General features: G+C 53.7%; 7 protein-coding genes and 4 long non-coding RNA genes across 21 annotated transcripts, besides 68 other annotated features; 7 read left to right on the top strand and 4 right to left on the bottom strand.

Annotated features, from left to right (window-relative positions):
- On the top strand, positions 1964-37548 carry SYNGR1 (synaptogyrin 1). 3 transcript variants are annotated; one of them, NM_004711.5, is made up of 4 exons: positions 1964-2082; positions 26289-26526; positions 28025-28170; positions 33669-37548. In NM_004711.5, the coding sequence occupies exons 1-4, from the start codon at positions 1984-1986 to the stop codon at positions 33885-33887; spliced, it is 702 nt and encodes a 233-aa protein (NP_004702.2). In that variant the 5' UTR covers positions 1964-1983; the 3' UTR covers positions 33888-37548. The 3 variants fall into 3 exon arrangements, with proteins under 3 accessions (NP_004702.2, NP_663783.1, NP_663791.1); NM_145731.4 differs by lacking the exon at positions 33669-37548 and adding an exon at positions 29571-30354; NM_145738.3 differs by lacking the exons at positions 1964-2082; positions 33669-37548 and adding exons at positions 16120-16269; positions 29571-30354.
- Positions 2011-2170: a silencer, noted in NCBI's record as "silent region_13750". NCBI's record gives its function as "represses an Ori minimal core promoter by ATAC-STARR-seq in GM12878 lymphoblastoid cells {active_cell/tissue: GM12878}" and the evidence as "EXISTENCE:reporter gene assay evidence [ECO:0000049][PMID:35858748]".
- Positions 3394-3443: an enhancer, noted in NCBI's record as "active region_19045". NCBI's record gives its function as "activates an Ori minimal core promoter by ATAC-STARR-seq in GM12878 lymphoblastoid cells {active_cell/tissue: GM12878}" and the evidence as "EXISTENCE:reporter gene assay evidence [ECO:0000049][PMID:35858748]".
- Positions 9364-9892: an enhancer, noted in NCBI's record as "H3K27ac-H3K4me1 hESC enhancer chr22:39753396-39753924 (GRCh37/hg19 assembly coordinates)". NCBI's record gives its function as "activates a minimal SCP1, AML or CMV promoter by ChIP-STARR-seq in naive H9 embryonic stem cells {active_cell/tissue: H9 hESC(naive)}" and the evidence as "EXISTENCE:reporter gene assay evidence [ECO:0000049][PMID:30033119]".
- Positions 11808-12606: an enhancer, noted in NCBI's record as "H3K4me1 hESC enhancer chr22:39755840-39756638 (GRCh37/hg19 assembly coordinates)". NCBI's record gives its function as "activates a minimal SCP1, AML or CMV promoter by ChIP-STARR-seq in primed H9 embryonic stem cells {active_cell/tissue: H9 hESC(primed)}" and the evidence as "EXISTENCE:reporter gene assay evidence [ECO:0000049][PMID:30033119]".
- Positions 13835-14421: an enhancer, noted in NCBI's record as "H3K4me1 hESC enhancer chr22:39757867-39758453 (GRCh37/hg19 assembly coordinates)". NCBI's record gives its function as "activates a minimal SCP1, AML or CMV promoter by ChIP-STARR-seq in primed H9 embryonic stem cells {active_cell/tissue: H9 hESC(primed)}" and the evidence as "EXISTENCE:reporter gene assay evidence [ECO:0000049][PMID:30033119]".
- Positions 14422-15007: an enhancer, noted in NCBI's record as "H3K4me1 hESC enhancer chr22:39758454-39759039 (GRCh37/hg19 assembly coordinates)". NCBI's record gives its function as "activates a minimal SCP1, AML or CMV promoter by ChIP-STARR-seq in primed H9 embryonic stem cells {active_cell/tissue: H9 hESC(primed)}" and the evidence as "EXISTENCE:reporter gene assay evidence [ECO:0000049][PMID:30033119]".
- Positions 25887-26402: an enhancer, noted in NCBI's record as "H3K4me1 hESC enhancer chr22:39769919-39770434 (GRCh37/hg19 assembly coordinates)". NCBI's record gives its function as "activates a minimal SCP1, AML or CMV promoter by ChIP-STARR-seq in naive H9 embryonic stem cells {active_cell/tissue: H9 hESC(naive)}" and the evidence as "EXISTENCE:reporter gene assay evidence [ECO:0000049][PMID:30033119]".
- Positions 36757-37051: a silencer, noted in NCBI's record as "tiled region #1576; HepG2 Repressive non-DNase unmatched - State 12:CtcfO". NCBI's record gives its function as "represses a minimal TATA promoter and a strong SV40 promoter by Sharpr-MPRA in HepG2 cells {active_cell/tissue: HepG2}" and the evidence as "EXISTENCE:reporter gene assay evidence [ECO:0000049][PMID:27701403]".
- Positions 51692-51811: an enhancer, noted in NCBI's record as "active region_19046". NCBI's record gives its function as "activates an Ori minimal core promoter by ATAC-STARR-seq in GM12878 lymphoblastoid cells {active_cell/tissue: GM12878}" and the evidence as "EXISTENCE:reporter gene assay evidence [ECO:0000049][PMID:35858748]".
- TAB1 (TGF-beta activated kinase 1 (MAP3K7) binding protein 1) lies at positions 51753-89105 on the top strand. 2 transcript variants are annotated; one of them, NM_153497.3, is made up of 11 exons: positions 51753-51808; positions 66979-67115; positions 67473-67626; positions 68764-68850; positions 69684-69822; positions 70705-70818; positions 71492-71603; positions 73800-73944; positions 78676-78898; positions 79994-80156; positions 88463-89105. In NM_153497.3, the coding sequence occupies exons 1-11, from the start codon at positions 51776-51778 to the stop codon at positions 88542-88544; spliced, it is 1389 nt and encodes a 462-aa protein (NP_705717.1). In that variant the 5' UTR covers positions 51753-51775; the 3' UTR covers positions 88545-89105. The 2 variants fall into 2 exon arrangements, with proteins under 2 accessions (NP_705717.1, NP_006107.1); NM_006116.3 differs by lacking the exon at positions 88463-89105 and adding an exon at positions 81988-83855.
- Positions 51972-52111: a silencer, noted in NCBI's record as "silent region_13751". NCBI's record gives its function as "represses an Ori minimal core promoter by ATAC-STARR-seq in GM12878 lymphoblastoid cells {active_cell/tissue: GM12878}" and the evidence as "EXISTENCE:reporter gene assay evidence [ECO:0000049][PMID:35858748]".
- Positions 67145-67646: an enhancer, noted in NCBI's record as "H3K4me1 hESC enhancer chr22:39811177-39811678 (GRCh37/hg19 assembly coordinates)". NCBI's record gives its function as "activates a minimal SCP1, AML or CMV promoter by ChIP-STARR-seq in naive H9 embryonic stem cells {active_cell/tissue: H9 hESC(naive)}" and the evidence as "EXISTENCE:reporter gene assay evidence [ECO:0000049][PMID:30033119]".
- Positions 67647-68146: an enhancer, noted in NCBI's record as "H3K4me1 hESC enhancer chr22:39811679-39812178 (GRCh37/hg19 assembly coordinates)". NCBI's record gives its function as "activates a minimal SCP1, AML or CMV promoter by ChIP-STARR-seq in naive H9 embryonic stem cells {active_cell/tissue: H9 hESC(naive)}" and the evidence as "EXISTENCE:reporter gene assay evidence [ECO:0000049][PMID:30033119]".
- Positions 80853-81495: an enhancer, noted in NCBI's record as "H3K27ac-H3K4me1 hESC enhancer chr22:39824885-39825527 (GRCh37/hg19 assembly coordinates)". NCBI's record gives its function as "activates a minimal SCP1, AML or CMV promoter by ChIP-STARR-seq in naive H9 embryonic stem cells {active_cell/tissue: H9 hESC(naive)}" and the evidence as "EXISTENCE:reporter gene assay evidence [ECO:0000049][PMID:30033119]".
- LOC100506472 (uncharacterized) lies at positions 84133-89101 on the top strand. Its single transcript, NR_040535.1, has 4 exons — positions 84133-84636; positions 84790-84839; positions 85202-85209; positions 86098-89101. It is a non-coding gene; the product is annotated as an uncharacterized LOC100506472 (long non-coding RNA).
- Positions 85486-86204: an enhancer, noted in NCBI's record as "H3K4me1 hESC enhancer chr22:39829518-39830236 (GRCh37/hg19 assembly coordinates)". NCBI's record gives its function as "activates a minimal SCP1, AML or CMV promoter by ChIP-STARR-seq in naive H9 embryonic stem cells {active_cell/tissue: H9 hESC(naive)}" and the evidence as "EXISTENCE:reporter gene assay evidence [ECO:0000049][PMID:30033119]".
- Positions 86205-86922: an enhancer, noted in NCBI's record as "H3K4me1 hESC enhancer chr22:39830237-39830954 (GRCh37/hg19 assembly coordinates)". NCBI's record gives its function as "activates a minimal SCP1, AML or CMV promoter by ChIP-STARR-seq in primed H9 embryonic stem cells {active_cell/tissue: H9 hESC(primed)}" and the evidence as "EXISTENCE:reporter gene assay evidence [ECO:0000049][PMID:30033119]".
- Positions 98938-98987: an enhancer, noted in NCBI's record as "active region_19047". NCBI's record gives its function as "activates an Ori minimal core promoter by ATAC-STARR-seq in GM12878 lymphoblastoid cells {active_cell/tissue: GM12878}" and the evidence as "EXISTENCE:reporter gene assay evidence [ECO:0000049][PMID:35858748]".
- Positions 99218-99407: an enhancer, noted in NCBI's record as "active region_19048". NCBI's record gives its function as "activates an Ori minimal core promoter by ATAC-STARR-seq in GM12878 lymphoblastoid cells {active_cell/tissue: GM12878}" and the evidence as "EXISTENCE:reporter gene assay evidence [ECO:0000049][PMID:35858748]".
- Positions 99632-99823: a silencer, noted in NCBI's record as "fragment chr22:39843664-39843855 (GRCh37/hg19 assembly coordinates)". NCBI's record gives its function as "represses an EF-1alpha promoter that drives an FKBP-Casp9 reporter gene in an ReSE screen in K562 erythroleukemia cells {active_cell/tissue: K562}" and the evidence as "EXISTENCE:reporter gene assay evidence [ECO:0000049][PMID:32094911]".
- Positions 100133-101041: an enhancer, noted in NCBI's record as "H3K27ac-H3K4me1 hESC enhancer chr22:39844165-39845073 (GRCh37/hg19 assembly coordinates)". NCBI's record gives its function as "activates a minimal SCP1, AML or CMV promoter by ChIP-STARR-seq in naive H9 embryonic stem cells {active_cell/tissue: H9 hESC(naive)}" and the evidence as "EXISTENCE:reporter gene assay evidence [ECO:0000049][PMID:30033119]".
- Positions 100668-100717: an enhancer, noted in NCBI's record as "active region_19049". NCBI's record gives its function as "activates an Ori minimal core promoter by ATAC-STARR-seq in GM12878 lymphoblastoid cells {active_cell/tissue: GM12878}" and the evidence as "EXISTENCE:reporter gene assay evidence [ECO:0000049][PMID:35858748]".
- Positions 101804-101933: an enhancer, noted in NCBI's record as "active region_19050". NCBI's record gives its function as "activates an Ori minimal core promoter by ATAC-STARR-seq in GM12878 lymphoblastoid cells {active_cell/tissue: GM12878}" and the evidence as "EXISTENCE:reporter gene assay evidence [ECO:0000049][PMID:35858748]".
- Positions 104541-105089: a transcriptional cis regulatory region, noted in NCBI's record as "candidate enhancer chr22.2018 targeted for multiplex CRISPR interference". NCBI's record gives its function as "positively regulates expression of the SYNGR1 gene with high confidence and the MGAT3 gene with lower confidence in K562 cells {active_cell/tissue: K562}" and the evidence as "EXISTENCE:mutant phenotype evidence [ECO:0000015][PMID:30612741]".
- Positions 108911-108970: a silencer, noted in NCBI's record as "silent region_13752". NCBI's record gives its function as "represses an Ori minimal core promoter by ATAC-STARR-seq in GM12878 lymphoblastoid cells {active_cell/tissue: GM12878}" and the evidence as "EXISTENCE:reporter gene assay evidence [ECO:0000049][PMID:35858748]".
- On the top strand, positions 108985-144167 carry MGAT3 (beta-1,4-mannosyl-glycoprotein 4-beta-N-acetylglucosaminyltransferase). 2 transcript variants are annotated; one of them, NM_002409.5, is made up of 2 exons: positions 108985-109530; positions 139320-144167. In NM_002409.5, exon 2 carries the CDS (start codon positions 139321-139323, stop codon positions 140920-140922), a length of 1602 nt encoding a protein of 533 aa, NP_002400.3. In that variant the 5' UTR covers positions 108985-109530; position 139320; the 3' UTR covers positions 140923-144167. The 2 variants fall into 2 exon arrangements, with proteins under 2 accessions (NP_002400.3, NP_001091740.1); NM_001098270.2 differs by lacking the exon at positions 108985-109530 and having other exon boundaries at positions 139197-144167.
- Positions 109701-109970: a silencer, noted in NCBI's record as "silent region_13753". NCBI's record gives its function as "represses an Ori minimal core promoter by ATAC-STARR-seq in GM12878 lymphoblastoid cells {active_cell/tissue: GM12878}" and the evidence as "EXISTENCE:reporter gene assay evidence [ECO:0000049][PMID:35858748]".
- Positions 109981-110110: a silencer, noted in NCBI's record as "silent region_13754". NCBI's record gives its function as "represses an Ori minimal core promoter by ATAC-STARR-seq in GM12878 lymphoblastoid cells {active_cell/tissue: GM12878}" and the evidence as "EXISTENCE:reporter gene assay evidence [ECO:0000049][PMID:35858748]".
- Positions 110431-110630: an enhancer, noted in NCBI's record as "active region_19051". NCBI's record gives its function as "activates an Ori minimal core promoter by ATAC-STARR-seq in GM12878 lymphoblastoid cells {active_cell/tissue: GM12878}" and the evidence as "EXISTENCE:reporter gene assay evidence [ECO:0000049][PMID:35858748]".
- Positions 114436-114505: an enhancer, noted in NCBI's record as "active region_19052". NCBI's record gives its function as "activates an Ori minimal core promoter by ATAC-STARR-seq in GM12878 lymphoblastoid cells {active_cell/tissue: GM12878}" and the evidence as "EXISTENCE:reporter gene assay evidence [ECO:0000049][PMID:35858748]".
- Positions 119007-119056: an enhancer, noted in NCBI's record as "active region_19053". NCBI's record gives its function as "activates an Ori minimal core promoter by ATAC-STARR-seq in GM12878 lymphoblastoid cells {active_cell/tissue: GM12878}" and the evidence as "EXISTENCE:reporter gene assay evidence [ECO:0000049][PMID:35858748]".
- Positions 119067-119116: an enhancer, noted in NCBI's record as "active region_19054". NCBI's record gives its function as "activates an Ori minimal core promoter by ATAC-STARR-seq in GM12878 lymphoblastoid cells {active_cell/tissue: GM12878}" and the evidence as "EXISTENCE:reporter gene assay evidence [ECO:0000049][PMID:35858748]".
- Positions 119529-119798: an enhancer, noted in NCBI's record as "active region_19055". NCBI's record gives its function as "activates an Ori minimal core promoter by ATAC-STARR-seq in GM12878 lymphoblastoid cells {active_cell/tissue: GM12878}" and the evidence as "EXISTENCE:reporter gene assay evidence [ECO:0000049][PMID:35858748]".
- Positions 122131-123060: an enhancer, noted in NCBI's record as "H3K27ac-H3K4me1 hESC enhancer chr22:39866163-39867092 (GRCh37/hg19 assembly coordinates)". NCBI's record gives its function as "activates a minimal SCP1, AML or CMV promoter by ChIP-STARR-seq in naive H9 embryonic stem cells {active_cell/tissue: H9 hESC(naive)}" and the evidence as "EXISTENCE:reporter gene assay evidence [ECO:0000049][PMID:30033119]".
- Positions 125329-125686: a silencer, noted in NCBI's record as "fragment chr22:39869361-39869718 (GRCh37/hg19 assembly coordinates)". NCBI's record gives its function as "represses an EF-1alpha promoter that drives an FKBP-Casp9 reporter gene in an ReSE screen in phorbol 12-myristate 13-acetate-treated (for megakaryocytic differentiation) K562 erythroleukemia cells {active_cell/tissue: K562(+PMA)}" and the evidence as "EXISTENCE:reporter gene assay evidence [ECO:0000049][PMID:32094911]".
- Positions 125852-126781: an enhancer, noted in NCBI's record as "H3K27ac-H3K4me1 hESC enhancer chr22:39869884-39870813 (GRCh37/hg19 assembly coordinates)". NCBI's record gives its function as "activates a minimal SCP1, AML or CMV promoter by ChIP-STARR-seq in naive H9 embryonic stem cells {active_cell/tissue: H9 hESC(naive)}" and the evidence as "EXISTENCE:reporter gene assay evidence [ECO:0000049][PMID:30033119]".
- MGAT3-AS1 (MGAT3 antisense RNA 1) lies at positions 127780-128795 on the bottom strand. The gene is made up of 2 exons (NR_126469.1): positions 128431-128795; positions 127780-127912 (listed from the first exon to the last, which is right to left on the bottom strand). It is a non-coding gene; the product is annotated as an MGAT3 antisense RNA 1 (long non-coding RNA).
- Positions 130419-130920: an enhancer, noted in NCBI's record as "H3K4me1 hESC enhancer chr22:39874451-39874952 (GRCh37/hg19 assembly coordinates)". NCBI's record gives its function as "activates a minimal SCP1, AML or CMV promoter by ChIP-STARR-seq in primed H9 embryonic stem cells {active_cell/tissue: H9 hESC(primed)}" and the evidence as "EXISTENCE:reporter gene assay evidence [ECO:0000049][PMID:30033119]".
- Positions 142157-142451: an enhancer, noted in NCBI's record as "tiled region #8945; HepG2 Activating non-DNase unmatched - State 8:EnhW, and K562 Activating DNase unmatched - State 5:Enh". NCBI's record gives its function as "activates a minimal TATA promoter and a strong SV40 promoter by Sharpr-MPRA in HepG2 and K562 cells {active_cell/tissue: HepG2 | K562}" and the evidence as "EXISTENCE:reporter gene assay evidence [ECO:0000049][PMID:27701403]".
- Positions 147595-147654: a silencer, noted in NCBI's record as "silent region_13755". NCBI's record gives its function as "represses an Ori minimal core promoter by ATAC-STARR-seq in GM12878 lymphoblastoid cells {active_cell/tissue: GM12878}" and the evidence as "EXISTENCE:reporter gene assay evidence [ECO:0000049][PMID:35858748]".
- Positions 147745-147844: a silencer, noted in NCBI's record as "silent region_13756". NCBI's record gives its function as "represses an Ori minimal core promoter by ATAC-STARR-seq in GM12878 lymphoblastoid cells {active_cell/tissue: GM12878}" and the evidence as "EXISTENCE:reporter gene assay evidence [ECO:0000049][PMID:35858748]".
- Positions 147923-148423: an enhancer, noted in NCBI's record as "H3K4me1 hESC enhancer chr22:39891955-39892455 (GRCh37/hg19 assembly coordinates)". NCBI's record gives its function as "activates a minimal SCP1, AML or CMV promoter by ChIP-STARR-seq in naive H9 embryonic stem cells {active_cell/tissue: H9 hESC(naive)}" and the evidence as "EXISTENCE:reporter gene assay evidence [ECO:0000049][PMID:30033119]".
- Positions 148240-148289: an enhancer, noted in NCBI's record as "active region_19056". NCBI's record gives its function as "activates an Ori minimal core promoter by ATAC-STARR-seq in GM12878 lymphoblastoid cells {active_cell/tissue: GM12878}" and the evidence as "EXISTENCE:reporter gene assay evidence [ECO:0000049][PMID:35858748]".
- Positions 152073-170105, top strand: MIEF1 (mitochondrial elongation factor 1). 4 transcript variants are annotated; one of them, NM_001304564.2, is made up of 7 exons: positions 152073-152230; positions 156176-156507; positions 163261-163411; positions 163822-163999; positions 164205-164467; positions 165490-166197; positions 167203-170105. In NM_001304564.2, exons 3-7 carry the CDS (start codon positions 163268-163270, stop codon positions 167344-167346), a joined length of 1437 nt encoding a protein of 478 aa, NP_001291493.1. In that variant the 5' UTR covers positions 152073-152230; positions 156176-156507; positions 163261-163267; the 3' UTR covers positions 167347-170105. The 4 variants fall into 4 exon arrangements, 2 of the variants coding, with proteins under 2 accessions (NP_001291493.1, NP_061881.2); NR_130790.2 differs by lacking the exon at positions 152073-152230 and adding exons at positions 154263-154410; positions 161395-161544 and having other exon boundaries at positions 164291-164467; positions 165490-170105; NR_130789.2 differs by lacking the exon at positions 152073-152230 and adding an exon at positions 154263-154410 and having other exon boundaries at positions 164291-164467; positions 165490-170105.
- LOC105373035 (uncharacterized) lies at positions 152465-154133 on the bottom strand. Of its 2 annotated transcripts, none has more exons than XR_938263.4 (3): positions 154007-154133; positions 153237-153565; positions 152465-152541 (listed from the first exon to the last, which is right to left on the bottom strand). It is a non-coding gene; the product is annotated as an uncharacterized LOC105373035 (long non-coding RNA). The 2 variants fall into 2 exon arrangements; XR_938264.4 differs by lacking the exon at positions 152465-152541 and adding an exon at positions 152950-152969.
- Positions 154043-154544: an enhancer, noted in NCBI's record as "H3K27ac hESC enhancer chr22:39898075-39898576 (GRCh37/hg19 assembly coordinates)". NCBI's record gives its function as "activates a minimal SCP1, AML or CMV promoter by ChIP-STARR-seq in naive H9 embryonic stem cells {active_cell/tissue: H9 hESC(naive)}" and the evidence as "EXISTENCE:reporter gene assay evidence [ECO:0000049][PMID:30033119]".
- Positions 154402-154451: an enhancer, noted in NCBI's record as "active region_19057". NCBI's record gives its function as "activates an Ori minimal core promoter by ATAC-STARR-seq in GM12878 lymphoblastoid cells {active_cell/tissue: GM12878}" and the evidence as "EXISTENCE:reporter gene assay evidence [ECO:0000049][PMID:35858748]".
- Positions 154545-155044: an enhancer, noted in NCBI's record as "H3K27ac hESC enhancer chr22:39898577-39899076 (GRCh37/hg19 assembly coordinates)". NCBI's record gives its function as "activates a minimal SCP1, AML or CMV promoter by ChIP-STARR-seq in naive H9 embryonic stem cells {active_cell/tissue: H9 hESC(naive)}" and the evidence as "EXISTENCE:reporter gene assay evidence [ECO:0000049][PMID:30033119]".
- Positions 154552-154661: a silencer, noted in NCBI's record as "silent region_13757". NCBI's record gives its function as "represses an Ori minimal core promoter by ATAC-STARR-seq in GM12878 lymphoblastoid cells {active_cell/tissue: GM12878}" and the evidence as "EXISTENCE:reporter gene assay evidence [ECO:0000049][PMID:35858748]".
- Positions 156204-156416, top strand: MIURF (mitochondrial elongation factor 1 upstream open reading frame). The gene has a single exon (NM_001414695.1). It carries the CDS (start codon positions 156204-156206, stop codon positions 156414-156416), a length of 213 nt encoding a protein of 70 aa, NP_001401624.1.
- Positions 162549-163074: an enhancer, noted in NCBI's record as "OCT4-NANOG-H3K4me1 hESC enhancer chr22:39906581-39907106 (GRCh37/hg19 assembly coordinates)". NCBI's record gives its function as "activates a minimal SCP1, AML or CMV promoter by ChIP-STARR-seq in primed H9 embryonic stem cells {active_cell/tissue: H9 hESC(primed)}" and the evidence as "EXISTENCE:reporter gene assay evidence [ECO:0000049][PMID:30033119]".
- Positions 171873-172072: a silencer, noted in NCBI's record as "silent region_13758". NCBI's record gives its function as "represses an Ori minimal core promoter by ATAC-STARR-seq in GM12878 lymphoblastoid cells {active_cell/tissue: GM12878}" and the evidence as "EXISTENCE:reporter gene assay evidence [ECO:0000049][PMID:35858748]".
- Positions 172453-172602: an enhancer, noted in NCBI's record as "active region_19058". NCBI's record gives its function as "activates an Ori minimal core promoter by ATAC-STARR-seq in GM12878 lymphoblastoid cells {active_cell/tissue: GM12878}" and the evidence as "EXISTENCE:reporter gene assay evidence [ECO:0000049][PMID:35858748]".
- Positions 172532-174659, top strand: ATF4 (activating transcription factor 4). Of its 2 annotated transcripts, NM_182810.3 has the most exons (3): positions 172535-172724; positions 173327-173644; positions 173746-174656. In NM_182810.3, exons 2-3 carry the CDS (start codon positions 173419-173421, stop codon positions 174573-174575), a joined length of 1056 nt encoding a protein of 351 aa, NP_877962.1. In that variant the 5' UTR covers positions 172535-172724; positions 173327-173418; the 3' UTR covers positions 174576-174656. The 2 variants fall into 2 exon arrangements, with proteins under 2 accessions (NP_001666.2, NP_877962.1); NM_001675.4 differs by having other exon boundaries at positions 172532-173644; positions 173746-174659.
- Positions 172963-173012: an enhancer, noted in NCBI's record as "active region_19059". NCBI's record gives its function as "activates an Ori minimal core promoter by ATAC-STARR-seq in GM12878 lymphoblastoid cells {active_cell/tissue: GM12878}" and the evidence as "EXISTENCE:reporter gene assay evidence [ECO:0000049][PMID:35858748]".
- Positions 174893-174942: an enhancer, noted in NCBI's record as "active region_19060". NCBI's record gives its function as "activates an Ori minimal core promoter by ATAC-STARR-seq in GM12878 lymphoblastoid cells {active_cell/tissue: GM12878}" and the evidence as "EXISTENCE:reporter gene assay evidence [ECO:0000049][PMID:35858748]".
- Positions 175019-175520: an enhancer, noted in NCBI's record as "H3K4me1 hESC enhancer chr22:39919051-39919552 (GRCh37/hg19 assembly coordinates)". NCBI's record gives its function as "activates a minimal SCP1, AML or CMV promoter by ChIP-STARR-seq in naive H9 embryonic stem cells {active_cell/tissue: H9 hESC(naive)}" and the evidence as "EXISTENCE:reporter gene assay evidence [ECO:0000049][PMID:30033119]".
- Positions 176394-176443: an enhancer, noted in NCBI's record as "active region_19061". NCBI's record gives its function as "activates an Ori minimal core promoter by ATAC-STARR-seq in GM12878 lymphoblastoid cells {active_cell/tissue: GM12878}" and the evidence as "EXISTENCE:reporter gene assay evidence [ECO:0000049][PMID:35858748]".
- Positions 176544-176593: an enhancer, noted in NCBI's record as "active region_19062". NCBI's record gives its function as "activates an Ori minimal core promoter by ATAC-STARR-seq in GM12878 lymphoblastoid cells {active_cell/tissue: GM12878}" and the evidence as "EXISTENCE:reporter gene assay evidence [ECO:0000049][PMID:35858748]".
- Positions 179056-179265: an enhancer, noted in NCBI's record as "active region_19063". NCBI's record gives its function as "activates an Ori minimal core promoter by ATAC-STARR-seq in GM12878 lymphoblastoid cells {active_cell/tissue: GM12878}" and the evidence as "EXISTENCE:reporter gene assay evidence [ECO:0000049][PMID:35858748]".
- Positions 180116-180165: an enhancer, noted in NCBI's record as "active region_19064". NCBI's record gives its function as "activates an Ori minimal core promoter by ATAC-STARR-seq in GM12878 lymphoblastoid cells {active_cell/tissue: GM12878}" and the evidence as "EXISTENCE:reporter gene assay evidence [ECO:0000049][PMID:35858748]".
- Positions 180586-180815: an enhancer, noted in NCBI's record as "active region_19065". NCBI's record gives its function as "activates an Ori minimal core promoter by ATAC-STARR-seq in GM12878 lymphoblastoid cells {active_cell/tissue: GM12878}" and the evidence as "EXISTENCE:reporter gene assay evidence [ECO:0000049][PMID:35858748]".
- Positions 180826-180875: an enhancer, noted in NCBI's record as "active region_19066". NCBI's record gives its function as "activates an Ori minimal core promoter by ATAC-STARR-seq in GM12878 lymphoblastoid cells {active_cell/tissue: GM12878}" and the evidence as "EXISTENCE:reporter gene assay evidence [ECO:0000049][PMID:35858748]".
- Positions 180896-181115: an enhancer, noted in NCBI's record as "active region_19067". NCBI's record gives its function as "activates an Ori minimal core promoter by ATAC-STARR-seq in GM12878 lymphoblastoid cells {active_cell/tissue: GM12878}" and the evidence as "EXISTENCE:reporter gene assay evidence [ECO:0000049][PMID:35858748]".
- On the bottom strand, positions 181066-184721 carry RPS19BP1 (ribosomal protein S19 binding protein 1). 2 transcript variants are annotated; one of them, NR_130151.2, is made up of 5 exons: positions 184660-184721; positions 184368-184496; positions 182437-182527; positions 181793-181890; positions 181066-181596 (listed from the first exon to the last, which is right to left on the bottom strand). NR_130151.2 is itself a non-coding variant. In NM_194326.4 (4 exons), the coding sequence occupies exons 1-4, from the start codon at positions 184709-184711 to the stop codon at positions 181465-181467; spliced, it is 411 nt and encodes a 136-aa protein (NP_919307.1). In that variant the 5' UTR covers positions 184712-184721; the 3' UTR covers positions 181066-181464. The 2 variants fall into 2 exon arrangements, 1 of the variants encoding a protein (NP_919307.1); NM_194326.4 differs by lacking the exon at positions 182437-182527.
- Positions 181436-181685: an enhancer, noted in NCBI's record as "active region_19068". NCBI's record gives its function as "activates an Ori minimal core promoter by ATAC-STARR-seq in GM12878 lymphoblastoid cells {active_cell/tissue: GM12878}" and the evidence as "EXISTENCE:reporter gene assay evidence [ECO:0000049][PMID:35858748]".
- Positions 183935-184450: an enhancer, noted in NCBI's record as "H3K27ac hESC enhancer chr22:39927967-39928482 (GRCh37/hg19 assembly coordinates)". NCBI's record gives its function as "activates a minimal SCP1, AML or CMV promoter by ChIP-STARR-seq in naive H9 embryonic stem cells {active_cell/tissue: H9 hESC(naive)}" and the evidence as "EXISTENCE:reporter gene assay evidence [ECO:0000049][PMID:30033119]".
- Positions 184176-184305: a silencer, noted in NCBI's record as "silent region_13759". NCBI's record gives its function as "represses an Ori minimal core promoter by ATAC-STARR-seq in GM12878 lymphoblastoid cells {active_cell/tissue: GM12878}" and the evidence as "EXISTENCE:reporter gene assay evidence [ECO:0000049][PMID:35858748]".
- Positions 184451-184966: an enhancer, noted in NCBI's record as "H3K27ac hESC enhancer chr22:39928483-39928998 (GRCh37/hg19 assembly coordinates)". NCBI's record gives its function as "activates a minimal SCP1, AML or CMV promoter by ChIP-STARR-seq in naive H9 embryonic stem cells {active_cell/tissue: H9 hESC(naive)}" and the evidence as "EXISTENCE:reporter gene assay evidence [ECO:0000049][PMID:30033119]".
- Positions 184486-184645: a silencer, noted in NCBI's record as "silent region_13760". NCBI's record gives its function as "represses an Ori minimal core promoter by ATAC-STARR-seq in GM12878 lymphoblastoid cells {active_cell/tissue: GM12878}" and the evidence as "EXISTENCE:reporter gene assay evidence [ECO:0000049][PMID:35858748]".
- Positions 184756-184815: an enhancer, noted in NCBI's record as "active region_19069". NCBI's record gives its function as "activates an Ori minimal core promoter by ATAC-STARR-seq in GM12878 lymphoblastoid cells {active_cell/tissue: GM12878}" and the evidence as "EXISTENCE:reporter gene assay evidence [ECO:0000049][PMID:35858748]".
- Positions 184866-184915: an enhancer, noted in NCBI's record as "active region_19070". NCBI's record gives its function as "activates an Ori minimal core promoter by ATAC-STARR-seq in GM12878 lymphoblastoid cells {active_cell/tissue: GM12878}" and the evidence as "EXISTENCE:reporter gene assay evidence [ECO:0000049][PMID:35858748]".
- Positions 186717-187011: a silencer, noted in NCBI's record as "tiled region #14739; K562 Repressive DNase unmatched - State 5:Enh". NCBI's record gives its function as "represses a minimal TATA promoter and a strong SV40 promoter by Sharpr-MPRA in K562 cells {active_cell/tissue: K562}" and the evidence as "EXISTENCE:reporter gene assay evidence [ECO:0000049][PMID:27701403]".
- Positions 186717-187076: a biological region, named in NCBI's record as "Sharpr-MPRA regulatory region 14739".
- Positions 186877-186926: a silencer, noted in NCBI's record as "silent region_13761". NCBI's record gives its function as "represses an Ori minimal core promoter by ATAC-STARR-seq in GM12878 lymphoblastoid cells {active_cell/tissue: GM12878}" and the evidence as "EXISTENCE:reporter gene assay evidence [ECO:0000049][PMID:35858748]".
- Positions 186987-187076: a silencer, noted in NCBI's record as "silent region_13762". NCBI's record gives its function as "represses an Ori minimal core promoter by ATAC-STARR-seq in GM12878 lymphoblastoid cells {active_cell/tissue: GM12878}" and the evidence as "EXISTENCE:reporter gene assay evidence [ECO:0000049][PMID:35858748]".
- Positions 208768-209487, bottom strand: LOC124905120 (uncharacterized). Its single transcript, XR_007068106.1, has 2 exons — positions 209415-209487; positions 208768-209041 (listed from the first exon to the last, which is right to left on the bottom strand). It is a non-coding gene; the product is annotated as an uncharacterized LOC124905120 (long non-coding RNA).
- Positions 209902-210500: an enhancer, noted in NCBI's record as "H3K27ac-H3K4me1 hESC enhancer chr22:39953934-39954532 (GRCh37/hg19 assembly coordinates)". NCBI's record gives its function as "activates a minimal SCP1, AML or CMV promoter by ChIP-STARR-seq in naive H9 embryonic stem cells {active_cell/tissue: H9 hESC(naive)}" and the evidence as "EXISTENCE:reporter gene assay evidence [ECO:0000049][PMID:30033119]".

Here is a 222238-nt window from a genome sequence, read left to right on the forward strand (position 1 = left end):
TGACCTCATGATCTGCCCGTCTCGGCCTCCCAAAGTGCTGGGATTATAGGCGTGAGCCACCGCGGATGCTGGGCATCTTTTTATGTGCTGAGTTGCCGTGTGTATATCTTCTTTGGTGAGGTGTATAACTATTCAAATCTTTTGCCCATTTTTTAAAAAGTGGGTCCTCTTATTATTATTGAGTTCGAACGTTCTTTATTTGGGATGCAAGTTCTTTAGATCTATGCTTTGCAAATATTTTCTCCCAGACTATCGTTTGTCTTTTCATACATTCTTTTAACAATGTCTTTTAAAGAACAGAAGTTCTTAATTTTGATAAAGTCCAGTTTATCAATTGTTTCTTTTATGAATCATGTTCTTCATGATTTTTTTTTTTTTTTTTTTTTTTTGAGACGGAGTCTCGCTCTGTTGCCAGGCTGGAGTGCTGTGGCGCGATCTCGGCTCACTGCAACCTCCACCTCCTGGGTTCAAGTGATTCTCCTGCCTCAGCCTCCCAAGTAGCTGGGACTACAGGAGCTCGCCACCACGCCCGGCTAATTTTTGTATTTTTAGTAGAGACCGGGTTCACCATGTTGGCCAGGATGGTCTCAATCACTTGACCTTGTGATCCATCCACCTTGGCCTCCCAAGGTGCTGGGATTACAGGCGTGAACCACTGCGCCCGGCCTTCTCTTGTGCTTTCTTCTAAAAGTTTTATATAGTCATAGTAGACACCTTATAAGTGTGCTGGATTAAATGTGAAAATGTATGTAAAGCCCTTAGCACAAGGCCTGGTAGAGACTAAACAATCAGCTGAGCCTAAGATGGACATTGACTATGTAATTTTTATAAGGAGCACCCTCAGGCCCAGCACACATTTCCTCCACACAGATGTTGTGTCCTGTCATCACAGAATGGCAGGATACCAGAGAAGCAAAAGCCTCCACCCATATCCTCATCCAACCTGCTCCTGGAACCAGTGAAGGTGACTGCAGACATAGAGAGGCCATAGAGCTACAGGGCAGCAGGAGAGCCAGCCCTGGAAGGTGGCCCTTCCCCTGCAGGGAGCACTCCTCCATCTAGCCTCCGTTTCCATGAAACCTGGAGGTCTAGCCCAAGCTGTGATGGGGTGATGGGGACTAGGCTCTGTTTACTGAGCACCTACTGTATGCTAGGCCCTTGGGTAAGGCATTGAATAAGTTAGACAACACCTGGGCCTCGGGAGCTCACAGACTAGCAGCAGAAGAGGCCATGAACAAATGATTGCGTAATTAATTGCTAGATTCAGGAAAGGGGCAACGTTCTGGGGTAGGAGGGGATGGGGAAGAGGAAGTCTCAGCCGCCGCCTCTGTGCCAGGCCCCTCCAGGCTGGGGGTGGGAGGGTGCGCGGGCACAGGGACACACATGACGTCATCGTAAGAGGCAGGGGAAGGGTGGTCCTGGGAGGTGGGGGCTGCTCTGGAGGGCTGTAAGAGAGGGTCATTCACTCGTGGTTCATTCATTCGAGAAATATTCATGCGGCGCCTACTGCGTACCAAGCACCCTCTAAGAAGGACGAACACAGCTCCTGCCCTCTCATTATATTTGGGGCCGACAAAGTGGCAGGAAACAGCCAAACAAATCAAGCGTGAAGATGGTTTCAGCAGAGCCGACGGCTCAGAGGGGCTGCGACCGGGGCAGGGGACCGGGGATGCGGGGCAGGGACACGGCCCACACTTGCTGTGCACGCACCGCCCTCCCCCAAACACTTTGCAAAGAGGTCACCGCACTGGCTGCGAGCGCGCCCTGAGCCCCGGGCCGCAGCACGCGCGCCCCCGCGCCCGAGGTCGCGCGCTGCCCAGCCCCCCGCCCGCGCCCCGCGAGCTGCGCCCGCCGCGCACGACGCCCCCTCGCGGGAGCCCTGGGCCGCCGGCCGCGCGCGCAGGGGAGGGGGCGGGGGCGCCGCGCACGCGCACGGGCCGGCGGCGCGCGCCGAGCGGGGGGCACCGCGCGGGTGCAGCCACGATGGAAGGGGGTGCGTACGGAGCGGGCAAAGCCGGGGGCGCCTTCGACCCCTACACCCTGGTCCGGCAGCCGCACACCATCCTGCGCGTCGTGTCTTGGGTAAGGACGGACTGGCCGACGGCTCTGCCAGGCCGGGGTGGTGGGGGTGTGAGCAAAGGCGGCGCGCCCGGACCGACCCCGACCCCGACCCCAACGGGCCCCCGGCGGCGGCGCGGCGGCGGGCGAGGAGCTGTCCTGCCTGCGGGGCCCGCTGCCGCCGCTCCTCCTTCCCGGGCCCGGGGCGGGCGGGATCCCTGGTGCTCGCGGGAGACGCCGCTCCGGCTCCCGGAGCCCTGGTTTCCTGGGGCCCCCGGTTCGTGCGCCCCCCTTCCCGCCCCGATTGCTGTGACCTCCAGGCCGCGGCTATGCCGCGAAAGGCTCGGATTGTGCGCGGCCGCCAGGGCGGACTGGGGACCGTGGGGACGGAGCCAGGGTTTAAGGTGGCCTTTTTTGGGGGGTGGATCAGGGCGTGGACCATCTCGGTGGGGTGCATGCCGCGCCTGCGATGGACGTTGGAGGAGGAGAGGGCCGGGAACCGGGTTCGTATTGCCTAGCCCGGCCCGTGTGGAGCGATGAGTCGGGAACTGAGTACCTCTCTTCCACCCGGGAACTGCCTCTCCTTCTCTGCGTGACCTTGGGCTGGGAGCCACCCAGGAAATGTTCTCGAGAAATGAGGACTTCAATTCCGAGGTGGGGAGTGTCATCTCCTCTCTCATGCCTCAGTTTCCCAATTTATAGACAAGGTGGGCGGAGCCTTCTTGAGGCCCCCTTGGGCTCTGACATTTCATGAACCGGTAACACCCCTCCCACTCAGCATGCACCTGGATGCCCAAGGCGGGTGTCTGGGAGAAAGGTCTGCTCCCACAGTGAAGAGGCCAGGGTGGCCTCCAGCCTAGCTGGGGGGCAGGGTCCTCAGTGCAGAGGGCTGAGTGGGCTCTTGTTCAGACGGGTGGTCAGGGAGAGGATGGGTCAGAGACAGTGAGCACAGAGGGAGGGGTTCAGGTGCCTTGAGTGGCACCTCATGGAAAGAAGCCCTGCTGGGGTCTGGAGAGGGGGTTTCTGGGGCTCCCTGGGTTTGGCTGGCTGTATCCCAGAAACTCCCACTCGAGGTTCTGGCCTCTGCAGGCCTGGGGCCCGTTCCTTGTGGGCTTAGACTAGGAATGGGCTAGACTGTCAGGGACCCCAGGGGCTACCCCAAGGCCAGCTGTGACCTCAGGGTGCCCAAGCTTCCTCCTTTCCTTGGTTTTCAGGGTCTGGTTGGTAGGATGGCTTGGGTATGTATCCCTGGTCTGCGAAGGATGACCCCATTTAAAGCCTTTTCTTCTCAAATGCCGTCAGATGGGAGCTGTTTGAGGGCAGGAAAGCCCAGTTCCTTTAACCCTTGTGTCGGTGCCTGCACAGAGCCGGGCACCCCAGCACATCTGTGTTTGTGGCTCTGAATTCATTTATCTGTGCCAGTCTCCTGCTCCCCAGATGCCCCAACAGACCCTTGCCAAAGGTGGGAGCCCTGGGGGGCACCTGCCGGATCAGGCGGGTGGGCTGCGTTCACTGCTTTAGTCTGCCCACCCCTGGGCCTCTGGCCTGGAAGGGCGAAGCCACTGGCTTTGTGAGGGGGCTTGTCTGCTTGGGTCATTTCTGCCTCTGATGCCTTCATTTAGCAAAGCTTTATTGAATCTGCTGGGCCCCAAGGGAAGGCAGCGTGACTCAGAAGCAGCCCTTGTTCTCGGGAAGCCACAGTCCCACTGGGGAGTGAGCCAGGTGCCCCCAGGCAGAGGCCGCAAGAGCCAGGAGAGGGGTCTCCCTGCTGTGGAATCAAATTTCATGGTGAAGGTGATGTCAGATTGGGCCTGGTGGGATGAGGGTTTATACATATGCACATCCAGGGGAGAGGACGTGGAAAGCAGGAGGAAGGATCAGCCCCTCTGAGCACCCATGGGGTGCAAGACCACACACAGCTACCTAGCTGGTTCCCCAACACTAGAGGAAGCTGCGGCTCAGCGAGCGAGGCCAAGTGCCTGGCCCAAAGTCACTAAGCATGTAAGTGGCAGACGAGCATTTGAGCCTAGGTCTTCCTGTCTCCAAAGAGTAGTTCTCCCCCTGGGGCAGGGAAGAATCCAGAATCCTGGAATGTCAGGATTGGAAAGGACACAAAGGTCACCTGGACCAACCAATGCTCAAACGACCCCACAGCCTCCCAGTCCTGCTCACACACGTGGATACAAGGCGCTCACTACCTTTGTCGAACCAAGAGGTGTCTGATACAGGCTGATTGACACCTTTAAAAGTAGCTTTTTTTCCTGATCAGAGTAATACCTGCCAATTATTGGAAAGTATAAAAATCACATGTGATGGTTGCACGGTAGGAATGTACTTAACACCACTGAAATGGTGAAGATGGTAAATTGTATGTTACGTGTGTTTTACCACAACAGAAAAAGTTTGGTGGGGGGTGGTAATCATGTGATACCACCACTTAGGGAGGGCTGCAGTGAATAGGGTGCTGTCTCCTTCTGGTCTTTTCGAAACTGTGTGGCGTGCTGAGCCATTTAAACACATCAGGAGCTGCGGGGGATGCAGCTGGCGCCTGCTCTTGGCCCTCACACCACAGGGCAGAGCAAGTGAAGCTGAGCTCCAGGACCAGGGTGACCCGTTTATCCTGGTGTGCTGGAACTTCCTGCCTTTAGCATTCTGAGAGGCCCTTAGTCCAGACAAACAGGGACAATTTGTCACCCTGTCCAGGACTCCTGGACAACCCAGACCCCTACCACAGCCCTGGAGGGGCCCTAACAGCATGTGCACATGAACCTGTGATTGTTTTTTTTCTTTTTTTGAGATGGAGTCTTGCTCTGTTGCCCAGGCTGGAGTACAATGGTGCCATCTCGGCTCATTGCAACCTCCGCCTCCCAGGTTCAAGCAACTCTACTGCCTCGGCCTCCCAAGTAGCTGGGACTACAGGCACACACCACCACGCCCAGCTAATTTTTGTATTTTTAGTAGAGATGGGGTTTCACCATGTTAGCCAGGCTGGTCTCGAACTCCTGACCTCAGGTGATCCACCTGCCTTGGCCTCCCAACGTGCTGGGATTACAGGCGTGAGCCACCGCACCCGGCCTGGACCTGGGATTTTTGTAAAATTTGTAAAAGAAAGATTTTTTTTTCTGTTGCTTTTCCAAAAGAGGGCCCCCAAATCATGTAAGCTTCAGGGCCTCACCAACCTGGACCCACCCTGGAACCCAAGCCCTCTGAGCCCCTGGGTCAGCCTGCACAGAAGCAGGGCCTCCAAGACCTGGCTTGTCTCTTTTTTATTTTTTTAGAGACAGGATCTTGCTGTGTTGCCCAGGCTGGTCTCAGACTCCTGGACTCAAGTGATCCTCCCACCTCAGCCTTGTGAGCAGCTGGGACGATGAGGCGAGGCGTGGGCCACTGCATCCGGCATGGCTTGTCTCTTGACTAAGGCTTTCTCACCTCTTGGTGTCATCGCCCCAGTGGCAGATCAGCTGCCACTCCTGGCACCCCCAGGCCACAGCTGTGACCTTCAGTAAGTGTCCCCTCCCCACCCTCTGTGCCTCAGTCTTCCCACCCGAACTGGGCTGGGCTGGGTCAGAAGTGCCTGATCTGTTGCGCGGTGACTGCCGCCTGTCAGTGACTCATTTCTTTGTTCTAAAGCCAGATGGGAAAAAAAGGAGTTACAGCAAGAAGCTAAACTGATTTAATAGAAAGGACCACCTTTTATTTGGAGTTTATATTCTTTTTTGCAGGGGGCTAAGATGGACTATAGGGAATGAATATCAGTGCTGGCAGATGAGTTTTTTGTTTGTTTGTTTTTTGTTTTTGAGATGGAGTCTCGCTCTGTCTCCAGGCTAGAGTGCAGTGGCGCGATCTTGGCTCACTGCAACCTCTGCCTCCTGGTTTCAAGTGATTCTCCTGCCTCAGCCTCCCAAATAGCTGGGATTACAGGCACCCACCACCATGCCCAGCTACTTTTTAAATTTTTAGTAGAGACGGGGTTTCACCATCTTGGCCAGGCTGGTCTCAAACTCCTGACCTAGTGATCCACCCGCCTCAGCCTCCCAAAGTGCTGGGATTACAGGTGTGAGCCACCGTGCCCAGTCAATGTTTCTTTAATTCTCTACTTTGACAAAATGAAAATGATAAAATGTTTGAAATGTTGCCATTTTCAGGGTTCATTTTTTAAGGGCTTTGGCCATAATACCACATGGTTCTGTAAGTGGGGTGGGTATCTTCCCCCCGTTTTACAAATGACAGAATTAAGGCTCAGCCTGGAGAAGTGACTTGTGCTAGCTCAAGGCCTGGGCTTGTCAGAGACTTGGTTTGAACCCGGACTGCTGGGCTCCACATTCTGTGTACTCCCTGTGGGTTCTCTGCCTGGATATCCATGGCACCAAGGGGTGGCCTGAGGGGGGCAGCTTCATACCCCTGGTTTTATTCACCCCCTCCACTCCACCCCCCATCATCCCAAGTGAACACTGAATAAAAAAGCTGAACTTGGCCAGGTGAGGTGGCTCACGCCTATAATCCCAGCACTTTGGGAGGCCAAGGCGGGTGGATCACTTGAGGTCAGGAGTTCGAGACCATCCTGGCCAACATGGTGAAACCCCATCTCTACTAAAATACAAAAATTAGCTGAGCGTGGTGGCGGTCGCCTGTTATCCCAGCTACTCAGGAGGCTGAGGCAGGAGAATCGCTTGAACCCGGGAGGCGGAGGTTGCAGTTAGCTGAGATCACACCACTGCACTCCAGCCTGGGCAACAAAAGCAAAACTCTGTCTCAAATAAAAAAAAAAAAAAGCTGAACGTTTTTTGTAAACACAGCAGTTTCAAGATAAGACCCCTTGCCTCCCCCAACCAACTTGCCATGTGCCAGCCATGGGGCCACAGGAAAATTCTGGGACCAGCGGTTGTTGGGGAAGAGGGTCCAGGGTAGAGACAGAACCTCTGGCCAGTTCTGATGTTCATTTGTTCATTCCACAAGTCCCCTGCTCAGTGCCAGCTGAGTGCTCAGTGCCACCCCAAGGCACTCTCGCTCCAATAACGAGAACAGGATTGAGTGGGAAGCACTGTCCCAGAGGCTCGGGTCACTACAAGAAGGAATTCCCAAGGGGTGGCCCAGGAGAGGCTTGGATGACAGACTCACAAGCTGGACTTCCTCTGAGGGCAGTGGGAAGCTGGAGAGAGGGTCAAGGGTATTTCGGAAGCTCCTGTGGAAGCTTGGTTTGGAGAGGGCTCTGTGGCTGGAAATGCGTGGTCACGTCCAGCCTGTCCTCTCCCAGTACCGGGCACAGCCCTGTCACCTAGACAGGAAGGTGGGCCCACGGCCCTTGTTTGTTATTTATTGCTGACCACCCTGGAGTCTTTCTCACCTCTTCACCTCCTGTGGCCGGCCGCTCCGCCGCTTCTTCTCTCTCAGGTCTAGGACAGGGTCAGCTGCAAGGAGACCGCTGGGAGGTGATAGATTTCTGCTGTGTTTTGGGCACTTCCTCATGTCCAGGGACAGCCCAGGGGCGGCCTCAAGAGCCTGAGAAAGCCTAGGGCATCAGGAGCAGGGCCATCAGAGCGGGACCTTGGAAAACCCCTACCTCTTTCAGCCTTGGTTGCCTCATCTGTAACATGGGATTGGAGGGCCTGGGTTTGGGGAGGCCTCGAGAGTTTATAAAAATGCAAATTTTGGCCAGGTGTGGAGGCTCATGCCTGTAAGCCCAACACTTTGGGAGGCAGAGGCAGGTGGATCACCTGAGGTCAGGAGTTCGAGACCAGCCTGGCCAACATAGCGAAACCCTATCTCTACTAAAATTACAAAAAATTAGCCAGGCGTGGTGGCACGCGTCTGTAGTCCCAGCTACTTGGGAGGCTGAGGCATGAGTATCGCTTAAGCCCGAGAGGTGGAGGTTGCAGTGAGCCGAGATTGCGCCATCGCACTCCAGCCTGGGCTAAAAGAGTGAAACTCCATTTCAAAAAAAGAAAAGAAAAAGAAAGAAAGGAAAAGAAAATGCAAGTTATTTTTGTTTGTTTGTTTTTGAGACAGGGTCTCGCTCTGTCACCCAAGTTGGAATGCAGTGGCACGATCTCAGCTCACTGCAGCCTCCACCTTCCAAATTCAAGCGATTCTCCTGCCTCAGACTCCTGAGTAGATGTCCGCCACCACACCCGGCTAATTTTTATATTTTTAGTAGAGACAGGGTTTCATCATGTTGGCCAGGCTGGTCTCAAACTCCTGACCTCAAGTGATCCGCCTGCCCCGGCCTCCCAAAGTGCTGGGATTACAGGTGTGAGCCATCTTGCCTGGCCTGAATGCAAGTTTAAAAGGCCTGCCGTAAGTCTGCTGTGGTGCGTTTTGTTATCCCCTCCTTAGATGAAAAGCTGAGGCCCAGAGAGGTTAACTGGAGTCACTGGGATCGGAACCCATGGCCCCTGCTCCAGGGAGTCCCCAGCCATGTGGGGAGTCCCACATGAGCAGCGTGTGCAAAGCTGTTGGGCGGGCCTGAGCCCCAGGGAGAAAAAACAGAGGCTGGGAGAGGAAGGGAAGAGAGGAGGAGAAGCCAGGAGGAGGAGGGAGGGAGGAAGGGAGAGGCAGATGGCAGGGCTGTTGGAGGGAGCCACACTTGGCACCCAGACCGGAAGAACCAGCTGTCAGGTGGGAGGGGAGGCAGGGTAGGCGCAGAGGAGTGCCTTGGCCTGGAGACCTGAGGCTGCGTTCTGCACCCTCTCTGCCAGTGATTGGCTGTGTGACTGGAGCAAGAGGCCCATGCTCTCCTGGCCTTGGTTTCCCCATCTATCAAATGGGAAAAGGATAGTTGGATTGCTCTGGTGGATCCCGACCTTTCCACCCTTGAAGAACCCCACTCTTGCTCCTAGTGGACTCCAGGTTGGGAACTTTGGATTGGTCAGTCTTTAAAGAAGTGATGTTGGGGCCAGGCGCGATGGCTCACACTTGTAATCCCAGCACTTTGGGAGGCCAAGGTGGTTGACTCACTTGAGGTCAGGAGTTTGAGACCAGCCTGACCAACATGGTGAAACCCTGCCTTTACTAAAAATACACAAATTAGCCGGGTGTGGTGGTGCCTAGGATTATGCTTGTAATCCCAGCTACTCCAGAGGCTGAGGCACGAGAATCGCCTGAACCCAGGAGGCGGAGGTTGCAGTGAGCCAAGATCCCACCACTGCATTCCAGCCAGGCAACAGAGCAAGACTCTGTTTCAAAAAAAAAAAAAGTGATGTTTGGAGCCATCCCCTCATGCTTTGTAGGAGCCTGCAGCAGAGGGGGCACTGGGCCCCAGGTCTATGCATGGGAGTGAGAGGTGACAGCATGCTGTCCTCACAGCCCTCACTTGCTCTCGGCTCCTCCTCTGCCTGGGCTCCTACTTTGGCGGCATTTGAGGAGCCCTTCAGCCCACCACTGCACTGTGGGAGCCCCTTTCTGGGCTGGCCAAGGCTAGAGCCCACTCCCTCAGCTTGCAGGGAGGTGTGGAGGGAGAGGCGCGAGCGGGAACCGGGGCTGCGTGCGGCGCTTGCGGGCCAGCTGGAGTTCCGGGTGGGCGTGGGCTTGGCGGGCCCCGCCCTCGGAGCAGCCGGCCAGCCCTGCTGGCCCCGGACCCGGGCGTGGGCTTGGCGGGCCCCGCCCTCGGAGCAGCCGGCCAGCCCTGCTGGCCCCGGGCAATGAGGGACTTAGCGCCCGGGCCAGCGGCTGCGGAGGGTGTACTGGGTCCCTCAGCAGTGCAAGCCCACCGGCGCTGCGCTCGATTTCTCACTGAGCCTTAGCTGCCTTCCCTCGGGGCAGGGCTCGGGACCTGCAGCCCGCCATGCCTAAGCCTCCCACCCACTCCATGGGCTCCTGTGCGGCCCGAGCCTCCCCGATGAGCACCACCCCCTGCTCCACGGCGCCTAGTCCCATCGACCACCCAAGGGCTGAGGAGTGCGAGCGCACGGCGCGGGAGTGGCAGGCAGCTCCACCTGCAGCCCCGGTGCGGGATCCACTAGGTGAAGCCAGCTGGGCTCCTGAGTCTGGTGGGGACGTGGAGAGTCTTTATGTCTAGCTCAGGGATTGTAAATACACCAATCAGCACCCTGTGTTTAGCTCAAGGTTTGTGAGTGCACCAATCGACACTCTGTATCTAGCTGCTCTGGTGGGGCCTTGGAGAACCTGTGTGTCCAAACTCTGTATCTAACTAATCTGATGGGGACGTGGAGAACCTTTGTATCTAGCTCAGGGATTGTAAACGCACCAATCAGCGCCCTGTCAAAACAGGCCACTCGGCTCTACCAATCAGCAGGATGTGGGTGGGGCCAGATAAGAGAATAAAAGCAGGCTGCCCGAGCTTGCATTGGCAACCTGCTCAGTTCCAAAGCTTTGTTCGTCTGCTCGTTGCGATAAATTTTGCTACTGCTCACTCTTTGGGTCCACACTACTTTTATGAGCTGTAACACTCACCGCGAAGGTCTGCAGCTTCATTCCTGAAGCCAGCGAGACCACGAGCCCACCGGGAGGAACGAACAACTCCAGACGCGCGGCATTAAGAGCTGTAACACTCACCGCGAAGGTCTGTAGCTTCACTCCTGAGCCAGCAAGACCACGAACCCACCAGAAGGATGAAACTCCGGACACATCCGAACATCAGAAGGAACGAACTCCAGACGCACCACCTTAAGAGCTGTAACACTCACCGAGAGGGTCCGCGGCTTCATTCTTGAAGTCAGTGAGACCAAGAACCCACCAATTCCGGACACAAGAGCAGAGCAGACGGCATCAGCTGGAGCCTGGAAGGGCAGTCATGCCCTGTGTTTCTGGGACAAACGTCCCTTCACAGATAGAGTTTTGCTCATCTCCCCGCTGCTGGTGGAGCAGGGGCCAGGTGAAGGGGACCTGGAGAGAGGGGCGGCTGCGTAGCTGGGACAGCCCCAAGCTGTCAAACCCAAGCTGCAATCATGCAGGAGCTTTAACAAGTTGGGGCTCCTCCAGTACCTCACAGTGCAGGGGGCAAGAGTCCCTGAGCCTTCAGCCCCTCCCAGAATGTCCCTGACACCTTTTGTAAATTGCACTGTAACCTGGCCTGCCCCAGACCTTGCTTCCTGCAGCCTGTTCAGTGGGGGCTGCTTTATCCCTCAGACCCTCCCTCTGCTGGGTGTAGAGGTCGACAGGGTCCTTCTGGTTCCTGAGGCCACTTACAGGACATTGTCCCCCAGCTTTGAATCTCACACCAGCACTGGGTCGCCCACTCCCCTTCATGATGAGCCAGCTCGAGGCCACTTTGCCCGTTCTTCAAAGATGCCCCCCCAGGCCGGGCACGGTGGCTCACGCCTGTAATCCTAGCATTTTGGGAGGCCAAGGCAGGCGGATCACAAGGTCAGGAGATCAAGACCATCCTGGCTGAGACAGTGAAACCCCGTCTCTACTAAAAAAAAAAAAAATACAAAAAAATTAGCCGGGTGTGGTGGCGGGGGCCTGTAGTCCCAGCTACCCGGGAGGCTGAGGCAGGAGAATGGCGTGAACCTGGGAGGCGGAGCTTGCAGTAAGCCAAGATCGCGCCACCGCACTCCAGCCTGGGCAACAAAGTGAGACTCTGTCTCAAAAAAAAAAAAAAAAAAAAAAAAAAAAGATGCCCACCCTAGCTTGGTGTCAGTCCTCTCCAGCACTGCTCCTGCTCCAGTCCTGGTCATTGGAGTGTCTATTTCTGTGACCCTTTCCACACCTGGCCTCCTCTTCCCGCATGGTCTTGTCCGCCAGCCTCAGCCAACTGTCACCAGCTGGACCCTAGCTAGGCCTGGCCCTGCCTTCCCAGTAGCCTCTCGCACTCCCTGATCCTCCATCCAGGCGTCTCCTCCAACCCTCCTACCTTTCCATCTCCCTCTCCCTCCCCTGATCCTAGATCCTTGGGCCTGGGGCCTCTGAACCACTGATCTTCCCCTGTGCACTGGCCCTCACCACCCCTTGGTCCCTCCTGTCTCCCTCCGCACCTCCCAGTGGCCACGTGTTGCAGCTCCAGCCCTTCTGCGCATCACACTCGCCTGGCACAGCTCTGGTTAAATTCAGTCCTAGGCATCTTCACACCTGCCCCCCTCATCCTAGACTATCTCCCCTGTTCTGGTGGCCCAGGCCAGCCTGGCTGCAGCCTCGTGAGCCTGTTCCTCTCACCTACTCAAGGACACACGTCCATCAGTTCTCTCTCCCTCTCTCTCCTCCACCCTCAGTTTCGCCCTCTCTACTCTTGGCTCTTCTGCGTCAGCTTGCAAATGTGCGTGATTCCCCATCTCAGGAAGACACTCCCTCATCCATTTCTCTGGTCCTTCAGAAGAGTTGTCACCGTCTCCAGGGTTTCTTCTGCGGTCTCCCACACGCACTCCCCACGGGCTCTCTCGCCCCTCCTCGCCATCTTCTCAGGCTCATTCCTGACCTTCACATTGCCAATCTCATGGCCAACTGTCATTGATGGATCTCTCAGCAGCGTCTGGCAGCCGTGAGGGGTTTATGCATCCTCCCTTGAATCCAAACGGCTGCAGAATGTGGACGCCCTCACCCCGCTCGCCGCAGAATGTGGACACCCTCACCCCGCTCGTCCTCTCTTTAATATACATGCTGAGCACGGGCCGGATGAGGTGCCTGGTCTGTAGGGAGGGCTGACAGTCTAGTGGAGGGAAATGTGGTGGAAACCAGTTAAAATATGGAGGTGAGCACAGACCCCTAGAGAGGGACAGGCAGGTGACACCAGCGTTGAGTCAGCGTTGAGAGGGCAGGAGCCAGCCAGGCAGAGAAGGGGGAAGGAGGAACAGCGAGGGCAAATGCTGAAAGGCCTGGCAGAGCAGAGACGAGGCTGTCGCCCCTGCTGGGGTGTACGCTTGGAGGGCGAGAACTGCATCTGTCATAGCCCCAGGACTAGATTGCTTCCAGGCATCTCCTTAGGGCCCCAACTATGGATGGACGTGGCGGGAACTGCACTGATCGGTCGTCCTTCTAGCCACGGTTCTTCAGGTGTCCCATCTGGCCTTTAGGGCCCTGCTCAAATATCACCTCCCTGTGAAGCCTTCCTGGATTCTCCCAAGCTTGCGCTCCCCTCCCTGCTTCCCTTGGGCTCTGTGGGGATGACTGACAGAGTTCTCAAAACAGGGAGCTTTCCCCTTCTGTGCCTTTCTTCTCTAGAAGGTGAGGCAGGGCCTGGGACCAGATTATTTCCCTGATGACCTGGAATTTGCACAGCAGGAGAGAAACCAAACAACCTCAGGCATGCAGGGACTGGCAGGGCGGGGGCAGGCACTGGGGTGAGGAAAAGCAGACAGAACTGGATGGTTAACCCTGCCCTTTTTTTTTTTTTTTTTTTTGAGACAAAGTCTTACTCTGTCACCTAGGTTGGAGTACAGTAGCACGATCCCAACTCACTGCAACCTCCACAATCGGGGTCAACCGATTCTCCTGCCTCAGCCTCCCAAGTAGCTGAGATTACAGGCATCCACCACCATGCCTGGCTAATTTTTTTTGTATTTTTAGTAGAGATGGGTCTCACCATGTTGGCCAGGCTGGTCTCAAACTCCTGACCTCAAGTCATCCACCCGCCTCTGCCTCCCAAAGTGCCGGGATTACAGCCATGAGCCATCACGCCCGGCCAATCCTGCCCTTCTTATCAACTGAGAGACCTCACAGAACCTCAGTGGCCGCATCTATAAAATGGGTACAACAGCGCCTACCCCAGGAGTCTCGGGGCATGTAAATGAGGTCTAGCCCTGAAGGGCTCTGCAGTGTTTGGTTGGCATTTACACCCCTTTCCAGGTGGTGATGTTGCTCCCCTCTCCCACCTCTTCCCTGCCTCTGAAAGGGCAGAGGTGATAAGACCTGGGGTAAAGAAGGCCCTGGGGGGGTACAGGATTATGGGGATGGTGGTCCAGATACTTCTGCCACTGAGAGTAAGGCCCTGGGCCAGTCAAGTGAGCCCTCTCTGGGTCTTTGTTTCCTCCTTTCTCTCCTTTTTTTTTTTTTGTAGAGACGAGGCCTCACTATGTTCCCCAGGCTGGTCTCAAACTCCTGGGTTCAAGTGATCCTCCTGCCTCGGCCTCCTACATAGCTGGGATTACACCCATGAGCCACCGTGCCCGGCCAATTTCCCCCTTTTTCTTGAGGCTCCAAGGCCCCCTTGAGGTTACTCAGCCAGAGGAGAGGAAGATGGGGCATTCTGGAAAGAGGGAGGGGCCTGCAGATCACCCAGGCCCAGCCTCAGCACCTTGGGGAGGCAGGGGTCTGCTCGCCCAGGCCCTGCCCAGCGGAGTCCACTCCACCCCCACCACCGAGCACTCGGGGCGACAGCTTGCGGAGATTACGCCTAATCCCCAGTGGGTCACTTCCAAGGCTGCACAACCCGGTGTGAGGCGGGGTGGGGGAGGGGCCTGGAGCCTCACCTGCCCCACCCCCACCTTTTCCCCAGAGTGAGACTCTTCAGGAAGACAAGGGGCTGCCCAACACCCATCATGTGTCCATGCGGCTTCAGCCATTTTCCTCACTTGACCCTGGGGGAAGACAAGGCCCTGTTCCTGTGAAGGGGGGCCCTTGGCAGCCTGACTCATTTCTCAAAGTGTGACCGCTCCCTTCTTCCCTCAGCCTTTCCCCAGGAGGCAGGATGGATGCCTGCACCAGGACAAGGGCAGGAAGGCTGGGTTCAGCTTGTGGGGAGAGGGCTCGGCAGCCCCCTTTTCAGGGAGTGAGCTCCCTGTGCACAGGGGTGTGCAAGCGGAGGTGCCAGCCAAGGACGCTCAGGAGGGGATGATTCTCCTTTCTACCCCCCGTGCTGCCTGGCCCTCTCTGACTATCAGACTTGCTGTCTACTCCCCTCAAAGCCTTTCCTGACCCTCTCCCTGGGTCTGGGGGAGAGACGTGCACCCAACAACTGAACCAACAAATAGGAAAGAAGTTATATTGTGATGTTACCAAGAAAATTAATTGAGGCACTGGAGAATACCTTAGATCTGGAGTCTGGTCTGGAGGGCTTCTCTGGGGAGGTGTCTTTTGTGTTGAGATGTGCGTGTTGAGGAGCCAGCTGAAGGAAGATCTGGAGAAATACAGGCATCCCAGGCAGAGGAAAGAGCCGAGTGTGAATGCCCTGAGGCAGGGATGAACTCAGGAGGGCTTGGGAGGAGAGTGTTGGGGAGCTTCAGAGGAAGGCAGGAGCCCTGGCGTTTGGTGGGGGAAGGTCTTTACCTGGGCAGGGGGCGGTGGGTGAGCATCAATCCAAGAGTCTAGACCTGGGGGGTGACATGACCTGACTTGGGTTTAAGGGGATTGTCTGGCTGCTATGAGGGGACAGAGTGTGGGGGTGCAAGTGGACATATGGGCTGCTGTCATTGCCTGGAGAGGGGTGACAGTGGCCTGCCCCAGGGTGGAGGGACTTGACAGTTTTGGGAGGAGGTTGAAGCAGCTGGCCCGAATGTCAGACTGGTTGGAGGGGTCGAGTATGAACCCAGGACTGGGGCCCAGCAGCTGGTGCTGGGGAGGCTGAGAGAGATCACTGGGGAGGCTGAGAGAGCCTGGGGCACTGGAGGAAGGACTCATGGCCCAAGCAGGGGGACCTCAGGGCCATTCTAGGGTGATGGACTTTATCTTCAGCCAGCGGAGGGATTGTTGAGGTTTGGAGTGGGTGATATCCCCCTGGCTGCTGCCTGGGGACTGCCTGGAGGAGGCTGGAGAGGAGGCTGTGGTGGTGTCAGGCACCTGGACATGGGCAGGGGCCAGCTGCCTGGCTGCCTGCACCGCAGGGCAGGGACCAGGGCTCCCCCGAGCCACCCAGCTCAGGGATGTTCCTGCGCAGGGCGAGGTAGACGGTTCCATTTGGAGCTGGGAGGACAGAGTGCCGTGGGCTCCAGATGTCATCTCTCTGCAGCTTATCTGGGGAAAGCCAGCATTGTCTAAAAACGTTTAAAACGAGGCCTCTAGGAGGTTCCTGGCAGCGTTACAGTGATCTCAGCCACCCCCATGCTGGCTGGGCACAGCTCGCCCTGAGCCTTCGTTAGCCGACGCCCTGCAGTGGGTCCTAGGCACACCCTGGGTGGTCTGTCTGCAGAGGGGAGATACCATCTCCCCTCAAGTAAAGTGGGCCTGTGCCCTTTTGCACTGCGGGACACGGCTCAGGACCAGCAGGCATGCCTCCTTGGTCTCATGTTGACCTTAGAGTTTGGGATTCTGGAATTCGATCCTTCATGGATAGGCAGCTGGACACAGAGGTCGTGGGTGAGCTGGAGGAGCAGGCCCGGATGTGAGGCAGGTTCCCCATCTGCTGTGGGTCAGCGAGAGGCAGGGCCTCTCTGAGCCTTAGCCTCCCTGACTGTGAAATGCTCTAAGTATAAGACTGCTTTGTGGGGATGATTTGCAGATTTTTATGGGGATTAAAATAGATGATTTAGGTGCCTTCTTCCATTGGCACCAGCTCCTGGGAGGCTGTGGGCTGGTTCAGGGTCTCAGAGTGGGGACAGACTTGTAAATAGGTCCCAGCCAGGAGTGACCAAGGCTCAGGGTGGGAAAGAGTGACTGGGAAGTGGGTTGTCCCTGAAGGTGTCTGGGAGTCACTATATCCCAGCAGCGTTCAGAGGGCAAAGAGGAGTTCGCTCCCATTGAAGATGAAGAAGGTAGGAAGGCAGGTGCAGAGTTGTCAGACAGCCTGAGGACACCACCCACTCTCAGCCCTCTGTGGTGGCTGCATAGGGTGGGGAGGGGGACAGATGAGATCAGGGTAGGCCACAAAGGGCTTGGTGCTTCTGGGGTCTCTGTTTCTATGTGTCTCTGAATCCAGTAGCCAAGGATCCTGAAATCCAAGATTCTGAGATTCCTTCTGATTTGTTTTTCTGAGTTTGACATAGATCTCCACCAAGCGCCATCTGGAATCCGTTTTTAAAAAAGACTCGGGATTGGATTTTAAAGAGGGCGGAAAAAAACCAAAGAGGCTTGGCAGGTTTACCTTGATGCCTTTTTTTAGCGTTTGCTTTAGCTCGAGGGAAGCTTGTTTTCCCTCTGCTTGCTGGTGACCTGGGTCCTCCCTTGGCCATCACCCTCCATCCTCCCCTGTTTCTGGGCCTCTGGCTCTGCCTCTGAAGACCTGTCTCCCTTCCCCACAGCAGATCCGCTTGTTGGATGAATTTTCCCCAGTGTCTCGGCTGCTGTGGCCAGTGTGGAATTTCATTCTGGTTTCATTTCCGGTTCTCCAGTGTCTCCTTGTGGCTGCTCTGTGTGCCCCTTGCTGTCCCTGCAGATCTGGCCTTAGCAAGTGACTCAGGGATGCTGCCTGGCACAGGGCACCAGCTTTGGATCCAGAGAGACTCAGGTTCAAGCCTCAACTCCACTCCTGCCCAGCTGCGAGACCTGTGCAGGTCCCTAGAAGCGGCTCTGAAATGGGAATAAGAATATTGAGCTGGTGGAGTGAAGAGCATACATTTCTGGGCACACAGCAGGCCCTGGGCAAGTCTCTGCTCCTCCTCCCATGTACTGTGAGTGGCTGAGGGGCAGAAACCTGAGGCTTGTGTCGTGCTTTGGGGGAGCTCCCACTCAGGGTGGGGTACAGCTGCTAAATGGAGAAGTTAAACCCTTGACACAGAGGGCAGCTGACAGCCCTGCAGGGGGTTCAGGAGACTGTAAGGGACTGCTTCTGTATCCTCAGTGATGTTCCTTCCCTTCCCTGAGCCTCAGTTTCCCCACTTGTGGACCAGCAGGCTGCAAGGGATGTGGCATTTGCAGGCGACGGCTCTGCTCCCCATTATCATCATTGAGCCTAAACCCCACGACTTCCTCCCCCATCTGCTCTTTTTCTTTTTTTTTTCTTTTTCACACCTGGCTAATTTTTGTATTTTTAATAGAGACAGGATTTCATCATGTTGGTCAGGCTGGTCTCAAGCAATCTGCCCACCTTAGCCTCCCAAAGTGTTGGGATTACAGGCGTGAGCCACCGCGCTCAGCCCCTTCTTTTTTTTTTTTTTTTTTTTTTTTTTTGAGACAGGGTCTCCCTCTGTCCCCCAGGCTGGAGTATAGTGGTGCAATCAGAGCTCACTGCAACCTTCACCTCCTGGGCTCAAGCAATCCTCTGGCCTCAGCCTCTGCCTGGCTAATTTTTGTATTTTTAGTAGAGATGGGGTTTCACCATGTTGCCTAGGCTGGTCTCAAACCCCTGGGCTCACCCAGGAGTGATCACTCACCCTCAAGTGATCCACCTACCTCGGCCTCCCAAAGTGCTGGGATCACAGGCGTGAGCCACCATCCCCAGCTTCTTCACTCTTCCTCTCACTCCCTACGTCGGCTGTGTCTGCAGATTCTGGTGGCTCTACTTTCAAAATATATTCAGGCCGGGCATAGTGGCTCACGCTTGTAATCCCAGCACTTTGGGAGGCCAAGGCGGGCGGATTGCCTGAGGTCAGGAGTTCGAGACCAACCTGGCCAACATGGTGAAACCCCATCTCTACTAAAAATATAAAACTTAGCCAGGTGCAGGAGCGCACGGCTATAATCCCAGCTACTCAGGAGGCTGAGGCAGGAGAATCACTTGAACCCGGGAGGCGGAAGTTGCAGTGAGCTGAGATTGCGCCCCTGCACTCCAGTCCGGGCAACAGAGCGAGACTCCATCTCAAAAATATATATATATATTCAGCACCCACCACTTCTCCCCATCTCCACTGCCTGCACCAGCCCCAGGCCTGTCCCTCACTTGGGTGCTGTCGTAGCTCCTGTCTGGGCTGCTTGCATTCACCTTTGCCACCACAGTCTTTTCTCTCCATAGCAGCCGGTCTGATTCTTCTCAAACCTAAGTCGCATCAAGTCACTCAGCTGCTCTTCAGCCTGCAGTGTCTCCTGAACTCACCCTGGCCCTCAAGGCCAACCCATCTTCCTCGCCAGCCTCGCCTCTTGGTGTCTCCCTCACTTGCTCGGCTCCTATCGTGCGGGCCTCCATGCCGCTCCTGAACACACACAGCTTCTTTGCACCCAAGGCCTTGGCACCTGTGGCTGCTTCTTCCCTGGGCTCGGGTCCCTCACTGAGTCAGACTTCTGCTCAAAGGTCGCTGCATCAGAGGCCTCCCTGGGCCCCCAGTCCGCCTCCTCTTGCCCTGCTTCGTTCTTCATGACACTTGTCTCCCTCGGTAAGAACAGGAACCTCATACATCCTGTTCCCAACTGTGTCCTCAGCCTCTTGCACAGGGCTGGTACATACTAGGTGCTCAGGAAATGTTGAGTGAACGAACGGCTGATGTCAAGCCCCAGAAGAGGCCTCCCAGGCCCCAGGGCAGGGCAGGCAGCTCACTCACTCCACTCCAGCAAACAAACAGCAAAGTAGGTTGTAGCTCAGCCTGTAGCAGGCGGTAGGGACAGTCAGTCTTCCAGGGAGGAAAACATGGAAAGGGGCCTGGGGCGTGCAAAGGTGGGGAGGCAGGTGGTAGGGGGAGTGGAAGGAGGTGAGACCCCAGGAGCGGTGGGCGGGGCCAGCACATGAAGGGCCTTGACCCCAGCCTTAGAAGCTTGGGTTGTAGACCGCGCGAGGTGGCTCACGCCTGTAACCCCAGCACTTTGGGAGGCCGAGGCGGGCAAATCACCTGAGATCAGGAGTTCAAGACCAGCCTGGCCAACATGGCACAACCCCGTCTCTGCTAAAAATACAAAAATTAGCTGGGTTTGGTGGCACACGCCTGTAATCCCAGCTACTTGGGAGGCTGAGGCAGGAGAAAGGCTTGAACCCAAGAGGCAAAGGTTGCAGTGAGCCGAGGTCACACCACTGCACTCCAGCCTGGGCAACAGAGCGAGACCCTGTCTCAAAAAAAAAAAAAAAAAAAACAAAGTCCCCACCACAGCAGCTCACCAGGCCTTGTCCCGCTGCATGTCCCATGTACTTAGTTCCCGGGTCACTGCTCCAGCCATATTCCTTCCCACCTCATCGTACAAAACCTTTTCCTGCCTTCAGCCTTTGCACTTTCTGTTCCTGTGCCTGGAACATACTTCCCCCAGATCTTTGCAGGCCTGGCTCATTCTTGTCTCCAATCGGAGGCCCTGCTTCAGGGCCCTTTTCCCTGGCCATCACTGCTCCCTCCTGGCGTTTGCCAGGGACCGCCATTGCCTTTGTGATCTGTTCCATGAGTTTAGTGGCAGTCTAGCCTTCTGGGGCTCCTTACTCCAGGCCACGTGCCCTTCCTTGCATGCATGACCTCACTGATTCCTCACAATGCATCCTTGGTTTCGGTGCTATTGTTGCCCCCACTTGACAGATGCAGAAACTGAGGCTCAAGAGGTTAAGTCAGTGGCCTTAGGTCACCCCACTGGTCCAAGTGGCCACACTGGGATTCAGTGGGCCCAGGTCATCTGACTCAGTCTTGCTCCCCACACAATCGGCTCCCACAGCAGGGTCTCTTGGACTGAATTACCGCCTGGTGCCCCTCCCAGCGCAGTGCCAGGAGCTGAGAAACTTGTGACCTGTGATGAATGCCTGACCGAGGCGGGTGTCTGCTGGGGCCATACGGCCCCGCCCAGTCCCTCCGAAGCTATTCTGTTCTTGCTCTGCACCCTCTTGGGGACACATCCTCTCCAGCACTTTCCTCCTGGCTTCTCTGAGGACTGCCTGCCTCTGTCTCCCAAGAGAGCCCAGTCTTAATGGTTCCTCCTCTGCTGTCCCCAGGGCCCAGGCTTCTGCCTGCCTGTTTCCCCTCCCACCTCCTCTCTGTCTTCAGGGAGCCTGATATTGTTCTGTTTTTGGAAGGAGATCCACACTTATTTTCAGCGCTGGCAGCAGTGGGGTCTCCTCCAGCCCCCGGAAGCATGTGTCTGTTAGTAAGTGTTCGAGAGGGGCCTTCCTGGTGTTATTCCTCTTTTCTGGGGCCTTGAGAGAGGAAATGAACGTTATGCAGCCCCTATGGGGCTTCCAAAGCTCTGCTCTGGGTACTTGCTCTAATTCTCCCATCTGCCCCAGAGGGGATGTTAATTTTTACAGAGGACCAATCTGAGGCTCGGAGAGGTTAAGTCACTTGCCTGAGGCTACCCAGCATAAGCAGCAGGCCTTGGATTTGAATTGGCGGGTCTGTATGATTCCTCAGTGTCTGAAGTCTCTTTCTGATCAGGAGCCTTTTCTGTTCTGGTTTGGTGGCATCTGGTGACATCCAGGACTGGGCCTCAGGTTCCCAACCTGACAGTTTTCTGGTAGGAGCCTTGGACTTGTTGCAGTACACCAGTGCAAGGGGTTGTGTGACTAGCAGTCCCTGGAGTTGTGCAGTCCACGGCCCAAGCAGCTGGCCGTGTACTGCACATCTCCCAGTGTTCAGAGTCTGCCTTGCTTGTCTTGGTTTGTCAGTAGCTCAGGAGCCCCTTTGACAATGGCTCTGTCCTGACTTCACAGGCGCTCCCCACTGTGCCTCTGAGCACCAGACTTGAGACTGAATCGAGTCGCCTGATCCCCAGTCACACTGAAGCTACCCTCCCGGCCTTCCTCCCTGCTGGTCCTCTGCCTGATCCCTTGGGTCTCTGGGAGTAAATTCCATCCCTTCTTCAGGGCCCACCTCCAGAGGCTGAGAGTCAGCTTGGCCAGGTGGAAAAGAACACAGGTCTGGGAATCAGGAGACCTGGGTTCAACTTCAGCCTGTGCTGCTGACAACAGTGCCACCTTCTCTTTCTGAGCCTTAGTTTTTCTACTCTGCCAATTGGGAACACTACAAATAGCCCTCTCCACTCTAGGGGTGATGGTGAGGCTGCAGAGCCTGTGGGAGGCAGAGCTGTGGGCCCCGATGCCCTCACGGGTCTGAAGTCTCATGGTCATGGGGTTTTCCCAAATCAGGACTGGCAAATGGTGGCTCACGGGCCACCACTGCCCACCTCTGTGCCCATGGCTGAACCATGGGCTGAACACAGCTTCAGAATCCTTTCTTTTTTTTACTGTGGCCAGATTAGCCTAACATACCATTTTAATGTTGTATAATTCAGTGTACATTTTTTTCTTTTTTATAATTTGTAATTTATTTATTGTAGAGATGGGGTTTTGCTGTGTTGCCCAGGCTGGTCTCAAACTCCCAGGCTCAAGCAATCCTCCCACCTCAGTCCCCCAAGTAGCTGGGACCACAGGTGCATGCCACCATACTCAGCTAATTTTTGTTTTGTTTTGTTTTGAGACGGATCTCTGTCGCCCAGGCTGGAGTGCAGTGGCGAATCTCGGCTCACTGCAACCTCTACCTCCCAGGTTCAAGCAATTCTCCTGCCTCAGCCTCCTGAGTAGCTGGGACCACAGGCACGTGCCACCACGCCCAGCTAATTTTCTTTATTTTTAGTGGAGATGGGGTTTCACCGTGTTAGCCAGGATGGTCTCAATCTCCTGACCTCATGATCCACCCGCCTCGGCCTCCCAAAGTACTGGGATTACAGGTGTGAGCCACCGCGCCTGGCCTATACCCAGCTAATTTTGGTATTTTTTGTAGAGATGCGGTTTTACAATGTTGCCCACGCTGGTTGTTCCTTTTTATGGCTGAAAAATTGTCCAATTTATGAATGTACCACACTTTGTGTCCCCATTCATCTGCTGTGCACATTTAGGTCAGAATCCCCCTTAACACACAACATCCTAACCCAGAGGTCTCTAACCATTTTTTTTTTTTTTTGAGACAATGTCCCGCTCTGTCGGCTGGAGTGCAGTGACACAATCTCAGCTCACGGCAACCTCCACCTCCCAGGTTCAAGCCATTCTCCTGTCACAGGCTTCCGAGTAGCTGGGATTACAGTTGTGTGCCACCACGCCCAGCTAATTTTTTGTATTTTTAGTATAGAGACAGGGTTTCACCGTGTTGGCCAGGCTAGTCTCGAACTCCTGACCTCAAGTGATCTACCCATCTTGGTCTCCCAAAGTGCTGGGATTACAGGCATGAACCACCGCACCTGGCCGGTCTCTAAACTTTTAATCGTGCTCCTTTCAGGAAAAATGTTTGCACCAATCCTCCCATTCAATGTAGATTTATTGGTTTCATATATGCTACTACTGTACTAATATATCCTGTGCATTATAAAATCCATGTAAACTATAGACATCTTACAGAGATAAGATAATATTAAGAATGCTTCTCATATTTTTCACATACCTGTCCTGGAATCATTACCCATCCTGGGCATCACCCAGGAAGAAAATATGCTCAACTCACATTGAAATTGTAGTTTCTGAGGCCGGGCGTGGTGGCTGACTCCTATAATCCCAGCACTTTGGGAGGCCGAGGTGGGCAGATCACCTGAGGTCGGGAGTTTGAGACCAGCCTGACCAACATGGAGGAACCCCATCTATACTAAAAATACAAAATTAGCCGGATGTGGTGGCGCATGCCTGTAATCCCAGCTACTCGGGAGGCTGAGGCAGGAGAATCGCTTGAACCCAGGAGGCAGAGGTTGTGGTGGACTGAGATTGCACCATTGCACTCCAGCCTGGGCAACAAGAGCGAAAGTCCATCTCAAAAAAAAAAAAAAAAGAAATTATAGTTTCTGGCCGGGCATGGTGGCTCACGCCCGTAATCCCAGCACTTTGGGAGGCTTGGGGCTGGTGGATCACTGGAGGTTAGGAGTTTGAAACCAGCCTGACAAACATGACGAAACTCCATCTCTACTAAAAATACAAAAAATTAACCAGGTATCGTGGCAAACGCCTATAGTCCCGGCTACTCAGGAGGCTGAGGCTGGTCTTGAACTCCTGGACTCAAGTGATCCTCCTTTCTCAGCCTCCTAAAGTGCTGGGATTACACACGTGAGACACCATGCCCAGCCAAAAAGCGTGAACTTTAGAGTCAGGTACCCTGGGTTTGAAGCCAGGTTCTGTCACTGACCAGTTGTGTGACTTTGGGTGTGTTAACAATAGCTGAGCCTTAACTGTCTTATCTGCAAAATGCTGATGGTGCAGGATGTATTGGCAAGCTATTGCTGCACAACAAATTGCCCTACAACATAAGGCTTATAACAAGAAATATTTGTTATCTGACAGTTTCTGTGGGTGAGGAATCTGCTAAGCTTGGTGCCACTGCCTCAGGGTCTCTCACAAGGCTATAATCACAGCATCAGGTAGGGCTGTGGTTTCATCTGAAGGCTCAACTGAGGGTAGATCCATTCTTTTTTTTTTTTTTTTTTTTTTTTTGAGACGGAGTCTCACTCTGTTGCCTAAGCTGGAGTGCAGTGGGGTTGATCTTGGCACACTGCAACCTCCACCTCCTGGGTTCAAGCGATTCTCCTGCTTCAGCCTCCAAAGTAGCTGGGACCACAGGCACGTGCCACCACACCCAGCTAATGTTTTGTATTTTTAGTAGAGACAGGATTTCACCATGTTAACCAGGATGGTCTTGATCTCCTGACCTCGTGATTTGCTCACCTCAGCCTCCCAAAGTGCTGGGATTATAGGCATGAGCCACCATGCACCACGCCCAGCTCTTTTTTTTTTTTTTTTTTTTTTTTTTTTTTGAGACGGAGTTTCTCTCTGTCACCCAGGCTGGAATGCAATAGCACAATCTCGGCTCACTGCAACCTCCGCCCAGGCCCAGCAAACAGTTCTCCTGGGCTCAAGCAATTCTCCTGCCTCAGCCTCCCAAGTTGCTGGATGACAGGCATGTGCTACCACACCTGGCTACTTTTTGTATTTTTAGTAGAGACAGGGTTTCTCCATGTTGGCTAGGCTGGTCCCGAACTCCTGACCTCAGGTGATCCACCCACCTCGGCCTCCCAAAGTGCTGGGATTACAGGCGTGAGCCACTGTGCCTGGCCTGGGTGGATCCATTCTTAAGCTCACTGACATGGTATTGGCAGGATTCAATTACTTGTGGGTGTTGGACTGAGGGGCTCAGTTCCCTGTGGGCAGTTGGCTAAAGACCCTCAGTTCCTTGCCATGCAGTCTTTCCAAAGGGTAGTCCAAAACACAACAGCTTTCATCAGAGCAACCAGGGAGTGGGGGAGAAGAGGACGAGCAAGATGGAGGCAGAAATCCTTTGTCACTTACTCCCAGAAGTGATATCCCATCACTTCTTGCCATATCCTGTAGTGGGGTCAGTGAGATAGCATGTGTAATATACCCTTGGGATCATGCAGGGTGCCCTGTATCTGGCAGGATTGTGTCTATTGTTATTTTCTATTTAATACACACACACACACACACACACACACACATAGATAGATTTTTTTTTTTTTGAGAGTGTCTTGCTCTGTTGCCCAGGCTAGAGTGCAGTGGCTTAATCTTGGCTCACTGCAACCTCCACCTCCCAGGTTCAAGTGATTCTCCTGCCTCAGCCTCCCGAGTAGCTGGGATTACAGGCATCCGCCACCATGCCCAGCTAATTTTTGTATTTTAGTAAAGACGGGGTTTCACCATGTTGGCCAGGCTGGTCTCAAACTCCTGACCTCGTGATCCACCCGCCTCTGCCTCCCAAAGTGCTGGGATTACAGGCGTGAGCGACCACGCCTGGCCCGAGAGTTTTTTGTTTTGCTTTGTTTTGTTTTTTTGAGACAGAGCCTCTCTCTGTCACCCAGGCTGGAGTGCAGTGGCATGATCACGGTTCACTACAACCTCCACCTCCTGGGCTCAAGAGATCCTCCCCCTCATCTTCCCTGGTACCTGAGACTACAGGCACGCACCACCATACCTGGGTAATTTTTTTATTTTTTAGTAGGGGCGGGGTTTTGCCATGTTGCCCAGGCTGGTCTCCAACTGCTGAGCTCAAGTGATCCTCCTACCTTGGCCTCCCAAAGTGCTGGGATTACAGGCATGAGCCACCACCCCCAGCCCACTGTTATTTTTTCATTCATCACTCCATCTACTTGCCAGGCCTGGGTAGGGGCCTGAGACCCCAGACCAGCCCACAGCTCTGCAGAGGGAAGGAGAACACAAGATGGGGCCCGGCACATGCCAGCATCTGGAGGAGTCAGCCTGGGGGTGGGGGCTGGGCAGGTCCACAGCCCAGGAGGGCCTGTGGCTCCTTGTTCTTTGAGAGTCGGTCCAGTCCCAGGATATCTTGGTGTCAGGGCCCAGGAAGACCTTTAGGACCTGGCTGAGGGGTGTTGGAAGGGGCCACATCTATGGTCAGAGAGTCCTCAGTGCCTGTGGCTGAGGAAGGAAGTGATTGACCCCCACCTGGTGCTATGTGACCCACATAAGTTACCCTCCCTCTCTGGGGATCCCCCTCTGAAATGCCTGCTTAACCCGGGTCTTGTAGCTCACGGAGGGCCAGGCAGCAGGCGAGGGTGGCAGCCTCCCCGTCCCCTGGGTGGTGTGAGGCAGGGGTCTGCCCAGGTCTAAGGTGTGGCCCCACCCCCGACAGCTGTTCTCCATAGTGGTGTTCGGCTCCATCGTGAACGAGGGCTACCTCAACAGCGCCTCCGAGGGGGAGGAGTTCTGCATCTACAACCGCAACCCCAACGCCTGCAGCTATGGCGTGGCCGTGGGCGTGCTCGCCTTCCTCACCTGCCTGCTGTACCTGGCCCTGGACGTGTACTTCCCGCAGATCAGCAGCGTCAAGGACCGCAAGAAAGCCGTCCTGTCCGACATCGGTGTCTCGGGTGAGCCCCACCCAGCAGGTACCCCCTGCACAGAGTCTACAGAGGGCTGTCCCGGCCATAGGAGGCGGCTGCCACCCTTCTTCCCATGTTTCAGATGAGGAAATGAGGTGCAGGCGGGTGAAGGGATGGACTCAGGGTCACATGGCTGGCAGCAGGAAGGATGGGACCAGGACAGGGCCTGGGACCCCAAAATAACCCATGCTGCCCACAGGCAGGGGAGCGTGGATGGGATTCTAGTTCCTTCTAGTCTAAGGGACCCATGGATGGCACTGGGCATGTGCCAGCCCCCATGGGTTGGCCCGTGTTTCAGTGGCCTCTTCTGTGCCACCTCCCTGGGGCAGCCTCATGAGGACTAAGCAAGGCGGTGACTGGGTGCCCAGTGCACAGCAGGGGCCCTGGAGCCTCAGCCTCCCCACGCCTCCCAGCCAGACCTTGGCAGGACCAGGGCCTGGACCTGTGGAGCCAACCTGACCTGCTGCCCTTTGCCCTTCAGAAGCAGCCTTTGGCAGAGGCACCCTGACCTCTGCTCCGTGACTTCCAGGAATCTGATTGGTGGATGCTCTCAGTCAGGGGTCCGAACCCGAGGCTTCAGCCTCGCTGTTCTGAGGCTTGGGTCCCCGGACTGGGACCAACCCCTAGTTCTAAGCCTGGAGCTCTCAGGATAAGCCAGGCTGAAGGCAGGTCATGAGGTCTAGTTTTAGAAGGAACTAGAACTAAATGAATGGTTCTCAAACTTCCACAGAGCCTCAGGGTTCCCTGGCAGTGCCTCTGGGAGGTGGGCTGGGCCCCAGGTGGGCACCCCACCTGCTTGGCAGATGCACGCCTTGTCCTGAGCAGGTCTGGGCTTCTCTGGGGAGACCTTGGCACTCACAGGAGATTGCGTGGCTATGAGGCTCCCACTGCTGACGCCCCCAGGCTCGGCTCTCAGTGGGCCCCTCGCTAAACCTGGGGCTCTGTGGGGTCGCAGCACGTTAGAAGTCGAAGCCCAGACCCACCCAGCCAAGCTGCCATCCTTGCCCCAGCCTCGTCCTCCTTCCCATACCTCATTTGTCTGGCAGCCTGAGGGTTGGGGTCTTCCTGCCTGCAGAGTTGCAGGCATCAGGGGTGGACCGGGGGGGCCCACGTCAGCGGTGTGGCTGGACATGGGGGTTTGGCAGAGGCTGCAGAAATGCGGCCTGAGTTGATTACCTTCTTTCTCTGTCTCTCCCTCCATCCTCCCCTCTCACTGCCCGTGGCTCTCCTCTGACTGGCCCTGACCCTGCCCTGTCTGTGGCCTCCTCCCCCCTGCATCTGGCTGGCTTCCCTCTTCTCGCCTGCATCTTCTCTTGGCTCCCCTCTCTCTTCCCCTACCCCCTTTGCCTGTCCCTTTGGGGGTGGGGGAGCATGGGAGATGCACTCTTGAATGTCCCTCTGTTCCTCGGCTTCCCCATTTTCTCCCCACTCACCCTCTCCCCCATGTGTGGCACTGCCTATTCTGCCCGGTCCTGGGACCCCCCAGCCTTCTGGGCTTTCCTCTGGTTCGTGGGATTCTGCTACCTGGCCAACCAGTGGCAGGTCTCCAAGCCCAAGGACAACCCACTGAACGAAGGGACGGACGCAGCCCGGGCCGCCATCGCCTTCTCCTTTTTCTCCATCTTCACCTGGGTGAGTACAGCCACCGCGCACCAGCCCACACTCGTCCCCTTTCCCCACTGAGCCCCTGGATGGGTGGCCTTTCGCTAGCCTGGGACCCGCTCTGCCTCTGGGAGCCCACACTACCCTCGCTCCCTCTTCTGCCTGCCTGTCTGCGGCGCTCACAGTGGTGCTGCCTCCCTCAGCAAGGAGGCTACAGCCCTCGGGGGTAGCATGGTCACTGGAGATGGCAGACCCTCACTGTGGTGCAGAGCAGCCTTCCTGGGGGTCACGGACCACCCCCCCCCCAAACCACTCTGGGTAAATGGTGTTTATTATCCCCTTTCACAGATGAGAAAGCAGAGGCCTAGACAGGAAGGTGAGGCTTACAGGGTTTGAGGCTGGGAAGCAGCCCTGCCTAGGAGTCAGGAGACCTGCTTCCGATCGGGGCTGCCTCTGATTTTCCTAGCCTCTGTCTTCCCATCCATAAAATGAGAGGGTAGGATCTGGGGGACACAGGTGTCGACATCAGATGCACATGGGCCAGGCAGGGCCTGAGAGCCGTGAGCAGGCCGGGTGACACATGCGTGCCTATCCTAAGTCCTAAGAGGGTACCTCTGCTCGGCTGCCAAGCAGGAATAGGGACCTAGAGAAGGCAGAAGTCTGAATTTTTACATGAAATCTGATCTTGATATGTTGGAAGTTTATTCAGGTTTAAACAATATATTGTGTGTGTCAAACAAAGTATGTCTCTGGGCCCAGCAGGCCCTGGGCTGGCAGCTCGGCTGGCCCCTCTTTCCCACTGGTCTGGGTCATGTCTGTTTCTTCTCTCCTAATCACCCTTCTGCAGAGATCTGGGGCCACATCACCTCCATAGCCCCATCCCAAGAGCCCTCCCCATAACCCACAGCTGCCTCCCCTCTGGACCGGCGAGCACTTCTGGGCCCAGCCTCCTGCAAGGAGACTCTTGAGGCTACATACAGGCCGCCAGCCGTCCCTGTTTCCCCCATCCTTCTGGTTTGCCCCGGGTTGACGTCTTTTTCTTTTTGAGGGCCCCTGGATATCCATTTTTGAGGGGTACACCCATCTCCCCAACAATATTAGAAGATAGCATTTGGAGGGGGAGACCCGTGGTTCAGGCCCTAGTGGGCCAGCCTTGGCTGCTCCACCCCTCAGTGTCCTCAAGACTGGGTAGGAAGAACCAGGTGACCCCAGGGGATCTCAGTCCAGAGAAGGTGCCCCAGAAGTGGGGACCACCCAGCCTACAGGGAGGAGTTTAGGGGCGGGGCTCACAGAGGAGTAGTGGATGATTTCTAGCCATGGGTCTGAAGTACCTGACCAACAGGTGCCTGCCCGGCCCCCTGAAGCCAGCCTCCCTCCTGGCACCTCTGCAGCTCTTCCCCACTGGCCTCACCCCTACTCTCTCCTGGCAGAGCCTGACCGCAGCCCTGGCCGTGCGGAGATTCAAGGACCTAAGCTTCCAGGAGGAGTACAGCACACTGTTCCCTGCCTCGGCACAGCCGTAGGCCTCCCCGGCTTGCAGAGGCCGGCAGCCCTGTATCACCCCTGGCAGTGAGGTGGCAGGAGCAGCCTAGTGCCAGAAATGTCCAAGATGCCAGGGCATGCAGGGCAGTGGAAGGCTGGCTTGAGGAACCAATTCAGGTTCTCCACTGACTCATTCATTCCTTCACCGCCTCCTTCATTGATTCTTCATGCGTTCATTCATTCAGTAAACATTTATTGAGCAGCTGTTTTGTGCCTAGTGATGAATTAGGTGGGGTCCTTGGCTCCAGGAGCCCACAGGCTGGGGAGGAGAAAACAAACACATCAATATCTCTTCCAAATGGACAGCCGTGGACAGTTACCAGGTAGGTAGCGGCCCCATACATGGGCTGCCTAGAGGCGTTCATGGTCCCCATTGCTGAGCTGTGGGTGCAGAGCAATAGCCTCTCCCTTCACAGCGGTGTGAAGAGTGACCTCACTGTCCTTAGGGTTAGCATCCTGGCCGAGGATGTCACAGGGCTCCTGGTCTGGCTCTGTCCTCATGTGCTATGTGACCCTGACAAACCCGTGCACCTCTCTCAGCCTCAGTCCACTTACCTGAACTGAGGGGTGATAATGGACCAACCTCTCAAGGCTGTTGTGCCAATGAAACAAAGGCCAGCCCAGGGCTTAGCACAAGCATGCTCAATAAATGTAAGCTCTTTTGTTCATTCATTCATTCATTCATTCATTCTTCTCTCCAGAGAGTCAGGGGCACCTCCAGAATCTCTACTTTAAGAGTAATTCTCATGTGATGAATCCTTGTTCCTCCAAAGGATTTTGGTCTCTGGTTCTACACAGGTTTCCTGCTTGAGGCCCCCAGCTGCCTGGGCAGGAACTCACCCATTCCTCCACTCTCTGCTGGAGTTGAGGAGGCTGGTGGAGCACAGACAGTTCCCCCAAAGCAATGCCTCAACCCTGCGAGGGCCTGAGCACATCGAGAGTGAGCTTCCTGGCACTGGAGGCATCCCAGTGCAGATGCAGACTGCCTGCTGCACGCTGGAGATGCTGCAGAGAGAGCACCTACACTGAGAAAGTGGGGCCAGGGGACCACCAGGTCCCTGGGCTCTCAGTAGAACTCCCATCCTCCCTCTGCAGCCCAGGCCAGCGGGGGCCCAGGCCTCTCCTTTGCTCCTGTCTTGTGGCCCCTTAAACTGGTTGCCCAAATGAAGCTTTGACTTAGTGAGGGCAGAGAGCTGAACACAGAGACAGTATGAGTGCCTACAGCCAGAGGCATCTCCCTAGAAGGATCAGTAGGGGTCATCTGCTCCAGCCCTCTGCCTCTGTACAGGAAACCAGCCTGGATAGTAGAGCCAGGGAGCTCGGGGAGAACCGCGTCTACAGACATTGCTCTCAAGGTTCATTCAGTCAGTTCCTGTGGGCTGGCCAGGGCTCAAGTGTACCCTCAGGGGGCTCTTCACCTCCCCTGCTTCTTCAGGCTCCGGCGTCTGAGCCCCCAGCAGCCAGGACCTCATGCTAACATAGTGGGAAACCCCAGAGGGCTACACCTTATCCCTTAGCCCAATTTCTTTAGACCTAGTCTGCCTTTCCCAAGGTGCTGGCACTTTGCTTTAAATACCCACCTCCCAGAAAGTGCTTCCCCTCAGAACTTTGGTCAATGAGTACAATCAAAAGGTAATGCCCTAGCTGGGCATGGTGGCTCATGCCTGTGATCCCAGCACTTTGGGAGGCCAAGGCAGGCGGATCACCTGAGGTCAGGAGTTTGAGACCAGCCTGGCCAACATGGCAAAACCCCGTCTCTACTAAAAATACAAAAATTAGCTTGGTGTGGTGGCGGGTACCTGTAATCCCAGCTACTTGGGAGGCTGAGGCAGGAGAATCACTTGAACCCAGGAGGCAGATGTTGCAGTGAGCCAAGGTTGTGTCATTGCACCCCATCCTGGGTGACAGAGCGAGACTCTGTCTCAAAAAAAAAAAGAAAAAAAAAAAGGAAATGCCCAGTCACTGGGTTTCTGGAACTTTGTGGAATAAAACGCTAGGTATATTCACTCTCTACCTCTTCACTAAGTGGCTCTTTAGGTTGTTGGTTGACTTAGTGCCTCGTCAGGGGCCAGTGAAAGGGAAGGAGGTGAGGGCGCCCTGACCTGGGAAGGGGTAGGACCCCATGTTTAGGGAAGGGTTCTAGCAGTAACTCTGCCACGGGCACTTCCTTTTCTAGGCCTCAATCTTCCCAGCCCTAAAACAGGGGTCTGGAGAGTATCAGCACATTCCCATCACAGGCAGATTCCCCGGGCCGGGAAAGTTTCTGGAGAAGGCTTTTGCAATAAACCTCTAAGCTGCTTTTCTAATGACAAGTTTGATTTACTTAAACTTTGACTTAGCTCAGTGTGGTCAGTGTCATTGTCCTTAATAACAATGTAATTGCTTTTATTGAAAAATAATTTCCTAACCATGCATGTGTGCTGTAGACAAGTCTTTCCCAATCTGAGATCTGTGAAAAAAAAAAAAAAAACGGGGCGGCTTCAGGCTAGGCGCGGTCACATTGAATAGTCAGGGCTCTGCCAAGTCAGATGATCCTGAAACTTGTTTCACTCTATTTAACTCAGTTTCTCACTTAGAATTAGGTTCAGCAGCAGGTGACCGAAATCCCAGATAACAGTGATTTCAACAAAGTCCAAGGCTGTGGAAGTGGTCCAGGGCTGGCATACTGGCTCCAGAGGTCTTCGGTGACCCAGGCATCTTTCCTTTTTTTTAGAGACAGGGTCTCACTCTGTTGCCCAGGCTGGATCATAGCTCACTGCAGCCTCAAACCCATAGGCTCAGGCAATCCTCCCACCTCAGCCTCCTGAGTAGCTGGGACTACAGGCCAGTACCACTATGCCCGGCTAATTTGGTTTTTGTGGATTTTTTTGGTAGAGATGGGGTCTTGCTATGTTGCCCAAGCTGGCCTTTTTTTTTTTTTTTTTTTTTTTTGAGACAGTCTCACTTTGTTGCCCAGGCTAGAGTGCAGTGGCGCTGTCTCAGGGTACTGCAACCTCCGCCTCCTGGGTTCAAGCGATTCTCCTGCTTGCACCTCCCGAGTAGCTGGGATTACAGGTGATGCCACCATGCCCAGCTAATTTTTTTAATTTTCAGTAGAGATGGGGTTTCACCATGTTGGCCAGGCTGGTCTCAAACTCCTGACCTCAAGTAATCTGCCCATCTTGGCCTCTCAAAGTGCTGGGATTGCAAGCATGAGTTGTCGCGCCTGGCCTCTCCTGCTTTCAAGAAGAAGATCAGATTGTTATTGTGCCTGCTGTTTTTCAAGTGCCTTTAACTCAACATAGTCAATATGCCAGAGGTGCATATTTTAGCCCAGGCTGGTCTTGATCTCCTGGCCTCAAGCAATCCTTCCACCTTGGCCTATCAAAGTTGTGGGATTACAGGCATGAGCCGCGGTGCATGGCCCCCAGGCATCTTTCATTCCTACAGACTTGGCTCATGGTCTTTGTGGTCCCTTTTGGCAATTAGAGCTCCAGCCATCACATCTGTGTTCCAGGCATCAGGTCAGAGGGTGGGACAGAGAACATGAGGGTACCCCATTGGCCAAAACGTAGTCACATGGCCATGCCTAGCTGCAAGAGAGACAAAAGAATGACTCTTAGGAGATGCTAACAGTCCTTTGTCCCGCTGAGAAGCTTTTTTTAAGAAGGCTGTTGTGAGCCTTTGAGCCATCTTAACACTCCATAATGGAGATCTAGAACTTTTGGTAGCCCAGACTGACCTCTGGGATTGGGAGACAGGGGCAGGTGATTTCTGGGGTACTTTCTGGCTGGATGATATGGTTCTGGGCATTTCCGGGGGTGGCTGCGAGAACAGCCTTCCTTCTCCACAGCCAAGCTTGGTCTCATGTTTGGTGCTTTGAGGATCTTTAACCCTCTCCTGCCTGTGTCCTGTGAACTAACCACCACTAACCCAGTGCTCTTGTCTGTCTCTCCCCTAACCACCCCCTCCCGCCTGTCCTTGTCCTCGCCGGCCTTTGTCCCCAGGCGGGCCAGGCTGTGCTGGCCTTCCAGCGGTACCAGATTGGCGCCGACTCGGCCCTCTTCTCCCAGGACTACATGGACCCCAGCCAGGACTCCAGCATGCCTTACGCGCCCTACGTGGAGCCCACTGGGCCGGATCCCGCCGGTATGGGCGGCACCTACCAGCAGCCGGCCAACACCTTCGACACCGAGCCCCAGGGCTACCAGTCGCAGGGCTACTGAGCCACAGTGACCGCCTGCCCCCGCCCCTCCCCATCTGTCCCCTCTCTCCACACCCAGCCCCTGCTCCTGCCCAGGCTGCCCTGCCCAGCGCCTCATCAGCCTCTGCCTTGTCCCACTGAGGTCCAGGGTAGCTCGGGGCAGGGGTGGGGCAGTCCAGTGTTGGGGACTGTCTACGTATGTGCAAGTATATCCCAGGGCATGTGCCCCGCAGGGGCCTAGAGGGTGGGGGCCAGGGGTATTTGCATTCATACATTGTGTCATCAAGCATTCCTTGAGCGCCTACTGGGCATCCGGCCTGTGCTGGGCATGGGTGGTGACATTGGCAGAAATGGCCACTGGAAAGGGGAGCGATGAGCTGTGGAGGAAGCCCTGGTGGTACCAGAGGCCAGAATGGTGGGAAAGACAGATCCAGATAATGCTGGGAAGTGTGGCTACACCGTGGCTTGGTCATAGGGTGAGTGTAAACACCCACAGGACACTGGGGGCTGTCACCCTGCTCTGGCAGTCCTGCTAAGAGTGTCAGGGCCGTCTCCATTTTATGGTTGAGGAAACTGAGGTCTAGAGAGGTCAAGATTACTTGCCCAGAATCACTCAGGCAGCTAGTGATAGAGGTGGGGCCAAGCCCAGGCTGCCCGACTGCAGACCACGTGCTCTTCCCTGGCCACCCACCTCCTACCATCCCCACGCTTGGGGCTTCCCTGCTCAGTGTTACTGTCATTCTGGGAGGCCTTGGGGCCCTCAGCCCCTTGAGACACCCTGATTCTGCTGCATGCCAAGGGCCTGTTCTGCCCCAGCTGTTCCTCCTCCCCTGGGGACAGCCCCACCTCCGGGTCCCTCCACCCACATCCCCCTGGTCCTACCCCTGGCCCTTGGCCTCCTCCAAGAGGGCTCACCCCGGGTGCTGCTCTGTGCTCTGCGTGTCCCACAGACGCTTGTTCCAGGGGGCTCCAGCAAACCCCTTCGTGGTCTCTCAAAGGACTGATCACTGTCCTTGCCTCTAGGAGGGGTCACTAAGCCCTTACCTAGGGCTGGGTGGACAACAAGGCACAGATGAGGGTGTGACTGGCCCGAGGTCACGGTGAGTGAGTGGCAAAGCTGGCCCTGACGCCTGGGTTTCTTGGCCCCAGCTGCCCAGCAGGTGCCTCGATTCCCTGCCCTTGTGACCTCCCAGGAAACAGAACTGATCTGGGACACTATGTCACCTCTCCTCTCATCTGGGGTCAGTCAGGGTTCGGGGGCTGCAGCAGCCAAGCGCATGAGAGGTGTTTCCTTGGCCTTCCAGAAGGCCCACTGTGGAGCCAGCCTCCCTATGGGAGGCAGAGCGGCAAGGACAGGGCTTTGGAATCAGCCAGGTCGGCTCCTGGGCTGTGGCCGTGGAGAGACACTGCCCCCAGGATGACACAGGCAAGAGCCCCTGAGGCATGGGAGGCCCAGGGAAGACCATGGGCTGTAGGGGAGAGTGTGGCAGGTGACCCAAAGGCCCAAAGAGGGCCGTGGGGCCTGAGGAGGTCATAATCTCTTCTGAGTGGGGGCAGGTCGATTCTTGCACAAGGTGGGCTCTTCACTGAGCCATAAGGGACAGGGAGGTATGGGAGAGCGCTGGGGGCCCATCCCCCTGTCCACCCAGTGTCCACTGGCCTGTCCTTCAGGGAGCAGAGCAGAGCAGGTGGTGGACGGGCCCAGTGCTGGGTGTTTTCACCACCATCCCCCCATCCCCCATCTAAGAATCCTAAGAGGCAGGCGATCCCTCACCTGCTTACTCACTCAGCAGTTACCCGGCCCCTGTGCTGGAGATACCAAGGGCATGGGTGGTCCCTGCTTCGATGGCCCCAAAGCTGGGCCAGAGTTAAGGGAAAGAGGAGGAAGTCCTAAGCAGAGAAGTAGCACCATTATCCCCATTTAACAGAAGGGAAACTGAGGCTCGGCAAGCATAGGCGAGTTGGCAGTGGAACACGGATCTAAACTCAGGTGTGTCCAAGTCCTCCCAAAGGACAGCAGTGATGGAGAGGACCCCAGCCAGCTGTGTGACAGCTGGTTGTTGCTGACTTCATTTTCCAATCCGGAGAAGGGGCTCTGTCCACAGTCCCCCGCCGCCAGGTGGCCCACATGGGACCAGCATGGGGGCAGGTTATCTGTTGGCCTGAAGAGTGAAACCTGTACCAGGCCAAAGGTGAGGGCGTGAGTGAGGGCAGGAGTGTTTATGGCAGAGTGAAGTTCTGTGCCCACCACAAGAGGCTGTGAGATGTTCTGACCCTCACCCACTGTCCACCAAAAGCCTCTCCTGCTGATGGGCACTAGGAGACCTCAGGGTACTGCCCATCTGTTTCTCCTCGGGTGCCAGCCAGCTGCTGGTGATCCTCAGCCGGAGGGCAGGGTACCAGGTAAGCTTAACTCCATCTTGGGTGTTTGTGACAGGCCCTGCCTGCCACCCTAGGCAGGGAAAGCTGTCAAGACTCCTGCCAGGAATGGGGGGTGCTGAGTCATCTCACGAAGAATCCCTCACTCTTCCCGGGTTCAGCCCAGAAGCCCTTCCAGGCATGATCTTCCCCATCAGGCTGGGCTCTGGCAGGGACCTGCCCAGGATGGAGATGAGAGAGGGTGAGAGATGGAGGGCGAGATTTGGATGGGACCCAGGGCTCCTGACTCTGCCCTGGAAGGTTCATGGGGAAACTCGCTCCTTCTGTTGGCAGAGGACAGCCCCTGGGGAACCCCAGGCCCAACTCTGTCCGGTATCCCTTTTCCTCCCAGCTGCCCTCCCCTACTTCTCCCTTGCTCCCAAAGCTTTCCTTGGAGAAGGGCCCTCCTGCAGCTGGACCCTGCAGGGTGGCTCCCTCCTCCCCATCAAGCACAAGAGAGGGCCCAGGAAAAAAGGTTTCACATAAGTGTAGAGTCGCAAGGACGCTTAGAGTCGGCAGAGTCTGGGGTAGGGAGACAGCGACTTGTCCAAGGTCAAGCACAGAGGGAGAGGTTCAGGAGTCAGGTCTTCTGCCTTCTGAGTTGGCTCATCCTGGGCAGTCACAGACTGTCCTGCCTGCACGGCTCCTATCCACCTGGGGGTGTCGCAGTTGAGGGGCTAATTCCCAGGGGACTGACGTTAGTTCCCTACTCCATCCTTCCCTGGTGATTCTTGATCTTCAAAGCCTCGGGGATCCCAGGTTTCCCCATGTAACTGAGACACCCTGCCTGTTAGCCCTGGGAGACCCCTAACCTTGGCCCAAGACCCCTTTGATTCTCTAAGGAGCACGAAAGGGGGAATGCCCCTCCCAGGAGTTTATGGGAGAAGGGACTGGGCCGGCTGCCTCCCAGCGATGCACTTGACCTGACACTCCCCATGTCCTGGTGCGCACAGCCCTTGTCGGTGCCCCGGCCCCTCCCGCAGCGTTACTGCCTGTGTATAGTATAAATATATATATTTTCTATATATAAGATGTATAATATAAGGCTCCACAAATATATCTGTGTGTGTGTGTGCGTGTGTGTGCGGTGAAGGGCGGTCCCCATCCTGGGCCCCCACTCTAGACCCCCCCACCACCTGGTTAAGTCTCGAGTGAATCCAGTGGCCCCGTGGCACCCTCCTTTATGACATCCATCCATCTGTGGTGAACCAAGTGAAGGTGGTGACTTCTGGTGACATAGTAATAAAGTGAAGACTCAGAACCCACCAGCGATTGCAAGTGTGTCACCGTGTTTCTTTGTTCTTCATTCTGCGTTTGGCTTGGATGCTCCATCCCGTTTGTCTCCTTAGACAGGCCATGTCTTACTTGGTTATTATTGTTTGTTAATTTTTCATTACACAATGAACCTATGAATATATTATCTTTTTAAAAAGTAAAATTGGCCGACTGCAGTGGCTCATGCCTGTAATCCCAACACTTTGGGAGGCCAAGGTGGGTGGATCACCTGAGGTTAGGAGTTCGAGACCAGCCTGACCGACATGGTGAAAACCTGTCTCTACTAAAAATACAAAAAAAAAAAAAAATTAGCCGGGTGTGGTGGCAGACGCCTGTAATCCCAGCTACTCGGGAGGCTGAGACAGGAGAATCACTTGAACCGGGGAGGCAGAGGTTGCAGTGAGCCAAGATTGTGCCATTGCACTCCAGCCTTGGCATCAAGAGCAAAAATCCATCTAAAAAAAAAAAGGAAAATTATTACAGTTGAAGCCAGAGTCTCTTAGCTTACATGTGCACATGTCCACATACATGCCCCATCACCATTTCCTATCCTGGTTCCTTCCCCAACCACCAGGAGTAAACAAGATTAGATGCTTGGCCTCATTCCTTCCAGACCATTTCCATGCTTTTACATACACATGTTTTACAAGACATGGTTTTTAAATTGACTGGCCTTCAGCTGGGTGCCATGGCTCATGCCTGTAATCCCAGCACTTTGGGAAGTCAAGGTGGAAGGATTGCTTGAGCCCAGGAGTTCAAGACCAGCCTGGTCAACATAGTGAGACCCCGTGTCTAAACAAAACAAAACAAAAAACCTGGGCACAGTGGCTCACACCTATAATCCTAGCACTTTGGGCAGCCTAGGCGGGCGGATCACGAGGTCAAGAGACTGAGACCATCCTGGCCAACATGGTAAAACTCCGTCTCTACTAAAAAGACAAAATTAGCTGGGCGTGGCTGGGCGTGGTGACTCACACCTGTAATCCCAGCACTTTGGGAGGCTGAGGTGGGCAGATCACCTGAGGTCGGGAGTTTGAGAACAGCCTGACCAAAATGGAGAAACCTCGTCTCTACTAAAAATACAAAATTAGCCAGGCGTGGTGGCACGTGCCTGTGATCCCAGCTACTCGGGAGGCTGAGCCAGGAGAATTGCTTGAATCCAGGAGGTGGAGGTTATAGTGAGCCAAGATCATGCCATTGCACTCCAGGCCTGAGCAACAAGAGCAAAACTCCATCTAAAAAAAAAAAAAAAAAAAAAAATTAGCTGGGTGTGGTGGCCAGCACCTCTAGTCCCAGCTACTCTGGAGGCTGAGGCAGGAGAATCGCTTGAACTCGAGAGGCAGAGGTTGCAGTGAGCCAAGATCACGCCACTGCACTCCAGCCTGGCGACGGAGTGAGACTCCGTCTCAAAAAAAAAAAATTAAATATAGTTGCCCCGAGCCGGCAAAAAATTTACCCAGAGCCTGTAAAGTACCAGAAACTTGCTAGGCGCTAGGAGTTCAACACCAAAGGAGGTAGACAGTGCCCTCTTGGAGATGATCACGCAGTGGGGGAAATGCTGTTAACTAAACATGCAAGCAAAAATATCAACTGTGCTAAGTGCTGGAGTGGGTTGGAAAGAATATGCGATGCAATTTAGATCACCCTGACTAAATCAACCACCACCGGTCGAGCAGGTGACCCTCGACTCAAGCGCTCTCCATGAGCAGGGTTTGGACGTGAGCGGGTGGGCTGGTGAGTTATCCAAGCTGGTGAGTTCTGCAGGGAGGACCCAGGACTCAGGGGTCCCCGGCTGGGAAAGAGCTTGGAAGTGGTGGAAGGCAGGTGCAGTGGACGCACAGAAGGGAGAGAGAGGAGAATGAGGAAGGACAGGCCAGAAGGTGCTCATGGATCCCACAGTGTAGGGCCTGGAGGCCTCTGTAAAGCCATGAAGGGTGGGTGACCACAACAGTGCATGCTCTCAAAAGACCACTCTGCTGGTTAGATGGTAGTCAAGAGACAGGTCACCATGACCGTGAGAGAATGGAGAAGTCCAGATGTATTTGAAGAAGGCACAGATCTGCAAATGAACCGAGGCCGGGCACGGTGGCTCACGCCTATAATCTTAACACTTTGGGAGGCCGAGGCAGGAGGATCACTTGAGGTCAGGAATTTGAGACCAGCCTGGCCAACATGGTGAAACCCCGTCTCTACTAAAAAAATACAAAAATTAGGCCGGGTGTGGTGGCTCACGTCTATAATCCCAGCACTTTGGGAGGCCGAGGCAGGCGGATCACCTGAGGTCGGGAGTTCGAGACCAGCCTGACCAACATGGAGAAACCCTGTCTCTACTAAAAATACAAAAATTAGCCGGGCGTGGTGGTGCATGCCTGTAATCCCAGCTACTCAGGAGGCTGAGGCAGGAGAATAGCTTGAACCAGGGAGGTGGAGGTTGTGGTGAGCCAAGATGGCGCCATTGCACTCCAGACTGGGCAACAAGAGCGAAACTCTGTTTCCAAAAAAAAAAAAAAAAAAAAGCAAAAATTAGCCGGGTGTGGTGGTGGGCGCCTGTAGTCCCAGCTACTTGGGAGGCCGAGGCAGAAGAATCGCTTGAACCCAGGAGGAAGAGGTTGCAGTGAGCTGAGATCGCACAACTACACTCCAGCCTGCGACAGAGAGAGACTCTGTCTCAAAAAAAAAAAAAAAAAAAAAAAAATCCCACCAGAAAAGGCTCTGGAGCCCAGGCCGGGTGGGAGGAGCAAGTGGGCGTGGCCTGGGCATGGCCCGTCGGTCAAGGTACTGGCCCTGCCCACGCCCGGGAGAGGGGCGGGCGAGAGAGATGCTAAGCCAATCGGATTGCGGTCATCGGGGGCGAGCGGAGTCTGCAAGAGGTCCGAGGAGTAGCGGGTGCCGAGGGAAGGAGCGCGGCGGGGCGGGTGAGGGATCCCGGGGCTCCGTTCCAGGACACCCAGGTTCTGACCCCGTTTAGGAGTGCGGAGGGCAGGGGCTGCCTGCAACCCAAGGAGCCCGAGCTACCCTGAAGGCCGACCCTGAGGCCGCTGCTCAGCGAGAGGAGCCGACCCTTGGGGGACAGCGGGGTCGGGTTCCAAGCCGGGGCTGCTGGGGCTGGTCAGGCCGCCCGCCCTGCTTGACCCCTCTCACCTGATGGCTCCCTTCTCCAATCTTCAAGAAGGTGAAACGTCACTGTGGTCCGCAGAGGGCAGGCCGCGTGTGCGGAGTCGCTGTCATCCCTTAGTGGCCACGCCCGCCTCCCTGTCCACTTCCCGTCTTCGTCGTTGCGGTTCAGGTGTTCGCTCCACTCTGCGGCACCAAAGGCCCGTCACGTGCTTCCCCTGCCCAGACACCCCAAACACCGAAACTGTCATCCGAAGGCCCCGCACCTGCCGCCTGTCGGATGCTGAAGAACGAATCCCAGGTGGAGAGGACAGCACCCCAAAAGGGATGGGGGATGGATTGGGGCGTCTGAGCCCCGTGGAGTATGTCAGCCTTTCAGAGCGACCCGCTCCACGCTGCGATGTGGTCCTTAAGAAGTTAGGGCCGGGCACGGCGCCTCACGCTGTAATCCCAGCACTTTGGGAGCCAAGGTGGGCGGATCATCTGAGGTCAGGAGTTCGAGACCAACCTGGCCAACATGGTAAAACCCCAACTCTACTAGAAATACAAAAATTAGCTGGGTGTGGTGGCAGGCGCCTGTAATCCCAGCTAGTCGGGAGTCTGAGGCAGGAGAATTGCTTGAACCCGGGAGGCGGAGGTTGCAGTGAGCGGAGATGGAACACCCCTGCACTCCAGCCTGGGTGACAGAGAACGACTCCGTCTCAAAAAAAAAAAAAAAGTTAGGGCCGGTCGTGGTGGCTCACGCCTGTAAGCGAGGCCAAAGCTCCAGAACAGCATCTCTACTAAAAATACAAAAATTATTCGGGCGTGGTGGTGGGTGCCTGTAATCTCAGCTACTCGGGAGTCTGAGGCAGGAGAATCGCCCGTGAACCCAGGAGGGGTAGGTTGCAGTGAGCAGAGAGCATTCCACTGCACTCCAGCCTGGGTGACAGGCTGAGCACTCACTCAGCCTGGAGCGAGACTCCATCTAAAAATAAATTAATAGATAAGTTAGGGCTGGGTGAGGTAGCTCACACCTATAATCCCAGCACTTTGGGAGACTGAAGTGGGTGGATCAATGAGGCCAGAAGTTTGAGGACAACGTCTCTACAAAAAATACAAAAATTAACCAGGCATGGTGGCCTGAACCTGTGGTCCCAGCTACTTGGGAGGCTGAGTGGAGAGGATCTCTTGAGCCCAAGAAGTTGAGGGTGCAGTGAGCCATGATCACCACCACTGCAATCCAGCCTGGGTGACAGAGTGAGACCCTTTCTCAAAAAAAAAAAAAAGTTATAATGTAATGGATTGGCCTTCATTGGACTTAAGGGAAATCATTAAACCCTGCAAGGGTTTTAACTGACTCAGGACAATTTGGAGAAATATGAAAACTATTTCAAAGAAATGCTAGGTTTCAGAATCAGGGCTGCTGCATGATTTGTAGGGCCCAGTACAAAATGAAAGTGCAGGGCCTCTTGTTCAAAAAGCAATATTAAAAAATAGTGTAATTTTTGACCGGGTGCAGTGGCTCTCGCCTGTAATCCCAGCACTCTGGGAGACTGTGGCGGGCAGATCACTTGAGACCCAGAGTTCGAGACGAGCCTGGCCAACATGACAAAACCCCATCTCTACAAAAAATACCAAAAAAAAAAAATTAGCCCAGCATGGTGGCATGTGCCTGTAATTCCAGCTACTTGGGAGGCTGAGGCAGGAGAATCGCCTGGACCCGGGAGGTGGAGGTTTCAGTGAGCCGAGATCACGCCACTACACTCCAGCCTGGGTGACAGAGAGAGACTCCGTCTCAAAAAAATAATAATAATAAATAGAAATAGAAATAAAAATACTAAAATATAAAGCACTTTACTTACAAAATATTACATATAAAATATAATAGGAGTAAGAGTAACACATGAGTAACAGCATAAATTTAAGATTATAAAAAATAATATTTTGGGGTTGGGCGAGGTGGTTCACGCCTGTAATCCCAGCATTTTGAGAGGCTGAGATGGGTGGATCACCTGAGGTATGGAGTTCAAGACAAGCCTGGCCAACATGGTGAAACCCCATCTCTACTAAAAATACAAAAATTAGCTGGGTGGTGGCGGGCACCTGTAATCCCAGCTACTGGAGAGGGTGAGGCAGGAGAATCGCTTGAACCTGGGAGGCAGAGGTCGCAGTGAACCGAGATCATGCCGTTGCACTCCAGCTTGGGCGACAAAAGCGAGATTCCCACTCAAATAATAATAATAATAATAATAATAATAATAATAATAGGCCAGGCGTGGTGGCTCACGCCTGTAATCTCAGCACTTTGGGAGGCCAAGGTGGGCGGATTGCCTGAGGTCAGGAGTTCGAGACCAGCCTGACCAACGTGGTGAAACCTCCTCTCTACTAAAAATACAAAAAAAAAAAAAAATTAACTGAGCTTGGTGGTGTGTGCCTGTAATCCCAGCTACTCGGGAGGCTGAGGCAGGGGAACTGCTTGAACCAGGGAGGTGGGGGTTGCAGTGAGCCGAGATCGCGCCACTGCACTCCAGCCTGGGTGACAGGATGAGACTCCCTCTCAAAAAATAAAAAATAAAATAGTAATAATAATATTTTGGTGTCATTTTATATAATACAAAAATAATGCCTTACTAATATGATTTCTTGATTGGTCATATGATTTTTTGGCTCATTCTTTTTGCAAGTTCATTTATTATGTTATTGAAATTTATACTTATGACAACTTCATTTTCCATTGAAAGCTACAACAGCCACTTTTGGCAAAGGCAAGATTACAAATAATTTCTTATACTTTTTATTTTGAGAAGGCTCCTTCTGCCAAGGCAATTGTTGCTGTAGCTGCTGAGAGTATTTTATATGCTGTCACAGTAGGAGAAATTCATGATTTTAAAGAATTTTTAAAAAAATATTTAGCTCTTCATATTGGCCAGGCGCGGTGGCTCACACCTGTAATCCCAGCACTTTGGGAAACCGGGGCATGTGGATCACCTGAGGCCAGGAGTTCCAGACCAGCCTGGCCAACATGGTGAAACTCTGTCTCTATTAAAAATACAAAAATTACCCAGGCCTGGTGGTGCGCACCTGTAATCCCAGCTACTCAGGAGACTGAGGCAGGAGAATCTCTTGAACCCAGGAGGCAGAGGTTGCAGTGAGCCAAGATTGCGCCACTGCACTCCAGCCTGGGCGACAGAGTGAGACTCCGTTTCAAGAAAAAAAATTTAACTATTCATATAAATCAGTTTCATATGTGTCTGATTTAATTTTAAATGTAAACTTATACAACGATGTTTTAATGTTTTCTTTGACATTTTCTATAACTTGTGAAGGTTGTACAAGAAACTGAAAGTTACTTCATGATTTCTATATAATTTTAATGATCTGTTTATGCATTTGATTGCTGGGTCTTCAATAACAAGGAAAACTTAGCTTTAAAACTGCCTTCAGAGTAAGCTTCACATAAAATAGAATTATTTTCTGTAGAATATGATGATCTATACATTTAATTTTTATTTCTAAGACTGTGGATATTTGCAATATTGCAGCAGGCTTTTTTGTTTGTTTGTTTTTGTTTGTTTGTTTGTTGAGACTGAATCTTGCTCTGTTGTCCAGGCTAGAGTGAAATGACATGATGTCGCCTCCCTGCAACCTCCACCTCCCAGGTTTAAGCAATTCTCATGCCTCAGCCTCCCATGTACTGGGATTACAGGCATGAGCCACTGTGCCTGGCCTGCAGCAATTTTCAAAACCAGAGATTCTTTTTCTTTTCCTAGCATCCCCATGGATGCCAGGGCGAAAACCGAAAATTCTAAAACTCTTTGAAGAATCCTAACAGCTCCCTAGCGTGCTTTATTGCGACATCCATGTGTATGTTTCCATGTTGTAATAACTTACTGACAAGGTTTACTGCCTGACTGCTGGCAGTACCTGTCCCAGCATTTAGGCTGTGAGCTATATTTGTGCAGATGTTACAGGCACGGGCTGTTCCATGTGGAGTCTCTTCTCCCACCATGGAGCCCGTGATGGCATGGAGCCGTGACACCCCCACCAGTTTCTTCTGCTGCTGCCACCAATCTGGGCACAGATCCTGGCCCCCACTGTCCCCACACAGCCCCACAGTGTCGCAAACTGTCCAGCCATGTGGGTGCACACAGGGTGGCCAGGCCAATTGCTAGGCAGCTCTGCTGCCCACCGCCTGTCATCCTTGCTGGTCTGAGCCTGCTGGTGCATATGCTTCTTTGTCCCACTGGACTTCCTTTATAAAACACAAGTTCAAATATAAAATGATGAAGAATTTCAAGATGGCGAAATTCAAACAGAAATCAATGCAGAGCATTCAACCAAATGCTAGGTCTATTCTGAGAGCAGGGCAATGTGCGACTGTACGGGTCCCATGCCCATGAGTGCAGTCCTGCTCAGCACACTGATTCTGGCCCCTCTCCATCTCCCCTTTATTTTATTCTGAATCTTTTTTCTTCTCCTTTTAGTCTCCTTGTCAATTAGATAGCTACACTTGACTATGGGCCTGAGCTATGCTGCGTACTTTGTAAAGCATTGTCTAGTTCACTTCTTTTCTTTTTTCTTTCCTTTTTTTTTTTTTTTTTTTGAAATGGAGTCTTGCTCTGTCACCCAGGCTGGAGTGCAGTGGCGCAATCTTGGCTCACTGCAAGCTCCGCCTCCCAGTTCACGCCATTCTCCTGCCTCAGCCTCCCAAGTAGCTGGGACTACAGGCGCCCTCCACCACACCCGGCTAATTTAGTTTTTGTATTTTTAGTAGAGACGGGGTTTCACCGTGTTAGCCAGGATGGTCTCGATCTCCTGACCTTGTGATCCGCCCACCTCGGCCTCCCAAAGTGCTGGGATGACAGGCGTGAGCTACTGCTCCCAGCCTCCTTTTCTTTTCTTTACTTTTCTTTTTTTTTTTTTTTTGGTCGTTGTTGTTGTTGTTGTTTTGAGACAGAGTCTCGCTCTGTCACCCAGGCTGGAGTACAATGGCGCAATCCAGGCTGGAGTGCAGTGGCACAGTCTCAGCTCACTGCAACCTCCGCCTCCCAGGTTCAAACGATTCTCCTGCCTCAGCCTCCCAAGTAGCTGGGATTACAGGCATGCGCCACCACGCCCAGCTAATTTTTGTATTTTTAGTAGAGACAGGGTTTTGCCATGTTGGCCAGGCTGGTTTCGAACTCCTGACCTCAGGTGATCCGCCCCCCTCGGCCTCCCAAAGTGCTGGGATGACAGGCGTGAGCCACCGCGCCCGGCCTTGTTCACTTCTTTCAACACCTGTGATAGGGGCACTAAGATGCTCCCATTTTACAGATGAGGAGCTGGGCCAGGGAGGAGAAGTGGCCCAGCACAGTTATACCGGTGCAGGGCCTGACTTGACCAGTAGTGAGTCCAGCTTTAAAACCCATGGTCTTAGCCTCTTTGCTGCCTTTTGTTAAACTATTTTTATACATTTGCGGTCACTCACATAATCCTTAAAGCTGTTTTTGATGTGAAAGTTCCCCGAGCTGTGCATGCTTCTGGATCAGCAAAGGCTTCGGCTTTGGTTACCCATCTGTTCTCTGTGCTTATCCAGCGCTGGGGTCTTCCCAAACCCTGTCCCAATTATGTGACCTAGAAATGCGACTTCAAATGTTTGAGAGATCTCATACAAAATTGAATGTGCTTTTCCTCAAGGTTTTTCAAAAGTTACATTGCTGGACGGGATGACTTACTTCTGTAATCCTAGCACTTTGGGAGGCCGAGATGGGCAGATCGCTTGAACTCGGGAGGTAGAGCTTGCAGGAAGCCAACATCACAGCACTGCACTCCAGCCTGGGTGACAGAGTGAGACCCTGTCTCAAAAAAAAAAAAAAAAAAAAAAAAAAGTTACATCAATTGAACAGTAGCAGGGATTGTGCCCTCAGTGTCAATGTGGAGGACTCCCAGGTTCATCCTCCGTCCACACTTGCTTCATTGGTGGCTCATCTGGTCTCACAGCTTTAAATATCCGCTGTATTCTGACCATTCTCAAGTGTGTACACCCACCCCCCCAGGTCAGCTACTCGTATATCCAACTGCCTTTACTCCGACATATCTGGTTGACATCTCCCATGAAGACCCCAGGGATCTGCCTTGCTACTTCTCTCATCCCATAGCTTGCCACCCTCCCCCGTGCTTCAGCCACGCTGGCCTCCTTGCTGTTCCTAGAACATACCTAGCACATTCCTGCCTCAGGGCCTTTGCACTTGCTGTTGCCTTTGCCTGAAATGCTCTCCCTGCTCCACCCCAGATCTCTGGAGGAGACCTGAAACCTTTGCAGTGGGTTCATCCCTGGTCATGCCTTTTAAAAAGGCACCCCCGACCAGGCACAGTGGCTTATATTTGTTTTTGTTTTTGTTTTGAGACGGAGTCTTGCTCTGTCGCCCAGGCTGGAGCGCAGTGGCAGGATCTCGGCTCACTGCAAGCTCCACCTCCCAGGTTCACGCCATTCTCCTGCCTCAGCCTCCCGAGTAGCTGGGACTACAGGCGCCCGCCACCATGCCCGGCTAATTTTTTGTATTTTTTAGTAGAGACGGGGTTTCGCTGTGTTAGACAGGATGGTCTCAATCTCCCGACCTCGTGATCCACCCACCTCGGCCTCCCAAAGTGCTGGGATTACAGGCGTGAGCCACCACGCCCAGCCAAGTGGCTCATATTTGTAATCCTAGCACTTTGGGAGGCCGAGGCAGTCAGATCAGTTGAGCCCGGGAGTTTGAGACCCGCCCGGGCAACATCGCAAAACCCTGTCTCTACAAAAAACAAAATGGAAAATTAGCCAGGTGTTGTGGCACACCTGTAGTCCCAGCTACTCGGGAGACTGAAGCAGGAAAATCACCTGAGCCTGGGAGGTCGAGGCTTCAGTGAGCTGTGGTTGCGTCACTGCACTCCAGCCTGGGTGACAGAGTGAGACCCTGTCTCAAAAAAAAATAAATAAATAAAGTAGCCGGGTGTGGTGTTGTGTGCATGTAATCCCAGCTACTCGGGAGGCTGAGGCAGGAGACTCACTTGAACCCAGGAGGTGGAGGTTGCGGTGAGCCGAGATCATGCCATTGCACTCCAGCCTGGACGACAAGAGCAAAACTCCATCTCAAAAAAAAAAAAAAAAAGGCAGCCCACCTCCACTTTGTTTTCCTCCATAGCACTTGTCACCACCTGACATACTTACTAGTTTATTTATTACCTATCTCTCCTCACCGAATGTGGAAGTCTCATAAGGGCAGTGTTCTTGTCCCTGCTTACCTGGCATGTACTAAGTGCTCTATTGAGGATTGTTGAATTAACGCATGAATCTTCCCACCAAATCTCCTCCTTTCTCTGTGCTCATCATCTAAGTAAAAGGCACCATCATCTACCAGTCATCCCCCTGGGTATTATCCCAGATTTGTCCCTCTTTTCAAAAACCCAAGCATACGCCAGATCTTGTTGACTTAACATCCTAAATATTTCTCAAACCATCCCTTCTGTCACTGCCTTGGTTCTCCTCTTCCATAGCAGATGCCTCAAATGCATAGAGTAACATGCTGCTTTGCACACTGTGAATGTTTCAGCATCCTCTCTGCCCCCTGCGCTCTCTGTCTACCTGCCAGGCCCAGACCTGGCCCTCCTCTAGTGGCCCTGTCTCGGCAGATCCTCCACCACTGGGCCGACGGCCTGGGCCAGGAACCTGGGAGTCATCTTCCACTCCCCTTTCTTCCGCTTCCAATCAACTGCCAGAGTCTTTCTACTTGACCTATTTGGATATTTTTGAAAACTGTCCATTTCTTTTATCCTCATGGCCACCATCCTGGTCCCGGCCACCTCCTTCCTTCTCTTATCTGGGTTATCCCAGCAGGCTCCTAATACTGGTCTCCCTGCTTCCTGTCTGACTCAGTGGGATCCCTCTGAAACACAAATATGATCATGTGACTCTCCCACTTAAATGAGTCCCTACCCTTACAAGATAAAGCCAATTGCTTCTGTTGCACCCATATCCCTCCCTGATTTGTTCTCCTCAGCTCGGCCACAGTCAATTTCTGCCTTTGCCAGTTCCCCCCTCACTTTGACCATGCGATCCCTTGGCCTGAGATGCGCTTTCTATCTTCTCTGCTCAATCCCTCTGCCCTCCCAGACCCAGCTGGAAGGTCACCTCCCCTGTGAAGTCTTCCCTGACTCCCCCAGCAGAATTAACTGCCCCCTCTCTTGGGCTTCTGGCTCCACTCAGTTTGTCACAGGCCTGATGAGCAAGGATATCTTGATAAAGGTGATAACTGGCCGAAAAGCAGTTGGGGCGCCCAATGGCGCAGCCTTCAGAAGCACCTTCTGTGTTTTTGGAACTGTTGGCAGCATCCCAAGGTGAAATGGTAGAAGCATATGGCATGATCATGGGGAAATGGGTCTGGGGAAGGGAAGAGAAGCCACATATTTGGAGCAGATTCTGTTCCTGTTCTAAAGGCTTGGAAGATGTTACTTTATTGAATCCTTGTAACATCCCTGGGAGGCAGGGGTTTTAAAAACAAAGACAGTGGTGGCCGGGCGCGGTGGCTCATGCCTGTAATCCCAGCACTTTGGGAGGCCAAGCAGGGAGAATCTTTTTTTTTTTTTTTTTTTTTTTTTGAGACAGAGTCTAACTCTGTTGCTAGGCTGGAGTGCACTGGCGTGATCTCGGCTCACTGCAACCTCCGCCTCCTAGGTTCAAGCAATTCTCCTGCCTCGGCCTCCCGAGTAGCTGTGATTATAGCCACACACTGCCATGTCCATCTAATTTTTTTTTTTTTTGAGACAGAGTCTCACTCTGTCGCCCAGGCTGGAGTACGGTGGCGCGATCTTGGCTCACTGCAACCTCCGCCTCCCGGGTTCAAGCGATTCTCCTGCCTCAGCCTCCCAAGTAGCTGAGACTATAGGCACATGCCACCACACCCGGCTAATTTTTTGTATTTTTAGTAGAGACGAGGTTTCACCATGTTGGCCAAGATGGTCTTGATCTCCTGACCTCGTGATCCACCCACCTCGGCCTCCCAAAGTGCTGGGATTACAGGCATGAGCCACCGCGCCCAGCTCGGGAGGATCTTTTGAGCTCAGGCGTTTGACACCAGCCTGGGCAACATGGTGATAGCCTGTCTCTACAAGAATACAAAAATTAGCCGGGCGCAGTGGCACATGCTGTAGTCCCAGCTACCCGGGAGACTGAGGTGGGAGAATCACTTGAGCCCAGAAGCTTGAGGCTGCAATGAGCCATGATTGTGCCACCGCACTCCAGCCTGGACAACACAGTGAGAACCTGTTTTTTTTTTTTTTTTAAATGGTGGGGGTCAGGGAGAGATGGCTTGCAAATGAATGTTTGTTTAATTTTATAAAAAGCAGGCAGGTGCCAGGTGCAATGGCTCACGCCTGTAATCTCGGCACTTTGGGAGGCGAAGGCAGGTGGATCACCTGAGGTCGGGAGTTCAAGACCAGCCTGACCAACATGGAGAAACCCCATCGCTACTAAAAATACAAAATTAGCCAGACGTGGTGGCGCATGCCTGTAATCCCAGCTACTTGGGAGGTTGAGGCAGGAGAATCGCTTGAACCTGGGAGTCAAACATCTCTCTACCAATGGGACCCTGTCAATGGCTTGCTTAGAAGGCAACAACTTCCCTCTGTCCTCCAGATGAATAAACTCCTGCCTGGGGCCCACTTGGTCAGAGCCTGTCCCTACAACCCCTTCATCTCTCTCCTCCAACTCTGTGCAAGCCACAGTGGGCTCCCGTGACAAGTGTGCTTTTTTTTTTTTTTTTTTTAAGACAGAGTCTCACTCTGTTGCCCAGGTTGGAGTGCAGTGGAGTGATCTCAGCTCACTCACTGCAACCTCCACCTCCCAGGTTCGTGATTCTCCTGCTTCAGCCTCCCAAGTAGCTGGGATTACAGGCGTGCACCACCATGCCTGGCTAATTTTTTGTAGTTTTAGTAGAGATGGGGTTTCACCATGTTGGCTGGACTGATCTCGAACTCCTGACCTCAGGTGATCCACCGGCCTCGGCCTCCCAAAGTGCTGGGATTACAGGCATGAGCCACCGCGCCTGCCCCCGGCAGAATGTCTTATATACATAAATGTTGTCCTCTCCAATTAAAATGTTAACATTTTAGGTTGGGCGGGGTGGCTCACACTTGTAATCCCAGCACTTTGGGAGGCCCAGGCAGAAGAATCGTTTTAGGCCAGGAGTTTGAGACCAGCCTGGCCAACATAGCGGTACTCCGTCTCTACAAAAAATGTAAAAGATTAGCTGGGCGTGGTGGCGGGCGCCTGTAACCCCAGCTACTCGGGAGGCTGAGGCAGGAGAATCGCTTCAACCCGGGAGGCAGAGGTTGCAGTGAGTCCAGATCACGCCACTGCATTCCAGCCTGGGCGACAGAGCAAGCCTCCGTCTCAAAAATAACATAACATAACATAACATAAAATAATAATAAAATGAAATGAAATAAAATAAAATAAAATGTTAGCTTTTTGAAGGCCTGTCCTGCTCGCTGCAGAACCCACTATAGAGCCAAGCAGGGTCACCTAGGTAGCATTTGCTGAGTGAATGAATTGTCCTCCCCTTACCAACTGTGTTCACAAAGAACCCTCAGGAGTTCAAGACCAGCCTGGCCAACATGGCGAAACCCCGTTTCTACTAAAAATACAAAAATTAGCCGGGCGTGGTGGCTCATGCCTGTAGTCCCGGCTACTCCGGAGGCTGGGGCAGGAGAGGCGGGCACCTGTAATCCCAGCTACTCGGGAAGCTGAGGAAGGAGAATCGCTTGAGGCCGGAAGGCAGAGGTTGCAGGGAGCTGTGATCGCGCCACTGCACTCCAGCCTGGGTGACAGAGTGAGACCCTATCTCAAAAAATAATAAAGATGGGCGAGGAGCAATCGGCCCCGAGGAAAAGACAAAACAAAACAACAACAACAACAACAACAACAAAACGTGCAAGAGCGCGCCTGCGCACACGGTCCGCTACGACCCCCATCCCTCTTCGGGCGTGGGGTGGCGCTGGGCGCATGCTCCCCGGCAGCGCGGTCATCCTCGCCTCCTTCGGGCCGCTCTAGCCGCCCCACTCGCTGCTCTGCGGGGAGGCGGGCGCTCCCGCAGGGGTTCCTCCAAGATGGCGGCGCAGAGGAGGAGCTTGCTGCAGAGTGTGAGGAACAGGCCCGCTCTCTGGGCTTGGGGTTGGGAGCCTGGGCGGGGGTGCTGTCGGGTGCAGGAACGGCTCCTTCTCCGAGTTTGGACAGCCACCCTCTCCGTGGTGGGGTGTGTCAGCCACCTTCTCCTCTCCTCGGGCTGGCCCCCTCGTTCCCGAGGCCAGGGCGTGTGTGCGCGGCGGGCCCGGCCCCCGGGTCAAGGGCGCCGGGGCTGTGGGCTGCTGCTGCCGGGCGTCGAGGGCGGGAGCGTCCTGGAGCCAGAAGGGAACACGGCGGGCGGCAGCAGAGCTATCCGAGTCTCGAGCCCACTGCGACACCGAGCAGACGTGCAATGATAATAACAGCAGCATCCACAGTGTACCGCTTACTGCATCCCCGGCGTTGTGTTAATTGCTTTACATTTGTCAGTTTCATTTTCGTAGCAGCCCCCTGAGATAGGTGCTACTGTTATTCCTATTTGACAGACTGAGACACTGAGGTGGTCGTTTGCCTAAGGCCACACAAATGGTACGTATTGAGGCAGGATTAAAATCAGGCAGTGTGATTCCAGAAACCCCCTTAACCCCTGGGCTGTACTAAAGGAATGACCAGTGGTAGCTGTCACTGGGTTCTGGTCCTGGCTCTGACTGTGTCTCCCTCAGCCTCAGTTTCCTTCTCCTAAGGCGAGAGCGCTGAGTGGAAGAATTGTCTTCAGACTCATCCCTACCCCCGGTCTGGACCCTCATGGGTTTGGCGCTGTCTTCCAGGCCCTGCGTCCTCTGACGCGTATGTGCACATAGATGCACACACATGTTGGCACCATGGACTACTCTGACCTACCAGGGTAGGGTGCTGGCCTCCTGGGTCCTTCCTATGCATGGCACTGTTAGAATTGTCTATGGACTTGTCTGCCTCCTGTACTAGAAAGTAAACTCCGCCGGGCGCGGTGGCTCATGCCTGTAATCCCAGAACTATGGGAGGCTGAGGCGGGTGGATCACGAGGTCAGGAGATCAAGACCATCCTGGCCAACATGGTGAAACCCCGTCTTTACTAAAAATACAAAAATTAGCCGAGCGTGGTGGGGGCGCCTGTAGTCCCAACTATTCGGGAGGCTGAGGCAGGAGAATTAGCTTGAACACAGGAGGCGGAGCTTGCAGCGAGCCAAGATCGGGCCACTGCACTCCAGCCTGGAGCGACAGAGCGAGACTGTGTCTCAAAAAAAAAAAAAAAAAAAAAACGAAAGTAAACTCCTTGAGGACAGGGACCTGTGATCTCTTGTTTACCGCTGTGTCTCTATTATCTATCACCATGTGCTGGGCACTCAATAAATACATTTGTGAAAGGATGAGTAAAGGTTTGTAGCCAGGTCCAGTGCTCGCCCTTGGCGTCACAGAGGTGAGTAGACATTGGCTCAGGGATAACCTGGAACCAGAGCCTTGAAATTATTCTCCCAGGAGCACAGTTCCCAGGCCTCCCCAGTGGGGATTGCTGTCTTCCCCTCCACACCTTTACTACTCCTTTATTTTATTACTGCTGGGCACGTCTGTCTTGTTACCGAGTTGGCATTGATTTTAGACGGCTGGCCCTCTGCTTTGTAAGTTCCCAGAGGGCAAGGTCCCTGTATAACTGTCCCCACTCTAGTTAGCATTTGGGAAACGCTGGTTGGATTGTGACATTGGGAGGGAAAATTGTAAATGGTGCAGGCTGAGTTGGCTTGCTGAGAAGAGAGCAGCCACCTGGGTCATGTAGAGTAGGTGGCTGCCAGCTTCTCCCCTTCCTAGATGTGATGGAACCAAAGGGAATTGTGTTAGGCAGAAGGCCAGCTCTACTAGCCCCAGAATGTGTTTCTCCAGGTGGTGGTGGCCTTTTTTAAAGCAAGAATAGTTAGCTTTAAACACATTGCATCTTGGTGCGTGGCAAAGGGATGGCAGGGATGTCATCAGAAGGCCCCTCCGCCCTCATGATGATCAGGACATCCCTCTCACAGGTTGTATGGATGTCCAGGTGGTGTGTAGGGCTTGCTGATGTCACATCCACTGTCTCAAGTCTGGGGAGAACAACTCAGCTCAGACACCTGCATTCAGAGATGGCTGTGAGGGCTGCTGGTCTGTGGCTACTGGGCAAATATGAATGAGGCGTGGTGCCCACCCTCACTGCGTTTGTAGATCAGCTTGGGAGGAGCATATGCCACTGATACAATACCTGGGGCACTGTCTTGTTATTGTAGACCTGTGTCAAGAGCCCTGGGCAGACAGCAGAGAATTTTAGAGGCTTTAAAGGATGAGAGGAGTTTGCCAAGCAGAGGAGAGGAGGGCCATTCCAGGAGGATGTGTATGTGTGTTTTCTTGACACGTGTGTTTTTGTTTTCATTTTTCTTCCTAGAGATGGGGTTTCGCCATGTTGCCCAGGCTGGTCTAGAATCCTGGGTTCAAGCAATCCTCCTGCCTTCGCCTCCCAAAGTGCTGGGATTACAGGCATGAGCCACCGCATCTGGCTAAGGACAGGTGTTTAAATATGTGTGCATGTGTTTGTTAAGCTTTTCACAAGTTAAGTACAATTAGTACTACAAGTCTATGTGTTGAGGGGCTGCAGAGTGGCCTGATTGGTCTGGGTCAGTGGAGGTTTGCAGGAATGGCATTTGCAAGGGTATGCTGGGGCCACTTGGTAGATCACTTGGTGGGAGCATCATTGCAGGCACTGTGGTACCTTGAAAGGTCTTTTGAAGCAAAAAGCTTTTTTGTGGGTGTATGGGGAAGACAGGATCTCACTGTCACCCAGACTGGAGTGAAGCGGTGTGATCTCGGCTCACTGCAACCTCTGCTTCGTGGGTTCAAGTGATTCTTGTGCCTCAGCCTCCCAAGTAGCTGGGATTACAGGTGTGCACCACCACACCAGCTAACTTTCATATTTTTAGTAGAGACAGGGTTTCACCACGTTGCCTAGGCTGGTCATGAACTCCTGGCCTCAAGCAATCCGCCTGCCTGGGCCTCCCAAAGTGCTAGGATTACAGGTGTGAGCCACTGTGCCCGGCCACAAAGAGGTTCTAAGGAGAGCTTGATGTGTTCAAAAGGACCCAGACCTTTCAGCCGGATAAAACAGTGTTAGTCTCATACTGGCTTTGGGCAAATCACTTTATGTCCCTGAGCCTTAGTTTCTCCAAACCAAGAGGACTCTGGGGAGTATTGTTGGTGTTAAAGGAACTGACACATTCCACTACTAGCCTGGCTTGGTTGCCCGCTAACCAGAAACTTCTACCTTCAGTGCTGCCGTGAGTGAATGCTGTTCATTCCCTTAAATGTCCCTGAGCACTCACTATGTGCTAGGCACCCTGCAGGTGCAGGAGACACCGCCTTTGTGGAGCTGATGGTCTAGTAAAGGGGACAGACAGTGAGCACCGAACAGATACAGATCATCTGTGATTTTGTAATATCCAAACTACAGCATCAGGTGGTGCTATGAGGAACAGTCTAGATTCACACACAGAATGTTGGGGGTGCCATTTTGGACAGGGTGGTAAGGGAAGACTTCTCCACATTTGATGAGATGAAAACGGGGAAATGGGGGCAGCATTCCTGCCCAAGGGAGCAGGAGATGCAAAGGCTGCTGTTTCAGGAGCCTCAGGGGTGCTGGTGCAGCTGGGTGGAGTGCCTTGGGGGAGCTTGGGAGTAGCTGAGGTCTGAGGGAGCCGGGGGCCATGCTGGGCTTCACAGGTCCTGATGTGGCCTCTGGATTCCATTCTTCATGTGATGTGAAGCTTTCATGGGGAGCAGATTGAGTAGGGACCTGATGTGATGTGACTTTTGATTGGAGAAAAATCCCTCTTTTTTTTTTTTTTTTGAGACGGAGTCTCGCTCTGTTGCCCAGGCTGGAGTGCAGTGGCGCAATCTCAGCTCACTGCAAGCTCCGCCTCCCAGGTTCACGCCATTCTCCTGCCTCAGCCTCCCAAGTAGCTGGGACTACAGGCACCCACCACCACACCCAGCTAACTTTTTGTATTTTTTTTTTTAGTAGAGACGGGGTTTCACCGTGTTAGCCAGGATGGTCTCGATCTCCTGACCTCGTGATCTGCCAGCCTCGGCCTCCCAAAGTGCTGGGATTACAGGCGTGAGCCACCGTGCCCGGCCGAAAAATCCCTCTTTTGAGTTTGAGTGGTGAGAGTGGAAGCCTGGGACCTCCTAAGAGACTCCTAGAGTCATCCAGGTGCGAGAAGGTGTCTTGGCCATGGGGATGGCAGAAGAATGGTGGGAAGTATCAGATTCCAGTTGTGTTTTGGAGGAAGAGCTCATGTGATTTGCTGATGGATTGAATGTGAGGTGTGTGACAGAGGAAGAAGAGTCAAAAAGGACTCTTAAGGTTTTGGTTTAAACAACAGTGGTGCCATTTACGGGGTGAGGGAGCCCTGGAAGAGGGGCACCCTGGGGCAGGGGGAATCAAGAGTTTGATTTTGCCTGTACTGTTACTTAATTATAAAAAAGAAAATCAGGCTAGGCATGGTGGCTCATGCCTGGAATCCCAGCCCTTTGGGAGGCTGAGGCAGGAGGATCACTTGAGGCCAGGAGTTCCAGATCAGCTCGGGCAACATAGTGAGATTCAGTCTTTAAAAAAATTAGTGAGGCATGGTGGTATGTGCCTGTAGTACTTAGGAGACTTAATGGGGTGATTGCCTGAGCCCAGAAGTTTGAGGTTGTAGTGAGGCTATGATCCCCTCACTGCACTCCAGGCTGGGTGACACAGCAAGACCTGTTTAAAAAAAAAAAAAGAAAGTAAGCTTAAAATCAATTTTTTAAACTTCGACATGTCCTGAGCAATTATATCTGAGATCATAGGTGCTGCTATCTGTGTAATTTATCTAAAGGATGTTAAAATAAATACATAGCCACTAAAATAAAAAGGTCCATGGGGGTACCACCTATACCCATTGCATACACCCAGCTGCTGCCCTAGCACATTGGAAGTGCCAACAATGATTATTAGCCCCTTTAAGAATGAATGAGGAGCTCTTTAGGATGACGACATGGAGAACCTTCAATGAAAACTCCGGTGGGAGAAGTGGGGGCCAGGAGTGGAGCTGGTCTCAGAGAAGTGGGTCATCCGGAAGGTTGGAGGTGGTGGGGGCATTGGGGCCTTGGAAGCTTTTTGGAGAGAAAGGTCTGCTGCTCCCCTGCTCCGAGCCCTCTTCCTGGGGTTGTGAGTCTCCCTTTCTGAGCTTCCTTTTTGCTTCTAAGGAATGTGGGTGCTTTTACCACAAAAACACTTGGCCTTTTCATAGCATAATTTGGTATTCAAGCTGTGGCCTGAGCTTGGAACCATTCTTTGTCCATTTCTGCTGCCCAGGACTTTGAGATGAGTCTGTGTGGGTACTTTGTGAACTATTATGTGACATGGACACATATATACATGAGGAGTGAATGCTTACATCATGCACAGGGTGTTTGTAAAGGCCTTGTTGGGTTAAATACTGTTGGATCACTGTAGAAGCTTTTCATACCGAAACATTAATTTTGGAAACTCCTTCACAAAATCAAATCAAAATTAGGTCTTTTGAAACAGGCTTCTTAACGTATTCTTGTGAAATTTCTCATGAGCAGTTCATTTCTCAGACATGGAAGAGTTAAGTCCTGCGTTCGCTGTTGTGTGTGTTGCAGTGGCTCCGCGATGAGGCTGTGCTGAGTGAGAGACGCCCCCTTCTCAGCTTCTCGCAGACTCTTGCTCCCTGCGCTCCAGCGCCGCTCACGGCTGGTGCTGGCAGGCCTGGCATTTGGGGGCGTGGGAGAAAGTATGCATCAGTGTGTGCAGGGGTGGAGGGGTGGGTGGTTTGTGTGAATAGAAAGTACATGACCTTTCTGAAAATTGTTCAGAAATGTGGAGGAAGGAAGCGAGAGACTTGGCAGTCCTGTAGGCTTTAATGGAATCAGCAATGGACGCTCGGTATGGCTAATCCTCGATGGAGATGGAAAGGGACGGGAGAACACGATCCAAGCCTACTCAGCTGCAGCAGCGTGAGTCCGCTGGGGAACACGGAGAAGACCAGATACTCTCACTCCCACTTGGTAGAACCTCCTGAGGTTCTCCGGCCACTGTAGTGAACCAGTGTCTGGCGAGCGCCCGAATTACGTGAGAAACTGCCCATGTGTCATTGGATCTAAGACACCAATGTTTTAAGGACACGTCAGTGTTTTGTCTATTGCTCAGAAAGAGAACTCACAGCTAATTAACTTGTAACATACCAACTCCAGAGACGTTAACATGTGGAAAATGTAGGTCTTCAAATCAGTGAAATAAGGTAATCTAATTAACAATACCAGGCTATAGCACAATGGTTGCCACAGGGCCACTTTGGGAGGCCAAGGCGTGTGGATCACAAGGTCAGGAGTTCAAGACCAGCCTGGCCAAGATGGTGAAACCACGTCTCTACTAAAAATACAAAAAATTAGCCGGGCATGGTGGCACGCACCTGTAATCCCAGCTACTCCAGAGGCTGAGGCAGAGAATTGCTTAAACCTGGAGGGGCAGAGCTTGCAGTGAGCCAAGATCGCGCCACTGCACTCCAGCCTGGGCGACAGAGTGAGACTGTCACCAAAAAAAAAAAAAAAAAAAAAGGAATCATTTGAGTGAAAGATAGTTTCTTGAAGATGGTCAGTGGATGATTGAGGTTTGGGAATCATGGGCCTCTGGCCCTAGTTGGATTTGAGCAGTGCCTTTAGGGTAGATAGGACTTAAAAAGACAGAAAGGGACAGGCTTTGCCTTACCATGGGTACTTTTACATATGCTCTTTGGGTAATTTTTTTCTTACTCTTTCTTTATTTTTTTTTAATTTATTTTTTATTTTTGAGACGGAGTCTTGCTGTGTCGCCCAGGCTGGAGTGCAGTGGCGCCATCTCGGCTCACTGCAAGCTCTGCCTCCCGGGTTCACACCATTCTCCTGCCTCCGCCTCTGGAGTAGCTGGGACTACAGGCACCCACCACCACGCCCACCTAATTTTTTTGTATTTTTAGTAGAGACGGGGTTTCACCGTGTTAGCCAGGATGGTCTCAATCTCTTGACCTCATGATCTGCCCGCCTTGGCCTCCCAAAGTGCTGGGATTACAGGCGTGAGCCACTGCGCCCGGCCTCTGGTCACAGTTTTTTAGAGATTGTTTGGAACAGTGAGTAGAAGGCCTTGTCTGTACAAGATACACAGCTGAGTGAGATTGTTAATCTGTCAAAGGGCAAAATTCAAAACTTTCGACAGTCTGGAAGGCTGGGATGAATGCATTAAGATGTAATTCGACTGATATAAATTTAGATTTAAAACAACCTTCTATAGTAGTTTGGCTGGGGGAGACAGACATGGTAGAAACTCACAGGAAAAGGACTTTGTTATTTTACATTACATAGAGGCTAGATGCTCATCTTCTCTTGGGTATATGAAAGCTGTTGATTTGCATACTTTGATTTTCTATCCTGCCGCCTAACTGATTTCTTTTTCTGTTTGCATTAGTTTTTCATTGATTCTTTAGGGTTGCCAGGCGTACTGTCCTATCAACTGCAAATAGAAATGACTTCTTTCCCGGTTTTTATGCTCTCATTCTTTACTCTGTCTAACTGCCTGGGCTAACACCTCCAGTTCTGTGTGAAGTAATAGAGTGGGCAGCCTTGCTATGGCCCTGATCATTTGTTGTTGTTTTGTTTTTTTTTTTTGAGAGGGAGCCTCACTCTGTCTCCCAGGCTGGAGTGCAGTGGCGTGATCTCGGCTCACTGCACGCTCTGCCTCCCGGGTTCCAGCGATTCTCCTTCCTCAGCTTCCCGATAGTAGATGGGACTACAGGCGTCTGCCACCACGCCCGGCTAATTTTTTGTATTTTTAGTAGAGACGGGGTTTTGCTGTGTTAGCCAGGATGGTCTCGATCTCCTGACCTCGTGATTCGCCGGTCTCGGCCTCCTAAAGTGCTCAGATTGCAGGTGTGAGCCACCGTGCCCAGCCTAATTTTTTGTATTTTTAGTAGAGACGGGTTTTCACCATGTTAGCCAGGATGGTCTCAATCTCTTGACCTCGTGATCTGCCCGCCTCAGCCTCCCAAGGTGCTGGGATTACAGATGTGGGCCACCATGCCCAGCCCTATGGCCCTGATCTTAATGAAGTGTTCCCCACTGAGTAAGTTGCCAGCATTAGGGCTGAAGTATACAGAGTAGCATGTTCAGAAAGGAGCCATCAGTTTCTGTTTTCTGGAGTGTTTTTACCAAGAATGGACCAAGACTCCTTAGATAAACAATAGCACTAGTGTCCATACTTACTGACCCAAACACCATTTGCCAGTTTATAAAATAATAAATTCCAGAAATATTACTGCCTCAACATTATGAAAATCAGATTTCCTAAAAAAGTACTTAGCAGTGTTGAAATATCTAGACACTATTCACGGGTACTTAATGAACAAGGCACGTGCTCAGTAGATTGATTGCCGTCAGACACACAGTTTTTCTCATTTGGGAAAGTTAGTTATTCCCACATCAGCCAAATACAGCACAGCATACAGTGGTCAGTAGATCATCAGCTTACTCCTGGTCTCCTGTTGTGAAACGCTCTCAGATGAATTGTTCTTGTGCCATGACACACCAACGTGGCAAGTTCCTCAGTTGCCTGTTTGAGCTTGTTTCTTTCTTTACTTGTGGAAGACAATTTCACTGGCGTTTTTTGTTTTTGTTTTTGTTTTTTGAGACGGAGTCTCGCTCTGTCATCCAGGCTGGAGTGCAGTGGCGTGTGCGATCTCGGCTCTCTGCAACCTCCACCTCCTGGGTTCAAGCAATTCTTCTGCCTCAGCCTTCCGAGTAGCTGAGACTACAGGCGCTTGCCACCACACCCGGTTAATTTTTGTATTTTTAGTAGAGACAGGGTTTCACCATATTGGCCAGGCTGGTCTTGAACTCCTGACTTGGTGATCCACCCACCTCGGCCTCCCAAAGTGCTGGGATTACAGGATTGATCCACCGTGCCTGGCCTCACTGGCCTTTTTTAATAGTGTATGTCTAATGTGGAACAGACCCATAAGTTGCTTGGGTCTTATTTATTTGGCTGGGAAACTATGGATTTTTTTAGAAAGATTCAAGTCCTTGGAAGCCTGTGTCTGTCCCTTATGGGAATTAGATACTGGCAGAGGAGGTAACTGTGATTACAGCATCGAAGACAGGTTTTGCATTGTGGTGACACATTTGTGTTAATATTATTCATCTCATATGAGAGGATGAGTTCATCTTAATCTCATTTTTAATCACAGCCTTCTAGAAAATAGAAATATCTTTTCCTCCCATGCTTTAAAACACCTGTGGCACTTTGGGGTGCTAAATATTGACTTCTTTGGCCATCTTTTCAGGAGGAAGACATGGGATACTCCTGACTGGGTAGATGCTTTTGTATTTCTGCTTAACCTCATAATTAATTTCATTCCAGCTGGTGGCAGGAGACAGACTAGAAAAGGAGCTACCTTTGGAAGTATATTTGCCTGGTTATAGGAGACTTTTGTGAGCTCGCTGGAAATGAAAATATACTAAGCAGATCTAAGACATAGGGGATAATTGGCAACATTTATCAGTTACCTGAAGAATACTTAATTCACTGGTTATTAACTCATTCCCATGGCCCAGAGGCCTTGCACTGCCCTCCCCCCCAGGCACATACGTGCACACATATTTGCAAACACGGCATGGAGCGTCTTTCCCCTGTGCTCACTAGAGAGGCCACACCAGCCTTCTCGTGCTTCCGTAAACCTGACATGCTTTTTTCCATCTTAGGGTCTTTTTACGTTCCGCTCCCTCTGCCTGGAAGCCTCCTTCTCTGCCTTCTAGAAGGTCACTGCCCCATAGTCATTCAGGTCTGGCTCAGACGTCACCTCCCCAGAGAGGTCTGCTTTTCTGACCACTTCATCTAGAGGCCCCCACCGCCCATCACGCTGTGTCCCATTACCATGGTGTGTTTTCTTCCTAGCACGTAGCGCTGTCTGAGATTGCCTTATTATTGTATTGTGTGTTTGAATTCTCTCTCTCCCTAGAAGGGAGGCTTCAAATAAGGAGCCTCTCTGTTTTCTCTTCTGTGTCCGCAGTACCCAGAATACTGCCAGACTGTTGCAAATGCTCAGCAGATATTTATTGAAAGAATGTATGTAGTGATTTAATGTACTGTAATCACATAATATCATATGTGGGTCCGGAAGACCTAAGTTCCCATTTATGTTAAGAGAGGCATTAATTTTGCTTTAAAATGAAACAGTTCAAGATTAGAACTAGACCCAATTTTGTGTTACTGTGAAGCCGTTTTTCTTCTTCTTTTTGAGACTGAGTCTCACTCTGTCATCCAGGCTGGAGTGCAGTGGTGTGATCTCAGCTCACTGCAACCTCCACCTCCTGCATTCAAGTGATTCTCCTGCCTCAGCCTCCTGAGTAGTTGGAATTACAGGTGCGCACCACCACGCCTGGCTAATTTTTGTATTTTTAGTAGAGACAGGATTTTGCCACATTGCCCAGGCTAGTCTCAAACTCCTGACCTCAAGTGATCCACCTGCCTCAGCCTCCCCAAGTGCTGGGATTACAGGCGTGAGCCACTGTGCCAGGTCAGCAGTTTTTCTTTTGGCGTTGCTTGTACTGAAAGTGTTAAATTTAAGCCTGGTGTCATGAGGAGCTGAGCAGAATTGTTGCCATTTCTACTTTTTTTTTTTTTTAATTTAGTTGTGACATACTTGGCTCAGCTAGCACTTACTGCCATTTCATCTTCCTTTTTTTTTTCATTTCCATTAGTAGGGTTTGGTTATACTGTCTATTTTCAAAGGCTATTAGAAGGCGTTAGTAGCTTTTCAGACCTTGTAGTAAAATTGTGTTAATAAAAATAAATAAATAAAAGTCACCCAGTGAAGACATAAATAAGTGTAGAGACACACCATGTTAATGGATTAGAAGACTCAACATAGTGACAATGTCTACTTTCCCCAAATTGATCTGTAGATTTAAAGCAGTTCCAATAAAAATCCCAACAAGACTTGTGGATATAAGTAAGCTGATTCTAAAATTTATATGAAAAGGCAAAGGAACTCAAATAGCCAAAACAATTTTGAAAAAGAGCAAGAAGATAAGGAGACTCACACTAGCCAATTTAAAGACTTACTATAAAGCTACAGTAATCAAGAATGTAGTATTGGTGGAGGGGTAGACACATCGATCACAGGAACAGAATAGAGTCTAGAAGTAGACCCACACAATTCAATGGAGAAAAGCTAGTCTTTTCAACAAATGGTGTTGGAATGATTGGATATTGGAATGAAAAAAAAAATGGACCTAAACCTCCTTCCTACCTTACACAGAAATTAATTCAAAATGGATCACAGATCTAAATGTAAAATATAAAACTATAAAACTTTTAGAAAAAAACATAGGTGCTCTTTGTAACTTGGGACTGGACAGAGAGTTCTTAAACATGACTCCAAAAGCATGAACCATGAAAGAGAAAAAATGGATTAAATGGACTTCATCTAAACTAAAACCTTTGCTCTGCAAAAGACACTACTGAGTGAAATGCTAAGTTACAAATAAAAAGAACTCTCAGAACACAATAGTTAAGAAAATAACCTAATTTAAAAATAGGCAAAAAACTTGCACTTCACCAAAGAGGATGAGTTGGTGCCAAATAAACACGTGAAAGATACTCAGTGTCGTTAGCCGTTAGGAAGTGCAGATTAAAGTCACGATGAGCTACCACTACCCACCTCTTAGAATATCTAAATTCAGAAAAAGACAATACCACATGGTGGCAAGGACGTGGAGCAGCCGGAACTCAACATTGGAAATGCAAATGGTTCAGCTGCTCTGGAAAACAGTTTGGCAGGTTCTTATAAAGTTAAACATATACTTACCATATGAGCCAGCCCTGTCACTCCTAGGTATTTACCCTGGATAAATGAAAAGTTACATTCATACAAAAACCTGTACATGAATGTTTATAGCATATTTCTTCATAGTTATAAGAAACGAAACAGCCCAAATGTCCTTCAGTGGATGAATGGATAAACAAACTTTACTACATCCGAACAATGGTATATTACTCTATGAAAGAGAGAGAGAGACTGTTGATGCACACAGGCTAACAACTTGGATGAGTCTTAGAGACATAATGTTGAGTGAAAGAAGCCAGTCTCAGGAGGTCATGTTTACTGCATCATTTCATTTATGTGACATTGTGTGACATTGTTTTGTTTTGTTTTGTTTTGTTTGGAGACAGAGTCTCACTCCGTCGCCCAGGCTGGAGTGCAGTGGTGTGCAATCTCGGCTCATGGCAACCTCTGCCTCTCAGGTTCAGGTGATTCTCGTGCCTCAGCCTCTTGAGTAGCTGGAATTACAGGTGTGCGCCACCACGCCCGGCTGATTTTTGTATTTTCAGTAGAGACAGGGTTTCGCCACATTGGCCAGGCTGGTCTCAAATTCCTGGCCTCAAGTGATGAGCCCCTCTTGGCCTCCTAAAGTGCTGGGATTACAGGCGTGAGCCACTGCACCTGGCGTTTAATATGACATTCTTAAAAAGACAAAGCCATAGCAGTGGAAAATAGGTTGCCAGGGATTAGGGGAGGGAGTGCGTTGGGAGTGGAGCTGCCCTGTATCCTGAGAGTGGTGGTAGTTACACACATCTCTACATGTGTCAACATTCACAGATGTGCGTGCCCCAGAAGCCAGTTTTACTCCATGTTAATGTAAAAATAAAACAAACTCCCACACCCTGCAGAAGTTGCTCCAGGGTGCAAAATGTAGAGCTGAAGCACCAAAATAGATAAAAGCAGAATAAAACCAATTATATGAAAAAAAGTGAAGTCACTCCTGTCAGTATATAACTAAACAGAAGCTACAATTTGCCACAAAAGCTAACCACAGGCTTTTTATATATATGATTGCAAAAGCCTGTTGAAGTGGTTTCCACATCCTTTCTGGAAGACTTAACAATAACTTTTAAGAAGTTGCACACAGTATCTGTGTGTGTTTTATTTCTTTTACAGATGATTCACTGTTGGCATATAGAAATGCTACTGATTTTTGTATGTTGATTCCATATCCTGCAACTTTTTTTTTTTTTTTTTTTTTTGAGATGGAGTCTTTTTTTGAGATGGAGTCTCGCTCTGTCACCCAGGCTGGAGTGCAGTTGCACGATCTCGGCTCACTGCAAGCTCCGCCTCCCGGGTTCATGCCATTCTCCTGCCTCAGCCTCCAGAGTAGCTGGGACTACAGGCGCCCGCCACCACACCCGGCTAGTTTTTTGTATTTTTAGTAGAGATAGGGTTTCACCATGTTAGCCAGGATGGTCTCGATCTTCTGACCTCATGATCCACCTGCCTCAGCCTCCCAAAGTGCTGGGATTACAGGCTTGAGCCACCGCGCCCGGCCCATATCCTGCCACTTTACTGAATTTGTTTAATCAGTTCTAATAGTTTTTTGGTGGAATCTAGGTTTTTCCAAATATAAGATTATATCGTCTGCAAACAAGGATCATTTAACATCTTCCTTGCCAGTTTGGATGCCCTCTATTTCTTTCTCTTATCTGGTTGCTCTAGCTTGTGTTTGTTTAATATTTCAATAAAGCTTTCAATACAATTTTTTTTTTTTTGAGACAGAATCTCACTCTTGTCGCCCAGGCTAGAGTGCAGTGGCATGATCTCAGCTCGCTGCAACCTCCGACTCCTGGGTTTAAGCGATTCTCCTGCCTCAGCCTCCCCAGTAGCTGGGATTACAGGCATGCACCACCATGCCTGGCTAATTTTTTTGTGTTTTTAACAGAGACAGAGATGGGGTTTCACCAGGTTGGCTAGGCCGGTCTCAAATTTCTGACATCAAATGGTCCACCCACCTCAGCTTCCCAAAGTGCTGGGATTACGGGCGTGAGCCACTGCACCCAGCCAATACAAATTTTATTTTCCTTGAAATTGAACTGTGGTTCTCCCAGTTATTCCAGTTTGCTGTAGTTCTGCATGGTGGTTCTGGGAGTGCCGTTGTGAACAAAGCGCAGTTTTCAGGTGGGAGGCCAGATTTGGGGCAAGCTTTCAGGGAGAGGCAGGGAATTGCACCTGGGCCTTGCATCAAAGTTGTTCCTGGGGCTTAAAAAGTACAGATGCTCAGGATGTACCCTAGGGAGATCTGGGAAATTCAGAAATTGTGTTTAGGCCGGGGATGGGGCCAGGGCCTGGACCGCTGTGTGAGCGTGTTTAAAGCTCTGCAGTGATTATGCTGAACAGCCTGGTTTGAGATCCTATGGGGTAGAATGGGCATTGCAGACAGGCAGGGATGCTGGAATCAGGGTGCCGTTGGGGTACATGAGAGGGCCATCAGCCAGTCCTGGGTAGGGTCATCCTGAAGGAAGACCTCCTGGAGGTGGTGACTCCTGAGCCAAAGAGTCCCGAAGGACCCGGAGAATTGGTAGGGAAGAAGAGGGAGGGTGTTCATGTGGAGGCAAAGAGCAGGGGATGGACAGGGCTGTAGGCATTTGGGACTGGGAGGGAAGGATGTGGCAGGGGAGATGGGAGAGGACATCGGGGTGGCATGAGGATGTCCTATAAACTAGCTCATAAACTCCGACTTAAAAGCCAGTCTCAGTTACTCTCCCTGGTACTTGGAGGTCCCAGTGCCAGAGAGAGTGACTGAGGCTAGCTTATAAGTCGGAGTTTCTCCAGGCTGGGTCTTAGGTCACCTGAAAGCATCACCCATGGGGAGCGGCCTGCACTGCAGATGTCCCGGGCCCTGCCCAGATCAGTCATTCTGAGGGTGGGGCCTGCAGCCTGCAGTGTTGGTAACCAATGCTCAAGGGATTTCTTTGTAGTGTGCATTTGGAGCCAGTGCAGTAAGAGGTGGGGTCCCCAGAGTTTCCTGCCAAGAGTCTGCGACATTTGTGTGTGTTTCACTAGGTTTCATAACGGCTCACTCCTGGAGGTCATTGCTGCGCCTTACATTTGGGAATGGTGGAGTCTCAGTTTTCCTGGGAAACAAGTTTGTAGACTAGCCATAAAAACAGCAAACCCTTCTGCAGGTGTCTGTTCATACAAACATTATTGTTTTCCAGAAGGAAGTGGAACCCTCTGTGTAGGGCTGCGGGCCTGCTAGGTTTTTGTTGCAGAAGGAATAGGTGAAGTGGGGACTACCCTGCAGACGCGGTGGCGTCTCACGGCTTCCTGGTGTCCTTCCCCAGGAGCAGCAGCCAAGCTGGACAGATGACCTGCCTCTCTGCCACCTCTCTGGGGTTGGCTCAGCCTCCAACCGCAGCTACTCTGCTGATGGCAAGGGCACTGAGAGCCACCCGCCAGAGGACAGCTGGCTCAAGTTCAGGTGTGTGTGCCAGCATTTCTGTGTTGGGCCCGGGGAGTTGGTTGGTTTGCAAGCAAGGAAAGACACCGACCTTGCAGCTTTCTCGTATGGGCTTGCCAGTGACATGTGGCCCGTGAGAGGTGGCCTCTGCTGCTGTCTTGCCAAGGGCCTGCTCTGATGGGGTAGCGTGAGCATGGGGAGGAGGGTATCCCAGAATGTCATAGCCAGAGTGAAATGATGGCTAAAGCAGGGGGACCCAGGAGGGCCCCTGAAGCTGCAGCTGCTGTCGCTTTAGTCTCCCCCAATTCCTTTCCCTTTCTCCCTCCACCTCCGTGAGACCCTGGTCTCAGGCCTCCCTCTGCCCTCTCCCTCTTCCAGGAGTGAGAACAACTGCTTCCTGTATGGGGTCTTCAACGGCTATGATGGCAACCGAGTGACCAACTTCGTGGCCCAGCGGCTGTCCGCAGAGCTCCTGCTGGGCCAGCTGAATGCCGAGCACGCCGAGGCCGATGTGCGGCGTGTGCTGCTGCAGGTAATGGTGCCGGGGCCAACAGTGACCCAGCCACATCATGTCCCCCACCCCAAGGCTTGGGCCCTGCACCTCTAGCATGTTGCCAGGGTTGGTGTGAAGATCCTGCCGGCCCCTTCACCCCAGTAGAGGAGCAGCTCCCAGCGTAGGCCCCCCCACCCAACAGGAGTCCAGGACCAGCCAGCGAGCAGCAGGCCTTCAATGGCTGGCAGAGGAGGTACTGCTGGAGACGGGGGGATTTAGGGATGGGAGCTTGGAGAGAGGTGTGAGGTGGGAGCAGGGCAAGGCCTGGTAGAAATGGGGTCATTTAGAGCTACCCCTTTCTTTCCTATGTGGTCAGGTGCTCAGCCTCCAGGTGCAGGAGCCATCCCTGGGCGTCCAGGAAGGACCTTGCCTCCCCTTTCTGAGGGGCCGCCGCCCTCATTGACTGGTTCCACCTTTCTGCTTGCGCTGTTGGCAGTTTTCCTCCTGGCATCTGCTTTCAGGAGCATGTCTCAGGCCCATTTCAGATGAGAAGATGGGCTTCTGTTCCCGGAGAGGGGTGGTGCCAGCCTTTTCCTGCCCTTCACGACCTCAGGCTCCATTGCCAGTGATTCTCAGCAGATCTCACACAGGGGGAGAAGGTGTCAGTGTCACCAGTGTCCTGGGGCTGGTGGGGTTTGACAGAAGCCTCCCAGAAAGAAGTTGTAGTAATCATACGAGCTGTCATAGGCCTGGCAGTTTCTCTGAGCAGTTGCCTTGCTGAGTGCCAGGTTGGACTGTCTTACCTAACCCCTGGAACAACACTTAACCTCCGTTGTGTGAGACTGAGGGGGCCAGAGGTCACACCAGCTGGGCCTACGCCAAGCCTTTGCTCTTAGCTTCCGCACTGTCTCCTGCCTCCCAGCCGTCTGCAGTGCTGCCTCTGCAGGGTGCACACCCCTTCGAGGCTGAAGGGCTTTGTCAAAGACATTGATCTGCAGGAAGCAGCCGGTGCCTTGCAGTGCTGGGCCAGAGGCAGGACTGACATGTGGAAAGCTCCATCACACAAGAACCTGCAGTGAAGACAGCAAAGCTGCTGCTCTGATTAATAGAGGACATTTTGGCACCAGTGACAGTGGTGTTTTGAACCAGCCTTTGCCCTGTCCTGTGTCCCCCTAGGCCTTCGATGTGGTGGAGAGGAGCTTCCTGGAGTCCATTGACGACGCCTTGGCTGAGAAGGCAAGCCTCCAGTCGCAATTGCCAGAGGTAATTTCCCCAGCCGACACCCAGGGGAGTCAAGTCCAGGCCCAGCTTTGCAAGGAGCATGGACTCATCTACTTTCTTGACATTACTGGGCCAGAGCAACAGGCGTTAGGGAGCAGTTCCTGATGGGTGACACTGGTGTGTGGCCACAGGTGAGGGACCTCGCTGCTCTGCTGTGGGCAGCTGCATGCTAAAGCTCAGCAGTGTCTGGGCAGTGGTGGACATGAGGAAGGGCTTTTCCCAGTCCTTCGTCCTGAATGGGTCCCCGCCCTTGTCAACCACCTGCTCACATCGCCTACTGCCACCTGCAGCGCTTACCTCTGTGCTGTGAGTTCGGTCATCTCCAGCTTTCTGGAAGAACCTTAGCCTGGAGCTGTAGCGAAGGCTTCATCTTGGCTGTGCCATGGACCATCTGTCTGTCTGTCCCCCGGGCCCTCGGATCTTTGCTCTTAAGAGCAAAGGGAGGCCGGGCATGGTGGCTCACGCCTGTAATCCCAGCACCTTGGGAGGCCGAGGCGGGCGGATCACAAGGTCAGGAGATCAAGACCATCCTGGCTAACATGGTGAAACCCCGTCTCTACTAAAAATACAAAAAATTAGCTGGGCGTGGTGGTGGGCGCCTTGTAGTCCCAGCTACTCTCGAGGCTGAAGCAGGAGAATGGTGTGAACCTGGGAGGCGGAGCTTGTAGTGAGCCGAGATCATGCCACTGCACTGTAGCCTGGGGGACACAGCGAGACTCCATCTCAAAAAAAAAAAAAAGAGTAAAGGGAGTGGAGAGGGCTAGGAAGATGGTCCAGAGTTCTGTCCTGCCCTGACCCTCTGTTGATGGTTGTAGGGAGTCCCTCAGCACCAGCTGCCTCCTCAGTATCAGAAGATCCTTGAGAGACTCAAGACGTTAGAGAGGGAAATTTCGGGAGGGGCCATGGCCGTTGTGGCGGTCCTTCTCAACAACAAGCTCTACGTCGCCAATGTCGGTGAGCCCCCTCCTGTCCCAGGGCAGGGAGGACTGGGGAGAGGTCAGCCACAGGGGTCGGTGCATTATTTGACAATCTGCTTTCCAGACACTTCACGCACTTTAAACCCAGGGTCTCCTGAGACCGTTGGGTATGTCCCTCTCCACAGTGACGCCTCAGTCCCAACTGGAAGGGAGAAAGGACGGGATGGGAGACAGGTGTCCTGGCCTTTAGTCCCTATTCTGCTTCTTAACTCATTCTGGACGAGTCGTATCCCATTCTGGGTGGCCTTGGGGGCCGCTGCTTCTGGAAGAGGTTACCTGGCCATGAATAACCAACCAGTATCCCCATGAACAGCTGCGAGATGGGGCTAGGTGACAGGGACATTGGGGTTTGTGAGAAGACCAGACAGGTGCAGGTTTCAGTAGAAAGGACTCTGTAGAGACCCTTCTGATGATGCTGCCTTTTTTTAATACTCCAGTGGAAAATTTTCCACAATATAGAACAATAGAGTGACTGATATTTAATGAACATTCATGCGCCCATCCCCAATCCCAGCAGTTATCAACTGTGGCCAGCCTTCTTTGTCCCCACGTTCTCTATTTTGAAGCAAATGCCAGACACTGTATCATGTTATCTGTAAATATTTCAGTCTGTATCTCTAGAGAAGAGGTCTGTTTTATTAAGATCATAATCCTATGATTACACTGAAAAAGTTAAACCCAATTCTTTCGTATCACCAGCTGTCCCTAACTGGTGACTCACCCCGTTGGTCTGAGCCTGTTTTGCCCATTTCAGGTATTTCCATGTGTGAAATGCCTGCCTTTTCCCTCTCTGCCTTCCCGGTATGCCCTATTTCTCTCTGTGTGTAGTCTTTGCTTAGCTGTTCACATTCTGCCACAGGTACAAACCGTGCACTTTTATGCAAATCGACAGTGGATGGGTTGCAGGTGACACAGCTGAACGTGGACCACACCACAGAGAACGAGGATGAGCTCTTCCGTCTTTCGCAGCTGGGTGAGTGGGGAGAGTGGGAGCGGAAGCTGATCCCCATGGGCTCACCCTTCGCCTGCCTTTGGTGGTGGGGTAGAGAGGCGTGTGGTAGAGGGGCTGTGATCTTGGGCTCCCCAGCCAGCCTGCCTGGGGTTCATTCCCAGCACTGCCGCTTACTGGTTGGTGATTGGAACTTAAGTTTTCTGTGCCTCAGATCCCCCGCTGTGTAATGAGGATAATAGTAACCTACCTCGGGATGCTAGGAGGATTCAGTTAGTGCATGTGAAATGCTTCCTGGAGTGCCTGGCACACAGAAGACACTTACTGTTATTGGTGGAGACTGAAAGAGGCCAAAGAAGTCCAGGGAGCCCAGCTGCTGCTGAGCTGCTCCTTCCCTTCCCAGTGAGCTCCAGGCAGATGTGGGGCACACGGGATGGGCAGGGAGACGGCAGGCAAGCTGCTCCGTGCCAGGTGGTGCCTGGAGGACGGGCTCTGAGTGAGGTGTGTCGTGATGGGCGTGGGGACTGAGGACACCAGGGACTTTGGGTCAGCTGCTCTCCCAGGTGCCCTGGTGTTGTCTTCATTTCCTATTCAGTGGGTCCTTATTGCCTTCTTCCCATGACTGTGTCTCTGTCCCCTTCTTTTTGTTCCTCTTTGTGAACAAGAAGCAGGATTGTTGCACTGTTTCCCTCCGTAGGCTTGGATGCTGGAAAGATCAAGCAGGTGGGGATCATCTGTGGGCAGGAGAGCACCCGGCGGATCGGGGATTACAAGGTTAAATATGGCTACACGGACATTGACCTTCTCAGGTAGGTGCCAGCCCAGCTGTCCCCTGTGCTTGAAAGAACAGAAGGTCCTAGGGAGGCCAAGATGGGAGGATTGATTGTGCTGGGAGGTCGAGGCTGCAGTGAGCCGTGATCATGCCACTGCACTCCAGCCTGGGCAACAGAGCAAGACCCTGTCTCAAAAAAAAAAAAAGGTCCAGAAGGCCTGGGGCAGACGCAGACTGTAGGCCCCAGTGACACATGTGCAGTCAAAGTAGTTCAGAGCCCAGGCAAACTCTTTCTTCCTCCCAGAGAGGTTGGTTTGGGGCAGGTTAGGCCCAGCAGGCCAGGAGTTGGGTACTGTAGAAACAAGGGGTGGAGTTGAGCTGGGCCAAAGCTGAGGGCAGCAACTAGTGCCACAAGGGAGGCAGGCGAAGCCAGAGTTGGCATGGGATGGACAGACCAGGCCTGTTGGTCGGTGCTGCCCATGGCTGCAGCAGAGGTGTGAGATGAATTGTGTATTTCCCTCTGAGGACACCTCCTCTGGACATCACCCCAGCGCTCATGGCAGCAGAATGGGCAGTCATCATCACACGGCCAAGCCCGTGCAGAGCTCTGGATGTACCTTCTTTTATGCATTCCCTACTCAGGCCCCCTGAGGCAGTCACTGCCATCACCCCAGAGGCATTTTCATAAGAGGAAACTGAGGCATGGAGACATCAGGCAGCCCACCCTGGTCATGGGGCTTGAACACAGGCAGCCTGAATTTGGAATATGTGTCCTTAACCGTCAGGTAACCTGTATGTGAAGTGTTGGTTGGGGAGATAGGCGCGTCCACTTGCCTGATGCCAATCATGGCATTTAATGTCATGGCCAAGGCTGTTCCCAAAGCCAGAGTTCCCATCAACAGAGGCCTCATGGCCTAGAAAGTGCATGTTAGAACTCCTTGCCCTCACGCGATCTAGGCAACTGAGTGTCGAATATTTGTCCCTAATTTGTGGGGTCCTGTTTCCTTTATTGGAAAGGACATCCATAGTTTAAAACACTTCAGACAGTGCTGGGGTCTATACAGGGAAAGGAAGTCTTCCTACACCACACTCTAGGACTCGCTGCCTCCCCAGAGGCTGCTAGTTTCTTGTGTATCCTGTTCCAAAATCTGGCCACATGCACATATACACACACGGTGTCTCTGTGTGTGTGTGTGTGTGTGTGTGTGTGTGTGTGTGTGTGTGTTTGTCCTGGGGGCCAAGGAGCCTGCATCCTTTTCGGAACACCCAGGTGCTGGGGTGTCTCTCTCTGTGTGTGTGTGTGTGTGTGTGTGTGTGTGTGTGTGTGTGTGTGTTTGTCCTGGGGGCCAAGGAGCCTGCATCCTTTTCGGAACACCCAGGTGCTGGTGTGTCCTGCCCCTCCCAGGTGCTGGTGTGTCCTGCCCCTCCCAGGTGCTGGTGTGTCCTGCCCCTCCCAGGTGCTGGTGTGTCCTGCTCCTCCTTCTTTTCTTTTTTTTTAAACCCTAAGGTGTAATTGGCATATGCAAAGCTGTGCCTATTTCATGCATACAACTTGATGAGTTTGGAGATATGTTTACACACCCCTCACTGCTATCATTAAAGGTGCTCATCTCTTCATTCTGCTCACCTGCAGTTAGGATGGCGTCATTCTGTGTAATAACCGCTCCCAGGGCCCAGCCCTGGCTGACGGACCCTCAGGAAGTTCTTAGACTCCGCTCTTCTGGATGGTGTTGCCAGCACCTCCTCATGTACTTACCTCCATGTGCACACACATGTGTTGGCATGTAATGACTCTGACCCCAGTCACTAAAGGATCCCTGTACACATGGAGAGTATCTGGGGTCTCAGCCATCTGTTTTGGAAAAGCCCAAATAATAGCAAGAGGCTTGGGCTCCCAGGGATAATCCCTCCCTCTTGCTGTCCCACACCCTGCCCTGCCACCACCGGACCCTGTGAACAGGACGTATGGAACAGGCCAGAATCGGGCATTCAACCTTTGCCATCCTGACCTCAGCTGCCTGCCAGTTTTTATGGCCTTCCAAGCTTTATTTTAGCAGCTGCTGTAAGACGATGGGTCTATTTTTCTGACCTTCTCTTTCTCTCTTTTCTTTTCCTCTTGTCAGGTTGTGTGTTTTATTTTACATTCTGGGCATAGATTCCTCCCCTCAGCAGAATCAGCATCCACCTGCGGGCTGTTCCAAGCAAAGCTCTTCCTTCCACTCTCTCCCCATAGCGCTGCCAAGTCCAAACCAATCATCGCAGAGCCAGAAATCCATGGGGCACAGCCGCTGGATGGGGTGACGGGCTTCTTGGTGCTGATGTCGGAGGGGTTGTACAAGGCCCTAGAGGCAGCCCATGGGCCTGGGCAGGCCAACCAGGTGAGTTGGGCCCAGCCACGCCCATGGCCGGAGAGCGTGGCTGGCCTGCATGGTGATGTGCTCACCCTGCCTTCTAGCACTGTGATTCTCGGAGGCCGTCACCAGACATCTCTGGGTTCAAAGCTGGGGGAAGGAGAATCCCAGAGCTCTGAAAACACCCATCCCACCCAAAAACTTGACTCATTTTAGGCTTGAAGCAGTGCCAGTCCTCAGGGCCTGAGCAAGGTCTGAAGGGAAGAGGGGGAGATGGATGTGAATTGCTATGGGCACGGCATTACTCTGAGACGGCCAGGAAGGGGCCAGGGCCAGGAGGAGAGCACAGAAAGAGATGTGCAGAGTCCTTCCCACACCCATCACTTCCTGCCAAGGGCCTGACGGCTTTACTGCCCTCCCTGAGTGGCAGACAATTTATAGTTTGCTTCTCATTTCTTTTTTTTTTTTTTTTTTTTTTTTTTGAGACAGCGTCTCCCTCTGTCACGCAGGCTAGAGTACAGTGGCATGATCTCGGCTCACTGCAATCTCCGCCTCCCGGGTTCAAGCAGTTCTCTGCCTCAGCCTCCCAAGTAGCTGGGATTACAGGTGTCTGCCACCACGCCCAGCTAATTTTTGTATTTTTAGTAGAGACAGGGTTTCACCAGGCTGGTCTCCAACTCCTGACCTTGTGATCCACCCACCTCAGCCTCCCAAAGTGCTGGGATTACAGGCGTGAGCCACCGCGCCCGGCAGTTCACTTCTCATTTCTACAGTGAGGATGGTAACATCTGCCTTTGTGAGATCGCAGTGAGGTTAGGCGTGGTAGACACAGGCCCTCAGCCAAGAGTTGCTTATTTTTCTTATACCTTGGAGTCACCAAAGTGTGACTTCAAGACAGTCACGTTAGGGATGGTCTCAAAGGAAAACTGTCTTTCCCTGACCTCCTTGGATTGCTGACTGGCTAAGATAAGTTCAGTTTGTGTTCCTCCTCCTTTCTGTGATTCTTGTAGGAAGATAACCTTTTCTGCTTTGACTTTTTTTTTTTTTTTTTTAAGACTTGCTGTGTCACCCAGACTGGAGTGCAGTGGCGTGATCACGGGTCACTGCACCCTCAACCTTCTGGGTTCAACCGATCCTCCAGCCTTAGCCTCCTGAGTAGCTGGAACTATAGGTGTGTGCCACCACACCTGGCTAATTTTGGTTGTTTTCTTTGTTTTGTTTTTTTGGTAGAGACAGGGTCTCACTGTATCGCCCAGGTTAATCTCAAACTCCTGGTCTCAAGTGATCCTCCTACCTTGGCCTCCCAAGATGCTGGGATTGTAGGCATGAGCCACTGTGCCCAGCCTGCTTTGTCCTTTTTAATTAAAAATCATGTATTGGCCGGGCACAGTGGCTCATGCTTGTAATCCCAGGACTTTGGGAAGCCGAGGCAGGCGGATCACTTGAGGTCAGGAGTTCGAGACCAGCCTGGCCAACATGGTGAAGCCCCGTCTCTACTAAAAATACAAAAATTAGCCGGGTGTGGTGGCAGGCACCTGTAATCCCAGCTACTCAGGAGGCTGAGGCAGGAGAATCGCTTGAACCCGGGAGGTGGAGGTTGCAGTGAGCCAAGATCGCACCACTGCACTCCAGCCTGAGCAACAGAGCAAGACTCTGTCTCAATCAATCAATCAATATCATGAGGAAAAAGTCTTCTTTAAAATTTGAAAATTAATTTTTATTTCAGTAGCTTTTGAGGTACCAGTATTTTTTTGTTATAGGGATGAATTATGTAGTGGTGAATTCTGAGATCTTAGTAAACCAGTTATTCCAGTAGTGTACATTGTAAGTAATGTATAGTGTTTTATAGTGTACATTGTAACTAATGTATAGTGTTTTATAGTGTACATTGTAACTAATGTATAGTGTTTTATAGTGTACATTGTAACTAATGTATAGTGTTTTATAGTGTACATTGTAACTAATGTATAGTGTTTTATAGTGTACGTTGTAACTAATGTATAGTGTTTTATAGTGTACATTGTAACTAATGTATAGTGTTTTATCCCTAGCACCACTGCCATCCTCCCGCCTTGAGTCTCTAAAGTTCCATTATATCACTCTGTATGCCTGTGCATTCCCATCATTTAGCTCCCACTTACGAGTGAGAACATAGTTTGTGGTTTTCCACTCCTGTGTTACTTAGAATAATGGCCTTCATCTCCATCCAAGTTGCTGCAAAAGACATTCATTCTTTCCTTTTACTGGCTGAGTAGTATTCCATAGTTTATAGATACATTTTCTTTATCTGCTCATTAGTCAATGGCCACTTAGGCTGGTTCCACATCTTTGCAATTGTGAATTGTGCTGCTATAAACATACGTGTGCAAGTATCTTTTTCATATAATGACTTATTTTCCTTTAGGTAGATGCCCAGACTGCTGGATTGAATGCAGATCTACTTCGAAAAAGTCTCAAGTGCCTAACTATCCCCTGTTCCCTGTGTTCTGATTTCTTTTTTTTTTTTTTTTTTTTTTTTGAGATGGAGTCTTGCTCTGTTGGCCAAGCTGGAGTGCAGTGGTGCAATCTCGGCTCACTGTAACCTCCACCTCCCGGGTTCAAGTCATTCTTCTGCCTCAGCCTCCTGAGTAGCTGGGACTACAGGCATGTGCCACCACCACACCCGGCTAATTTTTGTATTTTTAGTAGAGATGGGGTTTTGCCTTTTTGGCCAGGCTTATCTTGAACTCGTAACCTCAGATGATCCACCTGCCTTGGCCTCCCAAAGTTCTGGGATTATAGACATGAGCCACTGCGCCCAGCCTGTGTTCTGATTTCTTTACCTGTTATATAAGCTTACCATTCCTTCCAGTAGCCTTATAACATAGAGGGACAGGGGCTTATTTCCAGGTAGAGTAGGGAATTTGGGGTCCACGGAGTTCAGGTTCTTGCCAGAAGTGACGTTGCTGCTTAGTGTTGAAACTGAGCCCACCAGGACCAGGTGCAGGTCATTTCCTATTACCTGTCCCTGCCCTCCTGCCCCGCCCAAAAGAAACTTTATGATGGTGAGAAAGTGATACATATTCAGTGGGAACTGTGCTCCCATACCCCTACAACCATTCTGTTTTTCACTGTCAAAACAGTACTCAATAAATTACATGAGATTCGGCTGGGCGTGGTGGCTCACGCCTGTAATCCCAGCACTTTGGGAGGCTGAGGCGGGAAGATCACTTTAGGTCAGGAGATCGAGACCATCCTGGCTAATACGGTGAAACCCCATCTCTACTAAAAATACAAAAAAAAAAAAAAATTATCTGGTGCATAGTGACGCACGCCTGTAATCCTAGCTACTCGGGAGGCTGAGGCGGGAGAATTCTTGAACCTGGGAGATGGAACTTGCAGTGAGCTGAGATCACAGCACTGCACTCCAGCCTGGTCAACACAGTGAGACTCTGTCTCAAAAAAAAAAAAATTACATGGGATTCAACATTTTCTTATATAATAATGAAAATAGGCTTTGTGCTAGATGATTTTGCCCAGCCGTAGGCTAATAGAAGTGTTCTGAGCACATTTAAGGTAGGCTAGGCTAAGTGATGATGTTCAGTAGATTAGGTGCATTAAATGCTTTTTCTTTTCTTTTTTTTTTTTTGAGATGGAGTCTCGCTCTGTCACCCAGGCTGGAGTGCAGTGGCTCGATCTGGGCTTACTGATCACCTCCCGGGTTCACGCCATTCTGCCTCAGCCTCCCGAGTAGCTGGGACTACAGGCACCCGCCACCACGCCCGGCTAATTTTTTGTATTTTTAGTAGAGATGGGGTTTCACCGTATTAGCCAGGATGGTCTCGATCTCCTGACCTCATGATCGGCCTGCCTCAGAATCCCAAAGTGCTGAGATTACAGGTGTGAGCCACCACGCCCGGCCAAATGCTTTTTCAACTTACGATATTTTCTTTTTTTTTTTTTTTTTGAGACAGAGTCTTGCCCTGTTGGCCAGGCTGGTCTCGGCTCCCTGCAACCTCCGTCTCCTGGGCTCAAGCAATTCTCCTGCCTCAGCCTCTCAAGTTGCTGGGATTACAGGCATGTGCCACCATGCCCAGCTAATTTTTGTATTTTTAAGTAGAGACGGGGTTTCAACATGTTGGCCAAGCTGGTCTCGATCTCCTGACCTCTGGCAGTCCTCCCACCTCAGCCTCCCAAAGTGCTGGGATTACAGGCGCAAGCCACTGTGCCCGGTCAACTTATGATATTTTCAACTTACAGTGGGTTTGTCAGGACATAGTCCCATCCTAAATTGAGGAACATCTGTATACTAGACAGGGACTTCTCTGAGGTCAGGGACCCTGTTTTCATTCTGTATCCCCAGTTCCTGACAAAATCCTAGCATGTATAACATCGCCTACAACAAGTTTGTTCCAGGAAAGAGTGTTTCATAATAATGACACTTGCTACTAGGCTTTTTAGTGGCTGGCAGAGTGCTCTCACACCACTGTTAGTTAATACTCGTATTCACCCAGTCAAATGGATGTTCTCCCCATCCTAGAGGTGTGCACCCAACAATTAGAGCAATCACAAGAGCACACACTTCCTAATGAGAAAGTTCCAGAAGGATTATCCTGAATACCTTGAAAGGCTCAGATTGCAAACTTGGCTGGCAGGCATTTCCTTCACCTGCTGGGCTGTTGACCACTGAATCTCCTGATTTTAGGCTCCAAGATTATGGCCCATGCCCCCCAGGCCGCACCTCGTTCCTTACCAGGTTCTTCCTACCCCCTCCCCCAGGAGATTGCTGCGATGATTGACACTGAGTTTGCCAAGCAGACCTCCCTGGACGCAGTGGCCCAGGCCGTCGTGGACCGGGTGAAGCGCATCCACAGCGACACCTTCGCCAGTGGTGGGGAGCGTGCCAGGTTCTGCCCCCGGCACGAGGACATGACCCTGCTAGTGAGGAACTTTGGCTACCCGCTGGGCGAAATGAGCCAGCCCACACCGAGCCCAGCCCCAGGTACGTGTGCTGTGCAGACAGGCAGTGCCTGGGGATGCCATCTGGGGGCCAGAGGTGGGTGCAGAGCCCCCGAGGCTGCTTGAAACGGAGATGGAGTCAGGAGGCCTGGCTCTGAGTGGCTCTAATTCAGGTTCTCTGATTTTTAGCCTCTCTGAGCTGAGTGTTGATTTTTGCTCTTTTGTCTGTAAAATGAGGTTAATACCACCTGCCCCGGCAACCTCCCAGAACCTGAGTGCCCCAGCAAGCAATTCACAGAGCCCTGAAGCCACATAATAGAGATGATGGCCACCACTGATTGAGTGCCTCCCTTGTGCCAGGCACACAGCCTGCCTTATTCCCTTCAGTCCTCATGGGCAACCCTAAAGACAGGTGGTACCCCTGTTTTCCAGAGAGGGAAACTGAGGCTGAAGAATGAAGGGACCTGGAAGAGATTAGGCATGTGGACAGATGGTCAGGCCCCAAGGCCTGTCTGTCCCTGGGCTGCACTGGAGCAGGGCAGGGAGAAGGACGTTTTGCTTTTTACCTATGTCATTCTTCAACCAAGTTCTCAGGAAAAGAGGTGGCTGCTCTTTCCCGTGCTCCCCCCAGTGCTGCTCAGCACTAAGACCTTCGGTTCCTGAGGGCTGCATTTCTTTTTCTTTGCTTTAAACAAGCAAATCTTAGATAAAGCTCAGGCATCCACAGACAGATTTGTTCTCCCATGGACACCAGGGTTATTGGAGTTTCTCTGGCCTGTTTTTATTGCAACCATATTTTTATTGGGTCAGCCTCAACTGGGAGCAAACTTATCCTCTGAATTAAAGCATCCATGGGAAGCCAGGCAGTAACCCTTTCCTTGAGGCAACTCGAGCACCAGCAGGATTTACTGCTATAAGGAGTTCTCAGCCCGGCCTGGAAGAGTCTCTGACAAGGGACACTCCTCCTGAGCTGTCCCAAGGGGCAGGGGGCCCCACTGGGCTTGGGGAGCCAGGCATGGCCGCCACCCACACTCAGCCCTCAGGCACCACCCCATCAGGCCATGGAGCAGCTATGCCCCTGCTACCCTGGGTTTCTCCTCAGCTGCTGCCTGAGGCCCCCACTCTCTTCCTCCCAAAGCTGCAGGAGGACGAGTGTACCCTGTGTCTGTGCCATACTCCAGCGCCCAGAGCACCAGCAAGACCAGCGTGACCCTCTCCCTTGTCATGCCCTCCCAGGGCCAGATGGTCAACGGGGCTCACAGTGCTTCCACCCTGGACGAAGCCACCCCCACCCTCACCAAGTAAGTCCCTTCCCCACTGAGCCACCCCCAGCCCTGTCACCCCCGTGTGTGTCCTGTGGCACCAGGACAGAAATGGCCATGGGGCCAAGGCTTGTGGATGAGATGCCCTGGGGTCTGGAATTCCCCAGCTCCGTGCCTGGTGAGGGAGGTCTCCCTAGAAACTGAGGCAGGTGCGATTTTTGGTCAGGTGGCTGATGGTCCCAGCCTACTTCTCGTATTTTCTTGTGGGCCCATCTGCTGGTTTCATTCAGTGGAAGGTTTCCTTTCATTCCTCACCTCGGTGTGATGTGGGGTGGCTTCCTGTGGTGTCCTTGCTTGAGGACATTGTCTGGCCTGTACTGGCTTGTCAGAGCCCATGCTTTCTGGCTAATGTGCTTGATTTTAGCTTTGAAGTGAGTTCTCTGGTTTTGGGGCAGGGGGCGAGGTAGAGGCAACAGCCTGAGGGGGATGCGGCCAGGCCCCCTCCAGCCGCAGACCTGCCTGACAGGTCTGGAGTACACCCCACCCCCTTCACTTCCTTAGAATGTGCACTCCCCACACCAGGGGACCCAGATCTGGTTTCCACATTCCAGCCCTGCATGGAATGATAGAGATGCCACACCCAGCCCACTCTGAGGATGGAGTGCGCAGGATGTGGCCAATTAGAAAGGCCCTGGAGGGGGGTGGGCGGCCTGCATGCCTCTGCCCCATCAGGGGGCCTTCCTTTCCCTCTGCCTCTGGGTTGTGGATGCTGCGACTGCTGCCACGGGGCTAGAAAGGCCTGCCAGGCCGAGCAAGCTCCTTGGGCATCCTGAGTGCAGTAGGGGTGGCCTCTCCAGCACCCCTGCCGGGCTGCCTGGAGGAGTCCTCCAGCTGTGTCCACAAAGCAGAGTGTGAGCGCTGTGGCCCTAGACAAGGCAGGACAACCCACTCTCCTCCCCTGCCTGTGTTCCTCACTCCTTTCAGCGTCTGAGCCATAGTTGGTCCCACCATGGGCTGGCCCTGTGCTGGTGCTGGGCAGCGCTAACAGGCAGTTCCAGCTGTGATAGAAGGTGGGTGCCCGTCCCCACCCAGCTGATGAGAAGAGATTGAAGGGGAGGGGGGCGAAGGAAGGTTTTCTAGAAGAAGACACCTTGCCCGCCCTGCTGAGTAGGTCCTGGGTTGGGACGGGTTTAGAGAGATGGTAATGGACAGTCGGTGGTTCAGCTTCACCCGAGGAACTTCCTGTGATGACGGGAGTGCTCGCGTGGGTGCTGTCCTGTCACGGCGTCTCTAGCCACTTGTGGCTATTAGACGCTTGAACTGAGTGTTCCATTTTCTTTCCATTTTTTTGAGACGGAGTTTCACTCTTGTTGCCCAGGCTGGAGTGCAATGGCAAAATCTTGGCCCACTGCAACCTCTGCCTCCCAGGTTCAACCAATTCTCCTGCCTCAACCTCCCGAGCAGCTGGGATTACAGGCACACGCCACCATGCCTGGGTAAATTTTTTTTGTATTTTTAGTAGAGATGGGGTTTCACCGTGTTGGCCAGGCTGATCTCGAACTCCTGACCTCAGGTGATCCACCCGTCTTGGCCTCCCAAAGTGCTGGGATTACAGGCATGAGCCACCGCGCCCAGCCCCATTTTCTTTACCTTTAGTTCATTTAAGTAGCCACATGCATCTGGTGCTTTAAAATTTGACTTTTTATCTGTTCCTAAGATCATCTGGCTGGGCCAGCTCCTATGGTCACCTCTGCCAGAAAGGCCTGTGGCCCAAGAGGCTGGTAGAGGCAGGGGCCATTCTGTCCCCACTCTGCCCCAGGCCCCTTGACCCGGCTGCTTCTGATTGACTCCCTCCCCTGTTGTCCTGCAGCCAAAGCCCGACCTTAACCCTGCAGTCCACCAACACGCACACGCAGAGCAGCAGCTCCAGCTCTGACGGAGGCCTCTTCCGCTCCCGGCCCGCCCACTCGCTCCCGCCTGGCGAGGACGGTCGTGTTGAGCCCTATGTGGACTTTGCTGAGTTTTACCGCCTCTGGAGCGTGGACCATGGCGAGCAGAGCGTGGTGACAGCACCGTAGGGCAGCCGGAGAATGCAGCCCAAGCAGGGCCTGGCATGGGGCAGGACAGGGTCCAGCCTTTTCCTAACATCTGCCTGTGCCACAACGGCCAGCAGGTGCCCCATCCTCTGCCCACAGCAGACTCTGTCCCATGGCTCTCCGGGCAGTAGAGTGTGTGAGTGCAGACTGGACCTGTGGTTCATACCTTGTCACCACCCGGGAAGCTGAAGGCCACTTCCTCCCAGATGGCCTCAGCCAGGACCATCGCCCTTTCTCAGAGCAGAGGGCCAGGTATAGAAACCGCAGTGGGCCTGCAAGCCGCCCGAGCCTCCCCAGCAGCCTCCTACAGAGCAGGAAGAGGCGCCCTGTGAACCCTGAGTGTTGCAGGCCCAGCAGACCCTGCTGTCCCAAGCCCACCCCTCCTCCCACCATCACCTCCCTCACCTCGGGACAGTAGCCCTCCACTTCTCCAGCCTCTCAGCCCTGTGCTCCTGCATCCAGAGTGGAACCCAGGCTGGTGTCCGCATCTGTCCCTGGGCCCCACCCCTGGACCTGCCTTGGTTGTGTCATCTGTTGTAAACGTTCAGGAGGACCAGGGCAGCATCTGGGGCCTGGGATGGCCACAGAAGGGGCAGGCCAGGTGGAAAGGAGCCAGGGGGAAGTGGTCTAAGAGACCTGGAACTGCCAGAGGATGGCGGCCTGGGCTTCCCCAGAGCCAGGCGTGCGGGAGAGGTGAGGACTGGCCCCGGTGGGCTGAGGCAGGGGCCGCTGTCGTCAGGCCTGAGCCAGGGTGAGCTGGTGCCTGCCTTGCATTTTCCTTCTGGTGCTGTGAAGACCATAGGCTGGCAGGCAGCTGAGATGAACTGTCTTTACCACTGATGAGGGGCCTCTGCCGGCTGAGGGTAGCAAGCAGGGGTTGTGAGTCAGGCTGGGGGACTTGTTTGAAAGAAAGAGGAGTGGAAAATGGTTCCAGGAGGGAAGAGGTTCTTTGAGACACAGTACCCTGGGAGGCATAGGAGAAGGGTCGGGCCAGCCCAGCCCAGGGCCTGAGTTAGACTATTTCCCACATGTTCTCTGCCTTCAGTGGGGAGGGGGTGCCACCAGGGCTGTCGGCCAGGATTGCCACTCCTGTTTCAGAGGAAGCAGGCCGAGAGACTTGCACCTTGGCCAAGCCACACAATCAGTGGGGCAGCCAGAGCTCAGACCTGAGCCATTTTGTCAGTATCCAGGACCCCCCGGATTCTCCACGCCCTCCCCATCTCCCAGTCTCCCTGCCCCCCATGCCCCAGACCGGCCCACCAGGGACTAGCCGCTGTCGCACAGCCTCTGGGGTGCTTGGTCTCTGCGAAGTCAAAGGCCTGACAGCTCTGTGGCCTGGGAATCCATTTTCCTGCGGCAGAGCAGGGCCTGGTGTGGAACCAGGGAGCTGTGGGAAGCCACAGCAGAAATGGAAGAAAAACAGGTCTCAGCCCAGGGTCCTCGCTCACTCCCTCACTCCCCACTTTGAAGCCATCTCTGTTCTGCAGGTGAGAGGATTTAAAGTCAGTCACAAAGGCTTGGGAACAAAAGGAATTCTCTTCCAAGAATGCCTCTGTGGTGCTGTTTGGTCTCTAGAAACAGGGTCACTTTTTTAATGTAGTAAAGAAGTAATAAATGGTGGCATTACACATTGTGATATTAATAGCGCTGTTGCTCATGTTTCCTGTAACTCGCAGTGGCCCTGGGAAGTGGACGCCTCCCCTCTTCACTGCCCTGGAGGTTCAAGAACTCGGCTCGCCAGGCTGCTAAGTGGCAGGGCTGGGATTTGAACCCAGGCCTTCTGGCTGCATTCCATGCTGCCGCCCCCACAGCCCCGGGGAAACATGGCTTGCCTGTTACCTCCCAGGCCCACTCTCGGACCCAGATGTGTTCATGCACATCTGAAGGGGGTGACAGTTTTCCCTGCTGCAGGCCAAGCCCTCTGGCCCATGGCCAGTGGCAGGGTTGTGGTGCCAACTCCACTCTGCTGAGAGTGAGCCTAGGGTCTTGGTGTGTGAGTGGTGCTGTGGCCACCCGGTGCTCAGGTCACCAGGGCGGAGGCCTTGCCCTCTTGCCAGCTAGTTTGCTTTACTGGGTTTTGCTTTGGGGAAGGATCTTCTATAAATACCAGTCCATAGAGCACTTCATCCTGCTTTCTGGGACGTAAGAACTCATCCCTCTAAGAAGAGCCTCTGCAACAGAAACCGAAACAGTGCATCTGCTTAGGAACAAAGCCACTCTCTGTCTGGTGTGGTCAGAGGGTCCCGGATGTCCCCCCCTCCACTCTGCTGGGCAGGGGCTGTGCCTGCGGAGCTTCCTTCCAGGATCTGTCCTTCTCAGCTTCCCCAGCCGAGCCGCCAGGGGTCCTGAGGACCACCATGGCCCCTGAACACTCCTGGAGCTTTGGTGTCAGCCCTGCCACCCGAGAGAGAGAGAGAGACATGGTGAGTAACTGAGGCACAGACAGGTTCAGGCACAGTCCTGGTCACAAGTGGCCACCATGCAACTCTGGGCCCCAGGTCTCTCCCAGCACCTGCTCTGCCCTAAGCGTGTGGGGCCGGGCGCTGCACTGTTGACTTTATGTCCCCTGTCCCCAGCCTTGGTGTTACTTACTGCACTTGAGCCTGTCTCCTGGAGGGAAATGAAGGTGAGAGGGACACTGTTTCATCTAAGAGGGGAAGCTCGGGAATGGGTTTGAGGACTTAAGGGGCCAGGAGTCAAGGTAAGGAAAGTGAATGGCACAGCGAGGCGAAGCTGTGCAGCCCTGGTGGGTCACTGCCACCGTCCACGTCCCCAGGTGGCGTCTGACACAAGGTGGGCCAAAGTGGCCCTCTCCAGCCTGTCTGCCTCCCATAGCCTCCGTGGGGAAAGCACTGAGGCAGGATCAGATGGAACCAGAGAAGCCCATCCCCCACCTCCTGCCCACTCATTCCTTAAAGACATCAGTCTCGGCCGGGCGCGGTGGCTCAGGCCTGTAATCCCAGCACTTTCAGAGGCCAAGGCAGGCAGATCATGAGGTCAGGAGATCGAGACCATCCTGGCTAACACGGTGAAACCCTGTCTCTACTAAAAATAAAAAAAGTTAGCCGGATGTGGTGGTGGGCACCTGTAGTCCCAGCTACTCTGGAGGCTGAGGCAGGAGAATAGCGTGAACCTGGGAGGCGGAGCTTGCAGTGAGCCAAGATAGCACCACTGCACTCCAGAGCCTGGGCGACAGAGCGAGACCCTGTCTCAAGAAAAAAAAAAAAGACATCAGTCTCTCCCAAAACCCAGCTAGGTTGCTGGCTTGACGGAGGTCCTGGCCCTCAGAAATCCCGTTGTCCCAGGACGGGGGCAGGTGGTCTGAGGGCGCCGCAGCACCCGTGAGCCATCCTCACTAGGAGTTGTACCGTCCTGGTCTGGTCGTCTCATTCTCTCATGAGCTGGGAGCTGGCAGCAGAGCCAGGAGCGGAGCTGCAGAGCAGGCTCCCCACGATGCCCGTGTCGGGATGTTCCTGCCAGTGGCAGTGGGGGCAGCCGGGCCTGTCTGGAGCGACTCCAGGCTGCTCAGACATCAAAGGGAAAAGCACCCGATTGTGTTGTTTGCGGGGCTAGTTCCTTCTTGTCCCTCAGGTCTTAGCACAGATGCCCCCTCTGGAAAGAGCCCTTCCCTGGCCCCCACCCCACCGCCCCCTGCCCGTCTCCCTGTTGTTTCCTCCATGGGTCACTCACTCTCAGCCTGTATCCGTGTCGCCTCTCGCCTGCTCCACGGGAGCAAGGGCTTTCTCTCTTATTCCACTAGGTCCCAGCCAGGCACGCAGCAGCCCCTCACACAAGCATGGCATGAGTCAGGGAGGAAGGGACAGAGGGAATGGCCGTGTGACCTTGGGCAGTAACTTGGGCTGGTTTTTCATGTACAAAATGAGGCGACGACCCACTTAGATTGCTGAACACATCGAGTGGCCATAGCCGTGAGAAGTGAGAGCTGCCCCTGCCCTACTGATGGGGAGACAGGTACAGGTGACGGGAGCGTTAGCCGAGATGTCCACCCATCCACCACACGCCTATGGGCACCCTTGTGCCATGAGGGCTCAGCCTGGGCCCTGGTGGAAGCAGGTACCGGGTCGATGCTACCTGCAGCCTCATCAGAGCCTAGCTCTTGGGCAGCGGGCGTGGTTCTGGCCTCTTCACAGCCGAAGTGCAGACAGGGGCTGTGGGCCAAGCTCCTGAAATTTCCGCCGACAAGGGCATCTTTCATGAGTCTTCCTTCTGGGCCCCCTGTTTTGAAACCAAACAAGGATGCAGATTTCTGCCAATCCCGATGAGCTCGGCATGAGCACAGGCTCTGTTCCCACGCGGAGGTGATGTCAGCCCCGAGCAGAGACAGGCGCTTGGCATTCCACGAGCCTGGGCGGCCGCGTCAGGGACAGACACAGTGTCTGACAGCTGGCTTTGAGAAATACTGACACCAGTTCACAGACTCCATTCCTACCTTCAGGGACCCCCAGAAAGGTGAAAGGACCCCAGGTTGTGTGACCAGTCACCTGATCCAGCCCCTTCTTGTCCTGGTTCTCCCATCACAGAGGGGCCAGGGCAGGGCAGGAGTGGGCCTGAGAGCCCATGGCTGGTTTCCACATGCGCCATGATTAAGCTCCTGCACTCGGCATTTCAGTAAAGCCATCTTGTGGTACAGACAGTGCTGACATCAGAACCTTCCGTGGATCCAGCCTCCTACCTCCGGGTACCTGCTGTGTGGGAGTCACTCCCCTCCCCCAGCCCTGGATGCTCCTCCAGTCATCCCAGTAGCTCAGGGCCAGCCCCTGGGATGTGTCTAAGAACATGAGTGGACAAATAGATGGACTGCCCAGAGCAGGGTTTCTGAGACTTCGCTGCAGGATATGTCATCGCCCTGCAGAAAACTACCCCCACCCTAGGACCCCCCGAGTTTTGGGGTTTGTAAGAAATTACATGTCTCATTTATTTTGAACAGGTGAATTTTGCAGTCAAATTCTTGTGTTCCATTTTAGTACAAAAATAGCATTATCTTTTCAAAAGTAACATTTTGAAATTACTCATCAAATAAATTGATGCTTCAGGAAGAGCTGTGTCAATCCTGTAGGTTTATAGATCTGCGCTTCACAGGAAACCCCAGCAGGTCCCCGGCTGCCGGGCCCAGGTGATCCTAATGAAACTCTCCACTGCTCAGGGCCAGGTGCCTTGCTGGGAGCTTGCAAAGCCTTCACTCCCGCGGCCCTCACCCAGCCCCTGAAGGGCAGCGATTTGTGTCTGAAGGTTCGCTGGGTCCTACTGCTGGCGCCCATTTTACAGATGTGGAAAAGCAAGCACAGACCAGTTAAGGAGCTTGGGCAGAGTGACTGGGAGACAGTTCAGCTCCGTATCAGAAAGGGCTTTCTAAGCGTGCGTGCTGTCACATGTAAGCGGCTCCCTGTGGGTGGTGGGCCCCCTTCCCCACCACCACCCTGACATCACAGGTGTGAGCAGCCACCGCACACACTGGGCATCACATGGGCCGGGGAGCCTGGCTCTACAGCACAGTCCTTTGGCCATGAAGAGGGGGTGGTAGTGAAGATACAGAGTCCTTGGCTTGATAGGAGGTGGGGCTGACAGCCTCCCATCTTCCAGCCTGCCCCAAGACCACGTGACCTTTCCTGACCTGGTGCTTCTGTAAGTCCCACCTCCCGGGTGCCCCTGGGCGACCTTGGCCCATAAATCTCTTTGATCCCCATCTCATCTTCAAATGAAGGTTTACAGCTCAGCTTTTTAAAAAAATAAAAATAACTAGTAGGTTCTGGCTGGGCACGGTGGCTCACGCCTATAATCCCAGCACTTTGGGAGGCCAAGGCAGGTGGATCACCTGAGGTCAGGAGTTTGAGACCAGCCTGGCCAACATGGTAAAATCCCATCTCTACTAAAAATACAAAAAAGTAGCCAGGCGTTGTGGTGCATGCCTGTAGTCCCAGCTACTCAGGAGGCTGAGGCAGGAGAATCACTTGCACCCTGGAGGCGGAGGTTGCAGTGAGTGGAGATTGTGCCACTATACTCCAGCCTGGGCAACAGAGCGAGACTCCGTCTCAAAAAAAAGAAAAAAAAAAAGGAGTTCTAACTACGTTCCAGGTATGTAGCTGACGTGTAATATCTCATTTAACCTGGCAAAGAGTTGGTATCCGTGGCCTCAGAGAGGTTTAGAAAGTTGCCCAAGATCACACAGGAGCAAAGATTTAAACTCTGGACTTTTCTTCATGTGTCATGAAGTTTCCTCCTGATTTTCAGAGACCCTTCCAGGCCTGCAAGCGATTTGACAGCCATCCCTCAGTGCCAACTAAACCTCCTGGGCAGCCTGACCCCAGGGTAGGAAGGAAGCGCCTACACCAAGGGGCCCTCTGGGAGCTGAGATCATCCTGGGGTTTTGTCGCCTGGTCTGACTTGTGCACTGGGATCTTCTCGTGCCAGGCCAGGCCCCGCCCCCTCCCCGGGACTGGGCAGACCCCCTCCCTCATGCATCTGTGTCCACTGAGGCTTCCCTCACCTAGAATGGCCCATCCTTCAGGACCCAGCTCACTCTCATCTTCTTTCCAGGGACTTATCCCCCAAGGCTGTCCTCTGTTCTGGTGAGCTCAGGGCTCTTGGAACTTGGTCTGCAGTGACTCTGGGGTTCCTGGTTAGGACCCATGTTCTCTAGGTCCCAGCACCCTGCACGGGGCAGTGTTTGTGACACTGGGCCCAGCTATTCTGAGAGAAGGACTCCAACCTTCCATCAGGTGTGGCCCGAGATGTGGGTGGCCCTGGGCATGGGGCATGGATGCATTGTGACTTTCATGGGCCTCTTCTGCAAAAAAAAAATTAAAATTATACTTTATGACTATTGGTAGAAAGATAAATATATTAATACATTAAAATTTCTCTTTGAGTAAAAGTTCATTTTCTTCTGTTTTAAAGGTAAAATATTTCCACAGCCCCCTGAAAGGATGGTGGGCCCAAGGGTTCATGCCTGCTGCACCTCATCAGGAGGGTGGCTGTGAGTCGGGGGGACCAGCGGGGCCTAAATCAGCCTCTTCAGTGCGGTGGCCTGCAGCTAACGTCCCCATCCCAGCCTTCCTGAACTTTCAACCACCCTGGGGCCTCAGACCCAGGAATAAGATTCGAGAACCGGTAGGGGGAGCTGAGGTGGGAGAATCGCTTGAGCCTGGGAGGCGGAGCTGCAGTGAGCCGAGATCGTGCCACTGCACTCCAGCCTGGGTGACAGAGTGAGACCCTGTCTCCAAAAATCCAAGAAACTTTCAAGAACAGGTGGAAAGAAATCCGGAGATGACAGAGAGGGATGTCCCCTCCCACTCTGCTCCTTTCCTCCGAGCCTTTGCCATGGCTGTGTTGGCTTCCTGGTGTGCCCTCCCTTTACCTCTAGCCAGCAACAAAGCCTGCCGGGCACCAGGCACCAGGTGTGCCGCCAAGTAGGGGCTGAGGCTGGCAGGGTGGGGAGAGGGGAGGCCGTCAGAAAGTCTCTGTTAATACTCCGGCCCTGCAGGGGCTCAGTCTCTGCGGAAGATAAAACTACACCTGGAAGTCTGGCCAAAACGGCCAGAATGGGCCCTGAGACCCAGGCCAAGGGGAGACCCCTTCTGTCTGATGAGTTCCGGAACCTTCCCAGAGCAGGTGGGCTCTGCACCGGGCCCTGGAATGCTCCTGAGGGGTCTGGGCTTCCTGGGACTGACTGCCAGGCTCCTCCTGTGCTGGCAGCTTTGCTAAAGATGACGGGCTAAACACATTCGTCCACTTTCCCTCCCTTCTCAAACCCCCTTAAAACAACAGGGAGGGATTTCTCCCTCCCTCTGCTCCCGCCATCCATCCCTCCCTCCCTTCCTTCTTCGTTCCCTCCATTCCTCCTTCCCCCTTCCCTCCCTCCTCACTCCCTCCCTTCCTCCCTTCCCCCTTCCCTCCCTTCCTTCCTCCTTCCCTCCATCCCTTCCTCCTTTCCTCCCTCCCTTCCCACTCCCTCCTTCCTTCCCTTCTCCCTCCCTCCCTTCCTCCTTCCTTCCCTCCCTTCTCCCTCCCTCCCTCCCTTCTTTCCTCCTTCTTTCCCTCCCTCCTTCCCTCCCTCTCCCCTCCTCCCTCCCTCCCTTCCTTCCTTCCAGGTATAAACCCACAAGGTTGTAGCAATCAGGAGACAACATCCACACAGGTTTTGAAGCTGAAAAGTCGATGTAGAGTGGCAACTGACTTAAGGGACACAGAAGTTACATCCCAGGTGTGTGATGGCAGCTGAATACCAGTGTGGTTTACCCTGAAGAACCACCGAAAGCTCAGCGTGAGCCAGCAGTCCCAGGTGGGGGCAAAATGAGGCGCAGTCAGGTCCCCCGGTCTCCCACCCAGAATGGCCAGGCAGTCCCGTCCTCCGCTCACCAGAGTCCACCCAGAGATAGCGGCACTGCCACAGCACTGGAAGCAGAGCAGTCGGGTGCTTCTGGGCACTGGGACCCCATTTGCCCTGCCCAGCTCCCAGCACACAGCCCAGTCTTCACCCTCCAGCAGGACACTGAGGCTCCTCGCTGGAGAATCTGACGCACAACAAAGTCCTGAAAATACTGACATGGGGGGTCCCTAACAAGTACCCCCCACCTCCCTTCAGTGAAATCAAGAGTCTGTGTATCTAGAACTTACTTTCTTTTTTTTTGTTTTTGTTTTTGAGATTGGGTCTCGCTCTGTTGCCCAGGCTAGAGCGTAGTGATTCAATCTTGGCTCACTGCAACCTCCGCCTCCCAGATTCAAGTGATTCTCCTGCCTCAGCCTCCCGAGTAGCTGGGATTACAGCCACCACCACACCCAGCTAATTTTTGTATTTTACTAGAGACGAGGTTTCACCATGTTGGCCAGACTGGTCTTGAACTCCTGACCTCAATTGATCCACCCGCCTTGGCCTCCCAACCCACCTCAGCTTCCCAAAGTGCTGGGATTACAAGCATGAGCCACCATGCCCAGCTGTATCTAGAACTTTTGATAAGCAAAGTGAATGTTAAAAGATAGAAGGAACCAGCCATTACCATATGAGCCAGCAATTCCACTCCCAGGAAACACAAACATACAGAAACAGTACGGAAGTGTTCACGGCAGCATTACTCATCATAGCCGAATGTCACAAGCAACCTAGATATCCATCCGAAGAGGAGAAGCAGACTGTGCTGCCTCCACGCCACGGAATAGTATTCAGCCGTGAAAAGGAATGACACTGACAGGCCACCACAAGGAAGAGCCTCAAAATCACTGTGCTAATGAGAGAAGCTGGTCACAAGAGGTCACATGTATGATTCCTCCTACAGATGCCGGTGATAGGCAAATCCATAGAGACAGAAAGCAGGGCTGGGGGAAGGAGGAAACTGCAGAGACTGGTAACAGAGCCAGCGTGTTTTTCTGGGGTGAGGTGTTGGTGAATGCATTGAGTGCCACTGACCTGCAGTTTTCAAGCGGTTAATTGTATGCTATGTGAATTTCACCCCAGTGAAATTGAGGAACCAGCCCAAGGCTTCCTCTGCTTGGAAGGAAGAACTCTAGGTGGCTCCTCTGGACTCACAAAGCACCTGAATTGGTCCTCTAGGATGAAGAGTCCAGAGAGAGAGTGTGAGCCTCACGTGCCGTTGTATTATTTCATTTCATTCCACCTTATTTTATTTTATTTTTAAGACAGAGTCTCACTCTGTCACCCAGGCTGGAGTGCAGTGGTGTGATCACTACTCACTGCAGCCTCCACCTCCTAGACTAAAACGATCCTCCCACTGCAGCCTCCCAAATAGCTGGGACCACAGGCATGCAGCACCACACCCGGCTAATTTTTTGTATTTTTCAGTACAGTCGGGGTGTTGCCATGTTCCGCCTGCCTCCCAAAGTGCTGGGATTACAGGCATGAGCCACTGCTCCTGGCCCATGTGCCATTTTATTTATTTATTTACTTAGAGATGGAATTTCGCTCTTGTTGCCCAGGCTGGAGTGCAATGGCATGATCTCGGCTCACTGCAACCTCCGCCTCCCAGGTTCAAGCGATTCTCCTGCCTCAGTCTCCCTAGTAGCTGGGATTACAGGTGCCCGCCACCACGCCCAGCTAATTTTTTGTATTTTTAGTAGAGACGGGGTTTCACTATCGTGGCCAGGTTGGTCTCCAACTCCTGACCTCAGGCGATCCACCCACCTCAGCCTCCCAAAGTGCTGGGATTACAGGCATGAGCCACTGCTCCTGGCCCATATGCCATTTTAGATGTTCTAATAATCACATTTGAAAAAGTAAAAAGGGGCAGGTGGATCGCTTGAGTCCAGGAGTTTGAGACCAGCCTGAGCAACATGGTGAAACTTCGTCTCTACTGAAAAATACACAAAAATTAGCCAGAGGTGGTGGCACACATCTGTGGTCCCAGCTACTCAGGAGGCTGAGGTGGGAGGATCATCTGAGCCTGGGAAGTCGAGGCTGCAGTGGGCCATGATCATGCCACTGCACTCCAGCCTGAGCGACGGGGGTAAAACCTTTTCTCAAAATCCAGCTGTATTTTACCCGTACAGAATAATTCTGTGCAGGCCAGCATGATCTGGGCTTCATGGCTATGGCTCGAGGTCACACCAATGGATGGTCCAGTTCTAGACTGTTTCAGACTGGAGGCTCTGTATACTCTGAAGAGGATGAGAGTTTTAAATTATAGTGCATTTTAAGTCTATGAATTAAAAACAAATAGGCAGCTGGGTGTGGTGGCTCACACCTGTAATCCCAGCACTGGGAGGCTGAGGTTGGTGGATCACCTGACGTCGGGAATTTGAGACCAGCCTGGCCAACAGGGTGAAACCCCATCTCTACTTAAAATACAAAAAAATTACTCAAAAAAAAAAAATTAGCTGGGTGTGATGGTGGGTGTCTGTAATCCCAGCTACCTGGGAGGCTGAGGCAGGAGAATTCGCTTGAACCCGGGAGGCAGAGGTTGCTGTGAGCCGAGGTCATGCCATTGCACTCCAGCCTGAGCAACAAGAGCAAGATTCCATCTCAAAAAACAAACAAACAAAAAAACCCAAATAGGCTATAATCCTCTTTAGGATCATCTGAATAACCACCTTAAAAATTAGTCTTGAGCAACCATAAAAAAGAATGAGATCACGTCATTTGCAGGGACATGGATGCAGCTGGAGGCCGTTCTCCTTAGCAAACTAACACAGGAATAGAAAACCAAATACTGCATGTTCTCATAAATGGAAGCTAAATGATGAGGACACACAAACACACAGAGGGGAACAACACACTGGGACCTTTCAGAAGGTGGAGGGTGGGAGGAAGGAGAGGATCAGGAAAAATAACTAATGGGTACTAGGCTGAGTGATGAATTAATCTTCACAACAAACCCCGATGACACACACTGACCTATGTAACAAACCTGCACATGTACCCATCAACTTAAAAGTTTAAGCTGGGCTCAGTGCCTCACAACTATAATCCCAGCATTTTGGGAGGCTGAGGCGGGTAGATTGCTTGAATCCAGGAGTTTGAGACCAGCTTGGCTCAGATGGCAAAACCCCATCTCAGGCCAGGCGCATGGCTCACGCCTGTAATCCCAGCACTTTGGGAGGCCGAAGTGGGCAGATCACGAGGTCAGGAGTTCAAGACCAGCCTAGGCAACATAGTGAAACCCCGTTTCTACTAAAAATACAAAAATTAGCCGGGCGTGGTGGTGGGTGCCTGTAGGCCCAGCTACTCGAGAGGCTGAGACAGGAGAATCACCTAAACCCAGGAGGCGGAGGTTGCAGTGAGCCGAAATCATGCCACTGCACTCCAGCCTGGGCAACAGAGCGAGACTCCATCTCAAAAAAAAAAAAAAAAAAAAGTGGGGGCGAGGCTGGGCACAGTGGCTCACGCCTGTAATCCCAGCACTTTGGGAGGCCAAGGCGGGCGGATCACCTGAGGTCAGGAGTTCGAAACCAGCCTGGCCAACATGGTGAAACCCCATCTCTACTGAAAAAAACAAAAAACAAAAATACAAAAATTAGCCGGGTATGGGTGTGCGCCTGAAATCCCGGCTACTTGGGGGGCTGAGGCAGAAGAATCACTTGAACCCGGCAGGTGGAGGTTTCAGTGAGCTGAAATTGTGCCACTGCACTCCAGCCTGGGCGACAGAGCGAGACTCTGTCTAAAAAATCCCCCAAAAAACCGTCTCTACCCAAAACACAAAAAAATTAGCCATGTGTGGTGGCACGTGCCTATGGTCCTAGCTACTCTGGAGGCTGAGGTGGGAGGATCACTTGAGCCCAGGAGGTGGAGATTTCAGTGAGCCAAGATCATGCCACTGCACTCCAGCCTGCGGAACAGAGCGAGACCCTGTCTCAAAAAAAAAAAAAAAAAAAAAAAAGATTAAACATTAGTTCTGAATTAAACATTGAATTACCATACGACTCAGTAATTCCACTTCTGTGTATACACCCAGAAGAACTGAAAGCAAAGTCTCAGATGCTCGTGTGGCAATGTTGGTAGCAATATTGTATACATCAGCCAAAAGGTGGAGGCAACTCATCAATGGATGAGATGTCCATGGATAAACAAAATGCGTTCTATCCATACAATGAAATATTATTCAGCCTTAAAAAAAAAAGAAATTCTGACACATGCTACAATGTAGATGAATCTTAAGCACATTATGCTAAGTAAAATGAGGCAGTCACAAAAGGACAAATACTATACGGTCTCACTCAGACGAGGCACTTATGGTAGTCAAATTCAGAGACAGAAAGTAGAATGGGATTGACAGATGCTGGGGGGCAGGGGAATGGGGAGTTAATATTTAATGGGTGCAGAGTTTCAGTTTTGCAAGATGAAAATCCTGCTGGGCCAGGCTGGCTTGGTGGCTCACGCCTGTAATCCCAGTGCTTTGGAAAGCCAAGGTGAGTGGATCACCTGAGGTCAGGAGTTCCAGACCAGTCTGGCCAACATGGCAAAACCCTGTCTCTACTAAAAATACAAAAATTAGTCGGGCATGGTGGCTTACACCTGTAATCTGAGCTACTCAGGTGGCTGAGGCACAAGAATCGTTTGAACCCGGGAGGCAGAGGTTGCAGCGAGCCGAGATCATGCCACTGCACTCCACCCTGGGCGACAGAGCGAGACTCTGTCTCAAAAAAAAAGCATTCTGGAGATGGACGGTGGTGATGGTACCATACAAGGTGAATGTACCTAATGCCACCACACTGTGTGCTAAAAACTGGTTAAAGTGGTAAATTTTGTGTTACGTAGATTTTACCACATTTTTCTTTTTTAAAGTTTGGCTACCCAGTGGATTTGTGCTGACCAGGGCATTGAGACTTCATAGTCACTGGAGCTAATGAGAAAAGATGCGGGGAGACTTTGGCCAGGTGTCGTCCAGGCACTGCCTCAGCCAGGCCTCCCAGGCTGGGTAGGCGTGAACAGAGGATCCTGCAGGGAGGAGCAAGGCCTTGCTTGGCCTCCACACTGGTCAAAGCCACCCGGCCCCAGAGAATCAGCCCCTCATTGGGCACCTCGATTGCTGACTGCCCTGTCTGTGGTGAGAGCCAGCAAGATTTCTTCCTGTTGTTAATTTGATTTTTTATTGGCTCTATGTTTTTTTATATTCATTTTGCAAATTTGCTTTGGTTTGGTTTTGTTTTTTGAAACAGAGTCTCACTCTGTTGCCCTGGCTGGAGTGCAGTGGCACGATTCAGGCTCACTGCAACCTTTGTCTCCTAGGTTCAAGCGATTCTCATGCCCCAGCCTCCTGAGTACCTGGGATTACAGGCGCCCGCCACCAAGGCAGGCTAATTTTTGTATTTTTTAGTAGAGACAAGGTTTCGCCTTGTTAGCCAGGCTGATCTGGAACTCCTGGCCTCAAGTGATCCTCCCGCCTTGGCCTCCCAAAGTGCTGGGATCACAGGCATGAGCCACCGTTCCCAGCATTGCTTTGTTTTTAATGTTGGAGGCAAACATAAACACAAGAGCTTTACACCTAGCTCGGTGTCTGCGCATATTTAAGAAACACTGTGATAAAAATGACTGACGACAACCCCAGAATCCATGAGAATTTTTTTCTTTCTAAGAGCATTAGGATTTGAGTCATGCCATGGTTTGGCTTCTGAATCTGTCTCCCTTGGAGCAGGGTCATCTCTGTGTCTCCGTGGGGACATAGGGCCAGTCTTGAAATTGTTTCCTGAGTGAGTAATGAAGTGAGTGAATGAATGAATGAAGAGCTAGCAGAAGGAGAAATCACTGGGGGGCAGGGTGCAGAAGCAGCAGGAGAATCAGGGAAGTCTTCCAGGAAGAGGCCCAGGCATCCTGGGCCCAGAAGTGGGATCAAGAGTTTGAGGAATAGGAGATGGGGTGGGGATGGGCGTATCTCAGGGTGAGGCACGAGTCCGGGCCTGAAGGGTGCTGAGGGCCTCTGCCTAGTGATGTCACGCCTGGAACCCAGCCTCTGAGCCCAGCTGTCGGGGCGGGCAGTCTAGGGGCAGCCTTCCCCATCAGACCTCTGGGAGTCAGCCCCACAACTCCCTCCCCATGCCACATCCCAGACAACACCTGGTCCTGCAGGTCTCATCTCCTCTTTCCAGCCTCCCATCTCCACCCCAGCCACCATTACCTCCCCTGTTTCCCAGCGCCTCTGCCAGCTCTCCCCACTGCCAGTCTGGCCCCATCTGATCCATCTCAGACCAGCGACATCCAATCATTCCTCCAGCGAATATGCATCGAGCACTTAGTGTGCGCTCAGCTCTGATTGGGAACCAAAGAAAGGCCCTGCCCAGTGGAGAGACAGACAACAAACAAGGAAACCTAAGCGCGTCCTCTGACAGCCAGCAGCAACACGCGCCAGGGGGATAACAGGAGGAATCTGAGAAGGGATCCACGGGGCGCCTTCTCTGTGCCTTCAGGGCCATGGCTCCAGACCCTCTAGCCTTGTCAGGACTGCTGTGAGCTGTGAGTCTGGTCCTAGCCTGGCCAGCCTGGACCAGGCCACCAGCTCCACATGGCCATCACATTGCATGGCAGCACAGTGTGATCTTGGACGAGTCACTTTCCAGTTCTGAGCATCAGCTTGTCCACCTGTAGGATGAGCTTGGTGGCAAGAACACTGCAGGAATCACCAGGGCCCTGAATCCTCCTAGGAGCTGGAGGGTTGGCCCTGTGAGGAAGGAGTGACTTTCATCCCGACCTGATTTAGAAACAGTCTCTCTCCTGCCAGCTGCAGTCAGTGGGGGCTACGTCATACCCCTCATGAGACGGTGGAAGGCTCAAAAGTGATGTGGTTCATGCTGAGACATGGCCACAGTAAGTGTCCCCACAGCAGCAGCCCTTGTTAGAATCCTGCTGCTCCGTTCCCTGGAGACTTTGTCCAGCCGGGGAGGGTCTGCCTGGATTCAGCCGTCTCCAAGCCTCTAATAGTAGTGAAAACGGCTGGTGTTTCTCCGACACAGCCCCTGGGCCAGTGTCACAAGCACCACTCACAAGGCTCGCTCATCCTGCACCATCACTCCAGACCATGCTGGTGCTTTTACTGTCCCTCTTTGGGGGGATCCAAATCTAGGAAAGGCGATGTAACTCACCCAGACCTCCGGTGGGAGCAGGCCTTGTGCCTGGTCCGCCTGCCATGTCACTGTCTCTGCGGTGTTGGCTGGGGCGGCCCCCTGGCCTCCCTCCCAGGCCCAACGCCTGGCAGGGGTGGCTGGAACAGCTGGGGGAGGCGGCCCCTCTCTTCCCTGTGTGGTCCAGGGCCGCTCTCCCCCTGGATTTCCCTCCATAGCTGCTGACCTCCAAGCTGGAGGAAAAGGACATTGCAAGGCCACTTGAGGCCTAGCCTGGACATTTCCTCATCCTAGTGGGCAAAGCAAGTCACAGGCCTGCCCAGGTTGCAGGGAGGGGAAAATGGTGGACATGCTGCCAGGGCCGGGGAGGGAGGGGACCCTGCAGCCATCTTGGCAGACATCTCCCACCCAAGGACCCCAAGCCTCAGAGCCGTCCTTAACTGCTGGCAGCCTCCAGTGGGGCAGGGCAGCAGAGTGTATGGTGATCCCCATGCTTGCAGAAGAGGCCCAGGAGGCTCGAGGCCCAGCTGGGGGTGAGTAGAGGAGGATAAGCGGGCTCTGGACAGGCCCCAGCGTAACCAAAGGCCATTTCCTCCAGAGGCCCCGGCTCTGTCCCCGTCCCTGAGGGTGTTTTCCCGGGAATGAGCTGGGCCTGCTCCTCCTGCAGGTGATAACACTTGGCCCTGCCTGGGGTTTCCGAAAGGCGGAGGGCGCCACACAGCAGCCGCTCCCTGGCCCCGCCTCGGCCTCACAGACTCTGGAGTGCAGCAAATGTCCCCAGACAGTGATGTTCACTGAGGGTAGCAGGGGGGAAACCAGGGTGGATCTTTCCTCTCCTCCAACCCCTAGAGGCCTCGTGAACCTTTCAGTGGCCTCCCAGCACAGGTGCTGCCACTCATTAGCTGCCTGATCTTGGGAAAGTTAACTTCACTGCTTCATGCCTGTTTCCTTATCTGAAAAATGGGGAGAAAGGAAGGGCAGACACGATTGCTCTGTGCCAGGCCCCGTTCTAAGCACTTTGCATCTAGCAACTCATGCAAGCCTCCCAACAGCCCTGTCAGGCGGGGTCTGTTATGACATTCCTCACTTTACAGATGAGGAAATGAAGGCACAGAGAGGGCAAACAAGTTGCCTGAGGTCACACAGTGAGTCAGTGAATCTCGGAGTTGGGCCCAGGTAGCCCAGGTCTGTCTTGTTAGCTGCCATGCCCAACATCACGGCCTGGCGTGACAATGCAGGATGATGCCAGCCCGTGGTCAGTGATGTGGGTTTGCTTCTGTGGTTATCATCCCCGTGCTCTTTCCGGAGCCCGAACTGCACCTGCTCCGCTAGTGCCTGTGCTCCGCCTCCTATTCCTTCCCTTTTCTATACCATAGTGTGGCTGAGGTTGTTTTAAACCTGAATTTGTTTGAGCCCCTGAGCTTTCTAGTTGCAGTTCATTGCACTTCGCAGAGCAACTGGCAGGAAGTGTGTGTGGTGGCCAGAGCTCTCGCCGCAGATGCAGGCCGTGTTAACGGAGCGCAGGGCAGCCAAGGCAGGTGAGAGACCCTTTGTGTGCATCTATGCAAGTCAGGACATGTCGGGGGAGGGCAAATGGAGAGTAACTGGGATGGAAAGGTCTGGAAACCATGTCATAGGAGGAGGCGCTAAAGAACCTGGGAGGAGGCCGGGCGCGGTGGCTCACACCTGTAATCCCAGCACTTTGGGAGGCCAAGGCAGGCAGATAACGAGGTCAGGAGTTCAAGACCAGCCTGACCAATATGGTGAAACCCTGTCTCTACTAAAAATACAAAAAAAATTAGCTGGGTGTGGAGGCACATGCCTGTAGTCCCAGCTACTTGGGAGGCTGAGGAAGGAGAATCACTTGAATCCGAGAGGCAGAGGTTGCAGTGAGCCAAGTTCGAGCCACCACACTCCGGCCTAGGTGACAGAGTGAGACTCCGTCTCAAAAAAAAAAAAAAAAAAAAAAAAACCTGGGAGGAGAAGTGGTGGAGGGACCCTTGCCAAATGTCTGGAGGACCGCCGTGCCAATGAAGAAGCTGGCTTGCTCTGCCCAGTTCCAGGCAGCGGGTTCTAGGGTATCTAACAGCCAAAGTGGTCACATAATAGAGTGAGAGAGTGAGCGCCACATCACAGGACGTGTGTAAGCAGTGGCATGAGACTGGGGCCACAGGAGATGACCTTGAAGCCCCTCTCCTCACCCAGGTCACAGGTGTGAGGCCCAGTGGAACCATATTTGGCCAGTTCCCCAGCCTCAGAGCATGCTTGAGCTAAAGGTCAGTGGCTAAGCCTCCTACCGCCAGCAGGAGACCCTGTGGCCGATCCCAGATTTCCTGAGTGAATTTCTCTCTTCTTCCAGTTCTACTCGCTGGCCCAGGTCCAGCTGGACAGCCTGGACCCCTGAACAGGGCTTCCAGCAGCACCCTGGTTTATTTAAGTTTCAGGCCATCAAAAGGACCAGAGTAACCGCTGGCCCCTAGCTGGCCACCTGGGGTCTGTGGTTTTCGGGTTCCGACAATCACAAATAGACTGGATGTTCCCAAGGTCGCCTCCCAGGCCCAGCCCCTGCCCACCTTCCTGTGGCTTTGTGGCTGCCGAGTGATGACTCGGCCCAGGGGCCGTGAGGACAGAGGCTGAAACTCCCTGACAGGCCTGGGGACCTGAAGTTGCTGTAGGATGGACAGGCCAAGAGTCAGTGTGGCTGGGCCCACGCCCCCACCTCTGAGTTTCAAGGCCCCTTCACCAAGGCAGGTGCTGGGTGTGGAGGAGAGGAGGAGGGTGTGCTGGAGTCAGGAGAGGGGCTCTGCGTGGCCTGACACCACCCCTGTCTGGGCCTCGTGGTTCCCAGCCCTGCCTTCCCTTCGGTGACCCTGTGGAATGTCGTCCTGTGAGTTTGTGGGGAGTGCCTGGCAGGGCTTGTGCGTTCGGGGATGCACCCTGTGTATGCATGTGGGGCGTGTCTGTGTGAGAGTGCATGCATGTATGTGGCACTAGGGTGGGGAGCCTTCCAGTGGGTGCACACGCAGGCTGATGGGGACTTGCTCCGTGTGCACGGAGGGCCTGGGTCTCCATGTGCCAGGCCTGTGCACACAGGTGTGGACATGTCTGCTTCCCTCAAGGGCCCCGAACAAGGAGATGCCAGCTGGTGACACTGTTGTGGCTCAGTGTGTTCCCCTGAGGTCTCCAGCCTCCAAACCTCACTCTGCTAGGCCACCCTCCTAGGCTGGCCACAGGCTACAGTGGGTTCACCTGCTCAGCTTCACCAGGTCACTCAGTCTGACTCTCAGCATCTGTTGCATTCCTGCAGCTTAGAGCCATCCTTGGCTTGAACCCCCTTCTTCACAGCCACCCCCAACACTTTCTGGCTATGCCTAGCCCCTCCCTTAAGTGCACCAGGCACTCCTTTCTGCACCATCCCCGCTGCCCCTGTGTTCCCCCACCTCAGTCTGGATGCCATTCCGTCTTTTTTGGGTTTTTTTTTGAGACAAAGTCTCACTCTGTTGAGCAGACTGGAGTGTAATGGCGCGATCTGGGCTCACTGCTACCTCCGCCTCCCAGGTTCAAGCGATTCGCCTGCCTCAGCCTCCCAAGTAGCTGGGACTACAGGCGCCCGCCACCACGCCCACCTAATTTTTGTACTTTTAGTAGAGACGGGGTTCCTCTCTCTCTGTGGGGTTAGCCACTGTGGGAGACAGGACCCTCTGGGCAGGGAGCAGGGAGGGACATGGCTCCTGGTGGCTGGAGCACTGGCTCTGGAGTCCCAGACCTGGATCTGAGTCCTGACTCTGGCACTCAGCCATTGAGTGGGATTCATTTCTTCTTGCTGTGCCTCAGTTTCTTCACCTGGGGGCTGCCTGGGGAAGGCAGAGGGGCCTGCCGTCACAGTGGAGGCTAGAGATAGAGCAGCTACCCAAGTTTTCTTGGACCCCCCGACTCCCCCAAGTAATGGATGGATCCCTGTCTAATCCATTGCTCCTACTCGGCAAGTGTAGAAAGTAAGGCTTGTAGAGAGGAAGGGACTTGTTCAAGGCCACACAGGCCTAGAGGGCTTGACCAGCTAAGCGTGAGGTTTATGGTACAAAAAGCAGTGCACATTCTGGGCCACACCCATCCACATCCTGCAGCACCCCTGGCCCTCATGGGGCACTTCAGTGCTAATGTTCCTTTGCCTGGAAAGCTGTCACTTCTCTCCCTGGGCTCTCACCAGCCCTCATGCCCTACCGCCAGCGGTAGACACAGATGGGGCAACCCCCAAAATGCACACACAGAGGCCAGGGAGGGGTTGTCTGCAGTTTCCGTCCCTGCAACAGTACCGACTGGGCACCTACCATGTGCTAGGCTGAGCCAGATGCCGAGGAGACAGCAGCAGGAGACAGTGAGGAGACGGGCAAAATACACAAGAAATTTAATCAATGAGTCAATTACCTAGTATGCTGGAAAGAGAAATGTGCTATGGAAGAAAGAAGGGCAAGCAAAGGGACGGGGGGCTGCCCTGAGTTGTGGTGGTCCCAAAGACCCAGATCAGAGCCCAGGCTGGAAGTAGGAGGAGCTGTGGGTACCTGGGGCTGGAGCGTTCAGGCAGAGGGGACCGCCAGCACCAACGGAGCTAGTGTGCCAGTGGATGAGAGTAGAGGGGAGGAGGCCAGAGAGGTAACTGGCCGACAGGTCTCTGGCCTCCCTCTGAGTGGAGGCGGCAGCCACCGCACAATCTGCGCAGAGCAGGGAGGTGAGCTGACTTTGCCCACCAGTGGGGAGGCGGCTGCAAGAACACAGGCCAGGCAAGGGCAGTGGAAGGGGGAGGTGGAAGAGGTGCTCCTGGTGCCCACAGCCGTCTCTCCTGTGGGACAGGCCAGGATTTCCCACCCAGGGCCTGCTCCCTTTGAGAATCTGATAACAGCCATGGATGCTTCCCCCAAAACACGCATGTGCACGTGCACTCATATACACACACAGATGGGCAGGGGCACACACCCATGTACACATGCATGCACACATTTCTGCACATGTATACATGCACCCATGTTCACACACATGCACACGCTTCCACAGGTGTACATGCACCTGTGTTCACATGCATGCACACACTCACACATGCTCACAGTCACACACACCATGCTACTGGGAATTTTAGGAGATTGCTGGATCCCTTGACTCCCCCAAGTAATGGATCCCTATCTAATCCATTACCCCTACTCGGCAAGTGTAGAAAGTAAGGATGGTAGAGAAGGGACTTGTTCAATGCCACGCAAGCCTAGAGGGCTTGACCAGCAAGACTTGGCCCAGACACCCTACCTGGACCAGCAGGGGCCCCTCCCTTAGGGCCCTCTGTCCCCAGCACCAGCTAGGGGCTAGGGGAAACTTCTCTCATCCTAGTTGCCCAAGAGCTCACAGCAAGGCCAGGTGAGGAGCCCAGGATAGCAGACAGGAAGTGCTCAGGTCCCAAGAAAGGGAGTGAGAGGAGACTCTGGAGAGGTGGCATTTGAGCTGAGCTCTTTGGGCTGGGCTGGGAAGGGCACTCCAGGCAGAACCCAGTAGCAGTAAAGGCCTTGAGGTGAGAATTCTCCAAATGGAGGCAAGCAGGGCTCCTGGAAACCAGAAGCCCTTCAGGGGCCTTTGAGGGGAGGAGACACCTGGGCTGGGTCTTTAAGGATGAGTAGGAGTTTTTCCAAAAAGGCGTTTTGGGCAGAACACAGATATGCCAGGTACAGAGATTTTAAAAAGCCAGAGAACTGGCCAGGTGCGGTGGCTCACACCTGTAATCCCAGCACTTTGGGAGGCCGAGGCTGGTGGATCACAAGGTCAAGAGATCAAGACCGGCCAGGCACGGTGGCTCACACCTGTAATCCACACTTTGGGAGGCCAAGGCAGGCAGATCACGAGGTCAGGAGATCGAGACCATCCTGGCTAACCCGTTGAAACCCCGTCTCTACTAAAAATACAAAAAATTAGCCGGGTGTGGTGGCGGGCGCCTGTAGTCCCAGCTACTTGGGAGGCTGAGGCAGGAGAATGGTGTGAACCCGGGAGGCGGAGCTTGCAGTGAGCCGAGATTGTACCACTGCACTCCAGCCTGGGCAACAGAGTGACTCCGTCTCAAGAAAAAAAAAAAAAAAAAAGAGATCAAGACCATCCTGGCCAACTTGGTGAAACCCTGTCTCTACTAAAAATACAAAAAATTTGCTGGGCATTGTGGTGCACACGTGTCTTCCCACCTACTCGGGAGGCTGAGTCAGAAGAATCGCTTGAACCCGGGAGGCGGAGGTTGCAGTGAGCCAAGATCACACCATTGCACCCCAGCGTGGTGACAGAGTGAGACTCCGTCTCAAAAAAAAAAAAAAAAAAAAAAGGCAGAGAAATTGCAAGCATTTCAGAGGGCTGCCAGTGGATGGGACAAGCTCAGCTGAATGGAGTGTATGTGGGGGAGGGTAGAAAGGGGACAGATCTGACTTCACCTGGCCAGTGTTGGGGAAGGAAGTCGCCAACAGAAGAACAATGAGTTTCACAAATTTGGAAAGGAGAGCTTTATTTCTCATAAAGGGTTGCAGCCTGCAGGGCAGCCATTCTGACAGGCTGGGAAGCATAGCTTCCAGCCAGAAGCCAGGAACACATGCTTCAAGGGAGGGGCAAAGGGAACAGGAATTTATACAGAGCAGGGTGGCTGAATATACATATTTAATAAGCTATAGGGGGAGTCATGAATATTGATGTAAGGAGAAACAGGGACCTGTGCAATTAAGCTTCATGCCCCTTAGTGAGTCACACATGCAAAAAAATGGTGGCGTTAGTGTGATCGCAGGGTGTTTTTCAGCCCTCTGATGTCAAAAGGTGAAGCACAGGACCCTACTGTGTGCCAGGCCTCTGTGAATGCGGGAGGGGAAAAGAGTGACAGGGGCTATGTGGGAGGAAGGAATTGGGGGCTGTGTCCCCTTCTGGCCAGCTCTCAGGCAGGCTCCTGGCACCACAGGGCCTGAGCTGGGAGGGTAGAGGGTGGAGGGTGGGGCCTGGTGTGCCTGGCTGTGCCCGGCTGTGCCCAGGGCTGGCTGTGTGCGACTGAGCAAGTCACTTATCTCTGACGAACACCTTCACTGGGCGTCCACTTTAGACTGTCTGGACAATGGTTTCTTATCAGGAAGGGATGATGGTCAGTTATTGTGTCAAAACTGCAAAAGAGGGATAGCATCGGACAGCTGGTTGGTATCAGTGGTGAAGTCTTTCAAAAGGGCTGGTTTCTGGCTAGCCCTAACCGTCAGCAGGCTTTCTTCCCTAAGGAAGGGGTTCAGGAGGGGCTGTATCGAGGAGTGTCTGACCTCCCATTCTGTTGTAGCCAAGCACTCAGCTTTCAAGGTTTCTCTGGGGTTCCCTTGGCCAAGACGGGGGGCTGTTGGGGGGCTTGGGATTTCATTTTAATTTCTCAAAGGACCCTTTATCAAACACCTTCGGTGCTGCCCAGCACCACCTTGTCACACATCCCACCTCCCTCACCCTCCCCACACGCTGTCAGGTGGCCACCTTTATGCCCACTCTGCAGACCAATGGGCCTAGGCTTTGAGTGTGGAGCCCTGGCGCAGCTCGGAGGGCCCCGACCGGAGCCAGCTCACTCTGCCCACTGCACCGCCATGCTCCCTGACCACCTGGAGCCTTGGCAGGGCTGGGGCTTGATGGCTTGGTTCTCTCTTTCTTTCTTTCTTTCTTTTTCTTTTTCTTTTTTGATAGGGTCTCACTCTGTTGCTCAGGCTGGAGTGTAGCGGTGCGGTCCTAGCTCGCTGCAACCTCCACCTCCCGAGTTCAAGGGATTCTTGTGCCTCAGCCTTCCCAGTAGCTGGGACTACAGGCATGTGCTACCACGGCCGGCTAATTTTTGTATTTTTAGTAGAGATGGGGTTTCACCATGTTGGCCAAGCTGGTCTCAAACTCCTGGCCTCAAGTAATCCGCCTACCTTGGCCTCTCAAAGTGCTGGGATTACAGGCGTGAGCCATTGCGCCTGGCCTGTGGCTTGGTTTTCATGGCATGGGTGAGGAGCCTCCCCACCTGGAGACCCAGGGCCAGGAGTGAGATGCCCCAGGGAGGTGGAATGCGGCTCCCACAGGCCAGGCAGCAGCTGCTGAAAGGGTAACAGACCTAGCAATTGTTCCCAGAGCCAAAAAGGCCTGGGTGAAAGGGGACAGCAGGGCTGTAAGGAGACACCGCCTGAGATTGGCTAATCTTGTATCTGGGCTTTTCCCACCTCCAGCTCCCACAGCCTCCTTGTCAGGCAGCTCAGCCCCTAGAGGAGCAGTGGGGCAAGAGGGCCACCAACCACCCTCCCCCATATCACCATGGAGCTTGGAGCCCCAGCCTCCCCCACGTCATCGTGGGGCCTGGAGGACGGCTGGGAGAGGATGGAGAGAACCAGATTCCATTGATGTCAATGCGATGTCAGGGCAGTGATTCGTCCCATTCTGCAGATGAAGATACTGAGGCTTAGGGATTGAAATGACTGGAACACTTGGCGAGCTGGCATAGAACCCAGGTCTTAAGCTCCCTGGGATTCAGCTTCTCCACCTGCTGAGCACCTCCGTGCCTACTGTGTGCCAGGCCTCTGTGAATGTGGGAGGGGAAAAGAGTGACAGGGGCCATGTGGGAGGAAGGAATTGGGGGATGTTTACCCTTCTGGCCAGCTCTCTGGGAGGGAGGCTTCTGGCACCACAGGGCCTGAGCTGGGAGGGTGGAGGGTGGGGCCTGGTGTGCCCAGCTGTGGCTGTGTGACCGAGCAAGTTACTTATCTCTGACAGGCTGGGCGTGGGGAAGATGTACTTGCCACACAGCGCCCAACACACTGAGTGCCGCATTGAGGACATGGAGGCGGACTTTGGTATGAACCCAACAAGGCTGACTCCACTTCGGCCTCCCAAGAAGCTTGGGAATCTGGAAAGGTCAGGAGAACAAAGACCCAAGCTGGGGGAAGATGGAGAGCAAGCAAGTCCCCTGACCCTGGCCAGCTCTGGGCAGGGCAGCTTCCCTGGGGAGTGGGGCGTGTCTTTACTTCTCACTGGGCCTCAAGGGCAGGGGCTGGGGCTTGGGCAGGTCCTCCTCCCCTTTGCCAGGAGCAATGGAAATGGAGGAATGTGATTATTTTGTGCCTGCCTTCGTGCTTGGGGGCCAATGTCAAGGTTTTCTTGATGCTCAGAACGAGTTCAATGGAGAATCCAGACTTGAAACAGCACTTCTTTCATGGGCTGAGGGACGCCCAGAGTTGCTGCTGAAGGCTCAGGGAGGGAGAGAAGGTTCTGGGGAAGGAAAGTGTCTGTGAGGCGGTCCCTTCCAGAGGGGAATGAGTCCCAGGCAGGGAGAGCTGTGGCATGGGGAATTGGGGGAGGGGGACACATTTGAGCAGAAATTGAAGGTTCTTTGGGGGCCGGAGAAGAAGGGGCAGAGAGGGTTGAACAGCCAGGCTGGGGAGAGGAGGAGGGCAACATTTTTGCAGGGCAGAATAGACTGGATTTTGGGGGAGTGACAATTACCTTAAGCACATGTCATGGAGATGATTTATTTTTTTTTTGAGATGGAGTCTTGCTCTGTTGCCCAGGCTGGAGTGTAGTGGCATGATCTCGGCTCACTGCAACCTCCGCCTCCTGGGTTCAAGCAATTCTCCTGCCTCAGCCTCCCGAGTAGCTGGGATTACAGGCGTGTGCCACCACACCCGGCTAATTTTTGTATTTTTAGTAGAGATGGGGTTTCATCATGTTGTCAGGCTGGTCTTGAACTCCTGACCTTCTGATCCACCTGCCTCAACCTCCCAAAGTGCTGGGATTACAGGCATGAGCCACCATGCCCGGCCCATGGAGATGTTATAATGGAATGTGCTTAGAGTGATAGGAACTAGGAATGGATCTTACACTTTCAAATGGTTGGGAAAACATCAAAAAATGTTTCTGGACACGTGAAAATGACACGAAATTCAAATTTTTGTGTCCATAAAGTTTTATTGGAACACCGCCAGGCTCATTCTTTTACGTATTGTCTATGGTTGATTTTATGCTACGATGGCAGAGTTGAGTAGTTGGGACAGAGACCATATGGCTGGCAAAGCCTAAAAGATTTACAATCAATCTCTTAAAGCAAATGGTTTGCCCACCCTTGCTTAGAGAGAGCCTCCAGGAAGAAAAGAGCAGTGAGGGTGACGTTGAAGAAGGGGGCAAGACTAGGTCACCAGGGGCTCCCTGTGCCCCGCCCAGGCACTGAACTTAAGCTGAGGGCAAGTGGGAGCCATTGAAGGTGCAGGCAGGAGAGTGACCTGCTCAAGTGAATGTTGGAGTAGGATCACTCTGCCTCCTCAGCAAGGATGGATGAAGCTGGGCACGGAGGCACCTGGAGCAGGTAGACCAGCCCTAGGCAGCCCGGATGGTTCAGCAAAGGCCTCTGGGACTATTCTGGAGCACATTCGCTGGGATATAGAATAGGTAGCGCATCCCTGCACCTTCGACGATGGCGGCGCAGAGATGTCTGCTGCGTACCCACAATGCCTTGTGCCTCGCACCGCGGGAGGAAGTGGCTGCTCTGTAGGCCCCAGAACGGAACCACTTGAAAGGCGGGAAACACGTGGGGGACGCCTCTGAGCCCTGAGAGGAATGGCCTAGAGCAAGGCCACGAGGAGCCAGGGCACGACACGGTGGGCCCTCGGAGAACCGCTGGTGGGCAAGTGGCAGGAGAGTAGGCTCAAGAGGGTTGGCAGGGCCGACCGGGCCTAGGGTGGCCGGGTGAGGGGGGCGGGGGAGGGGAGGCCCCCCCAGTTACCCCAGGAGTGCGCAGGTGGCTTCGGGCATGTGAGGGACGGAGGGGGTCGGACGGAAGGACACAGGCCGGTGTACAGCGGTCACCCACGCCCCAAGCAGACACACAGACTCTGCAGACACCGTAACAGGCCCGGCACCGTGCACACATCACAGGCCCAGGCCTCTGCACATGGTCACAGATGCCTATGCGAAATCCCGGCCCAGGTTCACGCGGGCACAGGCGCATCCACGCACACACCGCAACACGGATCTGCACGTCCATGCACACACAGGCACAGACTCGGGCACACGGAGTCACACCGACCCGGGCACGCTGCGGAACGCACCCGTCCACGCATACACAGAACGGGACTTGCTGCCCCGCACGCACACCAGGCCCGCACTCCGAACTACCCGCATTCCCCGCACACGCCCCCGCGCAGGCCGCCCCGGGCCGTGGGCCGGCGCACGCACGGTCACAGGAGGGGCGCGCGCACACTCGCACTCACACACACTCGCTCGCACACGCACACACTCGATCCAGCACGCGCGGGCGGCGCGGGGCGGCGGCGGCCGGAGTCTGCGGTGCGAGGCGCCCCCGGCCCGGCGCGGCGGCGGAGCCCGGCTGGCGGGGGAGGGGAGGGGGTTGCGGAGGGGGCGGGGTGGGGGCCGGAGCCGCTTGAGCCGGCGGGAGCGGGCACCCCTGCGCGCCGCGCTCGGCCTCGCCTCCGCGCCCCCCGCGCGCCCGCCGCGGTCCCTCCCCCGCGCCCGTCCGCTCGCCGGGCCCCCGCCGCCGCCCCGGGGTGCAGCCGAGCGGCCGCGCCGGGTCCCCGGGACGGGGTGGAAGTGGGGGTGGGGGGAGGGGATCGGGGCCGGGCCGGGGCCGCGCTGCCTGCGATGCCGGGCGCCCGCCGCAGCCGCTGCCGCCGGAGCCCGGGATGGGGCGAGAGGCTGCGGCGGACGCCAGCATCTCCCCGCCGGGGACCCCGGGGGCCGCGGAGCCGCCGCCGCCGCTGCTGCCGCCGTTGCTGAGACCCAGCGGGCGATGGGTGAGTTGACCCCGGCGTCCTGGGGGGCGCCGCGGCCCCTCTATCCCCGCGCTGCCCGCCCTCCCGCGCTGCGCTTGGCGCCCCCCGCCCGGCTCCGCGGCCCACTCCCCGAGCGTGACCTTAGGGGGCGGGCGCGGGCGCACTGGGGCTGGGGGCCCGGAGGCCGCGGTGGGGGCGGGATGCCGGGGAAGCCGCTCGGCGCGGGCCCCCTCCCCCTACCCGCCGCTCCTCCGAGCTCCCCGGTCCCCGGAGGGCAGAGCCTCAGCGCCCGACCCCCTCCCACGGCCGGGCGGGGGACGTCCCCGAGGCGCGGGGCTCGAGCCGTGCTTTGTGCGCGGCACCCCCCAGCCTCCGGCGCGGCTCCCCCACAACCTCCGGCGCGGCGCGGGGCTGGGGTGGGAGGCCTCCGCGCCCGCCTTCCCCACCCCCGACCCCAGACTGCGGCGGCGGCAGCCGAGGCCCAAGCGCAGTCGGGGGCTGGGCGGGTGCGGGGGCTGCGGCCGTAGCTACCCCTGGGGACCAGGCAGAGGCAAATGTGGAGAGGGCCCCCGGCCATTTACCGGGGTGGGGGCCCCCGGCTCCTTGCATTGCTCTGCCCAGGGCGGGGGAGGGAACCTGGCTGAGGGAGGGCGCTATAAATATCTGCAAATAGTGAGTTCTGGAACCGGGAGTGGGGAGGGGAGTGCGCCTGGGTGTGTGTATGGTGGGGTTCCTGAGCTGGGGTGCAGCAGGAAGGGATGCCGCGCGGCCAGACCTAGTGGTCTGAGGTCGGATGACCCCCAGCCCCGGAAGATGCCCCTGAAGGCCCCTGATGGGGTGTGGGCAGACACACTACCCCAGTGGGATTCCTCCCTGGTTCCCCACTTCATTCCTGGGACACACCAGTCCAGATTCGCCTTGATGGGGGAGTTGTGAGCACTGGCGTGTCGTTTGGGGAGGGGGAGCAGTTATGAAAGATCCAGACATGGAGCCCAGCAGAAGGATGGAGGGGAGAGCCCCCACCCCCAGGAGCTGCAGCTCTGAGGGGGTTTTCAGTCTAAGGAGTGCTAAGGGGAGCCGCTCTGGGTCCTAGGAAGGTTTGAAAGAGGGGTCCCAGCCCAGGAGGAAGAGAGAGGTTACTGGAAGAGATGACGACAGGAAGCTGCCAGAGATCTCTGGGTAGAGAAAGGTGGGAAGGGCGTTGTGGGCCAAGGGAATGGCATGAGCAAAGGCTCAGAGGTGTGAGTGTCTGGCGTGTGTTGAGAGGTGGCAGTGGGAACAGTCAGGCACTGTGGGTGCCCCCTGGAAGAAGTGAGATGAAAACGGGGCAGAGGCTGGGCAGGGAGGCCAGGTGGAGGTGAGGTGGGAGGGCACAGCAGGGAGCTGGCACTTGGTCCTGAGGACGGCAGGGAGCCAAGACCTGGCTGGGGGGATGCCGCTGGCTCAGACCCATTCTAAGGGTCTGCCTGGTGCCCTTGGTGTGGTCAGGGCTACTTGAGGCACACTGGTGATTCCTTTTTCTTTTCTTTTCTTTTCTTTTTTTTTTTTTTTTTTTGAGATGGAGCCTCACTCTGTCGCCCAGGCTGGAGTGCAGTGGTGCCATCCTGGCTCACTGCAACCTCTACCTCCTGGGTTCAAGCAATTGTCCCACCTCGGCCTCCCGAGTAGCTGGGACCACAGGTGCCCGACACCACACCCGGCTAATTTTTGTATTTTTAGTAGAGATGGGGTTTCACCAGGTTGGCCAGGCTGGTCTCGAACTCCTGACCTCAAGTGATCCACCCACCTTGGCCTCCTAAAGTGCTGGGATTACAGGCGTGAGCCACCTCGCCCAACCCTGATGATTTCTTTTTCTGTAGTAACTGGACCACCTCAGGAAGTCAGCTTTCTGAGCCTCGGTTTCCACATCTGTGAAATGGGGAGGTTTTGTTTTTGTTTTTGTTTTGAGACAGGGTCTCACTCTGTGATCCAAGCTGGAGTGCAGTGGTGTGATCATAGGTCACAGCAGCCCCAACCTCCTGGGCTCAAGGGATCCTTCTGCCCCAACCTCCTGGGTAGCTAGGACTACAGGCGTGAGCCAACACACCCTGCTAATTTTTTAAAAAGTTTTTAATAGAGATGAGGTTTTGCTATGTTGGCCAGGCTGGTCTTGAACTCCTGGGCTCAAGTGATCCTCCTGCCTCTATGTCCCAAAGTGCTCGGATTCCAGGTGTGATCAAATGGGGGAGAATTTTGAATGGAATGAGTTGCAGAGAGGGTTGAATGAGAGGATGCACACAGGGTGCCTGGCACCTGAGCAGCACTCAAGAGATCGCTGGCTGCGGTATTATTACCTGGAAAACGAGGATGCCGATGCCAGCTGGCGGGCCAGGCCAGCTTCACTGGGCAGCGGCCATGAGAATCACGAGAGGGCTGGGCTGGACGTGAACGGCAGAGAGCTGAGGGTGGGGGAACTGCGTGGTCCTCATGCAATTCTGGGAAGACTACATAAGCAGTGAGGAGTGGCCAGAGGCAGGGTGGTCTGCAAAGACAGCCCCTCTTGGCCTCATGGGCACCCACCCGCCCAGCCAAGTCATTCAGGGTATCCTGCTGTGCTCCCCAAGAGCCAGAGCCCCTTTGCTCCCCAGAGTGCAGTGATGCAGCCCCTCATCTTAGCCATCTCCAAGCCCTTCATGTGGGGACCAGGTCTTGGAACACAGTGTCCTCAGGTAGGGGTAATAATTTACTGTGCTGGACAGAGAGGACATAGGCCTTGCCCTGAGGAGATTAGAATCCATTGGGGAGCAGATACCCCTGGCACCGATGCTCCACCTAGCCCTGTGCTGGCTGCTTGGGGGCAAGGAAAGAGTCACTAAAAGTAGGGATTCCAGATCTAGTGGCCCGGTTCAAATCCCGGCCCTGCCTCTCTCACTGTGTGACTGTGGGCTGGTGACTCTGCATCTCTGTGCCTCAGTTTTCTTGTGTCTAAAATGGCGCTGAGGCGAGGCGTGGTGGCCCATGCCTGTAATCCCAACAGTTTGGGAGGCCGAGGTGGGTGGATCACCTGAGGTCAGGAGTTCAAGACCAGCCTGGCCAACATGGTGAAACCCCATCTGTACTAAAAATACAAAAATTAGCTGGGCATGGTGGCAGGCACCTATAATTCCAGCTACTTGGGAGGCTGAGGCGAGAGAATCGCTTGAACCTGGAGGCAGAGGCTACAGTGAGTTGAGATTGCGCCACTGCACTCCAGCCTGGGCAACAGAGTGAGACTCCATCTCAAAAATAAATAGATAAATAAATAAAATGGGGGTGGGGTGCACTGTTACTATTTGAACAGCTTGGCATAGTTTCCAGTGGCCATTTACTGCTCCCTTCCAGAACGAGTCTCCCGATTCACCCCTGCCTCCTTGGAGACTACACCACCTGCCCTTCGAGATGTGTTGTTTACGTGTCCCTGATGTCTTCCTTTTCTGACTGAGTCCCCCTGCCCAGGGACCTGCCTTTCCAGATCCATTGCTCCAACCGGGGGCAATAGTAGGCTGGCAACTGGCTCTCTGGGAAACAAACCCCTGATGAGTTGGCCGATCGCTGTGCTGTAAATCCTCCCCATATGGCTGATTTTAAGCCACCCATGGCCTAACAAGAGTGTCATAATGGGAGCTGGTACGTGCCAGCTTTAGTCCCCAGGCATTCAGCGGGTGCTTAATAGATGATGGTTGAATGAGGAGGAAAGGATGCAGAGAGTGTTGGTCAGCTAGATTTGGGAGCTGCGGGCGATACTGTAGGTGAGAAGGGCTTTCAGGGGGAGGCATGGGAGGGCTGGAGGTGAGGGGCCACCCTGCACCAGCCCTGGGGTGAGGCTTGAGGGAACGGAGAGCTTCTGGTGTCCTCCCCGTCCTGAGACCCTTTGCACCCCTGACCCTGACGCACACTTGCACTAACCCCTCCTTCGAGGGGCTCCTCTCCACCTTGGCCTGGCCTTGGGGTTCTGCACAGAATGGGCCCCAAGCTTAAGCCAATGAGAGCTCAGAGATGTGGCCCAAGCAGGTCCCAAACCTCATGTTCCATTCCCTTGCTGTGCTGTTCCCTCGACTTGAATTCCTCTTCCATTCACTGTCCCCTGTAACTCTGTTGTCCATCAAAAGCTTCCTCATGACCCCCTTCCTCTGTGACACCAGCCCCACAACCCAAGTCAGACAGACCCATCTCCCCTTCTGCTCTTCCCCCGATGCTACAGCCCCTCCCATGTACACGTTCCTGCCTATAAAAATATCAATAGCCAGCATGTGTTGTGTTCCTATGGCAGCCAGTGACAGAGGTTCCAGGATAGTCCCCTCTACAGATGGGGAAATTGAGGTGCAGTCTCTTGTTCACACTGACCCACTCTTTTTTTTTTTTCTTTTGAGAAGAGTCTCACTCTGTCACCAGGCTGGAGTGCAGTGGCATGATCTCGGCTCACTGCAACCTCTGACTCCCTGGTTCAAGTGATTCTCCTCCCTCAGCCTCCCGAGCAGCTGGGAGTATAGGCACGTGCCACCATGCCCAGCTAATTTTTGTATTTTTAGTAGAGATGGGGTTTCACCATGTGGGCCAGATGTTCTCAAGCTCCTGACCTTGTGATCCGCCTGCCTCGGCCTCCCAAAGTGCTGGGATTACAGGCCTGAGCCACCACACCCAGCCTGCACTGACCCACTCTTTACATCTTAGCTGCAGCATCTCTGGCTCAGGGAAGCCCACATGCTTCCTGGTGTTCTTGCTGTCAGCTCCCAGAGTATCACGCCGGTGTCTTTGGCGTGTTTGTTACGTGTTCCTGATATACTTTCAGCGACACAGGTACTGAGGAGGCCCTCAGTTAAATGTGCAGATGGATGGATGAATGGATGAATGAATGAAAGAATGAATGAATGAGTGAATGAATAATTCTCAGCCCAGGTGAGCAGCCTTGCTGTCCTGCTTATTACTCCTTCTCCATCCCTGATGGAAGGGACTGACCCTCCAGAGGGCAGCCTCACACTACAGAGGGAGGGTACAGGGACCTGCTTGGGAGGGGCTATTGTCCCCACCGCCAGGAAGGGGACAGTGAGGCTTCGGGAAGGGGCGGAGCTGCCCATGGGCTGGAAGCAGGCCAGGAACCCCCTCTCACAGCAGGGAGCTGACAAGGGGACCCACGGCCTTGCCCATAAGTCAGGAAGTTAACCGACTTGTCACGTACTTCTCCTTGGGCTGCCTGAAGTGGAATTCCCCCTTTTGGCTCACTTATTTTCATCTTTTCTATAAAAATAAAATTGAAACAATGGAAATCATTCACACACCTAATTACCGTATTGTTTATGAACTTATTTGGCTCAAAACTTTGGTTCTTACCGAAGTGGGAATCCCTTGAGAGGGGTGGGTGAGGGCCAGGCCAGGGAGACAGACCTGTGCACGTGCCAGGACCTCAGAGCCTGCTCTCCGGCTGCCCTCTCTGGGCAGGCCAGGAACTTCCCAGAAGGAACAGCCCAGAGACAGGGTTCTAAGTGAGGGAGGCCGGCCCGAGTGGGTTCTGGGACTCTGGCTGGCAGGCCTGGTGGTGGATGGCTCCCATGGTTGTCCTCCCCACCTTGGCCTCCGGGTCATCATAATTTGCTGCTCTTTATCAAGCACTTCCTATGTGCTGGGCCCAGGGCCAACCAACCACTTTCTATGCATTCTCCCAGAGATGTCTCTAACTTGCTGAGAGGCAAGCACTATTATCATCCCTGTTTGGCACTTTGAGGGTACCCAGAGTTGGGGGTCCACAGCTGGGAAGTGGCAGGGCTGGGATTGTGTCCAGCCTATAGGACCCTCAGAGAGCAGCCTCCCTCGGTCACCCAGACCTGTTCCTTCTCTCCCGTGGGCTCCCAGCAGGGCCTGTTCCCTGAGGCTTGGAGCCCTGAGACAGCCATCACTTAGCCTCTTGGCCTCCAGGCTTCCCCTTCAAGGCCCTCCTTCTGCCACTGTCCTGGGCCCTGTCTCTGGAACGCCTGCTCAATGTCACCTGGGCGGCCTGCGTAAAGTACCTGTTTGCCAGACCCTAGCCAGCCCTGCTGAGTGAGCATCTCACAACGGGAGGGCTGGAAGCCCACAGTTTAAAAAATACTGACTTGGACTCCCAAAGTAATCCTAGTACTTTGGGAGGCTGAGGCAGGAGGATTCATTGAGTCCAGGAGTCCGAGACCAGCCTGGGCAACATAGTGGGACCCTGTCTCTACAAAAAATTAAAAAAAAAATTAGGCAGGTATGGTGGCAAACGCCTATAGCCTCATCTACTTGGAAGGTTGAGGGGGAAGATCACTTGAGCCCAGGAGGTCAAGGCTGCAGTGAGCTGAGATCGCACCACCACTCTCCAGCCTGAGCGACAGAGCAAGACCATATCTCAAAAATTAAAAAAAAATAAAAAATGCTGCCCTGAGGATACAGAGGCCTGTGCATTCCAAGAGCCAGTTCACAGCTCCCTGGCATCTGTAGTGGCTACTAGATTTCCCAATCCCCAACCCTTGTAACCCAGATCCTGTGACCGAGCCCCCGCCTGTGTTCGTAGCCTGGGCCCCACCAGCTCTTCATACACCGCGCTCACCCCTGCCCCACCGCCCCCGCCATGCTGTCATCCTAGCACTTGCTGCCTCTGCCTCTTCCTGGAAGCAAGTCCCAGGCAGGGCATGATGCCCAGAGCTTGCCTAATGCACTGGGCAAATCTCTCGTGGTGAGTCCTCATCTTGCTACCTGGGGCCTGGCACATGGTTGTGGCAAATTGTGGTGGGTGAGTGATGGTGGCTGCCACAGGAGAGGGGCACAGGGAGAGCTGCAGGTGACTGGGGATGGGTTGGGCCCCCGGGCTGGCACCGGGCATGCACTAGGGCCTGGCTCTGTGCCTGGCACGTAGAAGGCATTTGATGCATATTTCTTGTCTTTTTTTTTTTTGAGACGGAGTTTCACTGTGTCACCCAGGCTGGAGTGCAGTGGCGCGATCTCAGCTCACTGCAACCTCTGCCTCCTGGGTTCAAACGATTCTCCTGCCTCAGCCTTCCCAGGTAGCTGGGATTATAGACGCCCACCACCACACCCAGCTAATTTTTGTATTTTTAGTAGAGACGGGGTTTCATCATGTTGGCCAGGCTGGTCTCCAACTCCTGACCTCAAGTGATCCACCTGCCTCCGCCTCCCAAAGTGCTGAGATTACAGGTGTGAGCCTCTGAGCCTGGCCTGATACATATTTATTTTTTTTTCTTTTTGAGACAGAGTCTTGCTCTGTTGCCCAGGCTGGAGTGCAGTGGCATGATCTCGGCTCACTGTAAGCTCTGCCTCCCAGGTTCACGCCATTCTCCTACCTCAGCCTCCCAAGTAGCTGGGACTACAGGCGCCTGCCACCACACCTGGCTAATTTTTTTTTTCGTATTTTTAGTAGAGACGGGGTTTCACCATGTTAGCCAGCATGGTCTCGATCTCCTGACCTCGTGATCTGCCTGCCTCGGCCTCCCAAAGTGCTGGGATTACAGCCATGAGCCACCACGCCCGGCCTCTGTCAGGCTTTATCTTTCTCCACTCCAGGACCAGAGCTCAGTCCTGAGCCCGGAGCACTTTGCTCTCCCCAGCTCCTGCTCATCTACGCTGGCCTCTGACCTGGTTCCTGCTGAGAAATGCTCTGAACTGGGGGCAGGGGAAGAGGGAGGGGTGCAGTCCCACACGGGCCTGGTGTCTCCTCCTTCACACCACACAGGGGATCCTCAGCTCTCTGAGGCACTCTGGGTAAGTTTCCCAGGGCCCCAGACGTTAAGGTTCCCTCTGCAAAAATGGGTGGGTTCAGCTGGCCACGTGGCCTCTCTGGGCTGATACCCTGGGCTCAGCTACACCCCTTGGAAGGTTTTCCCTTGGGATATGGGCACAAGTGAAAAACAGAGCCATACCCTCCAACTCACTGTGGGCATTCAGTGAAACCATGTGTGTAAGACGCTTTGTTAATTGTAGAACGCTGCACAAACTCATCAGGTCCCTCACCCGTCAGGCAGGCTCTACTGCAGACACTAGACACGATCGAACCACTTCCCCTGCTTAGCACTCAATTTCCATATAGTGAAATGAGGTTTATTTTGGCACCGTGGCCCATGGTTCCTGAGATATGAAAATGAAATCATGCAAAAAAACTCCAGCACTTTGGGAGGCCGAGGGGGGTGGATCACCAGAGGTCAGGTGTTCAAGACCAGCCTGGTTAACATGGTGAAGCCCCGTCTCTACTAAAAATACAAAAATTAGCCGGGCATGGTGGCGGGTGCCTGTAATCTCAGCTACTCGGGAGGCTGAGGCAGGAGAGTCACTTGAACCTGGGCGGCAGAAGTTGCAGTGAGCTGAGATTGTGCCACTGCACTCCAACCTGGGTGACAGAGTGAGACTCCGTCTTAAAAAAAAAAAAAAAAAGAAAAGAAAAAAGCCTGATAGAGCAAAATGCGCACTGCCCGAAGGTGACAGAAACCCATGTTGATGTTGGTTCCAGCAAAAGGTGCATGGGGAAGAGAAAGGCCTGCGAGGAAGGCCCAGTCAGAAGCCAGCCAGGCCCAGGGGTGGCAGGATGGTGGGGACACTGCCCTGCTTCTTTCTCTGTGCTTTCCTGATGTTCTAGAATGGATGAGAAACCTTTAAACCAGAAAAATGCAGTTGTATTCTAACAGCGGGAAGAAAAGGAGCCCCGGAGACAGCCGGCTCCTGCTTGGTCTGATTCTGGGGCCACCGCTTGCGGGCAGTGACCGGCTGTGGGGTCTCACCGTGGGGCTTGCCTAGCACCAGGCACTTCTACCAGAGCAAGTGGATCTGCGGCAGGAGGCCTGTGTTGCTCTAATTCCTGGAAATTGGGTCATGGGAGCCCAGGCCTGGAGCTCCTGGAATGCAGTGCTCTGAGAATTTTGTCCAAACACCTCTGACCTCCTTCCTCCGGGGCTGGTCCAGCCTCTTTCTTCCCCCGCGTCCCCCATGCTCCAGCCTCTTGGGCAATTGTCATACTCCGTATGTGAGCCTCACCTTCCTACTTCCCGGCCTTTGCTGATACTGGTCCCCTGCCCTCCTGAAGAGCCTGCCCCTTCCAGCCCAGCTGCTGCCAGAGCCCCCTCTCCTTAGGAAGCCCCTCCTGCCCCTCCCAGACAGAGGTGCCCGCAGGGCAGGAGCCAGGGCTGCTTGTTTCACCTCCATGCTGAAGCCCAGCGGGCGTGGTCATCCCTGTTGGCTGATGTTGTTACTGACCCCGGCCTCTAAGTGCTTTTCCCACTATCCTCCTACACACGGGTCAAGTTCTGCCTAGTGGTAGCGTTATTTGTCATTGCATCTGAGCCTTGATCCTGGGTGGGGTCAGTTTCTGTTTCTCTCCCAGCTTCTGACTCTGTACCCAGTACACTTTGTGCCCGGTACAGAGCACTCATCTGTCCATCCGTTCTTTCAGCAATTACTCCCTAAGTGCCTATTGTGCGCCGGTGACTGAGCTAGGTGGCAGGGGCACAGCTCTGCTGACATCAGGGTGGGCGGCTTGCAGTTTGCTTGCATGTGTTTTGTGCATGCTACATGTGTATGCACACAGCATGAACATCTCCATCACATATAAACTAGCGTCTCTTAGGCTGCGCAGTCCTCTAGGCACCTTGTGCATTCCTGGTTAATTCAGCGAGTGTTGACAGAGTGCCCACCAAGCAGGTGCCAGGCCCTGACATGAAGTCTTTGCCCTTGTGAAGCACCTGTCTTGTGGAGCCATTGCAGTGAGAGCTGGTGCAGAGGGTGAAGGGCAGGGGGTTGGGGCAGCATCCTGGAGAGATGGGAAAGGGGTGGGGAAGGGAATTTCTGCCTGGCTGGGGTGTGCTTTGGGATCCCCTCTGCGGCCCTGGGGGCATCCCAGGCCTAGGAAAGCTGGACTGGGCCTTCTCGCTTTGGGAGTGCAGGCAGCCCCATCTCTTTGGTTCCGCTGCTCTCAAGAGCCCCAAAGAGTGATGAGGCTAAGAAGGTAGGAGTGGGCAGGAGCCCTGCTGCTGGGCACCGCGAAGAGAATACGAAGTACAGTGTCCCAAAGAGGAGACACATGGACACGACACGGGACCTGTGATGGAGAGCTAGCTTGCTTGCTTCCTTCTTTTTTCTTTTCTTTTCTTTTCGTTTCGTTTCGTTTTGTTTCATTTCGTTTCTTTTCTTTCAGACAGAGTCTGGATCTGTTTCGTTTTGTTTCGTTTCGTTTCGTTTCTTTCAGATGGAGTCTGGATCTGTCGCCCAGGCTAGAGTGCAATGGCAATCTCGGCTCAGTCTCAAAAAAAAAAAAAAAAAAAAGAGGTAGAACCTTCAGATGCAGACAGAGAACCTAGAATCTGAAACTTAGAGGAGGAAACCTGGAGCAGCAAAGCTAGAATGTGGGTCTTCCAGAACATGGAGCTCGGAGGCCGCCACCCTCACCTTGATGAGCAGCAGTGGGCACATTGGCAGCTCTGCTGAGCTGGGCTGGGATGAGGACCCCCTCATAGCCTCCTAGGTTCCTGACCCTGGGCACATCCCCTCTCCAAGCAGAGGTGGACAGAGAGTAATTGGGAGAGGAAAAGAGACAGGGTGCCTTGTTCCAGCTGAGGGCGGGCTCCCTGGGTGCCCAGAGCCCCAGCCAGCTGTGTGCTTGCTCTGTCAGGACCACCCCCAGCAGGAAGCTAACTGATGCTCAGGTTCCCAGATCCCAGGGGCAACGCTGCCACCCTCCTGCCCAGGAGCTGCAGGCTGCAGGCAGGTGTGGCCTTGTCACCTCCCCAGGTCCCCACGGTGGCAGAGCCACATTCAAGCCCATTCCCTCACTCAGCAGCGCACCTGCAGCACCAGGGCATGAGGCAGTGAACACACAGCCGTGAGCTGTGGTTCAGACGCTGGCAGGGAGGATCCTAACTACTGAGCCGCTCTTCCTTTCCCACCGTCTTCCCATAGCTCCTCCTGGCCATGAAGGCTCCAGTCATTTCCTGTATCTCCCCTCTGCCACCGCTATCCCATTGGAAGGGGCCCTTAGGATTCACGTAGCTAAGCTGCCTCATTGGGGTGTGACAAGCCCAAGTTGGCAAAGCAGGCAGGACTAGGACCATGGGCCACTTGTGTGAGCCCCAGACAGGCCTGAGAGCCCTGCAGCATTGACTGGAAGGTGCGGGTGTGTGGATTTGGCGTGGTCATTTATTCATTCAACAAACTCAGGGTGAGCACCTTTTTTGTGTGGGGCTCAGTGCTTGAGGCTGGGGACCCAGGGGCATCAGACAGCACAGCCCTTGTGTGGGACAAGGGGTTCTGGGGAGTAGGCTGGGGTCAGGGAGGCCTGGAGAAGTGCAGCTCAGCCGAATCCTCCAGGAACAGGCACGGAGATTGAAGGGTGAGATTACACAGAAACTTCTGTGCCTCCTTGAGGGACTTGGACTTTCTCCTGAGGGCAGCGGTTCCAAGCTGGGAGGGGCAGCATCAGATGTGGCTTTCGCTTGGCTCATGGGGGCCGGGTTGGGGGCCCATTGAGGAAGCTGCTGCCATTCCGGTGAGCGGTAGGCTTGGGGTTGGGAGATTTGGGAAGTGCGGGCAGTGGGACTGACTGCCTTGGTGGTGTGGGGAGGGGCCCAGAAGGGGGCAGGTGGGTGGGGAGGGGCCCAGATTTGGGAAGTGCGGGCAGTGGGACGGACAAGCCTTGGTGATGGGTGGGGAGGGGCCCAGAAGGGGGAGTGTTGGGAACGTCATCGGAGCGTCAGTCCCTTGGTGCCAGGCTTGAGTCACAGGTTACTAGCTCAGGTTGTTGGGACAGCGATTTGAGTTTCACCTCGTTTGCCACAGAGGGTCTCAGGCCAGAAAGCCAGGCCTGGTGTGACCCAAAGCCCATGCCCACTGCCCTCCTTGCTGCCCAGCCCAGATCATTCCTGCCAGGTCTGCACCTCGCTGTCCCTCACTCCGTCTGGCACTGGGCCACCTGAGCATGCAAGTGTGCCCACCACCTGCTGCCCTGTACACATGGGTAGGTGCCGGGGGAACAGCATCCGCTCCCCACTGCCTAGGACTCTTGGACCAGACCTCCACCTGCCACCTGGTGCATGAGAGCCTCTGCCAGCCAACAACCCCTCCACTGCCACCCGGGGCACAATGCCTGGGACAAAGTCCCCAATGCTAGAGAAGACCCCAAAGGATGGGGAAGGGCGGGGAGCACCCTCCCTTCCATTTCCCCGTACCCCCGCTCCGCTCAGCCCGCCAGGCTGGAGATAGAGCTGAGGCTGTGTACTGAAGTGGCCCTTTGTACGTTGTCACCAGAGGATGGCGAGCCTGGGCGGGAGGGGCTGGCACTGCCGGGGCTGCAGGGCAGGGCGGCGCTGAACTCAGCAGAGCAGGGGCTTTCTCTGGGGCCACAGGGCAGGGGAGGAGCGCCTGTCAGGTGTGGGAACTTGCAGGCTGGGCCTGCACCCCCAAACCGGAGGATATTTGTCCCTCCAAGTCTGTTGCTGCTTCTCATCTGGGCTCCTGTGTCTTTGGACTGTTCCATGTCATCCAGCAGCTGTCCCTGCAGTGCATGCTCCAGGGCTGACTTTGTCCTGGGGGGTGGGGAACAGTGGCGACCGAGGCCTGTGGTGACCCTGCTCTCCTGTGGCCTCGCCAGCAGGGTGAGGGCGGGGCAGACGTAAACAACAAAGTGGGATCGCCTCTGCAGGGATGAGCGCTGGGGGGACAGCCTGGAGAGAGGGCTTGCGGGCGGGGGCAGCACTTCAGCCAGCTGCTCAGGGGCCCCTGTCTGACGAGTGGCATCAGAGCATGCAGGGACCTGAGGAAGGGCGTTCCAGGCGGAGGGATCAGCCAGTGCGAGGACCCTGGAATGGGGCCATGCCTGAAGAGTGTAGGAGACAGGAAGGTGGGGAGTGTGGCTGGAGCCTGGGGGACAAGGGAGGCAAGGTCAGCAGAAACGCAGGCATCAGATGGCCAGGGTCCATGGCACGCAGAGGAGTTGGGGTTTTAATTCTTAGTGTGACAGGGCCATGGGAGGGCTTGAGCAGGGAGATGTGGCCTGATGGGGAATTTGCGGTGACTCTGGCTGCTGCAGAGGCAGGAGGGAAGCTAGTGAGGACCTCGGGGTGGCAGAGGAGGCAGAGAGAGGTCCATCCTGGGAGCATTTGGGGGAACGGGGCCTGCAGGCTTTCCTGCCCCTCTGCCGGGCATGTGGTGAGGCCGCACCCAGCTCAGAGGACTGGCCTGTGTCAAGACTCTGGATGTTATCCGTTTTAATCCCCTCGGGGTTGGGATGGCCTCACATTGCTGATAGAGGCACCGAGGCCCAGGGTATTCAGTGACCTGCCCAAGATCACGGAGGAGGGTTTGGAAAGGGCAGGATTTGAATCCAGCCCCTTTTGAGTCTAGACTCCAGAGAGCTATGGCCCCAAAGCAGCCCTCGCCCCACGCTGACTCCTGAGAGATTGGGGGTGGGCACCCAGGACAGCCCAGGGTCCAGGAGAGCCCTCTCACAGAGGCAGAAGCACTCAGCCCAGCCCCCTCCTGCCCGGCTTTTCCTGGGCCTCCTTTGTTATCTGACGATGGCCACCCCCACTCAGACCAAAGGCTCTGGCTGCCCCTCTGCCTGGGAGGCACCACATCTCTGGGAGCCCTGGGGGTGGGGGCAGGGGCATTCTGACCTTGGAAGCCAGGGCAGGGCAGAGCTGGCTCCTTCCCTTCTCTTGTCCAGATGGTCTGGGGCAGTTTGTTCGGGCCTGTAAGGCTGAGTGGGCTGGGAGGTGGGTAGGGAGCTGAAAGCCCGAAGTATGGGGGTCTCGAGGATTTATCCCATTGGCCTCAGTGGGTCCCGTAAGCACGGAAGCTCTTAAGCCTTTGCGGAGGGGCTGGCAACAGGGGCCTATTGATGAATTAGAAGAAGCTGTGTTCCTTCCTTCCTCTAACCTGAAGCTTTGTTAATAATTAATCATCTGCCCAATTAATAATTACAGGCTTGAGCAGCCCCTTCCCACTGCCCTCACCCCACTCCAACCTCCTCTCCGTTCCTCCTTCCTTCGCCCTCCCAGCCCCCACTCCTACCCCCGCCCTTCCGGCCATCAGTCCTTGCCGGCCTTCCTCTGCAGAGATGGCAAGGCCCTGTGCCCTTGGGAGTCCCCCTGTCCCCCACACCACACAGGGCATCGGTTCTATTCTTCCCATGAGGGCCTTTCGGCAGCCCTCCAGGGCAGGTGCCACACAATCTGACACACAGAGACACGAGGCACAGGGGCAGAGGGGCAGAGCGACACGGTACTCATTCACTCATTCTTTCACTGGATGCTATTGCACTGTTCTCTGTGGTCAGCCACCACCCTGAGCAAGACAAGCAAACAGGAAATTCCTCTCCAGGCTTAGGGGATAGCGTGGGGGAACTCCTGAGCAGGCTGGGCTGAGGGCAGCCCCCCAGGGAAGGCAAGGGCTAGGAAGAGGGAGGAGTCCCTAGAGGGCGAGGTATTGGAGGGTGGGGCTTTTTGTATAAAGCTCCCCGGCAGCAGGAATGCTCAAAGCTCTGGGCTCAGCCTCCTTCCAGGGTAGGGTGTGATTTCTGTCTTCACCCTCAAGAGGGGTGTTCTGCACACTGAGGAATGAATGCCTTGCTAAGGGTGGACCCTTGGGCTTGGAGCCAGCAGTACAATAGCTGTCTGGCCGTCTCCTGTGGGCAGAATCCAGCCTCTGCCCCCACTCCCAGAGAGACCCAACTCCCTCCAAAAGGCTATGGACTCCTGAGCCCCCTTGCAGGAGAGGCAGTGTGGGTTCAGGCTCCCTGACCCCCGCCCTGTCCCTGCCCGGTACTTTGTCAGAGACTCGGGGTCCCGCCGTGCCGAGAGTGTATTTCTGAGCTCTTCCATGCATATAGTGTTCCTTGGTTCCCTATCCTCGTCCCACTGAGAATGTCCAGTAGCCCCTCTGGGAGTCGGGGTGCAGTTCTCGGGAACCCTCCCACACAGAGAGGGAGCAAGGCGAGGCTCACAAGAGATGGACCTGCTTTTTACTGAGCGCTTGGCCCTGACAGGCTCTCCACCTGTAAAACCACAGTGTCCCTACCTCCTCAAGCACCTGGCACCTAGGAGTGGCTCTGGGAGGGTGGGGCTGCCCCTCACTGCTGCCTGGTTACCTGTTTCACAAAGGAGGAGACTGAGGCTGGAGAGGTGAGGTGACCTAGCTGGAAAGAGGTGGAGCCAGGAAACCAGCCCAGATGGAGGGCAGGGCCAGCATCTGGCGGGACAAGGTTAGTTCCTCCTGCAGTCATCTAACTGACACCTGGGCTCAGCCTCTAGGGAGGAAACTGCTGCCATAGAGCCTTGAAAGCCAGGCAGAGGGGACTAGACACTGTGCCTCAAGGCAGGTATGGGCCGGTGAGGGAAGGAGGCGGCAATGGCTGGGAGGGGCCCAGGCAGGGGTCGGGCAGCTGCAATGCGGGCTGGAGTCTTGGGGAGTGTGGGCCACAGGGAAGGGTTGGATGCATGTCACTCACAGGGAGGGCCAGGGCTTGTCAGTTTGACTCACTGAACTTCGGTTTTCTCCTCTGTGAAATAGCAGTGGGAGGCGGATGTCCACACGAGATTAGAGAACAGCTAAGATACTGAGCACAGCCCCGTCAGAGGGCGGCTCTCGGGGAGGCCTCAGATGTGCTGTCCTCTCATTCCCCTCCTTAGTCCTGTGTGTGCTGCTACCACAGAATACCTGAGACTGGGTGGTCTGTAAACAGCAGAACTTTCTCACGGATCTGGAGGCTGGGAAGTCCAGGGTCGAGGAGCTAGCATATGGCGAGGGCCCTCATGCTGCGTCATCCCATGGCAGAAGGGCAGAAGTATCCACACATGGAGACGGGCAGGGCTGACCGCATGCAGTTATCAGGAACACGATAACTAACCCACTTTGAGCCCATGCTGTTATCAGGAACAATAACTAACCCACTCCTACAATAGCAGCATAAATTCCTCCATGAGGGTGGAGCCCTCACGGCCTAATCACCTCTTAAAGTCCACACCTCAACACCACTGCACTGGGGATTAAATTTCCTACATGTGAACGTTGGGGGACACATTTTTCAGACTATAGCACCCCCTACATGATTACAGGCTGGCAAGGGGAAGCTGTGGACACAGGGGCTTGGGGATCCCTGGGCCTGTGGCCAGGCCAGGCTAGCTGGAGGCCAGGATCAGGCAGACAGCAGCAAACAAACTCCCCAAGGAGGTGGTGCAGGTGGCATGGGACCCCTCGCTTGCTTGTCTCCAAGTTCCGGGTGATCGGGGCTAGGGGAAAATAATGGGGGTGGGGGGATGGAAGTTAAGGGGAGGAGGGGGGATGGATGAGGAGGGCAGCCTGGATGGAGGTGTGTGGGCAGGGGGCAGATGGATGTGGAGTGCCAGCTCCAGGGTAGATCAGGGCAAGGTTCTGCAGTGTGGGTCAGGATCCAGGGCCTCCGGAGCCTCCTGGAGTCTGGGCCTCACCTTGGAGTTTTCCTGACTTTTTGGACCTTGAGCCTCCTTTAAGCTGCAGGAGACCCAGACACGGCGCACTGTCCAGGGTGACCCGTTCCTGTTGGAGTTGGGTAGTGGTGGGAAGGGCTGCCCTGGGTACCCTTGGCCTTGCAGGGAACTCTGGGCTCTGGGAAACATAATTTCAGCCTGGCCTTGCAGTGTGCCACCGGGGTGCTCACATGGTTTCAGGCTGGTGAGGGGCTTAGGAGGTTGGCAGGATGGGCAGATGCAGCTTTCCTGGGCAGCGAATCCGATCATCTACCAGAGCTGGAGAGCCCTGTGACCTGAAAATGGCAGGCCCATGGGGTCCTGATGGCAGTGGGGGTGAGAGGGACCCTTGCCTTGGGCAAGGCTGAAGGCAGCAGCCTGGACTTTGCCCCTGAAACTCTGAGAAGCCCCAAGGCCGCAGGTGGGTGTGGACTCTGCTGCTGTCACTTGCCAGCTGCGAGTTTGAGGCCCTGTGTGCCTGTGGGGGTGGAATGAAGCGAGGCCAGTAGTGCTACAGTCTTCACATCACCCCCAACCCTCTCACAGCCCCAAGCACCTTCCCTGCACACTGGCCCAGCCCTCACGGGCTCCCACTGCCTCCTGGCTCTGCACACAGCAGGTCTGTGGTCATGTGTGGCCCTGCAGAGGGGACCCTTTTCCTCTCCCTGAGAGATAAAGAGCCCTGTGCCTGAAATGCCACCAGCAGTACTCATTCCTCTGGCTAATCCCAAACATTCACTGAATATTTGCTCTGGGTGCTTCGGGCAGGAGCCACTGCTCACTTCTGGCCTGGCCTGTTCCCCCAGGCCAAGTTTACATCTCTCCATTCCAGGCTTTGTGTGTAAGAGGCAGTCAGAGCCCTCGGGCCCTCCTGAAATGTGCATATGCACCACTAGCCCCGGCTGGGACATCCGCCCTCTGCTCCCTGATAAGGTCCCTCTCTGCCTGGACTGGGGACTGAGGATCCGAGATGGAAAAGCCCCAGCCCAGCGCCCCTGCCTTCCTGGAGTCAGAGAGGCCTGGGTTCTGCTTGTGGTGCGGCCTTCACCAATCACCCCCTCCTCAGGGCCTCCATCTCCCTGCTGGTGTGGAGTGAGGGATGAATTCACAGCAGGGCTTGCCAGGCTTTTTTTTTTTTTTTTTTTTTTAACTGTAGAAGCTTTCCTTCCAACAAAATCTTGCGAGGAGCTCAGTGTCTGAAATTGAAAAGCTGGGAGCATCTTCTTGATTGTGTTTTTTGGGGGCGAGTCCCTGGGCTTTGTTTTCTCTCCCCCTTCACTCCACCTCTCTCTCAGGTCCTGGGGCACCTGGAGGGGAGTTCCAGGGACCTGGCTGGGAAAGAGCTGTCCTCAGTGCCCATGGGACCAGTCCATGGGATGTGTCTGTACATCTGTGTATCGGGCCCTGAGGCCCACCTTTAGCCCACCTCCCCTCCCGAGGTCTCCTTCTGCCAATCACCTGCCTAATGCCCCTGCACCCTGGTGTCAGGCAGCCCCCCAGAGCTGCATCCCTCCCTCCTGTAGTTAACCAATGCTCTATGAGCCTCTCTCAGCCAAGACCTTGGCATCAGCTCACCACTGCCCCGCCCCTGGCCCTCCCCTTCATCACGGGCCGTCTCTCAGGCTTGGCGCCCTGGGATGCTCCCTTGCTCCAGCTCTGTGACTGTCCCCATGAGGGTCCTCCCTCAGTGCAGCCCCATCTCTCCAGCGGTGCTGGCACGATGGACCCGGTTGACTCCCTGCCTCCTGCCCTCTCCGTTCAGTCTAAACTGCACAGTCTAACGTAGGAACCACTAGAGCATGCAGCTATTAAAATTCAAATTAAATTAAGCTGGGTATGGTGGTGTGAGACTTGTCCCAACTACTCACGAGGCTGAGATGGGAGGATTGCTTGAGTCCAGGAATTCACATACAGCCTGGGTAACATAGGTCTCGTCTCTAAAAAACAAAAACAAAAACATTATGGAATGAGCCTCTGGGGATGAGGAGCTGATGTCCTGAATGGACCAGTGACCAGTGCAGGAGGGGTGGAGTCCTAGCAGGGGTAGATCCCAGCTTTGGGAACCAACTTTCCCAGGCACTTGCCGGCCACTCCGTGGGAAAGTCCTCAGGCAGCCTGCAGGGAGCTGGGATCAGCTGATGGGGATGGGTTTGGAGGGGAGAGAGTGGTGCACAGGGACTGGAGGTGGGGGAGGGGTGGGGTTGCCATGGAAAGGGCTCTTGGGATGGGTCTTGGGCTGAGCCTTTGGCAAGGCCTCCACCCTGGAGCTGAGCCAGCAGAGAGTGGGGCTGACTCCATGAGGCCCAGACTCTCGTGGGTATTCTGGTGGCCTGGGCACCCTGTCTTTCCTGAACCCTGCCTGCCTAATCTAAGAACTGCTCCCCTTGTAGCTCTGTCTCTCCTCTGTTGGCCTAGTTTCTTCATCCATGGGTGGGCACAGCAGAAGCTGTCTCACCTGCTCCATGGTGAACGGGATTTGCAAGGATTTGACTCTGGCCATCCAGGGAAGATGGAGTCTTTGACCAGGCCTGGCCCCTGAAGCAGACTTCTTCCTTCTGAGCCTGCTGGGGAAGCAGAATTCCTCGATGCTGGGTGTCATGGTCTACCAGGCCCTCCCTCGCCCAGGCCACTTGTGTTGAGCCTGGAGCAGAACCCCCAGATCTGTAGTCCGCCTGTCAGCTTGGGGAGTCTCCGTTTCCGTCTGTTTCATTCCCATCAGCTGTGTGTGGCTGAGCAAGTCACTTAACCTCTTGAGGCCTCCATGTCCTCATCTGCAAAATGGAGACACACATATCTGCGTCCCCGATGACCACCAGTAGCTGGGATGATACGTCGACTGCAGAGTGACCACTTTGTGTAGGCGTCCCTGTGGATGGTTGTCAGTCAAAGGAGTGAGTCAGATGATGAGAGGGGAGGACAGCAGAGCAGCAGTTGTTTCTTCAGTCTCGCCGGGACTCCAGGATCGGCCATGTTCTGCAGCCACCGCCTCTACCTGTCTCCCCATGTGGGATCCTGAAACCTCAAGCTGCATTTAGTTTCAGAGTCCGGGGAGGTGCTCACTGTCTTCTGACTCCTGAGATGCCGACTCCCTCTGCCATACCCCAGGGAAGGAACCAGTAGCAGAAGCTCCAGGGAAACTGATGAAGGTCAACAGAAGGAAGAACTTCTAGCAGCCCAAAGGGATTGGAATGGGCGGCCCGTGGGAGTGGACATGCAGAGGCACTGGCCTGGGGTGAAGCCTTGGACCAAATTCTTACTTGCAGGCCCTCTGGACCCAGGAGAGGAGTCTGCAGGCCTCGGCTGGGCCGGATTCCGCAGATTCTGGCCTAGGTCCTGAATGCCTGGTGAGTTACTGAGAAAGGCCCTACAGGCTGAGGGTGCCAGTCAGGGTGAAGCAGCCCCGCAATTGGCCCACCTCCTTTTGTACCTTAACAAAGGTGTCTTTGTTACCTTTCTTAAAGGAAATAAAGCCGGTCAGGAGCAAGGCCTGGCATATTCAGGGGGTCATCTGTATTTGGTCGTCCAGCGGGAAACCCAAATGGAAGGAAAGAAAAAAAAAAAAAACCATGCATTTATAGAACCTCTGCCAATGGCCAGGCTCCATGCAGAATGCTTTGACACCGTGGCTCAGCCAGGTCTCCCACAGGACTGCAAAACAGAGGGTGACATCTTTCTTTTAGATCGGAGAAGACTGAGGACCAGAGAAGCTAAGTAACTTGCCAAAGGGCACACAGCAAGTAAGTCATGGCACTGGGATTCAAACCAAATCCTCCAGACTTCCAGTAACAGTGGAGCCGGCGTGTCCTGAGCATCTGTTGTGTGCTTAGGCATGGTCCCTAGCTTTTTGCGGGGATTAACTCACTCAACTCTCACAACAACCCTGTGAGACAGAAACGGTTATACCTCCGTATCGTGGAGGGGGAAACTGAGGCACGGGGAGGCAGAGTGACTTGCCAAGGCCACAAGCAGTGTTCGGATCTGGCCATTGTGGCCACTGGCCTACCTTGTGCCCCAGGAGCTGCTGTACATGGCAGGGATTGCTGCAAAGATGTGCCTCCTGCCTTCTTTTTGGAGGTGGCAGAGCCCTTAGGTCACATGGGGCAGGACCAGGCCGGGTGGAAGGTGAGCACAGGGAGACGGGCTTCAGCGCGAAGCCCTTTCGTACAGTTGAACTAACTCCTGGAGAGGTAGTGCGGGTCCACCCCAAGGTGTACCAGGGCTGGGGGCAGTGGATGGGCTACTTCCTGCCCAGAAGTAGAGACTGAGGTTGTTTCTGGCATCCTCCAAAATGCCCCTCATGGACATTACAGGGATGCCCTGAGTGCCCACTGGGTGTTGGGCCTGCTTTACTGCTGGACATGTGACAGCTGGCCCCTTCTCCCAGTTGGAGGAGTGCCCAGTGGCTGTCCCCCAGCTGAAGACGCCAGACATCAGGTGTTGAGGGGCAGGCGGAGAAGGGGCCAGAGGGTGGTGGACAGGGGAACCGGCTGTTAAGACATGAGCCGTCTGAACCACGGAGGTGGGTGGCAGGGGCCAGGGTGAGGCCAGCCAAGGGCACCCTGGGGACTGAGCTAGGACTCTGGCCAGCACGGGCAAGCTCAGGACCACGGAGAGCTCCACAGGAGCCGCCCTTCACCAAGCGACAGCTGTCAGTGTGAGTCTGCACCTGGGAGGCTGCTACCTGCCTGGCCAGCTCCCACCATCACAGCCAGTGGCCTCCAGAGAGCACCTCCCTTCTCCCTGGCCAGAAGCCCCTGGCTGGGCTCCACCTGAGTCCTGACTATGAGGTCATGGCTGGGTCATGGAGTTTGGGCTCATCAGCTTCCCTCCCTCACAGCCCGTCAGGCTTCCAAGCAGAGCTAGAGAAAAATGGCACAAGAAGTGGGAAGAGGGAGGGAAAGAAGGAAATCTGTCCAGCTCAGACCCTCCAGGCCATGGCCACTGCCTGAGGCCTGCCTGCTGCCATCCTGGGTCAGCCTCAGCCTCCCTCTTCCAGGATCACCTGGCTGCCAGGAAGCACCTGGCCCATGCTCTACCACCTATCCCAACAGACCCAGGACCGGCCAGAGGCGGTGGCCCACGCTTGCAATCCCAACACTGGGGGGCCGAGGTATCACTTGAGCCCAGGAGGTCGAGACCAGCTTGGCAATGTAGGGAGACCTCCTCTCTACAAAAAAATGTTTAAAAAATCAGCCGAGTGGTGGCACACACCTGTAGTCCCAGCTACTTAGGAGGCTGAGGTGGGAGGATCACTTGAACCCAGGAGTTTGTGGCTGCAGTGAACCTTGACCACCCCACTGTACTCCAGCCTGCCTGGGTAACAAAGAAAGACAAAACCCTGTCTAAAAAAATTTAAAAAGTCACAGGCCCCTGGGGCTGGGCACAACTTACGGGGTGTCTGGCAGCGGGGTGGGGGTGGAGCCTCAAGCCCCCCTTTTCTTGGAGTCTCAGGAGGCGTGGCTTCCCAGCCCCTGGCCCCTCCCCACAGCAGGTTTAGGTTTTGCTCCCTGTTGCCCTGAGATAGGACAGCACCCACCTAGGCTTAGGCCCTGCCAGGGACTCACCTCCAAGCCTCTGCTTCTGGTGTGTCCCCACCCAAAGGCTCACTCTTTCTCTTCTCTGCCAGGCTGGGGAATAATAATAGAAGAGCTAGCACTTATCATTGAGTGCTTACTGTGTGCTAGGCATCTCATCGATGGGAAAACAGAGGTACAGAAAAGTGCTTAACCTGCACAAGGCCACACAGATAGGAGTGGCAGAGCTGGGATTTGAACTGGGGAGTCCGAGCACATGGAAGTGATGGTGAGGGCATTGTGGAGGCCCAGGGCAGTGCGGGGTGATCTCATTGAGCACCTGCTGTGTACATTCCCTGCTCTAGGGAGCTTATATGCCAGCTGGGAAGACAGACATCTAGGGGAAAATGAGCCTAGTGTTGACTGGGGCTGGGGCCGTGCATAGTTCTCTCTGATTCTTACTTGAAATAAGCAGGGCAGAGATAATGATACCCATTTTATACATGGAGGAGTTGAGGCTGAGAGAGGTCAGGTGACCTGCTCTGTTCATAGTGACTATAGGAACATTGATGATGATGAGGAGCTGGGGGAGGTTGGGAGAGTTCGGGATGGGCTCTGGCTTGGGGCAGAGGCAGGTGCTTTGGCTCCAGGGAGGCTATCTTGGCACAGAGCAGGCATCTGAGAAATACTAGGTGAATTTTAACGAACTGAGTAAGAGCCAGAGTATGGCATTTGTGCTAACAGAGATTAGCCTTGGTGGTGGGAAGGAGCTGGAGAGGGGTTTTGTCCTCAGAGAGCTGCCTGCCTGGGTCACAGAGGGCGCCCAGCCCAGGGAAGGCCCTAAGCCCTCGCTCAGTTAACCTTATTCCCCAGGTAGGTCCTAACCACAGTGACCCTCCTGGCTTCCTGAGCTGCTGGAGGACCTCAAGCCACGTACATCCAGGGAAGTAGGTGGGAGTGGGACAGTGGGCTGGACGATGTCCCCCACAGTGCTTTGAGGCCACAGGGGGACCACAGACAAAGCATATCCCACCCCGCCCATCCCTCAGGTGAAGCTTCTAGACAGCATGCTGCAGAGAGGACCTGAGGTTTGGATCTAGAGACAAAGGTTAGCCCAGGACCTGCTGCTAGCCAGTGTTTGACCTTGGCCATGTCCTTCACGCCCAGCCTCACTGTTGGTGTCTGCAGGAGGAGAAGTAGTGGTTAGGGCTAGGCCCTGCAGAGACAGATGCTGGCTGCAAGCCCCAGGTCTGCCAGATAGGGCCAGCCTCCTCCACCCCAGTCAAGGGCTGGTCCATTCTTCCAGTGCCTGGGGCCACCCAGTGTGCTGCCTTGCTCACATCCAGCTCTTCAGCAAATCCAGCAGAATCTGAGCACACTCTACACCCTACAACCTGGTGGAAGCCACCCTGACTCACCTGGGCAGTTCAGTGTGGCCTCCTGGCTTCCCCTGCCCTGCCCTTGAAGTGCCCATTCATTCTCAGCAGAGCAGCCAAAGTGAGCCATTCACACCAAGGTCAGGCCATGGCCTCCCTTCTCTGAATCCTCCAGTGAAAGCCACACTTCGAACCATGCCTCCAGGCCCTGTGATCTGGGTTTGTTCCCTGCCCCCCATGTCCCCTCACTTGCTCCGTCCCACCCGCCTTGCTGTTCTTCACTGGCGCACATACACTCCTGCCAGGGCACTGGTTGTGCCTTCTGCCTGGAACATTCTTCCCTGGCGCCCTCTCCTGCGTGGAGTCTGCTCACGTCGCCTCCTCGGTGAGCCTGCCCTGCCCACTCCATTCATCACTGGACATAATGACGCACTCGCTCCTGCCCGTTACCCGCTTTGTCTTTCTCCAGAGCACAGCCTCTTTGGGCGCGCAGTTTTCTGAGCTGACTAGTGTGTTTGTAGTTTACGCAGGCTCCCTACCCTGTTGGGTGCTGAGCAGGTTCCCTGAGGGCAGGGATTTTGGTCCGTCCTGTCTCCCCATGTTCCCAGTACCCACCGAGGTGCCTGGCACACGGGGCTCTGGCAAAATCGTTGCTGAGTGAATGAGTGACGTGGGTTGGGTGAGCACCCTGTGGCATGTTGTATGGATCAAATGCCCCAGGGCTGCACCATCCACTGGGTTGTCTTCACTGGTCACAGGTGGACTCCTCAGGGGCTCTGTCACTCTACTTGGGTTGAACTTGGCAGCTGGAAGGGGCTCAGGACAGCTTTACCACTGGATACAACCCCGTGATTGACCCTATAGGATCCAGTATGATCCTTCTATTGTGCAATGCTGTGCAAGCGACATCATCTCCCTGGCCTCGGTTTCCTTATACAAGGGTACCTGCTTCGTGTTGGGAGGATTCAGTACAGTCACGTGTGTAACAAGCTTAGGACAGTGTCTGGCATGTCAGCCTCAGTGATAGTTTTACTGTTACACCTGATGGTTTGTCAATGCTTTGTTATTTTTGCTTTTGAGATAAGAGTCTCACTCCCCTGCCCAGGCTGGAGTGCAGAATTGCGATCTCTCAGCTCACTGCAGCCTTGACCTGCAGGGCTCAAGCAGTCTTCCCACCTCAGCTTCCCAAGTAGCTAGAACTACAGGCACATAGTAGTTCTGCATGCCTGGCACTGCTAGAAAGTAGGCACTGCTAATTTTTTTTTTTTTTTTTTTTGTAGAGACGGGGTTTAGCCATGTTGCCCAAGCTGGTCTTGAACTCCCGGACTCAAGCAATCTGCCCACCTTGGCCTCCCAAAGTGCAGAGATTCCAGAGGCATGAGCCACTGTGCCCAGCTTTGATGAAGCTTTGTAATGGAAGCTGAAATGCCACCAACTGGGGCCCAGTTTGGTTCCATGGCTTTAGCCCACAGCTGGGCCACCTGCACTACAGAGGGATCTGGTGGTCTCAGCTGTCATGAGGGAGAGAGGCACTGGCTTGAGAACCAGAACTTACGTTCAAGTCCTGACTCAGCCACCTCCTTAATGATGTCCTTTGGGGAAAGTCTTGCCATCTTTCTGAGTCTCGTTTTCTCCATCTGTTAAAACAGGGCAGTTTAAATAACCTACCAGAGTGCCTGTGAGATTTAAATGAGACCCTGAGTGCCAGTGCTTATTTATTCCATTTTATTTATATGCTGTCTCAATAAAAAAATGAAAAGACAAAAAGGAATTGAGCTGAAAAGGATTGAAACTATGCGGGCAGCTGCAAGTGAAGGAGTCCAAGAAAATGCTGTCTGTGAGGTGCTGTTGACATGCTCTGGCTGACCACTGTGTGCTTCTGAGCCTCCTAGCAGCCTGAGTGATGAGGGAAACATGCCCAGATCCTTGATTCTCAGCAGCAACCCAGACTGAGGCCTTATTAAGGGGCCCTGTCCTGAAGGCTCCAGTGACTGAGAGGGGAGCTCCCAAGCACTGGTGAGTCCGTGCTCAGAAGGGCACAGCTGGCTATGAGTAACTAGATCCTGAAAGCCAGCCAAGGGGCAGCTGGGTCAATCTGACCTCAGCAGGTCCACGGAGGCCCTTTACGCCAAGCAGGCTGTTTCCTTGCCTCTCTGAGTTCCTCTTACCTTGCTTTGCTAAAGCCTTTGTTCATGCTGCCAGGGGATTTAGAGTCTGAATGGCAGCCCCAGGCCATGCCTGCCACATAGCTTACACCAGTTGTGTAACTTAGAGTGTCCCCCTCAGAGGCAGGTCCCAAGTACAGAAAAATAGCCCACTAAGGCTAGGCACAGTGGCCCACACCTGTAATCCCAGCACTCTGGGAGGCCAAGGCGGGCAGATCACCTGAGGTCAGGAGTTCGAGACGAGCCTGACCAACATGGTGAAACCCCACCTCTACTAAAGATACAAAATTAGCCGGTGTAGTGGTGCATGTCTGTAGTCCCAGCTACTCAGGAGGCTAAGGCGGGAGAATTGCTTGAGGCAGAGGTTGTGGTGAGCTGAGATCGCACCATTGCACTCCAGCCTGGGCAACAAGAGCAAAACTCCGTCTCAAAAAAATTAAAAAATTAAAAAAAAAAAGAAAAGAAAAATAGCCCACCAGAAGGATCCAGGCTGCCTTTCCAAGTCCTGAAACCCCAAGAGTAGGTTGCTCTGGAAGCTTCCGCCATGCTAACCCCGGCTGCAGTATTGCCTTGTGTCTGGTCCTGGCCACAGCACTCCTAGCCCCTTTTGCTCACCCAGCTGGTCCAGCCCAACTGGTCTCACTTTGCCAGACAAGGGCTGGAATCCAAAATGGAGAATGAAGTGCAGAAGACCCACTTCAAAATGTTATCAAGGAGCAGCCCCTCCTTCCAAACTCCAGTGGCGAACAGCCCCAGCTCTGCCCTGGGACATTTAGCAGAGGTCAGGCCCCTACCCCAGATTGTTCTACCTGCCCGCAGTCAGCTGTGCCCACTCCGTGTGGACAGCTCCAGGGGGGCAGGCGTTTACTGGAGGAGGGATATCTGAGCTCGAATGGGGCAAACGCTGCCCTGATTGTCGGGATCAGCAGCTCCACTGCTTCTTACCAGCCTGCTCAGGACTCCTCGCAAGCTGAGGTCATGAGGGGCACCTGGTGCAGGAGCCCAGCTGCCCGGTTCACACTCCAGCTCTGTTGTGACTTTGGGCAGGTCCCTGAAGGCCCCTAGGTCCTGGTTTCCTCCTCTATAAAATGAAAGAGTTGGAGGAGATGGTCCTTAAAATTTCTAGATCAATCGTGTTGTGATTCTGTGCCTTACGACCATGTGGCTTGTAGAAAATTAAACTGCGGGCATCCAGCCTTGAGCATTGAAGGGAACAAGAGCTTATTGAGCATGCTGCATGCCAGGAACTCTGTGCCCATTTCACAGATGGAGAAACTAAGGTTCAGAATGATTAGGAGCCTTGTTTTTTTTTGTTTGTTTGTTTGTTGTTTTTTGAGACGGAGTCTCACTCTGTTGCCCAGGTTGGAGTACAGTGGTGCGATCTCGGCTCACTGCAACCCCCACGTCCCTGGTTCAAGCGATTCTCCTGCCTCAGCCTCCCTAGTAGCTGGGATTACAGGTGCCCACCACCATGACTAGCTAATTTTTGTATTTTTAGTAGTGACAGGGTTTCACAATGTTGGCCAGGCTGGTCTCAAACTCCTGACCTCTGGTGATCCACCTGCCTCAGCTTCCCAAAGTGCTGGGATTACAGGCGTGAGCCACCACGCCTAACCCAAATTCCTATCTTTCCACCCTACCTTGCTGTCCTTAAAAAGTAGGGAGGCTGGCCATGGTGGTTCATGCCTGTAATCCCAGCACTTTCAGAAGCTGAGGCGGGCAGATCACTTGAGGTCAGGAGTTCAAGGCCAGCCTGGCCAACGTAGTGAAACCACATCTGCACTAAAAATACAAAAGTTATCAGGGCATGGTGGCACACGCCTGTAATTCCAGCTACTTGGGAGGCTGAGGCAAGAGAATTGCTTGAACCTGGTAGATGGAAGTTGCAGCGAGCCAGGATCTAGCCACTGCACTTCAGCCTGGGTGACAGAGTGAGACCCTGTCTCAAAAAAAAAGTGAGGGGGAGAGCATGACCCAGAGAAAGAATCAAAAATAAAGAGAAGCCACAGATGGGAACATTTTAAGAATATCTAGGTGGGACAGTGCCAGATGCCAAAGGCAAGGTTTCTGTCTCAGCCTTTTCTGTGACTCAGTGGGTTCCCCCCGGACAGGTCACTGGTCTCACTTGGCCCCACCCAGCATCTTCACTGGTCAAATGGATGTAAACTCCTGGCTCGCCTGCCCACCTGCCTAGACTCAAGGGTGAAATGAGCTGGATGGCTACGGTCGGAGGTGCTCTGTGGCTGCACGGCTCATTCATAAAACGAGGGATCCAAATCCAGCATGGGGTTTGGCTGATGGTGACATTCTGATGTCCGTTTCCTAGTTGTGACAAATGTACCATGGTGGTATAAACTGGGAGCAACAGGGTGAAGTGTGTGAGGAAGCCTCTGTGCTGTCTTTGCACCTTTTCTGATAATCTACAAATATTCTAAAATTAAAAGTTTATTTAGGCCAGGCATGGTGGCTCATGCCTGTAATCTCAGCACTTTGGGAGGTCGAGGTGGGCGGATCACCTGAGGTCAGGAGTTCGAGACCTGCCTAGCCAACATGGCGAAACCCCATCTCTACTACAAATACAAAAATTAGCTGGGTGTGGTGGTGTGTGCCTGTAATCCCAGCTACTTGGGAGGCTGAGGTGAGAATTCCTTGAACCTGGGAGGCAGGGGCTGCAGTGAGCAGAGATCGCACCACTGCACTTCAGCCTGGGCGACAGAGCAAGACTCTGTCTTAAAAACAAACAAACAAACAAAAACACACAAAAAAAATTTAAATTGGAGAATGAGAATATACAAGCATCTCCATTCCACAGCCATAAACTGATTGATAAATTAAACTGTATAAATGAATAGCAAATGGTTACATCATGAGTCATGAATACAGAGTGATTTATTCACAATAGCCATGTAATATGTGGGATTTAAAAGGAACTGGTACATTTATTTCTACTGATACCAAAATCTTTTAAATCTATCATTGATTGAGGAAAACAACTTGGTTAGACTTAGTGTCCAATATGGTAGTATTTATGAAAAATATTAAATCAAGAATAGAAAAATTGCATATAAAGCCAGAGATAGACCTCAAATTTTTTTTTTTTTTTTTTTAGATGGAGTCTTGCTCTTGTCACCCAGGTTCTGGAGTGCAATGGCGTGATCATGGCTCACTGCAACTTCCGCCCCCTGGGTTCAAGTAATTCTCCTGCCTCAGCCGGTATAGCTGGGATTATAGGCATGCGCCACTACACTCAGCTAACTTTTGTATTTTTAGTAGAGACAGGGTTTCACCATGTTGGCCAGGCTGGTCTCGAACTCCTGACCTTGTGATCTGCCCACCTCGGCCTCCCAAAGTGCTGGGATTATAGGCGTGAGCCACTGCACTGGCCGACCTCAAATTTTTATGCCTGGAGATTAGTAAAGGGCATGGAATAATGAAGGGGAACTTTTATTTTATTTTGTTTTTGAGATAGGGTCTCAGTCTGTTGTCCAGGCTGGGGCGCAGTGGTGCAATCATGGCTCACTGCAGCCTCAACCTCGAGGTCTCAAGTGATCCTCCCACCTCAGCCTCCTAAGTAGCTGGGACCACAAGCACATGGCACCACACCTGGCTAATTTTTAAATTTTCTGTAGAGATGGGGTCTCACTATGTTGTCCAAGCTGGTCTCAAACTCCTGGGCTCAAGTGATCCTCCTGCCTCAGCCTCTGAAGGTGTTGGGATTACAGGCGTGAGCCACCACGCCTGGCCTAATTTTATTCATTAAATATGTTAGAATTAAGTGTTTTCCCTTGAGACCTGTGAGTTTTTTCAGTGAAAAAATATTCAAAAGGTTTGTCAGTATGTCCATAAAAAAGAAGATAGGAGGGGAGGGACAGGACCCAGGAGGGCAGCCTACAGCCTGCTCTCCCCGTTCTGTCCTGGGGCGGAGTCTGTACTGCGAGTTGAGCTTTTCCCAAGGCGCATGTTACTCCTGGAGCCAAGCCTAGCAGTGCAGCCGCACAGTCAGGGTGGGGTGGGCCAGGCGGAGAAGCAGGCTGCAGAGGGGGCAGGGTGGTGGCCTGGGGATCTCAGGGAAGGGCTATGGGAGCACGGCGGTGTCCTCAGTGCTGGGGCTTTCAGGGGCCTTGGTACCGCGAGTTGACTCTTGGGGGCAGGAGGTCACTCCATGCAGGGGCAGCAGGTGCTGGCCACCACATTGTCCAGCAAGGTGGCAGCAGAGGCCTCCTAGGTCCCCTTCCTAGGAAAGGAGCCTGGGCTGCCCTGATGAGTCTCCTGTCTCTCTCTCTCCCGCAGGATGAAGATGAGACGCTACAAGCTCTTTCTCATGTTCTGTATGGCCGGCCTGTGCCTCATCTCCTTCCTGCACTTCTTCAAGACCCTGTCCTATGTCACCTTCCCCCGAGAACTGGCCTCCCTCAGCCCTAACCTGGTGTCCAGCTTTTTCTGGAACAATGCCCCGGTCACGCCCCAGGCCAGCCCCGAGCCAGGAGGCCCTGACCTGCTGCGTACCCCACTCTACTCCCACTCGCCCCTGCTGCAGCCGCTGCCGCCCAGCAAGGCGGCCGAGGAGCTCCACCGGGTGGACTTGGTGCTGCCCGAGGACACCACCGAGTATTTCGTGCGCACCAAGGCCGGCGGCGTCTGCTTCAAACCCGGCACCAAGATGCTGGAGAGGCCGCCCCCGGGACGGCCGGAGGAGAAGCCTGAGGGGGCCAACGGCTCCTCGGCCCGGCGGCCACCCCGGTACCTCCTGAGCGCCCGGGAGCGCACGGGGGGCCGAGGCGCCCGGCGCAAGTGGGTGGAGTGCGTGTGCCTGCCCGGCTGGCACGGACCCAGCTGCGGCGTGCCCACTGTGGTGCAGTACTCCAACCTGCCCACCAAGGAGCGGCTGGTGCCCAGGGAGGTGCCGCGCCGCGTCATCAACGCCATCAACGTCAACCACGAGTTCGACCTGCTGGACGTGCGCTTCCACGAGCTGGGCGACGTGGTGGACGCCTTTGTGGTGTGCGAGTCCAACTTCACGGCTTATGGGGAGCCGCGGCCGCTCAAGTTCCGGGAGATGCTGACCAATGGCACCTTCGAGTACATCCGCCACAAGGTGCTCTATGTCTTCCTGGACCACTTCCCGCCCGGCGGCCGGCAGGACGGCTGGATCGCCGACGACTACCTGCGCACCTTCCTCACCCAGGACGGCGTCTCGCGGCTGCGCAACCTGCGGCCCGACGACGTCTTCATCATTGACGATGCGGACGAGATCCCGGCCCGTGACGGCGTCCTTTTCCTCAAGCTCTACGATGGCTGGACCGAGCCCTTCGCCTTCCACATGCGCAAGTCGCTCTACGGCTTCTTCTGGAAGCAGCCGGGCACCCTGGAGGTGGTGTCAGGCTGCACGGTGGACATGCTGCAGGCAGTGTATGGGCTGGACGGCATCCGCCTGCGCCGCCGCCAGTACTACACCATGCCCAACTTCAGACAGTATGAGAACCGCACCGGCCACATCCTGGTGCAGTGGTCGCTGGGCAGCCCCCTGCACTTCGCCGGCTGGCACTGCTCCTGGTGCTTCACGCCCGAGGGCATCTACTTCAAGCTCGTGTCCGCCCAGAATGGCGACTTCCCACGCTGGGGTGACTACGAGGACAAGCGGGACCTGAACTACATCCGCGGCCTGATCCGCACCGGGGGCTGGTTCGACGGCACGCAGCAGGAGTACCCGCCTGCAGACCCCAGCGAGCACATGTATGCGCCCAAGTACCTGCTGAAGAACTACGACCGGTTCCACTACCTGCTGGACAACCCCTACCAGGAGCCCAGGAGCACGGCGGCGGGCGGGTGGCGCCACAGGGGTCCCGAGGGAAGGCCGCCCGCCCGGGGCAAACTGGACGAGGCGGAAGTCTAGAGCTGCATGATCTGATAGGGTTTGTGACAGGGCGGGGGTGGCGGCGGCCCCTAGCGCTATCTCCCTGCCTCCTGCCGGCTCCTTGGTTCTTGAGGGGACCAGGAGTGGGTGGGGAGTGGGGGTGGGGGTAGGGTTTCCCTACTGAAGCCCTTGTGAATCAAGGGTCAGGCCTTTGAGCTCAGAAAATATCCCTCCTGTTGGGAGAGGGCGCAGGCCGTGACGTCTGGGTGGCCCTTATGACTGCCAAGACTGCTGTGGCCAGGAGGTGCCACTGGAGTGTGCGTGGTGGTCCCTGGGTAGCGGGGGAGGGTAGGCAGGATTGGGGAAGAGAGCCTGCAGGATCTCACCAGGCAGCCTCTGGGGGGTGGCCAGGCCGGGAAAAAGCCCACCATTTGGCATCCCTGGGCCTTGGGCTCCGTGTGGGAGACCGGCCTGCCAGGAGGACCCAGGGCTCTGTAAGTAGATGCATTTGGGTCCAGGAGGAAGCGTGGACACCTCGTAGGGAAGAGATGAAAAAGCCACATCCTACCAAGAGGAGGTGCTGAGGGATGCTTTGCAGTGTAGTCAGAAGTGCTGGGCCAGATGGAGACAGAACTCCACCCCCTGCCGCAAAGGACAGGACCTGGCTGCCCTGGGATGCTGGTGCCTGAGTCTGTCTCTGTGCACCCCTCAGGCTGTCGTGAGCCAACACAGGGGCCTGGAGAACCCTGAGGAGCTTTCCTTTTGGTTCTAAACCCGGCGTTGACGTTCCTTCTCCCTTTCACATTGCTGTCTTGTGGACTGTGCACTCAGTCCTTGCAAGGCCAAGAGTCCAGTTGTAGGTGTGGCCTTGAGGGGGAAGTGGGGAGGAGAAGACTGACATGAGTCCTCTGCACGGATCCGTCTCTCCCTCCCCATCACCCCTTCCTTCTGACACCCAGTCCCAGCTGTCCACTGTCCCAGGTGCAGTCACTGTTGTGCCCTTCCTTGGGGCAGGCTGGCTGGGGGCCAGAAAGGGGCCATGAGGCTGTCTTGGGCCCAAAAAGGGACAATAAGGCCAGTTGTATGCTTCCTGTTCCTCATAGCTTGCCTTGGTGGGGATGTCTTTGTTGGAGTTGATTCTGAGCTGCTGTGATTAGGAGACCCTGAAATACAGTGGTTTAAGCAAGATGGAAGCTTGTTTCTAATTAGTCTAGATTGAGATGGCCCAGAGCTGGTAGGGCAGCTCTGCGTTTCTTCATACGCACCTTCCAATTCTGGGTACACAGCGGCTGCTCCAGCGCCCACCCTCCTGTGTGCATCCAAGCCTGGGGGAAGCAGAAATAGACAAGAGGGCACACCCACTTTTTGCTAAAGGCATGAGCCAGAATTGGCAGGCTCACCTCTGCTGGCCTCTCATTGGCTGGGACTCAGTCACATGGCCACAAGCAGCTGCTAGGGAACCTGGGAAGTGTAGTCTTCAGCGGGGCCGCCATGTGCCTGGCCTCACCTTGGGAGTTATCTTATTGATGGAGGAGAAGAGAATGGATATGGGGGACCAGTAGCATCTCTGGGAGAGGGGGAGGGAGCAGCAATAACTCAGTCGTCGGATCCAGCTCTCATTGTCAGAGTTTCCGGAACAGCTTGCTCCTGTTTCCCTCACTGTGCAGCCCAGGGCTGGGGGCAGTGAGGAGCTTGCAGCTCTGTGGGAAGGGGAAACACCCCCTCCCCTCGGCCCCTCAGACGCTACCCAATGATGCCGGTTTGCAGAGTTGGCCTGTGGAATGGCTCATGTTTGTGCGTGTGTGTGTGTATATTTATGGGCATGGGTGCATGCTTGGTGTGTATTTGTACATGTCTGTATTGCTGTGTCCCTGTAAATACATGCTTGTGTATGGATGGAAGAGGCCAGGCCCAGGCCTGGCCTCTTCCTCGGGCCTGTGGCCACACCTCCTGCAGCTCCCCAAAATGACTGAGGCAGAAAGCCCTTGGGGAGCCTAGAAAGCAAAGCTAAAGGGGATGCAGGGTCTGTCTGTCTGTCTGTCTTTCAGTCTGAGGAATGAGAATCCTGACCTGAGGGCTGTGCAGCTGAGAGCCCACTACCTCCCCAGCCCCTCTCGGCCCCAGCCGCATCATCCCACCTGTCCCCTCCCCCCCACCTCCAGTGGGGCTTTCTCCAGATGTCTTATGGTTGGGGGTTTCCTGATGGGCCAGGAGAGGAGGGCATCTTCTTGCGACAGCACTGTCTGGGTTAAGTGCCCAGTGAGGGCATGGTGTGGGGAGCTGGCCTCAGAGGAGCCGCTGGTGGGCAAGCGTGAAGTGGGCTGAGGGGCTCTGAGCCACTTTGCTCCCATCTAGGGGACTGCCCCCCATGGAACTCCTTTGAAGTCACAGCAGCCTTCCTTTCTGTTTGCTCTTGGGGCTGAGAGGTGGCTCAAACACTCGGGGTCCCTATGGCTCTGGGTCAATCTAGGCCAGGCTGCACCCCATGGACAGGGAGTCTCAGGGCTCCTGATCATGCCCAGGCCCTGGCCTGGGGCCTCCCTCCTTGGCAGCTTTCCCACCCCCACGCCCCTGGCATCCTCAGTTGCTATGGGATGCCCCTCCAGGGCACCAGCTCAGGGCTAAGCGAAGGAAGATAGGAGCAGCTCAGAGCTGCCAGGCTCTGCCTTCCTCACAGACCTGGTGGGGCAGGTCCTGTTCACAGCAGCAGGAGTGAAGGCCTGGCCATCGGTGGAGAGGGCAGCTGTCAGAGGGCTGGGGGCCAGGGCACAGGATTGAAGAGTTTCACATATCATCACAGCATACACTGGGAATTTGGTGGGGGCAGAAGAACCCAGGGCCACTCCCTCAATATGAAGGGAAACCAAGCTGAATGTGACCACCGGCACACTGCTGCCATGTCCCATGTCCACCTTTCTCCCCGGGAATAACTGGCCCTGAGACCCCTAGACCCAAGGAGGCCTGTCCATGCCAAGCATCCGGGAAGCATGGCTGGCCTTATCCACCCATGGGTCACGTCGGTTCCCAGGGGCAGCATGGGAGATCTTTGGGGGCAACAGGGAGAGTCTGGGTGGGGAGACGGGACTTGTCCAAGCAGAAGGCAGGACCCTGGGAAATGCATAATGTAAGGACATCAATAATAGTATTATTTTTTTTGTAAGGGAAAATCAATATGTACATTCTGAAATCATTTTCTCTGTAAATGGTTGGATTTCATTTCACCCTTAAAGGGATGCTTAAAGGAGAAGATAATATTAATAATAAAAACAGCTACAAAGTCTGAATTGTGTGCATGTGTGGCCGGTTTGTGGGTGCTCTGGGGCAGGGAGGGGTGGGAACAGGTGGCTCTGGTCTTGCTAAAGACACCCTTACTTCTGGATCCATGGGGTGCAAGAACTTCCCAAGGACTGGATGGCCAGTGGGGAGAGGGGGCTGCAGGGAGCACCTTCACTTAGGGATGACGTGTCCCCCAGCCGCAGGTGGAAGCAGCTGGGAAGTGGAGGATGCTGGGCTGAGGTCTGGTGGAAGGAAGCAGAAGTGAACCAGGCTCCTAGGACCAGGGGCACCCACCCTCCTGCAGGTGGGCAGGGACCCTTTTGGGGATCTGGATGAAGGCTTTGGTGCCTCTGCAGAGAGGGGGTGGTTCTACAATTCTGCTCTGGGGCATCAAAATAAGTGCTCCTGCCTCAGTAGTTTTTCCTGTCAGGTTCTAAATGCCTCATCCAAGGTCACAGCCTTGTAGATTCTGGACCTGGACTCTCAGCACCGGACTCTCTGGACTCCCAGGAGCAGGTATCTCCCTCCCATGTAGCCAACCTTGAACTTGTGCTTGGACAGCACCTGGAGCCTTGGGATGTCAGGGCTTCCAAGGAGCTTCCTCTGGGCCGGGTGGGCACTGGAGTTGTCCTGGGGGTCCCCTGTGTGTGTCCTAAAGACAGTCTCAGGCGGTGGGAACAGACACTTTTTTTTTTTTTTGAGACAGAGTCTCACTCTGTTGCCCAGGCTAGAGCGCAGTGGCGCGATCTCAGCTCCTGCAATCTCCACCTCCTGGGTTCAAGCGATTCTCCTGTCTCCAAGCGATTCTCCTGTGTCAGCCTCCTGAGTAGCTGGGATTACAGGCATGTGCCACCAGGCCTGGCTAATTTCTCTATGTTTAGTAGAGACGGGGTTTCACCATGTTGGTCAGGCTGGTCTCGAACTCCTGACCTCGTGATCCGCCCACCTCAGCCTCCCAGAGTGCTGGGATTACAGGCGTGAGCCACCGCGCCCGGCTGAACAGACACCTTTTGAGCTCTGCCATGGTCCCCTGTTGGGTGGCTGTGCAACCTCCATGTTAGATGGAGAGACGGAGGCCCAGAGATGGAAGGAGGTGTGACCACAGTCCTGGTGGCCAAAGCAAGGGCTCATGTTTTCTGACCACTCGCAAAGTGTCACGCATGCATCAGTCTGACACCTGCGGGCTGGGACTGCTTGGACTTCTGGCCACACTCACAAAGCCCAGAAAGGTACCTGCTGCAGGTACTTGGAGTGGGGATGGGGTGAGGGTTGAATTCCACAGGGTTGAGGAAGTGGAGAAGATGTAGACACCCTACCTAGCCAGAAGAGGGCATTATTGACCCACATGCCGTTTAAGATCAAGTTAACAACCCTCAAATCATGTCCTATGGTGAATCATCATCATCATCATCATCATCATCATCATCATCAGTATTTACAGACATTATTGATTAAGTGCCTATTTTGTGCCAAACTCTGAGCTAAAAGACATCCCTCCCCATTATACCCATTTTCCACGTCTGTAAAAGGACCCCACAGCACCTGTGAAGTCTGCTGCTAAAAATGAACCACCTGGATCGAATCCCAAGGAAACAGTACACAAACCGGAACTGAGAGACAATCTGCAACAGACTAGCTTCTCTCATATGAATGCATTTCTTGCAATTCTGTTTATCTGAAGTGTTTGCAGAAAAGCCCAACCCCGCATCAGTTTCACCAACCACTTTCCAAATTCCTATCCTGGAATTTGGATGGCCAAGAGCTTCTAGAGGCAAAACATCAACAGTGACTCAAATGTTTGTCATGGTGGCCTCCACATGTAGCCTGGTTTTCCCACTCATCCCAGCTGACCAACGTGTGTGAGCCCAGCTGAGACCAGAAAAACTGCCTAGTCAAGTCCAGCCTAAATACTGATCCAGTCTCATGAGCCCAATTGCTGCTAAGTTTCTTGGTTTCTTACACAGCTTAATTGTGGCCATAGATAACTGGTACAGTTTGCTTTCATTTAATGACAACCTAAACTAGTGAGGCAAACTAGAAAAACCAACCCAAACCAGTGAGGCAGGCAAGGAATTTACTGGTTTACTAATGGTAAAGTTCAGGGGTAATGTCGGCTTCGGGTACAGTCACATTGTCATCCAGCTCTCTTGTGGCTGAGCACAGCTCCACTTCCTAACTTGCATTGTCCCAAGTCTCAGACAGGTTTACCCCTCATGCCTGCAAGACGGCTGCAGCAGCTTCAGGCTTCACCATCTCAGCTTTACGCTCAGCACAACAGAAATAGAGCTCCTCTCTCTCAGAGTCCTGGGTGTGGATCTCACTGACTTGATTTAGGTCACGTGAATATCCCTGAATGCATCAGTGAGACTGGAGGGGCTTGGGATGGAATCTGCCAATTCACGTAGATCAATCAGAGCCCTGTGTCTACTGGCTGAGGAAAAGGGAAGGTGGTTCTCCAAAAGAAATCTGGGGCCCAGATGGTACCTTTGGCACAGCCTCAGCTGCCTCCAACAGGCCTTTCACCAGCCACCAGCCCTTGGTCACCTCCCTCTCCTGGGTCCTCATCTGTAACACAGGACCGTCATAGGACAGACCTCCAGCGGTGATTGTGAGGATGCTCAGAGCTTGGAGCAGAGCCTGGAGCATGGTGAGAGCTCCATGAGCGTGAGCACTCAGCATCGTGGCCCCATTTGCACCTTCCATCTCCTTGCATGTGATGCGTGGGTCATGCCTCCTTTCCTGGGTCTGCTTCCCTTAGCCTCTGTGACTCATCTGTCTCGTGGCTCTCCTCTTCCTCCTCCCTCTATGACATTTCTTCCTGGTTGTCTTCCTGGTTCCTTTTTCCCCACGCACCCCTTCAATAAGGGGGCTCCCCAGGGCTTGGCCCTGGATCCACTCTCTACCTGCAGTTCTCAGTGCTTACCAACGTGGAGCTGGATCCATCTCTCCAGGGAGTCCTCTTTCCTAAGGACCCAGCCCATGAAGCCCGCTGCCTGCTGCACGAAGCCCCCAGGTGTCAATGTCACCTCAAATACCATGTGGCCTAAATGGAACTCGGCTTCCTATAAAAATCTGAGCCCATAAATTCCTTTGTTTGTTTGTTTGTTTGTTTGAGATGGAGTCTCACTCTGTCACCCAGGCTGGAGTGCAGCGGCATGATCTTGGCTCATTGCAACCTCTGCCTCCCGGGTTCAAGTGATTCTCCTGCCTCAGCCTCCTAAGTAGTTGGGATTACAGGTGCCCGCTACCAAGCCCGGCTAATTTGTGTATTTTTAGTAGAGACGGGGTTTTACCATGTTGGCCAGGCTGGTCTTGAACTCCTGACCTCAGGTGATCCACCCACCATGGCCTCCCAAAGTGCTGCGATTACAGTTGTGAGCCACCCTGCCCAGCCAAATTCCTTTTTTAAAAAGACACCACCAGAGGGCAGCAGGTATTCTCTGGCCCAAACTTCCTCCTCTGCAAGGCCTTGCCTACAGGGTAGGTTGCCCCCCAGTTATTGGCCCAACCTGGCCCAGACTTGGCACTGCTATTAACTGTCACATGGGACCCCCTATGGTGTAATTAGAACCTGCTACCTGTCCTGCCAGGCTGCCTTCTGAAGACCCAGCATGCCTCACAGCAGGCCCTGGTTAGAGCACTGGGCCTTCTAGAAGGCCACACGGGACAAGGCCAGGCCCTCATCCACATGAGTGTCCACAAAGTATTCAAAGGTAACAACCTAAACCGGGCTCGGTGGATCATGCCTGTAATCCCAGCACTTTGGGAGGTCGAGGTTGGCGGATCACCTGAGGCCAGGAGTTCGAGACCAGCCTGCACAACATGGTGAAACCCTGTCTCTACTAAAAATACAAAAATTAGCTGGGCGTGGTGGTGGGCGCCTGTAATCCCAGCTAGTCGGGAGGCTGAGGCAGGAGAATTGCTTGAACCCGGGAGGTGGAGGTTGTAGTGAGCTGAGATCATGCCATTGTACTCCAGCCTGGGCAACAGACTGAGATCCTGTCTCAAAAAACAAGAACAACAACAACAACAACAGCAAGACGAGACACATTTTTCTGCTTTCTAGGAGCTCAAAAGTGTTTGAGAGTAGGCGGTGTTTCCCAGGCTGGGCACCGCTGACACCGCAGGCCAGTTCATTCCTTGCTATGAGGCTGTCCTGTACAATGTAGGGCGCTGAAGCAGCGTCCCTGGCCTCCAGCCACTCGATACCAGTGGAACCCACCTCTGCAAATGTGACAACCAAAAAATGTTTCCAGACGTTACTAAATATTGCCTGGAGTGCAAACTCACTGGAGGAAGAAGCAGACGGTTGTGGAGCCCTGAGCATGTACAAGGCCAGCACTTTGCATACATTGCCTCATGGAATCCTCTGGGGGCGCTGCCGGCACTCACTGGAGTGTCAGCTTTTCTCCCACGGAACTGAGTGATATTCAGAGCTGGGCCCTTCCATTTTCCAGCCTGCGAAGACTAAAGGGGGGATCCCAGGATTTAGGGAGATTAAGGGCATGAATTGCTCAAAGGCATGCAGCTCCTAACCAGGATTTAGGACCAGGGGCTCCAATACCCTTCTCATTGTGCTGCATTGTCTCCTAGTGGGAGGGCCAGGCACAGCTGTGACTGGCATCTCACTTGCTTTTCTTTCTTTCCTTTTTTTTTTGAATCTCACGCTATCACACAGGCTGGAGTGCAGTGGCACGATCTCGGCTCACTGCAACCTCTGCCTCCTGGGTTCAAGCGATTCTCCTGCCTCAGCCTCCTGAGTAGCTGGGATTACAGGTGCACCCCACCACGCCCGGCTAATTTTTGTATTTTTTAGTAGAGATGGGGTTTCTCCCTGTTGGTCATGCTGGTCTTGAACTCCTGACCTCGTGATCCGCCCACCTCGGCCTCCCAAAGTGCTGGGATTACAGGTGTGAGTCACCGTGCCCGGCCTCTTTTTTCCTTTTCTTTCTTTCTTTCTTTTTTTTTTTTTTTGAGACAGAGTTTTGCTCTTGTTGCCAAGACTGGAGTGCAATGGTACGATCTCGGCTCACCGCAACCTCACCTCCTGGGTTCAAATGATACTCTTGCCTCAGTCTTCCAAGTAGCTGGGATTACAGGCATGTGCCACCACGCCTGGCTAATTTTGTATTTTTAGTAGAGATGGGGTTTCGCCATGTTGGCCAGGCTGGTCTCTAACTCATGACCTCAAGTGGATCTGCCCACCTCAGCCTCCCAAAGTGCTGGGATTACAGGTGTGAGGCACCTTGCCCGGCTTCATCTTTCTTCTTTTGCGCTTCCACTTGTATATTTGCTTCTTCCTCCACTTAGCTCTCGTGGCACAGAGGTTTCCAAGAAGATGGTGCCAAGACCGAGAGACTCTTCCAGTCTTGACCAATGAATTCTCCATGAGGGCTGACACCAGCCCATATGGGCCTTTGTACTCATTGGCAAGGGCATCCCTTCCTCCAGACATTTTACTTCCATTTACTGGAAAACTGCCATCGTGCACTGATTTCGTTAGAATGATAAACTGCCTTCTGCCAAAGAAATGTCGTAAGAAACATACAGTTCTACAAGGTCTTGATGTGAAAGGTGCCCCTTAGATGTGGTACCTTTGTGCAGTGTGTGACATGAACAACTACGCCCAGCAGCCCTGCCTTGCCTCACATCCTAGCTCTGATTCTATCACTACCCCCAACTTTTTTTTTTTTTTTTTGAGTCAGAGTCTTGCTCTGCTGCCCAGGCTGGAGTGCAGTGGCGTGATCACGGCTCACTGCAACCTCTGCCTCCTGGGTTCAAGCAGTTCTCATGCCTCAGCCTCCTGAGTAGCTGGGATTACAGGCATGCACCCCCACGCCCAGCTAATTTTTGTATTTTTAGTAGAGACGGGGTTTCACCATGTTGGCCACACTGGTCTCGAACTCCTGTCCTCAAGTGATCTGCCTGCCTTAGCCTCCCAAAGTGCTGGGGTTACAGGCATGAGCCACTGCGCCCAGCCACTACACCCCAACTTTAAAATAGTCTATGGCTCCCCATCACAGCAGTGCCAAGTCAAAATTCTGCTATAGTTTCAGGGAGCCCCTGTTATCCTATCCTACTACTTTGTCCCATCCCCTTGGACTGCAGTAGACATCTAATTCAAAGGCAGCCAATCCACCTGCAAGAGGGCGTTCGGTGAGCAAGCTTACATTCCCTTTGTCCCTTTCAACACCACCTGGCACAATGTGGGCAGTGGAGATTTTACAGGTGAATGGGGGACCGGCCCTTCTGCCTGGGGATATCAGGTTCTTGTCTGGTGAATACAGGAATAATGACATCTGATGACAGCAAACCCCATTAAGAGGGAGGAGGCTCTCTCTTTGACAGTAATTTCCAAGTCGCTGGCTGGCTGACTTCCCAGAGCTTTCCTGATCTGGCTACAGGAACCAGGAACTCCTGATTCCTCTGTTCCTCCATCAGCCTGGAGTAACCCCTGGGAGGGGGTGGGGAGGAGGGGGTGGGCTGGACTGAGCTTTCTGCCTTATCATCCAGTAGCAATTTCCCTCTAATTCCCTCTAAGCATTTACACAGGGTCTCAATTTTATAAGGCATCCTACTGGGCAAAGCAAAGGGAACGAGACTGGTAAGACACAGGCTCCTCTGCCCTTTTGCTGGGAAGCCTGGGCTGTCCCTCCCTGCTCCCCCTGCAGCTAAGGGGCACCTGGCCTCTCTCACTGTCCCCTGTCTCCTCTGTGACATCACGCCATTGAGGGCTCCCTCTCTCTGCGTTTTTCAACTTCTCTCCCTCTTCTGGCTGCCCCCTCCCTGCATCAAGGCTAGAATAAATACCAGCCAACCCCTAAACAAACCCAGATGCAACACATACAATTGGCTTTTGTCCCCTGTAGCTGTCCTTTCATCTTCTCTTTCCCTTTCCAGCAAAATCACTGTCTCCATTTTTTCTTTTCTTTCTTTCTTTTTTTTTTGAGACAGAGTCTCACTCTGTTGCCCAGGCTGGAGTGCAGTGGCATGATCTCGGCTCACTGCAACCTCCGCCTCCTGAGTTCAAGTGATTCTCCTGCCTCAGCCTCCCAAGTAGCTGGGACTACAGGCGCCTGCCATCATGCCTGGCTAATTTTTCTATTTTTAGTAGAGATGGGGTTTCATCATGTTGGCCAGGCTGGTCTCAAACTCCTGACCCCAGGTGATCCGCCCACCTCAGCCTCCCAAAGTGCTGGGATTACAGGCGTGAGCCACCACACCCAGCCTCCAATGACATTTTATAATTAGCCACCCCTCACCTCATGCATCAGGCCTCACATGCCCTCTCTGATTAATCTTCAACAGCCTGATAAGCTAGTCCTTTCTCACCATCTCCAATACACAGGTGGAGGGACTAAGGCTCACGAAGCCCAACGCACTTGCCCTGCACTCACCACCAACCCACCTTTCAAATGAGACAGGCTTGATCACCCTGACCCAGGTGAAATGGTCCATCCCTCCTGTCTTTCCACAAAACGTTCATTCATTCAACAATTACACCCATTCACTACTATATGTGAGTCACTGTTCTGGGTAAGCGAGTGCTCCCCTCTCTCCCTCCAGCCATGATCACCATTAAGAGGCTGATGCCATCATCTGGATGTGAAATCAGGGGGGTTACTGTTAAACCTGCAATATCTGGCCGGGCGTGGTGGCTCACACCTGTAATCCCAGCACTTTGGGAGGCCAAGGCGGGTGGATCACGAGGTCAAGAGACCGAGACCACCCTGATCAATATGGTGAAGCCCCGTCTCTACTAAAAATACAAAAATTAGCCGGGCATGGTGGTGTGCGCCTGTAGTCCCAGCTACTCGGGAGGCTGAGGCAGGAGAATCACTTGAACCCGGGAGGCAGAGGCTGCAGTGAGCCAAGATCGCGCCACTGCACTCCAGCCTAAAGACAGAGCGAGACTCCATCTCAAAACAAACAAACAAACAAACAAACAAACACCCTGCAATATCAATCCAAGAGATCCTGGAATGCCTCTTGCCCTGTGAAACCTGGCAGAGCCCTGAGGTTTGGGTCAGTGCCCCCTGCCGTGGGTCTCTGGCCTACAAAGGCACCATGGGTACGTACATGTAAGTGCTAGATACCACCTCACTGCCCACACTCCATTGCCACGGAAGCATCGGGGGCAGGGAGAGGCCTTGTCAGTCTAAGTAAAGATAAGACCCTGAAGAGCAAGTGGATCTAGAGGGGCTGATCCGAAGGGGAGACCCCTCCAAATGACCTCCCTCTGTCCCTCCCTCCGAAAAATAACATTCCATAGAACAAGAAAGTCAGGAGAGATATGAAGAGGTCATCTGGTATGCCGATGGAAATGCCACCAATTATATTTATTTGGGTCACAAAATTCTTTAAAAAGCAAATTAGGGCAGCCTGAAAGAGTGGAAAGAACACACATTTCAGAGTAAGACAGACTTGGCTTCCACTGAAAGCTTCTTTCCTTCTTAGCTCAGTGTCTTAGAAACTACTATGCCTCTCTCCATCTTGGTTTTCTTTTCTTTTCTTTTTCTTTTTTTTGAGACCGAGTCTTGTTCTGTCGCCCAGGCTGGAGTACAGTAGCGTGATCTTGGCTCACTGCAACCTCTGCCTCCCAGGCTCAAGCAATTCTCCTGCCTCAGCCTCCCAAGTAACTGGGATTACAGGTACAATGCCACCACTCCCGGCTAATTTTTGTATTTTTAGTAGAGATGGGGTTTCACCATGTTGGTCAGGCTGGTCTCGAACTCCTGACCTCAAGTAGATCCGCCCACCTCAGCCTCCCAAAGTGCTGGGATTACAGACGTGAGCCACCGTGCCCAGCCCTGCAACAGACTCTTGATTGGTCTCCCTGCCTCAGCCCTGGTTCCATTCCGTTATTCTCAAGCCAGACAGATCCCATTGAAAGGGAAGTCAGATCCCAGCACTTCTTGGCTCTGAACCCTGCTGTGGTTCCTTTGCACCCGCCATCTCCCTCCCAGTTCTGGTAAGGGCCTCCCCTCTGGCCTCTTTCCCAGCTCCTGCTCACTCAGCTGCGAAAGCACTGGCTTTCTCCCTGTGGCTCCTAGACCACGCTGAGCTTAAAGGCTTACCTGGGGGGAGGCCTGAAATGCTCTTCCCTGCAATGTTCTTCTCCTGGTTCTCGTCCTTTTATCAGATAGCCTGACTATTCTGCAATTGCCCACCCCTCTACTGGTAGATATTACCTTTTAATCCTCACCACAGCCCCAAGGCTGGGTGAGGTTAGGAAACTTGGCAGAGGGCAGCTGTCCCTAAGTGGTGGAACTGGAACTAGGAGCCAGCGGTGGCCCCGGTGGCCCCGGACTCCAAAGCCCCAGGCCCTGGGCTTGGCAGAGCCAGGCATGGAGGGAGGCAGTTGGGGGAGGGAGCTTCCATAGAGACACGGCCTCCGTCCTCAAATCTAGTGAGAGACAGAGAAGCAAATGGATAAATTACAGTGCCTGGCATATGGTAGGCGCCAAGAAATACGTTTTGTTGTTGAACAGATTATGAGGCGTAAGATGTGCAGACATTTCCGTGGGGCCCAAAGAAGGCACGTGAGTGTGTTAGAGGGAGGCGAGGAAGGGGCTGGGAGAGATTTCCCAGTGAAGGGGGGCATTTGAGGTAGACTTTGAAGGAAGGGTAGGAGTTTGCCAGAAGCCATGGGGCCTGGGGAGTAGGAACAGCATGGAGGGATGAAAAGAAGGCGATCTGAGAAAATGGGTTTTGAGGAGCTCTGAATATTAGTGTTAGAATTCCCTCAGGTACCCCAGGGCCCCAGCCAGAGATCAGCATATACAGTACAGGAGGCTGGCCAGGTACCCCGACAGGCTAAGGGGTTGCCAGCAGGTGAGGGGCCTACCCGGTGCGGCAGCCTTGTTGGACAGCGAGGCTACCTCCTGCCCTCTGAACTTCTGCCAGCATCGGGACCACCCCGGTACCCACAGCCGGACCCGGACACCGGAGTCCTCTGGGGGCGGGGCGCGAGTGGCCTCTGCAGGCCAGTCCCTTGGTGAGGTCACACACGGAGGCGGGGCTCAGGATTGGGGGGCGGAATCATGCGCAGGGGGCGGGGCCCGAGAGAGAGCTTGGAGAAGACCGGAAGTCCCTCCGCCTCCACTCGCCCTCGTGCTCCCTTCAGCCCCTTCGCAGCTCCGTGCGCAAGGTCGTGTCCCGGAAGTGAAGGGGCCATGTTGATGGGTGACCCGGGGAGAGGTACCCGGCCAGAGGCGAGTCCTGCGGAGTGGTAGCGCGCACGGCCTGCGGGTGAGTGAGAGAAGGAATGAGGGCCGCCGGCGGCTGGGCGGCGGGGAGGTTGCAGCGCCTCCTCTCAGGCTGCTGCCGGCGCCTCGCATGCGGCCCGGAGTCAGGATACCAGCATGCAGCCGGGGGTCTCGCCCCATCCCGCCCTGGACTTTCCCCTGGGAGACCCCTCGGCTGCCCCGCCCCGCCCCAACCTCGGAGACCTCCAGTGCCCCGAAGCAGGCCTGCCCTGGCCTCTGGGCCTCCGCACCCCGGCCCGGCCCCCACGGTTGGTGAAGTGCAGACTGGCTGGGGCTCAGCCGCCCAGTCGCCCAGCGACCTTGTAGTTACAGCCCTCGCCGTGACAGTCGCCTTTTACAGCATCAAACACTTCTGTTGATTTTCTGCATCGGGAGGTCCTTAGGGCCGAGGGATCTCTTAAACAGTTGAGGAAAAATGGGCAGGGATGGTGGCTTGCTCAAGCTTGCGCAGGAAGTTAGCAAGGCCGGAGGCTAAGGGCTCGCGGACTTTGGGCCCAAAGTCCAATCTTTTTTTCCAGCCAAATACTTCCCCCACTTGGTGTCATTTCTTTATTTCTGAAACGGAGGTGATCATTTCTTCCACATAGGGACGTTGTGAAATTCTCTCCGTTACGCATAATTTTGAGCCCCTTGTATGTGCCAAGCGCTGTGCTGGGAAAGTTCGTGGAGCACCCAGAAGTGCTGTACACACGGTCCGGCTCCAGCAAAGGGTAACTCATTCCAGAGGCAGGCAGAGTTGGGGTCAGGAGTGCAGCCCTCCCCTTGACAGCTGTGGGCCCGCGGGCAAGTTACTTCCCTCTGGGAGATTGTTTCCTCCACTTAAAATGGGGTAATGTTGACCCCTAGGGTAGCTGACAGAATGAGTTGTTATGTGAGACATGCTTCGAACATTGCACGTTGTATATAGTGCAATATAATGCAATAAGCATTTACTGTTACTAAGAACCCTGACCACCTTCTAGATTCTTAATTTAAATGTGGTCATGGGCAACAAAGCACTTTACAGATATGCTTGTGTAAGGGTTTATTGTTACTGAAGGAAGGCAGTGGCAGTTTATACTTAAATGTAATTATTTATTGAGCATTTACAAACCTGGCTAGGTGCTACTAATAATATCTGCTGTTGATAGAGTGCTTCGTGTGTGCCAAGTGCTGTTCTAAACATATTCACATACATTAAACTCATTTAGTGCTTATGCCAACCGTATGGGCAAAATATGATTTTTATCCTCACTTCACAGATGAGGAACTGAGACAGTCACAGAGAGGTTAGGAGACTTGCCCACGGTCATGCAGCTCGTAAGTGCTGGTGCCAGGATTCAAGTATGGCTGAGTGCTTGTCTTCAACCCTCCTAGATCACCCCCTGTGGTGAAGTTCTATTACCGTTCATTACGTGCACAGTTCTCAAAATAATCCTATGTGGTAGGTACTATTGCCATAATATCCTAATCTCCATTTTATAAGTGAGGAAGCTGGTGCTCAGCGGGGGTTCAGTCCTTTGCCCAAAGTCATATGGCAAGTAAGTGGCAGGGCCAGGATTTGAGCCCTGGTGAACCACAACCTGTATGTTTCCAGAATGGGCATCCAGAGGCTGGGGTCTCTAGTTCTAGTCTTGCCATTAAGTCATACGGTGACCTGGAGCGGGGGGTCTCTGGAACTTGGATTAAAAAGCCCTCACATAGTCTCTACAGGTCCTTTTGTTATTAATTCTGATACTAGGCTTGTATGTCTTTCCTTCTGTTTATAGTGTGACACCCAGCCCCTGCCAGTCCCCCATGGCCCCGTGGAGCCGAGAGGCGGTGCTGAGTCTCTATCGGGCTCTGTTGCGCCAGGGCCGACAGCTTCGCTACACTGATCGAGACTTCTACTTTGCCTCCATCCGCCGTGAATTCCGAAAAAATCAGAAGCTAGAGGACGCTGAGGCCCGGGAGAGGCAGCTGGAGAAGGGCCTGGTCTTTCTCAACGGCAAATTGGGGAGGATCATTTAGGATCCTCCAAGGGAAAGAGGACAAAGGTGCCTTCTGTAGACACTCCTGCTCTCTTCCATCCCCATCTTACAGATGTATTAAGAAGCCTCAGGTACGTAGGCCCTCGTTCCTGTAGGTTTCCTTATTTTTTGTTGCAAGGGACCGAGAAAAGGATCAAAGTCATCCTTTTAGTCATTAGAAATCAGTGCAGAGCCAGGTGCACTGGTGTGCACCTATAGTCCCAACTCTGCAGGAGGCTGAGGCAGGAGGATGGCTTCAGCCCAGGAGGTTGAGGCTGCAGTGAGGTATGATTGCACCACTGCACTCCAGGCTGGGTGACAGAATGAGACCCTGTCTCTGGGGTGGGGGGGAAAAAAGAGGACATTTGAGGTCTGCCTCAAATGAGAAATAGAGGTTTACCAGCAGCAGGGCAGGAATAAGCAAATGCCTGGAGTGGGAACTGCAATTTTCTTTTTTAAGAGACAGGGTTGGCCCGGTGCGGTGGCTCACGCCTGTAATCCCACCACTTTAGGAGGCCAAGGCAGGAGGATCACAAGGTCAGGAGTTCGAGACCAGCCTGGTCAGCATGGTGAAACCCTGTCTCTACCAAAAATACAAAAAATTAGGCGGGCATGGTGGCGCATGCCTTAAGTCCCAGCTACTCAGGAGGCTGAGGCAGGAGAATTGCTTGAACCCGGCACGTGGAGGTTGCAGTGAACCAAGATCGCGCCACTGCACTCCAGCCTGGGTGACAGAGTGACACTCCGTCTCCAAAAAAAAAAGAGACGGGGTCTCGCTCTCGCCCAACCTGGAGTACAGTGGCATGATCATAGCTCTCTGGAACCTTGAATGCCTGGCCTCAAGCAGTCCTCCCTTCTCAGCCTCCTGAGTAGCTGGGACGCCAGGCATGTACCAATGTGCTCAGCTAATTTTTTATTTATTTATTTTTTTTGTAGAGACGGTCTTGCTATGTTGCCCAGGCTGCTTTCAAACTCTTAGCCTCAAGCGATCCTCCCACCCTTGCCTCCCAAAGCTTTGGGATTATAGGTTCAAACAGCTCTGCCTGTCCAGAAACTGCACTTTGTAGTCTGGAAACTTAAGTCTGATGTGGCCAGCATGGTACCCCTGTAAGGCAAATAGCCAGAGTTGAGGCTGGGCCTGGTCTGGAAGGACGTTGACTCCAAGTTGAGATTGTAATGTATATCTTCTTATGTGGGGACCATCACAGCTCTGTAAACAGAGGAATGACATAGCCACATTTGTATCGTAGAGGGAGCATACCAGTGGCAGTGTGAAGAATAAATTGATGAGAGATACTAGAGGCAGTGGATGTAGCCAGATCAGATTGAGGGACCGAGGGGTGGGGGTGGCCACATATAAACACAGTGTGTACAGCAGTGGGACTTGGTGATCAGTTGGCTGAGGCAGGAGGAGGAGAGAGAAAGATGAAGAGTAACTGGGTGTAAGGCCTGCCAGCTGGGTGGAGGGTGCTGCTTTTAACTGGGGGAGGGAAAGTAGGAAGAGAGCCTTATGTAATGACTTTTGGTTCTTCTCAGCCACTTAGGATTGGCATATCTGCCTTTGGCAGTACAGGGCCAGGGGTGGGGTGATGCCCATGGGAGCCTGTCTGCACAGGGAGGGTTGGCTAGCGGATCTAGGAGGGAATTAGGGCGTTCCTTGAAATCTTTGTGTTCCTAATATATTTTGGCTGTGAGTTGGGCTACACGCTGCTATCACTACCCCCTCAAAAAAACCAAGAAACAAAACGCCGTAGAGTTAATACTTCATTCCCACAACATATACTCCCTATGCATCAAACACTGCACACCCTGGGGATGCAGCAGTGAATGAGCCCAAATGTCCCCCAGAAGCATATGGTCTGGGGGTTAATGGAGTGGAGATGGGAACAAGGTGTGGAGCAAGTACCTAGGACCCCTGTAGATTAGTTCTCCGCACCGCGTGATCTCAGGGTTCAAATCTTGGTCACATACTTTACTGACACAGTGACCTTGGGTCAGTTACAGAAACTACTCAGTTTCTTCATCCTTTAAATTTGGGATAATATTACTGATCTCATGGGATTGTTGTTGTGAGGATTGAGGGAATTAATAATAAGTGTAAAATTGCCAGCACATAATACACACTCAATATCTGCTACCTAGTCTCGTACATACTCAAGCAAGATAGGTTTATAAAAAGGCCTATGGCTTTTTCAATTAAAATAAGTTGGAACTTTCACACTTCTGTGCTGTCATCCTAGGAAGCCGCAAGGCCTCCATTATTCATCATCCTTAACTATATTAGGGTGATGAGCATTTCTGTTCCCATTTTTGTATCTAGCGAGACAGGTTAAATAACTTGCCTGAAATATTGGCAGAGCTGAAATTCTCCATCCCTAGTTCTGCCCACCAGGTCTGTGTTCCTTCTTTGTTTTTTATTTTAACCATCTTAACCATTTTAAAGTGTACAGTTCAGTAGTAGTAAGTATATTCACATTGTTGGGTAACAGAGCCCCAGAACCCTTTTCATCTGGCACATCTGAAACTCTGTACCCATTAAGCAATGGGGTTCCTTCATGACAGTCCCGATTGGAGGTGGAGTTCTTACCTGCTAGTAGGCTGTAAGCTTATGCAGCAGAACCTGAGTGGAGAGCGTGTCATGGAGAAGCAGTTTAAACTGGAACAAGTTGAATTAACTTTTCAAGTAAGGTCCGTGTCTGTCTGTTGAGCTTGTGGATGCCGTCTTCTGTTCCAGGTCACCAGGTCTGTGATGTCAGTCCGTCCTTGGATGGTGGGCGGGGGGTGCCTATTGCACTACAGTAGGAAAAGCCTTTTTTTCTTGAGATGGAGTCTTGCTCTGTCACCCAGGCTGGAGTGCAGTGGGTGCAATCTTGGCTCACTGCAACCTCTGCCTCCCGACTTCAAGCGATTCTCCTGCCTCGGCCTCCCGAGTAGCTGGGACTACAGGCGCCTGCCACCACACCTGGCTAATTTTTTGTGTTTTTAGTAGAGACAGAGGTTCACCGTGTTAGCCAGGATGGTCTCGATCTCCTGACCTCGTGATCTGCCCACCTTGGCCTCCCAAAGTGTTGGGATTACAGGCGTGAGCCACCGTACCCGGCCGAAAAGGCTTAACAAGCTGGCCCAACTTAATAGTTTTGATCTCAGCTGTTGGCTCACGCCTGTAATCCCAGCACTTTGAGAGGCCAGGGTGGGCAGATCACCTGAAGTCAGGAGTTCGAGACCAGCCTGGCCAACATGGTGAAACCCTGTCTCTACTGAAAATACAAAAAATTAGCAGGGTGTGGTGGCTCATGCCTGTAATCCCAGCTACTAGGGAGGCTGAAGCAGGAGAATCACTTGAACCTGGGAGGTGGAGGTTGCAGTGAGCCGGGATTGCCCCACTATACTCCAGCCTGGGTGACAGAGTGATACTCAGTCTCAAAAAAAAAGAAAAAATAGTTTTGATCTCAAGTCCAAGATGGCATCACTGCGAATTTTCAAGGCCGTTTTAGAGCAGTCTCAAAAGGTGCACTGTCACTCAGAGGACAGTCTGGGTTGCTGACTGACTTCTGGAAGCTGACCTTTGTCCTGTGGATGGAAATCTTAAAAGACTAGAGGAGAACTCATTTGTGGAGCACTTTTACAGTTTATAGACCATCCACTGCAATACAGTTTATACCGTTCACATACAGGATTGCAGTGAATGGTTTTTCCTCACTACAACCCTGTGATTTGGTCCCACGCGGGGACCATTATCCCCTTTTCGTAGCTGAGGTGTTAAGTAACTCATTTGAGGTCACCCAGCTAATAAGTCAGGGCTCAAGGCAAGTTCTGTATCTCAGGATTTCTGACTCTAAAACCCACGCTCTGTTCTGTCATCTGTAGCACCACCTTGCTCTCACCAGTCATCAGAAGGGCACCAAGGACTAAAATGGTCCAGGGAGGCTGCTTCTGCCCTGAGTGAGGAGGTGCCCTTCTGGCCCTGCTGCATCACACTCAAGGATCATTTAGAGGGCACATGTGTCCAGTGGCTCTCCCTATTGTAAATATTTCAGTAAAGAGTTAAAACAAGAGACATTGTTATGTGTGGGGAAATGTATAGTGTTCTGCTTTTCTCCTGATTGGGTTATCTTGCCTCTGCTAAGTTTGGTTTGTCCCGTCTCTATCTCAGTGGCCACTGGAGAGAGGGTGTCTGCTGTTCTTCCCTGATTCCACCTGTAAATACAAACGTTATCTCTTCTCCCTGGCTTTGCTCTGTGCATTTGAGGTGGGAATGTACTCGGTTTGGCGAAATAGTCTTTCATGTCCCTAAACCTGAAGCCTCTATTGACTGTAAATGGTAGAGAAAAGGAAAGTACCCCCAAGGTGTGAACTCTAGTTAGGGAAAAAAATATTTTTGGGCTTGACAGTGACTCTTAGTTAACTCAATTACTGGAATAATAGAGTCAGAAATATTTCTTTGTTTTTCAGGGAGGTAGAGGCAGGAGCGTAAGATGTGGAAGCTAGAAATATCCACTTGTAACACGGTATTAGAAGGAATGTTATTTTACATGGAAGATAATCCTCAGTGATCCTTTTTTTTTTTTCTTCAAGACGGAGTCTTGCTCTGTCACCCAGGCTGGAGTGCAATGGTGATTCTCCTGCCTTGGCCTCCCGAGTAGCTGGGATTACAGGCATGCACCATCATGCCTGGCTAATTTTTTGTATTTTTAGTAGAGATGGGGTTTCACTATGTTGGCCAGGCTGGTCTTGAACTTCCGACCTCGTGATCCACCCACCTTGGCCTCCCAAAGTGCTGGGATTACAGGTGTGAGCCACCGCGCCCGGCTGATCCTGTCTCTTGATGTCCTCCCATTCTGGGACGCTAAATGGTATCCGACTTTGTTTTCCCTTATGTCATTCCTGGTGTGAAGGACACGGGATATTATAGAGGAGAGTGGCAGCATGCTGAGTGGTATTCCGATCTGAATCACACTGTCATCCTTTATCCGGCTCAGGCCCAGGGTTCTAACTCCACAGGAATGGGCTTATCTGGGGACTGCTGCTGCTGCAGTCAGGAAGACTCCACTGTAGTCGGGAGCAGCACTGGCCTGAGCACTGCACTGGAGGCCAGCCTCTTCGCTGTGGTGCCCAAGTACTTCTTTCAGGTGAACACATTTTTAGTTCCTCTTCCAGGTGTAATCGAGCAGATGGGTGTTTTGTTTTCCAGTTAGCAGTCGAGTCTGCAGTGTCCTTTGTGTTTTTTATCTCCCGGTATACCAGTCTCACCTAAGCTTTTATAGTCCCCGCTGCGCACTTCTCTCAAGAAACAAAGCATTTGTCAAGTAGGAGGGTCCATGGAGGGACCTTTCTCACATATGGACGTGTAGTTTCAGTTCCGTGTGCAGGATGTTTGGTACATGTTGTTTTGTGTTTTGTTTGCAGAAAGTAGATAGAATAAGGGCCGATTTGATTTGGGTAAGGGTGAGCATGGTACAGTAGAAAAAGCGTCATACAAGGAGTGGGGAGTCCTGAGTTCTGGAGATGACTGTGTCGTTTTGTTTTCGTTTTTGAGACGGAGTTTAGCTCTTGTTACCCAGGCTAGAGTGCAATCGTGTGATCTCGGCTCACTGCAACCTCCGCCTTCCGGGTTCAAGGGATTCTCCTGTCTCAGCCTCCTGAGAAGCTGGGATTACAGGCATGCGCTGTCACATCTGGCTAATTTTATATTTTTAGTAGTGACGGGGTTTCTCCATGTTGGCCAGGCTTGTCTTGAACTCCTGATCTCAGGTGATCCGCCTGCCTCGGCCTCCCAAAGTGCTGGGATTACAGGCGTGAGTCACCGTGCCCGGCCCATTTTGTTTTTTTATTTTTATTTTTAAGAGATGGGGTCTCACTCTGTCACTGAGGCTAGAGTGCAGTGGCGTGATCATAGCTCACTGTAGCCTCAAACTCCTGGGCTCAAGCATTCCTCCTGCCTCAGCCTCCTAAGTAGATAGGACTACAGGCATGTGCCACCATGCTCAATTTATTTTTATCTTTTACTTTTGGAGATGGGGGTCTTGCCATGTTGCTCAGGTTGGTCTTGAACTTCTGGCCACAAGCGATCTTCCCACCTCAGCCTCCCGGGTAGCTAGGATTATAGGCATGAGCCACTGCGCCTGTACCATTTCTTTTCTCTGAGACCTGACACATCACCTCCCTATGTTGAGAACCTCTGTGTGAGGTGATGTGATGGCATTAGATGAGCTCCAAGGTCCCGCTCAGATCTAACCTTCCACAAAGTAGTGGCCAAAGGACGAAGAAATGACCTGCATTATAACCCCTGTGATGGGGTAGAGAGACCTGCTTTATAACCTCTGTGAAGGGGTAGAGAGACCTGCATTATAACCCCTGTGAAGGGGTAGAGACCTGCATTATAACCCCTGTGAAGGGGTAGAGACCTGCTTTATAACCCCTGTGAAGGGGTAGAGACCTGCATTATAACCCCTGTGAAGGGGTAGAGACCTGCATTATAACATTGTGAAGGGGTAGAGACCTGCATTTTAACATTGTAAAGGGGCAGAGAGAGGGCTGTTTTGCATGGTGGGGTACTTCATTGTAATACAAAAAAGGACTGACACTGAGCTTAATGCTTTCTTAATCTCACTAGCTTGGGGAAAGTTTTCCTACAATACCCAAGATCAGCCCCTCCTCCTTGCATCCTGATCTATCATGGGACATTGTAGCTCCCTCCAGACCCTAAAGCATGCAGTGCTGGAGGCAAGAAGATTTGGGTTGCTGGAACTCACAGAGTACCCTGTACTTGTTGGGGTTTGGCTTGTTAGGGGAGGGAGGTTCTTGGGGTCCCAGTACTTATGGCCGTGTTCTGTCTTCATTCTCAGATGAGCAATGGCAGGCGCTGGTGAGCGCAAAGGCAAGAAGGATGACAATGGCATTGGCACGGCCATTGACTTTGTGCTCTCCAATGCCCGGCTGGTGCTGGGGGTGGGTGGAGCGGCCATGCTGGGCATCGCCACGCTGGCAGTTAAGCGGGTAAGTGCATGCAGCCAGGGCTGGGGGTGGAATGTAGTGGTATGGTCATAAGATGTAATGTTTTATAGAAAGAAAATGTCGAAGCGTTCTAGGAGGAAATGATCGCAATGATAAGTGAAAAAAACAGGTTTCAAAAGTATGTATAGAGTGATCGTCATTACATGCATCTAGAAAGAAACATACCAGATATTACAAACAGTTTTCTCTGGGTCATGACGTGGATTATCTATGTCTTATATCATGTAGTCTTCCCTGAGATTTTCTGCGTGGAGCAAAGTATTCTATAATCTAAAATAAAAACAAAATTACTAAAAGAACTTACTAGGACAGAGCTTCTGGGGAGGAAGTAAATTGGAAGGAAATAGGGAAAGAGGGCAGGTTTATGTCCTGTGTCCTCTCTGCTATTTCAGATGTACGATCGGGCGATCAGTGCCCCTACCAGCCCCACCCGCCTGAGCCATTCGGGGAAAAGGAGCTGGGAAGAACCCAACTGGATGGGCTCCCCACGACTGCTGAACAGGGACATGAAGACGGGCCTGAGCCGGTCCTTGCAGACCCTTCCCACAGACTCCTCCACCTTCGACACAGGTGAGAAGGGCTGCTGCCCCTCCTGGGACCTCTCTGGACTTTCAGTACCACTCCTGCACTCAGCAGATGTTTCCTGAGCACATCTGTGCCAGGCACTGTGCCAGCACTTGCCCTCCATGCCAGGCCCTTCTTTCTGGGGCTGAGGCAGCTGTGGACTGAGCAGGCATGGGCAGAGCTCACGTGCCTCTCTCTCTTGCCTTGGCAGATACATTCTGCCCGCCCCGGCCCAAGCCAGTGGCCAGGAAGGGCCAGGTAGACTTGAAGAAGTCACGACTCCGCATGTCCCTGCAGGAGAAACTTCTTACTTACTACCGGAACCGGGCAGCCATCCCTGCTGGAGAGCAGGCTCGGGCCAAGCAAGCTGCTGTGGACATATGTGCCGAGCTCCGGAGCTTCCTGCGGGCCAAGTTGCCTGACATGCCGCTTCGGGACATGTACTTGAGTGGCAGCCTCTACGATGACCTGCAGGTAACAAGGTGGTTCTCATGGTGGGTGGGGTTTGAGTGCTGAGCACCATAGTGTTGTTGGCACAGATCAGTGTCCCAGGCTTGCCAGAAAGACTGAGGTCTTACAGCTTCCGAATCCTGTGTACCTCAGCAGCATTTGGAGATCCATGCTTGTTATTCTTTTTTTTTTTTGAGACGGAGTCTCACTCTGTCGCCCAGGCTGGAGTGCAGTGGTGCGATCTCGACTCACTGCAAGCTCTGCCTCCTGGGTTCAAGCGATTCTCCTGCCTCAGCCTTCCGAGTAGCTGGGATTACAGGTGTGTGCCACCACTCCTGGCTAATTTTTTTGTATTTTTAGTAGAGACGGGGTTTTGCCATGCCGGTCAGGCTGGTCTCGAATTCCTGACCTCAGGTGATCCACCCACCTCGGCCTCCCAAAATGCTGGGATTACAGGCGTGAGCCTGGCCTGTTATTCTTTATTCTTGTGTCTTTAATCGTTTCTCATGTTTTAGTCCTACTTACAACTTCTAGGAAGCTATAAGAGGCCTCCTCCTTCCTATATTCTTGTGCCCATCTCTCCTTTCTAGTTTTCTCACTCTGTGTAGATTGCATGGTGACATGAAAGAATTTTTTTTTTTTTTTTTTGAGATGGAGTCTTGTTCTGTTGCCCAGGCTGGAGTGCAGTGGCACGATCTTGGCTCACTGCAACCTCCGCCTCCTGGGTTCAAGCAATTCTCCTGTCTCAGCCTCCTGAGTAGCTGGGATTACAGGCACACGCCACAATGCCTGGCTAATTTTTTTGTATTTTTAGTAGGGGATGGGGTTTCACCATGTTGGCCAGGCTGGTCTTGAACTCCTGACCTCAAGTGAGCCAGCCGCCTCAGCTTCCCACAGTGCTGAGATTACAGGCATGGGCCACTGCGCCCGGCCTAGAGTTCCCATTCTTGCTGGGGGGGAATGTAAGATGGTGGGAACCGTCTTAGAGGAAGCATGTCTTTTGAACAGAGTAAACCCTCAAAACCCTTTAAATTCTGCCCTGACAGGTGGTGACAGCTGACCACATCCAACTCATTGTGCCCCTTGTGCTGGAGCAGAACCTGTGGTCATGTATTCCTGGTGAAGACACCATCATGAATGTCCCTGGCTTCTTCCTGGTGCGTCGTGAGAATCCAGAGTACTTTCCTCGTGGGAGCAGTTACTGGGACCGCTGTGTAGTAGGGGGCTACCTCTCTCCAAAGACAGTCGCAGATACATTTGAGAAGGTAGTGGCTGGCTCCATCAATTGGCCAGCCATAGGGTCCCTCTTGGACTATGTGATCCGCCCGGCCCCACCCCCAGAAGCCCTCACACTGGAGGTGCAGTATGAGCGTGACAAACATCTCTTCATTGACTTCCTGCCATCAGTGACCCTCGGTGACACAGTCTTGGTGGCCAAACCACACCGGCTAGCCCAGTATGACAACCTGTGGCGGCTGAGCCTGCGTCCCGCGGAGACGGCACGCCTGCGGGCTCTGGACCAGGCTGACTCGGGCTGCCGATCTCTGTGCCTCAAGATCCTCAAGGCCATATGCAAGTCCACCCCGGCTCTGGGCCACCTCACTGCCAGCCAGCTAACCAATGTCATCCTCCACTTGGCCCAGGAGGAGGCTGACTGGTCTCCGGATATGCTGGCCGACCGTTTCCTGCAGGCCTTGAGGGGACTTATCAGCTACTTAGAGGCTGGAGTCCTGCCCAGTGCCCTAAACCCCAAGGTGAACTTATTTGCAGAGCTCACCCCTGAAGAAATAGACGAATTAGGATACACTCTGTATTGCTCATTGTCTGAGCCAGAGGTGCTGCTGCAGACGTAGGGCAGGTGAAGGCCAAAGCGGGTGTTGGTGGTCAGGCCCTGGATTCTCCGTTAGATACACTTGGCTACCTAGTTGGTGCCTCACAGGGTTCCTGCTGCCTGGTGTCTTGCTGATCATCACCCTGGTCACTTCATGCTGATTAGAATGACATCTCTTTCGTCTCCTATTTTGTTACCCAACTCTTCCTATTTTTGTTACCAATCACTGTGCTCTCTGCCGCCCCCTGGCTCCAGGCTAATTTTTCTGGAATGAATTGAGAAGGTGGCGTGCTGGCCTGAGCTGATGGACCACTTGGTGTTTTGCGTTTTGGCCCATGTTTGCTGCCTCTATCTGGTCTGCCTTGCCCGTTTGCCTGTTCCTATTCAGTGTCTTTTCTATTTTTTCCTCTCTCGTTCATGCCTTCTGTTTTGCTCTTGTCCCTGGAGCATATCTGCCTAATTAAGATGTTGCCTTTTAGTTGAATGCCACTGAAGAGCTGTGATAGCATGTTTCAAAGCTGAACTCTACAGAGCGAGTGCTGAGACAGTATTTAGGGTTTCTGGGAGTGAGGCTGGTAGAAGAGTTGGCCTTTGACCACGGTTCCTGGAGTAGAAGTCCATCCTCCCCCCAACCTCCTGACCCATTCATAAATGCTGAGAATGTCTCTCATGGGAACACTGTTAATGACCCACACAGGATAAGCTGAATGCAAAGTTATTTGCAGGTTGAATTTCTTGGTGGCTATTAGCAGAAGTGCAGAGTAGGGAACCAGAGCTGGTTAAGGGCCTAGTGAAGGGTTTGTGTGCCCAGTGTCTGCTCGTCATCTGTGGCTGCAGGGGTCAGACAGACAAGGATGGGGACTGCCAGGGCACCACTTCATCATGAATGCTGGTTTTCACACCTTTTCCTTATTTTATTGCCAATCAGGACAAGGCCTTGAAGGAACGCAGCCTTAGACATCAGGTGAGGATGATGGAGGTAGACAGTCGACTGAATGTCAGCTGGAAAATCCAGTCACTAGTTGGGGTTTGGTGGCCATGTTTTCTACCCAGACAGGCCCTGCTTTTCTAGGATGTGGCCTTAGAGCAAGAACAGACCCAACAGCCAGCCCTTCATCCTCCAGCGTCTGCCATAGGAATGTGAGAGGGGTGTTTGCTGAGCGCTCCGGGCACGGCCAGAGGGCAAGTGAGCATGCACGGACCTCTTCCCCCTGTCCTGTTTCTCACCCAGCACCTGGGGAGATCGGTGCTACCAAGGAAGAGAGCACACAGATAAGACAGAGGGGAGGAGGTGGGCATTTCCTACATTCCTCCTTGTTTGCCGCTGCTGAGATTGCAGTATTTATTGCAATGTAAATGTATCCTGAAGGTGGGGAGGAATGTTTAATCTACCATGTCCGTGTGTCATCTTGGTTTGTGTTTTTCCCTGTTTGTAGCAAGACTCTGATGATAATTCTGTTTCTCATCTGCCCATTCAGTATTTTGTTTTCCTTCCGTCAAGTTGTCTTATTTTTTCAATGACTACCTCTCCATCATTGAGGTTCTGGTGAAGCTCTCTGCAGCTGTCTCATTCCTTCCCAACGATAGTAACAGGAAATGACTCTTTAGCATCGATACCTCAACATCAATTTAGGGTAGAGATTCCTGCCCCTCTTTTGTCACAGATTAGGAAATTGAGAACTAGGGTTAACCTTGACTATATTTAGAGGTCTTTTTGCCTCTTTTCCCCTTAACAAGGATTTCTTATGGTGGTTTCAGTTTCATTTGCATAAAGGTATTGAGAGGGAACAAAAAACATAAAGCTGAGAATCTTGAGAGAGCTCATCTACCCTGTCTGTTGGTCAGACTCAAATGAGAGTTAAAAAAAAAAAAAAAAATCTGTATGCCTGAGTACCATCCTGGATGAATCTAGAAGGTATGGGGTAGAGCTTGACAGGGTTCCTGTGTACCCACTGGGTATCCGTTAGAGGTAAGGGAGAGGAGAGGATTGATAGAGTGTTGCAAAAGTATAGATTATTCATTGAGATAAAGGATTTGGTTTCCCTGCCATGAGTATTAAAAAAATTTAAGTTTTCCCAAGCTTGCATCTCTGACCAAATTTCACATAAAACATTGGAAGGAGGCTGGGTGCGGTGGCTCATGCTTGTAATCCCAGCACTGGGAAGCTAAGGCGGGTGGATCACTTGAGGTCAGGAGTTCGAGACCAGCCTGGCCAACATGGTGAAACCCCGTCTCCACGAAAAAGATAAAAATAAGCTGGGCGTGGTGGCAGGCGCCTATAATCCCAGCTACTCGGGAGGCTGAGGCAGGAGAATAACTTAAACCCGGGAGGCGGAGGTTACAGTGAGCTGAGATCGTGCCACTGCACTCCAGCCTGGGTGACAGAGTGAGACCCTATTTCAAAAAAATAAAAATTGGAAGAAGAGCTTAAAAAAGATAAGATTTTAAAGAGTCCCAAGTTATTTAAGTTGAGTGTAATTGTCATTTAAGGAAGGCAAATGAGTTTATCATCCTTCTTAAAGAGCATCTCTTTTAACTGTTGGACAAAACCATAACTTTGTCATTTTACAAGGAAGAACCTCTTAAGAAGTCCTCAGAACCAGAAGCAATGTGAACTCTCAGCGCTGGTCCTGGTGGGTTTGCTGACCATGACTGGGCAAGCCGTTCTTTTTGCTGCCATCTTCCTCATCATAAAGTGTGGAACATAGGCAATTGCTTTGAGATTCTTGGATAGAAGAGGACAACATTCTGCACCTGCCCCCTTTTTTAAATCTTTGGGGAAAGATGAGTAACTTTCCCCACTACTCTGCCTTCCTGTTCAGTAACTCTTACTTTTGCCTGAAGTAACAGCATCTTCTACTTCTCCATCTAGAGATTTTTGTGTGTGTGCCATCAAGGTTAGCAAACTTTATACGTAGCCTAACACTTAAAAAATGCACTCATTATCTTAAACCTAATAAATTCCAGAGTTTATTTTGGTTCTCCTCTGTTGCCCTTCCTAAAAAATGAGCTGAAGATGACAGTATTTTTCTTTACATGCTTGGTTATGACTTTTAAAGTTTTATTTAAATAAATGTTGAAGCTCAAGTTTAAAGAAGCGTTGCAGAGGCCCACGGTCTCCTGGGTCCCGGCCACCTGTCCATATTCCACATTTGCTGACTGTGCTCCCTGCACTCCACTCAAGTTGAGAGTTCAAATAGTCTTGAAGGGGAATCAGCTTCAGGATGGAAGGACCCAGGAGAGGCCCCGAGGTGGGAGGGTTCTGTAAATACAGACTACTGCGAGTGTCCAGAGCTCTCTGCCATGATACTTCCTTGGGACTGACTTGGCTGAGAACGTGTTCTGTCAGAGGATTTGTTAGAACTCTGCCCTTTTGTCTGAAACTCAAGGCCAAGGAGAATGATAGGAGACTTAGGACAGAGCTGACCCTTGCACCAGGCTGGGAGGCTGCAGCCCTTTTAGATGCCACTTACTGTAAGTGGCCAGAATACCAGAGAGGTGGGTTCCATGGTCAAATGCACAGTAGGTGTTTACCTTTACATTTGGATCACCTTGTAGTCTTTAAATTCTTGGTCCCTGAGGCCAAGTCCACAACTTGCCTTCTAGTCACTTGCCTGCCCGCAGTGGTGGTGGATGTGTTAGCTGGTAGATTTGGAATCAGTCACCAGTCTTTCTGTACTGTCTTGGTTAGCTCTATATAAGTAGGGGCAGCTTAGCCCTGAGGCCCAGAGACCTGCTGTCCTTTTTCTCCTTGAGGGAGGAAATAAAACTGCGGAATACAATGTCCTTCCATAGCATGGGAAGAAGAAAATAAACATCTCCTTTCCAACAGCTGTGACTTGTGTGTGTCGTATAGAACATTTTCCTGTGGGAGTGGTACTGGGTCTCCATTTTCAGCTAGGGGAACCTTTGAAGTGTTTGAGCTAGGTCTCTATAAAAGAATGGATGGGACAGGCTGCCATGGGAGTCATTCTTTTATGACCTTTTCAGTGTCAAAATTGGGGCAGTGTTACTTTAATACTCAACCATTTGCACAGTCATCTGTCAGGAGGTACTGTCTATAGCAAAAGGAGAACACGTCCTGTGGGTCCCTAGTTCTGCCTTTGGAAGACATGGCTAATGGCTCAGGTATTCTTACTGCCTTTGCATGGAAAGGCTAGAAAACTCCTGTATTTTTTTTTTTTTTAAAGACAGGGTCTTGCTCTGTTGCCCAGGCTGAGTTGCAGTGTTGTGATCACAGCTCACTGCAGCTTGGAATTCCTGGGCTCAAGCAATCCTCCCACCTCGGCTTGAGTAGGTGGGGCTACAGGCTGGAGCCACTGCTCCTGGCGCCAACTTCTGTATATCTCAACACTCACGATTCCCCAAGGAGAAAGAAAAAACATACTTTTATTCCAGCATCCAGTATGCCTTGTGTATACCAGTTTTAAAGTTGTTGGTTTCATCTCATTAAATAATAATGAAGAGTCCTCTGAGGCAGCAGGAGGATGTGATGGAGAGTGGCAGAAGTCAGGGTCAGGAGACCTGAGTTCTATGAACAGTGGCAGCAACAGCAACCATTATTGGGCGCTTACATGTACCAGGCAGGCACTGTGCTAAGTGCTTTACATGTATGATCTCACTTCATGAGGCAAGGATACTCATCAGTAGTCTCATTTTACAAATGAGGAAACTGAGGCTCAGAGAGTATAAGTCATTTAGCCAAAATGTCCCAGCCAGGATTCTTTTGGATGCGCTCCCCAAAATCTGTCTTCTAACTCCTACCCCATACTCCCTCCACTGGGAGCCTTGTGACTTTGAGCAAGAAGCTTCATCCCATTGGGCCTCGGTTTACCATTGGAAAGGATTTGTGGGCGAGGTTGAATGAGCGCAGCAGATGGCCTGTGGTTATTTAGAGCAGTGCTTCCCTGGTTGTTTGATATCACAGCGCTCATACTTGTGTGGCCCAGTGAAATGGAGGCGGAAACTCAAAGTTTCCACCTTCACAGGGCCTGACTGGAAGGGGCTGAAGGATGATGGGGAGGTTTCTTGTATTCTTAAAACAGACTACCCCTTCCCAACGCACAACCCCCAGTAAGTGGCCGTGGGTTCCCAAGCGCCTCTCCTCCCTGGGCCATGGGCGTGACTGCTGAAAAGCGGGTTAGGCCGGGGAGTTCAGAATCCGGAGTGAATCCGAACTACCCCAGGGAGACGGCAGCGAAGAAAATCTTGTTCTTAGGAGAACGCAATCTTCGGACACCAGAAGTTCCTCTATGATGCTATTCTGTGGCAGCCTTGCACTTGAGCCGGATGAAAATTGTAAAAACCCAGGTTGGGCGACAGGACGGCGCGTCTTCCCGGCTCCTTTCCAGAGTTTAGGAGGAGCCATGCAGACTCAGCCGGCCTTTGGGGGTAGGTGGACAGGCCCGGCGCGCCCTCTCGAGGCCCCTTCAACCTCCCGGGGGCAGCAGCGCCGTGTCGGCTATGAATGGGGCCTCTGGAAAACTCAGGCTTGGAACAGGTAACCCCCCGGTTTCCGCAGGCCACAAATCACCACCCGCAACCGAAGGACGCGCAGGCTGGGAGCGGCGGCGGGGCCACCAGTGCGGACCTCCACTGAGGGCGGCGGGATCCGACCGCAAGGGCTGGTCCCTGAGGCCACTAAGGGGTGCGCTGGGCTAAGGCCGCCTGGGGGCAGGAGCCAGCGCGATCGTGGCGGGCCAGCAGGCGGGGCTGGCTGAGGACTAGCAGCGACCCGAGACCCCAACCCTTCCCACGCGGACCCCGGGATCCCTCTCCCAGCAGCCGCCCATCTAGGGCCCTGAGCCAATAAGAGCTCGAGATATATATGATTCACCGGGCCTGGGCCAATCACCTTGACGCGCGCTCTTCGCCAGCACCTCGCGCGATAACCTGGCGTCCTCGGCCTTCACAATAAAAACTCTTCGCCGGAAAACGACCTTTCCCCGCCCACTGCGCTGACACCGGAAGCGAGGCGTGTCTGGGAGATCACTCCGCGCTCCGGCGGCGAAGGAAAGAACGGACTCTGATCATAGAAGCCTAGTAAAGTAGTACACCTCTCTCCTTTCGTGAGGCCATAAGAACAAACTCCTTTTCTCGTCACAGCTACGCCCTGGGCATAAACGGTTGGGGCGTCAAAGGGAGGGAGGGAAGGGAGCGGGCGGGAGGAGACGGTCACGTGGTCGCGGCGGAAGGATGCGTCTGTGCTGCGTCCCCATAGAGACGAAGTCTATAAAGGGCCGGCGGGCGGCCACGGCAGCCATTTCTACTTTGCCCGCCCACAGATGTAGTTTTCTCTGCGCGTGTGCGTTTTCCCTCCTCCCCGCCCTCAGGGTCCACGGCCACCATGGCGTATTAGGGGCAGCAGTGCCTGCGGCAGCATTGGCCTTTGCAGCGGCGGCAGCAGCACCAGGCTCTGCAGCGGCAACCCCCAGCGGCTTAAGCCATGGCGTGAGTACCGGGGCGGGTCGTCCAGCTGTGCTCCTGGGGCCGGCGCGGGTTTTGGATTGGTGGGGTGCGGCCTGGGGCCAGGGCGGTGCCGCCAAGGGGGAAGCGATTTAACGAGCGCCCGGGACGCGTGGTCTTTGCTTGGGTGTCCCCGAGACGCTCGCGTGCCTGGGATCGGGAAAGCGTAGTCGGGTGCCCGGACTGCTTCCCCAGGAGCCCTACAGCCCTCGGACCCCGAGCCCCGCAAGGGTCCCAGGGGTCTTGGCTGTTGCCCCACGAAACGTGGCAGGAACCAAGATGGCGGCGGCAGGGCGGCGGCGCGGGCGTGAGTCAAGGGCGGGCGGTGGGCGGGGCGCGGCCGCCCTGGCCGTATTTGGACGTGGGGACGGAGCGCTTTCCTCTTGGCGGCCGGTGGAAGAATCCCCTGGTCTCCGTGAGCGTCCATTTTGTGGAACCTGAGTTGCAAGCAGGGAGGGGCAAATACAACTGCCCTGTTCCCGATTCTCTAGATGGCCGATCTAGAGAAGTCCCGCCTCATAAGTGGAAGGATGAAATTCTCAGAACAGCTAACCTCTAATGGGAGTTGGCTTCTGATTCTCATTCAGGCTTCTCACGGCATTCAGCAGCAGCGTTGCTGTAACCGACAAAGACACCTTCGAATTAAGCACATTCCTCGATTCCAGCAAAGCACCGCAACATGACCGAAATGAGCTTCCTGAGCAGCGAGGTGTTGGTGGGGGACTTGATGTCCCCCTTCGACCAGTCGGGTTTGGGGGCTGAAGAAAGCCTAGGTCTCTTAGATGATTACCTGGAGGTGGCCAAGCACTTCAAACCTCATGGGTTCTCCAGCGACAAGGCTAAGGCGGGCTCCTCCGAATGGCTGGCTGTGGATGGGTTGGTCAGTCCCTCCAACAACAGCAAGGGTGAGTGGGCCACCACCACATCGTCCTGGTGGGATCTAGGGTTAGGGGCCTCCTACCTTTGTATCTGACTCACTTGGCCCCATCACTCAAATGTTTTGCAGAGGATGCCTTCTCCGGGACAGATTGGATGTTGGAGAAAATGGATTTGAAGGAGTTCGACTTGGATGCCCTGTTGGGTATAGATGACCTGGAAACCATGCCAGATGACCTTCTGACCACGTTGGATGACACTTGTGATCTCTTTGCCCCCCTAGTCCAGGAGACTAATAAGCAGCCCCCCCAGACGGTGAACCCAATTGGCCATCTCCCAGAAAGTTTAACAAAACCCGACCAGGTTGCCCCCTTCACCTTCTTACAACCTCTTCCCCTTTCCCCAGGGGTCCTGTCCTCCACTCCAGATCATTCCTTTAGTTTAGAGCTGGGCAGTGAAGTGGATATCACTGAAGGAGATAGGAAGCCAGACTACACTGCTTACGTTGCCATGATCCCTCAGTGCATAAAGGAGGAAGACACCCCTTCAGATAATGATAGTGGCATCTGTATGAGCCCAGAGTCCTATCTGGGGTCTCCTCAGCACAGCCCCTCTACCAGGGGCTCTCCAAATAGGAGCCTCCCATCTCCAGGTGTTCTCTGTGGGTCTGCCCGTCCCAAACCTTACGATCCTCCTGGAGAGAAGATGGTAGCAGCAAAAGTAAAGGGTGAGAAACTGGATAAGAAGCTGAAAAAAATGGAGCAAAACAAGACAGCAGCCACTAGGTACCGCCAGAAGAAGAGGGCGGAGCAGGAGGCTCTTACTGGTGAGTGCAAAGAGCTGGAAAAGAAGAACGAGGCTCTAAAAGAGAGGGCGGATTCCCTGGCCAAGGAGATCCAGTACCTGAAAGATTTGATAGAAGAGGTCCGCAAGGCAAGGGGGAAGAAAAGGGTCCCCTAGTTGAGGATAGTCAGGAGCGTCAATGTGCTTGTACATAGAGTGCTGTAGCTGTGTGTTCCAATAAATTATTTTGTAGGGAAAGTACTTGTGCGTTTGAATTCCTTTCCTGGCAAAGTAACCGAGTGAAGCGCCACCCACCCACCCCAAGCTGGTCTTAACATTTCCTGTGAGATCTGGGGGAGGAGGCAGTCCAAGGCTGAAGATCGGTTCCCAGAGTGGGATTTGCTCATCCCTGCTCGGTGTAGGCCACGATGGCTGATTCATGGGGCCCTGGAGCCGTATAGTTGGCCATTTATAGTAAGCTGGGTCCTTTGCCCAGAGCTGAGTGCTGGTTGTGTAGGGGGAGGAGGCTGGAGATCTCTGGGAGATTCAGAGGGAGGGACAGCCTGGGCCTCCACCTGTTTATTCAAGAGGGCTTCATGCCAACAGCTGTCGCATAAAACCCTGAATAAGGTTGCACGGTCTTTGAGATAGCACACAAGATTAGGTTTCACTTGTTACCTGAACAGTTCTGCAGAAGCCTCATCCTGAAGAAAGAAATGGCTCCTTTTGGGAATTGATGCTGAAACAGGACAGGAGCTGAGGGTTGGCCTCCGTTTCTCCTTACGGGGTGGAAGGATGACAGCCTGCGCAGGTTCTGGCTAGAGCTGGGCACAAAGGCAGGCAACAGTTCCTGTGAAGGCTGTTGTGCCTGCTGCTATCTAAACTAGGAGGCCTGACGGCCTCGGGACATGTTAGGATGGATCAGTGCTTAGAAGCCACACCTCACTGCAGCTTCGGACTTCTGGCGGGGCGACTTCGCCTTTCCAGGCAGGCGATGTCTTTTGTCCTGTGTTGCGGATGAATGCTTGAATGCAAAGATCAGCGCAGCCCGGGTAGGTCTGCCCTTCCTCTTGTGTCCTTCGGGATTAGCCTCGTTTTCCGTCTGTGGAAGGTGGTGTAGACCGGGTGTGCCTGGGGAATGGCTGGGAGGAGAGTGAGAGTGAGTGCAGCCCAGGCACTGCTGTAACTGAGCACAGCACATGTGTTCTTTCACCCAGTCCCCGCAGCACACCCGTGAGGCAGACGCCACACCCAGGAGGAATTTTTTTTTTTTGAGATGGAGTCTGGCTCTGTCGCCCAGGCTGGAGTGCAGTGGCGCGATCGCGGCTCACTGCAAGCTCCGCTTCCCGGGTTCACGCCATTCTCCTGCCTCAGCCTGCCGGGTAGCTGGGACTACAGGCGCCTGCCACCACGCCCAGCTAATTATTTTTGTATTTTTAGTAGAGAGGGGGTTTCACCGTGTTAGCCAGGATGGTCTTGATCTCCATCTCCTGACTTCGTGATCCGCCCGCCTCGGCCTCCCAAAGTGCTGGGATTACAGGCGTGAGCCACCGCCACCGCGCCCGGCCTTTTTTTTTTTTTTTTTTTTTTTTTTTGAGACAGGGTCTCTCCGTTGTCCAGGCTAGAGTGCAATGGTGCATTCTCGGGTCACCACAACCTCCACCTCCCGGATTCCAACGATTCTCCTGCCTCCGCCTCCTGAGTAGCTGGGATTACAGACGCCCGCCACCACGCCCAGCTCACCTAGGAGGATTTTGAGCAAAGAGGTAGAGCTGGGATTTGAACCCAGGACGGCTCCAGTCTGGGCTCTTCATTTTGCCTCTTGAGCTGGAAACAAATGGCCCGTAACGACCTGCATGGTGGGGCCCACGTGACCTTTCTGGTGCCCAGCATAGACTGTCACCTGAGAGCCAACTGTTGATGGAATGCATGCAGCTGGTTGTGGAGAAGTGGCCCGAGGCACCACTGGGAGTGGGCATCACACATGGGTCTTGGACCTGGTGCTCTTTGAGGTCTTTCCTGTTGAGATTCTAGAATTCTCCAAAGGCCATGGGCCTCCATCCACATCCAGGTACTAAATAGGTGTTAGGGTGTGGCCAGGAGCATCAGAGTCATCCAGTGCCAGTGGGGGTCGGCCCTCATTTGGCAGACGAGAAACTGAGGCACCAAGAAGGGCAGTGCAGGCCAGTGGTGTGGAGCCAGGATGCTGGGGCTGTGCCCTTCCCAGGCCCCTGCAGCTAAGTCCTCCCACACCCAGAAGGCACCAGCTCAGGTCACAGTGGATTTGCCCTTCTCCCTGACCTCACCTCCTCCCCTCACTGTGCTCCCGGCCTCTCTCCATCTGTCTGCCAAGCTTGGTCCTGCCTCAGAGCCTTGCACTTGCTGTTTTTTTGTAACTTTTTTCTCCATTGAGTTTATCTGTATACAGATGAACTTTCTGTTCTCCATTCCCTAACTACAATATAAGCTCACTCTATGGCAGCAGGTATTTTGCTGTCTTGTTCATTCCCGTATTTCCAGGACTTACAGCAGTGCCTGGGAAATAGCAAAAATGACTGCAGCGAAAATGTTCAAAGAGCTCTGAGGTTCTAGGCGCCTTCCAGTGATGAGCTCAGAGTCCTCCTGAGAGGCTGTGAGGAGGGTCTTATGACTGTAACCCTCTTACTGATGCAGCTAAGACCCAGACTTAGGCACCCCCTTGGGAAGTCTGGCCTATGGGTGGACACTGGCCCATGGGCAGGTGGTATAGGCAGTGATAGTGGCCTGGACAGACCGGCTGGATTTGGCTAGGCAGATATCTGTTCCGGAGAGCCCAGCACAATAAGGGGTACGGGAAGAGGGGGCAGAGATGAAGTTGATGTCTGGCCACCACCCTGCATGTGGCAACTTGTGGCCCCTGCCAGGCCTTGGCCAGCCCAGCCTAGGCTGACCAGGTCAGAGGTGGAGCTGGGCTTTACCCAGTGACCAGGGGCCCGGGGCTGGGGGATAGGAAGGGACCTCACAGGCGGGAGCAGACAGCACTCAGCATTTTCTCCTGCTTTGTGTCTGGGACAAGGCTGTAGGTTGTGGAGAGCAGAGAACGACCTTCATCTTTTCTACAACTAGTCCTGAGTGGGTGCCTGCTCTGCACTACACTGTCTGGGTGCTGGCTACAGCAGTGAGCCAAATAGATAAACATCCCTGCCCTCATGGAGCTTTGCTTCTGGTAAAGGAGACAGGTGGACCCTAAAAAGAAGAAAGAGGTGACGTGTCACATTCAGATGTGACACAGCAGCTGGGTAGGGCTTGGACATGCTGGGCATGCTCCTTAAGACTGGTGCTTAGGGAGTTGCAGGGGTCAGCCCGGCAGGGGACTGGGCTGGGATTGGCAAGGAGAGGCGGCCAGGATATGGGTGTGAAGAGAGGGAACCCCCCCGCTGCCAAACAAGAGAAAGGATGGAGGGCCCATTTCCTGAGATGGGGAAAACCATGGGAAGAGCATGATTTTATTTCAAAGAGGCCAGGGAGAAATAAAAAGTCCCTGGCTTTGGGAGGCCAAGGCAGGTGGATCACAAGGTCAGGAGTTCAAGAACAGCCTGCCCAATATGGTGAAACCCCTATCTCTACTAAAAAATTAGCTGGGCATGGCGGCACGTGCCTGTAATCCCAGCTACTCGGGAGGCTGAGGCAGGAGAATCGTTTGAACCCAGGAGGCAGAGGTTGCAGTGAGCCAAGATCACGCCACTGCACTCCAACCTGAGTGACAGAGTAAGACTCCCATCTCAAAAAAAAAAAAGAAAAAAGAAAAAGCCCTTGCAGTGACACTCAAGTGCCAACCACCCTTGCCCAGGTGCCCCATGAGGTGGGGTGGGGGCTCTCAGCCTAGTTGGGAAACGGAAGGTGGATGCTTAGACCAAGTAGAAAGTGGCAGCTTCAGAAGAGAGAGCAGGGCCTCCCAGCTGGGCTTTGAGGGGTGGGGAGAGTTGTGGACAGAGAATGAGAACACCCCATGAAAGTCAGCCGGGCAGGCTGGGCGCGGTGGCTCACGCCTGTAATCCCAGCACTTTTGGAGGCCGAGGTGGGCGGATCACGAGGTCAGGAGATCGAGACCATCCTGGCTAACATGGTGAAACCCCGTCTCTACTAAAAATACAAAAAAAATTAGGTGTGGTGGTGGGTGCCTGTGGTCCCAGCTACTCAGGAGGCTGAGGCAGGAGAATGGCTTGAACCCAGGAGGCGGAGCTTGCAGTGAGCTGAGATGGCGCCACTGCACTCCAGCCTGGGGGACAGAGCGAAACTCCGTCTCAAAAAAAAAAAAAAAAAAAAAAAAGTCAGCCTGGCAGGAAAGAATGGGGCACACACCAAGTGCCACAGTCCCACTGCCTGTGGCGGAGGCCTTTGCCCAGGCTAAGCTCTGAGCCTGCAGCTGGGCCTCAGCAGAGTCCCATGTTGCAGTCCTGGCCCACTCCTGCCTGGCCCCCTTGGCCAACTCCTCTAGTAGCAAAGAGGGCCAGAGAGTGTGGGGGCTTGAGCAGCCCATCCCACTGTGGAAGACACAGGAAGCCATGGCTGGGGCCCTCCTCTGGGTCATGGGGTGGCTTCCTCAAACCCTGCTTCCCCAAACCACCTGTGACGCTTCCGGTGCTTTCATACCCATCCATGATGTCTAGACTGAGGGAGGCCTCCTGCTTTGTCCTGTCGGCCCTGGGTTGAAGTGACAACTCAGTGTCCTCTTTTTTTGAGACAGGGTCTTGCTGTCACCCAGGCTGAGGTGCAGTAACGCCATCTTGGCTCACTGCAGCCTCTGCCTCTCGGGTCCCAGTGATCTTCCCACCCCAGCCCTTTTCCCCACAAGCAGCTGGGACCATGAGTGCACACCACCATGCCCAGCTAATTATTGTATTTTTTTTGTAGAGATGGAATTTTGCCATGTTGGCCAGGCTGGTCTTGAATTCCTGACCTCAGGTGATCCACCTGCCTCAGCCTCCCACAGTGCTGGGATTACATGTGTGAACCACTATGTCTGGCCTCAGTGTCCTCTTATTTGGGCCCTGTTGGTCACCAGGTCCTGGCCATCACAGCACCTCTTCGGCCCCCCATGGGGACAAACCCTCTCTCCTCCAGTGCTACCCCAGTCACCCCAGCTCCCTGCTGCCTTCCAGACAGCTGCACCAGAACTGCTCAGGGTGACAGTTAAAAGGCAGACTCCTCAGTGTCCTGTCCTTGACCCACTGGACCAGAGTGCCAGCAGTAAACACAAATGACTGTCACCCAGAGGGGCATGGACAGGCACCCAATAGTGTTATTTGGCATTAAGTGTAAGATTTATGGGGAAGCTCACAAGTGGGGAAGCAGCAGGACCCTGGCTCCCATCCTCCTCGTGGGACAGTGCCTGTCACTCTGCACTCTACACAGGGAGGGAGCAGGAAGAACACCTGGGCGATTATGTAACAGTGGGCGTGTTCTTGTTAGAAAGGGGCCCTGGGCCTATGGTCAGCCTGTTCTTCCAGGCGCTAGAGGCTGAGTTGGCTTTTTGTTAAGCCGCTTAAAATATTAAGGCCACTAGTCTCCACGGATATCCAAGTTTCTCTGCCCAGTGGGGTCATTACAGCCCAGCAGGCAGGAAGAGGCCCTGGTCTCTAAGGTTTGGGGTCACAGCACACTCCCTCCCCATCCCCCTGCTGATGGAGGTCGCCTGGAGACAGGACCTGACTCCAGCTCTGCCCCCGGAAGATGTGTGGCCCCCTCATGTCCTCATTTAGGATGGAACACGGTTAAAGACCAGGAACAGACCACCCAGGGCAGTGGGGGAGCAAGTGCTGTTACAAATAACAGGCCCGAAGGCAATGTCGTCAGGGAACCCAGGGAGCCAGATGTCACTCCCATCAAACCCAGCCTCAGGGGACTGCCAGGCTCTCGACCAGCAGCAATGGGAGTCACCACAGCAAAGGAGCCCTTAGGCTATGGTGGGGAGGAGAGAGTTTAGGAGACAAAAGCAGCTGCCTGAAGGCTTCCCAGGTCCCTTCCCCTCAGGCCCCCTGATGAAAGACTCCTGGGCTCTCACTTCTCACCTCTCCTCCGCTGGCCCTGCCTCCGCTTCCGCCTCCTGTCTTCACTCACACAGTCATTCAGTGCCTGCCTGTCCTTCACCTCCTGATCCCACCCCATGCCTGCTGGAAGGGTCCCGCCTGCCTCCCCTCGCCTCCATCCTTCAGCTCAGGCACACCTGAGTGTGAAACCGTTTCTTCAGGTTACCTCCTGAGTCCTCTCTACTGTCCCCTCCCCACTATGACAGGCATTTGACCCCACCTGGCTGCTCACCAGAGCATGAGCCAGAAAAGGAACACACCGGGTGAAATGCTCCGCTCATGGCGGACTCCACGCTCCCCGGGCGCAGGCGGAAGTAGCAACACTCCCACTGCCGGACCCAGCCACCTGCACTGGAACTGCTCCCAGCAGCTATTTTTGCCTCAAGAGTCACCTTTTCAGCTGTGGTGGCCATCCCCAGAGGAGGGAGGCGCCCCTGGCAGCAGAGGTGGGTGTTCTGATGGCTGCCTGCCGGGGCTGGACTGGAGGACTTGTGACCCGGAGCTCAGAAGCACGCTGGGAGATGGGGAAGGCAGCGTGGCGCTTTGGTGCCACAGGAGATGGGAGACACCCTGTGGGGCAGACCAGCAGCAAACACAGCTCTTGGGTTCACATTTATTGTAACTTGGAAGCCCACCCTTCTTCCTACTCCTGGAGCTGTCGTCCCCAAGGGCTCAGGAATTAGCCTTGCTCCACAGCAAACAGCCCAGAGGCCCCACCTGGGCAAAAGCAAACAAAACAGATACGTTCCTTTCCGGCAGGTGCAGATGCTCTGCCCAGGCCTGCGGAAGCCAGCTCCGGTCTGTGTGTAAATCCTCCCCAGGACTTCCGGCCCACCAGCTCCATTCCAGCCTCCACTCGGCTCAGCTCCGCGGCTTCCTCGAGCCAGGCTGGTCCTGCATCGCCATCTGCTGGCCGCGCGGCACGGCCGGTTCCTGGAGCCAGCAGGAGTCGGAGGCTGCAGGGCTTGAAGGCCTCTTCACCGTGCCCTCCAGGGAGCCTAGCTGCCGAAGTATTCCTGCTGGAACTTCTGGAAGTCTTCCTCGGTGAACACGGTGCCCTCAGCCTTCTTCTTCTTGGTCTTGGCCACAGGCCGGTCACAGGCCTTGCGGCCCCGGTTCTGGCGCAAAATCTGGCGAGGGTGCGGGACCGAGGGCCCATCATTTCAAGAGCAGAGGAGGCCCGCAAAGGTCACAGGGGAGTTCGGCGCAGGGCAGGGCTGGCCCAGCCTCCCACCCTATGCTCAGGGCTGAGACCGCCATGGGTCCCTAGGGGAACAGCCTCGGCTCTCACCTCCCAGGTCCCTTCCTATAGTACCCTCGACCAACCTGCTGGCTCACAGACTCAGCCACGGTGCTTCTCGTCCTGGTCAGAAACTTCAGGTTTACTCTGAGGTGGTCTCGACACTCTCGCTTCCGGTACTCGTCTGTGGGTAGCAGGCAGGGAGCACCATTTCAGATTCACTCCCCCTGGAACCATTCTCAGTCCCTGGCCCATGGCCCTGCCAAAGACCTCATCGTTCCCTTCCCAGGTTATTACAGCGGCTGGGCTCTTCTCCATCAAATGCATTCTCCACACAGGTCCTGCTGAAAGCCCCAGGCTCTTGGCCCCCACCCCCATTTTCCAACAATTATGTCCTGAATACTACTCACCAAGGGAGCTACTCTGGAGCTTTCGCTTCAGTGAGAGATGAAGGACAAAGGACCCAGTATTTTAGAAGCGCAAACATTTCATGGAGAAAAACAAAAGAGGAAACAGAAAAGGGGAATTCCAGGGGTGGAGGGTGCAATTTCAAATAGGAGGGAATGAGAAGGTCTCACTGAAATGACTCGAAGAGAGCTGTGGATATCCGGGGAAAGAGCATTTGTCTAGGTAGAGGGAACACCCAGTGCAAAGGCCCTGAAGCAGAAATGTGTCAAATGTGTTTGAAAAACACAAAACAGCTGGAATGGCTGGGTGCGGTGGCTCACACCTGTAATCTCAGCACTTTGGGAGGCCGAGGCAGGCAGGTCACCTGAGGTCAGGAGTTCGAGATCAGCGTGGCCAACATGGTGAAACCCCGTCTGTATTAAAAATAACGAAAATTAGCTGGGTGTGGTGGTGGGCACCTGTAATCCCAGCTACTCGGGAGGCTGAGGCAGGAGCATCGTTTGAACTCGGGAGGCTAGAGGTTGGAGTGAGATGAGACTGCACCACTGTACTCCAGCCTGGGTGACAAAGCAAGACTCCATCTCAAAAAAAAAAAAAACAAACCAAAAACAACAACAAAAACAGCTGGAGTAGGGGGAGTGGGTAGCAGGAAGAGACCAAGTTTGGCTGGGGGTGGGGGTAGGTCATATAGCCCTTGTCAGGCACCCTAAGACCGCCACCTTTTAGTGACTACAATGAGAGCCACCCAGAGGAAAAACAAGGAATGACTTCTGATTTTACACGATCACTTTGGTTGCTGTTGAGAACAAGATTACGGGGGGAGGGGCATGTGGAAGGCAGGAGACCGGCTAGGCTTCTGCAATAATTCAGGCAAGAGACGATGCAGCTTGGAGCAAAGTGGCAGCTGCAGAGGTGTTCTTTCCATTGGCTGCGAGGCTTGCCATTCCTCTCACTCAGCATCTATGTGCCAAAACCTGTGGTGGACACCAAGGCTGCGGACAAGCCCAAGGAGGTGTGTGCCTTTAGGAGCTTCCATCCAACAGGGGAGGTGGGTGAGCACCCAGGACACGACAGTGAGACAAGGGCTGGGACAGATGGGAATGACCTCTGGCACTCCACACTCCTGCTTCATGGCAAGTATCGCTGGGGCTCAAACCTGTCTCACTTTCCTGCCTCCAGACTTTGGCTTAAGTTGTATTTCCTCCTTGGAATTCATAATTCTTTTAACAAATACTTTAACATCTTTTATGCATTAGACTCTAGGGATTCAGACACAGTAAGAGCTTGCCACGTCCTGACACATGTCAAAATATCACCATCTTGCCTACACCAGCCCCTCCGAAAGTCTTTATGTCTATTAAGTGACACTACGTCCCCCAAGAAACTAGGCTCCACCTTCACAGCCAATTCACCACTAAAACCCCTCTAAAGGCTGAAATTCTCTGCTGCCCCCTCTTTAACATATTTTCCACCTGCACAATTCTCTTGTTATCTCTGCTGCTATAGCCACTGCCCAGGCCACAGCATGTCCTATTTCAATGGAGTAGGTAATAGCAGCACTCTGGAGACACAATGCCCGGGCAGCCACAATGCCTGTACCACCTGGGCAGGTGCCTTTTTCTGAATCTGTAAAACGGGGGTGATAGTAGTATCGACCTCAAAGGGCTGCTGTAAGGATCAAACGAGCTTACATTTGTACAGCACTTAGAATCAGCACCTGGTACAGAGTGTTAGTGAATGTGTTTAAATGCTCCATCTTTGATCCTCATTCACTAGGTCACCTTTACCAGCCTTTATTTTTTCAAATTCTCAAAGGCAACAACCTCCTTTCTGACTCAGGACCTTTGCACATACTATTCTTCCTAGAATATTCTCCTACTTTTCACCTAGCTCACTCTTATACATCCTTCAGCTCTCGGCTGAAATGTCGCTTCCTCAGAGAAGGCTGACTTGGCCTAAGTCCCCATCAGAGTACCGTAGTCTTTTAATTCATAGGCTTCAATGCACTTAGCAATGACACACTGGGTTTGATATTCTTTGATGCTTCTCTCCCCACTAGGGCCGTAGTCCACGAGGACCAGGACGGTGGCGTGTTCTGTCACCTTCGTATGTCCAGGGCCCCGCTCCGCGCCTGGCACACAGTAGGTCTAGCAATACCGGGCGAACGCTTCAAGCCCTGCCTCAAGCGCCACCTCCTCTGGGGCGCAGGTCCCAGCACCGGAGGCAGCACTTTCAGCCCCTTCCCGAACTTACCCAGTGCCGACTTGGGCACCTTTCCCTTGGCCGAGTTCCGCAGTTTCTGGGCCTGAATTGCCTTCGTCTTCCGGGGCCGTTTCACCGGAGCCCCTCTCGGCTTGGCCTGACCTGGAGGGTCCCGGGGGGCTGTAGGGGAAGAGAGAGGAAGAGACCCAGGTCAGAGGGCGCGCAGCGTTCCCATGCCACTGGGGCTAAGCCCGGCCTGGATTGTTTTCCATCCAGGGCTCCCGCCCGCAGCCACTACCATCCTCCTGCCCGCGCCGGACGTCCCCTGGCCAGCCCTCCTCACCCTCGGACGCCGCCAGCAGCTCCAGGCCCCGCCGCAGCAGGGCGGCGGACATGGCGGCGCTTGGCTCCGCCCACGAGCCTCACACTACTTCCGACCTGGCAGTCCCTGTCGTCTCGGCGGAAACCCGAGCCCGAACAGAGGGATCCGGAGGGGGATGGGCGGAAGTGCCCATCTTTCTTAGGACGCATGCGTTAGGGGTTTACACTTGAGCGGAAGAAGGGGCGGAAACTGGAGGCGGGTCCAAGGCGCAGAAAGACACATGTGTTACTCAATCCCAATCTACCTGGCTCCTGGCGCTCAGTCCCCTCCTTCCCCGGAAGCCGTCCGCAACCTGCTCCGCCGGGTTGGCCAATCCTCTCGGGTCTCGTGGCTCCGTGGCGGGCTAGGATGGGGACAGGGCGGAGTGTTTTTCATATACTTCAACCAGCACTAGGTATCGCACAGGTTGAGTGCAGCATGAGAATCCAGTTGTCTTCCCTTAAGCCAGACATTAAAGACATATCTTTGTTTTGAAAACTACAATTATTTCTCATAAAATACGTTGTTTATGTTACCAAGCAATGGGTTTATTGTCATTTTAAGTGAATTAATGAATATGTAAAATTTTTGTTTTAGTTTCTAGTATGGCAAATATCAGTTGCCTACATACAAAAGTTCTTTGGGATCCTGAATTTTTTAAAATTTATTTTATTTAATTAAATTAATTTTTTTTTTGAGACGGAATCTCGCTCTGTCGCCCAGGCTGGAGTGCAGCGATCTCGGCTCACTGCAACTTCCGCCTCCCGGGTTCAAGCGATTCTTTTGCCTTAGCCTCCCGAGTAACTGAGATTACAGACGCCCGCCACCACGGCCGGCTAATTTTCTTTTTAAAAAATTTTTAGTAGAGACGGGGTTTTGCCATGTTGGCCAGGCTGGTCTTGAACTCCGGACCTCAAGTGATCCGCCCACCTCAGCCTCCCAAAGTGCTGGGATTACAGGAGTGAGGGGATTCTGAAGTTTTAAATGTAAGAAGCTTCTTAGACCAAAACATTTGAGCCCCTCTGGCCTAGAAGTGACACTGCTTACCTGGGGGAGGAGCCCTGGGCTTGTTCGCTGCTCCATCTGCAGCTGGCAGCCCAGCACCTGGCATGGAGAAGACACGCAATAAGTGAACGGTGAATCAGAAGGGACCACTGGGTTCACTCAGCCGGGTTCTGAGGGCCTTCTGTGTACTTGACACCACAGAGTGTGGGACCTGGAGTTCGTCCTCCGGGATAGACCACACCGTTTAAGCTCCATCGGCTAGAGAGTAATAATAACAACCAACACAAACTCAAGCATTTGTGCTGTTCTACGTGCTTTACATTTGTTAACTTGTTTATCCCCCCTACCCTTCCAGGTAGGAATTGTCTTTTGCATTTTACAGACGAGGAAACAAACACAGAGAGGCGAAGGTCACACGGGTGGAGTCAGGGGTGGGAGTTAAGACTGGCAGCCTGGCCGCAGGATTTGTGGGGGCGCTCCTGTCCCAGCCACCAGGGAGAGCAGTGCTGTGGTGCTGGGTGGGGCCTGTCAAGCCATGGGGTCAGGTAGGCCCCTGGAGGGTGAGGAGGAGCTGACCATGTATGGGCAGCGGGGATTGTTCTAGGCGGAGACCGCTGTAGCGAGGACCTATCCCCTGTGACACACGAGTGGCCCTTCAGGATGCCATGCTGGGCTGGAGGGTCGCAAAGGCCTCAGACTCCATGATTTTGTCCTAAGGGGAGTGTGGGGCCTGGAACCCAGTGACTGTTCAGACATATGCCTCCTTCCTGCTTCTAACATAGCCGGATTGTTGTCTTACTTATTATGTGTATTGCGTATTGTCTGTTTCCCCGCCCATACCCCACTGTAAGCTCCGCAAGGCAGGGATCTTTGTTTTGTTCATTGTTATATCCCTAGCGCCTGGAACAGTGCTTGGCATACGGTAAGAGTTCAGAAACGCACGAAATGAGTGGATGAGAGCTGAGTTTGGGACGCCAGTGAGCCGCTGGGTTGAGGCCCAGGAGGTCGTGGGATGTGCAGCGAGTCAGCCTCTCAGGAGGGCAAAGGACCAAGCTCTGTCCTCCTCCCGATCTAGGCTGAATCAGCCCACGGTCCCCCGGGTGGAGGAGTTTTCTGCCAACGTGCCAGGTGGACCCCTGCAGCGTCCGCAGCCCAGCCGGGCACGGGCGGGACGGCAGGCCAGGCGCTGCCCCAGCCTCCCGCGGAGTTATCAGCACATCCGCGGGGCCGGGCGCATTTCTGCCAATAGGTGGCGCCGCAGGACAGCTTTCTCACGCGGCGAGACTCCAAGGCCTCAGCTGCGCCCACCCGGGCTAGGTGGGGGTGGGGGTCCGGACGTCCTTCTGCCTCGGCTGGCTCCTTGCAGCCAGCACCGTGTGGCCCCGGCTTCCTGCTGTCCCGCACCCCCTCCCACTCTCACCCTGGCCTGGAGGAGTGGCTGGGGAAGCTGAGGCAGAGCCACCAGGCTGGGCTGCCCAGGGCGGGGGGCGAGGTCCCTTCCTGAAAAGTGTGCAAATGACAGCTGGGAGCTGTGTGACCCCAGCAATCCCTTAACAAAGAGTGCCTCAGTTTCCTCATTGGTTGGATGGGGCTTGGCAGGGCAGCATCCCCCTTCTAGGAGAGGTGTGAGAACCGGTGGATCAATACCGTGCCGTGTGGGCCGGGCCTGGGTGGGTCTGCGCCCAGGGACTGCGTGTAGAGGGTGCTACAGCGCTGCCATGCTACCTGCTCCCTCTGGGCAAGACGGGATGGGCAGGGGCAGCCACTGTTGGGCCCAAGCAGATCACCCCACAGCCCGCATTTGGGCACCTGCGACCTGCCAGTCTTGACGTTGGCCCTGATGGGTCAAGCTGGGGGAGGGGGAGGGGGGTTGGGCAGCTGCTTCCTGTCTCCCTGTGGGAGGGCGGGTCATGAGGTCTCCCAGGCTAGTTCCCCACCTGGCATGACCCTGGATGAGCGGCTTCACTGCTCTGAGCCTGTTTCCACACTGGGTCCCTGCCTGCCCCTGATCCCCGCACTGAGGCTTTTGGCCACACAGAGGAACCATCGCCATAAAGGGCCCTTCGGCCCCCATGCCCTATGTCTCCTCCCAGGCTCCGTGAAACAGCTTAACTACCCTGGGCCTGGGAGGCTGAGAGGCAGGTGGCTTTCTGCAGGGCTGTGCAGCCCTTCAAGAACAGAGTCAGGACTCAAGCCCAGGTCTCCGGGTCCTAAGCAAGAGTATGTGTGTGGCCCCCAGGGACCAGTGGCCCCCTGGAGAGGGGACCGTAGGGTCTCTGGGAGGTGAGCAGTTCTGGAGAGGGTGTCCTGGTGGTCTGGGGCTGGCACAGATGCCCCGGTTTCCACAAGGCCTCGGCTCACACAGCTGTGTGTCCACAGGCAAGCCGCCCTCCCTCCCCTAGCCCATTTCCTCTTCCGAGGTTTTGGGGGCTTTAGAGAGTATTGTCCAGTCCTCCATACAGGGCCGAGGCGGGAGGCGCCCGGAGCTCCTGGCTCCTGTGGTATGAAGGGAGCACTTGCTCCAGAGCCAGGCTGTACATCCTGGCTTTTCCACTTACTAGCTGTGTGACTTTGGGCAAGTCCCACAACCTCTCTGTGCCTCGGTTTCTTCGTTTATGAGTTGACTATGATAATAATCCCTACCTCATAAGGCTGCTGTGAGGATCGAGGGTTGAGCATTTGGAATTCCGTTGGACGCAGAATAAGCACTCTAGTTTGTGAATCAGTGATTGCTCTGTGGACAGCAGTGTGCCGGTGGGACCTGGGCCCCCATCTGTGGGTGTGACCTGCACTTGTATGTCGCCTCTGGATTTCCACACTCTTGTGCTCACACACGGTTAGGTTGGAGGCCACAGGGAGTAACACCTGACAGCCTGGAGTCGCTGATTCCCGTTCAGACGCCGCCTTTGCCGCTTAGCAGATGTGTGACCTGGGCACCTACCTCACCTTTCTGAGCTTCGAGGGGGCGCTTGGGGTCTGTTGGAGGTGCAGTGAGGTGGCATGAAATGTGCTCAGCACCAGGCCTGGCATTTATTCATCTGTGCAGTCAATAAATACCTGCTGATACCACTGACGGAGCAGCCAATAGGAGAAAAACCAGCCAGCATTTGCTGAGCGTGAACCAGGAGCTGCTCCACGTGCAGGAGGCGGGCATTGGGGTGAATGAAGGGCTCCGTTGGGCCTGGCGGTGCCCACATGCTCGTGTTACACTCTCAGCAAGTGTGAGTCTCTGTCGTCCAGGGTCTGCAGGGTTCAGGGTGGCACCCACCAGTCCCAGGGACAGCAGCCCCCTCAGGGCATCCAGGCAGAGGCCAAGTGGCTTCTTTCCAATCATGTGAATGGTGAAATAGTGGCATGCCTGATTTTAAGGGTATAATGAAGACACAGAAGAAGCTACTGGAAATTATCCATGGAGATATGGGGTCAGCCAGTAACCCCCGGGTGGGGGTCAAAGGTGGGGTCTTTTTAATGTCTCCACCCTGACCAGCCAAAGATGCGGCTCTGCCATTAAGCTACTGTGTGAAGTTTTTTTTTTTTGTTTTTTTTTGTTTTTATTTTTTTTTTTTTGGAGAGCAAGTCTTGCTCTGTCCCCCAGGCTGCAGGGCAGTGGCGCGATCTTGGCTCACTACAACCTCCTTCTCCTGGGTTCAAGCGATTCTTCTGTCTCAGCCTCCCGAGTAGCTAGGATTACAGAGGCCCGCCGGTGTGCCTGGCTAATTTTTGTATTTTCAGTCGAGACAGGGTTTCACCATGTTGGCCAGGCTGGTCTCGAACTCCTGACCTTAGGTGATCTGCCTGCCTTGGCCTCCCAAAGTGTTGGGATTGCAGGCATGAGCCACCAGTGCCTGGCCTGCTGTGTGATCTTGGGTACATTCCTCCCAGTCCCTGGAGAAAGATGGGGCGGAGTCCCCAGTCCTGCCAGGTCCCCAGGGCCACTGAGATGTTAAGAGGTTACAGGAAGAGGAAAGGGTGAGCTTGGAAGACTGAGGGGAGAACTTGGGGGCCCCTTAGCAAGCAAGCACCCCTTCCTCAAGCCAACTTGTACCCAAAGACCTTACCAGTAGGTTGGGGTCAGATGGGAGGTCCTTAGGCAGAGCGGATGTCACCTGGCTCTGGGAACTTGACCTCGCTGTAAGATCTAGAATAAGTCCCTCCTCTATTCTGGGCTTTGCTATCCCCATCTGGGCAGTAGGGACAGACATAGCACTTTGTCGCAGAGAAAATATCCCTATAGGGCTTTGGGAGAGGAGGGCGTGGGGAGTGGGTGGTTCTGGGGCCTCAAGATCTCTGTGGTGGGGGTTCTGGCTCCCAAGGGGCTAGAATGGGGTTGGGGAGAGTTCTGTCCCTTCTAATCTCCGTCCTTTAATTCTAATTATGTCTCCATTAAAATGCAAATTTCCAACCAATACCCTTGGAAGGGAGGCCCTGTTGTCATAGCAACTGGCGTCTGTGGGGTGGTTGGGGAGAGGAGCAAGTCTCCATCTTCTGATCCTTCCAGACCAAGCTGGGGCCTGCCCAGAAGCCCCTTTCCTCCCCAGCTCAGAACTCTGAGCATCTCATCCACAGCTTGGGGGGCTCCTGCCCTGAGGCCATGTCTTCAGGGAAAGGGAGCTGGGTAACCATGCACAAATCATTTCTCCTTCTTGGCCTCAGTATCCCTATCTGTGAATTGGAGATAACAAGTCCTCTCTTGCACGCCCGTCCTGGGGATTCAGTGAATTAATGTATGAGCCATCAGGGAAGGGAGTCTGCCTTCCAATGAGGTTCCCGGGAACTCCCTGAAGCCAAGGCCTGGAGGCCTGGACCGCTCCCTGTGTGGGGTCAAGGCTGTCTCCTGCCTTCAAGTCCTACTCCCTGCTCCATCTGTGGACAAGGAGCCAAAAAGATGGTGTAGGACGTACCTTTAAGGCCTATGTAGACTCATTTCTTCAGGCTGAAGCTTCCATCCTGCTAATCATGTAACCATTTAACTTTATGCTGTTCTTTCCTTGCAAGTTGGATATGGATACCTAGAAAATGGGGAGGGGGTCTTTCTTCTCCCAGCGGATCTGAAAACAAGGGAGGATAAAGAGAAGAAATTTTAAGAAGGGAAAAGACAGCTGGCAAAAGAAGCAGCAAGAGGTGAATATGTGAGGCCTTTTTGCCTCTGCTGGTAGGAAGCTCAGGTTGGAAATTATTATTCAATTGTCCTAAGTGTAATTTATTACATGACTGTATTATATCCCTATATTATTCAGCTCTAATAAACGTTCATGTCAACTTTCTAGTACATCTAGCTCATGCCTATTCCCTAGTGGTTTCTGATCTTTTATTTCACTTAAAAAATCCTCTTTAGAAATAGCTGAGAGTATAAATTATAAATTAGCAATTATGACAGAGAGAGAGAGAAAGAGAGAGCATGCACAGCTGTTCTGTGCAGACCTTTCAGCCCCTAGGCTTCCATGATTGTGGCCTTATACTAAGTGCCAGGAGGGGAAGGATATACGCGGTCTTGTTCTGTTGCCCAGGCTGGAGTACAGTGGTGCGATCTAGGCTCACTGCACCTTCTGCCTCCTGGGCTCAAGCAATCCTCCTGCCTCAGCCTCTGGAGCAGCTGGGACTACAGGTATGCACCACCACACCTGAATAATTTTTTTTTTTTTTTAGTTGGAGTCTTGCTCTGTTGCCCAGGCTGGAGTGCAGTGGCATGATCTTGGCTCACTGCAACCTCTGCCTCCTGGGTTCAAGTGATTCTTCTGCCTCAGCCTCCAGAGTAGCTGGGACTACAGGTGCGCGCCACCACGCCTGGCTAATTTTTGTATTTTTAGTAGAGATGGGGTTTCACCATATTGGCCAGGCTGGTCTTGAACTCCTGACCTCGTGATCTGCCTGCCTTGGCCTCCCAAAGTGCTGGGATTACAGATGTGAGCCACCTTGTCTGACCCACACACGGCTCATTTTTGTATTTTTTGTAGAGGTGGGGTTTCACTGTGTCATCCAGGCTGGTCTTGAACTCTTGGCCTCAAGTGATCCACTGCCTTGGCCTCCCAAAGTGCTGGGATTACAGCTGTGAGCCATCACACCCAGCCCAATTTTGCATTCTTAACATTGAGCTGGTGAGAATGCATCCCATCAAGAACAAAGGTGAGCCCCTGCCTCTAAAAAAATTAAAAAAAAACCCCAACTATTGTTGTATTAAAGTTCTGAGATTTTAGAATTTTGATAGCATAGCCTAACATGTACTGACTAATACATCTTCCAGTTCCCCTCGTGACAGTCCCCCTTGATCCCTCTGGGAAGCCAGGCTGGGGCTCTGGCATGGTCTGTATCACAGGAGGGGTACAGAGGCACAATGAGGAGCAACAGGCTTTGCCACAGTTTCAAAGTCACATGCTCACTCAGTCTTCCAAACCATTCCCCCTGTGGGCTCAGCCTTCGAGAACACAAAGGACTAAGAAGCCTGCGCCTCAGCCTCTCCACTTCCCTGGCCAGGAGCTGAGCCTTCTTCCAGGCCCTGGGGTTTCCTCAGCCACAGAGGAATCCACACCTGGGGATCATGAGGTCGCTGGGAGGTGGACTTAGAGAAGAATGAGTGTTGGGGCTTGGGCTCCCTACCGTGTACTAGGTGCCAGCCTAGGACAGTCCGCCCCTCTGGGCCCCCTTGGCCAGCAGAGAGAAGGTGCAAAAGTGTGCTCCTGTTCACCCTGCATGGTAGAGCTGAGCGTGCAGGGAACAGGGCCTGAGGAGGTCAGGGGGACTTCCCTGAACCCCAGAGCTCTTGGGTAGGTGTGTTCGGAGGGCTGCATCTGTGTGAGGTGCCCTGGACCAGGAGGCAGGATGTGGCCAGAAGGGAACTGTAGGAGCTCAGAGGAGAAAAGAGAAAAGAGTTGAACACTGGACCAACAAACTCCACGAAGACCCCCAACAGGGGGCCAGTTCAGTCCATTCCAGCCCGTGGTATCCAACCCAGGAGATGCTCCCTGAGTCTCCATTTTCTGTCCCTCAGGGCTGGGCTTTGGAGACACAGAAAAGAGTGGTGCTGTCCCTGCAGAGAGACCCTGCCTTGGTGTGATAAGGGCTGGTGGTGCCAGAGTTGGAAAGGAGGGGAGGCAGGGAAGGAAACCAGCTGGGGGCCTGAACACCAGGCAAAGCATTGTTACCCTGAGGGCAGCACTGGCTATGTAATATGTGGAGCCCACAGCAAAATAAAAAGGCAGGGCTTGGCCGGGAGAGTGGCTCATGCCTGTAATCCCAGCCCTTTGGGAGGCCGAGGCAGGCAGATCACTTGAAGTCAGGAGTTTGAGACCAGCCTGGCGAACATGGTGAAACCCTGTCTGTACTAAAATATACAAAAATTAGCCAGGTGTGGTGGCAGGCACCTGTGATTCCAGCTACTCGGGAGGCTGAGGCAGGAGAATTGCTTGAACCTGGGAGGCAGACCTTGCAGCGAACTGAGATCACGCCATTGCACTCCAGCCTGGGTGACAGAGTGAGACTCCATCTAAAAAAGAAGGGCGGGGCCCCTTGTTAGAAAATTGTTAAACATTTCGAGGTGGCCACAGCAGAGCATTAGCCAAGCATGAGGCCCTTCTGAGGGTGGGGCCTTGTGTGACACTGTGTGTGGCTCTCTCTGTGAAGGAACCCTGCTCACAGGCACACAGAGCTTTGGAAGAGTTTTGGCTTCGGCATTTTCTTTTTCTGTTTTTTTTTTTTTTTTTTCTTTTTTTGAGACAGAGTCTCACTAGTAGCTGGGACTACAGGTGCACACCACCACGCCTGGCTAATCTTTTGATTTTTTTTTTTTTTTGAGACGGAGTCTTGCTCTTTCGCCCAGACTGGAGTGAAGCGGCACGATCTCGGCTCACTGCAACCTCTATGCCCCGGGCTCAAGCGATTCTCCTGCCTCAGCCTTCCGAATAGCTGGAATTACAGGCGCCTGTCTCCACACCTGGCTAATTTTTGTATTTTTTTTCAGTAGAGACGGGGTTTCGCCATCTTGGCCAGGCTGGTCTGCAACTCCTGACCTCAGGTGGTCCACTCGCCTAGGCTTCCCAGAGTGCTGGGATTATAGGCATGAGACACTGTGCCTGGCCTTGATTTTTTGTAGAGATGAGATCTTACTGTGTTGCTCAGGCTGGTCTCGAACTCCTGCCTTCAAGTGATCCTCTGCCTTGGCCTCCCAAAATGTTGGGATTATGCAAGTGAGCCACTGCGCTTGGCAGCTTGGGCATTGTCTAAGACATCCCACCCTCCGCCCCCAGTTAGCATGGTGGCTTCTAGCAGGGACTCTGGAGGCAGATGGCCTGGTTCAGATTCTGTCTATGACCAGAGGCCAGAGACTTACCCTGCCTCTGCCTCAGTTTCCTCATCTATGAAATGAAAAGAATAATCACACCCACCTCAAAATGTGGCCAGGAGGGTGGGGTGAGAAACCGCCAGCCAGGCAGGGCAGTAATTACTCCACAGGTGGCAGCCATTGACACAGCCCTTGACGCCCCCCAGCCCCCACCCAAACTCACAGCTTACTTCTTCATCTTGCTTCTTGTCTGTCTTTCCCCACAGAACGTAAGCACCTGGGGCTTCGGTCTGTCTTGTTCCTCTGCTGTGGCTGGAGCCCCCAGTGGTGCCTGGTAGATGCATGACACCTACTATGTGCCAGATGCCATTGTTGAATGAATGAATAAGTGTCAAACCATTTGTTTAGGTTAAAAAAAATCTGTTGAGTGCTACTATGTGCCAGGGGCCGTTTGGAATGTGGAGGAGGTGGGGTGTCATTCTGTTGCCCAGACTGGAGTGCAGTGGTGCAAACACAACTCACTGCAGCCTTGATTTCCTGGGCTCAAATGATCCTCTCACCTCAGCATCCCTAGTAGCTGGGGCCACAGGTGCATGCCACCATGCCCGGCTAATTAAAACTTTTTTTTTTGTAGAAACAGGGTCTCATCATGTTCTCTAGGCTGGTCTCAAACTCCTGGCTTCAAGCAATCCTCCCACCTTGGCCTCCTAAACTGCTGAGACTGCAGGTGTGAGCCACCCAATACATCACTTTGAGAGGCCGAGGTGGGAGGATTGCTTGAACTTGGGAGTTCGAGGTTGCAGTGAGCCATGATCACGCCACTGCACTCCAGCCTGGGCAACAGAGAAAGACTCTATCTTAAAAAAAAAAAACAATCCCGCCAGGCTCACACAGGCAGTGGCTCACGCCTGTAATCCCGGCACTTTGGGAAGCTGAGGTGGGCAGATCACGAGGTCAGGAGTTCAAGACCAGCCCGGCCAACATGGTGAAACCGCATCTCTATTAAAAACACAAAAATTAGCCAGGCATGGTGGCATGCGTCTGTAATCCCAGCTACTCAGGGGGCTGAGGCACGAGAATCGCTTGAACCCAGGAGGCAGAGCCTGCAGTGAGCCAAGATCGTGCCATTGAACTCCAACTTGGGTGATAGGGCGAGACTCCATCTAAAAACAAAAACCAAAAAACACAAAAAAACAAAAAACCCCAAAACAAAAGTTAAGTCAGATAAAGTGCCTGCCAAGAGAAGACCTCAAGAAACGCTCACCAGGATTATGATCATACGGCCATCTGCAACCAATTCCCCGGCTGCGTGCGCGAGCCCTGTGTGCTTTCCAGTACCACGTGGGGGCGTTCTCCTCTGTCCCTTACTTTCTCTACCCCCTGCCTCCCCGACCCAAAGCTCAAGTCTGAAGGGGGATTTCTTGCAGGGAAGCAGTGGTATACAGAGTTCTGCAGGAAAATGAGAGCTTCTAGTCTCTCCTTCTCCCTTCTGTGAAACAGGAGAGGAAATCCTCCCTCCCTCTTGGGAATTACTGAGTGTTTCTCAGACTCCAGCTGAGTCTCCAGTCCCTAGTTCCTCAGAGACCCAGATGAATTAAAGTTGTAAGTAAATTAGGAATCGTTCATTATTTGATGGCTGGGATCCTTTGGCAGGTGGAGTGGTGGAGGAGGGGAGGTGGGGCCATCTTCCTGCTGGGCTCAAAGATTCTCTCCGGAGAGGTGTGTTTGGCCCAGGCCAGCCCAGGGGCCTAAGAGAGAGAGCCGGCCCCCACTCCTCCTGCTCAGAAAGATCCTTCCCACAGTCTCAGATACCACTGTCTTCCTGGACAATCTTGCAAGAGGCCTTTTCTCTCTCAGCCTTAGTTTTCTCATCTGCAAAATGGTACCAAGGGTGGGGGGGAAGATTCTATTCAATTGTCTTTAAGGTTGATTTAGGCAGTAAGTTTCTTTTTCTTTTCTTTCCTTTTTTTTTTTTTGAGATGGAGTTTCGCTCTTGTTGCCCAGGCTAGAGTGCAATGGCGCAATCTCGGCTCATTGCAACCTCCGCCTCCCAGGTTTAAGGGATTCTCCTGCCTCAGCCTCCTGAGTAGCTGAGATTACAGGAATGAGCCACCACCTCAGCTAATTTTGTATGTTTAGTAGAGACGGGGTTGGTCAGACTGGTCTTGAACTCCCGACCTCCGGTGATCCACCCGCCTTGGCCTCCCAAAGTGCTGGGATTATAGGCATGAGCCACCGTGCTCGGCCTTCTTTTCTTTTCTTTTCTTTTTTTCTTTTTTTTTTTTTCTTGAGACAGAGTCTCGCTCTGTTGTCCAGGCTGGAGTGCAATGATGTGATCTCGGCTCACTGCAACCTCTGCCTCCTGGGTTCAAGCGATTCTCCAGCCTCAGCCACCCAAGTAGCTGGGACTACAGACGCACACCACCATGCCCAGATTTTTTTTTTTTTTTTTTTTTTTTTTTTTTGAGATGGAGTCTCACTCGCCCAGGCTGGAGTGCAGTGGCGCGATCTCAGCTCACTGCAACCTCCGCCTCCCAGGTTCAAGCAATTCTCCTGCCTCAGCCTTCTGAGTAGCTGGGATTACAGGTGCGCACCACCACGCCCAGCTAATTTTTGTATTGTTAGTAGAGATGGGGTTTCACCATATTGGTCAGGCTGATCTCAAACTCCTGACCTCGTGATCCACCCGCCTCTGCCTCCCAAAGTTTTGGGATTACAGACGTGAGCCACCGCGTCCGGCCTGCCCAGCTAATTTTTATATTTTTAGTACAGATAAGGTTTTGCCATGTTGGCCAGGCTGGTCTTGAACTCCTGACCTCAGATGATCTCCCCACCATAGCCTCTCAAAGTGTTGAGATTACAGGCGTGAGCTATTGTGCCCACGTCCTTCCAGGCTCAAGTGATCTTCCCACCTCAGCCTCCTGAGTAGCTGGGACCACAGGCGTTTGCCACTATGCTCAGCTATAGGCAATACGTTTATATCCATAAACTTGGACATCTCTTCTTCTGTAATACCTGCGATACTGTTTTTGTTCGAGGAACCAATTTGTACCCCCACCCTAACCCTAGGATATTCAGCCAAGTATTTTTCTCATATAGAAGGACAGATAACTAAGTGAATCGGTATGGCAGGCTCTGTGCTAGCTGCTGGGGGTGCTGCAATGAGTTATGGTATTTCCTGCCTTCCAGAAGCTCCCTCTCCAGTGGGGGACACTGGGGAGCTGGGCCTCGAAGGAGAAAGGAGGGCACTCCAGGTTGGGGGGAGCAGCATGTGCAGAGGCCTGGAGGCATGAGTCAGTGAGGGATAGGGAAAGTGTAACTGACCTCTGAGGAGCAGGTGTGTGCCAGCCAACGAGGCCCCTTTGTCTGACCAGGGGAAGGGAAGGTTAGTGCTCCTCTCCCTCCCCAGAGGAAAACAAAATTTTAGAGACTGTCAGAAATGTGATGGAGCTGTCAGGAGAACATGAAACAGCCACGTACCCTGGGAAACGGAAGTCACAGCTCTGTTTGTTCTGTGACAGTGTGAAAACTCACAACCTTTTCATCGAGATGGGTAACGAAAACATGAGAAAACTGGAAGTGCTTTGGTTTGGCTCAGCTGAGGACATTACTCCAAGCCCGCCCAGGCTCTCCCCTCCGGCCTGGATTCGTTTCTGTGTCAACACTCGCCCAGCCTTGCACAGCCGGGCACACGGGCGTCTCCCTCTGCAGTGGTTCCCCGACTTGTCGGCCATCTTCGCTGGTGGTGTTTTCCTTGGTCACTGTGGTTATTTGAAAGCGATGTCAAAGCAAACACTGCTCTCTCTCCCTGAAAACCCCTGGCAGGAGCTGCCTTTCTCACCGTCCCTGTCCTTCGTCTCCTCCTGTCCCTTCCTTCCTGCCGCAGCCTCTTCCCTCAATCCTACTGAACTCCTTCCTGGGAGAGGTTAGGGCGGGAATCGCCACCTTCCAGGGCACGGAGAGGCGAAGCGGAATTCAGCACCACGGACAGCAGCCCGGCGCGCAGTTGGCGTGCGGTTGGCTCAGGAAGTTATTCTGTAGGTTTTGTAGGTTTATGACCCGCTGTTGGGTAGCAAAAGGCCTTGAACGCTGACTCAGGAGGTCGGGGTGCAGGGAGCTGGATCGGGGGTGCTGATGATGTCGGAGGAGCTCCTTGTGGATCTGGAGATAATTTTCCTATAAAATTCCCTCTCTCCTTTGTTTCCAAGACCCTTGACCACACTTGCACCTTCCCCTACCACCTCTCCCTCCACAGTTAATAATAACATACATGTGTCTGTGTGTACTCGACAGGGAATGCGAACGTATTTGCGTGAATCTGTACCTTGGTGTAATAGTGTATTTAATACAAGTAGTATCTGGGTGTACGTGTGAGGATGTTTGTGGGATTTGTGGGTCTGTGTGAACGTGTCAGTCTCTGTGTCTGTGTGTGTGTGCACATGTGGGGCTGCGAGTGTCTCCGTGGATTTCTTCTCCTTTAGGGGAGGGCAGCTCTGTGCCTGGGAAGTGAACGCTGTGGGTTAAGCATCGAAGACCACCCTCCCCACCAGTTTTCTCTGGAGGGTCAGGATGCAGGGGGATCCCTAGACTCAGGGATCGAGAGATTATTTGCCAATGGTATTCACTCCCTCCTTTGTTTCCAAGACCCTTGACCACCCCTCCACCTACCCCAACAAGTTTGAGTGCATGCATGTGCACACATACACACACATACACACTTCCACTTTTTCTGTGGTCTGCAAGCCTTGGCTCTTGTTTTTTCTCCCTTCACACCCCACTCTCCCCTCTCCAGCCCCTTGTCATGGGTCCTCAGCCCCACTACCCCAGGCCTTCATTCCCTTCTTCTGGGGGAGTGTCTGGCCTGGCAGCCACAGGAGACTGGCGTGGTTCATCTTATACTTGCCTGCTGTGTGACCTTGGGCAATCATCGCCCCCTTCCACTTGATTTCCTGGCTTCAGAAAGGGGCTCTTTGGACCATGTTATTTCTAAGCTCAGAGCCCAACCCCATGGTCAGCTCCTAGCACTGACTCCCTAGTGGGAAGAACTGTGGGCCAGGTTAGGATGTGTGCCAATGGCTGCAGGAGAGCACAGGCAGCACCCTGTGGGCATGGAGAGGGAGAGGAGGCAGGGGCTCTGAGTGTGTGTAGAGGGGAGGGGAGGCGAGGGTGGGAGGAAGAACACAGGAGCTGCTGGACCAGAACAGAAGAACCCCTTGCCTGTATATTTAGCTCATCGAGGAATATAAACAGAAACCTGGAGCTGGCTCAATGCTCCCCCCGAAGTGTGAGTCATCACTGCTGCTGCAGCTAAAGTTAGGCTCCAATCACAGGCTCCCTTCTCCTCTCACTCCTCTTCATCCTTCTTGGTTCCCTTATTGCCTCCTTATCTCTTTATCTCATTCTCCTCATCTCTCCCCTCTCCTCTCCTGTCTTTCTCCCCCAATTTTTCACCTCTTTGATGCTCTAAACTCATCCCCTCCCCATCAGTCAGTTCCCTCCTCTTCCCTCTCCTTTGATTTTTTTCTATCTTCCTCCTCTCTCTCTCTTTTCCCTCTGTCTCTAGTACCAATGTCTTTCCCTCTTCTCGAGTGCATTTGGGAAAGGATCTATTTGTGCTTGTGTTTGTGTGAGGGTGAACTTAATAATAATAACATGATGTGTCTGTGTGTACTTGAGAGGGAGTGTGAATGTATTTGTGTGATTTTGTATCTTGGTGTGAGAGTGTATTTAACAAAAGTGGTATCTGTTTGGGTGTACACGTGAGGGTGTTTGTGGGTCTGTGTGAATGTGTCAGTGTGTGTATCTGTGTGTGCACACGTGGGAGTGTGAGATTGTGTGTCAATGTCTCCATGTGTTTATTCTCCCTTGGGGGGAGGGCAGCTGCATGCCTGGGAAGTGAATACTCTGAGTTAAACATCAGAGACCACCCCCAAGTTTGCTCTGGGGGGTCAGGGTGCAAGGGGACCCCCAGACCTCTGCAGGCTGAGATTGAGGTGGTTGCAGGCTCTGGGCTTATCTGGACCTAGCTGGGCAAGGGGAGTGGGGTGGGCATGGGCTTGGCTTTCAGGCCCTGCCCTGTAACTTTCTGCTGTGTGACCTTGGTCCAGTTTCTTGGTTTCTCTGATTCCTGCTCTGCATGTGCCAGAGGTGTGTGATGAACCTGCTCCCCTCTGCAGGCTGGGGCCTGGTGGGGGCAGTCAGGGAATTCACAGGCATGGGGGAGTAGTGAGGACACGCTAGTCACCGGATATCCTGAGGACTCTTGTTCAAGTCTGTGCCTCATAGGGGTTGGCTCATCTGCTTCCCAAATGTCTATTTATAATTTATGCCGACTTTCAAATGGAATTGGAGGCTGGGCCCCCCACTGGAAGGGCCCCCCTCATCTGAATCCGTGGATGGCCATGCCCACATTCAGGGTACATCTTCAAAGACACTCCCTGCAGGGAGCTCCCCCTCGGAGAGTGTGCATCTGCCTCCTCCATCCCTCCCTAACATCCCCCACCATGGCCTGCCTCTGCCCTCCATGAAGGGATTCCTGGAAAGGTTTTATGAAAGGGAGAGAGTGTGTGAGAGTGTGTGAGAGATGAGAGATGGACGGGAGGAGCTGAGAGAGGCGCCTGGTGGCGGGCAGGACAGCTGGAGCCCCAGGCTCTGCTCAGCCAGCCTGGAGAAATATCTGGGTCCTCAGCTGGGTAGGTGGGTGCAGATGTCAGGGCCCTTTGTTTCAGGAACCAAGGAACCTGCACAGCCTTTTTGCTCCAGAGTGACACCTTTCTCCCAGTCTATTCTATATAGCAATGAGGGCAAGCTTTTTAGGATTTTTTTTCTTTTTTTAGAGATGGGGTCTCACTCTGTTGCCAGGATGGAGTGCAGTGTCGTGATCATAGCTCACTGCAGCCTCGAACTCCTGGGATCAAGCTATCCTCTTGTTTCAGCCTCCTGAGTATATATCTGACACATGGCACTTAGTACAGGCACATGCCACCATGCCCAGCTAATTTTGAGATAGAGTCTCGGTCTTGTTGTCCAGGCTGGAGTGCAGTGGCATGATCTTGGCTCACTGCAACCTCTGCCTCCTGGGTTGAAGCAATTCTCCTACCTCAGCCTCCTGAGTAGCTGGGATTACAGGCGCCCGCCGCCATACCTGGCTAATTTTTGTACTTTTTAGTGAGACGGGGTTTTGCCATGTTGGCCAGGCTGGTCTTGAACTCCTGACCTCAGGTTATCCACCCGCGTTAGCCTCCCAAAGTGCTGGGATTACAGGCGTGAGCCACCGCTTCCGACCGCCTGGCTAATTTTTTTTTTTTTTTTAAGACAGAACCTCGCTCTGTTGCCAGGCTGGAGTGCAGTGGTGCAATCTTGGCTTACTGCAACCTCTGACTCCCTGGTTCAAGAGATTCTCCTGTCTCAGCCTCCCAAGTAGCTGGGATTACAGGCACACATCACCATGCCCAGCTGATTTTTGTATTTTTAGTAGAAACAGGGTTTCACCATCTTGGCCAGGATGGTCTCGATTTCCTGATCTTGTGATCTGCCTGCCTCAGCCTCCCAAAGTGTTGGGATTACAGGCGTGAGCCACCTTGCCCGGCCATGCCTGGCTAATTTTAAAAATGATTTTGTAGAGATAGGGTCTCACCATCTTGCCCAGGCTGATCTTGAACACCTGGGCACAAGTGATGCTCCTGTTTTGGCCTCCCAAAGTTCTGGGACTACAGGCATGAGCCACTGTGCCTGGCTGCTTTTTAGGATTTGAGTCACACCATGTCCCTGACCACCTCATTTAAAATGACAAGACTCCCCCTACCCCATCCTTACTCCCCACCCACCACATCTGCTTTAATTTGCTCTACAGGCAGATCAGAATCTGAGGTACTATATATTTTACTTATTTATCTTCTGACTTCCCCACTAAAATATAAGCTCCAAGAGGACCAGGACTTTGTTTTGCTCACTGCTGTACCTCCAGGGCCCAAACTGGGCCTGGCACATGGTGGGAGCTTGGGGGTAGCTGCTGAAGAGGCAAAGCTGCCCCATCACAGCCTCCTGTGTGTGAGGATCACTGCCCATTCATTCCTTCAGCAAACCTGCTGGCACTCCCTCTATGCCCAGCTCTGGTCTCTACAAACGGGTCCTGCTTTGTAGGGCTCCCAGTCTGGCTGGGGTGGCACAGAGGGGGGCCATGGAGACAGGGCAGGAGTTTGGAGGGAAGGACCACTGATTCTGCCTGGGGTTGCCCTGGAGGAGTCAGGCCTGAGGGAGGCAAAGGCACTCTCTATGTGGCAACATCTCATGATAGCTTTTTCTAACCCCATAAGACCACAGCCGAACTGAGGGCAGGGCTGGTGAATATTCTCCAAAACCCACATATGGCGAAGGCACAGAACTGGCCTCAGCTGGCAAACTGGACTGAATAATCCTTTCCAGGAGGTTCTGGTTTTAACAATGATCAAAACCTTGCAAGAAAGCACTGTAGCCCTGACGGTGGAATTCAAGTGCCACGGGAGGCTGAGGCTGCCTCTTCTGCCTCTGGGCAAAGCTTGCCTGCTCCCTCAAATGCCCATCCTAAGCCATCAGGGCTTGAAAGACCACAGGGCAGGGCCCAGGCTTACAGTAATGACCTGGCCAACTACAGCGCCTCCAGCCTGAGACCCACTCCCACCACACAGGCCTCATGGTCTCTCCTTGATGGCGACATTGAGGGTGTTTGCCTGGAAGCCTGACTGCCCGGGTGCCGGGACTTTGTCCAGCTGAGGATAAAAGGGATAGTTGCCTGCTCTATTATTCTATCTCCAAGCAGCAGGAGTGGCAGAAAGGAAGAGTGTGAGGGCACACGTGCGTGAGAGATGTACATACACACACACAGCGGGGAGACGGGAGAGCAAGAGACAGACAGGAAGAGTTAGGGAGACAGAGAGACAGAGGGGCATGGAGAGAGCCAGAGAAAGGGTAAGACAGAGAAACGCCAAGGAGGAAGGGAGCCAGGCAAGGGAAACAGGAAGCAGGAGAGAGACGCCCAAAGAGACAGAGACAGAGGTGGACAGAAGCCAGCAGGGGCAGAGGGTCCCCACCCCCTGCACCTCAAGGTGATTTTTCCTCTTTTCATCGTCCACTCTCCTCTCTGGCTCCGTCGCTCCTAAGCTGGGCTTTCCGGTCCCTCTTCCACCTCTTCCCCAGTGTCATTTTCTTTTCTTTCTTTCTTTCTTTTTTTTTTTTTTTTGAGATAGTCTTGCTCTGTCGCCCAGGCTAGAGTGCAATGGCATGATCTCAGCTTACTGCAACCTAGGTTGCCGCCTCCTGGGTTCAAGAGATTCTCCTGCCTCAGCCTCCCGAGTAGCTGGGATTACAGGCGCCTGCCACCCTGCCTGACTAATTTTTGTATTTTTAGTAGAGGCGGGGTTTCACCAAGCTGGCCAGGCTGGTCTCGAACTCCTGACCTCAGATGATCCACCTGCCTCAGCCTCCCAAAGTGCTGGGATTACAGGGGTGAGCCACTGCGCCCAGACCCCCATGTCTTTTTTAACCTGATGCTCTCCGGGCCTTTGCTCCTGCTGTCCCTTGGCTTGAGATGCCCTTCCTCCAATACTTGGCTAGGAAAACTCAGATCTGCCCACTGCCTGTTGTCCCTTCTAGGCCTTCACTGTCTCTCCCTTTGTGGAGCCTTCTTTGGCCCTCCTGGTCTGACCCCAGAAAATATCGTTTCCTCCTGGGGGCTCCCAGCTCCTTTCTTCCGAGCTTAAATCCAGGTTGTCCAGATGTGGCTTCTCCCCACAGGGCTGGGGTTCATCTGTTTCTGTATACCTGACACGTGGCACTTAGTAGGTGGTCAATAAACATCACTGAGTGATGGCCTGGCGTGTAACTGTTGTCACACCAGCTCTCTTGAACTCAATTTCTTTCTTTTTTCCTTTTTTGACATGGAGTCTCGCTCTATTGCCCAGGCTGGAGTATAGTGGCGCGATCTTGGCTCACTGCAAACTCTGCCTCCTGGGCTCAAGCAATTCTCCTGCCTCAGCCTCCCGAGTAGCTAGGATTACAGGCGCATGCTGCCACGCCCGGCTAATTTCTGTATTGTTAGTAGAGACTGGATTCTCTGAGCCCTGTCCAGGAAGCTCCTCAGGCATCAGCTACCTGTTTTGGTTGAGAGTCAGGGACCTCCGACCTGGCAGGAACTTGAGGTTCCTGGGGTCTGTCCCCAGCTATGCTCTGCCCCCACTCCAGGCTTTTGTCCTGGGCAGATAGATAGGCTTTTGTCCTGGGCAGAGATAGATTCTCTCTCTCTCTCTCTCACACACACACACATGCGCACACACATGCACTCTGGCATAGAATCCTGTTTATGCTACTTATTAGCTGTGTGACTCTGGGCAATTTACTTAATTTCTCCGGATTCTGGTTCTCCCGAGTGTAAGTGGAGCTGCATGATCCCTGTCACCTAGGACTGCTGGGGGTTAAGTGGGCTGATAGAAGAAGTGGACACCTGCAGCCGGGCCCAGGGGCTCCCTGCTTCTCAGCTACATAAGCCAGCTCCACCCCCACACTTCCTGCCCAGATTCCTAGGGATGCAGCAATCTTGGGGGGCTGCCAGTGTTCTCCTGGACCCCTCTGGCTTTGACCTTTTGCTTCTGCTGGCTTAGTGCAGTTGGGGATGGACTGGGTGACATGCCCAGGGCTGTTCTTGTTCATGTCAGCACTGAGGGGGAGCTCGGCTCCTTTCTTGATATCCACACACTGAGTACCCCTGTGGGTCCAGCAGATGTTCCTGGGGACTTGGCAGGGGAGGGACACTGACACTGCAGCCATGCAAACCACTTCAAATCGAAGTCCCCCCGCTTCTGGGGGATCCCCCCAGGTGCGTCCCCCTCTGCGTGTCCCTGGTCTCCTCCATCTTGCAATCTCTTCTCTCCTCTCCCTTCCCTCTCCACTCTTTTCTCTCTGGACCTTCTGATTCTTCTCTCTTTATGTTGCAGAACAATCCAGCCACTACCTTCCAGACTGGGCTCTGGGTCCATCTTGGCCTCTTCAAACCCATCAAGGTGCCCACAGGTGCTGGGGTTCAGCCTGCCCCATCACATATGGGAAGCCCAGCGTCTGGCCCATCCTCCCTAGGGTCTCATTCCAAATCTCCTCCCTGTTTTACCCACAGTCAGCACTTCCAGAATTTTCCATCTCGTAATGTCCTCCAGCCATGGCACAGGCCTGGTACGCAGAGGTGATTAACAGATGCTTTTGGACTGTTGAAGCTTGCATTCTGCCATTGGTTTTCTCCTATCATGGTGGACTGCTCCCAGGCCAGGGACATTTGGGGCCCAGTGCTCCTGTTTCGGCCTGGTTCTTAGGTGTTCAGGCCACATCACTGCTTGCAGCGTGATTGGGATTCTGGGGCCTGAGCAGGGCTGGTGAGAGAGGCCCCTCTCCATGTCCCAGAGGAATGTGCTCCACCGGGGGGTGGCCTATGGAGGGAGGGTAACTCAGGCCAGTTCCCTTCCTCCTTTAGTAGGTGGAGCCACTCTGTCAGTTTGGAATCCTGGAAACCTGGAATCTTAGAGCTTTTGAGTCTTAGAACATAGGATCCTAGTTAAGAGCACAGACCCCCTGAATTGGAATCCCAGCTCTGCCATTTATTAGCTGTGTGACTTTGAGCAAGTTACCTAACCTCTCTGTGCCAATGTTTTCTCACCTGTAAAATGGTAGCAATGATTTTACAAGATTTTTTTCTTTTCTCTTTCTTTCTTTCTTTTTTTTTTTTTTTTTTTTTGAGATAGAGTCTCGCTCTGTCACCCAGAGTGCTGGAGTGCAGTGGCATGATCTCGGCTCACCGCAACCTCTGCCTCCTGGGTTCAAGTGATTCTCCTGCCTCAGCCTCCTGAGTAGCTGGGACTACAGGTGCATGCCACAATGCCTGGCTAGTTTTTGTATTTTTTAGTAGAGATGGGGTTTTGCTATGTTGGCCAGGCTGGTTTTGAACTCCTGACCTCAAGTGATCCACCCACCTGGGCCTCCCAAAGTGCTGGGGTTACAGGCGTGAGCCACTGCGCCTGGCCCGATTTTACAAGATTATGGTAAGAATTAAGGGGGTTAATTTTTGTCAAGTGCTTAGACCAGGGCCTGGCACAGATAAAGGATCTGTGAGCATCTGAGAAATAAATCAGTGTGAATTCTGAGCATACTGGAATCTTTGTCCCTGTGCTATTAAGATCTTTAGGCCTGGAAGGGACCTCATTTCATGTCATAGGGCAGGAATTCTGCCCCAGTTTCCTTCAGCCCAGCTTGTTTATTTGTCCCCATGGACAGATGATCCCTTTCTATCCAGCCACTACAATTGCAAGAAAGTTCTGGGGGGCGGAGGTGAGCCTGGGCCCAGCAGCTGCTGCAGCAGCAAGGAAGAGCCTGGTTGGGCTTTGTCCCTGGAAGAGGGCAGGGGATTCCGGGTCTAGGGAGGTGGTAGGGAGCCTGGTTCATTTGTCAGGGGGGTGCATTAGGGGGCTCCAGGCTGGGGTCTACCTCGTCCACCCTCTGGTAGTGGCCTGGCAGCCCTACTCCCAGGACATGGTAGGACCAACAAATATGTGTGGCTGATGCAGCCTTCTGCAATTACCAGGCACAACATAAATAGCAGTAATGAATGGATGAAGCTCCTGCAGTCAGCCAGGGCCCTCAGGAGGGACCTCCCCAGTCTTGCTTCTTGCTAAGACATGGAGTGGTACTTTCAGCCCCAGTAGGTTTCAGGGTCATCCCTCAAATCCACATAACTCACTCCCTATCCTGGGTGGATCGTGGGATGGGCAGAATAGTGACAGAGATAGAGTGGACAACTACGTTTTTTTTGTTGTTTTTTTTTTTTTTGAGATGGAGTCTTGCTCTGTCACCAAGGCTGGAGTGCAGTGGCATGATCTCAGCTCACTGCAACCTCCGCCTCCTGGGTTCAAGCGATTCTCCTGCCTCAGCCTCCCGAGTAGCTGGCACTACAGGCGTTTGCCACCACACCCAGCTAATTTTTGTAGTTTTAGTAGAGACAGGGCTTCACCATGTTGGCCAGGCTGGTCTTGAACTCCTGACCTCAGATGATCCACCCACCTCAGCCTCCCAAAGTGCTGGGATTACAAGTGTGAGCCACCATGCCTGGCCTAGGGTTTTAGTTGAAACATAAAGCATGGGCCAGGCACGGTGGCTCACACCTGTAATCCCAACATTTCGGGAGGCTGAGGTGGGCAGATCGCTCGAGCCCAGGAGTTCGAGACCAGCCTGGGCAACATGGTGAAACCCCGTCTCTACAAAAAGTACAAAAAATTAGCTAGGTGTGGTGGTGTGTGCCTGTGTTCCCAGCTACTCAGAGGCTGAGGTGGGAGGATCACTGGAGCCTGGGAAGTTGAGGCTGCAATGAGCTGATATTGAGCCACTACACTCCAGCCTGGGCAACAGAGTGAGATCTTGTCTCAAAAAAAAAAAAAAAAAAAAAAAAGAAACATAAGGTTAGATATAAAACAGGACTTTCTGCTAGTATAGATGCTTGAAGGAGGCTGAGGTGGGAGTGTTAGTCCTGTCAAGACAAGGAAGGGACCCAGATCACGAAGGGTAGCAGATTTCTGCTCAAATCTGTAAAAGAGCTTTGAATGATCAGAAATACCCAGAGAGCAGAGGAGCTGCCCCAGGAGGTGGTGAGATCTACATCACCTCAGGTGTACAAGCAGGGACAGGGTGGCCACTTCGGAAGACTATAGCTGAAGGGACCCAGACCTGAGAATTCACCGTCTGGTGGCTTCTCGAGGTCCTGTCCAGTCTTCTGAACTTTGCTTTATGAAAATGTCCCTGGAGGAGAATGGGAAGAAGTTGGTGGTGGTTGGTATCTTCTCCCCATCATGCCGCCTGATTTCTTTCACCCTCCAGGCCTGCGGCTTTCTAGCTGTGCATTCAGCTGCTCGGGGCATGGAGTGCCTGCCATGCTACCTTGTTCCTGCCTCCATGCCTTCTCCCTCCTTGATGCCATTTCTCTACCCACCTTCTCTCTTCTTATCTCGATCCTGTACAAGCTTTCAAGGCTCAGTTCAAGTCTCTCGCCTTTGATGAGGCTTCCCTGAAGACTCCTGATCTGAAGCCCACTCTGATCTGATGTAAATCCGTCCCACCTGCAGGGCTGTCTGGCTTGCTGAATTCACACCTGTAAGACACCTCTCAGCCCGTGTGTGCTTAGACGACCTTGCCTTGGAGTCTGGAGACAAAGGCTTGTTTTGTCTCCTTAGACTAAAAGCTAGAAAGGGATGAATATTTGTTGGACACCTATTATGTGTTAGACACTGTGCTAAGCCCTTTAAAGATGGTTTGCATCCTGCAAAGTGTGAAACCTTATCGCCATTTCACAGATGAGGCACCTGAGACTCAGAGATGTTAACGGGCTTTGCTTCCCATCCTCAGTCAGGAAGCAGCAGAGCTGGGATCAAACCTGAGTGTACCTTTCTCTAAAGCTGTGACTATCTGCCAGCATCGGAGGGGTGGGGGGGCTCAGGGCAGCCCTCAGCAACCCCCTGGTGCCCCTCACCACACATTCTCCAAAGAGGTGGAGAGGGTTACGCTGGGCAGCCCAGTGTGACAACATCTGGGCAGGGGTTGGGAGCACTGGACTCGTACTGGGGGCTGCTGCTTCCCAGCGGAGTAACCTTGACCAGGCAGCTCATCTCTGGCCTCAGTTTCTTCATCGGTAAAATGGGGGCAAAAGGGTGGAACTCCAGGCAGTTTAAAGAAGTGCCTAGCACACAGCAGGTGTTCACTAAATGCTTCCTGAGTTGTGAGGCAGTGAGTAGACCATTTGGCCTGCATTGGGGAGAGTCTTGGTGCTTTTAATTTGTTTGGCTGGATGCAAATGAACAAATAAAAGGGGGTTATAACCTTGAACACTCCCTCTCCCCAATCCACAGCCCTTGGGTGAGAGAGGAAGGGAGACAGGCCTCAGGAGCGTGGGATTGGGGGAACTGGTGTGACAGGGTCCTGGAAAGTGGTGAGAATGAAGCCTTTGCAGCCGGATAGAGGCATCTGTTTCACCTGGGGGCCCTCTGAGAAGCCTTCCTGGAGGAGGTGGCCTTTCAGCCAAGCCTAGAGGGTGGGAAGAAGCAGGGTTGTGAATGAGAAGTGTGGAGGCAGCCTGGGCGGTTGAGCGACCTTTAGAGCTGGGTTCTAGCTCAGCTCTACCGTTTAAGAGCTGGGGTCTTAGGTGGGTGACCCCTCACCGGGGCAGTGGGGTGAACACCCCCGATCTGGATCTCAGAGAGGAGACAGGGTGGAACGTGGCAGAGCAGGCACCTGGGACCCGGGGGTGGTCAGTAATGCCCCCCACCCACCTCTTTTTACTCATGACGCAGCCCCCATGCTGAGGGGTCAGGACCCCACCCCAGGCAAGAACCTGGATTTTAAGGAGCTGGCCGCGGGCTGGGGGCTTCCTACCCTCTGGGAAGGGGTGGGAGCTCACCAGCCGCCGCCGTCAGTCTGTCTGTCGCCTCCACGCCTCCCCCCTCCAGCGTCCCGCGCCTGCAGCTTTCCCCGAAGACATTTGGTGTCAGTATAAGGACGGCTTTTCCTCGCACGCAGCGCGGCTCGGTCTCGCCGCCGCCGCACGTCCCCGCACCGCCAGGCGCTCGGGCTCCTCCGCAGCCCCCGCCGCGCGCAGACCCCGCGCTTCGAGCCCTGAGCCGGAGGCGCGAGCAGAGCCGAGGCAGGCGAGAGACCGGCCTCAGCCCCGCGCTCCCCGCCGCGCTGGTCTCTCCCGGGCACTTGCCCCGCTGCTCGGTCCCCGCAGCACCCGCGCCCCCGCCCCGGCCCGGAGCGCCGCGCTCCCGCCCGCCGCCCGCCCAGAGCCTCGCCGTCCCTCCAGCCCGCCGCCTCCTCCTCCTCCCGCCATGGCCCGGGCCCCCGGGCCCGCCGCCCCCCGCCCGCCGCCCCCCGCGCCCCGGGGGCTCAGCTGATCCTGAATTGGCGGGGGGTCGGCTGGCGGGGCTGGGGGTCCCTCTCGATCGCCGGCTTCGGGTGGGGACGCGTTGTCCCCGCGTCTCTAACCTGGACGACCCCCCGCGGCCGGGCCACGTCCATGCCAAGGTAGGTGGGGGCTGGGTGGGTGGGGGGAAGGAAGGGAGGGCTTCGCTTCGATGCCAGTTTCTTGGCGCGTTGGCTTCTCTCTTCACTGGGGCATTTATTTATTTATTTCTGGGGATCGATCCTCCCCACCCGCGCGTACCCGTCAGGTGAGCCCCCCATCCCGCGCCTTCGGGGCCATGCCTTGGGAGGAAGGACAGGAAACTTTGACCGGTCCTCTCTCCAAGGCCACGAAAGTTCTCTCGGTGCCAATACTGAAGCCAGCTGAGCCAGCGCTGCAGAAATTTATTCAACAAGTCAGGCTGCCGGCCGGGGCCCGGGTTGTCCGCGCGTCCGGCCGCCCCTCCGCGGCTGCGGCTCTGCGGGCAGCTGGGCCAGAGCTGGTGCCCGTGTCCGGCGGGCTGAGCTGGGAGCGCTGGCCTGGGAGCGCGGCAGCGGGGGCCACTGGATGGGGGAATCCCGGGCAGGGTTTAACTTTCCCGGAGGCGGGGGTGGCGGAGACCCCCCCTTTGGCTGGCACCCCAGCGGGGCGGAGGCCTCGCTGCATGAAGCCAGGCCAGGGTCGGAGCCGGGGCTGTAGGGGTGAAAGGGACCCTCGGCCGGCTGGAGGTGTTATGTAATGAGTGCTTATGATGATTGGGTGCTAATTGCCTACTGGGTGGTGTTGTGGGGGAGCTGTGGGGGACTACGGGGCTTGGCAGTGGTGGGGAGGCCTCTTTTGGGGGAAGTCATGGTGCCTGGGGGAGGGGGCTGTGGTGGGGCCCAGGCTGAGGCCTCAGTCAGCCCCTCTGCTAGTGTCTTTCTGCCTTGTCAGGGCCCTGGGGGCTCCTGACCTGAGGATGAGATTGGGGTCTGAGAAGACCTCTGAGCTATATTCTTGTCCTGAGGGTCTGTATCCTGGGTCCAGGTGTGTGTGTGTGTGTGTGTGTGTGTGTGTGTGAGAGAGACAGAGAGAGAGAATGAGCGAGCGCTGGAGTGGGCCTGCGTGTCTGGCGTGTGTGGTGTGCCGGGGTCTGATCACCATGCGAGGAGAGTCCTCGCTGGAGCACTCAGATTGGCCCAGGCAGTGGCCAGTTCGTCCTCTGTCTCTCACTGCCTGGAGGATTCGCCCCGCAGACGCTGGCACCACCTCGGGGCTAGGACGCTGTGTGAACAGGGGTGTGGATCTGTGGCCCAGCCCCAGGGGAAGGGTTTGGCCCATGGTGTGGGCCTACCTCCCTGCACCCCGTCCTCAGACCCTGCTGGCACCTGGTCACCTCTTGAATCTGTGGCTCCTCTTAGCCCTAAGGACTCGCTTCCGGAACTCTTGTCCACTCTTCAGGACAAACTTTCTGTTCAGGCTTCAGGATCCAGGGCTGGGCTGGGGACTGAGCTGGGGTCTAGAGACCTCCCTGTTACCTTCCCACCTCCGCCGTCAACGCAGAGACAGAGGGAGGGGACACCAGTGGGTGATAGGTCAGGACAGGACAGGGTGACACTGAGCAGAGACCAGGTCTGGGGCCTCAGCAGGGGGAGGAAGAGGAAAAGAAAGAATGTGCCTGGAGGCTGTTGAGCTGGCCTGGCACCAAACCCATGAATCTGCCCACAACCCCAGAGGGCCTGGTCACCACACCGTGCCCTCCACGCTCTCTTCCTAGCTGTGCAGAGCTGCTGTGCCTGCCCCACAATGGGAGGCTTGGGGAAGGGGCTGCTGGCCTGGCTGGAGGCCCCTTCCCCTTCCTTTGACCAAAGTTCTCTGCCCGCTTCTTCCGCATTCCTTCCTCCTCACCCTGCATGCCCCTCCCCTCCCCTTGCCCCCATTCCAAGACCTCCTGAGAAAGCTGGGGCTGAGAGGGCATCTTCCAGGCCCACCAGGGGGCGCCAGGCTGTCCGCAGGTCCCTGCGGCCTCCCCTTGACCTTGAGTGGTCAGGTAGGGGTGGAGGGTGCCGTGAGAACCCCATCCTCTCTCACCCTCTCTCTGCTCCAGACATCTTCCTGAGTCCATAGCCAAGCTGGGAGCAGTTTTGGGGACTGCAGCCTCTCTGTGGTTCTGGACCCAGTTCCCCGCCCTGAGCCCACAGGGGTCACCACCTCCAACTCCCCTCCCCCAGTCTCCTTCATCATGGCCCCCTTTGTGGCCCTCTCTGCCACCTTCACCCCACACCCCAAGTGTGGCTGCTCTGGGCCTCAGCCCCAAGGAAGGGGCTCTCAGGCCAGTCAGTTTCTGGGCACCACTCTGTCCCTCCCCCACGCTGGCAGGGCTCCCGCCACCCCGCAGTTCCTAGCGCTTTCCAAGGTAGCCAAACAGGCTCCTATGTGGCTCCTTGATCCGTGGCTGTCTCCACTTTGGCAGCTGCCTTCTTCTCTTGATTCCTCAGCCCCCCAGCTCCTGGTGTCAAAAACTGTCTGGAAAGAGGGGATGCTGGGCTGGGCATGGGGGTCTAGAGAGACCCCTCTGGGCTGCAGGGAGAGCAGGGCGCTCTCCCCTCCATCCCTTCTCCTCTGCAGCCAGCTCTTCCCCTGCTGCTGCTCCTCTTCCTCGCCTGTCCTCCTGTCCCCACTTCTCCTTTCCAACCCCTTCCCTACCTCCTGTTCTTTGCCGCAGAATGTTTTCTTCCCATATGTTCCTAGGACATGCCCCAGCCTTAATGCCCTCAGTCTACTCTTGTGCCCCTGGCATCCCAGGTCTGGCCTGGGGGCTCAAAGAGCCCAGGGTGCTGTGTGCCCTGCACACTGTGGGTGTATGGTCTGTGGATCTCTGGGAGTGTGAGTGTGCAGGTCTGTGGGTCTGTGGGTCCAGGCATCTGTGGATCTGTGGGTGTGTCTGTGAATCTGTGGATGGTGGATCCATGGGTCCGTGGATCTGTGGATCCTGATATCCAGGAAGATGTGGGTTGAGTCTGTCCCCCACCATGGCTGCCAGTCTACAGAGGGAAGAAAACAAATTGGATTTTCCGATTTCCTTTTCTCTCTTTCTCTCTAATATTTATTCTTCATGTACTGTGTTCTAAGGCCTGTTCTGGTCACTGGGGGACACAGCAGTGAACGGAAGGGAACAGACAAAACCTGCCCTTTTGGAGCTGCTGTGCCTGTGAGAGGATCTGGCCTCCCCTGCCAGGTGCTTTGTGGGGACATGGCCACGAGTCCTGGTTTCCACTCGTGCTCTCAGATTGGAGAACCCAGACCGTATTGATAGATGAGGGGTGCAGATCACAGAGGATTTAGCATGGCATATTTGGACACCTTTGCAAAACAGCTGGGTGCTTTTGGGGCTCCTTGAGCAGGAGAGGACGAGAAGGACGTGGTATCTTGAGGGTGGAGGTTCTGTGGAGGCTGTGGGCTCTTCAGGGCCAGGTTCAATGCAGACCTGGCCCTGCCTCCCAGAACTTTTCCCTTCATCTCTGAGGTCTGCCTCTGCCCACTGCCCCCTTCTCCTGGACTCTGGCCAGAGAGGTCTGGCTAATGGTGCATGTAGAGAGGAGCATTAGGGTCTTGCTGCCTGCCCTACCCTGTTGAGCAGCGGGGGCTGCATCCAGCCCTCTGTTGTTCTAGGGTCTTAGGCCCCTTTTGGGAGGGGCCTAAGCTCTGTCCCAGCTGGGGTAGAGGTGAGCAAGTCCACAACCATGGCAAGAGGATCAGGTGACCTAGCATCAACAGAAGCATCCGCTTCTTATAAAACTGGGATAATACCTTTCACCTGAAAGGATTTTTGTGCGGCTCAGACATGTTTCTGCAGCACCTAGCATGGGGCCTCGTACAATGAAGCTGTCTTTTCTTTCATGAAGTTGCTTTCCAAATGTTTTTCCCCATTTTCTATCTGGTTTTCAAGGCAGAAAAGGCATCGTCTTCTGCATTTTATACAAAAGGAAATGAAGCTTGGGGAGACCATGTGATGTGGGGAGGGCAGAGCTGGTCCTTGAGTCCTGGGACTCCTGATCCAGTGCTCTTCCTGCTGGCCACCCCTCCCTCCCATCAGGGGCCATGTTCACCCTGATTTGCTCGCTGAAGTAAGACCCAAGGCCCTAATTACTGCAGAGTGAGTAAAAACTGATCAGCAGAAGCGCCTGCTGGGAGATGTTCAAACACACTGATGGTGGTTCCGACACAGCCTCGCTTGCTGCACTTGTCATAAGACCGAGAGCCGGCTGAAAACAAACAAATGGCAATGCCTGGTGACAGACACGTGGGCAGGTGCAGGGGTGGGGGGGCTGGTAGGCTGCAACCTCTTGTCCACAGTCTGGCCTGGACAACCCTTATCTGGTGACCTGGAGCTGGACTGCTCAGATCCAAACCCCAGCTCTTTTACTAAGTAGCTTTTGACCTTGGGAAGATCCTTTAACCTTCCAGTGCCTCGGTTTCCTCACCTATAAGGTGGACAGAGCAAAAGCACTTCTCAAAAGCTTACTCTGTGCCTGGCATATAGTAAGTATTCACAGATAATGTTGGCTTTGATTCTTGTTGGCCATCACGGGAGGGGTTGCTGACCGAGAACCCACTCAATAGGCTGCGGAGCTGGGAGGGCTAGCTGTTCATTTTTGTGACAGGTCTGAGGTGAATGACTACAAGATGTGGGCAGGCCCAGCTGACCAGACCAGAGCAAGTTTTGTGACGGGTCATGCAATTGGGGGCACCGCACTTCAGCCTTTCCTCTTTAGGCTGAGGATCTCTGGCTTGGCTCAGCTTCTCTGAAGAAGATCTGAGGGGATCAGTGGACCACATGCCCCACAGGTGCTGCAGTAGGACTGGGTTGCCAGCTGGGCCCTGATGCTCCCAGTCCGCATCAAGAAAGGCCAGAATCAGGCAGGTAACCTGTCTGTTGTGCTCTGGGTGGCTTGGTGCATATCCAGTCCTGCCCATGCAGAGGAAAGGGCACAGACTTGAGTGTGACTGCGGAGGGGGTCCCAGGGAGGCATATGATGTGGAAATTGTCACCCAAGGAATGGTTGAGGGAGCTGGTGACAAGAGGCCTGGGGCAGATGAGGCTCAGGGGTGGGCGGGCTGTCGTCATGCATCTGCAGGGCTGTCATGCGGAAGAGGGAGCAGATAGAGGGTTCCAGGGGCTCTGGGACGCCGGCTGGAAGATTCTGGAAGGCAGGCTTCCTGCAGTCTCACAAAGGCTTTTCTGTAGATCACCAGATGCAGGCTCTGCATTGGTTTGTATGTGTGAGTGGCTGTTGTGTCTATGTGTGTGCGACTATGTGTATGCGTCTGTGTATTCTGTGTGTGCATATGTGTCAGTGTGAGTGTATGTGATCTGTGTGATTGTGTGCATATCTATGTGTCTGGGTAAGTGTGTGATTGTGTGTATGTGTGTCTGTGTGAGTTATGTGTGTGCCTGTAAATGGGTGTTTTGTGTGTTTATGTGTGTGTGTAATTGCGTGTATGTATGCCTGTGAGTATATGTCTTTGTGATTGTATGTTATGTGTGTGTGATTGTGTGTGTCTGTGTATTCTTTGTGTGCATGCATGTCTGTGTGTGTCAGTGTGAGTGTATGTTATGTGAGTGTATTTGTGTGATTACATATGTATGTGTCTGTGATTGTGTATGTATGTGTCTGTGAGTGTGTGAGTGTGTATGTGTGTATGTCTGTGTGAGTGTGTGTATGGGAGTGTGTGCGTCTGCATGAGTGGGTGCTGGTGTATCTATGTACCGTGTGTGGTTGTGTGTCTGTGTGCGTGTTATGTGTGTATGTCTGTGTGTGATTGTGTGTCTGTGTGTGTTTCTGTGTGAATGGGTACTGGTGTATCTATGTGCCATGTGTGGTTGTGTGTCTATGTGAATGTGTGTTGTGTGCTAATGTGTGTGTGATTGTGTGTCTGTGTGTGTCTGTGTGTTATGTGTCTATGTCTGTGTGTGTAATTGTGTGTCTGTGTATGCCTGTGTGTGATTGTGTGTCTGTGTGTCTGTGTGAGTGCACGCTGGTGTACCCATGTGCCATGTGTGATTGTGTGTCTGTGTGTGTGTTGATGTGTGTTATGTGTGTAACTGTGTGATTGTGTTTCTGTGTATGTCTGTGTGTGTGATTGTGTGTCTGTGAGTGTGTGTGTCTGTGTGAGTGCATGCTGGCGTACCCATGTGCCACGTGTGTGATTGTGTGTGTGTCTGTGTGAGTTTGTGTTATGTGCATATGTCTGCATGTGTGTGATTGTGTTTCTGTGTGTTATGTATGTGTGTGTAATCGTGTGTCTGTGTATGTGATTATGTGTCTGTGTGTCTGTATGAGTGCATGCTGGTGTACCCATGTGCCATGTGTGTGATTGTGTGTGAGTGTGTGTCTATGTGTGTGTTATGTGTGTGCATATGTCTGTGTGTGTGTGAGGTTGTGTCTGCAAGTGTGTGTTATCTGTGTATGTCTGTGTGTGATTGTGTGTGAGTGTGGTATGGAGCATGTGAGTGTGGGTGTGTGAGTGTGACTGTGTGATTTTTGTGCTTGTGAGTGTGTATGGTGACGGATTAGGTCACCTTCCGGGTCTCATTCTTTTCAGAGATCCCCTGTTTGAAGACCTGGAAACAATGAGAGTTTAAAACCAGACACTGTTTCTGGGACCCCTGGGGTTCGGGAGTCTGGAACTCCATGGCTGAGGATACTAACAAGGATGGGAAACTGGCGAGGGTCTCACTGTGCACCTGCCTAGTGCTCAGTGGTGCTACCCTAGCTTGTCGGCACAGCAGCCCTGCCATGGTGCGGTCGTCTCCTCATTTTATAGACAGGGTAGCTGTGGGCACCTGCCAGGCTGAGTTGTGTGCCAAGGTGGATTGGTGTCGGGACCTGAATACAGGTCTCAGCTTCCACTGCCCGTGATTTGAAACCCACACTATGGATTCAGGGTGACTGTAGTTAATATTTTGGGCCTCTAAAGTTCTGGGTGATTCTAAGATAGTCTGAAATTCCTGGATTCTAGTATTTCCTGAACGAATTTGTTGCTTGTTCTTCTAGCAGTGTGTGGTTATTGACAAAAGGATAAACAAAGTTGCCTCCCTGTATGAAAACACACATGTGCACACACACACATACACATGCACACACACACATGAGGCGACCAGGGCAGGCCTCAGGTCTTCCTCCACCAGGGCTCTGAGCTCTGAAGATACAGGACATCCTGACACTGCACTCCCAGGGCTCTAGAGTGCTGGCTGGAAGATTCTGGGAGGCAGATTTCCCCACTGCCTTGGGAAGACTTGGGCAACTTGCTTGGGCATCTTGGCTGGACCAGCAGCTGTATTGCCACTGTCTGATGCCTCAGCTTGGGGAGGCCTGGTTCCAGGGCACCATTCCCATCCCAGGTTGGTGCCTGGAATGGTTCAGTGCTTGGGCTCGGGAGTAAGCAGACCAGAACTGGGACACTAACTGCCCGGTACCAGCTGGCTGACTATGGTCATGGCTGTTCCCCTGTCTCCCTCTCCATGAAGTAAGAATGAGAATGGTCTGTATGCCATGGAGTTGTGGTAAAAATGGACACAGATGATGCATAGGGAACCTGTTGGCCATTGCTTGATGGGGTCATGGTGGTGATAGTGGTGATGATGGTGATGGTGCTGGTGATGATGGAAGTGATGGTGTTAGTGATGGCGATGGTGGTGATGATGATGGTGTTGGTGGTGGTGGTGATGATGTTGGTGTTAGTGATGGCGATGGTGGTGATGATGATGGTGTTGGTGGTGGTGGTGATGATGTTGGTGTTGGTGATGGTGATGGTGATGATGATGCTGTTGGTGGTGGTGGTGATGATGTTGGCGTTAGTGATGGTGGTGGTGATGGTGTTGATGGTCATTGTGGTGGTAAGGGTAATGGTGATAGTGATGATGGTGGTGATGGTGATGACGGTGATGATGGTTTTGGTTATGGTGATGGTGGCGGTGGTGGTAATGGTGGAGATGGTGATGGTGATGGTGGTGGTGGTGATGATGATCATGGTGGTGAGGACAATGATGGTGATATTGATGATGGTGATGGTGATGATGGTGGTGATGATGGTGTTGGTGATGGTGGTGGTGGTGATGGTGATGGCGATGGTGATGGTGGTGGTGATGGTGATGATGGTGTTGATGGTGATGATGGTGTTGGTGGTGGTGATGGTGGTGGTGGTGATGGTGGTGATGGTGGTGGTGATGGTGGTGGTGGTGGTGATGATGGTGTTGGTATTGGTGATGGTGGTGGTGATGGTGGGGGTGGTGATAATGATAATGATGGTGCTGGTGTTGGTGATGGTGGTGGTGGTGATGGCAGAGAATGGGCTGGGGTAGCAGCCCCTGGGGATGACACAGCTGGACCAGTGCATGCTCAGCCATCCACCAGAGTGCCTCCCCATTTACATCATTTTGCTTCTATTTTTTTTTTGAGATGGAGTCTTGCTCTGTCACCCAGGCTGGAGTGCAGTGGTGCAATCGTGGCTCACGGCAACCTCTGCCTCCTGGGTTCAAGGGATTCTTCTGTCTCAGCCTCCTGAGTAGCTGTGACTACAGGTGTGCGCCATCATGCCTGGCTTATTTTTGTGTTTTTAGTAGAGATGGGGTTTCACCATGTTGGCCAGGCTGGTCTCCAACTCCTGACCTCAGATGATCTACTCGCATCGGCCTCCCAAAATGCTGGGATTACAGGCGTGAGATACCACACCTGGCAGCCCATCATGTTGCTTCTTAACAAGAGCCTGCTGAAGCAGGCTGGAGGAGGGCTGAGCTTTACAGAGAAAAACTGAGGCTCTAAGAAGCTGACGGAGTCAGGAATGGGGGTCTGTGTTCCAGACACAGCAGGCTTCTGCTCCTATCCCTGCTCTTGGAGGCCAGCCTAATTGCCACACTGCTGCTTGGTGGGCTACTCAGGGGAAGGAGCATCAGGGTTAGGTCCTGGGAGCACCTAGAAGAAGGGGACTCAGGGATGTGGAGGCAGCTCAGACTCTGGCACCTGATGGACCTGAGTTTGAATCCACCAATGCTGTCACCTAAAGCAAGTCCTTTAGTCTCTGTGACTGCGGACAGATTGGAGCCCAGGGAGGCCCAGCTGCCAGTCCCCTCAGGGCTTCCAGCCATGGGCACACAGGCACCTGCGATAGGAGCTAGGCCACAGACACAGGAAAGAGAGATATCTGGACTGGACTTGGGGGCTTTGGGAGTGGGGAGTGGGTCAGGGAGTAGTGGCCTGGGAAGCTGCTAAGGAACAGGTCAGAGGGAGATGGTCTGGGTGGTCACTGGGAACAGGTCAGAGGGTGGAGGCTGGGTGGTCACTGGAAGCATGTCCGAGGGTGGAGGCTGGGTGGTCACTGGAACAGGTCAGAGGGTGGAGGCTGGGTGGCCGCTGGGAGCAGGTCAGAGGGTGGAGGCTGGGTGGACACTGGGGAGAGAGTTGAGGGTGGTGGCCTTAGGGGTGTGGTTTCTGGGAGCACCACAGTGAGGGGAGAGGTGTGAGCACAGAGGGCAGCACAGTGTGGCGGCATTAAACAAGCCAAGAGAGGCAACAAGCAAGTCAGTGCAAGCGACGTAGCCCAGAGGCAGGAAGTGGGTAGTTTTGTGCAGTCCCGGAGGCCGGGGGAGCTCTTTCCACCTGTGTGGTTTCAGGAAGGACTTCGGTAATGCTGGGGCGAGGGTTGCAGGTGGGCCACTGCAGTTGCTGCGAGACCAGGTGCTTTACCTCGAGAATAAATCTCAATCCACCGCCTTCTCCCTGTCTTCACCAGCAGCCAAGGGCAGGCCAGCCCAGCTCCTCCCAGCCCTTCCTGCTCCACCCCTTCCCCTTCATCCACTCTCCCTTCAGCCCCTGGAGAGATGGCTTAGAAACAGACCAGAGCACACCACTCCCCTGCCTAAAACCCACCTGTGGCTTCTACTGAACTTGGGATAAAACCCACGCTCCTCTGTGTTCTCCCCCAGGGCCCTGCTGAACTCTTTGGTTTCATCCGCCTCCCTGCCCGAGGCTCGGCCTCGCTTGTGTTCCTTAAATGCACCGAGCGGGCCCCATTCTCCTGGCCTTCGCACGTGCTCTTCCTCCTGTGCTCTTCCAGCAGATCAGTCAGGGCTGCGGCCTCCCGCGTCTTGGTTTTCACTTAAACATCTCTTCCTTTAGAGAGGGCAAGATGATTGTCTCCACTCCCACCTTTCCCCTTGTTTATTTACTTCCCAGCACTTTTTATTCACTGAGTCAACAAATATCGATTGAGCACCTAGTATGCTCCAGGCACCATTCCAGGTGCTGGGGATACAGCAGTGAGGGGATACACCTCCCTTACAGGCTTCTCTTAGGCTGGGGAGACAGACACCAAATCATGGAGATATAAAGACATAAATTATGCACCGTGTTTGATGGTGATAAGAGTTGTGGAAAAGCAGAAAGAGAGAAATTAATTGATCGGTGTGTCTCTCTCCTCTGCGGAAGTGTGGGCTGAATGGGGGCTGGTGCTGAGTCTGGCTCGTGCCCCAGCATAGCCCGAAGCCCACACAGTGCCCACACATAGTAGGTGCTCATTGGGCAAATGAATGAATCAGTAGGGCCTGGGAGAACAGGGCCTGGGCGGAAGGAGAAGGTGCCCCAGTGAGAGGGAAGAGCGGGAGCAGGGCCTAGGACCTGAGGAGGTCCAATCTGGCCAGAGCAAATGGCCAGGGGAGGGAGTGGTGGGCTCCGAGGCTGGCACGGTGGTGGGCAGAGCTGGAACCACCCTAGGGAGGGTGCGTTTCAGCCCAGGAGGTTGACACGTGGCAGGCCAAGGTGCCTGGGAGCTTATGTAAGGCCCGTGGCTGTTTTTCTGGAATCAAGAGCAAAGCCCTGAGCTCAGGAGAAAACTCCGCCTCCCTGACCAGCCAGGGGAAGTGGCAGGAGGTGCCAACCCCTGCCCGTTGCCCCCGGGAGCCAGAGAAATGTCCAAATGCATCAGCTCCGGGTGGCTTGGTCGACAGCCCAGCAGCAGCTGGGTGGGCACCAGGGACGTGGACCCCATCTCTCAATCCCACGGCTCAGACTGGCCCTGTAGGGGTTCTAGGATCCCAGGGACCCCAGTGGACAAAGTTTTAGGGACTAGTACCCTTTGGGGTGAGGTGGTGAGGGGCAGGCCCTGGGAGTGGCTGTCCGTCCCATCTTGCCATTGACTGGTTGCGGAGGCTCTCGGCCAGCGAGGGCACCATCAGTTGTCATGAAGCCCGCCTGGGGGTCTGGTGCTGGGATTCTGGCCTCTCAACACCACCTAGTGCTTCACTTGGCTGGGTGCATAGCCTTGACAACCCGCTTTGTTCTCTTGGCCTCAGTTTCTTCACCTGCCAAATGGGCATAATAGTCCTCCTGAGGTTGTTGTGAGCATCAGACAAGGCCAGGGAGTAGAAGTGCTTTGAGTTGGAGTCGGAGCCAGCAAGATGATTTGCATCACCTAGAACAAAATGAAAATGTGGGACCTCTTGATAAGCAATTAAGAATTTCATGTTGGTGACAGAAGAATTCTAAAGCAAGTTCAGGGCCCTTCTGAGCACGGGGCCCTGTGCAGCTGCCTGAGCCACAGACCCAGGAAGCGGGCTCTGACCGGAATTCTTTTTTTTTTTTTTTTTTGGTGACAGAGTCTTGCTCTGTTGCCCAGGCTGGAATGCAGTGGTGTGATCTTGGCTCACTGCAACCTCCACCTCCCGGGTTCAAGTGATTCTCATGCCTCAGCTTCCCGAGTAGCTGAGATTACAGCGTGTGCCACCACACCCAGCTAATTTTTGTATTTTTAGTACAGATGAGGTCTCACTATGTTGGCCAGGTTGGCCTCAAACTCCTGACCTCAGGTGATCCACCCACCTTGGCCTCCCAAAGTGCTGGGATTACAGGTGTGAGTCACGTGCCTGGCCTTTGACTGGAATTCTATTTCTGCTGTTACTCTGCTACATGTCTGTCCTGTCCCTTCTCTGGGCCTCGGTTTCTTCATCTGTAAGGCAAGGAGGTTAGACTCTAAGATTCCTGGGTTCTCAGCCTTGTAAGGCAGTGGCTGGGAGGTCCCTGGGTCAAGGGCTCAGCTGTAGGTCTCAGCTCAGGGGTTACTTCCTCAGGGAAGCCAACTGTGATTCCCTCCTGGCTTGCCAGCGTTCCCCCAGTCTCTGATTCTGCAGCACCCCAACATTGCCTTTGTAACCTGCATTGTCCTGGCAATAATGTCTGTCTTTACAATCACCTCTTTTTTCTTGCAAGTTTTCTTTACCTTTGATGGTGCAATAAATACATAGCTCTAGTCTTGTAAAAAAGTTAAGATCCCTTCCTTCCTTCCTTCCT

This window comes from Homo sapiens, chromosome 22, assembly GCF_000001405.40.
Source record: "Homo sapiens chromosome 22, GRCh38.p14 Primary Assembly".
In the NCBI taxonomy this organism is placed as follows: domain Eukaryota; kingdom Metazoa; phylum Chordata; class Mammalia; order Primates; family Hominidae; genus Homo; species Homo sapiens.

What these genes read in the sequence shown, in the direction of transcription:
- MIURF (NM_001414695.1), top strand. Translation starts at nt 156,204, where the DNA reads ATGGCCCCGTGGAGCCGAGAGGCGGTGCTGAGTCTCTATCGGGCTCTG.
- ATF4 (NM_001675.4), top strand. Translation starts at nt 173,419, where the DNA reads ATGACCGAAATGAGCTTCCTGAGCAGCGAGGTGTTGGTGGGGGACTTG. An exon ending in TCCCTCCAACAACAGCAAGG is followed by an intron (nt 173,645 to 173,745) that starts GTGAGTGGGCCA and finishes AATGTTTTGCAG; the next exon opens with AGGATGCCTTCTCCGGGACA.
- MIEF1 (NM_001304564.2), top strand. Translation starts at nt 163,268, where the DNA reads ATGGCAGGCGCTGGTGAGCGCAAAGGCAAGAAGGATGACAATGGCATT. An exon ending in CTCCTCCACCTTCGACACAG is followed by an intron (nt 164,000 to 164,204) that starts GTGAGAAGGGCT and finishes TTGCCTTGGCAG; the next exon opens with ATACATTCTGCCCGCCCCGG. An exon ending in CCAGTGCCCTAAACCCCAAG is followed by an intron (nt 166,198 to 167,202) that starts GTGAACTTATTT and finishes ATTGCCAATCAG; the next exon opens with GACAAGGCCTTGAAGGAACG.
- TAB1 (NM_006116.3), top strand. Translation starts at nt 51,776, where the DNA reads ATGGCGGCGCAGAGGAGGAGCTTGCTGCAGAGT. An exon ending in CTTCCGTCTTTCGCAGCTGG is followed by an intron (nt 70,819 to 71,491) that starts GTGAGTGGGGAG and finishes TTCCCTCCGTAG; the next exon opens with GCTTGGATGCTGGAAAGATC. An exon ending in GCCACCCCCACCCTCACCAA is followed by an intron (nt 80,157 to 81,987) that starts GTAAGTCCCTTC and finishes GTTGTCCTGCAG; the next exon opens with CCAAAGCCCGACCTTAACCC.
- RPS19BP1 (NM_194326.4), bottom strand. Translation starts at nt 184,711, where the DNA reads ATGTCCGCCGCCCTGCTGCGGCGGGGCCTGGAGCTGCTGGCGGCGTCC. An exon ending in GGTGCCCAAGTCGGCACTGG is followed by an intron (nt 181,891 to 184,367) that starts GTAAGTTCGGGA and finishes TGCTACCCACAG; the next exon opens with ACGAGTACCGGAAGCGAGAG. An exon ending in CTGAGTCTGTGAGCCAGCAG is followed by an intron (nt 181,597 to 181,792) that starts GTTGGTCGAGGG and finishes CACCCTCGCCAG; the next exon opens with ATTTTGCGCCAGAACCGGGG.
- MGAT3 (NM_002409.5), top strand. Translation starts at nt 139,321, where the DNA reads ATGAAGATGAGACGCTACAAGCTCTTTCTCATGTTCTGTATGGCCGGC.
- SYNGR1 (NM_004711.5), top strand. Translation starts at nt 1,984, where the DNA reads ATGGAAGGGGGTGCGTACGGAGCGGGCAAAGCCGGGGGCGCCTTCGAC. An exon ending in TCCTGCGCGTCGTGTCTTGG is followed by an intron (nt 2,083 to 26,288) that starts GTAAGGACGGAC and finishes CACCCCCGACAG; the next exon opens with CTGTTCTCCATAGTGGTGTT. An exon ending in TTTTCTCCATCTTCACCTGG is followed by an intron (nt 28,171 to 33,668) that starts GTGAGTACAGCC and finishes CTTTGTCCCCAG; the next exon opens with GCGGGCCAGGCTGTGCTGGC.